General features: G+C 40.6%; 10 protein-coding genes, 1 long non-coding RNA gene and 2 other non-coding genes across 26 annotated transcripts; 10 read left to right on the top strand and 3 right to left on the bottom strand.

The window, feature by feature from the left end:
• The first annotated feature begins 21,879 nt into the window (after positions 1-21,879).
• baz2ba (bromodomain adjacent to zinc finger domain, 2Ba) lies at positions 21,880-86,257 on the top strand. 11 transcript variants are annotated; one of them, XM_072380822.1, is made up of 38 exons: positions 21,880-22,129; positions 34,151-34,193; positions 56,863-57,051; positions 60,609-60,800; positions 61,078-61,239; positions 61,658-61,854; positions 61,963-62,175; positions 62,396-63,022; positions 64,582-65,326; positions 65,633-65,902; positions 66,545-66,605; positions 66,726-66,834; positions 67,640-67,741; positions 68,307-68,529; positions 69,019-69,111; positions 71,817-71,878; positions 72,162-72,227; positions 72,927-72,992; positions 73,192-73,236; positions 73,520-73,546; positions 75,379-75,444; positions 75,773-75,913; positions 76,222-76,476; positions 76,912-77,135; positions 77,348-77,422; positions 77,501-77,732; positions 77,827-77,889; positions 78,425-78,569; positions 78,855-79,675; positions 79,762-80,014; positions 80,244-80,399; positions 80,610-80,770; positions 80,880-81,103; positions 81,763-81,898; positions 81,983-82,129; positions 82,375-82,676; positions 84,461-84,604; positions 84,772-86,257. In XM_072380822.1, exons 3-38 carry the CDS (start codon positions 56,865-56,867, stop codon positions 84,926-84,928), a joined length of 7,149 nt encoding a protein of 2,382 aa, XP_072236923.1. In that variant the 5' UTR covers positions 21,880-22,129; positions 34,151-34,193; positions 56,863-56,864; the 3' UTR covers positions 84,929-86,257. The 11 variants fall into 11 exon arrangements, with proteins under 11 accessions (XP_072236923.1, XP_072236914.1, XP_072236917.1 ...); XM_072380813.1 differs by having other exon boundaries at positions 80,880-81,208; XM_072380816.1 differs by having other exon boundaries at positions 73,520-73,552.
• Positions 86,258-88,176: 1,919 nt separating this feature from the next.
• Positions 88,177-102,780, top strand: wdsub1 (WD repeat, sterile alpha motif and U-box domain containing 1). The gene is made up of 13 exons (XM_072380811.1): positions 88,177-88,231; positions 89,165-89,588; positions 91,474-91,661; positions 92,547-92,633; positions 94,322-94,415; positions 95,235-95,268; positions 95,377-95,417; positions 96,630-96,736; positions 96,826-96,843; positions 97,130-97,156; positions 97,519-97,698; positions 98,971-99,105; positions 99,208-102,780. Exons 2-13 carry the CDS (start codon positions 89,191-89,193, stop codon positions 99,357-99,359), a joined length of 1,461 nt encoding a protein of 486 aa, XP_072236912.1. The 5' UTR covers positions 88,177-88,231; positions 89,165-89,190; the 3' UTR covers positions 99,360-102,780.
• On the bottom strand, positions 102,587-131,776 carry LOC140302065 (protein TANC1-like). The gene is made up of 26 exons (XM_072380810.1): positions 131,692-131,776; positions 130,084-130,214; positions 127,915-128,215; positions 126,990-127,271; positions 121,976-122,092; positions 121,519-121,809; positions 120,611-120,738; positions 116,573-116,804; positions 115,580-115,746; positions 113,161-113,469; positions 111,475-111,675; positions 111,166-111,269; positions 110,904-111,012; positions 110,207-110,329; positions 109,886-110,122; positions 109,390-109,599; positions 109,144-109,225; positions 107,804-107,937; positions 107,585-107,708; positions 107,326-107,501; positions 106,732-106,861; positions 106,411-106,440; positions 106,234-106,325; positions 105,999-106,145; positions 104,925-105,025; positions 102,587-104,781 (listed from the first exon to the last, which is right to left on the bottom strand). Exons 2-26 carry the CDS (start codon positions 130,162-130,164, stop codon positions 103,419-103,421), a joined length of 5,271 nt encoding a protein of 1,756 aa, XP_072236911.1. The 5' UTR covers positions 130,165-130,214; positions 131,692-131,776; the 3' UTR covers positions 102,587-103,418.
• A 4,990-nt stretch (positions 131,777-136,766) lies between these two features.
• LOC140302067 (uncharacterized) lies at positions 136,767-138,642 on the top strand. The gene is made up of 4 exons (XR_011914944.1): positions 136,767-136,876; positions 137,576-137,735; positions 138,017-138,097; positions 138,470-138,642. It is a non-coding gene; the product is annotated as an uncharacterized lncRNA (long non-coding RNA).
• Positions 137,791-137,927, top strand: LOC140302670 (small nucleolar RNA SNORA31). The gene has a single exon (XR_011915117.1). It is a non-coding gene; the product is annotated as a small nucleolar RNA SNORA31 (small nucleolar RNA).
• On the top strand, positions 138,141-138,275 carry LOC140302669 (small nucleolar RNA SNORA31). Its single transcript, XR_011915116.1, has one exon. It is a non-coding gene; the product is annotated as a small nucleolar RNA SNORA31 (small nucleolar RNA).
• A 2,053-nt stretch (positions 138,643-140,695) lies between the features above and the next one.
• On the bottom strand, positions 140,696-147,406 carry gtf2f2a (general transcription factor IIF, polypeptide 2a). Of its 2 annotated transcripts, XM_072380808.1 has the most exons (9): positions 147,289-147,406; positions 146,221-146,294; positions 145,668-145,692; positions 144,916-145,054; positions 143,659-143,718; positions 142,152-142,233; positions 141,897-141,996; positions 141,505-141,648; positions 140,696-141,177 (listed from the first exon to the last, which is right to left on the bottom strand). In XM_072380808.1, the coding sequence occupies exons 1-9, from the start codon at positions 147,352-147,354 to the stop codon at positions 141,055-141,057; spliced, it is 813 nt and encodes a 270-aa protein (XP_072236909.1). In that variant the 5' UTR covers positions 147,355-147,406; the 3' UTR covers positions 140,696-141,054. The 2 variants fall into 2 exon arrangements, with proteins under 2 accessions (XP_072236909.1, XP_072236910.1); XM_072380809.1 differs by lacking the exon at positions 143,659-143,718.
• A 225-nt stretch (positions 147,407-147,631) lies between these two features.
• gpalpp1 (GPALPP motifs containing 1) lies at positions 147,632-150,258 on the bottom strand. Its single transcript, XM_072380807.1, has 7 exons — positions 150,089-150,258; positions 149,850-149,967; positions 149,690-149,770; positions 149,329-149,578; positions 149,040-149,204; positions 148,838-148,939; positions 147,632-148,738 (listed from the first exon to the last, which is right to left on the bottom strand). Exons 1-7 carry the CDS (start codon positions 150,171-150,173, stop codon positions 148,520-148,522), a joined length of 1,020 nt encoding a protein of 339 aa, XP_072236908.1. The 5' UTR covers positions 150,174-150,258; the 3' UTR covers positions 147,632-148,519.
• Positions 150,259-151,496: 1,238 nt separating this feature from the next.
• ercc3 (excision repair cross-complementation group 3) lies at positions 151,497-162,714 on the top strand. Its single transcript, XM_072380805.1, has 15 exons — positions 151,497-151,632; positions 152,068-152,267; positions 152,396-152,632; positions 152,743-152,792; positions 152,889-153,024; positions 153,247-153,417; positions 153,576-153,780; positions 154,013-154,327; positions 154,467-154,651; positions 155,652-155,854; positions 155,951-156,047; positions 157,279-157,396; positions 157,540-157,658; positions 161,779-161,928; positions 162,109-162,714. The coding sequence occupies exons 1-15, from the start codon at positions 151,605-151,607 to the stop codon at positions 162,244-162,246; spliced, it is 2,352 nt and encodes a 783-aa protein (XP_072236906.1). The 5' UTR covers positions 151,497-151,604; the 3' UTR covers positions 162,247-162,714.
• A 1,405-nt stretch (positions 162,715-164,119) lies between these two features.
• On the top strand, positions 164,120-172,424 carry cyp27c1 (cytochrome P450, family 27, subfamily C, polypeptide 1). Its single transcript, XM_072380806.1, has 9 exons — positions 164,120-164,540; positions 165,285-165,475; positions 165,809-166,008; positions 166,323-166,532; positions 167,331-167,494; positions 169,415-169,581; positions 169,883-169,961; positions 170,175-170,378; positions 171,310-172,424. The coding sequence occupies exons 1-9, from the start codon at positions 164,250-164,252 to the stop codon at positions 171,427-171,429; spliced, it is 1,626 nt and encodes a 541-aa protein (XP_072236907.1). The 5' UTR covers positions 164,120-164,249; the 3' UTR covers positions 171,430-172,424.
• Positions 172,425-173,622: 1,198 nt separating this feature from the next.
• rbm26 (RNA binding motif protein 26) lies at positions 173,623-186,238 on the top strand. Of its 3 annotated transcripts, none has more exons than XM_072380804.1 (22): positions 173,623-174,108; positions 174,317-174,435; positions 174,568-174,686; positions 176,226-176,317; positions 176,413-176,672; positions 177,057-177,335; positions 177,455-177,697; positions 178,828-178,968; positions 179,067-179,192; positions 180,175-180,283; positions 180,383-180,539; positions 181,201-181,383; positions 182,448-182,549; positions 182,658-182,726; positions 182,822-182,920; positions 183,008-183,082; positions 183,248-183,415; positions 183,581-183,685; positions 183,847-184,050; positions 184,713-184,799; positions 184,946-185,059; positions 185,435-186,238. In XM_072380804.1, exons 1-22 carry the CDS (start codon positions 174,050-174,052, stop codon positions 185,522-185,524), a joined length of 3,000 nt encoding a protein of 999 aa, XP_072236905.1. In that variant the 5' UTR covers positions 173,623-174,049; the 3' UTR covers positions 185,525-186,238. The 3 variants fall into 3 exon arrangements, with proteins under 3 accessions (XP_072236905.1, XP_072236904.1, XP_072236903.1); XM_072380803.1 differs by having other exon boundaries at positions 179,052-179,192; positions 182,451-182,549; XM_072380802.1 differs by having other exon boundaries at positions 179,052-179,192.
• A 46,688-nt stretch (positions 186,239-232,926) lies between these two features.
• obi1 (ORC ubiquitin ligase 1) lies at positions 232,927-238,568 on the top strand. The gene is made up of 6 exons (XM_072380801.1): positions 232,927-233,076; positions 233,282-233,417; positions 234,187-234,278; positions 234,862-235,083; positions 235,356-235,444; positions 236,662-238,568. The coding sequence occupies exons 1-6, from the start codon at positions 233,005-233,007 to the stop codon at positions 238,031-238,033; spliced, it is 1,983 nt and encodes a 660-aa protein (XP_072236902.1). The 5' UTR covers positions 232,927-233,004; the 3' UTR covers positions 238,034-238,568.
• A 1,121-nt stretch (positions 238,569-239,689) lies between these two features.
• On the top strand, positions 239,690-242,534 carry pou4f1 (POU class 4 homeobox 1). The gene is made up of 2 exons (XM_072381271.1): positions 239,690-239,971; positions 240,364-242,534. Exons 1-2 carry the CDS (start codon positions 239,849-239,851, stop codon positions 241,345-241,347), a joined length of 1,107 nt encoding a protein of 368 aa, XP_072237372.1. The 5' UTR covers positions 239,690-239,848; the 3' UTR covers positions 241,348-242,534.
• Positions 242,535-259,939: the final 17,405 nt, after the last annotated feature.

The following is a 259,939-nucleotide window of genomic DNA, read 5'->3' as shown; positions in this document are numbered from 1 at the left end:
TTGCCATAATTTTTCAGAATATTTTGATATAGTATGCCCTATAGATGCATTTAAGTATTTTTGGGATTCTTTGAACTCACTTATTTTGTAGAGATAAAAACACCAAACATGACATTTTTGTTTATTTTATTCAATTTAAAGTGGTTATTCTGAGAACTTCTGCTGTCATTTACGACTGAAAAAGAAGAAGACATTTGAGACACTAAAATGAAAGATCTCTTTTTGTTTTACTCTTCTGTTGTCCACTACTTTACAGAGCAGGAGTCTTGTCATTAAACTGACATTATTCAGTCCAATTTAAATTGGAAAAAAGTGCAAAATGCAGCAGAAAAAAAGGGGAAAAAGTCCACTCATCACTCATGCCAAACACATTTTCAATTAGTTTCGAACACACAAAAACCTTCAATATAATATCTTCAATATACAGCATGTATACACAGCAAAACAAGATCTGAATACAAATGTAATACTGACAACATTTCTGTACCACATGGACAGTTCCAACAGATCCTGAATTCTGAATCAAATGCACAAACATACACAACAAACACCATTGTTATCAATATTTCATCATCCACCTGCTTCCTGTTTATGGAAATGACTATTACTTTTGACCCTGATAAGTAAACTAAGATTCTCCTTCTTCTGTTCTGTTTAATGAGACTTTCACTATCCAAATTATTCTGCAAAAGACTGTTTACCAGTTGAACTGGAGAAATCTTCACGCTTCTGAACTTAAACAAGCATTTTGAGTATTTCTTTTTAAACGGGTTTAAAGCTCTCTAGTATCCCTTCTTCATCATTTTTATTCACGTGAACTTTGAGTATTTTGAGTATTTTCTTTTTTTCAGTTCCAAGTATAACTTTGTTAGATCAAGCATAAATTTAAGTTTTTTAAATGCTCTCACACTTTTTTAAAATCTGCATCAAGTCAAAGTGACATGGTGAGGTACAGACAGAGAATGGGAGATTAACCGTAAGTGCTATTCTCCCGAGTGCGCCTCCAAGTCTGTGATCAACACATTCCCATCTGACTCCGTCGCTTGAGAGCTGGTTTGTCTATAATAAGCGCTGCCGAGCGTGGGGAGCCTCCTAAAACGAGCGGAGTTTCTCTTATACAGAAACCACACTGCTCCCGCCAGCAGGGCAAAGATCAATACGGCCACCAGCACTGCAGCAGGGATGATACCATGATGTAAACCTGAAAGACACAACACAATGAGAACACCCTCTTACTGAAGTACAAGCAAAATCTGTAATTACACATGTTTGAATCTCAGGTTACCGTTTAGCGGTTCCACTTCCACCTCAGTAACTACATCTGCAACAGAACAAGTACAAAGAAGTTTAGTACAAGCTAAAAGATCTTCTCCAAAGTGACAATATTCAAGTTTTAGTGAAGTAAGAAACCCTGATACATACACTGAGAGCTAAGTTATCATCTAAATGACAGAGTAAAAGTAAAACAAGTACAGACGTGTCAGTAAGTGTAGTTTAGGTGTGTTCGAGTGTTAGAGGTGTTTGGAGAGGAGATGTTCCATGAGGAAATAAGTCTTCAAGAGATTCTAGAAGGTAGAGAGGGACAGCCCTGCTCTAATAGCACCTGGTAGCTTGTTCCAACATCGTGGAACCACAAATGACAACAGTGGATTGTGACAACCTTGTGTGTAGAGATGGGAGAACCACACAGTGCTTCTGAGAGGAAAGGAGTGGTCAAGAAGAAGCATAAGCCTGTATGACTGAGTTCATGGTTGCAGGCATCCCACTCACTCAGTAGGCAAACATTAGTGAGCTGAATTTGATTCGGGCAAACATGAGTAGTCGGTGGAGTTGAATAAGTAAAGGAGTGATATTAGTCCTTCTTGGCTGACTAAAAAACAGACGTGCTGCTGCGCTCTGGACCATGTGTAGGAGTGTCACTGTGCAGGCAGCGAGACTCTCTAAAAGAGCATTGCAGTAATGCACAATCTTGGGTATTTATACCATCTGCTATGACTACACTGGCATTACTTCTCAGTGAAATGTGATCATAACTATGATAGGAATTTAAATATTTAATGTGAATGAGTGTTTACAGTAAATTTGTTCATAGACACGTCTTTAGCAAACACAGACCTGCAAGTTTCTAAAACTCAAAACAGTCATTTCTTCCTGTGAAAGCACATCCACCCTGAGTGAATGAACAAATCTTTTTACGTCCAGGAAAAAGTGATGAGGCATCATTGCAGCATCTGCCTGGCCTGTTTGGGAGAGTCTTTTCTGCTTTGTATCAGCTGTAAACACAGGGAATCATTCTCATTCAGCTGGAGATTTGTTTGTGGACATTTGGCAGCTGCAAGACCAGTTTTCACTTTCTGCTGTGCATTTGGTCTCCATCAAGTTATAAGGGCAAGACTTTTAAATTAGCTGCTAAATTCTCCACCAGATTCACCAGATAACTGCAAGACGTGTTCACAAATAGCAGTTCAGGAGGTAGCCCGCACTTAGTTACTGAGGGTAACAGTAGAGTTTGGTTGTAATCACTGAATTCATCAGTATCAGCAGAGGATCTGTTACAACTTGCAACAAAAAGTTAAATCTCGTTAAGCTGCAAGAACAAGAGTAATGAACCCCCGCAACCTCACCAGACAGATACTATATCCAGACCTTCAACAGTGCTGACACTTAGAGTAGCAAACTTGGTGCATTTCACTTCTAGTCCACTTGGGTAGCCTCCTTTGCTTAGGAATGTTCCTATCAGAATAAAATGATCTGGCAATATTTAAGTGGCTACAAGATTAATTTCTCTAAATGTTGATGAAAGAAGCTTGATTGCTTCCTTCATTATCTCTTTGTATCATATGATACACTGACTATCCTTCATGAATGGAAAGGAAATCCCTTGGTTCTTCAACATTCACAGTGACTGCCTCTTCAGAGTCCCACTAATTTGTATCCAATGTAGATTATTTGGCGCATCCAGCAACAGCACATTGTTCTTTTTTGTTTTTACAATTTAGTTTTTCATGGTTTAAGTTGAACAATTTTCACTTGCTCATACACTTTTAAATAGCCTGCAGGCATCAACTTTAAGGTTCTTTTACTCGTTTTTAGATGTCTCAACGGTCTTGGGCTTTCTTATTTCTGGCACTGGCTTTTTAACCATAGTATGTGTTTGATTGAACACATGGGGAGGAGGCTTTTAGTTATTTTGGCCCCCGATTGCAGTGTCTGCAGCCCTGCCGGAGAACCTCAGGGCCGCAGACACTGTTGATGTTTTTAAAAAGACTCAACTTTTTAATCAGGCTTTTATTTGAACTTATTGATTTCCTTTTATTCCTTTTAATCAAACTTTTTATCACATTTTTGTTCTATATTATTTTAATTATATGTTTTAACTCAATTGTTTTAGTTAGATGTTTTAACTCCATGTTTTAGTTATATGTTTTAACACCTTGTTTTAGTTATATGTTTTGACTCCATGTTTTAGTTATAGGTTTTAACTCCATGTTTTAGTTATATGTTTTAACTCCAGGTTTTAGTTATGTTTTACCTACATGTTTTAGTTATATGTTTTAACTCCATGTTTTAGTTATAGGTTTTAACTCCATGTTTTAGTTATAGGTTTTAACTCCATGTTTTAGTTATATGTTTGAACTCCATGTTTTAGTTATATGTTTGAACTCCATGTTTTAGTTATATGTTTTAACATCATGTTTTAGGTATATGTTTTGACTCCATGTTTTATATATATGTTTTAACTCCTTGTTTTAGTTATATGTTTTGACTCCATGTTTTAGTTATATGTTTTAACTCAATGTTTTAGTTATATGTTTTAACTCCATGTTTTAGTTATATGTTTTAACTCCATGTTTTAGTTATATGTTTTAACTCCTTGTTTTAGTTACATGTTTTGACTCCATGTTTTAGTTATATGTTTTAACTCCATGTTTTAGTTCGATGTTTTAACGGCATGTTTTAGTTAGATGTTTAACTCCATGTTTTAGTTAGATGTTTGAACTCCATGTTTTAGCTATATGTTTGAACTCCATGTTTTAGTTATATGTGTTAACTCCAAGATTTAGGTGTATGTTTTAACGTCATATTTTAGGTATATGTTTCAACTCCATGTTTTAGGTATATGTTTCAACTCCATGTTTTAGGTATATGTTTCAACTCCATGGTTTAGTTATATGTTTAACTCCATGTTTTAGTTATATGTTTAACTCCATGTTTTAGTTATATGTTTTAACTCCATGTTTTAGTTATATGTCTTAACTCCAAGATTTAGGTGTATGTTTTAACGTCATGTTTTAGGTATATGTTTCAACTCCATGTTTTAGGTATATGTTTCAACTCCATGTTTTAGGTATATGTTTCAACTCCATGGTTTAGTTATATGTTTAACTCCATGTTTTAGTTATATGTTTAACTCCATGTTTTAGTTATATGTTTTAACTCCATGTTTTAGTTATATGTGTTAACTCCAAGATTTAGGTGTATGTTTTAACGTCATGTTTTAGGTATATGTTTCAACTCCATGTTTTAGGTATATGTTTCAACTCCATGTTTTAGGTATATGTTTCAACTCCATGGTTTAGTTATATGTTTAACTCCATGTTTTAGTTATATGTTTAACTCCATGTTTTAGTTATATGTTTTAACTCCATGTTTTAGTTATATGTTTTAACTCCAGGTTTTAGTTATGTTTTACCTACATGTTTTAGTTATATGTTTTAACTTCATGTTTTAGCTATATGTTTGAACTCCATGTTTTAGTTATATGTGTTAACGCCATGTTTTAGTTATATGTTTTTACTCCATGTTTTAGTTATATGTTTTAACTCCATGTTTTAGTTATATGTTTTAACTCCAAGATTTAGGTGTATGTTTTAACGTCATGTTTTAGGTATATGTTTGAACACCATGTTTTAGTTATATGTTTGAACTCCATGTTTTAGCTATATGTTTGAACTCCATGTTTTAGTTATATGTGTTAACGCCATGTTTTAGTTATATGTTTTTACTCCATGTTTTAGGTATATGTTTTAACTCCATGTTTTAGTTATATGTTTAACCCCATGTTTTAGTTATATGTTTGAACTCCATGTTTTAGCTATATGTTTAACTCCATGTTTTAGTTATATGTTTTAACTCCAAGATTTAGGTGTATGTTTTAACGTCATGTTTTAGGTATATGTTTTAACTCCACGTTTTAGGTATATGTGTTAATGCCATGTTTTAGTTATATGTTTTTACTCCCTGTTTTAGTTATATGTGTTAATGCCATGTTTTAGTTATATGTTTTTACTCCCTGTTTTAGTTATATGTTTTAACTCCATGTTTTAGTTATGTGTTTTTACTCCATGTTTTAGTTATATGTTTTAACGTCATGTTTTAGTTATATGTTTAACTCCATGTTTTAGTTATATGTTTGAACTCCATGTTTTAGCTATATGTTTTAACTCCATGTTTTAGTTATATGTTTTAACTCCAAGATTTAGGTGTATGTTTTAACGTCATGTTTTAGGTATATGTTTTAACTCCATGTTTTAGTTATATGTTTTAACTCCATGTTTTAGGTATATGTTTTAACTCCATGTTTTAGTTATATGTTTGAACTCCATGTTTTAGCTATATGTTTTAACTCCATGTTTTAGTTATATGTTTTAACTCCAAGATTTAGGTGTATGTTTTAACTCCATGTTTTAGGTATATGTTTTAACTCCATGTTTTAGTGATATGTTTCAACTCCATGTTTTAGTTATATATTTAACTCCAAGATTTAGTTATGTGTTTTTACTCCATGCTTTAGTTATATGTTTTAACTCCATGTTTTAGTTATATGTTTTAACTACACAAGCTGAAAAACATTTGATCTATTTTGTTCATTTGTTCATTCACCTTTTTATCTTATTTTACTGCTTTAGTTTTTCGCTCCAGTGTTTCCTCATGGGGGCCTACCATACTGGGAGCTGCTTTTGGTCCACTGATGGGGGTGCTTTGGTGGACTGTGGACTGCTCTGGCCCGGATGGCTGGAGGGTTCTGCACCTTGGTGTGGGGCCTCTTGTCTGCACGGGTCGGGGCTTTCTCTGTGGTGGCACTCCCTGTGGTCGTGGGCTGGGAGCCCTCTCAGTGTGGCCGGCACCCAAGGGTGGCTTTTTCTTTGCCTTAGGTCTCGGTGCCCGGCCATGTTTCTGTCGAATAGGTCTGAGGTTGTGTGTGTGTGTGTGTGTCTGTCTGTCTGTCTGTCTGTATGTCTATGTGTCTCTCTGGTATTTATGGGGCTGGAAGGGTTGGTATGTTTTATCATTGTTGTTTTTAGCCTCTGTGAGGCACTTTGTGTTGCTTTTTTAAGTATGAAAGGTGCCACATAAATAAAATTTGATTTGATTAATATTTAAAGAGGGCACAGGATGAAGTATCTTTTCACTTGTTGCCTATTCTTGGTACAGTTGTAGTGTAATGCTTGTATCAAGGAAAAGATTTTTTTTTTAAAGAATAGAAAGTTGTTTTTTGTTGTTTTACCATTCAACAAGAATTATGTTCTGTCTTTGAGGCTCCACACCTAAAAGACAAAGAGGACAGTCAACCACTAAATCCAGCAACTCAAATCACCAAATGAAGCAACAGACAGTCTGACAAAGTGATATGACTCACCACCCACTTCAATATCTAACTTTACCTCAGACAAGACAAAAAAAAAACCTCGACCACAGTTTCAAAACACAGAGCTGCTACACAGAACAGACACCAGTGATATTTAAGATGCACACAAAACAGCAACAAACAGAGTGTTAGTCATGCAAAGTTACAACAAATTATTCAAACAACAGTGAAGTGGTGTCATTGCAAAACAAATGATCAAATACAAAATGGCACCTTTCCACAACAAGATACTAGAACCCCAAGTTTCAGTGAATCAAACACACAACTAACTAACCACAAACTGCAAGACAGACCAAAACACTGTGATCACAGCTAGTGTTACTCCTTATGGCACAAACAATGTTACTGATTCTACTCATTTTTACTCATTTACAAGAAAACTCTGAGCCGAGTCCTCCAAATCACAAAAGATCCCATCACAGAAAAACTAAGTACACCCACCTCATCATCATAACCTGTAAATATGATGTAGGTGCCATGCATAGTGAGCATGTCTACACAGATGGAGCACTAACACCAAATGCTGTGATGGAAGGGCCGCACAGCCACCCAGCTGAAACATTATGCAGGCAGTTACCTCAGTCAGTGAACACTTGGATTTCAAACGTTTACCAACCAGAAAAAGAGATCTTCTGTACAGACCTCCAAAGGTACAGCCATTTAAGAGAATTATCACACTGAAGTCCTTTCACAGTCCAAAGTCTCTTCAACTACCACTACAAGGACAGTGAAGATGTGAAGGGGCGGAACGAATCCCTTTCACATGAGAGTAGTCATGTGATCAGTTGTGAATACAGAAACATTGTTTACAACATCTTTAAACTTTAAACACATACTTGATTCTTTTTTTTTTTACTTGACTCTTCAAAAGTCAGTTTCTCCACCACAGGCTCAAAGTTGTAACAGCCGTGTGCAAACTTCACCCAGGTGGACGGACATGCTGTCTCATATGAGACAAATGGTTTACTGCCTGCGAGAGACAGTGGGAGAATGCAGAAACTGCTGTTTATGTTTCAGACATTTGAATACAAATAGAAGAAAGGAAACAACTGACAATACACAGTGATGAGTGATCAGATTTTCATGCTTCACTGAGATGGCACTGACTTGGCGGGGGGATGTGACACAAGGCTCCTGGTAGTGTAGTTTCACAGTCAGCTCTCCGCCAGCCTCCGCTCACATCCATGTACACATACTCTCCAGTCACAAAGTCGTCATCGTCGTCAGCTGGGTCCCAGTGTGTGTACACTGTGTCACTGCCATCTGACCACTGATAATTGATGCCGCTCTGTAACGATTCACAGTCACCAATTTATCTGGCCAAAAGCTAAGCTGTTGTAGCTGTAGAAATGGCTGCTGAGTGGCAAGAATCCCTCATTGTTTTTAAATTGGAGCAACATTAGTTTAGAGTTTTTCAACATTAAAAAAATTTGCATTTGACTTGTTTTGAAGTAGCCGGTGAATGAGATACCACAGTTCATGACTTTTTGGTTTCCAGCCTCACGCCACTCCATTTTGTTTTATGTTTGACATTTGACATAATGGGCTTTAATGACAGCTTTGTGGACTCTTTAACTTGACAACAAATTCATGTGTATGGCTGTATATATATATACAGTCATATATATATATATATATACAGGGTGTGTTACATCCCAGAAATGTAGAGGCAGCCAAAAAGCAAAAAGCAAAAGTGTTTGGAAAGTGTTTGGAAAGGCTTGGACGAGTCTGCAAGAAGAGAGAGAAAAAAGAGGAGTGTTGAGAGAAGGTAGCGTACTGAAACAATGCGTCAGAAGGATTATTTCAAGATGTTAATATTTTGAATAAAGGAGGATTGATTTAAGGAAAAGTTTGGCACTTTTTGACCTCAGATTTAGAAAAGTTATCTGAATACCGGTTTGTCGGAGTCATTTCTGAGAGGTTGCCAAACCACAATTTAAAATTCCTGGGGACCAAGAAATAGTCTCAAACTTATCTGGTTTGTTTATAAGCTTCTGGCATGTTGATTGGCTAATTACTGTTATCAGGGGAGCAGTGGAGAGATCTAGGTCAGATGTTTTCAGTCCAAAGTTGAACACAACAAATAGCTTCAAGAAAGAAAGCACACAAAAAAATTGTTTTAGATTGTTAAACTGAAATATCAAACCGAAAATAATACTTCTATTTTACATACACACACACAAACGAAAAACAACCAGGAATACATCAGAACATCGCACCCAGTGATGAACTGCTTTGTGAGTCTCTAAGGTTGCTAAAACTATCTATCTATCTATCTATCTATCTATCTATCTATCTATCTATCTATCTATCTATCTATCTATCTATCTATCTATCTATCTATCTATCTATCTATCTATCTATCTATCTATCTATCTATCTATCTATCTATCTATCTATCTATCTATCTATCTATCTATCTATCTATCTATCTATCTATCTATCTATCTATCTATCTATCTATCTGTCTGTCTGTCACTGCTCTTTTTACAGGTACATTTCTTGTGTTTCACAGAACATGCTTGAGCTATTAGAAGAATTTCCCAATGGTGCACCGCCAGATAAAGTCCGCAGCTACATCTTCCAGCTCATCAAAGCCATCAACTGGTGTCACAAGAATGAGATAGTACACAGAGGTGAGGAATTTGTCCTCATTTCTGTGTTTGTACGTCTCCTGTAAAAATATCAACTTTACCTAATCTGGTGCAGTGTCCCAGATCGAGAACACTTTTGTTTTTCAATAAAGGATCATTTCAAGACATATTCCCTGTATCCTTGTGAGAAATGCACAGAAAATGCACTAAGCAGGATGTTTCCAGAAATTGAAGATAGTTAATGACCTGCACTACTTGATGATTTGAAAGCTGTATCACAGTGCATTTTGTCTTTTGAAGGATTCAAAGAGGTTAGATGATCCCTTTATATAGTACTCATGATTCAGAGAAATATATGAAAGGTTAAATATGTGATATTTTTAACCCTGATGCCACATCAAGCAAATTATTTCGATAACATGCTAACATATTGGCATTCTTACCAGAATTCTCCTTATGTGTGCTGTAAGTCAAGCTGCTCGAGTTCAGAGCTTCAGAATAACTGAAATTCAACATGAACATTTCTGAAGAAATGCTTTTCTTTGCTGCAGAGCCCACAGTTTTACTCTACATATATCTTAGAAAAGTTGTTTTCTCTCGAAGAACTTAACTCTCTACGCCAACAGAATTACACTCTTTGTTGTAGAATCCTCTAAAAAAAGTAAACTGTCCCACAGACTTCAGTACAAAATGAGAGCAGAAATTCCACAGAAAAAAAGAGCTTTTTTTCTGAACAGCAGCAACTTGACAGAAAGTTTTATTGAATCTTTGTCGAATCTACTGCGTCTGCATCAGGTACAGTGTCGCACATAACATCACCATGGCAACCTCAACTGCCTCTGGGAACTCACAGGTGATGGACATTCAGTAATCGGCAGCATCAATCGTCCCTGTCGTATTTACTCTACTCACAGGAGTCTTGAACAAACAACAACTATCAGATAATCAAAAATAACAAGTGAGCTGTTGACTTCACAGCTGCCTGCATGCTTTCACTGACACTAATGCATAAATAAAGAAAACACATCCGATGAGTCAGCTGTTTCTCCTGAGGTCAAAGTATTTAGAGTAGAGAAATTACATCAACAAGACAGAACAGCTTACATATTTCTCCCCAAATAATGTAAGCTGTCTACAATAAACTCTGTGGATTATCTCGACTGACCTTGTTTCTGGAAAAAGATGTTGATTCTTCAGCACTGTGAGCAAGACTAATTAAGTTAAATTCATTCCTGTGATGGTGAAATTCAAGACTACAAAATTCAAATGATCCAGTTATTTATAAGTGCGCACTTGTGCTGACTAATACTTATCAGGAAGTTTACCAACAGTTTTTCAAGAGAAATACTTGAGAAAGAATATCGAAATGCAGACAGCCGAAAGGACATTTCATAATGTCACCTCTTATGAACGGCGTCCAAGGAATAAGGCCTACATTGCTTTTTGGCACTAAGCTGAAAGATTAAAAATGAAATAGGACGGAAGAGGCTTGAATTTTGAAAACCTATTCTTTTCACAGACAAGACCAAGCTAAATTTGTTTGGATCGGTTGGAGCCCCACATGTTCGGCGAGAACCTGGTTAAGACACACAGGTACTGTGTGTTGCTGATCTGACTTTTAAGTGATACTGCACATGATTTTACTCACCTCTGAATTACTGAAGGTAGCAGTTCATCTAGTGAGAATGCAGCCATAGAAGAATAGTTCTGAACAAGGGCAGCTGCTTCAAACAAAACCCAGATAGCAGACCTATTTGGGTCTAATCTAGGCTACTTTTGGTACTTATGGCTCTGTTACAGTACTGGAAAATCTTATATGGGTCAGACGTGGACCAAAGGTCATGGGCTGAACCTAACCTTGGTTATGTATTTTAGGTTATGTTATTTTATTGGTTATGTATTTTATGTATTTGGGCATGTGTTGTACTGGCCAGATGGGGCCCAAATGTCATAAGCCAGCTTTGATATAGTTATGGCAATGGCCCAAAGGCCCAAAGAAAACATTAGAGGAAGAAAACTACAAATGGAGACCATTTTTGGGCCAGAAATTCTTTACCATCTGCAAACGCTTTGCCATTTATTCAAAAATTTAATCTTTTGGTTTTCTTTTTCAAAAGACAGATAGCTTGAGCACATATTGATCTAATAGCCACCGTTTAAAACGACCTAGAAAATCACATTCACCAGCAAACACACTGAAACCTGTGTAAATTTTAAAAAAATGTTGTTGTATTTTTTTGGTATTGTTAAAGCTAATCTCTCTCTCTAAAAAAATTATCAGACACACATAGTTTGATTTCCATCACATCAGAACAAAGCACATGTAGACTAATCTCTTGGATATTTCACCTTAACACTACTCAAAACCGAGTCTAAACACTTTAAACACTACTTATATCCAAAACTTGGGTGTATAAACAGATTTATGCCTCCAGAACATGAGTAGTACAGAAACACAAACACAGAAAAAGAAAGAGAGAGAGGGAAAAATAGTGAGCTTATCCACCGTAAAGTCCAGGACTGACGTCATAAAAAAACACAGGAAGCTGGTAACCACTAAGGGGCGCTAAAGTTCATCTTTTCTGTTCAAAGCCTTTGAACTACATTGTTATTTACGCCATAACTTGGTGCTTGTCTTGTCAGAGAGGCAATTAAAGTCAATTTCCACCGGTTTAATTAGACTGATTTGAATAATTTCTTTGAAAGGCATTGTAGATCCCATCATCACAAAAAAATCCAGGATTAGGAGGATTCTTTTCATTTATACACTTTAACTTACTTCTGATTTATCAGACCTCAAGGAGCAATGGTTGGAGATCATCTTATACCTTTTGCTCCATTTTTTAATTTTTGTTTTATTTAATCTTTATGTTGGATGCGTTTCTTTTCTTGAATCAAATTTCGGTTTATTTTCAGTCACAAACAGTGAATTCATGTTTAGCGTGTGGGGGGTCCTGGAAGGTCAGTTTGGAGCAGTGTGGGAGCATTGTTGCACAGCAGATGCATAATAATGTGAAGGTCAACAAGATAGTCATCATGCTCCGTAAAACGCAGCAGTTAAAGTGCCTAGCAATCCATTATTAGTTGCATGTATACAACAGCGAACAGTGATCAAACCAAGTGTAAATCGACCCAAGGCCAACGGTACAAGAGGTGAAGGAGAAACTGAGAGCAAAAGGGATAAATATAGGAGGGTGGAGCTGCAGATTAATTGCTGACAAAAAGGACGCCTGACCTAGACAAATGAGGAAGTGCAAGGTCTAGTGAGTTAGGGAGGAGGCTGCTCAACCCAATTGCAGGTCTGTAGGCCAATGCTACCCCCCCACCCTACCCCCAGATGATTCTACATACTGCTAAGTGAAGGGAGACTACAAGCTCTCCTCCCCCAGTGCTGCTGATAGGATGATAATGAAGCATTCCTTGAAGCTGTTTCTCATTCATGGTAGCTGTGACAAGGGACGTGCTTTTTTCCACTGGGGGCAGCGAACTCTTTCAGCTAAGATCCTGGGCATGTAACCTGAGATTTGCCCTCTTCCTGCATGAATTCTCTTATGCTGGTGCTGTGGATATGAGATGGACTTACCTGCCTAAGTGGTTGCTCTTTTTTTCTGTCTGTAAATGATGGTGTGGTGTAACATCAAGCTTCCCAGTATGCAAAGGAAATGCATAATTATTTCAAACTGATGTTGGACCCACAGGGCTCCCCTGGGTCGCGTTTATCAAAGTTTAAATAGCTCAGAAACATGGCTAAAACAATATCCAACAAAATCTGCAGGAATATAGCGTTGTTTATGTTTAAACACTCATTAGATTGACTTTAAGTTGTGCCATAAGACACAGAATAACTACAAGAATGTCTGGATTTGTCCAGCAGTGTGTAATCACAAAGGAATGTCCTGAGACATTTCTGCTTTTCCTCTACAAGACCCCTCTTTTCCCACGGCTCGTCCAGGTCTTGAGAATCTGTTTCCTCTCTCCTTCTCCCTTCCTCCCTTCCTCCCTCTCTTTTGCTCTAAGTCCCTCTGTTTGTGGAGACACATGAATACCACAAAGGCTGGTTTATAGGATAGCTACAATACAAGCTCAGTGTTTTTAAGAGCACAAAGAGCAATATATCCTCTGAGAAACCTTTTGGAAGGAAAATACAGGCAAAGGTTTTTCACAGTGTAAGTAGAATTAAAGAGTTTTAGTGACAAGCATGCAAGTGAACCTATGAGGGACATGTCAGCTGCTCTCAGAGGAATTTCCCAAGTTGTGTTACTTTCAGAAACCTCACCAAGAAAGGTTCTAAGGTAGAACAACAAAGCAGAGGCTAAATATGGACAAAGCTGTATCCTTTCACTTTGATATCTCTGCTGACAATGATGTCATGGGTACTGAAAAAGGAGTTTTTGGCCACTCTGTGACGTAAAAGCCTGTTTCAAACAGGATACTGGAGATGTGAACATGTGAACAGATCAGCAACAATGGTAAAAGGCAAAGCCACATGTGTTAACACTTTAGGTCACATGTTTGAGGGGCACCATCTAAAATTGCTTGTGAGCTATTTGTGGGTGCTCTTCTCTCACGGTAAGCTTGCTCCAGTGTTCAAGTGAGCGACTACATTTTATTTCAATTCAAAAAATTGTGCAAAAAATCCTACATGTACTTGACTCGTAGTGAGAGAGCTTGATTTTCAAGCAGATACTTTTAGCAAAGCAACGTTTTAGCCCACACAAACACTAAATTGCTCCTCAAAGGATTCAGAGAACATTTGTTGGTCTTAATGTTCCCCAGACACAAAGTGACATCTGCCTCTCTCCCTGCATGCCTGCTGCTCTTTGTTCAGAAGAACACCGAGGGGACAGCACACTTAAGGCAAAGATGATGTCACCATTGTGATCATTACTGAGGCGTGCAGTGCCCTATTTTTGACCAGGCGTCACTGAGGGCAGGCCAGAACGTCTGCCTGCTCACTGCCAGGAGGAACAGTGGCCTGCCAGTGTTAATTAACACAGGGCATGTTTTCATCAGTCCTAAAATCGTCTTAAGACCTCCCCCACAGGTCCACCTAAGTCTGCGTGCAGATTATCCTCAGCAAACAAATGATTTGAGCAACCTGACAAAGGTTTGTGGTGTCTTAACCTCACAGTATTTTGTTTGAGTCAGTTTTAGTTTCATTTCCTTGATAAGGCATAGCAATAAATGACACTTTCAGTCTTCTGAGTGCACACATATTTCATAATTCAGACATCAAACATGTGCTTGCATAGATTTCTTGGATGTTTACTTTTACAAACTTCAAACATTTATTATGTTTCTAACCAATAACCAGTCATTAGTGCAGCTAATCCCAGTCTAATGTGAGTACAACTGTTGAATTATTTATTTAGCCTGTTAATGACATTAACTGATGGAGTATAGAAATGAATAGGAGTACACTCATTTACAAGTTTTAAATAAACACAAATATGCCACAGGGGATAAATGTCTACTTGATTAAATTGAAACATTTTAAAGTATCTGTACATATGGTGCGAAGAGTTTGTGTATAGTTTTGTAAACATAAAGTAGATCATTTTTGCTTTCTAAAGATTTTGTCCAGTAGATGTTGTATCGTTTGGATACCAGAAGTACCAAAGGTTTCATCAACCAACATTATTCATAACGAAACTCGCAGGTGTGACAAACTGACTGACAGTACTTCTGAAGTAACTGTGTGAATTGTTGAAGGAAATAGTAGGTTATCAGTTCAAATGTACGGCACTCTCTCAGCCGTTCTCCCATTTCACAATTTGCCTTTTGACTTATAGAACATGAATAGTGAGTTGAGGGGAAGTTGAGCAGTTGAGTAGACAGCTGGGTACTATAAGGAAGTCCATTTTTGATGCAATGCCTTTAGATTTTTTTTTTTTTTAGAATACTGACCATTCAGGCTTAAGAGGGAAATATCAGGGCCTGATAAAGATGACCCAACTGAGACACCAACAGCCTTTTTAACTTCAGCAAGACTCTACCTCTCACCGGTGCTCTTTTTTCTGCCATCCATCATAAATATATGTATATATATGTATGTGTGTGTTATGAAAAGAGTCTATGAAAAGCTATTTCTGATTAGATCTGAGCTATGTTTAAGAGATTATGAATATATGTCATAATATAACATATAATATACAGTAATGGCTACTTCTTACCTACACTTCCAATTTCACAATGAGGTGTTGAGCAGAAACTAAGATGACAAAAGTATAGAATGTGTCCAGTGGACATTTACATATAGATTGTGTCTTGGGGGGAGGGGAGGGGAGGGGAGGGGGGGGAAGGGGGGTTATGGCTTCATTAGTACTTCTCACATCATGCAATCACACTTTATGAGGAAAAGTCACATATTTTTCTTAAGACAACACAACAGTTAGATTGTGTTGTAAAACATGTTACTTCACATGATACATACACACAGTCGCCTCCCGAACACGGTCGACTCAAACCGCTGCCCAAAACATTTAGTCTTATTCTATGCATTTGCCAGTAGAATTTGACCTCTTTTATAGACCAGTAATATGTATATGGACAATATATCTGCATGGGTTTTTTTGTTAATACATTGTATAATAGGTCTCTGGATTTATGAACAGTTCAAACACACCTCCAGCCTGAACGTGAAAGCTTGTTGAATGGATGGATTTGTGATGCTGGCACAACACATTGTCTGAAAATAGCTCATATGGTATGCATGGACATTTCTCCTGCATTTAAATGAGACTCCGATAATTAGCCCGCAGGTAGCATTTTGATAACACTGTATTTCTACAAATTTCACACTGGATTCTGTTTTTGTGTTTTACTCTTTTATTTTTGTGTTTAAAAAAAAAAGACACACAGCTTCAGGACTGGAATTAATACTGAAGACAAAGCTAAGTTTAATTAATCTTACATGCAAATGCTCTCTTTTATCGCTGAGGCTCACACAGATATAAAGAGGTAGTTTGGATAAGGTAATGTGTCCCATCCGTAAGCGTTTCAGGTAGTTCACACAGTTATTTAGGTGGACAGAACATACAGTTACAGCAGAAAATATTTGGACAGTGATGTCATTTTTATTATTTTAGCTGTTAATCAAGCATACTTAGATTACAGTTATATAATAACTGTGCAGACTCTCAGTTTTAATTTGAGGGTATTTGCATCCAAATTGGCAAGAATGATTTATAGGAATTACAGATCTTCAGTGTGCGGAGCCCTCTTTTTTTTCATAGCTCAAGCATAATTTAGCATATTGACATAGATAAAATTTCCTTTTTTACATTTAGCTGAGAATCCTTTTGTAAAAAGACTGCTGCCTGAGCATCACAAAAGATGGGGTTTTCTCCTTTTGTGCTTTGCCCGGCTTTTGCTGCACCTGTTTGTATTTGAGACTTTCTGACTATATTTTTATCCTCAGGAAATATGAAATACCTTCAGGGCTAACCATATGTCAAATCATACAATAGGCTCGGTTTTGATCATTATTTCAGTACGGATGTATGTGGAAATAATCAGCAGAATCGGGATGTTTTTCAGAACAGTAGTTGAGAAATGAAACAATCACATCCTTTCTTACCACGCAGAAACCAAATTCAGCCTGCTATAAAGACCCTGATCCATCTTAACAAAAACCTTCTGAGACTATATATCTCCGAGTCTACAGGTTTTTAACAAATGGAATTAAAACACAGAATAATATTAGTTCAAAGTTTTGAAAAGTTCTCATTCTTCATGAACACTGAAATGTGCTGGATAAGCGACTGATTTCACAATACAAGAAAAAAAAAAGGATTAGACGGTTGACTGTTTCAACACAACTATTGCAGTACAGCAGAGTCTGAGCTACTGTTATGTGCAAGACACACTTCACTTTCATAACTGTTTCTATCGTCGTTTTTTAATCTCCTAAATCATCCACATGGAATTGCATAAAACAGGCCGTAGTTCATTCAATAAAAATTTTCCAGCACATGAGTTGCTTTTCTCATGAAATGCTGATCATCTTGTAAAAAGCACATCTAATTTTAGGTTAGTTTCACTTTCACTACAGTACAGAGTTAAAGTCAATTACCTTTTGTTGCTTCACTGAAATTATGGAGCTCCACCAAATCAAACTTGTCAAAGTCACTGCATAAGACAAACACTGTTCTGAAGACAAATTTTTGTTGACTTATTTCACCAACAATGATATCTGTCAGTAAGAGCCTCCTGTGGATTAGAATTTGAGTGGAATTTCAGGAAAGATAGCCTTACTTTGGCATTACATAAGTAAGTATAATAATAAATAGCTCTGGGTCTCCATGAATTACACTTGCGTTTGATTTTACATTAATAAAGCAACACTGCTTTAAGGTTGTGCAAACTTTTTAGTAAGAGAGAAGACAAACAAATGCATTAAAAGTGCACTCGCACAATAAGTGATATTGTGCCATGTAAGTGGGTCAGACAACAGACAGGAAAACAGTGAAACCTCAGTTATGATAATAGGGCATCAAGAACAACAGTATCTATCACTATATAGTCTGCTGTCAAAGATATATCTGCTGTGAGCAGAAATCAAAGCTAGTTAAATGTAAGCTATGATAAAGTAATGCAGTGAGGCTTGAAATTCCTTCAAGTGTGAAAGTAATTTCCCTTGAAAAATCCCCTCAGCTTCATCTGTCACAAAATGCAGAAACGAGCGAGTTTGTAGAGTCAGAGAAGAGAAGTGATGTTACTTTTTGTGTGCACATTTCCTTTTCTTCATGTCACCAGTGCCCCTGTGAATAGCTCAATTTTGTGCAACGTTATTGTTAGTTGCACATTAAACTGCAGGTAGCTGTAACTAACAGTAGAGTTCCTCTAGGGTTGCATTCACACAGACTTAAGGAAAATACAAGGTTGAGTACCTCAGCTAAAGCCCTGCACTTAGGAGCAGATTTAGCAAATGGAAAATCTGCTGACATTTTGTATGGTGTGTGTACACACTGACGTGGGTAAAGATGTTTTTATTTGATTCAAGGTCATTTGGCTCCACTCAGGTTGGGGTGACATTTGCTTGTGATCTCATTCCTCATGGAGAGATGCATCACTGCAGGGCTGAGAGTTGTTTCTCCACTTTCCCGGCACAAATGACTCCTCATTCCCAGAAAAGGAACATGCTAATGCTCTCCCTGTCGATCGGTCATACGCCGACAACATGTGCACACAGACTGCATCTCCTCGTTGAATGACAGTGTGACTGTACCTCAGCCAATGAGTCACTCTACTACTCTGCTATTATGATGATTTCTCCCTTCTGTGTATTACATCATGCAACAGACGGTTCTGCTCAGTTACATCCAGCACAATAAACACTCTCAGAGGGCACGCATTCAGACTCTGTGTGGTTTATTAATCAAGCTGGCTATAAAAAAAAGAAACATGATTTACCTGATCTTTAACGTAACTTATTGTCGTGTGAGCTCTGTAAGCCTTCACTGGAAAGTACCCGTTTTTTTTTCTTTCTCTCAGATGGATTGAAACAATAGTGTCACAAAAACACTTGTAACTGACTTCCCGAAGATGACACTGAGGTCAAAGGTCATGGATCGATGCTTATTTCACTGTCACGTGGATCGCCATATGCCATTAGGCATACTTAGGCTTTCAGACTATCAGTGATGAACCGTTTTCAGTAAGGAATAGGAGGAAACGAATCAATAACAGTGTTCATCAGGCGTAATTGCTGAATTTCATGTCATCGGAGAGAATATGAGTGTTGCAGGGCTCACCAGTATTCTACATATAGCAGCCGCAAATTGGTCCCTTGTGCTTTAATCACACAGTCAGCTCAAATCATTGACTTTTCAAATCATTACATCTCACATGGCATTGTGTTCAAGACTACTGATGTATTGTAAAGATGCTATAAAGAAAAAAGACACAACACGGACAGGGAGGATAATTAAAGTATAGTCTGACTGCAAGATTCCTTTATTAACCCAAAACAAAAGATTAAAGTCAGCTATTCTAAGATGTCAGAGGCAGGGATGAACAATCACGCTCTACTCATTCTACATAGCAGAACATTGTCTTAATTTAATTTATTGGGTGTTTATTTAATACTTATTATGTGGGACACAACAATGAGTGAAGACTAATTCGATTTTATAAGAAGACATCCTTAGGCCGCTCTCCTTCATGTGAACACTATTTTAAGCTCCATTTATGGTGTTCAAATTAAACATCTCAGAGTTGCTGGAAGCTTCTTGGGTTAATGGAATCCCACGTAGTGGATTGTGTGGGGAAGGGAGCAGATGAATCTGTATTCCCTGAATGTGTGTGAGCAAAAATCAATAAATGCAAGCACAGTTCCTCTTCTGATGGCTGTCTTTGCATGGTGGACTAATAGAAAAATAATAATTAAATTTAAATCACCAGATTAATTTGTTTTCCATCACTCTCGGGAGACATCTTTTTTTTTTTTCCTTTTTTCTTTAGTGGCTCATTATACTTTCTAATCAAGACCAAAAAAAAAAAAAGTCCCTCTTTTAGACAGACATGCTGTCTCCCTTCCCCCTTCTCTTCCCTGTGGTGTGCTTTCTCGCATTGCAGTCATTGTGCTGGCACTTATTATGTTACAAATGACCGAGGTACGGCAGGCATTCTCAGTGTGCATGCAAAGAGGGCCCACCCTTCTATGCTACTTGCGCCTTCTCCTAATGACGATGCTCAGAGTGCCCCCCGACGCTGCCCCACGCAGCCCTCTTCCCCCACTTCCCGCCCCCATGCGCTCTCTTTAATGAAGATTCTCCAATGCAATTAAAAATCCTTGCTTCTTGCTGTTACTGTATGACAAACAGAGCCACCGTCATTCCTCATGGCCTGTCATTCCTGCTACAAGAGGCAGAGGAGATGGAGAAATACACCAGGGTGCCGGTGGCGAGAGAGACAGATAGAGAGGATAGAGTGTGTGCGTGTGTGTGTTTGTGTTTGAAGAAGAGCAAAAAGCCCCCATCTCAACAGGTAATGGAAAGGGGCAGAGAGAAAAATCAATGGCCAAAGAACATGGAGAGCGAGCTTATAAAATGGCTTTAACTGCACACCACAAGCTGAATCAGGGGTTCTGTGCCCGTCCTCCCAAACTCTGATGATCATGAATGTTTGATCAGACTCACAACCAACCACAACCTATCCTTTATCTCTCTATTTTTTTATTGGAGATAAAAGATGAAAAAAGAAGACAGATATCTGAGTAAGATCTGTGCAATTCTTGCAATAGCTCTCTAAAAAAAGGTGGTGACACTTTGCGATGCTGTGACATAACAGCAGAGAGTGAGACGGAGAGAGAGAGAGAGAGAGAGAGAGACCGACGTTCATTTATGATCATTTACAATGTTTATGAAGCATTAATACAAATGGGCCCCGTAACCCAACAGTCCGTCACTCTGCAAACAATGAATTTATTGTTTGTCCGTGATTTATAAAAGGGTCCATAAACAGACAGCGAACAGTTTGTTAATCCAGTATAATACCTGTTAAAATGAGTACGACAAGAGCTGATGTGACAACGCAGAGAGCGAAACACCAGTTGGCTCTGGCTCTGTGACCCATCCTCGTCAGGGTGGGGCACATAAGAACAGTTGCCCACTCCATCTGCAAAAAAAAAAAAACTCCCCTCCAACACCACTCCCCCTCTCCTCCACCCCCTTGTTGTTTTCCAGTTGAATGAAATAATCTTCCCCCGTCTGGAAACCCAGTCTGGGTCAGAGGGCCTGCGTTCAGCCTGTTGCTTATTGTGTGCTCAGAAGAGGAGGTAAAGCATACAATTAGGCACAGATGGCTGTCTTTGCCAGGCAATGTATTGATCCTATCCCGAGGAAGGACTGTCCCATTTCTGTTTTTGTTTGGCAAAAGCCTCCTCATTTAGAGCCGCCGTGAGACCGATTTGTATTGGTTTGATCACGTATCATCGTGTGAGGGATTATGATTATTTGGTCAGTTAATAGATAGATAGATAGATAGATAGATAGATAGATAGATAGATAGATAGATAGATAGATAGATAGATAGATAGATAGATAGATAGATAGATAGATAGATAGATAGATAGATAGATAGATAGATAGATAGATAGATAGTGTTTAATCATTCAACTTATATCACAAGCAAAACGCCGCATTATCTCTAAAAACGATGCTCGTGTATAAATTAGATAATATAAATCAGCAAAATCAAGTGTGTGAAACCTAACGAGGGTGGCACAAGTTTCCCCTTCAGCCACGTAGAATTGTATGTTTAGAAATTAAATACTTTTACAAAACTCTTTTTTTTTTTGCCATAATCGTAATAATAATAAAAACAAAAAAACTAACAAAAAAAAGAAACCCCCAAAGTTCTTTTTAATTTTCCAAAGTTTTCCTTTTCTTTTTCTATGGATGCGTCTGTGATCTGTTTGTATTTGTTTACACTAGTGGCCACTAAGATGCGACGCCACAAACACCATCATAAATAAAGTTGCCGCTACATCTCCTGATAGCGAGCCGCGGAGCTAATGACAATGTCGCATTTAAAGTAATAACGGTCAATTACTGTATCCTCCCTTTTACTACGGCCGCTGCACAAATAATAAGTTTTCTTTGTGTGGCAGTAGTGAGCTGACGTCAGGTCGGTTCCTTGAAGTGGAGCTGAATAAACCTTGAGAAGAGTCTCCTTCAATCTGCTGTTAGTAACTAACACACACACACACACTCACACCGAGACTCAATTACTGCCCAATTCCCTTCTTTATCATTCGTCCCCGACCTCTTTCATAACCAAAACCGACCAAGGAAAAAAAGAGGCGAGAGGAAGAGCAAGCCGAAGTGTTGGTTGAGCTAAAAACCCACGTTGGAAATAAGTAAAGTGTCGAAACTAAAAAAAGGTAAGTGTTTTATTTCACTGACGCTGTTTTCGCCCCATCACAGAACAAGCGATGAGCTGCGTAGAGCTGGCTTCGGTTCTAATTTCTTCGCTTTTTTTCCTCCTCCAGCTTGTGTAAACTGCTTTACGGATAGTTTCTTGTTTTCATTCTGCGATGTTTTACGTTCGGTCGATGTGTCCCGTGGTGGTTAGCGGCACATTCTGTTAAAGTTTTCCTCTTTAATCTCAAAACGAAGTGTTTTTTTTCTTCTTTTCTTCCTGAGTGGTGACCTGATAGTGGGAATCGTCTTTGTGTCCCTCTTTCCTTTTCTCTCGCACCGTTCACTCACACGGTCCTATTTGATAACTTGTTTTATCTACATGAAATGTAACTTTTTAAAGCTTTAGCGACGACTGTTCTGTATTTATCCACCGTTTTTAAATGTGCAGTTGTTGTTTTTTCGAGTGCTTATTTTGAGCTGGATGTTGTTGTAACCGTCAACCTAGAGGGGGTAACTGCGAGGCACTGGACTGCCGTTGGTCCTCGCTGTCCGTCCTTTAAAATCCATCCAGTTTAATCGTCCCTCGACGCTAAATAAAACAATTTGCGACAAATACATAAATATCCCCATCGGTTTGGATTAGGTTGGACGTATTATATTCATTTCTCTTTCCGAAGCGGGGGAGAGTTTGAGCTTTTTCGTGTCGTTGGCCAGCCTGCCGGGGTGCTCTTATCGCGGTCGCTTCCTCAAACCTAGGCACGCAAGCAAGCTAGCAGCCGCTTGGCCGAGTTGTTGAAATTTATCCCTTTGTGTATATTACAATATCCTCCATTTTTTCTGCCCCTTCCAAAACAACAAGCCTCTCGCCATCTTGGTTATTTTAAATCCGTCCCTCAAGCACCCATACATTTCCCCATCTCCCACAGACATACACACAAACACTACTTTAGAAGGAAATGGATCCACGTTTTTTTCTCTTTCTCAAGTTTTACCGAAGTTTTTCGACGTATTAGGGGAAACAGCGAGGCGGAGGGTTGCGTCTGGCGTGTGCTTTTAGACAGAAATGTGTGGTGGCTCCAACTTTATGAGCGATGTTTTAGCCAGTGTTGCCTCAAAGATGAGCTTGTTTGTGTTTGTGGTCGAGACGTTTGCTTTAAAAAGCGAATATGAAGTTTGGTGGTGTCTTGGGGTAGGATTGGGGTTTTTAAAAAGACACATGGGTGCTGTTAATTTTTGGTATGTGTGGTATTTTAAGCTGAAATTGTTGCTCAGTGTGATCTCACCAATGCCCGTTTTTTTTTTTTTTACAACTAAACATGAATGAATGAAGGAAGGAAGGAGGGAGGAAAGGAAGGAAGGAATGATGTTGGGTCTAATTATCAAGAATCCTATTAAAGGATGAACAGTGGAAATGAAATTAAACTGGATGCCAAATGAAAACGATTAGACACCATTTTAATCATAAAAGTTGTCTAATTTACCATGTTCTCTTTAAAGGGTTGTCACACTCCCATTGGCAACATTCATTAGCAAATTGGTGGGCTGTTGTTTATGCAAAGCTGAATCCATGTAGGACCGACTGATGTGCCGGATGGACAAGTTTAACACAAGCAAATGCACACATACACCTCTCCTCATCATAACACACACTTTGGACCTCGCCTGGCTGTGCCATGATATTTGCTCGCCGCGGTTAAGACTGGAGACTATCTGCAGTTCGGAAAATGGTGATCTTATTTCATGTCTGTCATCCATCTTACAAAAAGGTGTCATTTTGGCTCATGCACAGATCCAGGCCTCCTCACTTAAAACTTGATCCCACTTTCTTTCCCCGTGTTCTGCGAGCAGTTAAAGAAGAAGAGAAGAGGAGGAGGGAAGAAAACACCGAGCAAATGCTTTGAAATGGAAAATCTGATCATTTCACCTCCCACCTCTTTTGTTTGCCCGTTTATTGCTGCAAAGCTGGAGTGCAGAGGAGCAGATGTTTAGCCAAACATGAAGGCGCGGTGCCTCTGTCCTTATGGGGATGGCTCTCCCCCTCTCACTGCTGATGCATCGACATGACAGCTGCTTGATTTCATGGAGCTGCTAAGAAGCCATTAGTGGTATCAGTGAATTGAAACGGAACAGTTCTATTGCCACTGCAACTGTCTATTGTTAGCCTTAGTTTTTTTTGAGATTTGTTTAAATATGTGTGCGATTGTGTGTGGATTTGTGTGTGCGTGCGAGCGCAAGTGCTGCAGCTGAACATACAAATCGACAAGGAGAGCTAATATTTTTTGTGGGGTGTGTTTTCTCATAATTTGGTAGAGAGAGTGAGCAAAAGTGAAAAAGGGGAACAAATCTGTCAGAGTTTGTTTGCCATGTTGGTTTGAAATGAAAGCACACTGTGCTACCTCAAGCACACTCAAATCAGAGACGTCTCTCTATGCCAGGCCAAGAAAAAAAGAGTCAAGTCTCTGCTGGAGTTTTATACCCTCTCTTCTTCTCGTTCTCTCTTAAATTGGAACTGTTGTTTTTTGAAGAGATAAAAGTGGGGACTTCCGCTTGACTTGAACATTCAGGAATTAAGGATAGACATAGTTAAGCCCTATTTGCATGTCTACCAAAGTCACAGCAAACGGTTGCTATTGACTAAGCTGATTAGGTGAAATTAGGTTCACATGCTCTGTGTCTAGGGGTGCTGAATCTGACAGAACTTGGACAGCTTTTGAGAAGACAATCCCATCTGCACACAGGGCTGGATTCTCTATAATCCTCTACGATTGAATATGAGGCTATCTTCTTTTTATAAGGGGGGACCCGTAGTTTATGCGCGTTTGAAAATGAAGTGAGATTTATTAGGTGTGCATGATACACTCAAATGATCGAGTCATCAGTTAGAGGCAGCACTGGCTGTATCACTTCTTTTGGGGATCATAAGTATGTCTAATATATAGTATAGGGCATAGAATGATATATCGATTAATTACCAATGCATACATGCAGCACTGTGATTTATCTCTCCTGCGGCAACACACTATATCCCCGATAGTAAATGTGACAACCCTGCCAATGGCCTGAACTGGCAAAGTTAACTCACTGTTTCTGCGTGTTTTTAAAACATCCGGGATGACAAAGTGTAGCTCAGTTCGACAGTTTGAAAAGAACCCCAACTTCTGGTGCTGAAATATGTCAAAAGGGTGGCCATCCTATGGCTTAGAGCTGTTTTAAACCTTCACAGAGTATACCTGTGTCGCTCTCAACAAGTCTGTTCTTTTAACCTGGAAAGACGTGCAGTCCTCCAAAAATCTGATACCGCATAGGCTCAGGAGATGAGTCTACATATCGATTGAATGCTGACTGGTTAAAAGTTAGTGCCTTAGTGCCTTAAGCGGCCAACAACAACCAATTTCTTAACAAAGAGGACAAAGCGCCAAAAAACAAAAAAAAAATGGCAAAGAAGCACAGGTGAAAAGCACAACAGCTGCACTGGACAATCTGGCTTATTTTGATTTTAACTCTTAGTTTTCTTCAGTCCATCTCAGAGCAGATGTTTGACTGCTGCCCGTTCATAGCAGAGCAAAGCTAGAGGACCAGCAACAACAGACAGAAGAGAGCAGCCCGCTGCTTAGGGCTGTTCAACATATGATAACACTGCTCCAAGAGATAGCAAAACACATTAACATGTAAGTTTGAGTTTGTAAACCACCAACATAAGGCCTACTGATATCTATGACGAGCCCTTTAAAAGTGACAAATACCTATTGAATGGAAAATGATGTCTCAATTTTTTTATAAGTGCTGGCAAGAACGAAAGAGATGATAAAGTATGTGTAAACCTTTTGATTGTGCTCATTCAAACAGTGACGTTGTCACTGATTAAGCCTGCAGATACAGTATGTTCTGTATTTTCTGTGACAACAAGTTAGGTCACAATGTGTGTGCTTAGGAAACAATAGCAGAAGGCCAAATTGATAATGAAAGGAAAAAAAGAAGCACTTTTTACAGTTAGTAAAGCACTTAGTCCGTCTGTGAGTTACCTACAACCATAACATTTCTGTCTCTTATGTTTTTATGCTATATTTTGCCAGTGATTAATAACAGCTTACCAGCAATCTACTGATATTAATGGCCATCTGGTAGCGCTGACAAATATCTGGACGTTAGCACTGACACAGAGCTGTGAAATTTGGAGAGGAAGTAGAGATCTTGTTGGTGTAAACCTAGTGATCGGAGAATTAGTGAGAGACAGAGTCGTGGTCGCATTTCTTCAGCTCTCCTCGTCAGACAGCCGCGATGACAAATGAAATAACGTAACAAGAACCTGATGACTTTAACAGATGTGTTGCTCGTAGAACTTAATCTTTTAAGGTCTAATGGTCCTTTGAGAAGAAGTTGCATTTTAGCCAAAGGCTTAAAAGCTCCGAGGCATCAGATTGATAATGTGTCTTATTGTTACACATTCAGCCGGCGCTGCTATGCATCGGTCTCTGTCCTCTGCTTTGGATTGTGCATCACAGGCTTGTGCAGTAAACTCACTTATTGATATGTGTTTACCAGGGCTTGTGTTAATATCCTCTCAGCTGGGAAGTTAGTAGGCCCTCAGATGATCTACCTAACCTTATGTTACCTTGCTATTTTGGTAACACTGTCTGTTCACTGAATGTCCTGATAATCGTCAGAGTACACAAATAATTGTCAAAAGTGCATTCTCGGTGACAGCTGCTTTTAACGTCAGCCTTTTGAAATATTATGACTATCTTTGACCAGAGTTGTTTGTATCCATCTGTGTAGTGAGAAAATGCGGCTACAGTTTGAAAACCAAGCTAATGAGTGAGGGCACATATGCCTCATGCTGTAGGAGCAAGTAAACAATCTCTCCTGTTAATTAAGACCAAACGAATCAACACCAGTTTTGGTTTTCTCTACATTTCTGCGTGGATTACATTCGGTGGATTAATTAACAAACAATAAGCGGTGGAAAGTGCAATTGGGTCACCCTGCATTGACTTTCAGGAGAGAGAAGACAGAGCAGCCAAATTTGGGAGGGAAAGGCGATAAGCTGCTTCTTTGCTGTTCGTCCCTTGGGCCTCTATTTATCATTCAATGTGAGAATTTCCTTGATGAAAGTCAAGGTTGTTTGTGCATCCTCTGTCTCATTGGGATGCCTGTTTTCCACCAGCAAGGTGAAAAGGTTGATTTTCCCCTCCAAAGAGAAGCCTTCTTTGGAAAGTCCACGCTAGTTTCTTTTAATGAAGTCTCAAAAGGTCCTGATGATTTTTCCACTTCAGGGCTGTTTTTGTTTTGTACGTTAGTGCGGAGGTGAAAATACAGATGTACTTCATGTTTTGTGGAGCAGCAGAACAGAAAGCGTACTAGTCCTCCTAATTCATTATGTCTCCATTACATATTCATATTTAGGTTGGCGCTCTGTGTGAGCTGAAAGCATCCATTTAATGTGGCCTTTCTGAAACGTAAGAGGGATAAGACATGAAAAACATGGCAACATTATGAAAGCATTTCCTTATCATTGGTGTCATTAGAGAGAGCCATTCAGAGTCTCTCAACATCAGCTGAACAAGCAGGACGAGTTAAGCTGGACAACATAAACATGATTAAGTGGATTTTGTTTTCCTGAGTTTCCTCAGTTTGCTCCCATCCTTTTTTAACCCAACATTTTGTTTCAGCAGGAGCTTGATTACGCCATTGAGTTCTAGAAAACCTGCTGTATAGTTTGACGTTTACCACCTTGTGACATTCTCGGTCTGTAGCGGGTGGGGTTGGTGGGCCTGTAAATAGACGTTTCTGCAGAATTCTCCCATGCTGGCTGTGCTCAAATAGGAAAGGAAATGAATGGAAAAGAGATAGGAAGAAGGGTTTGAATGTCGGGATGGGAATGATATTTGTTTCTCTGCTGGTGTGCCTCTTGGGTCAGTGGGGTTCTTGATGTTACTATTGAATAAGTTGACGCAGGCAGGAGAGCTGTAAGCCTTGGTGGGTGTTAATGCACACTCACAGACTCACAAACATCTTGACGCACACACTTGCTGTCAGGCCTCTATGCATAGGAACAGGACACACGCTCACAGATACACACAAATGCATGAGACTGCGCCTGGACAGCCCCCGTTTATTGATCTTCTTCAGCATTTAAAATCTGGTCACTGCTGCCACAAAGGCTTTTTATTTTAGCTGTGCTGGCAAAGCCCGCTCCAAGCTAAGCCAGAATTGAAGATATTTAACTCCTACATAACACCATGAAAAATGATACAGATAAAGGAAAACCAAGTGGTTTTAGACTGTGTGCCCGAGCTATATGTGTATTTATTCAGGAGCATGTTTCATGTAAAACATGCTGATAAAATCAACTCTCAGTGTGTTGGGTGTGTGTGTGTCAGTTGGCAGTTAAAATCAGCATTTGCAGCAGCTTTTCTTGCATGAAGTTTCTTTGACTTGAAGGGTATCCTCAATTACTATCATGGAAAGAAATTGCACATAAGTAACAAGTGCAAACTCTAAATTTAACTCAGCATTGACCAACTTAGTCTTACCTTTTTAGTACTGTATTTTAGTATTGCCAGCAGTCATTGGATTAGTCATTACTAGGCCTGGGACAAGTTGCTGTTTTTAGCATATTAAGGTTAAAAAAAGATGCCCATGTGTGGAGAGGCAACTCACACTGTCTAATCCGCTGAAGGCCTGTAGCACGCACTCATGCTGTTATCTCCCTCTCTAAGCACAGTGCTTTTCTCTTTCTCTGTTCCTGGTGCACGCAAGACAAGGTTTAAAAAATATTCCCCCTCTTTCTTCGTCAGTGTTCAGTTTAGTCCCAGGTGGTGCGGAGGAAACGATCTGACTAGCCCTGTTCAAACTACATTTTGAAATAATTTGTCTTGAAAAGGTCAGAGCACACGATGAGCTGATTTCAGAATGCTTCAGCACTGTAGGAAAAATGTATGTTGCGTGAATATTATTTATTTAAACGCCACCAGGCAGCCTGATCACAAGGGTTTCCTCATCCCGTTGAACCTGCTGCTGCTGTTGTTTTTCCACTTGTCCAACGCTGAAAGCTAAGCCTCGCTCAGTTTGTGGCATTGTCCCGCCTTCCTCTGTCTGTCTGTCTGTCTCAGTCTCGCGCTTGTGCTCGCTTTTTCCAAACGATGACACTGAGAGACAGCTGTAACGTGAGACGCCTCTCGATCCTGGCAGGGGCTTCGAAAGCTGAGGCAGAAGGGAGGGAGAGGGCCTTTATCTGAGACTGGGGGCGCTGACCTCCCTCATTCCCCTTCCCTTTTTCTCCTCCTTTCTCTCCCTGCCTCTGTGTCTACCAACATATTATGTCCTCCCCCAACCAACAGCAGCCAAGACTGAGCTAATTGTAATGAGAAAACAGTCTCCCCATAGCGAAAAACTTGATGAATGAAGTAGTGTCTGCTCCTCCTTTTTTACATAATTTGAATTCCTCGCATCTCTCCATCGTTAGATTGCATCGGATAGATGTAACTTAAGTTGTGTTATTAAGAGTGACTCCTGTTTGTGATCTGAAGATGCATTTTGTGTGTGTTTGTGCACGCAAACGGAAACATTCACACAGCCCCTGGACTCCAGGCTACGGCTGCTAAATCCTCTGTGAGAGCTCCCGTGTGTAATCCAAACATTTAGAGCTAATTTAAGCATGCAGGCAGCAGCAGCAGCAGCAGCAGCATCCTTTAAGAAACAACAGCTCTCCTTCTCGAACCTCCACCCTGTATGTGTGTGTGTGTGTGCGTTTTGTTGTCGCTGGAGGGAAATGAAAGTACTCAATCACTCACCTGTCAGAGTACTTCAAAATCTGTCCATAACGCACTAACTCACACACACACACACACACACACACAGAGGCACGAGCATGGACACATATGTGCATACACACTCACCCCTGAGGGTTTGACAGGACTGGCCCTTTATTGACTCCCTTGATCAAGGAGACAGCAGATCCATTTAATAGAAGCCCCCCAACACACACACACACACACACACACACACACACATACACCAGCACTGAAATCAAAGTGGATTCACATCTGCTCTCCACACAGCTCTACTTTATCCTTTTTCCCTTGTACAACAGAGCTGCTCTCATCTTTTAGAATTTTGGCTTTCATGGGTGCTGAATTGAATTTTGTGATCCAACACCAAAAGACATCATAGCATTTTTCATTGCTGGGTGAGACAACAGTTTCCTTGTCATAGTTTCTATGCCATTACCCCAAACAGCTCTGATTCGCCTCTTCACCACATGGTGTGTTATTGCACAGAGTGTAATCATGTCATGATACGAGCGTGGTAGGGGTTATAGGCATGTTCTGTTGGCCCTGGACCTTGTGCTTCCCAGTTAGCCGTGTTTTGCGCGCGAGTGTTTTGGGAGACCAGTTAGCCAAGAGGCTGCTGGGAGGAGATGTGACAGCTGTGTTGGTCACGGCTTCTCTGACCTTCACACATCATCCTGATGGATCATCAAGGCTGTAACGATACGCTGAACCTGTTGTGTAGTCCTGTGCTAGCCTGATTATCCACACTGGTGATGATCTGATTGTATACTGTACTGATACTGACATCAAAATGTAACTTTCAAGGCCATGTTGACTCCTTATCTGAATGAGATTTGTCTTGCAAAGGAAAGCGAGAAATGCAGGTAGATTGCCTAATGTGGCGATGGGCTCTCTGCCAGTAAGAGAAAAAGTAAGTTATCATGTCAACACAAAAACATACATACATACAGCAACAAAAAAAGTGAAAAGCTCACAATAAAGCCTGGTATTTCCTATATATTCTACCTCTCACAAATGGATTGCACTAATGCTCTGAGCTTTTCAGCAGTCTCAAAGCGCTTTACTTCGCTGTGTGGTGTAACACGTTCCCTTGAGATGGCTCCAGCTCCATCAAGTCAAGGAAGAAACCATTTAGTGGAATGACAAACACACACAGCACCGGGAGGCTGGGAGGATTTGAATTGCACTTAGACAAACGTTTCTCACACAGGTTCTTTATTCCTGTGCTCGCTGCCGTCTCTTTCCCTGAACATACACTTACTCACATACAAAAGTAGTTGCATTTTGTCAGCTTTCAGCCCCAGATCATGTAACAATAAAAGATGCTGCCCCACAGTTAAACACTGCCAGTAAATCACAGGGCAAAGAAAGCTGGGAGAAGCACTTATTTTTAAACAGCACGAGAGACCACACTGAGGGGTGAGGTAGATGAGAGGGTGGAGGGGGGTTGAGACAGATAGGGTAAGACAGTGTGAGAGGGAGAGAGGAAGAGAGAGCTCCTTTGTGCACTGTGTACTGGCATTGTGTGTGATGAAGAGATGAATCACAGCTATTTAGGGATTGGTTTCCTGCAACTGATTGTGTGACGACTCGGTGGCGGACAGACTGTCAAGACTTGCCTGTTTTGTTCTGGGGGCTTCAGGAAAATGTCTGTGGCCAAGTCTCACTAAGTCACTCCCACAGGCAGCGGTGTGCCGGGGATCAACAGAGGCAACAGAGACAAACGCCTCGGGAGTGTCGCTCCTTTAACAAGGCATCAAATATTAAAATGGAAAGGATTTTAGGCCAATCTCAATATGTGTAACTGTAGAGTACACTTGTTTTCCATGCTCTAATACCAACTGAGTTAGTGAAGGCTCAAATGAAACGCAACTCAATTTCTTTCTTTCTTTCTTTCTTTCTTTCTTGCTTTCTTTCTTTCTTTCTTTCTTTCTTTCTTTCTTTCTTTCTTTCTTTCTTTCTTTCTTTCTTTCTTTCTTTCTTTCTTTCTTTCTTTCTTTCTTTCTTGCTTTCTTGCTTTCTTGCTTTCTTGCTTTCTTGCTTTCTTGCTTTCTTGCTTGCTTTCTTTCTTGCTTTCTTTCTTTCTTTCTTTCTCTCTCTCTTGTGTTTGAGCCTGTGCAAATGTCTTAGAACTGCTGTATGTGTCTCAAAAGTAAAGTCAACATCTGTCTGGCAGAGGCAGCAGCGGGGGTAGGTTGGGGAACCCAAACAATTGAGAGAAATGTCAGAACAGTTTGAGTGTACACTGCCCATGTGCGAGCATGCCTGGAGTGCAAAAGCAGGTAATTATAAGTTTGCTGATGATTCCTGCTTTTTGTTTATTTTTTTGCTTTTTAAGTTAATTAGACTGGATTTACTTAGCAATTGTGGCTATTATTAAAATGGCATTTGCACTGTTATTTGAAAATGAATGAATGAATTTAACCTCATCGTAGTGCCATAGCTGTCTTTTTGTCCTTATTAATTAATCCTAAGGTGAACCTTTTTTGCTCATGTGCTTGTTCATATTCCACAGTGTTCCTACTGTATTATTATTGGTTTTAAAAGTTTTTAAAAAAATATTTTATATGTCAGTTAATTGATTCAGTTTTACTCTGTCTTGACTGTAAATGAGATATTTGCACTGTTTCGAGTGTCAGTTAAAAAAATGATAGAAATAAAACAAGTGTGAAAAAGTGATAATAAAGTGGATTGTATTTAAATATTAACTTGATTTATGAGAACATTTCTGTTGAGTTAGAGGAGAATAAAGAAGTGTGTGTTTGGATATATTTTATCCAGCTGCTATTGATCTCAAACTGGTAAGATCTTCTAGTAAAATGAGGTTAATAGACTAACAGCCTGATTTTCAGTCAGGCAAATGATGGCAGACAGCACTGGCTTTCTTATCCATTGTAATTCACCTGCCTCGTGGCTGGCAAATCATTTTCTGTGCTGAAGTCCTATGAGCAGAAATCCTTTAATCATCCACTAATAGGCCTTTATGAAAAAGCTGAAGATGAATTCAGCCTACCTGGCTCTCTGTTATCATTATCACTGCGATGAGTTATCAAAGTGTTTGTGTGTGCCTGCAGCCTGTCCATGTGTGTTTGTCTGTCAGTGTAGATAATGTAGAGAACCATTACAGTTCGATCAGTTTAGTTATTATCAACACAGCCAGTCGAGGTGATTCCTGTTTGGTGATGAATTGAGCTGTGATGACAGCTATGTGTTAGATTATGTGCCACAGACGTTGACATGGCTTGAGGGCATCTGGAAGGACAGAATCACTTAGACTCACTGACTGTAAAACATCCATTTCTTTAACCAAGGCAGTCATTTTAACCCGTGGCATTTAGAAAATTACTGAAACACTACAGAAAAGCATTCACTCTTTAAAATGATTGTAATTGTGTGATCTAACTTAATGCTAATGCAGCATTCACCAGGATAGATTTTGTTGCTGGTGACCAGATGGATGTGTTTACTGACAACAGAACCTTGTTAGATAGCTACCCACACACGCTATAACGCTGCTCCTGGAAATGTCGGCTTCACTGTCTCTGTGTGCATTTGAATGAGGCGATTTGCTGTTTGCAGTTGTGTTTTGATACTAACTAACCACTGTGACTCAAATCATAACCTACAATCTAGCTGAAACCTGTTCGTCAGACATTTGTTCACTAACAAGAATGAGCTGTAATAGCATTATCAAACGTTGTAATATCTGTGTTTGCTTGCTGAATATACAAAGCAGGGTGGTGTCTGTTATGGTGAGCTGCTTAGATTAGGCTCAGGCTGTAAGTGCACAGGAGGGCCTTGGAGACAATGCATGAGAGATGGGCGTGAGAACGCTGCTAAGGCTTGGTTCTCTGCAAGAACTGTCATGTGTTTAGGGAAAATATCCTTGCACTCAAAGCTCTAATGTCTAGATCCATTTCTAACAAACAGGTTTTGCAGGAAAGAGCTCAGGGAGAAAGAGGCGGTGTGAGTGTCTTTCTTTGCGTGTTGGTGTGTGTAGCCGCAGCTGTGTTTCAGACGTCACCATATTTTTGGTTTGATGTGTCTAAAAACCGCAAATACAAAGATGTGTAACTGCAAGTCTGATACAGGTAGTTTTAAGGGCTTTACCCCTTTTCAAAGCCAGCATTATCACAATACTGCACCTAATCCAAGCAGTCTGCTCTCATATGCTGGAGAAACTTTATTCCTGTGACTCGAATTAAACATTTAACCTCGAGTGATCAATTGTTTCTGCTTTTTCTCCAGGTGTTACAGCAGTTATGTCAAAGAGCTGAAGACATTTCTTACAGTGAGTACGCTCTCTTTCTCTCTGTGCCTCTCACTGTATGCATGTCTGTGTGTTACAAAAGAGTCGATGTGGAACTTTTTGAAATACATATTGTCACACACTTCTGCTTTTACTGTTTGTATGGCACGCCAGAACAAACTTAAGACTCCAGTTTCAGGCCTAATTTGATTTTCATTCATTCAGTGAAAGAGGATGTTTTTTTCGCTTCCCCAATTAAATTTAACAAGAGCCCCTTGAAAAGCAGTTGTTATGATTACATTACAAATTCGGGGGTTCATTCAGTGAATCAAGCAATTAATTAGATTTCTCCCATTCTAATCAGAATATTTGTATGAAACACAAACGCCTAATAAACATCCTTTGAGTTTGCTGTCTGTTCAGACACAACACTGAATGTAAATGGTTGTTTACAGTGCCTGACAGTAGTTTGAGTCTAGTCCTTTATGTGTGTTGCCATGCGCTGCTTTAATTTGCTCCTTTTTCCAAACCTTGCTTTTCCCCTCTGTTTTCTCACCATTTGTGAGAGCAGGCTGTACTCAGGGGTGCGGCTGCATCCTCAAGGCTTCACTTCACACACAGCAAGGTGGCAGTTTTATTGTTCCACACGCAGACAATGACTTGCACTTTCTCTCTTGCCTCACTTGAAGGCCCTGTGAGTGTGTCATCAGATCAAATGGTATCCTTTATAAGAAGGTTTTCACTGAATGCAGAGCTCGGGGAAATACTTGTTTCACCCGTGTTTCTGTTTTTTTTTCAAACTTGTGTTACTGGACCTGATTCTATCAGGTCTAAGCATCACTGCTTCATCTCTCAGTGTGAATGATACAATATATCCTCTGCAGGTTGGTGCAGGCTAGTTGTATCATTTGTGATAAGTATTGATGAGTTCTCTCTTGGGGAATCAATTTCGAGGTGATGTAGCCTTGTAGCTCAACCTCCACAGCTGGCTGTTCCTAACTGCTGCCTTGGCTGCCTGACTCTTCCTGCAGCCCCGTAGAGAACAAGCACGGCAGAGCACAGGGATAGATGGAGCTCATCCAAACAGCTATGGTGTAATTAGCTGACATTTGTTGCTTGGAAGGCAAGAGAAGGAAAAACGAAAGAGCTGCTCAACGCAAACACCCAAAGGAATATGCAAAAGTTGAGAGTGAGAGAAAGTGAAAAAAGACAGAGAAATTTGTCTAATGGCACCAAGATATAATACATTCTCATATGTGTGTTGTGAACCTATTGAACTCTATGTAAGTAGTTATGCCAGTGCAACCTGAAGGCATGATCCATCGGTATACAGGAAACTCTGTTAAATGTGTTTGAATACGAATGGTGTTCTCTTTGCTCAGAGACATTATATTTTACAGAGCATGTCTGAAGAGCATCAGCCAGGCATTACATACCTGAGCGACACGGTACCCATATGAAACAGGCATCCACAAACGGGATGATTCTCTGGCGTATGCATGTATCATGTTGGCATGCCTGTTTGGTTACATGCATACAAGGAAGAGTGCTGTAATACACCTGCACTTAAGCTAAGGTGCTGTGTGAAAGAGCAGCAATGCTTACACTGCCTCATCTGCTTGATCCAAGCTGGAAATGCAATGCTTTTTAATGACAAAATACTGAGTGGCTGGGAGGTGTGCAGAAAAGGGAGGAGTGGATGTGTGCGTGTGAGGGTGTGAGTGTGAAATAGAAAGGAATAAAGGGAGAGGGAGAAGGAGAGAGAAAAACATCTCGAAGGTCAGGAGCAGCGGGCGGCCGTAGGGGAGAGACACGTGAGACAGAGATAGTCTTGCGTCAGCCCCACAGCAGTCCGTTCTTTATGTGTGTGTGTGTGTGTGTGTGTGTGTGTGTCCTGTGGGGCCAGCATATCCATCCGCATCCTACCGTGTGTTGCAACAGAGCAGCATGCCTATGTTTCTATTCTGAGTGTCTCAATCTAGATAGATAGATAGATAGATAGATAGATAGATAGATAGATAGATAGATAGATAGATAGATAGATAGATTGATTGCTACTTGGAATTACTTGGAAGCAGTCAATCATTGAGCTATAGATAATTTTTTACACGGTTCTTGTGACAGTGGAAGGGGAAATTACACCTTCTAGCCTGAGGGTAAAGAATTTGTGTCTCACTGCCTGTCACAAAACCTGAATAGTGTTTCATCAATCCCAGCAACTACTATCATTTTTCAGCTTTTATTCATGAGCCTTCTTTGTTTCTCACAGTGTCTTTTTCCCAGTGCCCTTTAAACTGGTGCTCTGTTAGATTGGGGAAGTGTTAGCGATAACGCCTAAACATTTAGTACTTTGTACTTGCCTCGGAGCTAAGATTGTTAAAAAGCTACTGCGAGATGTCCCCGGGATAGGGAGCAGCGTAGATTCAGCAGACACACACACTCCAGCATTAGTTTAGGCTTAGCCATCCGTGTCTTTTTTTGTCGCTTTCACTCTGACTCAAACTCACTTCACTTCCACACACACACACACACACACACACACACACACACAGACACAAGAAAATGCTGGCTGTTCCCGTTCTGGCTCCCTTGGCCCTCACCGTCTCCACGGGGTTCAGTCCAGACTTTTGATTCACCCCCACTGCCAAACAGCCTCTGCTCTCCTTGTCCCCATGAAGGGCTGCAGCGTGGGGCGAGGCTGCTCTTTTACAGACCCTTGTACCATGAATCACTGCTCACACCCAGGGAGCCTCAGTCCACTCAGGGGCTGCCTGCCCAGACCATAATGTGCGTGGTCATGAGGGGGCCATTTTGAATGGAGGCCAGACAAAACAGCAGCTAAAGAACCCAAGCTGTGAGCTTTCCCACAGAGGGCAACAACAGGAGTGGTGTGTGTGTGTGTGTGTGCCTCTTTTAATGTTTGTTGTAGCAGAGGCAAGATGTTGGACATACAATGCTGAGTTTTGAGTGTCGTAATGCAACATAATTGTATACCAGTAATTTATGAAACATTAGAAGTAGACCTTTAAACCCCATGCATCGCAAACCTTTTAGCCACATACAGAGGCGATTGCAATTTGAGCTCCTTGGACTCGGCCCTAATGTCTGTTTCGCTGTCAGGTTTGAAAACAAGGGATGATCCAGCCTTTGCCAACACTTGCACTTACTTACCAAGCTACCAATCGCATCAGACGCACCCTAAGGACAGTAATTGTTTTTTTCTGAGGCGCTTCTCAAATTCAAAAGGGTATTGAAGTCTTGTTGAGTGTCATTTTAGAACATTTGCCTGTACATCGGCATGTTATTGTTGCTGACTTTTGTATCTCTCAGATAGTTTGTTGGGTTGAAAGGTTAAAACACGTGTGTACCCATTATTTAAAAAATTTATCTTTTTTTTGTCTGTACAGACGTTGCTGTAATGTTTTCTTATTTGATTTCTGATTTTTTTTTTTCAACTTTCCGAAATGATAACGCCATAATATGACCGAAGGTCATGAGTTATCATTAGCAAACTTTTGCATACATATAAGTGTTACTCTTTTATGGAGATTATTACGCAGACCACACACATCCTTTTTCTCTCACTCGCACTTTCACACCCAACACCAGCTGTTGCCCTATGAAAGCCTCGAGGTTTATTGGGTCTATCTTCAGCATTTATGACCAAACCACACTTCTTCAACTGTCTTTATTCCTTGGCCTCTTTCTCTGCTATGGGCCCTGTCTCTTGACATCATCTACAGCTTATTGCCCCCTAACACCGCTCAAAACGTCAACTGCTATGGATGTGGTTTCTGCCTTTAAAGCGTACCTGTGCGTGGGAGTAGTTTGTCCCTACTGGGCCTGTGTGTCCCAGGGCCTGTCTGCCAGGCCAGGTTGTAACCTGGATACAGCTGCAGTCCAGAGGAGCTATTAGCAGTGCCAGGAGGCCCCCAACTCCTTGTAAGAGCTCATTATGGTTTCTGTGCAGTCACACTCCTATGAAACACAGCAGTGTGTCTGGTGAAACTAGCCAGGACACTGAGCCTCAGGGAAACCATTACGGTTTGATTCAAAGAGAGAGGAAGAGACAGGGAGAGGTTTCATTGAAAGAGAACGAATACTAAGAATGATATTAATCATTAAACACATCCAGCTTTCCCTGAACTTTACTGTGAGAGTGTGAGTATCTGTGTTTATTGGATCTGATTTGCTCTTTGTTCAGTTTGTGTACATGTGTGTTTGTGTGTGTGTGTGTGTGTGTGTGCTCTCTGAGGCCCAGTTCAGCTGTCTGGTCTGGCGTGCAGATGGCTGGGTTGGGGCCTGCTGAATGAGATACTCTTTTTCTATCCTCTGTTTCTTTATCCGTCCTTGTTTCGTTTTGTTTCCTTGCCTTGTCTTTATTTTCCTTGCCTTGTCTTTCCTTTCCTTTCCTTTCCTTTCCTTTCCTTTCCTTTCCTTTCCTTTCCTTTCCTTTCCTTTCCTTTCCTTTCCTTTCCTTTCCTTTCCTTTCCTTTCCTTTCCTTTCCTTTCCTTTCCTTTCCTTTCCTTTCCTTTCCTTTCCTTTCCTTTCCTTTCCTTTCCTTTCCTTTCCTTTCCTTTCCTTTCCTTTCCTCTTGTTTCTTCTTTCATTTCCTCTCTACTTTTTTTTGCTTAGTTTCATTTACCAGTTACATCCCTGCCTGCCTCCTCTCTTTCATCACTGCATCTGCTGAGGGCCATCTTGGGCAGAGGAGAGTTTTCCACCACTCTATTTTCCCTCTCCCTCCTTCTTTATGCGCCTCTCAGGGCTCAGTGCGGCAGCTATACACGGTGGCTTTGGAATGAAATGTCTCTTAACCGAGCCATGTGCCCCGGAGCTACGGTAATTGCAGGTGAAATTCAGCTTCCTCTTTAAAATGCCATCTCTCATTTCCAGTTACCGGCCCCCTCCGTATCTCTCCCTCTTTCTCTGCCTCCCCCCAACCCCCCCCCCGCTCCTGCTTCTCTCTCCCTCTGGCTGTCTTTCAGAGGCGTGTGAATCCCTCAGCCCCTGTCGCGTCTCTCTGCCCCAACAGACACTCCCACAATGCACAGCGCTGATGGTTGCACAGTGATATCAGCCATGCAGAGGGAAGGGAGGGCCGCTGCCTAGACACACTCAGTATGTGTGCATATGTGTGTGAAAGTGCAAAGGCAGTATGTGTGACAGAAACGGAGTGTGTGTGTTTGTTTGTGAGTTGGAGAGAATGAGCATATACATCTGTGTGTATAAAAGGGGAGAAGTAATGTGTGCTGTTGTACGTTTAAGTACATGTGTGTGTGGGTGTGTGTGTGCGTAGCGTCAGCAAGGCGTGAGCTGTGTAGAGGTGACATCAAGGTGAACGCGGCGTGCAGAACGCTCTGCCGACTCGGGAGGCAGCAAATGGCTCTGTGGCAGATGGAGTCTTTGTCAGGGAAGAAAAATGGCAGCTCAAGAGCGTCAGCGAGACCACCCCCCACCCCAAACACACACACTCTCACACATATACACACACGTATATATACAGACACCACTTTTTTTGTCTTCATGGATTGTGCACACGTACATAAAAACTTGAGCATATTCACATACACATATTGACACACATACCCCCACCCCCCCTCCTCAGTGAGTTGGGCCAGCGGGCGGTGACCTTCCCCTGCTCGGAGGGTTCCCTGGCTGTTTGATCAATTATCCCTCTCCCATTGTTTACCAGGAAGCAGGAGTAGAGAGGCAAGGGGAGAAGGCTCAAAATGGCCACTGTCAGGTGGAGGGATCCATTTCCCTGCCAGCGTGGGGGTGGGGGTTAGAGAGGAGAGAGGGAGAGAAAGAAAGACCAAAGCTGTGAAGTGTTCTTAGAGAGAAGGGAGGAGCATGATTCCCTGGCAGTTGAGATGATGTGACATTATACTGAAGGTACTGAAGGTACGCTCTGACAGCAGTTAACATTTGTAATGCTGACATCATCTGTTAAAAGGCGATTGTTAGATCTCTAAAGTTTGAGCAATCAAGCATCAGTTACCCATACATAAAGCCCAAAATGTTTTTCCATCTCTTAGTGCACAAATCAGTGCCGGGCGTATTTCTGATATGCAATGTCATGTCCATACAGTGCTGCATACGCACACACATGTATGCATAATGCCACGTTACTGCAGGTATGCCTCCTATTTTTAGCATGGAGAAGTGAGAGGGGGGTACATACTCTAAAGGTCAGGTGGCAGAGAGAAAAAAACGAGTGGGAACAAATGATGCACTAAGCGAATGACACTCTGAGGTCCTGCTTTAATATGTATGTATCGCAGGTTGATGGCTGATTTCATTAGCGCCTCTCATTGTTATGCATAGATTGTCCTCCTGCAGCAAAATGAATATTGTATTCACACACGCGCTCACACTCACTCTCTTATAAACTCTCACACACACACACACACAACAACTGCAAATTTCAGGGAATACTGTATGTCTGATTCTTTCTTGCAGGGGACTTGAAGAAAAGGTTGATGTTTCCACAGGCTGTTATCTGTGTCGGCTATAATTAAAACAATTTACAGAGCTGTCATTTTAACAGAGGTTTGGCACTGCTGTGGACAATTGCTGTCAGGTAGTTGTGATTATTTAGAGCTCCTTGTTTATTGTGGAGAGAATTATTTTAAAAGCGGGAACGGGAGGCTATCTTTGTTTAGATTACTTAGGCAGAATGAGTAATTTGTGTGAGAGGATTTTAGATGACATCACTTGAGTTTAGCTGAATCTGTGCGTGCACATCATGAGTTGAGTCCTTCCCAGGACTCATCCGTGCACACAGAGAATACATAGGGTGAGTGTATGAAAATGCCTGAGCGCCCCGTTGTAATCCTCCAAGATGCCTGTGTTTCAGCTGGAATTCCAGGCCTTAGTGGGGCATGAGCAAATGTTCTGTACAAGATATTAATAGCCATTGTGGGCGGAAAAGGAAAAAAAGCTTCAGCATTTTTCCATATGTTTTGTAAGGAAACAGTCCAGATGGATTATCTCTTGGTCGGGAGCTTTCTGTTGCTTCGACCAGCTCAAATCCAAGTGGTGTTGGACTTGCCAGAATCACACACGGAGACACACACATATACACACACACCCATGTGCTCCCTCTTCTGCCGTCTGAAGTACAACAAACTATTACTGATTAACATGTCTAAAGTCAGCCAGTTTGAAATGCCGCTCTAATTCTTTTTCCATCTTGCTCTAACATGAGGCACAGTTGCACTGACGGTTCTATTCTTCCAAACATACCTCACGCTCCTCTCAGTCACAGAGATATGTTTGTCGCCTTCCTATTTGTTGCCTGAGAAACCATGTTGGCTTGTCTTCTCACATTTCACACATGGCTTCACTCCCTTAACCCCTAATGTTCGGCCTGGATGGGCAGCCTGACCTCTTGAGTCATGGATGTTAGAGTCTTTGGCATCAGAAAGGCCAGAGCTGGGCTTTATTTTGTCTAATGATTGTAAACATGGACATATGCAAACTTTCTTAGATTGCAGATTAAAAACATAGATCCACTTACACTTTTAGCAAACACTTTGTCCTGCTGTTGTTGCAGATTTCAGTCCCATTTGTTGTCTGCTTTTGATTTGAACTAATTTGCAAACATCATTTCATAGTATGTCATGCGCTGTAGTATTTTAAGATCAAGTATTTAGACACAGACATTCACATTTGGCCTTGTACCTTTAATGCAGAAAGAAACGGCAAATTGCCCACACTCTCCACTTCTTTCCTGAGTGCACACACACACGCACACACACACACACAAGCTTGCATATACACACAGAAGCATTATGTGGTGTGACAGGATGCCGCATATTTGAAGTTTCACAGCATGCTGGCATTCCAGGACAGCAAGGGAGAGATAATGTCAGTGTGCTGCTGGTTAACTCACTGTTTTACCCTGTTTTTGGGCTACAAAGCGTGAAGGGTGTCTGCCTGTGACACACACAACTCCCATATATACTCACACCACAGACCATTTTGCCTTTCCCAGCCTGCTGGATGACAACAGCTTTTAACAGGAAAGACACAAGTGACATACGATGCACACAGACATGGCTGCCAGCAAAGACAAAAGCTATGTTCTTGTGTTAATATTCTTTTCTATGAGAAATGTTTCTGGAACCAGGAAGTGTGCCACTCTGACTGACAGGATGTAGGATGGTGTTGAGTTGGTGTTTAAAGTACGCTCTTAGCTGTCACGGTTCCTGAAAGTGGGTTTCTAAATGTAATACTGTGCAACACATCTAGTTAAAGGGCAGGCTTTAAGAGTACATTGATTCTTCATAACCCAGTGGTGCTATATTTAAATGAAGAAATCATGAATTTCACCTAGTCAGCAGCGGAAAAAAGAACTTCCTCTTCAAACCACCCACACTGCTTTCAGCCTTGTTGTGACTTGTTTGTCTGCCGTTAGAGGATTTTGGCTTCTTCCAGAACAATTTCACTTGAACACTCTCAGCTCCAGTGGATGGGAACTGGTTACACAGGAGATAAAAAAAAAAGTGCGAATGACACAGAATCTGCATTACACTCCCTGTTCCACCCGTATGTAGGCGCTCTCTATAAGCCCGTCAGGTGCTTGCATGCTATTGTTACTTTCATCATCTGTGTGCGTTGTCATGTGCAGCTGTTTGCTCTCCGGTTAGTTTGCTGTGTTGTGAGTTAGTGGAGTTAACGGCAGTGTGCAGTTTCTTTTCAGTGTGAGCTTCTCTCTGATTTATTCTTAACGTCTGTCTTTGGCAGGTGTGTGGAACCACAAGGTCCTCTCTCTGAGCCTGTGATGTTGCTATCATCGCGGGCTGGGCTTTTCTGTGTGTGTGTGTGTGTGTGTGTGCACGCAATTGTGCAAAACAACACAGAGGGCCCTTCTCCTCCACCCACTCCTTGGGATGAGTCATTTTTGAGCCCTGTGTAATCCAAGCCCGTGTTTCATGTGTGTGAACAGACAGACCCTGAGCAGTGGTCTTGGTCCTGACTCCCTCTGGGGCAGTGAGTGGGTGAGGCACAGCTATCAACAACAGGCCTAGGCAGCTTCGGGTTTCAGCCTCACCACACAAGGAATCCACTAGTCATGACATGGGCTAAGATACACACAAAACACAAGCAGACATTCATGTAGAGCCAAAGCTATTATTCTTTACTCCTGAAATAATATCAGGTAGCGAAAAAAGGGGGGCTGAATTCTAGCTTTGTGATTGGTTAAAGTATTAGGAAGCGTTAGGATCCAGAGGATGGGCCTGTAGGTTTAGTTTTACATGAAAAGATAGTGTGACACAGCGCTGATGTTCACTTTACCACAGGTTACTTTTGGTGTTGGTGTGTGTGTGTGTATTTAATGGTTGTGTGTATGTGTGTGTATCCACCTGTGAGGGTGTGATTGCAGTGGAGTAATGTCAAGGCTGGGTTTCACACAGTCAACAATAGAGACTCAAATATTTTGACTTTTTATATGAAATGATAAAAGGAGAGTGTGGTGACACAGGAAATAGAACCATGTCACAGAAAAAAAAGTAGCTCCATTTTGTGGATATTTTGCACAGCTTTTCAAAGCTCCCCGTCGCTGGTGTGACAAACTCCTTTAAAGGCACAGCTGGGCCCTTTAAAAGGGCCTCATACATTTGCCCCCAGGGGGGAGAAAAAGTGTTCTGGACAGAGCAACAGAAAGGTGATACCGGAAAAATGGTAGAGGGAAGCTTTTTCCCATTAAGATGCTCATTTGTTATCCCTTTTTTCTAAATGCAAGGGCTAAAGTGTCATGTTTTATCCCATTTCATGAAAGAAAACGTTTTCACTCTTCCTCGACTATGAGAAGATATATAAGTTCTGTATGTGCTGCTGCATCTATACCGCCCTGATTTTGTTGTCTTAATGCTGGAAAAGAAGGCAGCGGCACAGAAACAACAACCCAAAGCCCAGAGGCAAACTTGTGATGACTGCAGTGCCACAACAGAAACATGGCCTTCTATTTTTGTAGCACTTATGCTGTTAGATGTGACAGTCAATCTTATAAAGATACATTTAAGTTTAATTTGATTAGGAAAAGGCATGGATGCTTTTGGGTTTTTGTTTCAAATATTTGTACATATGAGGGTCATGACTGCAAGAGCTTAATTTGTTTCATTCATTTTTAGTATTAAAAATAAATCTATGGTGTGGAAATTTTCAATATAATGATTGAACACATTACAGACTCTTTTTCAGTGGGGGATCAGATGCTAAAAGTTATGTTTTCTTTCATTTCAGTAAGGCTGTGCAGAAATGCTGTCTATCTAACTATTAGCTTGTGGGGACAAACATTTCCTTTGACCACAGGGTTCTTGCCAGTTTGTTAAATTTAGCTGGAATTATTGACAGGTGGAGGCACCACTGAAACAGATGCAAACATGGATTTAGTTTCAAAGTGTGAAATTCCACTGCTCCAAAACATGTAGATGTCCACCTCTGTGTGTTTTCTGTGTACTGGAGGAGTTTCAATGCAACAGGTGCTGTAGTCAATCTGGAAGTCACATGCTTGTAAAGATGACCTCACACTGGAAATGTTTGAAGAAATATCCTCTCATCTGGAAAAAAAAACAAAAATATGTAAATGACTCTCTGTAAGGAGCATAAATCAAAGTGACCTAGAAACGAGATTCCACATTAATACACAACAAAAGTCACATTTCATCTTAATGCATGGAAGTTAGAAAATACCAACATATTTCTGGCACGGAAACAAATATCTTAACCAGCGAATGAATCAAAATGCTTAATCCCTCTGCTTTGTTACCCGTGATGTTGAATGTCGCCTGTTGAATTTTGCTTTAAGTCAACAGTGGCTTTGCCCTCTATACTGATCATAAGGCAGCGTACATGAATAATTATTCCTACAGTTTCCTGTCTTATGAACAGAATTTGCGTCTTTCAGAAACAGATTTTATTGAGGCAATTTCAGGCTTATTGAGAAAATATTGCCCATTTGCACAGGACTGATGTCCTCATTCATAACAAGCAAGTAGTGCTCAGTTACGACTCGGGATATTTGTCCCAAATTACCCGCTTACACAAGAAATGTGTCAGTTTAGTAGTTTTGCAAATCCAGACAAAGCTACGTTCATCCTGTGTTTATACACCACTTTGGTTATTTGGGGCAGCAAACATTATTACAAGGCTTCATGTCCCTGCAGTCAGTTAGTGTCTCAGTGCTTATTGCAAGAAAATGATGGGTCTGAGAACCCTTTTGGGAATAAACCAAAAGCTTAGCTAGTTGTTTGTTATGAAATGATGATCAAATGATGAAATAATTCATGAAAAGAAGGATATTGTTACTACTTTTTGTTCGTCCTTGTTTTAATTATTATTGTCATGATCGAAACCTTGTTATTCATGTGATCTCATCACACACGTCATGTGGTTGATGAGCTTTTCTGGTTGTTATACTGTGGGTTTTGTCATCGTAGCTCGTCCTATTGTAATACTCCTGTGTTAGTGCTATCATGTTTTTATCCACCTCTACTGAGTGTGTTTCATTGGGAAATCGTGTTTATATTTCTTGTCTTCTGAGCAAACACACATATCCCAGCACTTACCTTTCAAGTTACACATATATATTTACATTCATATCCCCAAAACTGTTTCCCAGATGTCTCATCTGCATTGTAATTGGAAAACTTTTTATCCATCAATAACACCTGCAGTGTATATAGATGACTCATTATGTTTCTCAGGCTAAAAAGACCTTGATCTCTATTATTTAAAAGAAAAGATCATTTTGTATGTCCTCACACAAAAAAGTAATGTGCAGCTCAGTATTGACTTTATGAAAACTTCACAGTCATTCACTCAATAGATCGACATGTTGAAGCTTGCCATGACCTCTGTAGAGCCTGACTGAACAATACAGCTTAATGTGTAATGTTGTTTTGTTGAAGAGGAATCCAGGAGTGTTGTCCAGCATGGCATGAGCTCAGGGTTGGGGTGCACCCCAGATGAACATGAGCAGGATTGGGGGAGTTTTTTTTTTTTTATTTTGAGACCATTTTTGCCACATCTCTGTGTGGAGCAGGACAGAGTGGAGTGAATGGCAGGCATTATTTCTCTGGAGCTGTTTGCTCAGTAAAGGTTGAACAGTGACTTCAAAGTAACTTGGCTGTGATACTTCACCGTAAAACCTCTTCAAATACAAGATTTCCTCCTCTGTGCACTTTGGTTGAAATTAGAATTTTGTGTAATATGGATGTAAATTAGTCTCTGATATCCCAGCTTATGCGTTTGTGTGTTTATGTTTGCTGCTGTGACAGCGTTTATGTGTGCGTGGGCATACACATGCATGTGTATGTGGGGTTTTTAAAACAGTATAAAGATATCCCAAGGGCCCCTGCCCCCCTCCCCATCCCCCCCTTTTTTTTCTCATTACAAATGCTAATGTCACATTAATGAAATCGGCTTAGTTTAAGGTTTATAGCGTAGCCTACACTGAGAGATTTGGCCTTGACACTTCCCACATTTTTCAAGTTGATTCACATGTTTTCCTGTGGGCATACTATTCTGAGTTACTCTAAAATACATTGGCCTCAACAGAAACTTTGGAGGTAAAGTTTAGAGCATGGTTGCCAAGCTTTGTTATTATTGTAAATTGTTGACCCACATTGCTGCCGGCTGCCCTGCTTCTGAAGACAAGTGTTAGCTTAGCAACAGCAGTAATGGCTTCAATAAGGGTCTGGCTAATGTAAACACTGTGTTGAATGTGCTAGCAGCAGTTTGTAGAGTCACAAGCTGTTAATCATTGCTCAACAGAGAACCTGTCAGGCACGAGAACATACCAGAGAGTTAATCATAGTTATAGATCCCCGGTTTATGCGGAGGACATATATTTAACAGCTGGGTTTCTAATCATTCGACCTTTCTGCTGAGCACGCTCAGTAACATCAGCAGCCGTGATTCCAAGGGTCAAATAATGATGTGTGCTAACAACTACTTACACCAGAATGTATTGTTTTACCATCACAAATTATTGTTTTTGGGGTATTTACTATACTGATTATTAATATCAATATGTTACTGTCATATTCTCGAGTTCAGTTGTTGAAAAATCTGCAGTTTAAACTTATTTGTATTTTCCTCAGATACTTCTTCGATTTGTACCCTTTAGCCATTAGTGTGTGAGTTTTCTCTCTTAAGTATGATAGGAACCCAGTTTATTAAATAATTTGGCTGCTTCCTGCCACAGTGAGACGGTTTTCTTTTTAAATACAAAACCTTTAACAGAATAAGAGGACAAGATTGGTCTTTGTAATTAAAAGCCAATTTTGTAAAATTGATTAGATTATGCTAATGAAGGGTGATAATATCTTAAAAGCAGTGTGAGGAAAGGAGATAGAGGGAGTGTGAGGAGTGGAGAGGAGTGACAGTCCAGCCGCCATTACAAGCTGCTGATTTCTGCAGAGTGCTTCATAAAATGTCAGAGCGCTTCTCCCTGAGCAAGACACTGAAAAATGGCAGCGCTGTGATGTGCTGGCACCTCACCTGCTGCACCGCGTGTGTGTGTGTGTGTTGGAGACAGAGCATGAGGGTGCGCACAAGTGTGTACTGCCTGTGTGTACATGCCTGCGTGTGTGTTTTTACATCTGTGTGTGTGTGTGTGTCCATGCTGGCCTCCCTCCCATGTTGCAGTGAAGCAGAACAGAGTGGCTGACTGCCTGCTGCTTTGCCTCCATCTCTGTCGATACAACACCATTCTCTTTCCAGACGGTCATTTTCACATGTTTAGCATTAAGTAACACACCCGTTTGAACAGGGGTATACAAGTGACTGACATATTGAGTTTAATGCTGGTGGATTTTCTCTCATCAAACATTATGTCGCCAGCACGTAGTTCTGAAGCAAACCAATATCTTTTAAGATCTTCATCTGATCTCAGTGTGGACACAACACATGGAAACAGGTTTTCTGTTCACTGCCTCCTGTCATAAGCACGTTTATCTTCGTTTAGCATTTTTCTAACTGTACTGAACAGTAAGTCAGGAAGTCATTGTGTGCAGGTGTTATTATGGCTGGCTGAAACAAAAAGTACGAAGAGCAAAAGGCAGAAAAAAAGGTACTGAGGTAAGGTTGACACATGAGGCATTTAGCAATGTTAATAGCCACGCGAGCTGCAATCTGTGCAGCAAAGGAAGTAAGTGTGGAACTCAACTCCCACACAGACACTAACGCTATCAGTTGCATCGCAATCCAACATTTTGTATGTTCATTATTGCTGGAAAGAGCAGATATGTCTTTCCCTTAACTACACACAGTATTTTATTTCAAGGCTTGCTGTGATAGTGAGTAATGAATGGGTAATGAAGACAACATTATTGCTGTTGAAATTTTATAGCTGATTTCAGTCATTTCATACTATTTATTAGTTTATGTGGCTCTTCGTCACATAATTCAGTTTGCAGTCTAATAGGAAGTTAATGCTTTCTGTGTCCGTGTGCGCAAACTTATTGGGACTCTGCAGACACACACACGGTCTGATGCTACTACCCTTTGGGTGCTTCCCATTCATGGGCATGCAATCGATCTATAGTTCATTCTGGAGTTGTGGTTAAAATGGAAAGTCTGTCCTTAAAAGAAGCATCGGTGTTGTTCTTTTGCTTCTCAACTCCTTAGTCTGGTAAGTTGTGTTTCTGAATCCAGCAGCATGCACAGTCGTGTTGCTCAGTCTTAAACTTGGACCCCATGGACCCTCGCTGACTGTTGAAGATGACAAAATTGAAGTCACTCAGACCTTGTGGCTGAGTGGACATTACCTTGAACTCACCTACGGTCGAGTGCTGGTATAAGTCTGCGTAGTTGCTGCTCTTCTTCTGCTGTCTGCAAGTTACAAATAAAAAAAAAAGAGGTCGAAATCTGCCTTTGAATTGTAAACACTGATCTGTGAGCTAGCAGCCTAAAAACTTTTTTATGCATTTGGAAAATCAGTTTTTTTGATTGAAGTTGATAAAGATCTACAATAAGAACTTTTACAACATTTTTTTCGTTAAATCTCATTTCAGATATGCAGTGTTTTACATTAATCTGGCAACAACCAGACATGTCGTGTCTGACTGAGCACGCTGATGCTTTTTTACAATCATTTTGATGGCATTTTGTAGGAAAGCATAAGTCTGAACTGCTTCCAGCTGCATTAACAGATAGACACAGCAGCGGTGTTTCTTATATTTGTCATAAGAGCTGCTTGTCAGAGGAATCAGGCAGATTTTAAATGAAACTAAACTCTCCTACACTGCGGTTCTCCTCCTCCGTCTCTGATTTACCGAATGCTTTTTCTTTCATAGACTGATGGAACCCATTAATGTTATTTTCTCATGTCGGAAATGGGCAAAACACAGAAGTTCTTGAATGCTTGCCCACTGCTCCACCAAGATGTTCCCCTCTGATTTAAGGGGCAGGGACACCATCACCACATCCTGAGCTTCGTGCCACCCAGGACAGCTGTGACTAAATGAATAAACAGGCCAGAAATTGTAACTGTTGTAGTAGGAACATTCTCCAGTACTCCAGAAGGAAAAATCTATCAGCATTTGCAGTAGATCATGTCGTAAACATGATCAGATTGAGCAATTCATAAATAGACTTATTGTCTTTAGCTATATAAAACGCTTTTCGCAGCTTTGATCATAGTTTACCATGAGAGAGATTTGAGTTTCACTGCATTCTTTAAGGTGGCTGTTATGGTAATTTAAAGCTAATCAACAAATTCTTTTATTACTGTAAGTGTTTCCCGGACACCTGGTAGAAGGATGATGGCGGCTGAAGCTCTGTGAGGATAAGCGAAGCCGTTAAAATCAGGGTTTGTAACTGATTTTATTCTGTCTAACAGCACATTATGTTCTTCAGGAACAGCATCAGATCAGGCTTTTGACTGGTAGTTCTGTGCAAACTACATCTGCCATCGCACCACTTATCTAAGTTCTGTCACATTTGCCCAGTGACATCAGTTATCTCCTACAAGTAAGGTTTCAGAGGAATTGAACATTAAACGGTTTCTTCTCATGGACATGGGCAGAAAGGACTCCAGCAATTGCTCAAACAAGGTTTGCCGCTCTCTGGATATTCCATTGTTCTGCCACTGTCAGTTTGTTTTGCTATTTGAGATGCATGTCATTTGCATTATGCATATCTGAAGTACTGCTCTCATTCTGCCCCCCTTCTCACAGTCTTTCTCTCCTGTTGTCCGTGATATCCCTGATAACTGATGTTATTTCCAGTTATTCAGTTTACTGTTTTTTTTTCTTTTCATTTGTTTCCTGAATTTATTTAGATAAGTACAGTCAGCATTATGAGGAATATCTTGTTTTGATTTTCACTTGAAAAGTCACACATCATTAACGTTAACTTAAATTATTGATACTGATACTGGAGGTAAAATATTAAATTAGTTTGAAACAAGAATTGCTGACTTTATATGAACTTTTAACACTTTTATGCTGGCACTGAAAATGGTCTTACTTTGATTTTTCCTCATTTTATTAGATTTTAACTAAGATTATTAGATGATAAATTAATAGATTAAATAGTTAATGAGTAATCAGAGTTAATGTATTTCCTCATAGAAACTAAAAACACAATTAAACAAACTGTCTGCAGCTGCTGTTTTTAACCAGCCTCATGAAACAATCAGCAATCCATACCTGTAAATAATTAGCCAATACCGATTACCTCACAATGGAATTTATTCATCCTGATTCATAAGCCAACCGGTTAATCGTTCTGTCGGCAGTTACATACATAGTCGCTTACACTTGAGGATGGAAGTGATGAAATAAAATCCCAGCTTGTGATGGACAGCTGCAGCAGAATTGTGCAGGGATCTTTTTCAAAAACATGCAGGATATTTTGTGCACCTGGAAAGCACAATGTTAGAGGCCGTAAGATGCATTTTTCTAGCCATCAGTTTGGCTCTTTATTCTCTGAAGATCTGTTGGTGAAATTGGTCTCTAGCAAATTCAGAATACCACAACATCCTTTTCATAGAAATATTATATAGTTATTTTATATATAATAGAAACTGGCCAAAAACAGCAATGGCTTCCCACTCACCTTCCCTCCAGTCCATCTGATCTCTGTCTGTTTGTGCACATGTACATTTTGTGGTCGTGTTGCTCTCTGAAGCACATAGATTGTGTAAGTCTGTGTTTCCAAACTGTTCGAGAGTCATTATGGATTCTTGTACAAACACGCAGTGGCGATGGCGAGCAGATCTGGTTCAGTCTGCAGAAAAACTGTAATGAGCAGCGAGACTGGCAGATGAGTGCGAGTGGCTAGCAGAGAGAGAAGGGCAGATTCATCAGGGATGATTGCCCGATGCACACTTCTGGTTTTTTGATGTGAGGACCCTGTTACGTTACCATGGGGAGAATAATTAGCTTTGGCTGGATGCATATGCGAAAGAGCAGAAGAGATAAGATTTTTCTTATTGAGCTTACTTTATGATACTTAGAATGGTGCATACAGTTGTGCTTGCATATACACACACACACATGTATATATATATGTGTGTATGTGTGTGTGTGTATATGTAAATTTTCTGTCTACACACTTACTAACAGCTCTTTCTCTTCTATTTATGGCCAGGAAATGGGAGTAGTGCTATGTCTGGTTGAGCTGAGTAACACTATTCTGTCACACATACATTTGACATCAAACACAAGTGACAAGCCTATCCTATTCCTCTCCACCGAGTCATCACCATGTCCCAAAATCACATTATTGTCACTGGGAACCCAGCAGAGACGGATGGTGAGTAGGGGTGTTGATTCCAGCCTTTGGCATCTACAGTATGCTTGAAAAGGCAAATAAAGCCATTTGGCAAGAGCTGATTTCTTGTCATTTCAAAAATATACAGATTGCGTGTGGCACGCCTGCTGGTTTTATGTTTCATCTAAAGCCTCTTACAGCTAGATGGTTGCACATGTGCGTTTGGGCTGCAGTAAAGCCCAATGAATGCTGGGACTGGAAACTCCTTATTGCTAACGCCACACTCTGCCATTTTCTGCACACAAGACCATATCATTACCTTTTTACCCTGGCAGGCAGTAAGCAGCTCGAGCCTGGTAAGCTCCAGTGTTACATGGAAGCAGGCGGACAGACAGTGGTGTGGCTGTAATAAGACCTGCAGCCAGCACCACTGCCAAGGCTAGTTGAGGCAGGGTGAGAGAAGGTGCCCATCCCCTACATTACCCTGCTCTGCCATCTGTCACTGGGCAGGAGTGCTGCTGAGGGAGGAGTCTGAGTCACTCTGGCAGTTGTCACCTAGACGGGGCTCGCTGGGACATGCTGCCTCTTTGTGCTCCTTTCAGACACGGGCACAATTCACTCCGAGGTCACAAAGCTATTATGCTGTTTGGCAAACATTCTGTTTAAATATCAGTGTGCTTTTATTCAATATCCTGGAGAAATTTTCTAATTCATGAATCGAATATTTCAAAAGTCTGAAAAAGTGTCAAACAAAATACAAAGTCATGAAACCAGTGGTGAATCATGATATCACACAGTACTTGTCTCTTTAAATGTTCTCTGAGTTGACGTTTGACCCTGGGCAAAGGTTGTCACTTAATTTTTTCCAAGACGTTTGGTTATGTCATTTCCTGGCTGATGGTGTACATGCAGGAGGGGGTGGAGGAGAAAAGGGGTCAAGCGAGCTTGTGGATGCACTCTGCTGTAAGTAAGCAAGATGAGCTTAGTAAGGGCTCGCTGCCATCAAACATCCATATTCATATGCACATGTCGTGCCTATAAAACATGGACATATTCAAACGCAACGAGATGAAAGTTTAGAGCGTGCCTGAGCAACAGCTATCAAAGGTCAGAAATAAGGGATATGAATGCAGATTCAGAGTTAATGCGTTAATGATTTTACTGTTCACTTTGCCTTTTGGTGTTGAGTAGTTCATGAGCCTGACTGATGTCACCTTGTAATCAGAGCATCTTGCTTTCTCCCTGTCAAGTCTAAAAAGGAACTTTGCTGTTCTTAGTAACAGGCGATACAGAAAAATGCCCAAATGCTGCAGCTGATTACTCACTCCAGTGCTTTTGTTACCAGTAACCCCTCATTGTGACACTTGTTATGTTGACTTGCTATTTCTCCTTGTTAGCTGTTCAGAGCAGAAGAGAGGTCATTGCTTGACATAGTTTCTGATCACAAAACAAAAAGGCAGAGAGTAAAAGATCCAGGGAAGAGAGTGGATGTTGAAGATGATATAGTCTTTGTCGTCTGCAGTGAGGAGAAAAAATAAGAAGAGCTGGGAGCCACTGTGTGTCTTTGAATGGGGTCAGGGCATCATGGGGAATAATGCATTTCCCTTCTCTTGCGCCAGGCGCTCCTTCCATTACGGCTGGAGAAGAGACATTGTGTCCACACTCTGATTACCACTGATCCATGCTGATGACTCTGTTGGCGGATTATCTCAGTTAGTATCAGCCATCTGTTACTGCGTGTACATGTGTGTGTGTGTGTGTGTGTGTGTGTGTGTTGTAGGGGTGAGGAGAAAAGGGGCAGGATTGAGACACACGGGAGGTTTTATAGTTTTAGGCTGTGATAGACACACACATGCACAAATGCACACACCGACAAGCTCACGTAGACGAACACTGCCATTGGCACGTGTATTGGCAGTCCTTTGTGAAACCGCTGCATGTGTAACCAGGCACCATTACATACACGCAACGCAGCTATGCTACGCTACAAAGCAAGTGTATGATGTAAGGCCGCATTCCAAGCAGCACTCCCACCACTAAATGCACGCACGCTATCTTCCCTTGATGCTATTGTGCCCTCCTTTCAGATGTTACTGACAAGCGAAGGCTCCTATACGAAGGCCACATGCAATCATAAAGCCGCAGAGCTGTTTATAGCTACGCTATCTCCTGAAGGGCCGTTGCATCAAGGCACTATTAGGTGCATGTGTTGACAGCTGGGTGCTGTGTTATATTTGTGGACGTGACTGTGAATCCGGCGCTGGAACACATCTTATAAATCATAGTTCAGCCATTAGCATAAATTCTGCCTCTCCTTGCATCTGCAAGACCTGCTGTTTCTGGTTGCAGTACTCTGTGTTGATTGGTTGGTGTTGTTCAAGACAAATTGATTTAGCCGTTCACAGAGATTATAATGCTTGCCTTCTACTGCCACTGTTGTGTGCCGTTAATTACCTATAAAATCAAGCTAATTCTGATGCTAAATCCATTTTAATTTCTCATAATTAAGTCAGGATTGGATCCTTAAATACCTTGGTGCTCCATTATTGTTGCAATCATTGTTGTGGCTGTGCATTTGGTGCTACATTGCAGAGCTCAATCTTATTATTGTTATTAGATTTAATTGTACTAAGTGATCAGTTTGTAGTTGTTGGAAGAAGATGGACTTGCCTCGCAGTGGTTTTTTCCCCCCTGCTGTCCTTTCTCTCTCCATCTCTCATCCCAGAAAGAGGCCCTTTGAGAGATACTAAGAGATGAGAGAAGATGAGGGGGAGGGTGGCTCTGCTTTACACCTCTGCAAAGGAGGGATTGCTTTTTTGTTGTTTGTTAGGGGGGGAAATCAATTCTGCTCACATCATCACGTTTTGACAAGGCGAGGCATTAAGTGCAGATATTGAGGAACGACAGGAATGGTTTGCAGCCTGTCCTTCATCTTTCCCACTCTTTTCTTTTCTTCTTTCTTTCCATCCACAACAAAATCAGAGTATATTGTCTTGCTTATCCCCTTTTTTCTCAGTCTTTTGGTCTTTTTCTCTTCCTCTTTCTGTGTTTTTGCTTCCCTGTGAAAAGGTAGGGAATGATCTGCTTCACTTACCAGCTGACACCACATAAGCTTGCTCGTCCTCTGAGACACGAGCCTTTTGTTTTCATGTGCATTATGATAATTATGATGGGCCACAGCTCGTCTCCATTTTCATCACGCTCCTCATGATACTTACATTTTTTTTGTCAGGAGTAACTGCGGAAAAATCGCTTCTTTTTAATCTTTGAAGAACCCTTTTTCTTTCATGTTTTTCTTTTCACCCTAACCTGACATTTAAAAGGTGACAGCCAAAGTGAAAGAGCATAAAATGTGACAGCCAATCGTGCAACAAAGTGTTGCTGAGAGGTAACAGTTTCTGCTTAAACTACAGTGATAAAACTCTATTTTCACATAACCTGGAATTTGCCCTTGTAACTAATATGTAACGTTCGCTTACTTGCCGTTTAGGCTGATAATTTTGCTCTTTTACCCACATGCTGTCATCTTGCGTGAGGGGCCATTCAAAGGACCTTTGACCTTGCTCATAATTACACAACCACCATCTTTTCACTGCAGCAGTGGCAGTCATGGCCGCCCAAGTCCGATGGCACACCAGCCTCCTCCCCGTGGACTGCAGCAGGTTTTCTTGTCATCCGCGCCTCTCCCTCTCTCCCTCTCTCTTGTCAGTGTTGCTCCTGGCGAAAGGCTGATACTTGATATTCAGAGGATAGCAGCTTTTGTCTCAGAGATTTAATCAGTGGCTCTGCTCCCACTGCAGAGGGGAGAAGGAGGGAGGGTAGTGGAGGGGTGGCAGGAGAGAGGGAAGGAAGGAGAGATAGAGGCAGAGACTGTTTATGTGTAATGACACAATAACAAAGCCTGCCTGTAAAACACAATCTGCAAACTGTGCTTTTGAAGGGGATTTTCAGTCCTGGATTAGTGTCAGGCAGAGGGAAATGGAAAAGGAGAAGAGAGAGAAAGAGTCAGGTTGATGTGATAGACAGGGGAGGTGATTTTGTGTGTGTCTGTCTGCAGTGGGGGTTGAAATTTGTGCGTGCAAATTCATGTGTTTTGAAACTGTTATATTTATTTGGCTCCACAAGTCAGCAGCTGTGTGGGCATTGCCACATTGTGTTCTCAGTTGTAAGCGAAAGGGGATTAAAGCTCACAAATGTGAGTAAAATATCTGGCTGCGGAATGACCAAATGTTTCTTGTCAGGGCTTATGTTGTTGGTTGGTTTATTGTAGCTGGTATAGTGACTCTTTGAGACTGTTAATGGAAGACTTAGGAGTTGGTTAATGCACACATTTCCTAAAAGCCTGTCCATTTAGTTGTTGTTTTAACTAAACAGACTCAAAGATCTCCTTCTTTAGAAGATGCATTTGTCCTTGTGGAGCTATAAAGGGATGATTTTTGTGAAACACAGGTTTACATGAATTGTGCTTGTGTGCTCTTCGGTGTCTGAGGTTACAGAAAAATGACAAATGTCTTATTTATGTGCTATTTTTTTTAGCTTGAATTTTTCCTCTCATCTCTTTCACTCCAAATATCCCACTTCAGCCTCAGAGTGAGTTCTCTGCAAAAGTGGCTGTCCTGTTTAGGAGCTTCCTCTCAGCACTGGTATTTTCTTGCATCACAATGTAAAAAGAAAAAAAAAACGTGCTTTGCTGTCCGTTATCAGAGTCCTTAAAAGTGTCATCCTCCATCCTACCCCATATTCAATCAATAGAGGCTGGGAGCCAGTGAGCATGGCTAAATAGAAATATTGTTCAGGGGAAGTGAGATGTGAAAGGAAAAGTGTCAGGAGGTGTGTGTGTGTGTGTATACATGTGCATGCATGTGCTTGGACGTGTTGTGTAGGTGTGACAGTATACATTCGTGTGTGTGTGTGTTTTGTGAGAGTGCGGGTGGGTGTGCTTTGCTATTGTAACCCTGCTGATTGGATTGTGTTTGACAGATATGGAGTCTGGAGAGCGGCTGGCCTCCCCTGCGCCCACCCTGTCTGCTGCTCGCACCTCCTCCCCTGCGGCCTCTTCTTCCTCCTCCTCCTCCTCCTCCTCTTCCTCTTCGTCATCGCCTGCTCCCCACTCTAAGAGCAGCCTGGCCCCGAGCCCATCAGCACTGGGATCCACCCTCAACACCTCTGGTAAGAAACAGTTTTCTCCTCTGTGTCAATCTTCCGTCTTTCAAACACCGTGCACACAGGAGAAAAAACACACACTGCAAACAGTTTCCGTGTATCCATAAAACGATGCCAAATGTGGTCACCATCGTGTCTCCATATCATTCAGAGTACTCCTCATTTACCATGAAAAATGAGTTTCCTCCAGTATTAATTATACTGTTGTTTTGCAGTCGGTGTGAATACACCTCTCTCCCATCTACCAGGATTTTTACAATTTTTTTTTTTCCTGACAGCTTGGGTTGCAATTGAAAAGCTGCTGCATTAATGAATCCCAAACAATTAGAGGGCTCTTTTGTGTGAGAAACACACACATGCTTCGCCATGTCTCCTGACAACCTTCAGCTCTCTGGCTCCAGCTGCCTCAGAGTCAGGCTCAGCACGCCACTGTGCGTGCACGTATGTGTGTGTGTGTGTGTGTGTGTCTGTGTGTACGTGTGAGAGAGAGAAAGAGCCTCTGCCTGCATGATTTAACATTTGTTAGCCACTCAGTGTCTAGTCAGCCCTGTCCGGCATCCAGCTTTCCTTTCTATGTATTGGTCAAAGCCATTAGGCAAAGAGTGTGTATCTTTAGTTGTGTGTGTGCTTGTTTCTCTGTGTGTTTTTCAAATATCCCTTGTGCGAGAGAGTGAATCATTTGCTCATACTTTCTTCCCCCTCATCTCCTAATGTCTTGTTGTTTTTTCATATGCCTACTATATATACACACTCACACTCATTCACACAAACCCCCACTGCACTAAGTAGGGAAAAGGATATTCAGCTTGCTCCATGATTGTTGCGTTTCTTTTTCTCTGTTGTGAGAAAAGAAGGACAGAGAAAAATAAAGCCCCTTCTGTTGTCCTTCTTATCCTCAGCGTTGCCCCAAAGAAGAAGCCATTAGAAGCATCTTCCTCTTATGCATTAAACATCCCTCTTATCCCTCTGTGCCATTACGTGTGCTTAGATTTTCTAGATAAGCGATTTTGGTCTGAGTGTCAAATGAAATGCTCAGAGGCAGAGTGTTAGCGCAAAACTTTTGCAAGCCAATTCTTTTTCATTTCATACAATGCCTTATGGGCTTGTAACTCAAGCTTATACCGTCTGATGTACAAACGTTCTATAAAAGTGAGGAGAAAATCATTTTCTTTCCTTTCCTTACTCCAAGTGTCACAATGTAAAGAGAAGAAAACATTTTCACGCTGAACAGCAAGAATAAGCAGGTAACTTCTGTAATTATATAGTGCAGATAAAGTATCATAACAGACTCTGCAGGCATCGATTCAAGGTCCTTTGCCAGTGAGCCAGTAACACTTAAGGAAATAGAATCTGAAGAACATAAAAATGAGCACGCTCTCTGTTTGTCTCTGTGCACGTGTCATTGATGAGGATATCACTTGGAGAATAAAAGCTGATCGGCGCTTGTAGCACTCTCTCCTTCTGGGATCAACTCACGGATGCAATTAACTTAAATCTGTCTGTGGAAATTTGATTGACTGCAACAAACAACAAATTAATCCCCCTTCGGCAGCATCCAAACATGAAAAAAGCAGGCGGTGCAGTTTGTCAGAGCGGAGGAAGGATTGAAACAGAATGAAAAAGAGGGCGAGGGAGCGAGAGTGAGGAAGAGAGAGTAGGTAATCCAAGGTATGTCTTTCCGGTGCCTCTTTCTCACTTGAAATTTTTAGATTTAATTATTCGCCTTCTGGAAGCCTGCATTAATATTGAAGAGGCATTTGCAGATGTCACTTTGTGTTGCCTAGAAAGGAACGGGTGGGGGGTTGGAAGGGGGAGAGGTGGGCACCCTAGGCATAAGTGAATGCTGTGGCTGGCCTTTCTGGGGGTTGCATTGCAGTCGTTTATCTTCGTATCCACTAGCTGACGCTGGCAAGGCAGGCCTACATATTCAGCATATTCTAATGACATTCAAAAAGGCAGAATTTGCTGTCTTGTGGCAGAGAGGGACCTTGAAGCCAACACAAAGGGCCATATTCTCATATGTCACCCTGCCAGCATGCTGGCAAGGCCACATAACCACAGACAGTTTGATTCACACTTAAAAATCTGTGAGATGCATCTGTTCATTTCTAGTCCTGGTGTAGAGCATATGTAGCCGGCCCTATTATTAGATTTTCGACTGCATTAGCTCAGAAAACCCTCTGCTTCAGTGTCACTCTCCTTTACATTTCCTTGGTGAGTGTGTGTGTATAGTAGTTTGACATTTTCATCTGCACTGTGCACAACACTTTCCTTTTCGACAGTCATCACTTTTTTTTTTCTTTGCATGTGTATTACCTGACTTATGCAGAGGCATCAAGCAGGCTTGCTCTCCTTTTCTGGAATAGAAATTGAATTTGCATGAAATATGCTCACACCAAATTGCATCTGACTCTGGGAGGAGGTAATACGTGGCAGTCGCCCCTGCCAGAAATGATTGTGCTCAGGAAAATGCTAGACGATGATGATGTTGATGAAGTATTCTTCTGTGCTGAAATTGAATGCCTAAAGGATGGAAGGATGTTAGCTTTTTACACCTCATATTGATGGTTCTTTTTCTCACAAAGAATACCCAGCCTTTGTTGGCGTGCAACACATTCTGACACTTACTTTAAGCCGAAGCTATATCAATACACAACTGCAGTGGATCTGTGTTGCAATTCGATTATGAGAAAATGCTCAGTGATTTAAATGCGAATGCCTAACAGTATTTGTACAAGCATCACGGTTAAGCACTGGTTAGTCTGTAGTGCTCAGAATCAGTGTGACTGCTGTTCAGTGTGCCCTGAGTGAGAACTAAATCTTGAGTTGATTCTTACACAAATAAAAGACAGTTGTTCTGTGTGTAATTCCGCTGCAGTAAGATGGATAAAAAGTGACACCCTCAAAATGTGTTTAAATCCAGTTTTTAAACCCTGATGATTCCTACAACGACAGCTCTGGGAAGCAATTTGCTCTCAGTCTGCGCAAATAAACATGGCAAACTAACATTTGGACAATGGGTTGTGATAAATAAACAGCTGTCAAACACTATGTATGTACAGCAATATCAAGTAAAGCTTTGTGTGTGGAAAACAAAAGGGAAATACCTACTTACGGTAAAATTATGTTGGCAGTATTTTTTAGATGTTCAAAGCAAATTTCACCTCCTGTATGAAATCTGTCTTTTCATCTATGACGCAGGAATGTGAAACTGATGTAGGTCTGAAACTGAAACAGCAGCCGCAAGCAAACAGACACTGACAGCCATGAGAAAGAAGAATTTGTGTGATTTTAACAACACACTCAGCATCAGAGAGTCAGCGTTCTGTTTGCTATTAAAAGTTGGTGTTTATTTTTTATGTTTAGAGTTGCTGGAAGTCTGAAAAGCCAAAAGTTGGATTAGTCGCCTGTCTTCTCTTTTTACAAGACAGTTTCTGTAATACAGACTTTTTCAAAAAAATTTTTAAAAAACTTTTTATGATCATCAAAAGTTGAGAACATATCACATGTAGATTGCACTTTCATATATTTCAACATGTCCCCTGCGTTTGTATCTACACAAGGCCGTCTGTATGGAGCAGCGGGAGAACAGCCCTTCATTGGCTCCACATTGTCAAGTGCCTTCCCTCTGGTCAACCACCCAGCCTTCGGAGCCCTCTACACTGCCGGAGCGGGCAGGCCTGAGTTTGGAGGCCTGGGCTCCCTTGGGATGTCAGCTGCTCTGGCTGCCCACCCCCAACTAGGAGCCCTTTCTGGTAAGAGGATGGCATTTGACTTTTGGGCAGAAAATGGCAAAAAGAAACGTTCCTTTAATTCCACCTCCTCTCCTCTCCTCTCCTCTCCTCTCCTCTCCTCTCCTCTCCTCTCCTCTCCTCTCCTCTCCTCTCCTCTCCTCTCCTCTCCTCTCCTCTCCTCTCCTCTCCTCTCCTCTCCTCTCCTCTCCTCTCCTCTCCTCTCCTCTCCTCTCCTCTCCTCTCCTCTCCTCTCCTCTCCTCTCCTCTCCTCTCCTCTCCTCTCCTCTCCTCTCCTCAGAATGGTGGCGAGCTGCTGAAGCCCACGGACGGGGAGCTGCTGCCTTTCTCCCCTCCTTCATAGGCTTCCCTCCATTCTTCGCCCCTCACATTCAGCCCAATCACAACGCCAGTCCTATTCAGATCAGGACGCCTGGCAAGAATAGCCATGCCCCACCTAAAGGTACAGCACTATGCTAAAGTCCCACACATTGATCTGTCTATCTTTTCCCACAACTTAAATCCTCTTTGCCCTATGATGAGATATCCCCTTTTCAAAATAGATTCTTCCACTGCTCACTTAGTCATTCTGTTAGCTTCTTCCTCCCGCTCTTTCCCTCAGGTTCCCTCTTGTAATCTCTGTTTCTTGTGTTCTTTTAATTTCACAGTATCTTTTAATTTATCTTTTACTATGTAAACCACTCATGCTGAGCTTACGCCCCTCACAGCCAGCACGTCTGATGTAGATACATGTATAAATCAATATTTTTAGTAGCCCTTTTCTATTCTGCAGTTAGTTTCAGATATTCCATTATCCCTTGTGCAGAGTTCTCAGGGAAAGATCAAGCTGATTGGTAAAACGGCGGATTTTGTGTTTCTAGGGTTGAATGGCGCAGTGAATGGCGGTGGCGTCTGCCCTCCCACCACACAATCAGGGAGCTTTTCTGTGAGTCCGACTCCTGTTCAGGCATCGGCAAAGCCGACCAAAAATCCAGAGCCCTCCTATAGCCACCGTAGCAGCCCACAGAACAACCCAGCAGAGTTGGTGGAAAAGACGATTCAGAAACCTAAAGAGAAGGTCAGTGCCAAGATAAGATTTGGTCCTCAGTTTACAGTGAACATGTGAAATGGACAATGTCTGCGTTTTATTGTGAGATTCACTCTTACCGTTTTTTTTTCTATTCAGAGGTCACGAAAGAAGCCAACAGACACTTCTTTGGCGAGCAACAGCGAATCAGGCACATCCTCAGACAGCTCAAGTGATGGGTCCCTCAGCAGTGATCTGGAAGACCTTGCAGAGGATGATGAAGATGATGATGACGACGATGAGGACGATGAAGAGGAGGACAAACAGAGTGAATTATCAGAGTCCGAGAGGCGGACAAAGAAGAAAGCAAAGGTAAAGAAGAAAAGTAGAGAATCAAAGCTTCTTCTTTCTTAGAATGAAATAATAACACGAAGCATGCCTTCAGTCACTCACTCTGATGTACTTGGGTGCTCTCGGTGCCCAGTGCCTTCATTCACAGAACGAGTACCCGCCTGTGAATTTATTAACATGAATTATCATACCATAAAGTTTTTCTTTGTTCTAATAGCTTTTAATTGAATTTCCTCCCCAGGTTTTGATACCCAGCACTGGAACTGTAAAGACTGACAGGCCACTCTCTAGGGAGGGTCAGGAAAAGAAAGACACTTATGCTCAGAAGGTGCCCTCCAACCCCCCAACCCTTGTGCCCTTACCCTGCTCTGTCTCCCCTCCTGCCTTGTCCCAAACCTCAACACTGGGGCTGCACAGCTCCAGGTCCCGGACTGAGGGGCTACAGCAACACTTCAGTGTGATTCAGTCCACTGGCCTGGCTGCCAACCCAAAGCCCCTGGCACTCCTCACTCAGCCCCGGAGGGAGTCTTCACCATCTTCCTCCCCCATAGCTCTCACCACATCCCCAAAGGTACTCTCCAGCACTGCCTCTCCCAAACCTCCCAAACTGCTGCCCTCCTCCTCCCCTCAGCACCTGCCCCTCTCCCTCTGTTCTTCCCCGAAGCCTCTCTCTGTCCCCTCTCCACCCCGCTCGAATCTCCCAGCTTCTACCTCCCCAAAATCTTTCAGTCTGACCTCATCATTAACAAGCTCCCGGAAGCCCTCTCAGAAGCTACCAAAGCACGCTGTTCCTGGCACCGCCAAATCCAACAAAAGGAAACTGCTGGAAGCTTCACTTGCGCAGATCAATGAATTCAGGCTCAAACAGGTAAGCCAGTTGAATAATATACATATTTTACCATATCCACACAAATGGCACAGCACTTACTACTCCTCATGCTATGAGAAGTTATAAAGAACACAACAGCTGCACTCTCAGGTTTAGTTAACAAAGTGAATCCTAACAAATTGACAGTAATGAAATGGTTCACTGGTGTACAGTTAGACCTGCAGCTGTATTCTTCTCACTTTTTCATCGTTGCTTTAAGCTAATCGAAATAGCCATAAGAGACACTGGTGTTGTGCAGCTGTTAATAGAAGTGCTACAGGTTAACTTGTAATTCACTGGGATTTTTTTTTAGGTTAATACTTCTTGAAAAAAACTATTCTTTTTGTATTTGGTATAAAAAGAAAGTCTGTATGAGGTTGTGAGTAAAGGTTCAGAATAGGTGATTGCTATGGTTTTTAAATGGCTAAATGATGTTTAGTTATTACCAAAAGAATGCTCAGAACAGCATTGACCTACTGCAGCCTTGTTGTAGATGCTTATTCGCCCGCACAAAGTTGCTCTTTGACTTTACAATTTAATTTATTGAACACTAAAGGTTGTTTCCTCTTTTTTTTTTCCTTTCAAACAACTTCCTTCAGCGAATTAAAGTGTCAATCACTGGGTCTCAGCAAGCAGTTTACCTTTAAAGCTGCCAAGTATGTTCTGTCAAGTTTAAACTTCCTTCATACTTAGCTCATTAAGCTCTGTAATCTACGCACTGTCATGGTTTAATGTTTTTAATCATTATAGCTTTGGACTGGTTTACATTCGTCATGTTTACTGCAGTGCTCTTGAGTAGCCTGTGGATAAACGAGCCATTGCTTCTAGTTCTAAGGCAATGGCCATATTCTGCAGTTATTATTGATGATTTTGGTAAGTTGAAATTAAATTCTGTTCAAACTGATTTTATTTGCTTTTGACCGCACGGATCACAACAATCAATAAGATAAACCTATTGATATCAGCTTGTTCTCTAGAGATCAGTTCCCCTTTTTTGTTTCACAATTACAGAGAAGTTTACAACGAGCTAAATTCCCCCTGTGGTTTTAGCACTGTTACTGTAGTTCATGGTCTGTGAAATTGATTTGTTTCACTTCATATCACATCCAGTTGAAAGTGCACCATTAAAGTCTATCCTGCTTCTTTTTTTAAACACAGATTTGGGCAAATTTGTCATCAGTGTGAAAAAAGCTAACATGCTGGGCAGAATGATGATAACTGCGGTGGGGCTTTTCAAAAACGCACACAAGTAATTACAATTTTAGAGAGATACACAGTGTCTCTTTTTGTGATCTTGGTCGAGAACAATGCCTGTGGTTATTGCATTTGTGCTCTTTTTGTTTCTCCAAAAGAGGCTTAGACATAGTTAACTGTACCAGTGTTCAGCATTGTAGTTTTGTCACCTGCTCAAACAATCAGAAGTGATGTCAACTGACAGCTAGATCTACTCCACTTTGTCCCATTTCTTTTTCTAATGTTTTCCCCTAACCTTTCTTTGTTCCTCCTTTTCTGTGTTTCCCTCCCCCTGTCTCCCTTCCTTTCCTTGTTGTCTCCCTCAGACTCTCATGTCCCAAGGGCAGACGTTCCCAACTGAGCAAAAGAAGCAGCAGCAGGGGCCAAACAAATCTCCCAAGAGGACATCGTTGTCTTCACCACCATTGCCACCTGTTCCGCCTCCTCCACCCCAGAACAATCACTCCAACCTCTTCCTTTCGAGTGCCCTGCTGGGTCTCCCTGAACCTCATCACCCAAATGGAGTCATCCAAAGCACCACTCAGGACGCACCTTTGGCCCTCATCACCAAACCTCGTAAAGACTCGGCCTCTCAAGGCAAGTCCCCCCAGCGCGACCCGGATGCTGGGTCAATGCCTGTCAATCTGAGCACAGGGGCAAGCAGGAGCCAAGCGACAGCCCAGACTGGGCCTTTGCCACAGCCCCCCACTACCTCACCCCATGCCACAGGCCATGGATCCAGAAAGAACAAGACCCCTAAGGGTAAGGGACAGACACCAGGACTGGGACAAGCAGACCCTTTAGCTGCCTGGAAGGGCTTCTCTCAGAACCATCTGGTACAGTCTCTCGTGGATTTGTTTAGAGGAGGAGAGTCTGGCATCGGGATTCCTGGAGTTGGTATCCCTGGGGTTGGAATTCCAGGTGTAGGAATCCCTGGGACATGTAACCCCACAGCTGGCCTCCCAGCCAACAAGGAATCTGACGACTCAGGTGATGATGATGATGATGATGAGGATGACGACCTTGAGGAGGAGGAGGAGGACGAAGAGGACTCGGATGACAGTCTGTCAGGTTGGTGCTGTTTATGTACAGCGGTAAATGTAACGTTTACAATGTGAAATGTTTTATTCTTTACCAATTATTTGAATTATTTGAATTATTTATTTAGGCTGTCAACCCTCACAATTGTTTAAAAAAAAAAAAACCTTTAGAGTTTTTAAAGAAAAGAGAAGAAAAGCACCAGATTCTCACAGCTGAGAGAATTTGCGTGAAATCCACAAATGCAGTCATACAAAACTGTACTCATTAAGTTGACACCTGTTTCAGTAAACCTATGCCTTTATGATTTTTAACCTGCACCCTGGTGACCCATTTCAGAGTCTGACAGCAACTCAGACAGTGACATCTCTGGGAAGAAAGTGAAGGAGTTAAAGCTGCTGCCATCTGGATCATCTAAGAAGGAAATGATTCCCCAGAGGCTTACCAAAGGTTCAGAACTACTGAACACCTCAACCAATCACACCGCCACCAGCTGCTCCCCTCTCAACCTGCAGGTCATCAAGAGTCCCACTATTGCCACCAGCTCCAGTGCCTTGGCCTATCACAGCTCTCCGGGCTCTTCCTCCTATAGCCTCGCCTCTCCATTAGGTAACTGGTTACATTCCTGTCCATTGAGTATTAAACCGAGAGGTAAAAAGGGGCTTTTGTAAGCTGTTGTATGCGATTAAGTCCTATACAGTATCAGAAGCAACATAATTGTATACTGCCTAGAGGAAGTACACTCTCGTCACCTTCAGGTGATTATGAAGAGGCCTTGATTCTTTTTGAAGGCAGGAAGAAGGCAGTTGGTTGTCATAGCTCAACCACAGCACAGAGGTCCTGTAGGGGCATGCCCAAGTGCCCTGACAGCTTGTTTGGCACAGCAACAGCGTTCATTTCCGTCGCTTTCAATGAGAGATTACCCAAACCAGAGAAAATAGGACATAGATGTAGCTTGCCAGGAAGCAAGACATTTACAGTCTTTCTCTGGCTGTAAATGCTTTTTATTCTCTAATGCTTGTTCTCTTCTGCGTTCATGCATATCAGGCTTAGGGTTTAGCTTTGGAGCTTTAAGATAGCAGTTCAGAGAATTATGTATCCGTAGAACTTTTATGGTCACATAATGCTATTAAAAGACGTTATGCATCTTGATGCTTGGTATGACATTTGATCAGATGTCAGACTTGGTCCGCTACCTTTTTATATGTGAATTTTTGCTACATTATTGATGGTTAAACTGTTTCTCCACAGGCTTAGGAAAGAGGAAGAGGGTGATGGATGAGAAGGAGTTTATGGCACCTCTGGAGTTGGGGTATGTACAAGTAGCTAAGAAAAAGAAAGTGTATTATGCAGAAATTTGAGCTGCTGTCATAAAAATGTAGCTTTCAGTACATGTTGTTTATGTGAACAGCTGTTATTTTTACATTCCTAGGTGGCGGAGAGAAACCAGAATCAAATCAGTGGCTGGACGCCCGCAGGGCGAGGTGGCCTACTATGCCCCATGTGGCAAGAAACTGAGGCAGTACCCAGATGTGATGAAGGTACTTTGGTGTCACGGCGCTGCGTTTTAGTCTCACTGAGTATACATCAGCAAGTGTTTGTGGGCAAACTGATGAGCAGTTTAATTTGTAACAAGAATTACAGAGGGAATCATTGTGAACAGCATGTTTTCTGATTTATGGATATCCTTTCTGATAACTGCAAACTTGCTCCTCTCCATTGCTCACAGAAATGCTTGTGTGTGTGTGTCAGTGTTTTTTATATATGGTCTATGCTACTGCTTCAGCTGCACTCCAACCCCACCCCCCATCCTGCTTTCTATGACCCTAATAGTGAGAGATGATATTCTTAGATTCACTTCTTGTGCCACTCTTTTTTTCACCTCTCCCCTCCCCCCAACATGATTAATGATTAGTTCTGGGATGCACAACTTTGGCTACGTTTGCACAGTATGGTATTGTCTCTGATCGTCTGTGTTCATCAAAGGCTAAACCACCACAGTTGTCCAAATTCTCTCTGAATCGAGTAGCGCACTAAAAAATAGTCTATGCAGTAACATTCACTCACTGCAACTTAGTCAGCAGGCAGTAAAAGACCAGCAATGCCACAGATAAATAAGAAAGAGCCTGAATTGTGCATCCCAAGGTCAAAACCGTTTTTCTCTCCTGAGAGCTTTTGCTCTTTTTTGTCCCCTTGCTTTTATCATGATTAGTACCTCCGCACAGATGCACTGTAGCCATAGACTCCCTTCAGTCTAGTGCCTCCCAGTTGCTTTTCAATGTGGCTAATTTCGCAATTTTTTTTTTCCTGCCTCAACCAATACCATTATTATTTTCTCTTCTGTAGTATCTATCCAGAAATGGAATAAATGGCCTCACGCGTGATAATTTTAGCTTCAGTGCAAAGATAAGGGTTGGTGACTTCTATGAAGCCAGAGAAGGACCCCAGGTGACTGCCTTTCATCTCTCTCTATCTCTCTGTCCCTGATCCCTGTTCATCTTTTCATCTAGAGGCAGGCTAAGCTTCATGCAGCCGTCACTGTCAGGGCATGGATAGGAATCAACACAAACCCTCAGTAGTCTTAGTTCATAGACCTCTCATTGTGCATGGAGTAATGTAATAATCAGCTGACATTACTTCCACAGGTGACCAGTGATATATGCCATGTTACGTGTCTGTGATGCAAAGAGATAAAGTAGAACAGTTGCGTTAGAAAGTTAAAAATAGATAGATACAGTGCAATGCTGAGGGGCATAGAAACAGAAGGCATAAAGCTTATCATAAATTAATAATTTCTATTTCAACTTGCTGTTTAGCCAATGCTATTCTGTATTGGTCTTTAATTTAGAAAATATTATTCAGTGTCTGTTAAATTCTACTGAGATCATAGACTGGCCAGCTAATCATCACATTGTTCCTCAGTTAAATTAAAATACATATATCAGCAAGTAATTTGTTGTTACGTCTGCTGCCACTCCCAATATTTCCATTTCCACTTATTTTCTTTATTCAGGGTTTACAGTGGAGCCTGTTAAAGGAAGAGGAGGTCATTCCTCGCATTTTGGCGATGGAGGGTCGTAGGGGTCGCCCCCCAAATTCAGAGCGGCAGCTAGGAGGCGATGGTGCTAAAAGTAACCGACGGAGGAAGGGACGACCCCCGAATGTGGGAGATCCACTTGCACCCGAGGGTCCCAGTCCCAGTGAGGTCAAGCTTCTGCGCAAACTAGAAGCTCAAGGTTAGCAAAGGAAATGAGCCCTGAAATGTGTTTGTCATAAGAGTGTGCCATTAATCTATCAGTCATTATTCAGGCAGCAGAAGCGGGGGAAGGGAGTACATTTTTATGTGTTCGATTTAGCATATTGAACATCTTTTATATCGTGCTTATTTGTTCAATCCAGCACATGTGTGCTGATGTAGAGCCTTGTCAAAACAATTAAGCATGCCTTTTAGGATGTCTATGCGCCTTTTATGTGCCCTTGATAAAAGCTTTACAGCTACCACTATAAACAAAAAGGGTCTATGCTTGCAAAAATACTTTATTATATATCAGACTCTTTTAATACCAATGGACACATTTAACACATCTGCTAATTGATAAACTTTTGTAGAAGTTGAGGATAAAAAGTTTAAAGACTGATCAGATATGCTAGGCCTGACTACAGCAGCATTTTGGTATTCTCCTGTAGCCTCTCACTGACAATGCCTTTTTTTCCGCTCTGTGTAGAAATAGCTCGACAGGCTGCCCAGATGAAACTGATGAGGAAACTGGAAAAGCAGGCACAGGCTCGTGCAGCCAAAGAAGCCCGCAAACAGCAAGGTAAGAGAGCAGGGGCCTGTAAACATGCTGGTGAAGGTTATTCAGCTGGTCAGTCTGTCACTCCAAAACACTTTGATCTAAATGAGCATAGTATGAAGACCGGCCGGACCTTTTGAGGAACTTGCGCTGCTCCCACAGCCTTTGTTTGTATGTAGGGTGATATTTGATTTCATTGCTTTAATGCACCAGCTTTAATCTTCTTTCTGCTCTAATCTTTTTGCAACCAGCAGCATGCTGTTTTCAGATGTCATACATTTTTATATTCATATACATGATAAAGAAGAGTCAAATCAATCAGTCAAAGTCAAATCAAAATCTCTTGTTTAGCCCTCACTTAATTCAGAACTGGAACCAGAGCTAGTATTTGTTCTGAAATGTATAATTTACCAAAACATTTAAACATTTACATCACATGCATCATGCATAATGATCTACCTTTTTTTCTATTCAAGTTTCATTGCTGGGAAAATTTATTTTATATGGAAGAGCTCAGATTCATTGACAGAGGAGGTGATAGAAAAACTATTTGCCTCTCTGTATGAAATCCTTGAGCCACAATTTTGACCCAAACAAATAAGACACATGCTGTATCCAAGCGGTCCTGTCTATCCACAGTCCTAAATGATGATTATGATTTTCTTCAGCCACAGCAGTCTGCCTTCAGTCATGATCATAGCACAGTATGTGGTGAAGCTGTTGTTGTTATATCGTATTTTAAAAAGCAACACTGTGATGCTCACAGCCCTTTTCTGTTTGAGACTTTTGAAGTTTCTTCTCCCACCTGGTTCAAATCGTGTCTCTCTGACTGAGTTCAAACTGTTGTTGCTGATCACTTCACATCAGGTCCTCAAGGCATTGATTGATAAATGTGTTCCTCAAGGATCGATATTAGTCCCAGTGCTATTAGGACACAAATGGCATTTATTCTCCAACTCTGCACTGAAATCACAGTTTTTACTCACACCATGTTGTATGCTATCAGCCTAACGGTCAATCAACCATCCCCCAGGTTACAGGCTGCTTTTGACCATCTGCACACCTCTGACCGTAATTTAAAACATGTTCTAAACTTCAACTTCAACCACTGATGCTCCCAATCCTATCTATGCCCTGAATGAAAATCAAACAGATACAGCAGTGTTATAAGTACTTAGTAAAACAGTTAGACAACACCAAAACCTTGTGTTCTTTTCAAAAACAGTAGAAACATACAACCCAACTTACTTTCTATATTAGATTTTGTTAGATCTCCTGTAAAAAACTGAACGCTTTCTACCACAGTGACTTCATTCATTGAGCAGCGCAGCTACCACAGTCACCATGTTGAGTGATATTAAAAGGATGGGGGCTTTTGAATAGGCTTTGAATGCCTGTATCTTCATCAGAAAGGCCAAGCTTCTGAGATATTTTACATCTTCAATCAAGTTTGGAGCTAATAACCTTGACACCAGACCACAGAAGACCTTTAAGTCTTCTGAGAGTCTGAAAGAGTCTCATATCAGCTTCAGACAAGGGAAACTAGTTTCCTGTACTATGAACATTTAGATGAGAAAATGCTTGTTACTAAATTAAGATATGATCTCACTGTTTTTATTCTTAGATGTCACTTAATTTTGAACATACATTTCCAAAATAAGTAACTCTAAAAACGTAACTACCTGTCACTGGTCAGGTTAATTTCTTCCAGGCAATAGACTCAGGATCGACACCCAGTCATAAGTGTACAGCTGTAGCTGGCTTTTTTCATCATTTGACTTGCTGTTAAGCTGTTTAAAGGTCTTGATAAGACACACATTTTAATCAAAATCTGTACAATATAGAATAATTTACTTGATTATGAATCATATTATTTGATTTAAACATAAAACACGACATGATAACCACATCATAATAGAGTAAAAACATTAGTGCATAAAACAATGAGGAAAATCATAAAAACACTTAAAAGAAGATTTAATAGGAAGAACATTAAAGAGGAAACTGAATAAAAGCTGCCCCCTAATCATTATAAATGAACAGGCTTTTAAAGAAATGAAGTTTACTTGACAAGTGTAACCTCACACAGAACTAAAAGCAGGAGAAAAAGACGAGTTGTTAAATTTGGTTAAAACTCACTGGATTATGTGGAAAAGAGATTTAATGTTGACTCTTCCAGATTTTAGCTGTAGTAAGGCCTTTTGTTTTAGGCGTAATGGGAAGACTGAGTGGAGAAGTCACGATGAAGAAATTAACAACATTTTTAAATAAATCTTTTACTACCAGGGACTGTGAGCCAGAGACTGTGAACGTCTTGCAGCTGCATTTTGAACTAACTGGTCGAGTGAGGTTAGACAAAGTCAGGCCCACATTTGTTGTCGTAGTAGAGCTGGTAAAAGCTGAGCCTCACAATACTGATGACTTGTTGGTCAGCGTTCCAAGAGAAGTCAAGGAAAGCACCAAGAGTTTTTACTAAATCCGACACGTTACTTTAAAGCGCTGTTAAAGATGGGTCATTTTAATGTGTAAGTGTTTCTGTTTGCGCTGTGATTGTTTGTGTCTCTTGACTTGTTTTAGTTGTCAGTCAGTGAATAACTCAGCCACTCACATGAAATTCATTCTGATCCATGTAAGACACCTTGATAGGTAAAGCTTAAAAGCTGTAATTCTCCAGCGTTTGAATGTTCCTTCTTCTGGACACTGACATGACGCTGATTTGACTGTTGCAGCTATCATGGCAGCAGAGGAGAGACGGAAGCAGAAAGAGCACATCAAGATTCTCAAGCAGCAGGTGGGTCTTCTTTACGGTTGTGTGATTATTTCCCTGTCTTTTATTTATCTAGCTGTCCCAACGCCCCAATTCCCTGCAAACACTGCATAAAATGCTGAATGCTTGTTTTGTGATCCTCTTAAGCTTACTTTTCAATTACCATTATTACCAGTACTTCTAAACTTTGCTGTGTGTTTTTGCTCACTCCTACTGGAATGGAGTGGTTGGAAAGTGATTGTATCTGGGGATGTTTGCCTCTGTCTAAAATATTAAGAGATTATGTTTTGTTTGTTTTTTTTTATAGGAAAAGATCAAGCGTATTCAGCAGATTCGGATGGAGAAGGAACTGAGAGCGCAGCAAATTTTGGAGGTAGAGAATCTGATCCAACTGCACCTCTGATTAAGCAGAACATTCCTGGATAGCTGCAGCCTCTCAGTCTATAGTGTTTTAATCTTCCTAAAGCTCATTACTGAACAGCAGCATGCATTGGAGGGAGTTGTGTCTTCTTAGGCATAATTCCACATGGAACTAATGCTAAATTGGTCTTGGTTGACGGCTGTTGAATATTAAAATGGCTGTTGCTGCCTCTTCAGACCTTATTTAAATTGGACAGAAAAGTCATTTTTTTTCTTCTTTTTTTTTCATCAGACAACAGTAACAGTTTAGCATAAGTGGGTCGAGGAAAAAAAAAAGTGCTGTTTTCTACACACAAAAACACAGCCTGCGATGCATCCACTCACACATATACATGTGCAGACACACGCAATTATACTACAGGAGCTTCAAAGTGTTTTAACAGGAGTAAATCAATTTTTAGTTGACACGGTTGGCAAGACACTCTTAACAGGAGCCTTCAAAATTTTCACAATTACTTGTTAAAGAGATACATTATTCATTCTCTGTTTTACAAATTTGCCTGGCGTTCGGGAGCATTAAATCTATGCGTATACCAGAAAACTGAAAACCAAAAAAAAAAAAGAAATAGTTTTAAGTTCAACAAAGCTGTCAAGCAAGGCGGATAGATATGTGTCCGTCTCTGTGATTCCTGACTGTAATCTTTATTCACAGGCCAAACGGAAAAAGAAAGAAGAAGCTGCTAATGCCAAAATATTGGAAGCTGAGAAGCGCTTAAAGGTACATTTGTATTTCAATAAAACCCCTAAGATGTGTCATACACACGTTACTCTCAACCATTTTTGATAGGCTGGCAAAAAAAAAATAGAACTAGCTTCGAAAAAAGGCTGAAATTCCACCAGTCGGGGGTGATTTTCATGATATTGGTACTATGGAAGCATATTGATTTTTCCCTCATCATCTTGTTCTTGCTTTCAAGGAGAAGGAGTTGAGGAGACAGCAGGCGGAGATTCTTAAACACCAGGTAGGCATTCAGTACAACTTCCTCAGACTTTTGAATGTAATAGCTCATAGTGAATTAAACCATTTACTTTGATCGTTGCTTGTACAAGAATTTGCAGCCCTGTGTGTGTGTGTGAGTAAATGATTTTAAATACAGGCATGTATGAGTATGTAAGTATGAATGTGGTTAATTACCAAACATCTGTTTAATGACATGCTTCAGTATTTCTCTTTATTAAACCCCATGCTTATTGGTGTTGGATATTACTTCTGTTCCATAATATTTTGCCAACTCTCTCTGCCAGGAGTTGGAGAGGCATAGACTAGATATGGTATGGGTATGTTTATTTTTGTACATCTAACACCTGCATCGTGTAACTGATTGTGTTATGGTTGTCATAGCAATGCATTAAGTGTAGCACTGGCTGCTGTCATACTACATTCTTCTGCATGGCTTTCCAGCAAAACCAACAAAAGAGAATAAGAGTCAGTATGCTGCCTCCATCTGCTCGTCCTGAGGGACAACTGACCCTGTCACGGTGGCCAGGCAGCTTCTGTCCCCCTCCCCCATCCTCCCTATCTACTCAGAATGCATTGCAAAGACTGCTAGCCAATCCACACTCACTGTCTGAAAGAGCGCTCGAGGAGTTTCCATCCATCACATACATTGTCTAACTGTTGTATCGGAGTAGCCTGTGTTACCCTTGAGTGCTTGACTATTTCGGCCCGGACATCGAGCTTGTGTCTGTTCGTCCGTGCATCTGTTCTGCAGTCCACAGAGTGCTGGACTTTAACCTGCCCCATCCCAGCCTCTCTGTCACTCACCGTTCCTGCACTCCGCACAAAGAATGAAAACAGCTACTGAGAGTCATTTTGTCTTCATGGTGGAGACGCTTCCAGGCTGATTTCCCCGCCGTTTGAGCTCAGTCTTTGCTTTAACATTAATCTGTTTCGCTGAAGAGCAAGAATATAATCAATTCCACCATGGGGACAAATATGGTTCTACTTAGCATTTTATTTTGGCCTAGCTCTCCTGCTTGTAGCCCTTTTCACTCATGCACAGTCGCAGCTGAATCTAAAGGTCTGCCTATCTGTTTCTCACCGGACTGAGATCATTACAGTGAAGGGGTCGGAAGTGAGATGCATGAAATACTGCTGATATTTATGATCATATTTATCATTGTCATAAAAAACCTTTTACATTCATTGGTTTTGATTAATTGTAAAAGGAAAAAAAGGAGAAGCTGAATGCCAGAGGCTTCACGTAATTTTTTTTTTTAAGTTTTCCATTTGTAGATAAATCTAACAAATAAGGACAAAGAAATATTACACTTGAGCACTTGGCAACTAGTTTGTTTTGTTTATCATGATGACAAAACAATCCTCACAAACAGCCTATTTTAGTCTCTGTGTGCTGAAAATGTCCTTGGCGAGCCCTAATAGTAGCAATTGTGTCTTCCTGGTGGATCACAGAGGGAATGACAGTCTGATACTGTGGAGCGGTAAACCGAAAGAGATCAAAAAAATGATAGTCAGTCACCAGTGATTCCTGTGCCCTTTTGCAGTAGACCGTGTATCATGCACCAAAGAACAACATAGATGTCTCATCCTCAGAAGTCACATACTGTGCTAATGCTTAAGCTGCCAAAACCACTGAAGTGGAACTGCTCAGTTTGTAGCTACTCTTTACTATCCTCTTTGTCATCCGCTCACCAAATATTATTGGAATTACGTGTCAAATAAACATTAGCCTTGACTGACTCAATAGAATATTTTATTTTGATTATAATGCCAGCTTGGCATGTCAGATGACTTGTGGGAACCAGCATTTTGTTGCTTTTGTTGTGTCAGCTTTAGTTTAGAGGCGCCGTCACCGATTCCAGCTGCTTCTCTTTTTTGAGCCTGTCATCACATCTACTTTGTATCGCATCTATGTGTCGCTTTTTGGTTGTCATTGTACTACTGTACTCTTCACTTATGCTTCCACCATACATGTGAAAGTGTATACATGTGAAGCATCGTTTTGTGTTTGTTCAGATATGGTGCCCTTTATTGAATTTTGTGCATCACAGTTGTACATTAATACATAATCAGCTTAGTCGACCTTGAGAGCTGTTTGTGTAGTGTGTGCGTGTTAATGTGCATCTGTTTTGTGCCACTCTAGGAGAGGGAAAGGAGGAGGCAACATGTAATGCTGATGAAGGCTGTTGAGGCTCGCAAGAAAGCAGAGGTAGTCCATATGCACACAAGTGAATGCAGAAACACACACATTCACACAGTCCACTCCATAAAACGGGCCAAAGCCATTATTCCTTCTATGGATTGCTGCTTTTTCTCCTTTTCGTGCACTCTCTTCCCTCATTTTTCTTTTCTGCACTCTTACCAAATGAAAAGATTCTGGCCCTCCAGCACTTTTCCTTTGAATGCGCAGCAGCATTAGGCTGAATTCTAACACCGCTCAGCAAAGTCAAATAAACCTTCTTGTCTTTTTTTCACACATGCAAATGCATACACTTGCTTTGCTTCCCTAATGCTCCCTTGAATTTTGGACTCTCCAGGAGCGTGAACGCTTGCGGCAGGAGAAAAGGGATGAGAAGCGCTTGAATAAAGAGCGTAAACTGGAGCAACGGCGGCTGGAGCTGGAGATAGCAAGGGAGCTGAAGAAGCCAAATGAAGATATGTGTCTGTCAGACCATAAGGTTGTTCATTATTATCATTGTTATTGTTGTTATTTCTAGAAGTTGTTGTACATTTGAACATTTTCTTGTGTCAGTATAAGACCACATGTTCATGAACATTTATATTTGGGAATGTGTGCCCCCAAGTGGTTAAAGAAAAGTATTGCAAAATGTAGAAAATAAGCTGTTATTACTTAGAATTGGAATGAACGACCCAACAGCTTCATTGCTTTTACACATAGTTGTTTTAAATAAAACATCTCACATTAACACCGAACAACAACGAAAACAGCTTTAAATCCAAACTTTACCTCCTTTCCTGTGTCCAGGCTCTCCCAGAGTTCTCCCGGATTCCTGGTCTCATCCTTCCTGGACGGGCTGTGTCGGACTGCCTGATGCTGATGCACTTCTTGCGAGGCTTTGGGAAAGTGTTGGGACTTGATTTGAATGTGGATGTGCCCACCCTTGGAATGCTACAGGAGGGCTTGCTCAATGTGGGGGATAGCATGGGCCAAGTTCAAGACCTTCTGGTCAAACTGCTCTCTCTAGCAGTGTGTGATCCCGGTTTGCCAGCTGGACAAAAGGTGAGTGATCCTAGAGGGCATTAAGTCATGCTCTGAACTTGTATCTAATTTTAAACCAGTGGTGCTAACTTAAGAATTGCTCCTGAGAGTAAAATACTCTTGTCCGGTATTTTAGATAAGGTATGACTTTAAAACATAAAGATTATCATAGTTACCAATTATTTTTCATACACTACATATGGCACTAATTAGATATAAAAAACAACATATGTAGGTATCATATTTAAAAAGGGGCTCAGAATAATTCATTTGATAATCTCAAATGGACTACTCCTCAAAGTAAACAGATATTTGGTACTTTGACATTAATGTTCTAATACCTCTGTATGTTAGCTTATGAGGTGATGACGTTTGATTTTAGATTCAAGGTTTAACTTTTTCCATTACTGTGAAGAAGAAAAAAAGCTCAAATGGTCTTATCTTTTTCTCGATCAGACAAAAACGATGCTGGGAGACCACCTGACCAATGTTGGCATCAATAGGGATAATGTCTCTGAGGTGCTACAGATGTACATGGGGGCTTATTGTGCCAACACAGACCTGGCTCCTCTGGCCCTCAGTCTGAAGACCAAAGCCTTCCAGGCTCACACGCCTTCCCAGAAGGCCTCAATTCTCGGGTTCTTGGCCAATGAGCTTGCCTGCAGCAAGGCTGTCATCAGGTAGGAAAAGCAGCAAAAATGAAGAAGTGGGAAGTCAGACTGACCACTGCTGACTAAGTAATTTGCAATTACATGATGAATTAAATTTACATCACAGCAAGTTTTTCCCTATGAGTTGAAACAGCCATTCTGAACTTTTACTCAGTTTATTTGTTTCACCAAAAACCACATCAGCACAACTTTAGTTAACAAGACTGCACTTCCTCTTGCAGTGAGATTGACAAGAACCTGGATCAAATGGCTAACATGAGGAAGGACAAAATCATCATGGAGGGAAAACTGAAGAAGTACGTTTTCTGCAGCCTTAAAAGCAATGTTCTAACCTTCAGTGCATCGCCATGCTGAACCTGTATTTGTTTACAAAGGCTGAGGACCATTTATGCCAAACGAACTGGAAGGAGGGAGGCCAGCATGGGTGTGGAGGAGAACCACTCTGTCGGCACACCGTCCTCTGCCGCCAAACGCAAGAGGAAACTGGGTGGAGACAGTGAAGACGAGGATGACGACGACGACGACAGTGATGAGCAGGCAGAGGACGAGGAGGATGAGGAGGGGGAAGAAATCAAAAAGGTTAAAAAAGTGGAGACATATGATGAGGTAAAAAAGAAAAGACCTTTCTAAACAAACATTATCGAAAGAGACCTCGTGCAGTGATTCACAAATGTGACCCGTGTGTGTTGCGTCCCATCAGGATGAAGTCGACCAGGCCACCAGTGTTGAGGAGCTGGAGAAGCAAATAGAGAAATTAGCCAAGGTATTCTCTTCGTTATATGTGTTTTAACAAAGCTAACTACCATTAACAGGAATGTTTAAAGCATCAGTAAAACGATGCCTTTGCTGCTCATGTGTGAATTTATGCAGAACACACAGTGAGACCAAAAAAAGCCTCCTAGAGAAGTAACTATTAAGACATAAATCACAGAAACACACAGTATTATTGATTCATGAACTTATGTATTTATTTACCTGAGCAATGCATCCTCCTCCCGTGAGAGAATTTGTGAAACCTTTATTTATGAGCCCATTTTCTCAAAATAGCTGCAGCCTCTAAAAGCTTTAATTCAGTGTGTATTGAAAACACCCAGGAATTTTGTACATTATATGAACATGTGTGCTGACATAGGGCTGTTTGCTAATGAAAGCATTAATTAGCTTGATAAATTACCTCATTAGCATAGTGTGCAGTGCTCATTATATCACAATGATAATAAAGAACATTAGGCAACTTAGATGTGATTTGTTGTGTGAATGTCTTTTGGAATCATAGTGTGTGTTTTATATAATTGCAGCAACATCATCAGACCAGGAGAAAGCTTTTTGAGATATCCCACTCTCTACGCTGCATGATGTACGGACAGGACCGGTACCGCCGCCGGTACTGGGTGCTACCCCACTGTGGAGGGGTCTTCATTGAAGCCATGGAGAGTGGAGAAGGTAGTTTCAGTTCAACAGACCCTCACAGGGAAAAAAAAGATTTTAGAACGCAGACTGTGGAGGGAAGATAAAGGAGGACGTGTTGTAAATACATCATTTAGCTGTTTTTGGGAGTGTGAAAAATGCTGACAATGTTTTACTTGATCGTAACTCTTAAAGACTAATTAGAGATTGCATCTGTAAACTATGATAATAGCACAGCTCTGCTTATCTTCCACTAGCAAGTCTAAAAAAATTGATGATTTTTAGTGCTTAGTTTTAATTTACTTGCACATTTTTCTGCAGCTCCAGAGGAACTGGAGGAGGAGCGGCAGAGAAGGAGAAGAGCAGCAGAGGAGGTCAAAGTAAAGGAGGAACCACAGGATATTGAATTGCAGAAGGAGAAATCTGCCAGCCACGATGGGCAGAGCATTCGAACACCAAGCTTGGAGCAGCAGAGAGAGGAGGAAAAGGAACACAATGGCAAGAAAAGCTCCCCGTCTCTCTTCTACCAGCAGCCAGGCTGTGTTTCAAAACTGTGCACGCTCCGAGACCTCGGTAAGGACGCCAGCAAAGAGTCTGTGAAGGCAGAGGATAAGGAGAGAGCCCACATGAGACAAAATGGCAGTCCCACGGGCACTCCTATCGCCTCAAACACAGGAACATCGTCCTCCCCCAGTCACAACACTCCTGAGCCGGTGGCAGCAACAACTCCCTCCATGGTGACCACTAATGACACTGCAAACATCCCTCCCCCAGCTTCAACCTCTTTATCTTTCCCCAGCCTGCCAGCTCCCCGTGAAAGCCCAGGGAACACTCCTCCAACCTCATCCCCTGCTCCATCTCCACTCCTCTCATTCCAAGCCAGCGACCAGCTGCTCAGAGTCCTAACAGAGAGGAGCGGACACTGGTTCAGTCTGCTCCCTCGAAACCCCTGTGACCTCGCGTCACTCACCACCACTCCGCCAGGAGCACCTCGTGGGTCTCCTCAGGCATCCTCCACCCCAGGCAGACCCAGGTCCCCACCTCCGTCCCCTGCCCTCCCTCTCACTCCTTCTGCTGCATCTGCCTCTGCCAGCCCACACCACCCAGCTGGCCTCCTCAACTACCCACTTTCGGCCCTGCAGGTGAGGCCGGTGGCTGGAATAGACACACAGCTGCTCTTCTCCTGCTCCACTATATATAACCAGCTGTTTATCCTCTTTTCCCCCAGGTGAAGTCAGGTGGCTCACTGCTAGGAGTTTCTTTTGGAAGCTGGCCCAGTGGTATGATAAGTCCCAGCCTGCCTCTGTGCAGCAGCCCCAGTCCCATGCCAGGTCACTCTCTGGAGGGCAACACAGCTGCAAGCGTCTCAAGTAAGAGTGAATCACCTTTACCTCGCATTGAGAAAAGCTCTTCAATGCCCTCTCCTGCCTTGGAGATGCCAAAGTCCCTTGACCACGCCACACCTCGGCCCATCCCTGAGGGTGAGTGACAAAAATACCCCGAAGTAATTTAAGCAGAGGCCATGGTGAAATAGAATTTTTTCATTCTAAAGCAACCACCTTTCTGAAAATATAAACCCGTCTTTTACAAAAGATAATTGGATCAGTCGGTTTTTTGTTCTGCCGATATATATTCTGACTGAGATAGCATTTTACATTGATCAGTTCAGTGTCCTCTGCCTAACATGCCAATCTGTCCTCATCTTCTCAGAGATGCTGACAGGCTGGTGGCGGGTGTCTGACATCGAAGAGCTGAGGTCTCTAGTCAATGCCCTGCACAGCCGAGGAATCAGAGAGAAGGGCCTTCAGAGGCAGGTGCAGAAATATTTGGAGATCATCCCTCAGGTCTGCACCAAACACAAAGATGGTAAGTCTCTCATTAGGTCTTCTTAACACATATTCTCTGTACGAGTAGTAGTTGCAGTTTCTGCGCTGTCCCTTTAACAGCCCACGAGAACTACAGCTGAACTGCATGAGTATATGTTTGCTGTCCTTGCTTATATGTTTTCCGGCATCAGTGAGTGCATTTGTGTTTTGACTCTATGGCTGACTGATATTTGTCATGTGATTCATCTAGTGGCTATGATCGAGCTCCGTGAGCTGGAGGAGAGTCAGGTCAGTGTGGAGTCAGTGCGGGGGTGGTGTGTGGAGGAGCAGGCGATGGAAATGGACATTGCTGTGCTGCAGCAGGTGGAGGAGCTGGAGAGGAAAGTCACTGCAGCCAGCCTGCAGGTCAAGGTGAGTTGGCAACAAATGCACATAAATGCTCTCCCTATACGTTTTGTGAGCTTTTAAACATGTTGAGCGGCAGGATGTCAGAAGATTTAACAGCCGATTTCTTTCCCAGGGCTGGACATTTCCGGACCCACAGTCTGAGCGGGAAGACTTGGTGTACTACGAACACAAGCCCCTGACCAAATCAACGCCAGCATCAGGAGGCGCGGCAGAAAAGGACTCCAAGGAGCATTCAGAGGACCGCGGGGAGAAGGGCGGGGTGATACGTCACCCGGACAACCCGCTGGACATAGCAGTGACACGTCTGGCTGATCTGGAGCGCAACATCGAGAGAAGGTACCTGAGGAGCCCCTTAGGTACCACCATTCAGATCAGGCTGGATAATGTGGGTACGGTCACTGTCCCTGCCCCCGCCCCATCCACTAGTGCTGACAGGGAAGGGTAGGTCATTTCTCCAACCAAAGCACCCCACTCTTCCACTAAGACCGTTTCCTCTGTGTGTGTGTGCTTTATGTTTCCCATTTTCTCAAAAGAGGATCTTTTTTTTTTGCTTTCACAGCAGATTTATTTGGTAGCTTGTTGCATTTGTGGGTTTTTTTTTTGGTCTTGTGCAGTTCTTTGGGTGGTAGGGGCTCCACTGAGTTTCTTTGTTTACTGGCATTGTTTTTTTTGTTTTTTTTCCCTCCAGTCATCTGCATGGTGTTGTGCCTCAGTAACCTCAATTATGGGCATACTTATGGCTCCCAATAAACAGTAAACACTTACTCTTCCTGCATGAGCATCCCCTTTACATGACAAAATCGGTGTGTACCTTTCCTCAGCACCCTACACCCCTCAAATCCTCATGCCTGTCACTGCACAGCTGGAGCTCTTAATGGTCTGCCGTCTTCTTGGCAATTGGTTCAACTGACACTGGACTGATTGTGTGTAAATAAGTCCACATTTTCATATGTACGTGTGTATTTTCTGATTTTCATCACCTTGTCCTGTGTCAGTGGCGAGGAGGAGGTGGCTCACGGTATGAAGGTATGGAGGAAGGCCCTGAGTGAAGTGCGCAGTGCTGCCCAGCTGGCCATGTGTATCCAGCAGCTGCAGAAGTCTATCGCCTGGGAGAGGTCCATCATGAAAGTGGTAAGAACATTTTCAAGAGATTAAAAATAAACTGTTCAGTAAGGGTGTGCTTGTGTTTAATGAAATGCACTTTCTTTATTTTAGTACTGTCAGATATGCAAGAAGGGGGATAATGAGGACCTGCTCCTGTTGTGTGATGGTTGTGACAAAGGCTGTCACACTTACTGTCACAAACCCAAGATCACCAGCATCCCAGAAGGAGACTGGTACTGCCCAGCTTGCATTTCCAAGGTATCATTTACTGTCAGCAGAAACAATCAAACCAGTCCTGCTTTATTTTATTTGTTTTCAGTTTGATTCACACCATCCGCTCTTATATTATTTATATTTAACCTAATAATGATATGTTTTAATTAAACCTGCCAATGGAAAATACTCCAGCAGTTTTAAGGCTTATTTATCATTTTTTAATTAGAAGAATAAATGATCACATTTAAATTGCACTGAACCCAAGGTAATTATTTATTGCTTTACAGGCAAGTGGTCCATCGCCTAAAAGCAAAAAGCCTCCAGCCAAACCAGTAGCCTCAAGCGGAGGGGGTGGTAAGAAAGGCGGAGAGGCGAAGAAGAACGGGAAACAGACGGGTACTGCGGAAGTGTCGGAGGACGACTCAGCCAGCGCCAGCAGCACGCCCAAGAAAGGAGTGAAAGACACCAGCAGGAAGAGGAAAACAGAGGAGAGTTCACCTGCTCTCACACTGGCCAATCAGGCGAACCCTGTGTATGTAAAGAGAGCCAAGACGGCTAGAGACAACAACAGGGATCTGGGATTATGCAGGTATGTGCCTCTGGCATGCTTGTGCTTGTCTTTTTGTTGAATTCTTCTCTTATGTATCGTCCTCTTAGAATATTTGCAGAGTAGCTGCCGTTGTTTCACGAAACTACAGCGAGCTGATGTGTTTACACCTTCTGTTGTAACTAAAACTTGAAATCTCTGGTAGTTTTGTTATGAATCAAGTCTTATTTTGTATGCCTCAGGACATTACATTATATTTGGCTTTAAAACTCCACATGCCAATTTGTTGGCTGCTTGTGGGCATCCTAAGGTGAAATCATAATTAAACTCTGAGCTTTAAGAGAAGCCTGTTAGCAAAGACTGTTTACACAGCTGGAGGTCTGTTCCAGAAATCAACTTAAACAAAGTTGATTAACAAGAAACTCTTCAGTTCCAGAAAAGCTGCTCTGTTCACACTACTCTGAGTATGTTCAATCTTAGTTAAGTACATGTGTCGGTCGCCAAAAAGTACAAAAAGAAATGTAAAAAGCCATAACTGACAGATCTCCAATCTCTTAATGGTTAAAAAAAGAGCCCAGTTTTTGTTAGTGGAGCTGGAGTTGTGATTATGTTGTGTGCCGGTGGAGACCCTGACATTTAATCTTAAAAACAGGAATGAGTCAATAAGTTACAATATTACATTTTAGTCTGTGTAGTCCACTCATTCATCTTTATCGTGCCTAACTCTTCTGTCATGGATAAAGCTGGTATCTTGGTAAAATTCGTCTGTATAAAACAAATTATTTGAATGTATTTATTCAGCTGTAACCTGCCTGGTGTCAGTGCAGGTGGCAGCAAGTTAAGATGAAATGTTTCTGCATATCTAACACCTGACCTACTTTTACCTTTAAATATTTAGCTTTGGAGCATTGAACGACTTACATTTAAACTTTTGTCCAGTTTTCAGCTGCACCAGTTATCTTCACTCAGAAATATTCACCTTATTAACTACTGTGTTTAAAAAAAGTGCAAAACTTCATACAGATTAGTTTTATTCATTTCAGCAGTAATGTACGGAAAATGTTTCATTAGAGGGGAACTGGTTGATAGCTGCCTACATGTCAGTAAATCCAAGTGTTGTAAAGAAGCACAAAGTTTAAAGTTAAACCTGATCTGACGATGAATCCACGCTGTGATCAACGTCTGTATCTGCAGACTGATCTGTGGACAGGCTAAAGAACTGATACCCAACTGTGATTTTAATGTCTTTAAAGATGCTAACTTTTCTCTTTTTTTTCTATATTAATTGGCTCAGATTTGTGCCTTGATGTTGATTGTATGAATGAGGAGATTAAACAGACAACTGCTTCAACTTCAACTTCAGTGGGACAGGGGGAGTCAGAAATGATGAAAAAAATTAAACTCGGCAAAAAGCAGGTTACTGACACTAGCTTGAAGTGAAACAGAAGCATCTCTCTTCCCTTATCTTAGAGTACATTTAGTGAGTCTTCACTGAAACTGCTTTTTCAGATTAACTGCAGAGGAGCTAGATTATGCAATTTTACTTCTGGTTTCAGTTTCTTCTTTTTTTTCTCTAAACACTGAGAATTTTTAATTAAAAATCAGTCAAACTATGGGTTTTAAAGACAAAACACTGAGCTGAAAGAAGCTGGTTATCTCGAGCTGAGGAGTCATGTGATTACTAAAAACGACTCCTTCACGTACAGTAATCCACTCAATATGTAAACAATAACTGCTTAAAACTTAGAGGAAAGTCCAGTCAAATCCAGAGGCCTTTTGATTCACACATAACATCGAATTCTTGTCTGTCTGATTGTGTCCGATAGAGTACTTCTCGCAGAGTTGGAGCGGCATCAGGATGCATGGCCTTTCCTCACACCTGTCAACCTGAAATCGGTCCCAGGCTACAGGAAGGTCATCAAGAAACCGATGGACTTCTCCACCATACGTGAGAAGCTTGTGAGCAGCCAGTGAGTTCCCATCGCTTCTGATTCCTCTTTCTGCAAAAGCATTCAGGGCCCTCGCACACAGATTGAAGTCAGAGTGGTGTATATATTGCAGTGAAAGCTCGGAAAGTGCGGCATAAGCTATGTAGGTTTTACTTTCTTACCTAAAGTACTTGTTTCATTTGTTTTAGGTATCAAAACCTGGAGACTTTCATCATCGACGTCAACTTGGTCTTTGATAACTGCGAAAAATTCAATGAAGATAATTCAGACATTGGTCGAGCCGGTCATAACATGAGGAAGTTCTTCGAGAAGCGCTGGACTGAGCTTCTGAAACAAACAAACTAAACGTCTGTTCGGACTCTCCCCATGGACCCATTCAACTTTTCATACCGGAGCACCTGGTTTTAATTTGATTCCTGTTCTCTGATGGAGGTCGTGGCTTTGCGTGAAGAAGTCAACCCCTACTAAGGAACCCGCGGTGTGCTTAGGAGAGGCGTCACCTCGAAACATATTTTAACAGAGTGAAAAAATAAGTTGTTACATGAGGTGCGCTGGATTTATTACAACAGGGATAAAAGCCCCAAAGAGTCCCAGAGAAATGGGGTGTCCTAGTGCAATACAGTTCCCTGTCTCAGAACACTGCACTGAATGAATCCTCAAATGTCACTGATGTATCTGCGCTAGAATACTTTCCACTACCTGTAAATAGTCTTTTGTTATTTAATCGTATTATAGTGAATGTATTTAATTTTGTAATAATTATTTATGAATCAAGGTCCACTTAATTTTCTATGAAAAGGAGGAATCATCTGAACTGCTTTGAATTAAAAGAAAAGGAATGTGTCTTTGTGTTATAATTTTTCTCCAAAATATCAAACAAAGCCAAGAAAGAAAAAAAAAAACATAAAAAAAAAACCTGTTTACACTGTTCAGTGCTTTGGGGCATCTGAGGACTGTATTCATTTGTTCAAACTGTAAAACTGCATTTATTTACAGGAACCGCAGAGGAACAGTTAGACTACGGTGATTCATGTGTATATACTGTTTATTAATGTCAATATTATGTCTTGTTTGGAACGATGTGTAAAAATTGTTTAAGAATATTAAGATATTGTTTATGCCTTAGAATGATTGTAGCATTCTATTTTAGTGAACGTGATGAAAACATTATCATAAATATTGTTTGTACAGTATATACATATCCTCTGCAAACACTGTGGTATCCTTAATCTTGGTAGTGCCTACCCTTCCAACAGGGGCATGTAGGGGATGTTCTTGTTTTAGTTTTCATTCTTATGACGATTATTTTTTTTATATGATTTCAATCCAAAAAGGCCTCCAAAGTTGGACAGTGACACAGAAATCATTCCTCACCATAGCAGACAAAAAAGAAAAAAAAGAAGGAGCAACTACCATTCAGTTATGCTTCCATAATGCATTTCCTCGTAATCTGCCACAATACAGAGGACCTAAGGCCATTTGTAACCACTGTGTTGAACCTTGCTGTGTGTTGTGGCCTGATGGAGGCAGCTAGATTTTTTTGTACCCAAGTCAAAAGTACTTGAAGTTACTTTATTTAAGATATTGTGGAATAAAAGTATCATTCTTTTGTAGGAGCTTTATTTTTCACTAGTGTGTGGCACGGACCTATTAAAAGGATGTTTTTCAACGTAAGTGACTTAAACTTGTTTTATTTCAGTCCCACCCTGTAATTCTGTATTTATAAAAGGCAAAAAGGCAAATCAGGTTAATCCTCTTTATTCTTTCTTAGTAAAAACGATACATCAGCATGCGTATTGTTACAAAATACAGCTGGAGCCGAAGGAGGGGAAAAAGGACTCAAATGCAGGACTTGCATGCAGTAGAAACAGGGGCTTTATTGATATGATTAACTAAAGATGCTGCCAAGGCTGGAAGAGCAAGGAACTAAATAAGGATTAACGAGAAAATTAAACTCTAATTAAAACACAAGACTGACTGACTGAGGCGAGCAGTGACGCGGATCTGGCACTGAACAAAGGAAAACCTGGAGAGTTTATACTGAGTGGATTACAAACAGGGAGCAGGTAAAGCAATCAGTAACCTCAGATCAGGGAGTAAACAGACCAGAATACTCATGAGGGCAAACTCTTAAAATACAAAACAGGAGGCAAGGTAACTAAAGAGCAAGAGGTAAACAGATGATGGAATGGAAAACTAGAACAAGGGAAAAGGCCAAGAATTCAAAACACAAAAACTCACAGACCATGACACATAGAGCTGGGAAAGACAAGTAAGGGCACGTTTTTTTGCCCCTAACTTTGCTGTTTTAAGGTCACAGAGGGATCATCCATGATCTTACAGATGACAAGAACGGTCCCTAAAACGGAAGCTGGAAGCCTTTTTGCAGAGCCTTTTGCGTATAGTGAAGGAATACTAGCTCCAAAAGTAAAATGGTAATCATAAACGATGAGCAAAAACAGCAGCATGACACGGGTACTGGTAATCATCAAAAATTCGTCAGCGCTATATCCAAACACGATGTAAATTGATGTGTTTTGATTAATATGGCTCGAGATTAAATGAGACTTTACCTGTTGTGTTTGTTGGAACACAAAAGCAAAAAGAAGCTAAAGAATTTCACATTTTGATTATATATAGACTGAAAAAGCAAATCTGCTACAGTGCATACAAGCTGAAATATACAAAGCTAATGAGGGCAAACTCATGATTTATTCAATCATCATTACAAGCTCAAGTGCAGCACACGTAGCTAAATATTGTAACAATATATTCAGCTTCACATTTTACAAACTGATCTTAAATTTGATCAGCAGAATCTGTCATAATTTTAAGAATAATCAGTAAGTCAGTTTTGTTTGTTTTTTTTAATCAAATTCAGAAGACACTTCCCCTCACAAGTGAAGTAGAAGATGAATATAAACTAACCCAAAATAAAACATAAAGTTAAGTAAAGAAAGGGTTCCTCAAAACTGTACACAGGAAAAGTACATTTGCACATGTTCACAGGTAAGGTCGTTGTCATCACATCATCGTGAGTTAGTCAGACTAAAGGGAAACATATTCACCTGGGAATTAATCAAATGCTAAAGATGCGGAGTCAGGAACTGAAAAACAACCTTCATTTTAGTTGTTATAGTAGCAGCATCAGAGCTCTAGTCTCAGATGCTTGTGCTGCATTCCAAACAATTGGAAACTCGGAAATTTAGGCAATATATCAAGGAAACTAAAACTAAAAGGAAGAAAACTCAGGGCGAACTCGAATTTAGTCTGTAACTCAGTATCTCAACCCTGACTTATTCCATTTTCAACAGTCTTTGCAGTAAACACAAATGTCCCCCCTCCCCTTCATGTGTCGATGTAACTGTTTTTTGTTTGTTTTTAAAGTAACTATCGTTTCTTATGGTTGATGCAAAACTGCTGGCAAGCGTTTTATCGTTAATCGCAACGTTAACAAAGCAAACCTTTGAGGCAGGTTTGTGTTTTGGGAGGTCGAAATCGAGGAGGTGTCGAGTGGCATCATCTATTTCCCGAGGTACTAAAAAGCACCATTATTCAACAGTGACCGACGCGTTCCCTGTTACGCTGCGGTCAGCTGATCGATGAGGAAGTAAACACGAGAGACAACAGACAACACAGCAAACAAACGTAAGTTACGCCTCTGCTGTATTTAGCTGATTCAAATGTCTTCTTATTTACTGTCCGTGTTTGCCAGCTGGTTTCAGTCGCAGTTTATTTCCCACTGGTGAATTTTTTTATTATTTTTTTTTTAATACAATTTGATACGAGGTAGAAAGTTGCTTCGCGAGCCTGAAATGAACTACCTTTATTGCTCTTATTTGCTAATGATTTAAACTGATGTAATTCATCAGATTAAGGAGCCTATGTAAGAACAAGTACAAGAACGTGCTGTTTCCAAACTCAGACGTTGTACTTTATTTTGATATCAGCCACAGATGCTGTAGCTTGGTGTTTCGCAGAGAGATGTTTTAGCATCAGAATTTTGCATACTTTGTAAAGATGCAGCTCGGCAGTGACAGCTTCAGGAAACTATTGGGTTTAACAATAAGAAATATTATGTTAATGTTAATTTACTAAAGCTCTTAACCTACAAGGGTGGACAATTTTTTTTTTTTTTTGGGGGGGGGGGGGGGGCTTGACTTGAGGAGTAAAAGTACAAAGAAAGAAAAGTCTAATCAATTAGCTAAGATACCCACACAAATTAAAGAAAAAATATATTAGAAGTGTGAAGTAGTCACTTAATACACTTGTTGTTTCAGCTCTTGTTCATTGTGGCGTAAAGTGTCAACATCAACGACCAGCAGATTTAGGTTATAAAGAAGAAAAGTTCTCATCGGGTCAAAAAGCTGTCGTGGAAAGCATAGAAGAGGGCTGGAGAATGAAAGAATAAGAGAGACCGGGTAGTAGAAGTTAGGGACTTTGAATACTGACATTCAGTTCGCATTTCAGAACAGGCTTGGAACTTGATTTGGATTTGTTTTAAGTGACTTAAAGTTTAAATAAACTGATCATCTTTTCCGTGCTGATACATTTTTTTTTTTAATGCTCTTTAAACTTTAGAAGTGACTTCAGGAGCGGCTCTCCGAATGGCGTCTCTCATCTGCACTTTACAAGACCATCAAGACGATGTCAACTGGTGTGCCTTCTCAGCCAAACTGCTAGCCACATGTTCTGGAGACAAGACTCTCAGGATATACAACACTCGCGACTTCTCAGAGCTGCCTTTCTCACCGCTGTCGGGTCATGGCTACAGCGTCCACTGCTGCTGCTTCAGCGCATGCGGACAGTTCCTTGCCTCGTGCTCCACAGATGCAACCATTGTGATCTGGTCCATGGTCTCAGGTGACATAGACGCCGTCCTGGAGCATCCCGGTCGCAGCCCCGTCAGGATCTGTGCGCTCTCTCCTGACTCTGTCCACCTGGTGTCTGGTGCATCCGATGGCACTTTAGCTCTCTGGGATTTCCCTTCTAAACAACTATGCAGGTAAAGTGCTGAAATAGGTGAAAGCAGGTAAATATGAAAAACTAAAGTGCACACAAGTTTTCCATAATCAGGACACAATGGAAGACAAACAAACAAAAAAAGACCCACTCTTATCAGAGTATAAAATTAGGAAAAAAGATGCTCAGATGAACAACAGCATGACATATTTAACGTGACATATTCTTAAAAACAAGCCCAAAATGTGGCAATCGTACTTAGTCCAACCGTACTGCGTCTGTAGGAACTGAGAGGTGAAAGTGGCAGCCAGGTTTTTGCCAGTTTGCTGCTCTGGAGTATTCAGGTGTGTGCTAACATATTGTCAAGGAGGCAAGACATCAGCATTGCTGCCCATCAATCTGGGAGGGATTATGAGGCCATTTTCAAACCATGTAGAGTTCGTTATTCCACAGTCGGAAAGATTATTCAAAATTGGAAAACATTCAAGTTCACCTTAAGGTCAGATCGTCCAATGCATGGAGAAACTGCTGCGCAGAAAAGTACTCAGGTGCTACATCTCAGACTCTATAGGCCTCAGTCCGCATGCTAAATGTTAAAGTTCATGATAGTATAGCTCGAAAAAGTCTGAATTATTTCAATTCTGAGTTCTTACATAGAGTAACGACTCAAATCAAGTTCTTGACAAGGCCCAGATGAACACAGGACACAGATGCAGGGAGTTTCAGAACAAGGTGTTTTTATTGGTACACAACCACAGGAGAAGTTCCTGAACAGAGCAAATCAATGGCTGTGAAACTCCTGATGCGCTCTCCTCAATAACTACACTTGAGGAGACTGCGGATATGAAAATGATCAAACAAAACTCTCTCCACTCTAGGAGGAAAACAGAAAGGCTGTTAAAGATTACAAATTAAATCTCTCGCTCTCCTAGTGAGGTGGACATAAACAAAAGAAGTTCTTAAATCAAAGCGCTTCACTAGCAGAGGTTTCTAAGGAAGTTTAACAACAAAAAATCTCTCCAAAAACGGAGGAACGAAAATCAGGCTATAAAAAACTACTTAAACTAGTATTAAAACTATGGAAAAAGTTTACAAACAAAAGACTCTGCAGGAGGGTGACTCGACTAACAGGCACTGGGATTCAAGGCTTGGAAATAACTCGTGGGTTTCAAGGAGCACAAGAAGAACTCAAGAGTTGCGACACACTGGCACAGGACAGAGGGAAACGCAGACTATTTGAACACATGAGGGAAGATGGCGAACAGGTGGAAACACTTAAGGATCAGGGCAGACAATCAGACGTTTGACACAAGAGGAAGGGCAAGGTACATGAAAAGAGAGGGAAGTTAATGTTTCAAAATAAAACAGGAAATGACGAGACAAAAAACAGACTTCAGAACAAAACATCTCACAGGTTCCTGACAGTTTTAAACAAAAGGTATCTGTTGTTAATTTATTTGAATTAATGATGAATGAATTATAATAATGAATATAAGTTAAACTTATAGATTCACTTGCGATGACAATAAGGTTTGTTTATTAGACACGGGGTTGGAGGAAGTAATAATCAGAATCAAGAAAACGTAGTCAGTTTTATTTTCTTTATTTTAGTTTTAGTTCTCTACTGTCGGTCGGACAAAATAAGGGATTTAACCATATTTCATAGGGCTTTAGGAAATTAAGAGAATGGTAAGAATTTTATATTTCTTGTTAAAAAAATGTGCTCCATTTAAATAATTGTATTATTTCTATTTGTTCCTAGTAGACAGTCTATTATCCGCATATATGAATGCTAACATCTCTCCTTGCATCACGATTGCTGAGACAATATTCGCTCTGTGTTTGTCAGCTTTAGTTTCATGTGTATTTGAACAAGGATAAGAAGCAGACTTTTCATGCAGCTGTGGCCGTTGTGTATTTTTATGAAGGACCGGGGAAGTGAGCGACACAACAATGGTGGCTTGCTCCTTCAGCCCCTGCAGCCAGATGTTCATGACCGGCTCCACCTATGGAGACCTGCGGCTGTGGGACCTGAACATGAACCAGCTCCATGCGGAGAAAAACGCCCACGACCTCGGGGTGTCCTGCTGCGCCTTCGCTCCCAGCATTCTCAGTGGTGAGAAATGATTTATTCCAATTATTTTATATTTTGGTCTAAGGGCGAGTTTTTCTTAAAATACCTCTGTCTGTTATCTGATAATCTGCTTGTTTTTTTTTTGTTTACTACATTTCCAGCCAAGCTGCACGTGCCATTTTTCCCGATAAAATTGCAAACTTCTTTACTCACGGTGAAAAGCAGCAAAGGTCTGTGGCTGCCTCGTAATGGGCACAGTGCATTTACTGAGCCAAAAGAAAAAACCCAGAACTGAAGGAAATTTCGCCAGATTGGTGAGGCACAAGCTGAAAATTGGTCGCTGCTCATGCTGTGTGGGTGCATTCCTTGAAACGACCAACTTCTCTGTAACGCTCAGCTTTGTCAGGTAGCCCAACATAAATAGACATAATAAAATCATTATTATCATGACTTCTTTTTCACTTTGACTTGTATTTTGGGCTTTGATTACCATGGTGTGTACAGAGGCAGGTCGTTTTACAAATGAATGATGAATGTTCTAATCAGACAAAAAAGTAACCGTAAATATATATTAAAATACCTACAGACTGGAACTCAGATCAGTCTGAATGAAAACTTAGAGTGAACTGCAGCCTGTAAAATCTGCCGTTTGCCTTTCCATAACCGCCACCCGCCCACTGGTCCATCAGTCGGGTTTTACATAAACTGTGCATGTTAGTCACATACACACAACGTGCACACCTGTCGCCTTATTAAAGTGGCGGCAGATGAGGCGGGGACATTACTGTGAGGCTGACGCCATCAATGTTGTTCTGTGATGTGGAGGTAGGTGGAGGCCAGCTGCTCTGTTTAACGTCAACCTGCCTTGAATACAGCATGTTTGTTGCGTGTAGTTCTTTATGTTTGTTGCCTGTTCTCGTCTTTTAGGTGGTCACGTTGTACAGTTTCGTCTGGCATCTTGTGGACAGGACTGTCAGCTGAAGGTCTGGGCCGTTAACAAGTTCAGCTCTGGAGGTAGACTGGCATGTTGTTACATAGTGAAAAACATCCCTTAAAGGTGCCTCAAAGGTTGCAAACCCTTTCGTATTTGATGTTTTTCCTACATTAACATGACGTGATTTAGATAAAGAGAATGCTTTTATTAAACAAGTGAAATGATCAAGTAGTGGCAAAGTACATAACCTCTTGGATTAGCAGTTAATTTGGAGGTTAAATCAAAGTCAGGAGTGTTCTGTCAATGGGTGACTATCAGATGAAAGTGTGTACCTACTATATGTACCTGTGTCTCAAAAAACGACCAAATGAACAGTTACTGATGCTCATCAGGCTGTGAAATGTCATAAAACCCCCTCTAAATAGTTGGAACTCCAGGAATCTGTAATCAGATTGTGTTCAAACAGCAGAAATTCCAGATTAATATTTCTCCCTGCAGGAGTAGTCGACTAAAACAGATCACTCCAAGAGCCATGTGCGTAATAGTCTGCGAGGCATCAAACAAATCGTGGGTAACTTTTAAGCTTCTAAGCAGCTGAAAGCTTCTCTCACATTGACTAATGTTAACTTTTATGAGTCCACCATCAGGGGAAGAGTGAAAACAACGATGTGTACGGCAGGGCTGCAGAGGTCGGCAGCCACTGCTCTCTGAAAAGAACGTAGCTGCCTCTCTGCAGTTTGCTGAATGAATATTATGTGAACACTTACCCAGGCTGTTAGTAGAATTTATTGTGGACAGATGAGACCAAAAATAGATTTTTATTTTTAGCTGAAATGAGGTTGAAGTCTGGTGAAACCACCGTATTCCAACAGAGGAGCTCTTTCCCATCTGTGAAACATTTCGGTGGTAGTATGTTTTGGGTCTGTTTAGCTGCCAATTATACTAACAAAGTCTAAAGGAAAGTGCAAGCTGATCTAGCAGCAAAGCAGCAGCTCGCTCCACCATCCAGATTCCCAAAGTTAAAGCATTCCTGTACTGAGGAATGAGCTGAAATTCTTATAAGCTGCTGTGCAGGACTGAGCAGCAGTTACTGGAGACTTGAAGTTGCGGCTGTTGCTCCACAGAGGGTCACTTTATATACAAAAAAGGCTAATTTACTTCTGTCACTCATAGATATGTAATATTTCATTTGATCCTTAATAAATAATTGACATACATCATGTTTTTGTACCTTTGTCTAAGTTCAGGTTTCTTATTAACTTGTAGGACTTTAATTACCAGTTATGCAAAAATGTTTATAAAAAAAAAAAGAAGTAAGCGTTTCATACATCCTTAATGACTAACAAGGTGCCACCCTGCAGTGTGGCCTGCATTGTGGTTGATCTGAGGCTCTTCTCTCAACACACACTGCACTTGAGAGGAGGGACAGGCCTGAGGTTGAATAGTAATGGCTGCCATTTTCCTCACAGGCTCAAAGCGTAGTTTGTAATAAATCAGCACCAGTGTGTGAAACAAAGACTAATCACTGATCAAGTTTCATTCTAAACAGACCCATAGGACCTGCCAGTCCAGTCTGCTCAGTTTAAAAGTCTTAAGAAACTTTTTCTCTCCCACTTTTCTGTGTATTTTTGTTCCTGTGGAATCACTCGCCACGCAGTTCCATCTTAATCCCGGAACAATCTGACGTGCTGTATGTTTTTCTTGTCATTTTAACATAACTGTTTAAACTCTCCTTCCAACTCTATGCCGATGTTTCTCTCGGTTGCAGGCTGTAAGTTGCAGCTCCTGCACACACTGACCGGCCAGTCGGCTCCTGTCCTCTGCTGTGCGTACTCCTCAGATGGGCAGCTGCTTGTGTCAGGGTAAGATTATTAGCTTTAAGAAGGCATTGCCTCTCTGCTTCACATTTCAATAGTTTACTCTAGGCTTGTAGATTGATTTTCTGCTGTCCAGACAGCCTTTGTCTACTTTTCATGAAAATCATCTTGCAGAGACTTGAAATTTGCTCGTAATTGCCCTAAAAAAATAACAATGATGCTAAGGTACTCTTTTGTATATTATTGGCTAGCAAAGGGCAATTTTTAAACAGTGACTTTGTGACCAGTGCAATTAGATTAATTCTCTCCTCCTTGACTGTCTGAAATGCATTTCTGGTTCACTCTTACCTTTGTGTTATTATACACAAATTGTATATAATGAGATAAACCATAGAAGACCATCTTTATGCTTCTTTTATGGACATCAGTGCTGTAATTACAATACGATTCTTAACCATGCCGATTGCCTCCAGATAATTTACAGTTTTTCAGCCATATGCTAAACCTACACTTTAAACCATTTTCTTGATCTTAAATGGGTCAATCTTCATGTCCTGATCTATTTAGGATGAAGAGATTGATGTAAAATATAGATTGTTTGTTTGCCTGCGCATGTACAGTAAGTAGGCCACCTTCTGTCCAGAGATAACAGTGCTGTGCTTCTGTGGAGCCACTGGAGGGAGACATGGATTGCTTTTTTTTTTTTTTGTTATATGCATTCCTCATTGAGGGAACATTTGAACCTTGTAAATTGTACTGAGCATTTATGTAGGTTATTTAAACATTGATAACCAATGTTTAAAATCATAGTTTAGTCATAGTTTAATTAACATAGTTAAACTCTTATATTTGTTTTTCCCCCAGTTCTGTGGACAAGAGCGTTACAATCTACGATGCAGTGAGTATTTCTCCCTTTTCCTGACTGTGCTGAGCAGTATTAGCTTTCACCTCCAACTGTTCGCACATGCTGCTTATGTTCTGCCCTGTGCTTCTCTTTTTCTCTCAGAATAATGCACTTTTGCTTTACACACTGAACCAGCACGAGAGGTAAATAGTCGTCGAAATTTATGTTGTTTGTTGTCTGGATGTTTTTATTGATTGTACACAGGATGGCTCAAACTCACTCTTTTGCACTGAATTGTGTAAGTGTATGTGTTTTTCAGCTCAAAGAATCAGTTTCTCTTCAAAAATATGTACAAGTAGAAAAAGCTGTGATCGTTAATTTTTATACTATACATACTTCACCATTTGGTGCAGAGTTAAAAAATAAAAAGTCTGGTTTTCTTGCATTATGTAGCAACAACATCATGCGCAAACATGCACAAATTCATTGTTTATTAACCATGAAAATCCACAATAGCCCAACAAATTTCTGGGACGATGAGACATTCTCAGATCAGTTTTTGATGCCGCAGATGTTCACGAATGCTGCAAATGTCAGTGATTGAAACGGATTGTGTTGTGGTGTTTCTAATTAAAAAAAAAAAAGGTAGGACCACACCTACTACATCTCCCTCTCCACACATAAGTCGCAGACGAGTGATCATGCGAGGCATTTACACGTCGATCCAGCCACCTGTGTCTGAAAGGCATCAAGCTCCTTTCAGCGGGGCAAAAGAAAGTGCTTTTGAAAAACCGACTGAAGTGGAAGTGGGATAAATGCTGAAAAAATCAATCAAAACTTTTGACAAAAATGCCTCCAGGAACCTTATTTGACTTTAGGCAATAGAGTGTCTTGAAGTTGGGTTAGTGTAAGCCCCTCTTTTTGGCTCTTTATGTGCAGCCCAGCAGAGTTTGTGGATAAACATTTCTCAGCAATCTAGCTTAGGTTTTAGAAAGGTTGTCCTCATTAACTTGGCCTTGACTTTCCTAAATCAACTTAAGATTTAATTATAATCCTGATTTAAATCTTTAATGCACCCTGTGACATGGCAAGCTACCGCTGAAATGTCCCTCAGATGGAGAACATGCTCAACACTGCCACATATTTAGGCGTGTTGTTAAGCTCAACCCACCCTATAACCCTGCAGAAGCTGATTCAGCCTTGCATTTTAAAGCAGGGCCCTCACTGCTACCAAAGAGGACCCAGGACTGCTGGTTTGGACTTCAGCTTCCTTTTCACCACCACTGAGAGTCACTATCATCTTTGCATGTGATGTTTTTTAAAAAGATGTTAATAGAGTTTTTTTCAGGGCTCCTTGTTCAGAAAAAAAAAATTGCTAACAAAGGCACAAATTAGGGGTTTGTTCCCTGCTGCAGGTATGTGACAGCATGTTCCTTCTCCTCAACTTCACCACTGATTGCTACGGGGTCTATGGATAAGACTGTAAACATCTGGAGGTTGGAGGATGGATGCAGTAGACATGGTGAGGAAAATGCACAAATAAAAAGAGTAAAGTCTCTGTCTTAGTTATTAATTGCGTTTGTCTTGTGGTGTTCTTTTATGTTTCAAAAGGCGGGAAGTCCTTACCAGGTGAGTTTTCTTTTTATCATAGATAGAGATGTCTCACTTTTCTTTTGGTTGCTTTTACTGTCAGTCATCCTTTTCTTTTTTCACTGTTGACCAATGAGCCCCTCAAACCATGTTTGTGCTGAGATTTCCTGTGATGAAATAGCTTCTTCTCCTTGTCGTGTGGGGCTCTGGTGTTGTTCAAGAGTGCTCTTTTCCTTTCTACAGCTGCCAGTGTCTCAAGTTTGCTTTAAGATTGCATTGCATTACTGTTGTTTACGCTTACTCTTCCCTTTTTTCTATTTTACAGAAGAATCTGCACAGACATCAAGTGAAGGTGGGAAGAGGGAAAATGTGCTTTACTGTTTAGTGTGTTACCCTGGTGTAGCTATAAAAGGCATCTTTAAAATCAGTAAAATGTGATAATGCTCCTCACAAAAAAGCAAATTAATGATATGTATAATCAGGAATGTATTATCCAGTTGCCAAATTTAAGATTGCACCTACCATAAACCTGCATTTCTGTCTGCAAAGTCCAAGCATGTGTGTGATTACACATGCTGTGCTAACCACAGCCTCCTAATCAATAAGCAGTCAGCAGGATCTCAGGATGGGCTCACATGGAGAATATTTGGTCATTTTTCACAAAGCGCTGCAGCTGTCAACCACTGACCCTCTTGCCTTGACTCGCCCTCTCAGGGAGAGCCTCGGCGCGCAGATCGAAGCTGCTGGTCGCTGATTGGACGGAGGAGGATGTGTCAGAGTGGCTGGTGGAGGAAGGCCTCCGGGGATTGGTGGACAAATTCCAGGCCAACAACATAGACGGGACAGAGCTGCTCAGTCTCACCAAGGAAACGCTGGCGTCAGAGCTGCACATAGGTGAGGAAGACAAATATCACACACTGCTCAGTGAGCACAGAGCTACTGCTTCACTCCCTCCCTCTCATTGCACTGATTCTTGTCTTTTGTCTGAAATATAAATGTATAAACTGAGTCTTATGGGGTTTACAGAGCTGGTCTGTTGTTGGGAAAGAACATAGATGCATGCGGATTAGGATTTTTAAACATGTTTTTTACTTGTTTATATGGATAAAAGGCAGCATATTAGAATAAAGTGGGGTGAAGGAATTAGTGTTAATGAGGGGGGTTTCTCTGGGAGATTACATAATATTAGGCTGCACCGCAAAAGCACTCAGCTTTGGGTCTTTGGCAGTTTTGACTTTAATCTGGAGCACTTCGTGAGTTACATAACTCAAAACAGAATTTCCCATAAAGTATAAAGTGGATTTACTTCTAATATCATTAAGCTGTCTGAAAGAGTTTTTTCCTTTTTCATTGTTGTTGTTTATCATTCTCTGAGTATTTCAGATTGAATTTTCTTCATGAAGTGATGCCACACGGCTAAATAAGGAGTGTTATGTTGTTGATGTCAGTCTACCAGATAAGACAGCATTCGTCATGTAGTTCTCAGCAAATGTTTGTTGTGGTGCCATGTCGTCATTTCCATCCCACAGTCGCTGTCAATCACCGCTTAGTTTACACAGCATCGATGCTGTGACAGCTTGTGTTCACATTGTTCCGTTTTTAGTAACGCAGCATGAATCCCACCTTCTTTGAACTAACTTAGAGAACAGTACTGAGTATCATCGTGCTTCATCTGCTGCAATGACAGACAGAGAAACGGGCATATTTTTCAAAGGTGGGAGTGAAATCAATAAGTGTGCTGTGCTTCTGAAGAGGCAGCCTAATAAACAGAATGTACCAGTAAGTTTGCCCATGAGTATAAAGACCGTTTTGTACTCAGCTGCGTTGAACTCCATATTTCATGAGCTCATTAATTTTTTATTTCCCTTGTATTCTTCAGTATTTAAACCAAAATGCATTCGGGCATTGCCTGCTTTGTATTTAGCTTGGATTCTACAGACAATCCGCAGACGTGGTCTGCTCCCACCATGTTCGCTCTCACCCACGCTCACATTTGCCATCCAAGAGTGAAAGGTGCTAAACGCAGTAATGACAAATGCTCAAAACGTTCATACTGTTATTTTTACGCATGTTAGTGTTGGGTCAGTTCATCTTGTTCCTCATAATGAGAGCACATGAAGTCTTGTTTTCTCTTCTAGCACATTATCCTCCTGCTTGTTTGTTTAGAGTCACTCGGCCTGCGCAGTAAACTCCTCAGGAAGGTGGAGGAGCTGAGGAGTGATTCGGTGTGTTCAGGCATTCCTGATGAGTTCCTGTGTCCAATCACCAGAGAGCTGATGAGGGAACCAGTTATTGCTGCTGGTATGCTCAGATTAGTGCCTTTTATACACATTATTAGAAGTAGAAAATCTTCATTGCTTGTGGTTTTTTTCTGCCATTCATACTGTGTCCCCACCCACACAGATGGCTACTCATATGAAAGAGAGGCAATTGAGAGCTGGATCAACACCAAAAACCGTTCCAGCCCCATGACCAACCTTCCATTACTGACGACTCTGCTTACCCCTAACCACACCCTGAAGATGGCCATTGGCCGCTGGAAGACCAGCCACTAGCATCCAAAACACTTTTGAAGTTTTCCAATGTTTCGTTCACAGTACATAGAAACAGGATAAAGAGCTCTTATCAGTCCCACGGCTTTCGAGGCTCAGGTGTGTTTGAGTTGAGGCGTCTTCACCTTGGTGCCAGTTGTTTCCGAAGTCGCGTTAAGCAGAAAGACTAACTTTGATATGCTGTGAATGGTATGTTCTTCTGACCAAAATAAACCATTTTTGGTTGCCTGGACAAAGTGCAGAAATACGCATGAGCATCCCTGCTTTGGCCACTTAAAGAATTTAACTTACAGTCATTTGAAAAAGATGGTGTATCCTCTTTCATGTCCTAAATATTTCTCATATATATCATATCAGGACATATGAAAAAAAGCATGTGGTCCTTATCAGGTCTTTGGTAAATACAACCACATATGAACAACAACACACAACATATTATATATACAGTGTAATTATTTATTTTATAAAAGGTATGCGACATTGCAGAAGTGGTGCGTGAGAAACTAAGTACACCCTGACTGCTTCCATATGAATTAGGAGGGCAAGTAGAAGCCAGGTGCCTCCAATCAATTGGATTGATTAACTGATCATCAGTAAGTGTGAGTCGTCTATAAAAGAAGACGTTTTGACATTTTTCTGGTCTGGAACATTCAGGTGTGTGTTAACATATTGCCAATTAGGAAAGACATCAGCAATGATCTTACAGACGCAATTGCTGCTGCTCATCAGTCTGGGAAGGGTTGTAAGACCATTTCCAAACTATGTGGAATCAGTCATTCTACACTGAGACAAAGCAAAGTTGCATTTGAACAAACATCTGAACAAACCACAAGACTCAGTTAACCCCTAAATGATCCTACTTTGTAGAACAGGTGCATAGACATCAAGATATGTTATCAGAACAATGTTCTCGTGACAGATAAGTCCAAAATGGAGATATTTGATGATGATGCACAGTGCCATGTGTGGTGAAAACCAAACACAGCACAAACAATTCATACCAGGTGTCAAGCACAGTGGTGGAGGGGTGATGATTTGGGCTTTTTTTTTTTTTTTTTACACCTTACAGTCACTGAGTCGGCTGTGAACTCCTCTGCATACCAAAGTAATCTCGGATCACCTGCGAGACCATCTGTCCGATGGCTAAAGATTGGCTGACATCGGGTCATCAACAGGACAATGACCCCAAAACACAGCAGCAAATCTACAACTGAATGTCTGAGGAAGAAAAGAATCAAGGTGTTGCAATGGTGCAGTCACAGTCCAGATCTCAACCTGATTGAAATGCTGTGGTTGGACTTTAAGAGAGCTGTGCAGAAACAAATGCTGCAGAACTCCGATAATTAAAACAATGTTGTGAAGAAGAGGCCATCAAAATCCCTTCCAAAACAATGTGACAATTCATCGCAAAGAGAAATGATAGAAACAATTTGAGTTATTCCTGCTAAAGGTGGTTTTACAAGCTGTTGAATAATGGGCTACATTTAGTTTTTCACACACTCCTATTTCAATTTTGCCTTACAAACATGTCATATGTTGTTGTTCATCTGAGGTTGTTTTTTGCTTCTTTTTTTTTTCTTACCTCAAAACTGAAAGAAAGTGTATTTTTCATATTATTGTAATTGTTCACTACAGCCCTCATATGCTCAGGAAAGACTTTGATGTTAACATATGACTTTCTTCACTGAACCTTTCTGCTGGTAGGTTTGCTCCTTGCAAAGTTAATCATAAGTGCTCGACAGAAATCACTTTGCTGAAAAGTAACGCAGAATGTCTGCAAATGCTGTAGGCTGCTGATATAGAAATAAAGTGCACACGAATAATATTTTCAAAGAAGTCATTTTGCTGACACACTTATGGTTATTTTATATGACTCTCATCTATTTAGCACAAGGAGTCACTGAGTCATTTCATGACACTGATGTGAATCATAAGCTATGGACTTTACAGTCACCAGATCTAGACTGTCATTATCAGTGTCATCATTAAACCACTAAATGAAGGAATATCTCTTGGAAGTATTGAGTCGATCCCTCCAGTAGAGTTCCAGAAAAAGTGCTGACATGTAAGAAAAAATATGGTATCCCAATTCTTCACTGAGACACTTTATGTTGGTCATTTTAATAGAGTGTATGTAAGAGGTGATAAAGGAAGTACAATAACACTGATGGCCACGAGGTACTGGCTTTGAAATGTCTCTTGCTTTTTCTTCCAAATAAACACACTTCCCACATGGAATAATAGGTGAATACATTTTTCCAAATTCTGCTGCCAGCTGCCTCCAAAGGCATCTGTACAACTAATCAAAACCCAAGACATTGCAAATGTCTCAAAAACATCAACTACGCCTTAGGCCAATCACGGATATGCATGTTTATCATGGAAGCCTGGCGTGTCTTGTGTTAATTCGGAGCGTTGTTTGAGAATGCCCTTAGAATTGAACGCTACACATTTACAAGCTGCAATATGTCAGTGACCTTTTGGGGCAGTGTGGCTGTACGGTCATACGGTAAAAATGACAGGAAGTTTTGAAGACAAGCTTGTAGAGAAAATGCCCAATTACCTGGATCCTCAAGATGTGTCGTTGTGACTGCACTGTGACAATTGTGCATGTCAAAATAGTTGGTGAGAGATCTGCAACATTTTGGAAACATCCACACGCAGAGGAAAATGTTTGAAGAAAGAGAGGGAATAGTGCTGATGTTTTTAGTTTTTTTTTCTGGTCTGTGTCATTTGATGGGCTTCCTAATTCAATTCCCTGGTGACAGGTATAGGTCAAAGGCAAGTATGGAAACAATTACAGCCTCGACAGAGCAAATTGCCAGTATATTCCTGGCCTCAGAAGTAAGTCAGATAAGTTGATTACTATGTAGTTATGTTTATGTATGAATGAGGTACTTCATACTTAGCTTCATACTGTTAAAGGAGCTGAAACTGAAAATTAAAACACCATCTGTAGCAAAGCATTACCTACAGATACTGATACTGGTAGTGCTTGGCCAGCGTAGTTTAGTACAATTATGAAATGAATGAAATCAAAGAAATGTCTGCAATTTTCAGATATGGCAATGTTCATATTTTTTTTTATACAAGCAGTTTATTGTGAAGGCTACAAACGTTTAGATATGTCTTGTTTCGTTAAAGGACAGAAACTTTCATCCTTTCGTACACAAATCGGAGCTTAATCAACATTTTTCAGTTACACTGTGAAAGAAGTAGATGTTGAAATGTAGTCCTTCACTGATATTTTTATTATACCACAGTAATAATGTGGTAACATTCTGTATACCATAGTATGACTCTGAAAAGGGTATATGACAACTATGGACATACTGCAATGTAAGAAACGTCTTAACAGCTTTCTCTATCCTACTGTACACTCTGCAAATGCTTTCTCTGCATCCAAATAAACTCATAAACACTTTATCTGTTCTCTTCTATGCAAAAATAACATACTGTATAATGTGAATATTGAAGCAATCAAGTCAATGTTAGATAATGACAATAGGTTTCCAACAATATCATGTACAGTGCCTTTTTTTTTTTATAAATGTACCAAGAAAGAGAATCTCAAGTACACAAAATGATTTCTTTTGAAGCCTGTTATGCTGACAGATAATCACTTACAAGGAAATATATAATCTGCAAATATAGTGTACACAGTACAAATATATATGTTTTTAAAAGACTTGACAATAGAAATGATCATATCCTGCAGCTAATAGCGTGAGGTTTTGAATATTCGTGCACAAAGCTTTCTCTGACTTCTATGTCTGATATAATTAGTTAAAAGCTTAGACATTATACTACTTATATTTCTTCAAATCCCTACTTAAGGTCTTACTGGCTTTCTTAAATACATTAGTGTAGCTTAAAACAGGTAAGCAAAAGCATAGTAGCCTGAGTTGAACACTGGTTCTAGATTGTAAATACAGTGCAGCAGCATAAATCTACAAAACAGGCTCAGGGAAGGGAGCTGTTATCCTATCAGTCTCCCTTGCTACCTTATGTGGGACATGGTGTGTTGAAAACAGCCTGTATCTGTGCTTGGATGAACGAACTTCAGACGTTGGACTCTATAAATGAGCGTTTGGGTTTTATGGGAGCCATATGCAAAGCTGGGTTGTCTCTCGTTAGGCTAGTCTGTCTGTGCCTCCCTTCAGGAAAGCGTAGCTGGGATGACGAAGAGCCTCTGGTCTCTCGTTGGTGGGAACGTTCTCCGAACTCCCTGCCCTGCTGCTGGCTTCCAGGGAGCTGCTCCTGGAATGAGGCGCGTTTGAACTCATTGTTCAGCCCTTGGAACTCCATGACCGACATACTGAAACTCTCCGCCCCTCCTCCTCCTGCTCCCTGCCCCTGTCGGCTTAGGCCGGAGGTCTGCTGGCCTTGGACTCGCACTGCTTTGTCCATGACGCCCATGAAGGGCCGGGGCTTCAGCTCAGGTTTTGCCTTGAAGCTGCCGCTGCTCTTGATGGGGCACGGGGCATCTGGTGCCTGCTGCCTCCCTCCGTCTGACAGGTTCCCACTGGAGGCTTGACTAGAACTGGAGCCTCTTGAGCCTGCTGTTCCTCCTCCACCACCCTCCCTCCTTACATCCATACCGGATCCCAGAGCGAGAGCCAGGCCTTCCAGAGGCACAGAGTGGGTGGACAGTCTGTCAGACCCCCTGGAGAAACTAGAGGAGCGTGGCTGGTACATCTGGAGAGGTCCAGGTGGGGATGAGCTATTGGGGGACATGGGATGATAATGTTCAGTGAGGCCGTGTTCAGAGTGTTCATTGGCTGATCCAGGTCCGATGTCAATACCCGCTGCAGCTGCTGGCCTCAGGGAAGTGGAGATGTGCCTGCCTGGAAGAGGACTAGAGGGGCCGCACAGAGACAAAGGCCTGACAGCAACTCTGCCACCTGACTGGAGGGAATGGCAGTGGTGATGAGTCCTGCTGCTCAGATTCTGGGTCTGCCTGTTGATGGCAGGAACAGGCTCTGGCATGTCCACAAACAGCTGGTTCTGTACATATTCCTCTGGAGGGAAACACGGCGACTGATCTGCTAAACCAAAGGCCACACCTCCTGGGAGAGTCCTGTTGGGACCGTAGGGATTCAGTGGCCAAAACTGTGGACTTTTCCCGCAGTGTAGACCCATCCCATCACCTTCCTCCTTCTCCTCCTCCCTATCTGCATCAACCTGCTCTGCTGGGATTTGCCTCTCTAGACTTCCCTGTGAATAGACGTCTGTTTCTTCCTCTGTGGGTTGATGGTGGTGGGTGTGAGGGTCCCTGTTGTAACCCTGTGTCGTGTTGTTGCCGGATAACTTTTGATGATGTTTGCATTCCTCCTCTACTCGTGCCAGCAGGCGGCGAATCTCCCGGTTGGACGGGCAGAGTCGTGCTGCTTCATGGAGGTCTGCCAGTGCTGCAGCAAACTGCCTGGGGAGGACAGAGAAAATAAACAAAGGAACTTTAAAAATACTTACTTTACGGTGCCACACAGACAAAGCCTCCCAGTGCATTGCTGGTCTCGCACGAATAGCTCTTCAGATAATAATATACTTAAATTAAATTTGTTATACCTGCTGCTCCTCTTGGCTCGAGCTCTGGCATAATATGCTTCATAACACCTGGGTTTGATTTCCAGGGCTTTTGTTGCAAACTCCTCAGCTATGCCAAAATCCTGCGTTTGCAGATAGAAGAGCATATTAAGAAGTGGAAAGATGAAGTGCAGTAACACACCTGAGACAAAGAGAGCTGCTGTCAGCAGAAATAATTTGAGTCTTTTCCAGTTAAAACAGTGTATTCAGCTTCATTATATGGATCTCAATATTGAAGCTTGTATAATGAAGCAGAGCTTACGCTGTGATCATTTTTATTGACCAGGAGCAGAGAGAGAGGGGGGGGGGGGGGGCTGCTTGTTTTTCTGCAGGTTTTTTGCTGCTCTCTTAATCAATCTTAGCTGGATATTTAATGACACCAACACATTGTGTTTATGTCCATGTAAAGGAGGTCAAAGTGATAGCTTTGAATGTGAGATTGTGAGCGTTGCTGCTGAATGTTTAATGATGGGATCATGTACACTCCCTGCTGACCCTTACTGCCTGCATTTTGTTATAATATGTGGGTTTAGCTGGCCCACTTGCACGTCCACTGTAAATAAGCCTTATAGAGATGCTGAGAAAGAGCTGTAGCTTGTGCACCCTGGTCTGCCAAAGTGAGCGACCTTATCACATCACATTATCTGCTCCATTATTCATCAGCAGCAGTGACCCTAAGGATGGCATTTTTACACAGTCTGTTAGGACGTCTGTCATCACCAGGGTTGGTTCCAAACCTGGCTACAGGCCACACACATCTATCTCCACACTTACAGCTCACCCTCTTTCATTATGTCACCACCTGCTTCTAGGTCTTACACGTATATTCTGTTTACTGTGCCAGGGAGGCATCAAATTTGATCTGAAAAGCAGTGAAATCTTTACAGTGAGCTACACTGGTGCTGATGTTATTATTTTATGTTGATGGAGATGAATTATATATCTTAAGGAAGCATCTGTCGAACCTGGAGAACCTTCCTGCCATTCCCCTGGCATCTAATAACCCTTTTCATGTTAAATAGTGCATGAGCTGTTTGATATAGCTGTGGGCCTTACACTGGTTTTCCTGCGGCAGCGGGAAAGGTTCAGATAGAGGGAGACTCGTAAGTCTTTAAGTCCTTTCAGCTCATCTCCTTGCCCCTCACGAGGTAGCTTCCTGAGGGCATATTGGTAGCGCTGGCCTGCCTCCTTCATACGCCCTTTCTGAGAAAGGCACAACATAGCAGGCTTAGACCATTAATAATCCACAGTTCCACACAACAAACTGTCAATAAAATTCACAATACAATACCTTGTATAGAATATTCCCTTCCTCCATCAGCTTCTGCAGCAGGATGAGGAGAATGTCTGGTTTGGAGGAAGCCATAGCCCACGTAGCATGACCTGATGGGAGTGGTACAAACACTTGTCTTTATATGGTCTGTCTTGGCTTGTCACTTTTGCTTCGTATTGCACATAAATCATGTACCTGATCGATCGTGTGGAGCGGTTCTGTTGCCTTTTGGTTGATGAAGGAGGATTGAAAGAGAGGTGTGAAAAAGGAGTTAGAGCAGTGGATGGAAGGGATGAAAAGCTATGCTGCTAATAAAACGGTTATTGACTGAGCTATGTCAGACATGAATATGAATACACTTTGAGTAGTGGACGTTGATTCAACTTTATGCACAGTTTACAGCAGGTTGTTGAGCTATTAAACTGTGTTTTATAACATCAAATAACTCTGACGCAGACAAATTTCTTTTATGTGAGATTCACTGAAGGCCTTTTTTGATGGGCTTGGTGTTTATACCTGACTTGGATCCTTTCTTGAGCAGTGAAGCCACAAGGGCCGGATTCTGGCAGCCAGCCACTCGGTCTGAACCTCTGGTACTGTTGTTTGCTCTCTCCAGCACCGCTCCATGCTCCACCAGGCTATGCACCTAACAACATAATTTATATTCAAATGTAAGATTTTAGCCGTGACTTATCTGTTTGCTATCTGAGTCACCAGGTTGATTATACACTGAACGCTGTGCCACAGAGCAGACATTACCAACAAAGTTGTTAGCCACTTAATTTCACAGATTTTAATCATCAAATAGTTTTGATTACTCTCCTGCTGTTCAACAGAGTGGATGAGAGACTCGAATTGATGATTTCTGACTCTGTGTGATGTATGATTGCTGCAGGGCAAATTATTTAATTATGATTTTTGTTAACTGCCTTAAATAGCTAAGAATTAAAATAAAGTGAGTTAAGCATCGTGTTTTGCAAAGATTGTCCTCCCAGCCACAAGAAAATAACATTTTCAAGTAAATATAGCAAAACATAATTATCAATTTTCTAAATAAAGACGTTTTTCATAATCAGCAGGATTTAATCTAAACAACAGCATGAAACCCACTGTATCTGCATCCCCATTAAGGGCAGCCAAGTCAAGTGGAGTCCGTCCCTGTTTGTCTGGTTGATTCAGGTCTGCTCCTGCCTCCACCAGAAGCTGCACCACACCTTTCGGGCCCTTCATACAGGCCCAGCTAAGTGCAGTCAGCCCCTCATGATCAGCAGAGGACAGGGAGGCACCTGGAACCACAAACAATACAAATATTGTATTCTCTAACTTTCAGCAATCACACTTGAATATCACTGTGGAGGGGTACTCTCACCCTTTGACAGCAGGAGCTCAACAGTGCTGGTGTGGCCCTCAGAGGCAGCAAGCATCAACGCGGTGCGACCCTGTTTGTCGCTGACGTTGATATCTGCTCCTTGTTTCAACAGCAGCTCTGCAACCTGGGAAAAAATAGGTGAATTATCCAGAAAAAAAAACAAAAAAACCCCCACAAAACTGGTAAGGCTGTGTCAGCAGTGACGACAGTCGTCCTGACCTGTATGTGTCCATGTTTGGTGGCACTCAGCAGCGGGACCATTCCCCTGCGGTTTGGTATCTCCAGCCCTGCCCCCCGCTCCAGGAGGAACGAACACATCTCCATCCTCCCTCTCCCTGCTGCCGCGCTCAGCACTGACAGAGGGTCGGCATAGAGATGAGACAACGAGGCGGAGAAGAATATGTAATTGACGCATTTTGGAGCAAAGTAGAAGCAGGAGTGAGAAACAAAGAAAAATTAGGCTGGTGTTGCAGCTTTCCATATTATATCTAATGATTTCTATTATCATTCAAATGAAGATATCTGACAAGCACTTCAAGGATCAGAATTGCTCAGACACCTGCACCGTCTCCATCTATTCCTCCGCTTCAGCAACAAAATCAGCGAAGACACAATCTTACAAAAGCAAATCTTTACACACGAGATAACTCACACCCTCCTTAACCAGCCCACGATATTTTGATAAATGATGGTCCTTCCCAGAGTTTGCAAGTTCGACAGCTAATTAAGTAGCTGGGGATGAAGGCAAAGATTCGACGCGTCAGTGGACACATCAGTTATACAAAACTGCCTTTAAAAAGGGGTTACTTTCAGATGAGACAAAGAACAAACAATTTCTTAGCTTTGAATGAATGTGTGCAGCTGCACAAAATGACTGCAGGGTTATTGAAGCCGCTGCTTTAAATACACAAGTGAAAATATTCTCATTAAAGAGAATATTTAAAAACTGTATGCACTACTGTCTTGGGTAATTGTTATCCAAAGAGAATTTGAAATGCCTGGTTCAGTAAGAAGACATCCTGTACAAATGGACTGTAATCCAATGATGCTAATACTTGACATACAATAGATATCAAACAAAACCAGAGCAGTGTACATACAAAGGTGAATGTCTGAGAGGATATTTCATGCTGTTATTTTTTTTCAGTCTCAGGACTGCAGGGGACTGTGTAATAGAATTACTCTCTAATGGTGCTGTAGGCAGAGATACAGGCTTCATCCGACATGCTCTCAGGAAATGGACCTAACAGAATTCTACAAGCTGCAATATCACATCTGTGATGGAGGTAAAAGTATTACTATTGAATAATGCTTTTTAGATGCTACAAATGTGAGCAGACAAGATACACCGTGCGGTATATGGGATTCTCCATTTCAGATAAAAAGAAATTATATATATATATATATACAAAAAGCAAGTTTTGATGTGAATTCACAGCACAGAGCTTAGATGTGTCTGACACACAACCCTGAAGCCCATGGGCATAACTCTAGAAGCACACTGATGGACAGAAAGAGGTGAGAAAGATAAATTCATGTGACTGATAGGAGAAACGCACCCGTTTCTCCCCAGAGTGAGTCGTGAGCGTCCATCTGCACTGCCAGCTGCTCATCTTTCAAGTCCAGCAAGCTTTTCACCACCTGCAGAAAAACATAATCTTACAGTCCTCTATTACCAGCTTGCTGTGCAGAAATACACAGAAGCACTCACTGACTTTAAAATCAGAGTCAGACATGGACAAGCGCCATGCTTTTACATAGTGATTCATTTCATCAGTGTAAGAAATCATTTGATCTGATCATACCTGCATGTGTCCCACACTGGCTGCAGCAGTGGCTGCCTGCTGAGCTGCCTGTGCTTCTCCAGTCACAGTTTCATTGCTGTGGTGCTGCTGTGGGTCGGTGGGAATCTTGGATCCCCAATCCTGGCCCAGCAAGATGTTGACAATTTCTGCATGGCCCTTAAGCCCAGCATGGACCAGCGCACACTGGCCACTCTTATCAGCATGGCCCACCTGGCACAGAGGGGAACACAGAAGGACTTACAGCCCAGGTTCTGGCCAGTACTTGTAATAAGATGGCCTAGATCAGCCCTGTTTATGTTATCTGTCTCCCAGAATAGTATCTGAAACTGTGGCAAATATAAAACCAGAGTGGCTATGGATATGACTGGTATTAAAGTACTGAGTGACAGAATGTTCCATCACAGATCAAATCTAATTCATCTAGGGTAATTATGATGATTACACCCTCCAAGCCCTCAGCTTTCACTCATCATTTCTGCAGAGAAATGGCACTGACCTCAGCTCCTTTCTTGCTGAGCAGGCTGACAATGTCGACGTGTCCTGCAGCAGCAGCCAGACAGAGGGGCGTCATGCCACTGTCAGTGGTCCCATCTATAGGAGCTCCCATTTCAAGCAGCAGAGCTACCATCTCCATGTGCCCCAGGTGGGCATGGACAGCCAGGATGGGAGCGTGTCCTATCACCTCTGTACACCAGGTCACACTTGCACCACCAAGCATTAACAAACGACTTACCTGAAAAATTAAAAAAAAAAGAATAATACATCTTTATTTAAAATATGAAAGATATTAGCGCTTTTTAATGGCCGTTGCTGTCACCTTGATGTTAGGCGTATACAGGTTCCTCAGGGAGGCCAGTGCAGCGGACAGACTGTCTGTGCTGCAGTTTACCCACATGGCTTGAAGAACGCTGGAGGACACACCGGTCTTCTTACTCAGGCCCTGTGAGAGTGTGAGAGGGACATAGAAAGTCAGAGACAAAATATAACTGCTCAGATCTGTGGTGCAAAATTTGAATTGTGTCCTAGAAATAAAGTAGTTTGTACAAGCCAATGCATGCAGACAGCACAATAATAACTTGTGAGTGTCTTAGTTTTTTTTTTTTGCAGTACGAGCGTAGGTTGTGGTTCCAATTAAACTAGGCTACAGAACATTGCTTATGTTTGTAATTCAGTAGAAGAAGTCATCCTTACTGGAAACAAACCTCGAGGAGGGAAAAAAACCAACACAAACAACAACTGCAATGGACACCCACAGCAGGAAAATGAAAAGAGCTCTTCCACAGGAATTACTTTAATCTCAGCTCAGACTAGAAATAGCTGAGGGTCACATCAAGGGTTCCCTGCAAGAGGTGTTTTTTTCCCCCTCCTCTTTGAAACAGGCCAAAACCACTTTAGTGGAGATTCTTAGTGGAGATTCTTAAGATTTTTTACTGTTTCCATTTACCTTTTCTTGTTCACATTATCTAAATGCAAATCAAAAGCACCAGTGGAAACCTGGTTATAGTTCCTGTTACCTTGAATATGTGAGCCTTGAGAATGTGGTGTCCCAGTTCCATAGTCTGCTGGCGGTTCAGTTTTCCCTCCTGTCTGGAGAACATGAATGCCAGCAGAGCATGGCCACTCCTGTAGACACAAATACAAGTATAACAATACTTCAAAACTAACAAGGCTCCTTTTTAATAAGGATTTTGAGGGGTTTTTCTTATGTCACAACTGGTTTATTCTGAATGAATGGTGAGAAAAGTTTGCTGGAGAACTTTTGACCTGTAGCCTTACCTTGGGTCACACATGAAGTCGTTGCTTTCTCCATCAGCTCTCCAAACCAGCCACTCTCTAAAGGAGGGATGACACAGCATCCGCGTGCCATCCCTGCGTTTAACCTACAAATACACATAATAATAAAGAAAATTCTTGAATTTAATGTTAGAATTAACTGATATGGCTATCCAAACATTTAAGCACCTCTAAATTCTTATATTTATTTATGTATTTATTTACTTCACGGCATAATAAACACAACATTCAGTCCAAACAACAGCCCAAATCATTATGGATCTTTCTATGAGGTTGCATCGAGAGTCTTACCATGAATCCAGCCAGACTGTCTAATCTCTGCTGGAAGTCCTTCCACTCCAGCTCCCCCTTCACACTGCCTGCATTCAGTGCCCTGAACATTTGTTCATCAGTCAGTGGGTGCAGAGACGCCAGTGCCACATTTAGCACCGGAAGTACCCGCTCAAAGACGTCGTTTTCTGGAAAGCTCACACGACACATCAACAGGTACACCTGAAGGACAGTACAAGTCACAAAGGCTGTACTTGTATTAAGGGTTAAAAAATGCAACTTTAAATACATTTAGAACGATTTAGACATTTTAACTGTAACCTGCGACTGCTTGTTTATGCATTTAAACACCAAGATTGAGTTGACTTAAATAGAGTTTGCCCATAGTAATTAGATCCTCTACATCCACTGCAAAACAGAAACAACGGAAGCTTGCCAGTATACTGGCCTCCATTTTTGACCATGATTTGATTTGATATGTCATGCTTATCTCTACTCTGATTCTAGCGTCTTTAGAATGTTGCTTATTATATAGTAAGTTTCCATACAACTTCCTGATGAAAACATCAACGATAAACATAACGATAATAACCATAACCATTATAACAATAAAAAACACAATCATAAAATGTGGGATGTATGTATTAGACATTGCCAAAGGCTTTTTTTCAACTAGAAAAGTTTCAAGGAGGGATTTAAAGATTTCTTCAGGCTTTGCTTCAGGCTTAGTGTGCCTGATTTTTTTCACCCCTTCATCAACCCTCGACTACCGCACTTGACAGTTGATATGAGGTGTTTGTGCTACGTTTGATTTTTGCGAAACGTAGGGCCATGCATTATGACCAAACCAATCCCCACTTTGGTTTCCAAAAGTTCCAGAAGTCTTGTAGTTTGTTAAAAAGCAACTTTACAAGCAGTGCTTCCAGATTTTTTTATAAGCGAGAGTGGAGCTTTCTCCTGTAACCCCTCCAAACTTGTTCAGGCTTTTTCTAATTTTACTACCATGAACTTTAACGTTTAACATACTTACTGGGGCCTGTAGAGTCTAGGATCTTACATTTCCTCTGACCTTCGGTTGAACTTGGTGGGATCTAAAATTGCTGGGAAGCTTAACAACTATCTTGAATGTTTTCCACATGTGAATAATCTTTCTCATGGTAGAATGATGGACACCAAATTGTTGGAAGTGGACTTAAAACTCTTTCCTAATTGATAAACAGCAACAATTGCTGCTCTAAGATCCTCGCTGATGTCTTTCCTCTTGGCATTGTGTTAACACACACCTGAATGCTTCAGGCCAGAAAACTTTATCCGTCATTCTACTTTTTTTTCTACTACGTTTTTTAATCATGCCTTGCATTTGAATTTTAACGTAGTTTTTGTTAAATAAATAGTGGCACAATTTAAAATGAAATGTTATTTTTCATCTGATGTTGTGTTGACATCATTGTAAGACCTGATATGGACCAGGTCAGTTTTTTCTATCATGCTGATATGTAAAACTTTAAGATCAAGAGATTAACATAAGATTTATTGTCATGCATACATGCATACACACAAAATTTGTCCTCTGATTTTAACCCATCCAGGTTTAGAAATGAAAGAAGAGAACTTTCCTTTTCGCATGAGTGTTAGCTTATTTCCCTCAGTGTAATGTTTTAAGTACATTCCACAAGTATCTCTGGGATACGAATACAAATGTCTGACCTCTGACAGGGAGACAGGCACAACTAGATAGTTTCCTCCTTTCAGAGCCAGTTGTCCTTTATGGAACAGATCCAGGGTCAGCTGAAGGTAGAGGATGGAGCCGTGACTCCGTGTTGACAGGTGGCTGCTGAACTTGCTGAGGAGCAGAGGATCAGGAGCGGAGCCTGTTGGCGTGGTGACATTAGCGGCAACCTGGCTGCTGCTGCTGACCCGGTGATGGATGTAATCACTCAGGTCAGCTCCCAAATCACTGCTGTCTGGCAGGATATCCAGAGAAATGCCAGAGAAAGGAAGAAGGGTGGTGATTTCCTGCAAAAGAGGAGAAGAAGACAGTTAACGGCACGGGCACTTCAGTTTTCAAGTAACTGAAGGTCAAGTAACTGCGTGTCTTTGATGCATTTGCTGAGGACAAATAAAAAACATCAAAATCAGGACCTATTCCTTATACGCTGTTGCCTCTGACTCATGCGCAGCCATGGGATACAGTACAGTAAATAGTGTGACAATGACTCAAGCTCCAACATTTGCACACAGGCATCTCTCAGATTCACATTTCAGCTCCTCTCTTGCCATCCTAACTGCTCAACACCGGCCAAAACCAGCTATGATGATCAAAAAAAATTTACTCAGTCCATGTAAGCTCATTTCCTCATTAAAGAAGACTGACATTTGGTTTCAATGACAAACAGCTGAATTGTGGTCACAGACAGCTCTCAATTTAACCCTCTCACCACAGAACACTGTGAAATATCCACGTTGTTACAGGAAAGTAATCACTTCCTGTGAAATGGCTGGCAAACGGGTACATGAGGACAATAATCCAATTGCAGGGGTACTGCAAAAAAGGGATGACAGTTGTACTTCTCATCCTTAAATTTTTCTGTTTAATTCCAACTGAATTCTGATACATCATAAAACAAAATTACCCTAAATGTGTACTGTGTACTTTCAAACCATAATCCAATTATGTAACCAAATGGCAGGCTGTCAAGCTCCAGACTTCCAGCAGACTCCCGAGAGTATTACCAACCATTCAGAGTGTAATCCATGCAGCATTTGGAGGCTTGGCTTTGGCACTGGACAGATGCGTCTGCTGTTTGGTGAGATTACCAACCGGATTGAGAAAATACATCAGACTAGAGTGAGCAATGATGCCAAATGCAGCACTGTCTATACCATGACAGCAAAAGCCCATCAGACCCCGCACTGTGTACTGAAGACTTGGAAATAAGAGCCACTGTGAATACATGGGTTCCAATTCTCTTACTTCACTTAAATCTAGTGGTAGCCAGACTGATTTATTTGCCCAGGCTTTGAGATTTCTTCTTGTGTCTCATGAAAAAGGCCAGTGCTCACTCTGCTCTCCAGGTTGCTGCACCGTCAACAACAAGTGACACAACAGAAAGTTACCCATAAAATGAGGCCTGCATCCATTTACAAGAAGAATTTGCTGAACACATTTGAAGAACAGCATTTTTTGATAGTTTGTGGTGAAATCTGCAAATTATGCAGAATAACTTGGACATTAAATCAACTCCTCAATTATTCTTTGCAGGCTTTTAGGATTAGAAGTGAGGTACACTGGTTCATATTAGTGATAGGCTGATATGCAAGATTATTTACCATTTTCAGTAAATCAGCGTTGACTGTTTCACAAACATAATGGACAAAAAGTGAGTGCCTAAACAAATGCAACCTTGTCATTGTGACTGCTGTGTAAAAATATTTTTCACTTCCTTTGGGCAATTATTTAGTTGACAGATGCAGAATAGATCGACTTACGCAAGAAAAGACGAGTGTTGAATGCTCAGTTAAGTTTGAGAGGCTAGTATCTTCTTTAATCAAATGAAAAAACATCATAAAAAACTGCAACCGTGAGATATTGGCATTACACATCTATCAGCCACAACATTAAAACTATCGCCACAAGCCAGTGTTCTACTAGGAAAACCTGAATCCTGGGATCCATGTGGATGGTACTTTGACATTTACCACCTACTTAAAACATTTTTATATATATAACTGTTTTTTAGTGCATGATTTTATCCCGATCACTGTGTAAGTGGGACATGCGACTGAGGGAAGTAACACAGATGTGTGGAAGCAGAGTCGGAGGTGGAAAAATATTTTAGAGCTCATGTGCTTAGTGAGTGATATTGTGAGTGAACAAGGACCATCTCAAGGTCCACTATTCAGTTCTCCTAAAAGATCTCGAAGTACATCCTGTGCAACTTGACAGTTTGTGACAGAGCTTAAATAGAAGGATTGATAGACATGACCTTGAACAGAGACAATTTAGTGTTGTCACTTAATATGTGTTGCATGTTTTTGGACAATCAGGGATGCTCAGAACTACGTTTGTTCAGTGTGCACAGGTGTGTTGTGTTTTATGGCTTACAGTTTAAACAGTCTGACTTACCACCAGGCCCGTCCTGACTGTGACCACCAGTTTCAGCCACTGAGGAAATTTGGAGATTATTTTGGTGATGAAGGTTGCTATTGTGTCCCCATAATCTGGTTTATGGAACTCTGCTTCATTAAGACTGTCGACCAATATGATGTAGTCCTCTTCGGGTAGCCTTCGCTCTGAATTCATGCAGAATGTAAAGAGAAAACAGAGCATGACGGACAATAAAATTTGCTCGTACTATATTGTATTAGCCTTACAAAGACCACATCATTTCAAGGACTGTGTGACAATATGGATTAAATTGGTGCATCTTTGTTTTCATGAACAGGATATATTGAGAAAAGCGCAAACTGCTGCGACTGATTACATTCAGCTGAAACATGCCAGAGACCACTGTTGCCTGTTGGCTAGAAACAGGATGTATCCATCACGTTTCACATTATCTGAGCTATCAAACCATATCTGCAAGGCTGTGTGGACTCGACAACTCACACTCACTCACACAAGGGGCTCTCAATTTTTTCCTGACCTCTTTAATAGAGATGGAGTAGACAAAACACTCCTCTACTCTGTCTATGGAGGGCCTGGCCATAATAACACATCCATCTAGCTGACTAACTGTATTATGAGATACTGAGCTGGCTAATAAGCTCATAACATTCAAAGCCTCTCCCAAGTATTTTGTGACCTTGAAATCCATCCCACTGATGATTCACAAGAGCAAATATAGCCCTCATCATTTCTCTGTGTAAATGACCAAACATCTGTTTCACACTCTCATGTGTCAAATTATTGACCTTAACTGGGGAAAATAATTTATGAGTTATTAATGAGCTGTTTCAGACAGCAGTCAGAAGCAGGCTCCCTAATTGCAAATTAAGTAAGCAGAAGGTTAAACACCTTAAAACTGATAATATTTTAAAACCTAAAGAGCTCTTTAAATTTTAATATTACATTTGTGTCTATGTGTGTGTGTGTGTGTGTGTATGTAGACAACATTACCTTTGCGCAAGCTGGCAATAGGCTCCAAGACACCTTTTCGAAAGGCAGCGATGGGATCTTGAACACAGGAACGCAAGCTGAGTATGTTTTGTAGGTGAGGTTCTTGTGCCAGCAGCTCCCTGTAAGGAGCGAGCTGAGGTGCTCTGGCCAGCAGGGCAGCAACACTGTGGACAAACTCCGGTACAAGGCAAGTGTAGGTATTGTCAGCCTGGCAGAAATGGTAAGCTACCACCTGGCAGGAGAAAAACGAGGGTGTAAAAATATTGCTTTCTGTGTCTGTTTCTTTCACAAAAAATATATTTACTTGGTGTTCAGCAAAGTCTGTGTGACAAATAAAGCTGGAAAAATACAGTGAAAATAGAACAAGTCGTAATTGTGGGAATAAACAAATCAGGAGTTACATGGGGTCAGGAAATGTGATTGTTGAATAAACAACAGGGGGTGGAAATGAGCTATTTAGAACAAATCACATATGCTTTATTATCACACCATGAGGTGAAAACACAACTAGGCAAAATGTTACAGATGATTGATTTAGCTGGATCATTTTATATTAAGAACTTTAATTTTACTTTGGTGCCTGTAGTGTGTATTTTGAAATTTTGATAACTTGACACTTTGAAACATATTGCGTTTCAGTTTCTGTTTGCACAATGCAGATAATAAGAATTACTTTAGTACTGAGGAACAAGCCTGGTAGTTAACCTGGTAGTGCCACTTGTAACCTGTTTAGCTACACAACTAATTTACGCGCCCACTGGATTTCTTAAGTGTTCTACAGATGGGTTCCAGTGTAGTGGCACAAATGTGCAAAACATCCACTTTGGACTTCTTGCAGAGAATTTCTACCCAGCCCCCAAGTGAAATCTCAGGAACATCAGCGATTGAGACAATGTATGAATGCGTCAGCAAATATTCAGGAGCATTTACTGCTGCATGCTGTGTGAGTGAGCATGTGTGTGCGTGCTTGTGAAAGTTTCCTTCTTCTTTCCGTTGACCTGTATGCTACTTTCCACTTGCTCTCAGCAGTTATTGATACCTACAGATACATGCAGTACTCATATGAATACACTAAGAAGCCTCATCTGCCACTCCCAACGCATTGTAAAGAAGACACGATTTCCACTGCGTAATTTCTGCATTGCATGCTGCCTCCTCCGCACCCTAGACACCCTGTCACACGCACCTCCTCCTTCGCATCTCTAGCAGAAAGCCTGTGATGTGCTTGTGTGAACAGCGACTGCGGAATAAAGACCGGATCAAATTATAAGTTCTCTCAAAGCTCTCCGGTGTTTATCTGTGAAAACAGTCTTTGTGTACGACACATTTTTCCTGCAAGTGCAGTATAAGTTTGGAGAAATATCTTTAATCACTATTGTCTCATTTTCATAAAACACCAGAACCGTTCATCAGAAAAATTATTACACTTACAGACTTTTTGTATTTTTTGTAACACATTTATGTCGTAGCTGCGACTTAGCTGGTTGAAAAGAGATTATTTAGCCAAATGGCCGGAAGTATCTACAAAAACAGTTTAACATACGCAGAGACATTCTTGCACCTATTTTATATATATAGTTCCATCAAAGCCTGTTCCTACTCAACACCATTTTACAAGAGTACAGTCGTTGTAGGCTAAGTGCCACTCAAAACAGTTTGCGAACAGTTGTGATTGGTACACAGATAGGAGCTATTTCCCCCCATCCCAGAATATAAAGGTGGTGCAGTCAGACCATTTTCCACCACTGACAGACAACTGTGGAGCTAGGTCTGATTATGAGAGACTATTAGGCCTTCACTGTGGTTAATCTCGGAGCCAAATTAATGCCTGTAAGAAAAGGAGAGGTGGTACGGTGTGAAACACCACACAAGAAACAGATCACACCTCTGATTTCATAGCACCTGCATGCTATCTAAAAGCACAAAATGAGGCAGCATAACGACCGCATAACAGTTCTGTTGTTTGGTAAACTGGGTGACCTATACGTTGGGTTGAGAGGGAACCATTTTACTGCAAAAATTCAGGTTTTATTTCTGTTTGTATTTCCCTGATAAAAAGTTATAAAAGGAGAGTGAAACAATCTATAAAAACAAATAAAAAGCAAAACAATATATACAGAGATTAATCCAAGAAAATGTTTGCAGGTGAGTCATGATATAGTTTCCCTTGTCAAACTCGCCAAGATCTCCATTCAGCAGATTATTGTAGAATTTCTCGAATAAAACACTACAATAACTACAATTAAGTTGATTCATTCAAGCAGCCGACTGAAAAGACTAAAAAATAGTAAACAAATCGTACTTCATCTTGAGGGTGAAAAAATTATTTCCTGAAAGATTAATAGCATTTATATGCTTTTTTATTATTCAACGTGTAAATTTTTTTTCTGTGAAAAAATACATTCTGACTAATATTCCAGCAATGTATGATGTGTCTCAGCCTAAGATATGAGCAGTCCACATATAACATCATCAATGATTTTGCTTTTGAGCAAACATCCTCGCCATCACAAGCAGTCTGACTAGTTCCCATGGAAACTCTTATTGAGGCCAAGTTAGTAAATTTAGCAGCTTCCATGTAATCTATGCAATGCACTCACCAGCATGTTCTACATGTGTTCAGAGAAAGGGAGAAGAGCACTGACATTAGTGTCACAAACTAGCCTCATGGCTCTTAAAAAAAGAAGAAGTAAAAACCCAAAAAAACACATGGTTTCTGATCTCTCATTACCAACCACTTGTCAGTCTTTTGTAAAAAGCTTGTAACATCATTGATCCATCAGGCACAGTGTGTGATGGTCTATTTTACTATAATTTTTACAGATCTCATGAAAGATTTGCATGAAAAAAGAAAGCTATCAAACAAAAGATGATAAGTCTGAGGGCATTCCTATAATATGAATATGATTTCTTCTTTTTGTCCATTATAACTGCAGGTGAGTCAGCAGCCTGAACAGCAACAGATAACTGCATTGAGTAGTTCTATGAGTGTGTTATCCTATATCTTTGTGAGGATTGTGTTCTTTTCATTTTATTTTTACCATTTATCTATCTGATTTTTCCCTATGTAGCCCTGGAGTGGAACATTTGGTTTTGGGCTTAGCATTAAAATCAGATTCAGTTTAAGAGATATGGGCGACTTAAAACACGCGGCTCTGATGGTTCAAGGTGTCCTCAGACAGTTTCAGAGCATCAAAACTAGCTTCCTTTCTGTTCTTTAAATGTGAGGCACAATATCTTGAGGCTTAACATGTTCAGGTCAAAATACCACAGATGTATGCTGCATCCTTTTCAGTCAAGAAATTATAGAGAATATAATTACATTTAGTGTGCAATTGTTTCAGTTTTTACAGGCTATTGTTATGAAGTGATGCTTTAATGGTTTAACTTTCATTTCTGTTAGATTTTCAATGGCAGAACACCTCAGACTGGGAAAAAATAAACGTAAGAATCTCAATCAGAAGTTAGACTTTATAGCTGGGGTGTAAAAAACTAGACAAAGTACTGGTAGAGAACTACTTGTAAAGTTCTTTCTCAGGTTCATTGAACTTTATAAATGCTTGTGAGAATGTCCCGTAACACCAAAGAAAAAGGCTTTGACTTTCCATTCTTGAAAGTCTTGTTGGATGTAAGCAGAAGTTAGTCCTATGGTCGGCATTTTTCTTGAGTCCAAAGTGGCAAATAGTACAGCATTTAACCCCAATGAAATAATGCACAGTTGATGTTACAGTTGTGTAACATTCAAAGAAACAAGATTAAGATTATAATAAGAAAGATGCTGGCAGAGCCCATTTATGCTGAGATAACAGTCTCTTGGCTCTAGCTTCATATTGAACCAACAGTTATTAGAGTGGTACCAATTTTCTCTAACTATTCCCCCAGAGAGCAACGCATTCCATTTCTAAAAGTGTTGAGCTATAGCTTTTAATGATAGATTTACAGGCTACAGATCTACAAGGCAGATCTGTAATTCATCACAAGTACAGAAATACATATTTGAGAGTGTGTGTGTGTGTGTGTGTGTGTGTTTACAGTTACCTTCGCAGCTAGGCATCTGCCAGCCTCCTTCCTCTGTGCTGTAGTATCGCTTGTTCCTGCAGCTGAGCTCTGGTTGGCCTGGGAATCAGCTGGCTGTTTAGAGGCTGCTTTTCCCTGCCTGTCCCCACCTGAGCAGAGTGCAAAGCAATGACGAAAAATATGCAAAACTGCCATGAAATATCTGGTGTAAATACAGGCGTGTCAGAAAATAAGTAGATAAAGATACACAGTTACACAGATGCAAATGATTAGTGCATCTGAAAGCAAGACTGGAAACAATGACATTAAGCGAACCCAAAAATAAAGTGGTTGTTTCAAAGCCTGCAGAATGAGAGACAGCAGAATGTTCAATTAAATGACAACATACCATAGAGATAGCAGTAAATAATGCAAGAATACAGCATTGTTTTGCTGTGCTACTAACTTGTGCTGTGCTCACTCTTTTATCTAAACAGTTATTCTCACTGTACAACAGACTGAAAGCAGGTGAGACAAAAAAATGGTAGTTGTAGCCACTTTTATTGTTATTTCCAAAGCAGCAGGTGTGTATCAATTTATTCACAAACAAAAATTCACAAGCATGTCACAGCATGCAACATGCACAACCTATCTGCATGAGAGGTTTGTGCTCTTTTTTTTCCAGACAAAAGATCAGCTCCGGTGCCCTCATGAGAGGAAAAAAACAGCAATCTTACAATCTCTTACAAAACTGCAATCAGCAGAGAAACCTCAGGGGAGAACTTGAAAGAAGAGTGCGTGACCCAGTTGGTAAGTCCTTCTTAAGAAGGGAGATTTTTTCCAATATCTGTCAAGAATCTGACTTTACATGAGCATATTGTATGAACTCAACTTGCAGCAGTGTTCTGTGCTCAGACACTACAGCTTATGACTAAAGATAGAAGTCTTACATTTAGGGGAGGAGCTGGGACTGTGAGGGATGTTTGGACCTCCCTGTGGTGTACGCATGCCATGACAGCTAAGCGTCATCAGCCGCCAGATGATGGCAGTTTTGCCGGATCCTGCATTGCCCACAATGACAGCACCGCGTCCCTCACAGCTGCTCGATTTTCTCAGGACCTCCTCCAGACGTGTGAAGAGCCAATCCCGGCCGACAAAAGGTGTTTCTGCTGTGACACCAGGGACTTCGAAGAGCAGCGGTTTTAGCATGATGTCAGCTTGTTTGAATGGCACCAATCTCCCTGAACACAGTGAAAGGACAGAGTTGAAACTCTCTTAGAGTGGATAGTTTTCTGTATCCTTAAGCAAAGGAGAAGTGCAAACGTGTTCCACACAGGTCTTTCTGTGTTTCTGCGACAAGCTAAATTTAAACGCAAATTTTTACCCTGAGGTGAAGCCACAAAATACCTTTGGAGTCATCACATGTGCGTCCAGCTGTGTTGTGCTTGCGGACGGAGCCCCGGTGCCCAGCAGCCCTTTGGTTGTCCAGATAACTTAAATCCTCAAGTCGAGTGGAGCTTGTTGCTGTACAGAGAGAATGAGCGGCAAATGAATTCAGAGTCTTTGAAAGAGATGCAGGAAATCTGCAAAGATAACAATACATACTGATACTCAGTCAATTATTGTATCCATGGAGACATAAGACATAAACAGTTTTTGCTTTTGCAGATATGTGACCTTGAGGAGACAAGAGGGAGGAAAAGAAAATAACTAATTTACTATGTTGTAATCTCAAACTGACGTGAGTGAAATGGCCAAATGTTACATTCTGTCTGAGGACGGCAAATTTGTGACAATCAGTGGAAATACATCGCCGGCTGTAATGCAAAAATGTATCAGCTGTCTATAATAGGATAGAAAACATTCCACTAATGATGAAATAAGCTACAACTTCAGAAATACAACGAAGAACTTTTTGTGCTGAAGAGAAAGAAGACAGCATTCTCTACACCCACATTCACCTATCCATCCACCCACTCACTCTACAGAGTTTAAAGGCCAGGCTTTGTTTCTACAGTTTTTAGGACTTTTAGCTGAGTATTTAGTCCAATTATTGTAAAAAGTAAGGACAAATGCCTTACTTACTATGCCCTTTCTCAAATTTGATTGTCAGCAAAACTATTTATTAACCATTTATTTCGTTAGTCCAAATGTTTGCAGCAAAACAGACTAAACAAGGGAAAAGGAAGACCCTGCAGAATCTCCATCCAAAAGAAACTGAGCCAAAATGTGAAAGGGAGGCCTGACTTGGAGGCCAAGCAGTTAAAAGATCTCTTTGTCTCGGGGGACATCAGAGTAAGACTGACTCTGGTCTTCTCATTCTCATGGTGGGAATCTGTTGAACTGAAGGATATATTTAAGTTAGGAGGGAAAAATAATGGAAGTTCTTCCATTCAGGACTACATGGCAGGGAATTCACAGGTAACATTCACATGTGGCTGGACCAGCTGCCACAATACAACACTGCAGCTCAGATTACAACAAACAACGGGAGAGTGACTGCATTTTCAGGCGAGAATGCCATCATACAGCTAAACCTTCCCACCTGAGGTATAGCTGTAAAATGTGCTATTGTATTAAAGGTGTGTAACAACTATTGACATCCAGCAGCTTGAAATAGCAACCATCTCAAATGACATCCGCTAATTGTTTATCAACAAATCACAACTATATGAGTCCGTTATGATATCTTTAAAATAGCTAATAAGCAACTTTGGTGTCACTCAAAAGACCTTTTTTCATCAGCTATATCGACCTTAGAAAAAACACAACAATGTCTTTGCCTATTCCAAAATGTGTCGCCTCTTCACAGTTTTGCTTCTTTGACAAAGTTGATTAACTCACCATTACCTGCTTTTCATTATTTATTAAGTATCATCCTCAATTTCTTAAAAGCATACCCTTAAACAAAAGAACAAAAAAAATGTATCTATAACTACTGATTTCTCCACTTTCTTCTTTTTCATCGCTCTTTTCACAGTACTCTTCTTTCATGTGCCTCTTATGGCCTATTTTAGTGGTAATATGGCGGTTCTCCTGGCAGAAAGACCCACTGCACTATAAGATATAAAAGGTAATAAAAACACGAGAATTCGGTTGGAAAAACAAAATGATACAGTCATTTATTCCTCATAGATCTTTGTCATTGTTACACACTGTAAATTGAATATAATCTGTCCTTCGGAAGGCAGAAACCAGTTAATGGAGAACATGTTCAGTAAACTTTGATCAACTCCAGTGTGCTCATTAAAACCTGGTAATTTAATGGTTGGCTGATTGTCTGTCTTTGGAGCAGCTGGTGAGAAAATAAAAAGGGAAGAAGTGCTTTAGTTTCATCTGTTCATGGTTCTTTTTCACTCTGAATTTAATCCAAGCGGTTTATGAATCAGGCATGGCAGAGAACCAATTAAGCAGATTACAGTTACTGCGACTCGTGTTTACTGGGACCCCATGGTTTGTGGTGATATTGGTTTTCTGGATATTTATTTTTGCTTTTATTATCGTTGAGATTTGATATTTAATAGAGTGGTTAATAGAATTATTGTTATCAATTTTTGTTCAATGCCATGAGAGTGGCATTGAAGAATACTATTATTTTTTGGACTTTGTTGAGTATCAGACAAGTCCATGCTGCTCATTTAATAGTATTGGTCTTTATCATTGCTGGAGGATACAGTAAAAAATCCTTTGGTAAATCTGAAATTCTGGCATCAATATTGCTTCTAATCTCGTCAGAGTCAGATGAATAGAAGACCAGAGTCATGCAGCACAATAAAACATCGTAGATAGACTAATCAAGTATAGGTGCCATACAAAAAATATATTTTCTGTTAATATAATCATGTACAGAAGTCTCAGTGCATTATCTTTTATGTCTGAGCTTTTAAGGAACTAAAATTCAATTGAATATTGTAACTTACATTCCTGTTAAAGGCCTGCTCTGTGAAGCACTACCCTGTCAATGAGGTCAAAACAAATCAACTATAGTGAGAACAATGAAATTATGATTAATGCAACCAGATCAAGGATGTAAAAATAATACACAATCAAACTGTGTATTATTAAAGTGAAAATATCACTTCCAGAAACCCTTCCAACAGGTAGAAGAAAGCTTTTAGGACAAGGACCATGCATAAAAATGCAAACAGGAGTGTAGATCCGCAGCTTGAAAGAACATCCACAGTTAGAAGATGGAGCAGTCTGCAGCAAAACAGTGTGAAGGAGGTGTGGAGTGGGATGAGAAAGATTGCTGGCTAAAGACAGCCAGGCCAAATGGCTGAGTGGACCAACGATACAGTGAGTGAGTAAAAGCATGTTTTCAGTCAGTGTGACACAGGGACACCAGGACAGCTCATCCTTCCACCTGTTCACAGTCCAACCTATTCCTCACTCACTGCCCACTTTTATGCTCCGTGCAGATGACTGTGCAGCTGATTGCCCTGCAGCCCTGGTTGATCCTCCATCACTTTAAAGGTCAACTGTGCAGCCACAGTCCAGGCCCCCAGTACCCCTGAGAGGCTAGCATCACCTAAAGATTTATGTCACTGGGGCATCATTGAACATCAACTAAATTTCAAAATTGGAGGACTCGTTTTGGGACAGGGACAGGTTACTGGGATCATTAGAGATTCTAATAGGAATATTCTGTTGACCTTGGAACTGGCTTAGGCAGTAAATTATATTTATTTGATTTACTCCAAGATTTTTGGTTTAACTAATGTGGTACTGAAATATACAACACAGCAGTTGATTCAGCTCCTGCACATCTTCAAACTCTGCAGCGTCCCTTCGACAGCCCCCTTACAGGTCAATGCTGGCCCGATCTTTGTCCTCACACAGGAGTGATGAGGCAGACAGCCTGTATTGACTCCATAAAGAGTCTTACTAAACGACAGTGCTGTGTAGCTTTGCAACAAGCATTTACCTCAGTATACCTTGAAGCAAATTGGCTATATAAGCCATCTTTTCTGTAAATGCTTTTCATGAGCACATTAATGAGGACGCACGGACACTTAGCTGTCATTTCATTTGGACTTTAAATCATACACTGGTTATGAAATTAAACCTGAACATCTGCACTGTTACTTTTACATAGACTATGATCTGTGCACAAATTGCAATCGACGTCTTCTGTTTTAATTTATTTGCTCTTCTCTTCTGTTCTTGTATAATCTTTCTGTTTTTGCATCCACAAATGTACAGACTACCTTTTAAATCTACAAAACGCATCATGGATTTTCTAAGACGCAACTTTTGTATAAGTTTAATGAACTCGAGCATACTAAAAAATCCAAAAACTATCTGATCTGTAAAATATCATCAGCGGCCAGTTTCTCTTGTAGCTAGACAATATTACTGCTTAAAGAGCAAAATATTCTATTCAGGAATAAAGCAAAGTTCCATCTCATAATGTGTACCATGATGTGCATTTAGCAATAACTGTGTGTTCAAATCTTTCATGAATGTGGAGCAGGATTCTAGCAGCTACTGTACAGCGGCTTGCTTCATCTTTCTTCTGAATTTCATCAAAAGTGCCTAAATGAAAGCACCAGCTGACAGAAGAAACTGGCAGGCATTACTGTGAATCCACTCCTTAGGGGATCTCTTCTTTTGCTCCCACCACAAATGAACTGACATCTAAAGAAAGAAAAAGAGCCAAGCAAAGATCGTGACTGGGGAGGGGAGGGGCTACTTTTCTGACGACTGGAAGCCTCCCAGGACTTTTAACTGATGCTGCTTACTGTGTGTATCCAGCTTCAGTGGTAAGTAGAGCACCAGTGCACTGTGCAGTGAAGTTTAGCTCAGCATCACAGAGATGCGGCAAATTATGCTTTCCTGTATCTGTAGGAGTAGTTAGAAATTGTCAAGTCAACAATCAATCCAATCAATTTGCCATTCAGTCGATATTAATCACTCCATTAATTAATCACGCGGGTCACAGCTGTCACATTCATCCTTTCATTAGCCTACTTCATCAGTGGTATAATACAAGCTTTGGTAACTCTCTCAGTGGCTCACTAATTGAGCCTCATTTGTTTAATGTTTAGATGATGGGGAGGTGTAAAAATGGCAGATATGGGTTTTGTGTGGGTTGTGGGTCATGTGTGGGACTGTGCCTTGACTTCCTAGAGCCTCTACTAGTTGACAAGCAACCTATTTGTGAAGGCAAAACTCCAAGAAATATTTGTTAATTAATGAGCTTTATATGGTGGAGGTAGGTGGAATTTGTTCCCTTTGTTTCCAGTCTTTTCAGAAAGCTCAGCTAGCAGGCGTAAGCTTCTTATTAACTGAAAGAGTAACAATCTTTTCATCAAACTCTCAACAAGAAGGCAAATAGGAGTAATACCCAAGAGCTCTCTAAAAGTCAAACTCTTTCTTTCATCACATAGTAACAGGTGAACAAAAAAATTGGTAAAAGTACCTGCCACTGAATTTGGACGGGTCATCACAAGTGAGGAGGTGCTGTGTATGTGGTGCTGTGGGAGGGGTCTTTTCGGTGCTGGTGGAGTCCTGGGCTCCATGATCTCAGTTCTGGGTAAAGCCTCATCTTGTTGGGCTGTCAGATTGTCTCCAGCCGTCCTGGGATGGTGGCCCTCGTTTGCAGGGCCTGTGACACCAGCGCTGCCCCCTGGGCCCTCCTCCTTTGTGGGAACCTCACTTGAGGTGCTGCGCTCCTCATTCTCAGAAGAACTAGTGATGGTTGCTGAGCAGTGCAAAAAAAATTATGCTTAACGTCGCCCATAAAAAGAAAAAAGCTAAATCACAGAACATGAGTGCAGTTTCAAAATTTCTTAAAATTAACTGCTGACCCAAAACTTATCAATGGCTTCAATTTGAACAATATACTCAGTCAACAATATAACATGCATAACTCTTTTATATGATATGAACTCATCAATCACTGAGATTTATTGTACTTGATATGTCTTTTGTATTCAACTATAAATACAAACTCTATTTAAGGAGAAAAGTGTCCTATTTTGGGAGAATCAGACCCACAAGCAACAAAGACAGCAGTGTCCCAGTTTTGACAGGAGGGAGCTGAAGCCTTAAGGTTGAAGTGGCACAGACGACAAAGAAAGACTGTGGGAATGGGGTGCACATTTGAGAAAGATTTAAAACTAAGCGATGTTGCATCTAATTTCCTATTAATATGACCTGAACAAAGATGCTTGGGGATAATTAATGTAAATGTTAAATAAACCAGTGAGTTTCGATAACTCACTTTTTTTACTCTTTCAGTGGTGTCTGGCTAAAATTCTGTATTGGACTCACCTTGTGTGAAAAAAACAATGTGTCTGAACTTATATAATGAAAAAATATATTTTAAAAGCTGCAACTCTCACTTATAATTCCACTATCCTTGCTCTCCAAGGTTGAGGTGGGGCTTTGAGATGGAGGGCCAGGGCTGCTCCCAGAGATGAGTGCAGAAGCAGGACAAGGGCCAGGGCTGCGTGCAGGGCTGGACAGGGTGCCACTGGGGCTGGTGCTGGAGCCACAAGGAGGAGAAGATAGAGCTAAAGGCTGGGGCAGAGATTGGCCTCCAGCACTGGTGCTCAGCGTGGATGTGGGGCTGTCTGAGCAGGGGGAGGCTGTGCTGCAGGTCAGAGTGGAGCTTGGACTCCCCCCCTGGGCAGAGGTGTCACACTGAAAAACAGGAAGAGTGACAAAAAGTTAAGCATTACGCTGTGCACAAGACAGAGGGAAAGACTCCCAGAGAAAACTCTCAGAGAAACATATAGAGGACTGAGTAAAAGAACCATGAAAATCACAAGATGGCACTTAGGAAGCCGCAGTAAAGATTGTTCATACAAATTACAATTTAGTGTCCGAATTTTCAGAAGATGTGTGGCTTGTGTAAAAAGTGAAAGAATTTGTGAAAAACTGCGCTCATGTTCACTTCACCAATCGGAATAAAAAGACTGGATGTGCCGCTAATCTCTTCAAGGGGCGACTCAGTGGGCGACAACCATACAGCGCAGACAAATGCAATGACTCTTCAGTGGGCCGTCTTGTTTCTGAACTGTCCCTGTTTAAGTGGAATTCCTTTATTTCAAAAGTGTGGTAAATTAATAGTGTCAGCTGTCAGCCTTTCAACAGAACTTCACTCTGCATGACAGTGTTTGCCTTCATACACGCCGTTTTGTGTGAATGAGTATGTTTGAGGGAGCATGCAGATGGGAAATGAAAGGATAAATCCAGTTATTTTCATCCAGGCTGTCATTTTCCCAGTATTTTCTAATGATGGCTGGTTGTGCTCCAAACTACATCAATTAGTGTAGAAATATACAATTTACTCCTTGAGTCGCTGTCCACGCATTTATCCATTCCAGGATGAATACATAGACAAAATGAATTGCAAACACTTTTTACATGTGTCAGGATGTAAAGATATCAAATAGATATTTATAGGTACAAAAATGCAATGAACAAAATATCAGACTTTCTAAATTATGGCACTAATTACACACCTATTACCTCAATATATGCCAATTCCATGCTATGAGCAATCTGACATTGACTGAAAATTAACAGTGTGTGTTACTATGTTAAAAGTGTTATTTTGAACGTAAGTCTATTATGGTGGAAAATTCAACCAAAGAAAGATCCGAGATTAAATCCACTTTTCCAGAGAAAAATTTGTAAATATTGCAACATTTTAGGAATAAGATCATTACATTTCTTGGTTTCTGGGCTGTGAAAGACATCTTAAGACATCTTAATTGAACTTTAACTGCTCAATTATTTTGTACATTGTTTGAAACACCTCTTTTTCACATATATGTTGCTTACATTTTAATGTATGGTATTAATCCTTCTTTCTTCAAGAGATTAATTTTCATGTGTCCACATATATTTCTTAATCATTTGTATGTATTACAATATATTAATAGCTTTAAAGGCTGTGAAATCTTTGAGACACATCTTCAGACATTTTGGTCCTAAACTGACATGTTTTCTGAGGGAAAAAAGTTGAATATTCCTTATCCTTTCCTTTGATCAAGTGCATCCACTTCATTACTGATGCAACATTTCTGCAACACAGAGACTGTTGGGAGGCAAAGCAGCAGAGTTTAAACAGCTCACTGTTATTCCCTTTATACCAAAGCCTTATCTATCTTAGCCAGGACAACCCACATTCCTCATATGAGCCTTGCTATCTCTGTGAAGCTGACAGAATCTGGAGCTCAGGTGGTGGAATGAGGCTGAGAAAATGGGCCAAGGCTGAGCAATGCAAAAGCATGGGGATGAAAAGACATAACGCACAATAACTCGTAAAACAGAGGAGTAAAAACTGATGGGGCACTGAGACTGGAAATGGAGCTCTTCTAATGCATAGAAACAGAGTGACAAAATGTTAAAAATGTATGTAGATTTCTTTTCAGAACTTAACACATAACAAAAATGAATAGTTCTATTCAATTGGCGATCAAAGAGAACATTTTGTCATAAACAACCCATTGTTTTTCATGAGACATGACAGCAGAGGGCCAGTAAATCAATATGTGCCCTACCTTCTTTTCCCTCCTGTCCTCCATAGGAGAGCTAGCAGTGCCGGCCGTTGCTTCTCCCAATAAGAAGCATAGTCTGGTCATCAGTTCCTGGGTAGAAAGGGAGGAGCCAAGGTGGGGCTCCACGTGGAGGTCTGAGAAACAAGTCCAGGACACAACAATTAACAATGAAATTGCAAAACGGCAGGCTAACTGGAACTGCCATCAAAATGACACTCCTATTTCAGCACAGCTTCGCTTGTGAGGTTCCCACTCAGCAACTGTCGAGTGTAAGGTATGTGTGGATCCACAGGTCATCCCAGCCCCAGCTGCACCGATTCTGAGTGCACAGACAGTGGCTTTCCAGTCCCTGGTTGAGGCAGCAGCACGAGGTTGTGTGAGCTTGTGAGTTTTGCCAGTGCATACGCCTGCCAGGTGCTCTTGGTTAAGAGACGGATTGTGAATTTCAATGAGCTTCGTGTCGACACTAGAACAGAGAGGAGCGCCTTGGTTCTGCCTTCACTATTTCTCCAGGAGAGCCTGGCTGACACAGGCCATGTGCTGCATTCATTTATCACTGTTTAAGGCTCCCTAATGCTTTGACCCCTGCTCCTCTAAGGTCCATGCTCACCACAGCAAAGTAAAGCTGAAACACTTTTCAAATCTCTGTGCTTTGCCTTGTTGAGCAATACAGTCCTACATTTTCACATCTCATCTATCTACTGTTCTCAGCTGAGTAACATGCATATTGAGTAGGCATATAAACAGAATGATGGGACATCATGGATTACAGCTCACTCCTCCTCACAAATATCTTTTCGTTTAAACATCACATTCATTTGCACTCCCTCCACTGATTATTCATCATTCTGTCTCTCTGGCTCTCCCCTTTAAAGATACTGCATCAAACTGCTCTTTCATTAAATCCAACTGTATGCCAAACACAATCCTTGTCTTGAGAGGATCAAGGTCAATTTTGTGAGGCAAGCCTGATCATTTTTACCCTCTACTGACAGTCTTTGTCTATACTCTTTTCAAAAGCTGCTGAAAACTTGGGGAAGATGTGTACTTTAATGAGGGAGAGGAGAGGAAACTTTGCATTTAGTGCGCAGAGCGCTGAGATCCAATCTGGAGTAACATGAGGACACTGTGAATGTCCAGTGCTATTCATCAAACCACCTGGCAGTTGCCATTGGAAACGGGAAGCTGAGAGGTGCCTGGCAACCAGGATGGAGGATGCCTCATGAAATCTGCCTAAGGGTAGCCCTCTAGTTAAAAACACAAATACAGCTGGAGGAGATGTATTTACACCATTATGTCCTTAATCTAAGCTTAACAGTGCAAGCAACATTTAGAGAAGTCAGGAAAAAGACTGAAGAGATAAAACAGATCTACTCCGAGAAACACACAGACATCATCCTCCTTACATACATCTTAAAGAAGGAACTTAATGCAAAGCTTCCTGGATGAAATTAAAACACACACACACACACACACACTTTCGCTTGTAAAGAACCTCATTCATTCTCTCGCCTCAGCCCCATTCTCACAATCATTCAGCTTCATTGATCAATACCTGCATGGAAAAACAGATATGATGCTAAACACATGCCCATTCACTCCTGTTCTCACCTCTGTGGTCTGTCTTGCCACGGCACGAGGCAAAGACAAGAGGTTCTCTCGCACTGGAAGAGCCATCCACATACTCCAGCTTCCTTACCCGTCCTTTGGCCACAGCAAAGAGGCAGGAGGGAGAGGGAGGGAGAGCAGGCACGATGGGAGGGAGGGATTGGGGGGTGGAGAAAGGGAGGGATATGAAAGAAAGTGAGTGAGAGAGATTAAGCCTCCCCAGATGAGATCTGTGGTGCAAATTTTGAATTGTGTCCCAGGAGTATTCATAAGAATGTACACAGTGTAAGCTGTGCACACAAACAATATTCAATGTTGTCGGCGTTTATCTATAGTAAATTAATGCCGTTAATGCGAGTGTGTGTGTGTGTGTGTGTGTGTGTGTGTGTGTGGTAGGGATAGCAGTGCACTCTGATGTGTGTGGGTGTGTCTGAATTTATGCAATATTTCAGGGTTGCTGGAAGACGATTCTTTAAAACAGGAGACTCATTCAGAGCTGAGACATTTGCAAACACAGAAATGTACTAATTCATGTACTCAAGGGAACTCATTGTTTGAATCGAACATGTCGTTAGACTCTGAAATGCTCAACAGGGTAACACACTGGTTTTTTTTTAATTCTATCTGAACACCAAAGAATTTAAACCCACACACCATGGATGTTAACTTGCTGTAATTTTCCCTTCATTTGCTCACGCAGTGGCAGTGGTGCATGCAATGAAATGTAATAGCAGCTTTTTTTCTGAATGGCAGGCTGTACTTGCTGCAGGACGCTGCCACCTAGTGCTTCCTTTGAGGTGAGACACTTCCGATAAACATGACGTCTGTTTTCTTTCCATCTTGTGATTTAAAAAATGTTATAGAATTTTCTGCATTTTTTCCTAAGAGATTACATGAACGTGTTCTCATTTAAAAAGCACATTCTACATGTATTTGCTAGTTTCAAAACTTGACATTCATCAAACATTAAGGCTTTTCTAATTTCTCTATGCTGTGCCTTCTGGTCTCCTCTCTCCTGCATCCATATGCCTGTGAACTGAGGTCAGTTTCAGATAAAGATCTTTAAAAATGTCTCAGCTTCTAATAAACGCCCGGCATAGAGAGGAACAACAAGAAATGAGGTTTTGTGGAGGAGCTTTTAGCGGGGATGCACAGATGTGACTGGTCCCAAAATCTTTTCAGCAAATGACTGCAAATATCATCAAAAGTTAATATATACTGTATATTGTCACAAATACCGTTCAAGCTCCTCAGAGACAGACTGTAACAAAAACACTGGTCAGATGGCGCAGCTGTGTCTCGTCATACTGAAATCATTTCAGTTTGAAATGATGGTTCCCGTTTTGCTAAATGCCCGCTACCTTCTCACCCCTTGTGTCTTTTCCTTGCCTCCACTTCTCGCTTTGCAGGTGCGAGGGACTAAGATTGGAGGAGAGGGGGTGAGAGAAGCATATAAGGTTGCACAAACTGAGAAATGAGAACAAAGGATAAATACATACATCATTAAAAATATATAACTTTGCCCTGTTTTCGTGGAAGATGTTGTATAAAGAAAGCAGTGGAATTCGTTCAAGCCCCTTTCCATTCAAAATTCCACTTTGCTTCACGCTTGTTTTATAAATTGCTGTAAGTAAAGAGTTCAACAATAGGCGGTTTCATTTTTTCATTTTCATTTAGGTTGTGTTCTTAATCTGCTTATGTGGGAAATGATCTGTATTTTTATTATAAATCTGAGTCAGTGAGTTTTGTGTGATCATAAGTTTAAAAACCTTCAGTGTTTTTACTGGTATGTGCAACAACTTCTGTCCAAAGCCTGTCAATCTTTTAATTAGGGCTGCCAAGTTTTGACTTCAGCTTGAGAGCAGTTCCTGAGGGAGACCAAGACTTTATCTAATAAATTAGCTATGCAGGTTCCCATGCACATAGCCCCAACTACGCAGACAATAAAGGAATACATTTTCACAGTGTATATTTCTCAGTTTCCTCCTCATTGGTCTGAAAACATCCCTGTTGCTCTTCGGTGATGCTCTTCACTTTCTGTAAGTGCCTTGTCGGTTTCCTCTTTTTATACCACAACTTAAGCGGTTAGGAATTTGTATTTCAGTGCATGAAAAAAAAGGGTGTACAGCGAGAGTCTCATGCTCGAAGCATGTGAGTTGATAACTCTGCTTTTAATGATGGAGACCAAATAGAATTGTTTTAATGGACTACTGGATATTTTCATGAACTTTTCTCTCTGTTGATTGGCAGAGATCAACATGACACATGGAAGGAAAGAGAGGAGGATAAATATTACGTGCTGAAATGTCCACCGTACTCATTTCATGTGTGGTAAAGGATCATGAAACTCTTGCACGGCTACATCTACAACCACAAGCACATGTGACACATACGGTGGTAAGTGGGCTTTAGTTTTTCCTTGGTCATGAATTCCCTGAATATTCCACATATAGATCCAAAGTAATATAATCTCAAAGTTGACCCACCTAATTGGGGTTCCTTGCCTTTAGTTGTTTTGCTGAATTATTTACTCTGACAATCTGTCACATGTTTTTTGGGCCCTGGGGGCACAGTTTGTGTGCTCTTGTACTTTCTGTCACATATATGGAACAACTGAACGCACAGAAGCTCTCTACTAATCAAAGCAAAGACATGTAAGCACTCTGTTACATTTAAAGCTATTCCCTTGTGCATGGCTCATTGTCACTGAGGCCACGCTTTGTTTAGATTATTTCAGCGTAACCCACCTGGGAACTTGAGGCATGACTGTGAAGAGACTATATCGGCCTGGCGAGGCAGAAGAGGGGAGGATGGTAAAGAGATGGACACACCCTTAGTCAGTCTCCTAAGTTTGACAGGGCTGCCACTGTCATGGTCGTGGAGGTGAGCACCACGCTGGCCGCTACCCCTCTGCAGGGTACTGGGAGTGTACACCTCACAGCCTGCATGGAACAGATGGATGAATTTTGGGAAAAGAAAGAGGAGAGGAGGTGTTGATTCAACAGAAATTAACCAAGTGATCAATAAAATATGTGTCACTGCACCAAAGTAACATATCTTGCTTGGGAGGCATATTGCTGCGTGAGGTAATGGAAAGTTAGCAACACCAGAACATCTATTTAAAGTAATGGCATCACACTTATTTAACAGGCTACACTTATTATATTTCAATTTGAAAATTCAATAACTTTCATATCCAATGTAATTGCTGCCATTAAAGCTGATTCTGGGCCTTGAAGCAGACATCATCCAATATACAGAGTTTATTGCCGTTTATAATGATTGTACTAGGTTGATGCAGTTTACCCTGCAGTATAACTCAGTGTTTCACTTCCCTCTATGATGAACAAATCTGTTTTTGCGGTTATTATTTTGTACAAAACATGGAATCACAGATCCAATACACAATATAACAATCTGACACGATTCCTTGTTGAAAATTCCTGTACAGTGAACATACCATATGAATTTAATGAGAGTGACACACTTCTCCCTCCTCTCTGTTCTTGCTTCCCAGTGCAGCACATCATTAAATATTAATAAGCAACATGGTTGCTCTAATAGTCAGCTCTACTTATGTTCATGTATCTCCACTGCGCACTCAGAAATCTGCTCTGTACTGCAGCAAGTTGACAAGTTCACCCTGTGAAAAATACAAATGGCTTCCTTTGAATGGAAAAAAAACATCCCTAAAATGTGAACGGGGTTTTCATTTATAGCAATACAAAACACTGACCGTGCTTACAACAGATACAGCACCCTCATAAGTGAGCAGATCAATCTCATTCAGGTATACCACATGCGCACATTCTTGTGAATTTCAGTGTTTAGTAGGTCAGAGTGTTTTCTTAACCCACTCTAACTTCGTCTGACACACTTTAAATACAAGCAGAGGGACACTGTGTGAAGGACGGAACACACTGATGAATTAGGCTAATTGAAATGGCTCTACTTAAATCACCCAAGAGAAGAGAACCTGAATTTTATCATCAAATAACACAAGACCTCTACAACATCAGAGACAATTTCCCATTTACACATTTACGTACCAAGACAAAAATCCAGTTGGATAAAAACTGTGTGCAGTATTATTGAGCATACATGGCATATTTCTTTTACACAACCAGCTTCAGTAGTTTTGTTTACCTGCATGTCTCTGGCTCTTTTTCCCTCTTGGTTTTCCTCCTCCCCCCTTTCTATTTCCAAACACCGCTTTGAACATTGCTGATCTGTTTCTTCGCTGTATACTTCCTATGGGAGAAAAGTCAAATACAGATTTAAGGCACATTACTCCAGCCAGCAATGCCAACACTGTTAGCTCCTCATTAGCCAGAGGGTGTATTTTAAGACCATGAATATTGTCTAGTCTATAATAAAAGCTTCTTTACACTAATTAGATGTAGGTATAAAACAGAGATGTCACACACAAATGATGTCATCCTAAAATGAAAGCTTACCTATTCTTAAGTCTTCTTTGATGCCTGCATGTTTTCACATAAATCCACAGGAAGCTAGGGGGGACACCATTTAAGCTCGCGGAGTCCAATTAAAAAAGTGTGATGCACCCCTCATAAAATGATGAAAGGAGGCGGGCGCGCGCGTCATGCCCATGCGTGTTTGTCTCGTGTTCCATATTTGACGCACTCTTACTGTGTTTTTTTGTCTTTTAGTACTTTTATGTTTCAACTTAAGGATATATATATATTTTAAAATAATAAATGAAAGATTCAATATTCATAATATCAGCTTAGTACAACTACTTCGTATTATGTGAGCATATGATGGGGACACTGTATTGGAAAACCATTTGTGACGTTATTCCTCAACGTTATTTGAACCCAAACCTTGAAAGTACGTTGAAAAGAAACCCCCACGAACCTCATAAACAATCGTAAGGAACACCATTTGAGACGTGAATTGATTCTGAACACATTTATATGCTCATTTATGAGTAATCTATTGTGACCACCAGGGGACGACAGTGTGTATTACAATTTCCTGTTTGTCCTCAAGGGGGCGAAAACGAGCCACAACCGGCAGCCTATAAAGTCTGTAAGCTGACGCGACACTCTCCCTTTTAAACAACGTTCACAGAGAGGAAGTGGAGGCACTGAAGAGTCTTCTTAAGTTTATTATCCAGCTATTAACCGTCTTAGCGGTTAATTTGTCTCACTCGCCATGGTGTCATGTAAGTATGTCACGTAGCTCAGTTAATTCAAGAGAAACAAAAGTAACAGTCAACATCCGTTTAGCTTTAAACACATCAGCTAGCGAGCACGTGTACATTAGCTAGCTTGGCTTTCATACGACCATTAGACGCGTTGGCTGTGACTAATGGTAACAGTGAGCCAAAAAGGAAATTGCAGAAAAACCATAGTAATAATATCTCATATTTGGACCTGTCAGGAAGGGGAACACAGTCCAGCAAAGCCAAAAAAAGTAAGGATAATTTCGGCGTGGCTCATTTCTGCCAGCTAGCTGACGTAAATGCTAACTTAACTTTAAGACCTTAACCTCTTCAACTTGCTGATTCAGAATCTGTTAGTGTACTGACTTGAAACCGCCTTAATAGACTGTGATTTATGCTGTTAGCTGGCAGATGTGTGACCTAAACCACATTAACCATAACAAGTTAGTATCGAAATCAGCTAACACATTATACATGGTCGTGTTCTTTCTCAGTAAACCCATCAAATACTCCAGTGGTGACTAATTCGTTACGCGTTTAAAACATATTGGTTAATTCACAGATGACGTTAATGTACCTGGTGGCACGTTGACTTTAATAGTGTTTGACATTCTATTAGAAAATCCAGCTACAGCTCTGGAAAGCCAGCTTTATAAGCATGTTAACAGATCCTTATATTTTAATCTTTTTTTTCTTTAGCTGAAGCTCTGCCATTTAGTGGCCACCAGTATGGAACAGCTGGAGGATGATGATGGACTTCCAGCGCCCTGACATGATGATGCTGTGACAGTTTTGCGGCATCTCTGGTTGAGCAAACAGTCTGAGTGATCTAAAAGAGAGCACAGCTGCAAAGATGTGTGTAAGTGTAGAGATGAGCTCATATCTGTTTCTGCTGACCATGACCTGTTCACATGCTGCATCTTTGACAGCCTGGGCTCTCTGTTGTGAGATATCCTGGGTTTTAATTTTACAGATGCAATATTAAATGTCCCTGCGCTTTCTGCTCGCCTTTTTTCCCATGGCGTCACGGATTGAATATGGGAGGACAATTCAAACACCAAAATGTCTGTAAATACAAAAGCCTGTACCTATTGAGAGCTTAAATGTATTGCCTTTTTTTTTTTTTCCTCCATTTTCCAGTCTTGGACTTGTCGGCTGACAGGATCTTCCAGTAGCTGTGACGCACTGTTGAGGAGTATCGGTTACAGCTGATAGGTGCAGGTGAGATCTGGCATTCTCCTGTTTAGATAAGACAGGCTTTGATTTGCATCCACTGATAGACCTGAAGCAGACTTCATTGGCTTCTGGGTTTGCATAGAGATGCTAAACTGAGCTTTCCTCGCGCTTCCTGACTGCTTCTTTTTTTCTAGCAGCACAGATTGAATTGAGGAATACATTCTTAAGGAAATTTCAAGAATCACTTGTCTGGGTTTAATCAGCCTTAAGCCCATTCTAAATCGTGCATTTTTAACGGATTAAAAAATTTGAATTATGTGAACGTCTCGTCATTGCTGTCTGGAGTTGGTTGTTGTCGTAGGATGACTTGCATTTTGGTGCTGTGGTGCAACTCTTAAATGTCTGATTCTCTTGCAGATACGGACCGAGATCTCCGTGGACAAACATCAGGGGGAGCTTGGATCAGTGGAACTTTTTCCCTCTTCCTGAAACTGAGCGACTTGAATTGATTTAGTTTGTTAAAAATCGAAATTCCACAAGTGTTCTGTCATGAATACCTGCAACGTGAAATAAACTAATCCGATGTTTAAGCGTCTTTGTGAACTTGAGCCTGAACTCATTATGCAATGTTGAATCTCGTAACTCCTCAGTCAAATGAATGATAACTAGGAACATTTCTTAAACGATGGCCCACTTAGTTTAATGAGAAAGATGTCTAAAAGAATAAGTGAGATCTGTAAGGTAACTGGGAGTTTGAAAAGAACGTGGTCACCAAGAACACTCTGAAAGTTGCTTACAGTGGGACCCTAAAGTAGGTTTGCAGTGCAATGAGGCCACATCACAAATTATGGTTTTAGACTAGATTGTTCAAATGGTTCTCTGAGGGGGTAACACAGTTTTTAAAGCTCTTTTTTTCTGGTTGGATTTGCAGTGTGCATGAAAGCTTAAGTGATGCAACTGCCAGATGGCAGTTGGTTGAGGAATCAAAGTTGTAATTTCAGCCATATGCTGTTTCAACAACCCCCTGGCCTTTTTTTTTTTTTTTAATTAAAGCTTACAGTTTATATAGAAGATTGTTAATTTTCATTTGTGATGGGATTTCTGCTGCTTCATTTGTGTTCAATAACGAAATGAACATTAACGGTTCCCTTGGTGTTGACACGTATTTAAAAAAAAAAAAACTGACCCTACAAATGGAAATCTGAACTATAATTGCCTTCAGTTCCTGCCATGTGAACACATAACGGGGGAGTACTTGTGGTTGTACAACAGTTTGTTTATGGAAGACTGAAAGTGACTCCATATCTGAGTATACATTGGTACAAACAGTCATCCATCATGAATGGGGAAGTAAACTATATTCTCAAAGGTATTCACTCACCCATCCAAATAATTAAGTTCAGGTGTTCCAATCACTTCCATGGCCACAGGTGTATAAATTCAAGCACTGAGGCATGCAGACTGCTTCTCCAAACATATGTGAAAGAATGGGTCGCTCTCAGGAGCTCAGTGAATTCCAGCGTGGTACCGTCATAGGATGCCACCTGTGCAACAAGTCCAGTTGTAGAATTCCCTTGCTACTAAATATTCTACGGTCAACTGTCAGTGATATTCTAACCAAGTGGAAACGATTGGGAACGACAGCAACTCGGCCCTGTAAAATGGGGTCAGTGGATGCTGAGGCTCATAGTGCGCAGAGGTCGCCAACTTTCTGCAGAGTTAAACGCTACAGACCTCCTAACTTCCTGTGGCCTTCAGATTAGCTCAAGAACAGTGCATAAAGAGCTTCATGGAATGGGTTTCTATGGCTGAGCAGCTGCATCCATTTTGGACCATTTCATGCTCCCAGCTTTGTGGAAACAGTTTGGGGACGGCCCCTTCCTGTTCCAGCATGACTGTGCACCAGTGCACAAAGCAAGGTCCATAAAGACATGGATGAGCCAGTTTGGTGTGGAAGAACTTGACTGGCCTGCACAGAGTCCTGACCTCAACCCAACAGAACACCTTTGGCATGAATTAGAGCAGATACTGCGACAGAGGGCTCCTCGTCCAACATCTGTGTCTAACCTCACAAATGCTTCTGGAAGAATGGTTAAAAAGTCCCATAAACACACTCCTAAACTTTGTGGAAAGTTTGCCCAGAAGAGCTGAAGCTGTTATAGCTGCAAAGGGTGACGTCACATTAAACCCTATGGATCAAGAATGGGATGTCGCTTAAGTTCATATGCGTGGAAAGGCGGATGAGCAAATACTGTATATGTGACCAACATCTCAACAAACCCCCCCATCCATCTATGTGTGAGTGAAGGGTCAGAGAAGGATTTTCTGAACCAAATGAGCAGTAATGAGAAACTGTGAGCTGAACAGCTTTGTCCAGCACACGTCACGAAAAATCTAAGGGAAAACCTTACCGAAGAATGTGTGATCCCTAAAGACACCTTACCTTAAAACAGGGCCGATCCGTATCAAGGTACCCCGATTCTGCTCTTGCAACTTATCTGTATATCAGTTTAAATGCTAAATACAAGTACAAACAAGCTAAACAGATGAGCTGCAGGAGAAGCCAGCGATGGGGCATTTTTACACCGGCTCTGCTGACTGCTGTAGAGGGTTGATGTGTACAAAAAGAAGGACAAAAAAGAAAACACTAAAACAACTTTTATTGCGCAAGTCAATTCTATGTAAAACAGTCTAAAATTTCACCGGAAAGAGGCTGACCCATTGACTAAATGGGTCTAAATGAGTTTATGCAAACGACATCAGAAGTGTAAAAAAAACCAAAACAACAACAACAACAGGTCTCTCTGTCAATAAAAGTTGACCACGTTACTCATTTGTTCAGTTGCATTTCAACTAGAAAACCAGTGTCACATCCAGTCCTCTACACATGGAACCCCCCCACACTGCTTCATCATCTTGAAACCTGATGGAAGGGAATCAGGAGAGAACCCGGGCCTGATGAGCGACGGCTCGTATCAATGAAAACAAGGAGCACATTGGGACTATTCATCAGTCTTTTCCTCGGCTTGGTAGTGTCTGTACTCTGGTTTGAGCTCCCAGGTGTTCTTGTGCGTTCCCTTCACATTGTAGATGCCGATATCACGCAATATTTCCTTCAAGTAAATCTGTGGAAGGAAAAAAAACAAAACAAAACAAATATAAGTGGGAAAAGACTAACACTCTTGGTTTGTGAGAATTAAAACCATAATTGTAAGTATCATTAATCATCAAAAGTTCTCAAATAGGCAGCAGCAGAATTATGGAACTAAAAGAATTGTGTGAACCCAAGTGACCCAGATTTAAATGACTATGTAACAAGCAGGGCTCTGCCCCGTAACAAATGTATAATTCATCCCCATGAATGGGTTTTTTCTGGGCCAACAGTGTTGTTTGAAATCATCTGACATGGGCAGCGTTATAACAAAGGCCCTCCTGCTGCTCTCTGGTCTTACCACAGGCTGTTTGGTGATGTCCACCAGGTCTTTGATGTTGTAGTACTGGTGCTTCTCAAAAGCAGAAAATAACATGTCCAGCACCTGCTGCTTGGTAGCTCTCGCTCTCTTGCCCTCCTCCTTCTTTTTCCGCTCGTACTCGCGCTGCAGCAAAGAGTAAACCGACGGAGCAGAGTTATCACACGCTAACCTGAAACTTGCATATTAGTTTCCAAGCGGCTTCGGCTGCATCTCTTATTACAAACAATCATTTTCTGAAGAATGCAAAAGTCTCAGCTCTCTTTAGTTATTCTTGTATAATTTGTAGTATGTGGGTACAAAAATGTAAAAATCACGCACAAAATAACAACACATAACGCAAAATATGTACAGTCCTCTGTAGGATCTCTTACATTGTAATCGTGGCTGGCCACAGGTTTGTAATTGCTGGTGACAGGTTTCGCCAACTGCTGCGACAGCCTGACTGGTTTGGAGGACTCTTCGATTTGTAACCTGTTCAACATAGGATCACTTTACCACCAGCCACACGATGCAATCACATGGAAACTTTACAGAGACACTTAGCACAAAGACGCAGTGTATGAAAATTCAGCCTCGTTGCCCACACCTGCATGCATGCAACTCAGTGTCCTCTAAATATTACTCACCTTTTGAGTTTCATGTAACTTTCACTAACAGCAGGTCTGCACTCTGCTCTCTGCACTACCATGCCCTCCAAGGCTAGTTTATCTGGAGGAAGAAGCACAGTTAATTACTGATTGGATTAAAAAAAAAAAAAAAACTGAAAATAATCCATGTACTCTGATGCATGTTCAACTCAGTGAGGAGGGATAAAAACAACGCTGTAAATAAAGTGTAGAAAAAAACTAAACTAAACTTCCAACATGATCACAGTAACATGTAAAAAATGCCCTCAATTCATTTACAACCAGGTGATGCAATAAAAAACAAACAAAAAAAAAATCACGATTTCTTAATTTTCCAACTGTTACAATAATGAAATAAAAACATTACTGGGCTGCTGGCTCAGAATGAAGGTCAGACCTTAAACGGTTGTTTTACTGTAAGTTATTCACGTGGGTCATCTGCACCGTGGCAGACTAATTCAGACAGTAACTTTACTCTGTTTTCAAGCACAGCAATAGTCTGACCACTGACCTTATTCTAAATAAGAAAAGATTTTGGTGTTTACTTGAGTTTAAAATCGAATTCCCATTTACAGATAGATTCATGCTCTCATCACATCCCCTGTGCCAACGCAATATTTCTTTATTATATCCAAATGCCTGAAAACTTCTTGCTTTTCTTGGATTTAGTCTTCTTTTGGAGGAGTCCAGAGCATGTGCTGTAAAGCAGCCGTATGTGTCACAAAAAGCACTGAAAACTCCAGTATGATGTCATAGTGCAGTTGCATATCTACATATCTACATAATGCAACTATGGTAGTCAAAACATGGCGGAGTCTCGTTCACTGTAAGTTAATTAGGCTGATATAGCTGTGCGTGTAAACTGGTGAAAAACATAAATACTACATTGATTCGTAAGCATTTTCAACTTAAACTTCACAGCTTCTGCAATTTTTCCATTTTCCCTCTTTGTGTCACCATGAATTTGACACAGTCCCACTTCGCCTACTCTGTCTGTTGGCCATGAATCGGATGGCTCCATGAAAATATCACACACAACAGCTCGAACAATCTAAACAACCGAAAGAAAATGGACAAAAAGTTCATTCAAGTTCACGAGTCAGAAGATGTACATGGCTGCAAGCAGTAAGGACTGGGTAGATATAAACCAACACTTAGAAAGAGCCAAAGATCAACTGCCTTCGTCCCAAATTCGACAACTGACCTGACTTCCTAACCATCACCGAGAGCAGACAACTTGAAACCAAAGTCACCACACAGACTAAACTCTGAGCAACAGCCGAACAGTGTGGAGAAGTTCTGCACAAAGAGTGCAACAAAGCCCCAGAAGATGAAATCTGTTGTTACATGTGAATAAAACATCTAGTCGTGTCACCATCATGCTCATCTTCCTAAGTCCTACCTAAGGCTTATTGTTATGATACCACAAATGCCTTTTGTTGATAAGAATGAGACACTCAGTCCAGTGAAGCAGTTTTGTCACTTTGTGGCAAAATGGAGGACTCACCTGGACCTGCCCCCGCCCCTGAACCTGAGCTGCTGCCATCAGATCTTTCTTCTGACTGGCCTACAGGAAGGGAGGGAGGGATGGTAAACATGAAATAACAGGGGATGGAAGACGGGGATGGAAGGAGGGGAGTCGAGCAGCAAGATCAACACCCAGGGTTTAGTTAGTCCGACACAAAAACGTTAAATCACACAGCTTCTTGATCTCTGTCAAGCACACACACGGGCATAAGAGCAAAGCAAGCGTGGCTTTGTGACGAGCGAGCACAGATACCGTGTCCCACCACTGATGCACATCCAAGACAAGGCTGCACAAACGCATGTTTTTACAGGCTCAAAAGAAAAAAAAACAAAAAAAAAAAACTTGATACGGTCCTTGTCCTTTCTGGAAATCAATTGAATTTTACATGTTGTGGTGCTCATTTTATCAGCTGCCTTCTCAGCTGAAAAATAAACATCATATAATGCTTATCAATATTTCTGTGGTTAAAAACAGTGTCTGTGTACCGTTTCAGCCCTCAAACACACTCACTCACACACGCACACACACACACACGCACACATAAAACGGTCTCTCTAAATAAACACTGCAGCACAAGATCACCACCACTCAAAGCAAAACAAAAAACATGACCTCATAACATTCAGAGGGCAGACAAGGCTGGTGACATCCAAACTTAACCAAAGAAGTCCATGCAGAAATCAGAAATTAAATCAACTCCACACTCAGCAATGATTTGTGTCGACTCGTTCGCTCTACATTGTTCCCAAATGGTACGGTGTGACTGATCGAACGATCAATGCACTGTGGTGATTGGCATGAGACTGAAAAGGTCAACCCACAACAAATGACTGAGCAATTCCCATATGCAGACACAGAGTAATCAGACTCCATGAGGACAATGATTTGACTGGTTTCCATCGAGTGTGTACTTATCCATTTTGTACATTATGTTGCTCGTATGTACGGTGTTAAGACAACTTCAGTTCACACCCAAGAAAAAGTCTCACAACAAGCGACGAGACACAAGCAAGACAGGCAGGAAAAGACTGTGCATGAAGACAGCAAGCTGTACAAGTAGCAGAATGGACGCGCCCATCAACTCGTCACACAGAACTTACCTCTGGACTCCAGTAAAAGCAAATATTTCACATGACAGAAAAAGTGCTGGGCAGATTGTAACAGGCGCTTCATGTTGTAGCAAAGGTGTTTGGTTCAAAGCAGACACTCATCCTGTAAGTAGGCCCAGGAACTCACCAGATGAGCTCTCTGTGAAGACCGCCAGCATCTGACCTCCCACTGACTGCATGGTGAACGGATGGTCACGAGGTGCGGACACCGTCTTATCTTCTATGCCATCAATCACAGTCAGCTCTTCATTCAAAGTAAAAGACACCTGCAGACAGCACAGTGAGGCACATGTTCTGCTTTCAGTGCTGATTTTGGACGGTCGTGTTCATTCTATGCACAGAAGTTGTTACCTAACATAAATCAATTCATAATAGCTTTTTTATGTGGAAAAACACTCATTTTATGCCCATTCTTCTGAGCTGGTTTGGATGGATTAATATCGGGCACTTCACATCTGTTATGAAGCATAAAACAAGCCAATCATCTAGGACAGACAGACCAATAAAACGCGTGAGCTAAGAGCTAAGAGCTAAGGGTTTCTGTCCATGTTGGCTGCCGAGAGTTCAAACCGTGTCACTTGCTGATGCCGTGTGTGACATCATCAGCTACGCTGTTGCTAAGCTACAAAGAACCCAAGCGGTTAGTGGCAACATCTGATTATTTAAACCACATATCTCTCTCTGCAACACTTCAACTGTCCAAAAGTTTGTCAACTTATTTTTTTAATCTGTTTTCATATCTATTTGTCATCTGTCCACGGCAATAATTCATTCTGCATTAATACATTTCCCCTTCAAGGATTAATTAAGCATTAATGAACAGAACAGAACTGAACTGAAATGGACTGCATGTGGCACATTTATTTGAGCATCACTCACCTCTGCTTTTCCTTGGTTTCCTTTCCTTAAAAACAAAAGCAAGAAGCAAAATTTCACTCCAATGACAGACAAGAAAAAGTGGTCATTTAAAACACATTTGCGATGGTGCATTGACAAAACACACCCTGTCCTTCCCTACGAGTATCGACAGCTGTACAGCAGTGCAAAAATTAAAGAAGAATCATAATATCTACATTGTCCTATCTACAACATTGGAAAAAAGTGGAACCTCCCATTTCATGCAATTATCTCCTTTCTAGTCTGTCACACTCTTCAAAGACATCATGGTTTCCTTGCATGATATTTATGACAGCTAATAGCAGTAATAATTGCGTAACACCCTCGACCCTGATATTATCAGACAATGTAACTGTACAACGAACATCTCCGATTGCTACGAGCTGCAACCCCACATGATCTATACTGACCTACATCGCCTGACATAAACGCTAACATAAAAGAGTTAAACCTAAGCTCCTTCTGTGCGGTCCCTGCTGAAACTCAGCAGACAGGCTTCTGCCATGTTTTATGGATGCTCATTTATTTCACATACTTGCAGATTCTGAGTTTCCCGACTTCGCCTCTGCCTGTCGCCTTTGCCCATTGTTGAGAGAGGTATTTCGGCACCTGCAAAAAAGAAGCATGGCGGTATTTTATGAAAGATGCTTAATTCTTTGACAAAGGTCCCTGCAGTATCAACAAAAAGGGGGAACTATTCCATTTCATAGAAATGAAAATTGGATGTTGTTGGGATACTTTCTCATCCAGTGAATGTAAGGACGCACTGCCTGTATCTGGACCCACAGTTGTATTACTACTGCATCAAATCCACATCGTAGCTTAGATGTAAATGCATCTCTGACCCTTTCAATGTTGACATTTATATATTAAACAGAAGTAACAAAATTTGAAAACCATAAAAAAAGAAACGTTAACGTGTTGGTCAAAGTGTCCAGCTTTAGCCGTTTATTTGACACTATTTTGATCAGGAAGTTCTCATAATATTAGTGCCAAAAATACAGAAAAACATTCCAAGAGCTAAAAATTCCACCAATCACAGATAAAGCAATCAGCGACCCTACTGAACTCTATAAAACCATCAAGTTTGGAAAAAACAGACACAGAAAGTGTGATAAATACATTTACAGTATTTTTAATGGGGTCACAGAATTTGCTGTTACACTTCCAAATGTTACCATTAACGAAGTAACAAAGTAACGGTATAAGACTCTAAATATGTAAGTCTGGTACAAATAAATTTAATTTTTTTTTTTTTCTGTGACTGATTTGTACACATTCGCAAATTGTTAATGGCTGTCCGCTACATTTAATTCAGTTAGTTACTTCACTGCTATTCTGTAGCAGTTAAGTTGACTTTGTTTTTTTTTTTTGCTTTGTTTTTTTACCAACGTAAGAAAAGCTCTCAACTAAACTCAGTTGGCTTATTGGGGTTATTTGACTTATTTAGGCAGCAGTTTGTGGTCGTTAGCTACACCGCACTATTTCAGTCGGCAGTCGCACAAATGCTAAGCTACGTTACAGTTAGCCTCGGTGTGTGTTTACATGTATAACTGAGCCTAAATCAAACTTATCAACATGATTAAAGATAGTATACACGCACCTTAACAAGCCACACTCCTGTGTTTTGCTTGGCACCAGTTAAGTCCACCTCTCCTTTTTCTGACATGTTTTAAAATGATGCTAATTTATCGATTCAACCGTCATACGGGTGCGTAGTAAGTACGGCAACTCTTATGGTCCATACCAATGTTGACGTCCTTCGCTAAGCTTGGTACCATACAGTTTATTTAAAAAATCTACAAAACTATTTAGGTGCGGGCAAAATAATAATTCTTACTAAAATATAAAGGTACAAAGAACAGGCAACATGGAGTTTCTGCTATATTTTACAGCAATCTGCATTAAATACATTTACAATAATAATATATATTTTTTAAAATCAGTCACAGTTTATAAATTATGCTTTAATACAAAGATTTGGTGGCTTTGAGTGGGTCCGAGGATCCGAGTCAATGATTCGTCCAAAGCAGTAGGTTTAGCAAAACCAATTATTCGAGAGTTTTTATTCATTCTGTAGAAATAAAATAAAAAATATGAAAAAAAAACAAACAAACAAAAAAACAGATCATTATGTGACAGACCGGTGAAAATGTCTTACAATAAAGTGACAGTGACTCTGCAGAATATAACAAGCCAGCTTTACACTACTTTTTTTAAATTTGAGATTACACATACATGCATTTGGGCCACTTTTTTGTCGTCTGTCATTGCAACTGGATCATGTAATTGTGGGATTAAGGACAGTGAGAGTTAACAAAGTCTGACTTTTTCCCACTGACTTCCAGAATAATTTCAGCGCACCAAAATAAAATAACCACCAATATGACAGGATGAATATCAAGTAAACTGATGTGCTGTTCCTGTTGCTGTTATGTAGCCAAATCTAAAAAGACAGCCTGATATAGAGTATAACAATATATGAAAAATATAGGATTTGTTTAAATATCTTTATATCTTTCCACATCATCAGCTCTAAAGCGATATTTCCTGGGTTAAAAAGCATGCTCTGCTGGCTTGCTTTGTAATAACTTGAATTAGTCTAAAACCTTTACCATAGCATTGAATCCAGTCAGCGATACAAATTCCCATAAATGACATCTTGCATGTCTTTACTGTCCATTTAGTCCAGTCTCGTTTACCTCACAAACAAAATAAGTATCTGTACACACATAGTCCATATTGTACAAACTCACTATAAAAAAAATTTTACTAGACAGCTTGCTACTGGAAATCTGCACGCCGACGGATTTCTTTAACACTTTGACAGTGTGTTACAGGAACATTCGGTCCTTGCTGTGGGAGAAGCGTGTGTTCAGCTCCTGAGACTTCTTCAGCAGTCGCTCCTTCTGAGCGTCGTCAAAGCGATTCACCTGCAGGTCTGCGTCCCGATCAAATGGCTTCCTCTCCACTGGTTTGTCTGCGGTATCCTTAGCTTTTTCTTTCATCTTCTTTGTGTGCAAAGTCATGAGAGACTCGGCGCGTTTAGATTCCTGAAAGCAGTGAAAGAGGGTGCAGACATCTTAGTTCAGGCTTTAATGGAAGTGCTTGTAAACAGGGTCATTTTGGAGTGAGGAGGTAAAGCTACTTACATTATATTTAGACACTTTCTCCGCAATTTCTAATTCCTTCCGGGAAACTTGTGGGACATCATCTTTCTCCGCCTCACCCTTCTTCTTTCCTTCAAGACGTTCCTAAGGGGAAGGAGCAAACCTATGAGATCCAGCGATTGGAACTAGAAGCAAGAAGCAGCCTAATGAGAACGACAAAGCCGAGTTATTTTTCATTAACTACCCTGGCCTTGCGCTCCCTGTCGGCTGGCGTGTCCGTCCAAATGGAGCGATCCTTGTTTTCTGGACCGGATCTCTTCTTGAAAGTCCGCGCCCCCAAGCCAATGTGCTGTAGCTCTGGTGGGAGCTCCGTCATCCACGTTTCTCTGGCCAGCACCTCAGGAGAGTCCTGTTGACACAAAATACACACTGAGAGGAAATTCAGAGGAAGAAAACCTCAGAAGGTATGAAAGAGGAGTTCAAAGTTCAAACTACGTGGGGAAAAAAACGGGTGGAAAGAAATAAGGACTCACATCGGTCAGCTTCTCTTTCATCCTTTGTGCCCTGCGCTCAAACTCAAGTGCCACAGTGTCCTGAATAGGCCCTTTGGCAGGCATAGGTCCAATCACATCCTCACCCTCTTCCTCGCTGCTAGAGGCCTCGGCATGGTAGCCCGGGGGTAAGGCAGGCCCTGGGAGATCGTCTTCGTCCTCAGCAGCACTGTCATCATCATAAGTTTCTCTGCAAAACCCTGGGGGCAAAGCCGGTCCGATTGCAGGCGGCCTGCGGGAATACTATGAAGTTACAGCTTCCACAATTAAGTATTCACTTGCACTGTTATCCTGCTCAATTTCTACGAGCTCACTATACAATTGTAGGGTGATATTTGCTCACCTTTCTGGAGAACTCTGTTGTTTTTTAAATCCTGGAGGCAGAGCTGGCCCAAAGAAACCATCATCATCATCATCTTTGTTCCTGCTCAGAGACATGTGTTAGTGTTTTTTGTTTGTTAAGACACTGGTGTACTTCGCATACAGTCCACATGTGCACCCACTCTGCAGGTCTGTCTCCGGCTGTCCTGGCTCTTTTCACCGCCACCTCCGGCTCAGCCTCATCCGAGGAGCTCGACGGTTCCCCCCGTTTATAGCCGGGAGGCAAAGCGGGTCCGGCGACTACAGGGTTAGAAGAAAAACGGTTAACGCTCAAACAAAGGCAGCCTGGTCCAAATATATCCGATTCATAATTTGATCAGTCTCTGCAAGCATCTGACAAATGATATGTTGTCTGCCTTACAGCCCGTTTCGTGATCTTCGTCTTCAGAGCTCTCCTCTCTAAACATCGGGGGCAAAGCAGGTCCAATAAGTTGATCAGACGACATCTTTGTAACAGATTAAGTCGTTTCTGTTCAGATGAAAAAAAAAAACTACCTCATAAACTAAAGGAAGCGTTTGACCTTTAACTCAGGAAGTAAACAGTGGAGCGTAGTAATGTACTATCAAGCTAACGAAAATGAACGAAAATTAATGGGAAAACCCCGGTAGTTTCCCAGTGAACTGCCAGAATAAAAGTGCACGAAAAGCGTGAATTTGAATTAATTCATATTTTTTATGCTTTGTGCCTCTGCATGAAAATGGGGTCATCGTTATTTCAGCTCTAACATCCAACTCTAAAGCATTTTTCGAATTTGTATATATAAATACTTGTTGAAAATCAAAGAAAAATAACTCGTAAAATCTAAGTCAAAGTCGTTTTTTATGTGTTCATTTCAGTGCATTTGTCCAAATCTGTGGGCCAGTTGTTCCACCACATTTAATCGCAGTTCCTAATGGAAGGTGGGACCATCTGTGTTAGGATAAGGAGTCACATCTACAGGTTTATGCAGACATGTCTGAGGATTACGACAGCGGCATTGTTTGATTAACAGTTAACAGGGTGTGTTGAATTTTCCGAGTAAATGTCAGTATTCTCAGCAGAGATGAAGATATTGTCATGGAAACTTTGGTGATTGGAGAACAATAAAGCTCTACAGTCATTCAGCAGCAGGTGTAACCACAACATGAGAAATCAAATTCAAGTTCCCACACAGAGTTTGTAAATGTGATTGTAAATGTGATGACTATGACAGAAAATCATCTCTGGTGTGGTTCACACACAGAGAATATAAGCTAGACAATAAACGCACAAAACACACATTTTTAAGACAAGAATGAAAGTGACCAATGCAATGAATAAATGAAGGGGACTTTAAGAGGAAGGGTTAAAACTTTTGCAAAGTTTGTCACAAAGAAAGTGGAAAAACGCTGTTCAATACAGACTGTGAGGACACCATTCAGTCACACACAGGTCAAACAAGAAATACGGAAAATTACATCATGAAAGTTGGAGAGACACAAACAATTCATTGCATGAGAGGCTCGAGTCATAATGACAGTGTGGTCTTCATAATGGCCCCAAGCTTTGAATCACTGTGTCTGAATCAGAGTTGCTTAAAGTGGCAGGAACTTAAGGAAGTTGTTTTCGCAGTCTGCACTCTAAAGTCCTAAACCTTAATGTCGATGCAACAGGGAGCAGTAAAAAGCCATTGTAGCGTCTAAAATCTGCCTTCTTGAATAGATTAAACTGACCTTCCTCGAACCTGGTTTTATTTTGAAAGATGATACCGGAAGTTGGTTCTCCTCATTTCTTTTCCCGTTCGTTGCAAAAGTGTCACACCAGTTAGTGCATCTTTTGGACGTTCCAGGACCACGACTGACTTATGGAGAGAAAAGAAAAAAAGTAGTGACCTATTTTAAGACATAAACGTTTGAAAATGGGTAAACGGGATAAAGGAGATCGGGGTAAGTGGCTTCAAGTTCAAATCTACGTAGCTAGTCAGTGGGAGCTAACTGAGTCGCAAACTGAAAGAAGAGTATCTTCTAACATCTGTGCCTCCTCTCTGACCATACTACGGCTTTATTCTCGGAGTATTGAAACATCTACAATGGTTATATTAAGTTCAGGTTACGTTGGTTGTTGTAGTGAAACTGGAGGTTAGAAGTTACCAACAAAGAGGGACAGGGTTTGTGTGTAACAGATGTTTCAGGAGGCTAAACACGCAACGCAATTTGGCAAAACATGTCCCACAAACTGCACCAGCGTGTAATCGGTGGGTTTTAAAAAGCTTCAGCATGTGTAATTACAATTCAAAACAAAACGAGTCACATATATGCATGTGTGTTGGTTATTTTTCTTCCCCTGCATATAAGAATGTTGTCCCAATTCATTTGCTGCAGAGAAGAAACCAAAGAAGCGGTTTTACGAGGAGGAAGACGATGAAGAGGAGGCGACAGCTAACGACCCTCAGGAAGCCGTTCCTGCTGCTGCTGGAAAACAAGTGGATGAATCCGGTACAAAGGTGGATGAGTACGGGGCCAAAGACTATCGTATGCAGATGCAGTTAAAGAACGATCACTCCTCACGCCCACTCTGGGTGGTAAGATACGCCTGGATTGTTCATGTCCTCGGTGAAAATTTACTAATGAATAACTTGTGGCCTCTTCCAGTTTTTACACGGTGTTTGCATAAGAGTGAACATGTATGTCTGTTTTGGTTCCCCTGCAGGCTCCAGATGGACACATCTTTTTGGAAGCCTTCTCACCGGTGTATAAGTACGCCCAGGATTTCCTGGTGGCCATTGCAGAGCCGGTGTGCAGGCCGAACCATATCCATGAGTACAAGCTGACTGCATATTCCCTTTATGCAGCTGTCAGCGTGGGGCTGCAGACTTCTGATATTGTGGAGTACCTTCAGAAACTCAGCAAGACATCTGTACCTGATGGAATTGTACAGTTCATTAAGGTCTGACTGGGACATCATTGGGTGTGTTTGGGGATGTTATTTAATTTTTTTTTAATTGTGTGGTTTTGATAACTTCAACAAACTGCATTTGATCCCTCTTTTTCTCTCAGCTCTGCACTGTGAGCTATGGCAAGGTCAAACTGGTGCTCAAACACAATAGGTAAAGCATTTTTTTTTTTTAAAGACTGTTCCTTTTTATTTTTGCGTCATTAGTCGTCCCTTCAGTCCTCTTCTTATACCTGTCATCCACTCTCAGGTACTTTGTAGAGAGCGCCTTCCCTGATGTGATCCAGCGCCTTTTGCAGGACAACGTGATCCGTGAGTGTCGTCTCCGCACTGCGGACGGAGCAGAAACGGAGCTTATTACTGAAGTCATCCACAGCAAGTCAGCGGTATGCCAACAAACACCTTATTGTTAACAAAGGTGTTGTATTCTCAGCCGGAAGATGTCAATGAAATAAAATTCCAGTAGAAGGCCATCTGCTAAATTCAGCAGCTAAAGTATGAAGTTTCTCAGAGCAGAGCTGGGTCTTGTGGTAGCTGTGATGTAGCATCACACCATAGCGTGCTGCAGCTACGCCAAGATGGCTCACGCATAGTCCTCTTTTTGGCAGATCTCCAAGTCCGTGCAGGAGAAGGGAGGTACTTCCACCTCCCAGCAGGTGAGCGAGGGGCAAACTTCAACCCAGCAGGTCCCTGAGGACATATTCAGCTACTATGAGCAGATGGATAAGGAGGAAGAGGAGGAGGAGGAGACTCAGACTGTATCCTTTGAAATTCGCCAGGTATGAATGGAAAAAATGAAAGTGAAGCTTGGTGTTTTGCCCCTTAAATAACAGTTTGTGTTTAATGTTTTGTTACAAATGATGCATCGCCCTTAAGGGAGGAAACTCTTTCACCTCCCACTTTCAGCTCCTCTCTGTTCTTGCCTTGTCTGGTTTAGGAGATGATTGAAGAGCTACAAAAGCGTTGTATTCAGCTGGAGTACCCCCTCTTAGCAGAGTATGACTTTCGCAATGACACAGTCAACCCAGACATCAACATAGACCTGAAGCCCACTGCCGTGTTGCGGCCCTACCAGGAGAAGAGTCTGCGCAAAATGTTCGGAAATGGACGTGCGCGCTCGGGAGTCATCGTACTGCCCTGCGGTGAGACAGCTGGTTCAGAGCAGTTGAGGAGGACTAAACATTGAGTGATAAAACGGAGAGCCTTACATCTAAATACAGACTTGAAAGTACAACTTGAATATGACATACTGATCCGCATCATCTAGCATGTTGACTAACTTGCTCAGTCTGCTTGATAAAGGGATGTTGTCCTCAGTAGAGCCTTTATCAAAAATATTCATTTGAATGATTCTTCCCCGTCTTTGATTTGCAGGAGCGGGCAAATCTCTGGTGGGCGTGACAGCAGCGTGCACCGTGCGTAAACGCTGCCTGGTGTTGGGTAACTCCTCTGTGTCTGTGGAGCAGTGGAAGTCCCAGTTCAAGATGTGGTCCACTATCGATGACTCTCAGATCTGCCGCTTCACCTCCGATGCCAAAGACAAGCCCATTGGCTGCTCAATAGCCATTAGCACCTACTCCATGCTGGGCCACACCACCAAGCGATCCTGGGAGGCTGAAAGGGTCATGGAGTGGATGCGGAGCCAGGAATGGGGACTCATTATCCTGGATGAGGTGCACACCATCCCTGGTGAGTTCGTACCAGACCGCTTCAGATAGTTTAGTATTTTGTTTTCCTCATGATAGTTTGACTACAGTGGGACATGGAAACGCTGGATAGGCACACACCTTGTTGAAACCTTAGCTTGATCACTGTCCTTTCTCTGTAGCAAAGATGTTTCGTCGTGTTCTGACCATTGTCCAGGCCCACTGCAAACTGGGCCTCACCGCCACGCTGGTCAGGGAAGATGACAAGATTGTGGACCTCAACTTCCTTATCGGGCCAAAGCTGTTCGAGGCTAACTGGATGGAACTGCAGAACAATGGTTATATTGCCAAAGTCCAGTGTGCAGAGGTAGGTCTTGTCACACAGAAAATAAGATAATTGAATAGGAACATTAGATTTTGTATATAAAAGAGATTTGTGTGCCTTTTTTCTGTATAAACGTTCTGACTCAACTGATATTGAGCCATTTTATAATCAGCTTTGTGTTAAATGATGTTCAGAAAATTGGTCATTGTGTAATCCTGGCTGATGTCTCACATGTAGTGAGAGTTAAACGGAGATGAAGCCACCACCTGGTGCACTTTCTGTATATATATAAAACATATAAATATCTGAAAGAGCGGGACATTGATGTTATAAAGTCTGTAATGTCATATGATCCGGTGATATTTGGTGGTTATACCATATAATAGAGTAGATAATAGAGAGATGCCTCGATTTCTAAATAATAAAAACGTTGTAGTTCCTTTTTAAATAAAAGACATGTTAATAATGAAATGTAGTACATACAAGTACATGTGCTGTCTACTCTGGTATGTGCTCCTGAATTATCTGATGTTTTATACATCGACTCTGAACCTCATACAACCTCATTGTATTATTGGTGCAAGATTATTTGATCAGCATCTTCTAATTTTCTATTTTAAGTGCAGCTCTTTGGTCCATTAAAGCATAACTTGGTAACTTGAGTAAGATTAACATTGTTGCCGTGCCTTGAAGGTAAGGCATGAGACAATCTGTGCGTTAATTGGCTAACCCAGTCTGACAATTTCCAACATTGTGAAAAGAGTGACTGAAAATTCAGAGGAGCCTGTGCACTCCAGGACTGTTCAGTCAGTTTTGGTCAGTTTTTTAATTGCCCTTTGAACGACACATGCAGATTTGCACTAATGCTAAATGTGAGTGTTGATAAATGTGCACTGCCCTCTGTTTGAAAGGAAATGCTAAACAAAGAAAGGAGTTTCAGGTGAGAGAAGTGTGTTTACACCGTTTAATTTGCTGTCATATTTTAAGTTGTGATCACTGAAAATAAGGCAATCTGAGTAATGTAGCCATCTCTGTGCTTTAGGTGTGGTGCCCAATGTCTCCGGAGTTTTACAGAGAATATGTGGCCATTAAGACAAAGAAGCGCATCCTGTTTTACACCATGAATCCCAATAAGTTCCGTGCTTGTCAGTTTCTCATTCGCTTCCACGAGCGGCGTAATGACAAGATCATTGTCTTTGCTGACAATGTGTTCGCCTTGAAGGAATACGCCATTCGCCTGAACAAGTGAGTGTTCAATAAAAGTACTTTGAAGGTTTCAAGTGTTCGTTCAAGTGAGATTTCTTTCTGTTTTTAACGCCTCTCTTTCATTTCCCTCTCAAGGCCTTACATCTATGGTCCCACCTCTCAGGGAGAGCGAATGCAGATTCTACAGAACTTCAAACACAACCCCAAGATCAACACCATTTTCATCTCCAAGGTAACCATCTCCAAGGTCTATCTGACAGGGATTTACTGCATGTAATGTAGACTGCTCTCCCTCAGCTGCCATGCACCACTAATAGCCATTAGGAGGCAGACAAGTGTTTTTGTACCGCTAACAGGTGAAATGTAATTCCTTTCTTTCTGTATACTCAGGTAAATGGATATATACTAAACCAAATAATCAGAAACATGACGTGATGTTACTACTATGAGCTTATTTTGGCTTTTTATCACAGTTTGGATGATTTAGTTTTTAGTCTGCCAACCTTTGACTCAACTATGATTGGAATGAATTGGAATAGTTTTTTAGGTAGCTGTGGACAAAGTTTCCTGAATGTTTTATCGCTTTCAGTTCATCTACGCTACTGCGCTAGTGAGGTGCCTTTTTGTTCTTTTCTCCACTATTCAGTTCAGTTTTATTTGTATACAGTGATGCCAAATCACAACAAATGTCATGTCGGGACACTTCAAAAGATGCAATCCAATTCAAGCCAATTAGAATCCTCTACATCCCTTAAATACTCTAAGGGGTTTAGGCCAGGGCTCAGGTGAGGGCATTTGAAAATGCTGTTTTACCCCTGGGCACAAATGTTCTTGCACAGATCTTGGGGGCTTTTTTTCCAGCTTTGCACCCATCGGTAAATACAAGGTCGAATACACCAGAATTCGAGAGAAACAGCCCGAGACCGATCTTTACCATACCCTAACGACAGTTTGATTTCGTCTCTTTCTTTGCTTTGCTCTGAAACATTTTCCCATCGGATCTAAGTAGGTTAAATTTGGACTCACTTGAAAATAAGACAAATCTACTAAATCTGACATCTTTTGATACATGTTCATTTGCAAGTTTAATCAGGGTGTCTTGTTCTTTGAGCTTTTAGTTTTTCTTTATGTCTTCCTTTATAGTTGTAGTTTTTGATCTTATTTCAATCTTCCCTATTTTTGTTCTGGATTTTGCTCCCAATAACATATATCGCAGCTTCCTCTTGCCAACTAACAACACTTTATCTTTGTTAATGATCAGCATACTCCACAAAGTTTGACATTCAGTTGACAACCTGAATATCTCGGGTCCAAAACATTCATTTTTATTGTACTGACCGTATCAGGGTTTAAAAGAAAATCCCACATTTCCTTTCAATTAAAAAAATAAAATAAAATAAAATGCAGACTGGTAAACTTGTTTTTTTAGTGGTAATATTGCATATCTGTGAATGTGTGAACAGGTTGGAGACACTTCCTTTGATTTGCCAGAGGCCAATGTTCTGATCCAGATCTCTTCCCATGGCGGGTCCCGCAGACAGGAGGCCCAGAGGCTCGGCAGAGTCTTGAGAGCCAAGAAAGGTTTGTGCAATTGCAAAAAAAACAAAAACAAACAAACAAAAAACCCCTTCATTGTTTGCTCATTTGTAACGCACCAAACTTTCTTGACCACCAACATCCCTGAACAAAAACAGTTGATCTCACGCCGTCATCTGCCCATTTAGGAATGGTGGCAGAGGAGTACAACGCATACTTCTATTCACTGGTGTCCCAGGACACCCAGGAGATGGCTTACTCCACCAAGAGGCAGAGGTTCCTCGTCGACCAGGGATACAGCTTTAAGGTTTGCTCACTGCTGCTGCGTCTTATCATCTCGATGCAATCCCACATTAGTCATGCTTCCTCGCTGAATTGCAACACTAATTTTATCGTATCTGTGTTTGACATTTATTCTTATGACTCAGATATCCACATAGAAGTTCACTTTCACAGTTTGAATTATTTAAAGTCAGGACACTGGATTTCACCTAGTTTTGCACCTTAGCCCACCAAGGATCCAGTTGACCTCTCATTAGTCGGTGAAATCTCTCATTCTACATTTCTTTCACTTGATTTTCTGAAATCTAAGCCCGTTTTTGGAACATACTTTCCACACCCTTGGGACAAATGGAACCCTATAACAAAGCATAGATACGGCTCTCATGAACAGATACTTATGACATTGTCAGTGCCCTCCTCTTAAGTCATTTTTAGCTGCAATTGGGGATAATGCAGTACGGGGGTATCGATAATTGATTGATTAATCATATTAGAATGGAAAATCAGTATCATGCTGATAATAATATGGTAATACTGTGATCTCAGCAGATGAAATCAAACGTTACTGAAGTGGATTTTGTTTTTTAAATAACTTTTAAAGAAAAGCTTGTTGGAAATCTTCTCTGCAAGGTGTTCACTTGCTATTTTGTTTGCTCAGACACCAGCACATCATGTACATAACAGTGATAGCAGATGGCTTTTTTTTCCTCAGATTATGATTTAACAGTCTGACAAAATCTAACAACATAATCCTTGCAAAAAAAGACCATGTTTACAGGCCAATAATGTCATAACAAATGACAAAGCACATCCCAGACCTATAAGGGTAAGGTGTGGTTAGCAACAGAAAGAACTTCTAAGAAGTTAACTTGCTGGTTTACAGACTTTAGGTAAACATGACCCTTCCTCCAAAAGAAAGAGACTAAATGATTCTGGCACTGGTGCATCAAGCCAAACTTGTATTAGTTCAGTTATTTTCCTCCAGAAAGGCACGGGGCGAGTCCATGTATCGCCTACAAAGATACCGTCATGTTAGGTAAACGGATGGGTGTAAAACTGTATAGATGTAGTATCTTATGATGTGTCAATTTTCCTCAAGCTTCTCTCGTGGACCAGCCCGTGCTGGAAATGAACTCTGCCCAGCGCTCCTGACCAGCGTTAATATTTAAATTATTAACAACAACTTATACATGGCAGAAGCTTAGCGAGCTATTTTAGGCATCTTAAAATAACACTGTATCAGATGTTTGTTTGACAGTACCTCCCCAAACTGCCTCTGATCTGTAAATGTCTCTAAAAGTCTCCCTTGTCCTTCAAATTAGGCTTTGTGCAGAGTTACTGATGGGATTTGACTATATTGTCAGTAGTCTGTGCCAAGAAAATACTAGTTTCCCTAATTTAAATGTTGGATTATTTCATGGTGAAGAATATATCTGTCTATATGGGGAGATATTCAAGAATTTGTGGAGCTTAATCCTTAGATTCTTCAAGTGACACGGAACTGGATTCATTGGTTTACCCCCAAAATCACCTGTTGATGAGACTGTTTGTGACAATACCTCATCTGGACTAAAGGGGGCAGTGAGTTCTTGCTCAATTGACACCCATTCAGAGTGGTAGTTCTCATTTATCCAACACTTTGCAAAGTTGGCCAACTCACAGGCAATACTGTACAGCTTCACATTAGTTGGGGAACTCTACAAGTACTTTTTATTCTTTGCTTTATCTTTGTAAGGGTGGAAGGAACATTTAGCATCCGTATAGTTTATCCCAGATGAGATCCATTTAAACTGATCAACTTTGACCATCTGTGAGCAGCACACATTGGAGACATAACCTCTGATTTGTGCCATTGATTTTCTAACCAGAAATCTGTGAAAATGCCTAAATTCTATCAAAGAGAGTCTCTGTAGAGGATGCTGTGTCAGAGAGCAGACGGATTACAAAAAAACTTTACGTTCCCTTCCCCTTTAATTCCTACCTGTTCTCTAACAGCTATCGATAATGGCTCAATAAATAGTAGAAACAGAAATTGGGGACTGAGGAAAATTAAAAGCTCCACTCCATCCATCCATCTGTTTTCTTCCGAGGTCGAGTAACGGAGGCAACAGGTCCAGGAGAAAAACCCAGACATCCATCTCCCCAGCCTGGGGGCTCCTGAGGCGTTCCCAGGCCAGAAGGGCCTCTCAAGTCCTGGGCCTGCTTTGGTTATGCAGGGGCCGGAAAGCAATCAAAAGCGACTCCGGTACCCCATACTCCCTCAGCAGCCCCCTACAAAACACATGTAGACTGGATGGTCCCCTCAGTAACTGTAAGGGTAGAGATCTGGTCCACTGTTCCATGACCTGGGCGAAAGCCACACTGCTCCTCCTGAACCGGAGGTTTGACAGCTCCACTCAGCCCTGTCAAATGCTTTCTCAGCAAAAACTGAGATGGCAGCGGCATCATTACTATAACTAAAACATGAGATGGAACTCGCATCTAAGGTTATGAGAGGAGGACCTTCCTTTAAATAAAGCCAATGTGATCAATAATAATTAGATTTTAAAGTTTCTTTTTTCAGTATTTGACTCCCTTTTTTAAAATGATTTCTGAAACGGATCCTTAATGTTCAGGTTGCGCTTTGCTTCTCTGTAGTATCGATTTTTAAAAGTTTGAATGTTCTCCTTTCAGTGTCTCTTATCTGGAGATGTAGTTCAGACTAGAATGAGCCTGATGTTACACGTCCAAAAGGATTTGGTTTCATCATATCCTGTCTGGCTGGTGGCTGGTGCGCTCTGAAGCTGTCCAACACTGAAATCTGAGCGGGATTCTGGCAACGGTCAGTGTGGGTTTTCTGTGGAGACAAAACAAGAGAAAAGAATGAATCACTTACAGAGTTAGTTTTCAGTCTGTCAGCAGACGCCTCCACTTCTGCTGCTGATTCAGATCTACAGTTAAATTTTGAGGAATGTGGGTCATATGTCTGTGGCGGAGTTTTCGGGCCAGAGGCCAGGGAGGGGGCTACTATTAAAAACACTGGAAAAGGGATTCAAGTCATAAATGTACAAGAAAACCATCAGATGCTCTCCAACATGAAACGTATCATAATTACATTTACAGGAAGAAGAAAACGTTTTTGTTCAGAACAGTATACATGCAGCCGTTTGTTGTGAAGTATTCCAATAGAGGATGACCTAATGAAATCTGAATGTCAGTACTGGATTTAGCAATAAGGAAATACTCATCATATTAATGTCACAAGCGAAGAGACGTCGCCTTGAGCTGGATCTCTTCAGAGGTGACATTTACAAACAGGACACGGCAGATACAGGTTGACATATTGCACCTCCTCATTGAAGTGTTCGGGGATGAGGTTCATTTTTAATTTTTTTATTTTGCTGTCAGTCAAGTCTTTGAGTTTATAATCTTCTACCATCTTTTTTTCTTCTTGTAAATTTCCATTTGAGTTAATTTGATCATTTCTGAATCTTACCCCCACTTCAGCAGTTTTGTAGTTTTAACTTAACGTAACACTTGAGGATCTGGGGAATTTCTTTGCTCTTTGCTACCCCGACAGCGTACAGGCGTCACACCGCTGTCATAAAAGCACCGTGCGGCCCTGCACATGCACAGCCATACACACAAATGTCTTGTCATGTAGTAGAGGCCACAACGACACCATCCGAACTCCACACATGTGACCGTAAAGCAAAACGTTGTGGTGCAGGGCTGGAGAGCAAAGTCGTGAACTGTGGTATCTCGGGCCCCAGGCCCCCTAGGGCAGACTCAGGCCCAGACACATGTAGAGCAAAAGTCAATGTACTTCAGAATGAGTCAGAATCACAGGTTCACAAACTCCTGTAGCCTTGCTTTAATGTTTGATGGCCTTAACACAGCATCAATCGTATCAGATGACAAAATGCCAGTAAAATTTTACACATGGAAAATAATATAATAACTGTATCTTACAGAAATTACAGAAATCTTTTACCCATTAGGTTGTTTTTTTTAATTATTAAATGTATTTGTGACAAACTGGAAAATGTTTGTCCACAACAAAACGAAAAGGGATCAAAAACCGTGTATCTGATCCTTGAACTTCATTTATGATGCATCGTGTTTTTGTTCCTTTCATTAATTCTGCCACAAACTCTCTTTCACAGGTCATCACCAAGTTGGCGGGTATGGAGGAAGAGGACTTGATGTTCTCCAGCAGAGACGAACAACAGCAGCTGCTTCAGAAGGTGCTGGCTGCCTCAGACCTGGATGCTGAGGAGGAGGTGGTGGCAGGCGAAGTGGGCACGAGACCACAGGTGATGACTTTCTCTAAATTCAGAAAAGGTGTAAAACGGCTACAAGAAGAAGTTTTTGTCAGCTGCTGGCAAATTTACACAGTGTGTATATTACAGCCGCAGGTCCCTAAACGTTGGAGGCTCTGTGTGGAATGTTCATGAAAATTCTCACGTCTCTCTCTCTCTCTGCTCCTTCATCAGGTCTCAAGGCGAGCAGGCACCATGAGCTCCATGTCTGGTGCAGACGACACCATCTACATGGAATATCAGAGCCGGGGCAGCAAAGCCTCTGCAGCGGGCAAGAGTGTTCACCCACTGTTCAAGCGCTTCAGAAAGTAGCTCCACTGAACCCTGACACTTGAAAAACCTACTCTGTTGTAACAGGGCAATAGGACATAGTTGAGGGGGGAAAAGCAACTACTGAGTTGCGGGTTCAGAGTCCATCTTGACTGGTGAATAAAGCAACTTTTGAAGATAACCAGCAACTAAGTCTGATGGCTTTGGAAAGCCAGACTTGTCTCTACGGAGGATGAGACTGGACGGCTGCTCAAACACGACGAAGAGGCCGTGCTACCTTTTAATTGGCTAAAGATCAACTCAGCCTTTTGGCAGAGGGAAGGAAAAACATCTATTTAGTGTTAACTTGATTGAGATAATAATGGATGTATTTTGGTCACCAGATTAACCGTTTGTAAATTTGGCTGAAATGCCCATTGGTCTGTACCTGAAGAAAAGAAAAGATTTTGTTTTTAATGTTATGTCATGGAATCAACTTTAAAATGTTCCTTAATACATTTTGTAGAATAATTTGTATCTGAAGTTGTTTACTTTTGTTTGCTTGTTGTTAACTTTTGATGTATTGAAAAAGTCTGGACAGTAAGAACATGGTAATTACACCGGAATGAATGTTGGTTGCCGAAAAAAGACGGTGAATAACTTCAGTGTTATATAACAAAGGGGAAATCAATAAATAGGTTCAAATAAAGAAAACACAAAGACTCTTGTTGCTGTTGGGAAATAGTCAAGACTGACCACATCTCATTTAAAGTTATGGTCTTTTGGCCTGATGAAGCATGTGTAGTACTATGTACAACAATTCACATCCATAGAGAATGTAAGGAGTGAAACTGCTTGCATAAAAGCCAGGAATAGAGGGGGGAGGAAAGGTGGGAGGATGGGAGGACTTCCTCTCCCTGTTGATGACTTGAAAGGTATTCCAACAAGAAAATCGAGATCCTTGTGCAAGCCCCAAAAGGGGGCGAGTGTGGGAAAATAAGCACCTCTGCCCAGCCGCCCTTGGCTGCATGTTTCCCCGTGAACAGCCTCATCTATGACCCGCGGGAGTAATCACTTAGAGCTTAAAGGTTTGGAAAAAAGTGAAGAGCATCGAGGGGGATTTGAATTCACGTGTCTGTCAATTAACTACAGAGAGGATGGACCATCTTACTGTCTGCTGATTTCTATCCTTAATAAGTGATGCATGGCATGGGGATCGTGGAAGATAGCCTGCGCTAATGTTTTAGCTCTGTTGAAAGTGGCAGCAGGTTTGGGATGTAAAACTCTTTACATCCACCACTTAGAGGGGTGAAGAAGATCGCCATCTTTAAGTTCAGTTTGAGTTCATGGGTATACTTTACGAGATAGATACTAATATTTTGCTTTAGCTGAGCTGCCAAACATACCATTCGTCTTTTGCAGATGTTTAATTACACGTCAGGCGGGATGAAAAATGTTAGACCTGTAAATCCCGTGCCTTTGTGAGCTTCTGCAGTCCATCCGCACAGACTGTATACAGACTGTCAGTATTTCTTAAAATAAAACTTTACAACGTGAACTCTTCTATGTGTATGTGTAAACGGTCAATGGTTTGTGAACGCTCCTCGTACTTACAGGAGCTGTGGGTGGCTCTGTCCTCTCCCCCAACACTCTTTTCAACAAGTAAGTCGACCTCATTTGACGTTTGTCACCGAGTTTATTTCCTTCAGTGGGTGGATTGTGCGCGTGCACGTACGGCGCTTGATTGATTGAAGTGATGTAACTGTGTTTTCGCACGTTGTACTGCGCCCACTTTTGCAATGAAAACATGGTCTCAACAGTTTTTGGGGAAACGCCCACACCCGAATAAAGCAGTTATCCCTCCCTTCCTTTCAAGCGATCATCCAATCCTCATCCACTGAGGTTGTACAAGCCACTATTTAAAAGGGGTCTATAATACAAGACCGTCTGCGTTTACACGTGCCAGGAAGATGCATTTATAGATGTGATCGTTGCGCTTCCAGACTTTACGGGACATTTAATTGCGTACCTTCCTTGCTCAGGAGACACCAAGAAGCATCCCAATAATGGCTATCGTGAACCGTTTTACAAAAACATGCTGGAAAAAGTTTCAAGCCGACCGGTGGAATAACCAGCTGTTCTACGTCTTACGCGCCTTACACAAGTCAGCGGCCAGCGAGGCTTTGGAGATCCCCGCATCCGGAGAGGAGACGGTTTCGGACAGACTGATCACACCGGCCGATGTCGGTGAGAAAATGAGAATCAAGACCCTGAAGGAGATGCCAGGGCCCAGTACCCTTTCCAATTTGATTCAGTTCTTTTGGAGAGACGGCTTTAGCAGAATCCACGAAATTCAGGTAACAGTGTCCTCAAACGCCCATGTGTGGCTAATCACGCTTTGTTTCACTTGAGGTAATCTCCTCGAGTTCCCATCAATGGTAAAGTGCCCGAGTGTTGTAAGACTGAGCCAGTTTTGCCACCTTTACGCAAAATGGCACAGACTGTTGCGTAAAAGCGCACCAGGGGCTCGACCCATGGTCAACTTTATGCTCCCATTCATAGGTTTTGTAATAGTGTGAGACATAGGAAATACCGAAAGTGTTTTATTCATCAGATATTACATAAAGGGGTACACATTGCCAATAAACAAGACCTTTGTTGACCTTTAAGAAAATAACCATTCTTTACATTTAAACGTTAATTGTTCGCACTGAAAAAATCAGCACGCGTATTCCTCCGTACACCTAGAACTTCAAGTAAATATTCGGCGAATTTTGATTTCTCCATAGTATTTCTTCATTTGACATAGATTTGTTCCAGAGATTTTATACTTGCATAATTGATTTTATACTTGCCTATGAGAAAAACAAAAAAATCGGTCTTCAAGTTATCGTTGAAGATGAGATCAAAAATAAATCTTCTTGGTGGATATAGTGATTTCTTTAAGAATTCATTCACTCTGTGTGAAAAACACGGTGTTCTTTTTCAGAGGCTCTATCACACTTGGGGGAATACATTTCGCCTATATAAAGTGACTTTTACTCATAACAGCAATCACACAAACTTTTTTTGCGGTGGCATATGTCACTATCATTTTATAGATGGAACACAGGAAGATGTATGGAAAAATCTTCAAGTCTCGGTTTGGGCCCCAGCTGGTTGTCTCTGTAGCCGATCGTGACCTTGTGGCTGAGGTGCTCCGGGCTGAAGGTGTGGCACCCCAGAGGGCTAACATGGAATCCTGGAAAGAGTACAGAGACATGAGAGGTCGTGCCACTGGTCTCATCTCAGCGTGAGTCCCTCTAACCCTTTGATCTTTAAATCCTGATAACCTGAAATAATACCTTGATTAGAGTAATTGGTATTATCACATTAGGTCTGGGTTTGGATTTGAGCCACACAATGCTCTGTGTCTGAAAAATTTAAAGGATCAGAACTTCTGCTGTACATGCTTTAGATTAGTCCAAATGTTTTGCCCAGACATACAATAATTAAAACAATTTAGCATCAATGTTTTAATTTTTTCTATCATAATCAACTCAATCTTTCCTCATAAAACTAGTTTGTTTTCTCAATATATCTGTGAAAGACTGCCAAAAAGTTATTTTTGTCACTTGTTTTTCAGTGAAGGAGAGGATTGGCTCAAGATGCGTAGTGTCCTCAGACAACTTATCATGCGCCCCCGTGATGTAGCTGTCTTCTCTGATGATGTCAACAAAGTAGTAGATGACCTGATCGAAAGGGTCAATAGCCTGCGTGCCCAGCAGTCAGATGGAGCCACTGTGCTTAACGTGAATGACCTCTTCTTCAAATATGCTATGGAAGGTTGGTAAATTTCTTTAGAGGTCTGTTCTGAAGGGGTTGTATATGCATGAAGAAAAAGAGATCCGTGAGACAATCTGAGCAGAAGAGACAAAGAAAACAGAGAAAACATGCACCATTCTTCTCTCATTTCTCTCCAATTTAGAATGCCAAAGTGGCCATGATGCTACAATTTACAAACAACTAATGTACAATATGTGAAGTTCGAGGAAAGATAAATAAATGACATTGGTAAATGAAAATACAAATGAGTGACGAGCAAGAAATCCCTGCTGCAGCTTTCCAGCTTCAACCCTTGTTCATCTTTGTTCTCACAGGTGTGGCTGCTATTTTGTACGAGTGCAGACTAGGATGTTTGGAAAATAATATTCCTGAAGAAACCCAAGATTACATCTCTGCCCTGAACCTCATGTTCAGCTCCTTCAAAATGACCATGTATGCCGGAGCGATCCCTAAGTGGCTCCGTCCCATCATTCCCAAACCCTGGGAGGAGTTCTGTTATTCCTGGGATGGCCTCTTCAAATTCAGTAAGTGGTTTACAGCTTGTAATCCTTTTTCATTAGGTCCAGGCATTAATTCTTTGTGCTGTGATATATTTGTTAACCCCAGTGAACTAGTGCGTAAATGGAAGTGCTCTCGCATTGAAAGGGCATTACAACAATTTAGTACTTTTTCAAGAGACTGATCGAAAAAACAACACTATGATAAAAGGTCTACACTTGCATTATCTAGCACCTTTTAACCTTATCTAGGCTCCACAAAGGGCTTTTCAATGTTTCTCATTCACTAAATTCACACAAACACTTGCAAGCCTCGCTTCTCATTGTACTCTATATTGCACTCTGGTCATGCAGAGCTTTTTATTATTTTTTCCCTTGAATCACATACCAGAGAGCATAGTGGGGGAATAGTTGGTGTTCAAAGTCATGTCCAGTCTACTATATTTGTAAAATTTTTGTCCTTTATGATTTTCCTGTTCTTTCTACCTGAGTTCTGAGGGTTTTAAAACAACATTGAAACCTTTAAAAGATGGATATTTTTGCATTATCCAGGAAAACAAACAAACAAAGCATAAAGTTTAAATCTGGCAAAGTACTTGCAAGCCTTTTTTTCTTTTAAATTGTCTGACATTAAAAGAAAGGAATGTTGATTTGCATATAAATATCCACTGCTCTAACATGGGATTGTGGGAGTATGAGGTCCCTTTCTTGCATAACATGAGTGCTATATTCTCTTTTTTTTTTACCCTCCTTCCCTCCCTTTTCATTCTCATCTCTCCTTCCTTTTTTCACCTTATCCTACCCTGTGTATCCATCTAATTCCAGGCATCATTCATGTTGATAAGAGGTTCACAGAGATAAAGGCCCAGCTGCAGCGGGGAGAGGAGGTGAAGGGGGGGCTGCTCACACACATGCTCATTACGAAGGAGATGAGCCTGGAGGAAATCTACGCCAACGTAACAGAGATGCTCCTGGCCGGGGTTGACACGGTGTGTTTATGCACACGTATTTGTGCAGAGAGGGAATTGAAGTGTGGGGAGTTACAGTCATTTTTGCTGTTTCAGGAGATGAGTCGGAGGGGTTCACACGTGTGTGTTTGAGCTGACAGTGTTTAGTTTCAGGGGTTGGGTTTCTGGCGCCACATCTGTGCCTGTGTAGCTGTGCCAGCGTCAGGTCAGAGCCCTGAATCAGGAGGTTACACAGTATCCCACTGACAAACTTGTTCTCACTCTGATTAAGTTTCTTGTCATTTGTCTGTCAGATCTACACAGGGGGCCCTTTGTCCTCTTTTTTTTCCCCTCACTATGCCAGACATCTGTGTTGTGTATATTTCCACTCTAGAACTTAATTAGACACATAGTTGTACTTGCTAGTAATTAAAGCTGCTGGTTTAATTAAGGTTGCAGGTTTGATGTCGTGATGAACCACAATTTTTGGGAATCTGTTGACTTTTATTTCTTTTTTGCAAATGAAATTATATAGAAATCATGGGGGAGGTATCAGAGTGTATGCATGTGCATATGTTCATAGTTACTGCCTAATTTGTTTGGGTTACTGTCAGATTAATGAGAATTGGGGGGTAGAGTGTTTTGTGTTAAGCTTGGGCCCACAAGATAAAAGGGTGTGTGTTTTTGTGGAACTTGTTGAATTGGCCACGTCCTGGTGGGGGATGAGCTTAGCTATGCCATTACCTGACCCTGTGGTGCAATTGCTTTTAGTCGGCACACACAAGAGCTGTCAGGACACGTTAGCCACAGCCAGAGTTATAGCACAGTCAGGGCAGAGGTGAGATGATGGGAGGGAGTGGACAAGGGGCTGGTTGTGAGGAAAGAGCTGGGAATTGACTTAATAGGAATGAAGGAAAAAACGAGCTGAGTGCATGATTGGTATTTGGGAAATTAAGAGAATAATAGAGGGGAAAGCTCAAGCTTTTGGAAACTGACCTTGGATGAGCTTTGTCTCATGTCTCTCTTCTGAGTTGCTAGCATCTGTGCCAGCTGGGATTGATTAGTAGCAAGTAGTCTGGGAGTCTTTAGTGTTATGCACACATGGGTAGATGCTTTTTTTGATCATTAATCTACTTGAAGACGCTGACCTTGTGCTTACCTCTGAGGTCGATCATGTTTAATGTATGCAAAAACAGGGTTGCCCTTCTGGTATCTGTATATGTCATAAAATGCACTGGTGGAAAAGTGAGTGGGCCGGATGGAAAGATAGACAGGGATGTCAGCAAAAGAACTAGATGTGGGAAGAGGAAGTGCATGGCAGAAAGCATTCTCCACCAACATGGGAAGGGGATGTGAAACCCATTTTCATATAATTTGGTCATCTGCCCACCTCATTCAAATTGAAATGTCAGTGAAACATAAGTCACACGAATGGAGCTGGGACAGATGATGAGATGGAGAAGATCAAATGGTGTCCAATGACAAGGGAAAATCACTGGAAGTATTATGTGATGCAGAAAAACCCTGTAATGCTATCCCCACTAATAGGATTTGATGGTCAATTAGGTTATTTTCAGTTTTCTAATTAATTTGGCAAGAGTGCCTTACTGTAACACACATAGGTGTGATACAAGTGAGTGCAATTAAACAAAGTGCAAAAATGAGTTGCGTACGATGAGGGTTAAGGGGCTGAGAGTGCTGCAGGTGGTGGGAAAATGAATATCTACTCAGCATGTGGAATTAGCCTCCTGTCCCCCAAAGCCTCTCTCTTGCAAAGTCTCTAGCACAACACAATGGAACTTCTTATATCAGCTTAGTTGAGACCTTTGTAGAACCTCAAGAAAAAAAGGCAACATTTCAATAAGAGGTTTAATAGAAGAGCTCATAAATGTCACTAAAACAATATACTTCCTGGCCAGTGTATGCAATTTCTCATTTGAATACCTCATGTTGTTATTCTAGACGTCCTTCACCTTGTCTTGGGCAAGCTATCTGTTGGCACGACATCCCCACATACAGCAGCAAATCTATACAGAAGTCACACAGACTCTGGGGCCTGGAGCAGTCGCCACAGCTGATGACATCACTCATCTGCCTCTTATCAGAGGGCTTGTCAAAGAGACTCTCAGGTATGTTTCCTCCTAGATTTTCATACTATCCTAGCTTGTTTTCTTTAGCTTTCGGTGGCTCTCCTTTTTTTTTTTTTTTTTTAATCAACTCGGAAACAACTACAACTACAGTAGCACGATACACTTTAAAAATGAGTCCTTTTCTGGTTTAGGATGTTCACGTGAATATCTTTAATCTGGCAGCCGTCTTTCTGTGTTTTTCTCTTGTCTGGTTGTCTTTGAAAAGAGTCCTTCAGAAAAGCTTAGCATACTGTATAGTGCTGTTGAATAACAGTCTTTGTGTGTCCCACCCTGGGAGCAGGCTTTTTCCAGTTCTCCCAGGCAACGGACGGATTACCCAGGATGACTTGGTGGTCGGTGGATACTTCATCCCCAAAGGGGTAAGACGGATAGAGACACTTCTGGAGTGTGCATATGCTGAGGACAAAAAGTTTTTTTTTTTTTTAAAGAGTTAGCCAAAAAACGTTGAAACCAGATGTAACACGATGCTGCAATACTCACACATCTCTGTTGGTCTCTTGAGTATGAATGAATGTACCCAGCTGTTTACATTGCGCAACATGAGTGTTTTTTCTTTTTTCTCTTTTTGTTAGACTCAGTTGGCCCTGTGTCACTACTCCACATCTTTAGATGAAGAGAACTTTGCAGATGCTTTAGACTTCCGACCAGATCGCTGGGTACGAAAAGATTCCACAGATCGTGTTGACAACTTTGGCTCGATTCCCTTTGGCTACGGCATTAGGAGCTGCATTGGCAGGAGAATAGCAGAGTTGGAGATGCATCTTGCTCTCACAAGGGTAGGTGATTAATCCACGCTTGGCAAACAATCTCATTAAGTATAAAATCTACTTTGAATGTATATGAAAAAAAAAGATTTTAAAAGAATATTAAACAAATCATATAATTATTTAATATGAATATGTTCAGCACCATTCTTACTTTTAGCCAGGTTCCATAATGCTGCCTGTATGTTTTCATAGCTTCAGAAAAATGAAAATAAAGAACAAGTTGACATTTCAAAATCTTAACTGCCTAATTAATTGTTTTCATAGTGTAAGGTGGGCCTCCAAACAGTTTCTGGGGAGGCACAGTGGATGAAGGAGAGGACATTTTACATTAGTCATTAAAAAAGAACTTGAATATTTGTAATGGGTTTGAAGAACTCAAATCCATTAGCTAGTGGAAGCCGACTATTTTTTCCACAAGTCAGAAATTAATAAGTAACTATGCACGAAACGTCTGTGTATTTAGCACAATCTGTATATGTCAAACAACAATATGTGGTCACATGGGACTACACAATGAAATCATGATCTTATTGGCATCCAATAATTTAGCACAAGCGAGAAGATAGTGGGACTGTGGGTATTTTTTTTTTCTTTATCTGAGGGGAAGCTTACTATCTCAGTCATTGAAACCCTGGCACCATAATATCCACTTATATTGCATTTTCTCAGGCTTTTGAGACAACGTTCTGATGCCTAAACATTAAACAGGTGTTAATCAAGGTTGCAAGATTTTGCAAATATTCACTACAGATTGAATATAAGTGACTTTCAGTATTCCTCAGTCCCTCCTTAACTTCCTCAGAACCCTTCTGGGGTTTCTCACACATATTCTCAAGTTGGTTAACCTCAATCATTGATCAAAGGAGCAGCATTTTACTTTAGGTTACACACAGACCATGTGTCATTATTGAAATTGTGCATCTTTGTTTTGATTTTGCAGCTTATACAGAGGTTCCACATCTGCAGGTCTCCTCTCACTGCTGATGTCAAGGCCAAAACCCATGGGCTGCTCTGCCCTGCTCTCCCCGTCCACCTGCAGTTCATCGACAGGGAAAACTAGACCCAGGCTCTTCTTCACAAGATCTTCTATCAGTGTATATTCGGGTGCTGATTCATTATTGGAGGCACTGAAGACACTACTTTTAGATAGCTTTTCAGTTTTATTCTAGATATTGAGCTTAGACTGAGGTTTTACTCAGGCAAAAGGAAAAAAAGTGTCTTGATAGGACACACAAATATGTGTAAATGATGTAAGCTGTAAACACTGTGTTGAATGTGTATTATTTTAGCTTAGAACCACTGCAGCTTTTTTATTGTCCCTTCTATCCATGCTCTTCAAAGCAGCAAGTGGAAAAATGAACTAGTCTCCATTCTTCTCCATTACTGTATCCTCTTATATCTGTATGCATACATCTTCTTCTGAGTTTTGGGAAAAGCAATTCATTGAAATGTTGAGGGGCAGCTATGAATGTACTAAAAATGTGCTGTCTTTAACGGAGTTGTGGCGAGCTTTATTCAGTGACCAAACCAAAATATTGGTTCGACTAACATAAAAGGCATTATGAGATGTTATTCCACGTACTGTATATTCCTAGAGCATTAAATACACAGATCTTCTCTCTGCAACTGAAGAAAAGACTGTTACTATATTTTTATGTAATATATGTCTTAGTCGTAAAATTGTTTTAACCTATTTTTTAAAGTAGACATAAATTTGATGATGTGGTTTAGAAGTGAAAATTTGTCCCTCTAGTTGAATGTCTTTGTTTCACATAATACAAATGGGTCATAGTGCGTGAGGTAGTTCTGGTTAACATGATGCTTGTGTGAAGGTATTCTACAAACATTACATTTTTGTCATTTTCAGAAGGTAAATGCATGTTGGGAAAGTTTGTTGCAAAGAGAAAAGGACAGGTTGTTGGAAGGATCACATTGACTGACATGAAGTTAAATGGAAATGCTTATAAATTTCTGTATTTATCTATTCTTTTGTCTTCACGTTTTTTCTGTAGTTCCAGTGAAACTGGTGAGCAATAAAGTTATCTTATTAGTTTACTTGTGTGTTGTCCTTCCTGAAGATCTTTAACAGTATATGGCAGTTTATGTATGACTGGCTGTTAATATCCCACTCCTGAGACACCCACTTGATCTTCTGGAGTATCAAGTGGGTGTCCCATTTGCTCCTCTTTCATCTGGTTTGCTTGAAGGCCCATTACACTTCCAGAGGATTCAAATGAAACTGTGGGTTGTGGGCTCACCTGCTAGATGGCATCGCTCAGTTAAGGGGTCTTAATCTTCAACCAAAGCAGCTGACATAAGTACTAAAACTGCAGAACAACGGAGGAAAATGAGGACCAGTTAAGCTAAGTTACATTTGGTGGACAGATTATGGAGTAGGTTTAGCTGCCACGGGGCGGAGAGCCATAAAGTAAGAAAGATCCGAGTTTGATCTAAAATCTACATGCGTTCAAAAGAGACGTTCAAAACACCTAAAATATGTTACCCTTAAATTGTGACACTAAATTAGCAGAAACAAACAAAAGAAAAAGTAAAGTGGAGGGAGTCAAATTAATGTAAAAATGACCTCAAAGTAATGCAAAGTGATACATAAAGCAACTACAAGAAACACAATTGGAATTTACAGCAACCACAAATCAGATCTACATGGCCTGTGGTTGTTTTTCCTCTCTAAGAGTCTCAGTCCTCAATCTAGAAGGAAGAAGACAGGGGTCTGAGATGAAATGGATATAAATTCGCACTGATGCTCTGACGTTTCCAATAAGTCGCTTTTAATAAAAGCATCTGCTAAACGCATAAACATAAATCAAGACTCAAATGACTAAATATATTGGGCATCCAAGTATTATTTCAATTTAGATATTTTTCCTTTTGACTCCTTGTGATGAAACAAACCATATAAAAAGTCATATACAGTCAATAGCAAGACAGTTTGAAATTATCAGCAATGTATTCCTCTAATCTTAACCTTAAACTCATGTTAAAGCATAACTGAGACTGGGATTTATCTTTATCTACTTATCTTTTCTATTTCATAAGATAGAATTTCTTTTCACGATTTAAAAAATGATCTATTTTATTCATCACTCTTGACACTTTGGCAATTCTGATGAGTCAACATTATTGCCAATAAAAACACTGAATATGAACATTAGGGACTGACATTAGTACGGACTATATTCATATACGTATACATATATATCTCGCGATTTTTCGAGAATGTTGTGAACGAGAACATAAGCGGAAGTAAATACTCGTCATGGCATAGTTACTAGTGAGAGGGGATGAAGTTGCATAAAAAAACGTGGATGCTACTTAATTTTAACTAGTTAAAATCAGTCACGAATTTCAGAGTCAACAATTTCAACGCTCAGAAACAAGAGAACTGCTCCCCGTTCATTTAGATAGTAAATACAATCGAGGGTCGTGGAATCGTGTAGCACGCTTGGGGCCTAGAAAGACGTGTGCTAATCTAGCTAAGCTAGCTAGTGCTAACGCGGTGGTTTAGCTAACGGCGCTTTTAGCAGCACAGCAAGGCAAGGGCTGTTGAAGCGGCTTTTTTTCTGCAGCTGATGTCCGCTGTCATTTCAAAAAGATAACTAGCATCGATCCAGATAGCCAAAACTCTGGCCGTGGTGGAGGGAAGCTCGGCTGGATTTAAGATGATCATTGAAAACCTTGATGCTTTGAAAACATGGCTGTCTGAAACCCTCGAGCCCATGTAAGTACAGTTAGCATTAGCCACGCAGATGTCTTCTAAACACAGTTTTAAGCGGTATTGGTAGTTAATTTAAACTCACAGTTAACTCACTGGATGTGTCTCATTACTTATGGATGACATATTGTTGTAAAATTATCCACGCTTTTCTGTGCGATGAAGTCGTTTCAATGTTCATGTGTTTTTTGGATTTTCCCCCCCTTAATTGCAGCTGTGATGCAGACCCTTCTGCTCTCGCCAAGTATGTAGTTGCTTTGGTGAAGAAGGACAAAACTGAGAAGGAACTTAAAGCTCTGTGTATCGATCAGTTGGACGTTTTTCTTCAAAAAGGTAAATCTCAAAGCTACACTTTTCAGATCACACTTTATGATATCATAAACGCTGTGTATTACTGTTTGTTGTCATTCATTCACTGGTTCATGAATTAAACCACTACTTATTTTTACCATTACTTTCTTGTAGAAACCCAGCCCTTTGTGGACAAGCTGTTTGAAGCCATTGACAACAAAAGCTACCTCCCACACCCGGAACAACCATCCCCAGTTGTCAAAGTTGAGAAGGAAGAGCAGAAGAAAGATGAGGTTATCCTCTCTTCTTATGCATGTACACTTTTCAAATACAGGGTTGCCCACACAGTGTTAAAACTTCAGTGGATCGCTCACACACACACACACACACACACACACACACACACACACACACACACACACACACACATATATATATATATATATATAACTATCCAGAGTGGTGAGATCTGCAACCATAAAGCTACATGCAGTGCTTAAATGCTGACCCCTGCCCCTCTCTCTCTCTCACACACACACAGTACATCAGCTCCTTCCTGTGGGAATGCTTGCTACTGTTGCAGACTAGGTTTAGCAACTTTCAGAATTCTTTTCAGAGCCTTTCAGCATTCTTTTGCAAATGAAATACTCAACGAAAACTGTTGGAACCTGTTGGAACCTGGAGCAAACCTTAGTTACTTTCTGTGCAAGACCACCTGTACCTTTCACTGTTCCTCTGCTTCAGTCTCAGAGCGAGACTTTGTAACGCCACATTAGGTTCTTACACACTTAAATGTGGCGAATGACTACTAAACCACAGTCTATTCGGTGAGTAGCAGAGTAAGCAAGGAGCACATTATAGCTGACATGCGTTCAGTTGCAATGTGAATAACTGCATAAAAATAATAAGATTAAAGGAGCATCTCTGACTGCATCTAAATGTCTCCTTAAACTTGGGTAGGCAAAGATCATGGAAACCAGAAAGAAAACTACCCTGAATTTTGAAAACAAAGCTTGTGTCCCCCCCCCCCTTCTCCTAAACCATTCTCCATTCAGAGTGCACATCCACATGGATGCCGTCAGGCTTGCCTGCACACAGAGCTGACTAGAGGCAGCAGCTGGCTGCCCGAGTACATAAAAAAAAAATACTCCACTAATGGGCTATATCCATACGAAGCACAGGGTGAAAAAGCTTTCTGCAGTATCGTTATAGAATAGAACTTCTATATGAACGGACATACTGTTTGAGATAGTGTTAGACCCTAAACTGAGCATTGAACTAAACTATCATGTAAGCTAACGCAACAGCACAGGCTTGACCTCTGGTTAACAGAATGCAGTACTACCCGCCACAGCCAGTGTGACACTCATTGTGGCTATCAGTTTGCAACAAAGCACTGTAATGCATTTAGAAGTTGCTAGAACACAATGTTAGACAACCTTTTGACCACTTTGTATCTGCGTAGCCACTTTACCTGCAGGTACTGCTGCCATTAAGCCTAATTCTCTCTCAGCTCCAAACACATCTGCCCTTGTGTGGTAGCCAATTGTGACGCCTCTGCCATTCAAGATTTGTGATTGGGCGAATGCACCCTTTGGTGTCTGAAAATGCTTGCAAGCTGAAGCACAGCACACAGGGATTACAGATAACTGCTGGGTGATTATTGATTTATCCACTTAAAACAAAATATTTTGGCCAACTACAGCTTCAGTGTCTAAAACAGCATCCTGGTCACTTATTTGGTGTAAGCTGCAAAGGCAGTCTTGGGTCCCATTATTTTCAGCGTGGCACGAGTCTGAACAACATTTATGTGTGTATTTTGTCTCTTACAGGCAAATCGGGAAGAAGATCGAGACAAGAAGTTTTCCCGTCGTGTGACTCACAGCCCTCCACAATCAGGCTCTCGCTACAGCAGAGACGGCAGGTGTGGGCACGGTCCTGTTTCCATATTTTAAACGCATTCTTTTTAAAGTAGAGTTTTCATTGGACCTATTGCTTTTCTTTTGTTGAACTTTTCAGGAGAGGAGATGACCGTAAAAGAGACGACCGCTCCAGAAAGAGGGATTACGATCGCAACCCACCGAGGAGGGACTCGTATCGCGAACGCTACAATCGCAGGAGAGGCCGGAGTTACAGTCGGAGCCGGAGCCGAAGTTGGAGCAAAGACCGCATTCGAGACCGCGACAGAGAGAGGGATAGAGATAGGGACAGAGACAGGGATCGAGATCGCAGCAGGAGCCGGTCCCGCAGCAGAACTCGCTCCAGGAGCAGGAGTCGAGGTAAGAACCAACTTAACGCCGTCTTTAAACACCAGTCTTTTTATGTCGGTGAGCTTAAAGTTTGCAGTTTTCCAAGTCGGATCACAAGAAAATGCCATAGTTTCCAGAGATATACTTTTTGATATGTGTGTGTTTCTCTTTATCAAGTATGAAATGACCAAATGTTTTTCGTGACTTGTCTAGTATTTAATGCATTGAGTACATCTCAGACTTCTGATCAAGTTTGGACAGTATTGATGACTGGATATTTAGGAATGGCTCAAGTGATTAAAAATGATTAAAATGACATGTCAAAATTTGTAATGTGACAATCTCTCTACTTTAACCTACGTACAAATGCCACAAGTGCTACTGTTTTATGTTGATGTTTTTTTCTTTTCATAGACCGAGATTCGGGAAAACTTAAGTATGATCATGACCGAGCGGACAGGTCAGAGAGTGGGGATGTTTACACCCCGGCGGCCCTCGTCTCCACTGCAGCCACGTCACACTTCCCCGTGCCAACCCTGAGCAGCACCATCACAGTGATCGCCCCCACGCATCACCACAGCAACAACACCACTGAGAGCTGGTCAGACTTCCGGCCTGAGCACGCTGTGGATCGCGGCCCTTTTAATAGAGGACCACCCCCCCAACAGAGGAAGCGATGCCGCGATTATGATGGTAAGGAAAGCCGATTAGATGTTGTTTTTTTTTTTTTTTTCATTTAAAAAACAAAAAAGGCGTGAACGTTGGCTGTATCTGCGGTTGTGGTGTGTTTGACGCTCTGTCTTCTTTTACAGAAAAGGGATTCTGCATGCGAGGGGACATGTGCCCTTTTGATCATGGGAGTGATCCAGTTGTAGTGGAGGACGTCAGTCTGCCCAGTATGTTACCCTTTCAGCCTCCACCAATCCCAGGTGTGGACCCACCACCGCCTCCTGGCCTTCCACCACCACCAGCTCTCATGAACCCCCCACCTGTGAACCTTCGTCCCCCCGTGCCCCCACCAGGTGCCCTCCCACCCAGCCTTCCACCTGTTGCAGGTATGAATGTGGATTTTGACCTGAAATTGTATTCAATCTGTATAACATGGATTCAGCACTAGTATATGATACAAATATGTCAAATTAATACTAGAAAATTAGTTGAATTTTAATTTTTTTTTTAGCGGTTGTTTTTTGGCTCCCCCTACAGTAGTGGAATGTAACACTATTGTCATAAAAGCAAATCTCCGTGTGAACCCTGCACATTTACAGTCATACACAGGAAATTTGTTGTCACGTTCAAGAGGCCACAAAAATGTGAAATGACAGTAAAGCTAAACTTTGTGGTGCTGGACTGGAGAACAATGTTCTGAACTGTGGGATATCGGCTCCCAGGCGCTCCAGGGCAGTCTCAGGCCCGGAAATGTGCACAACGAAGGTTGATGTACTCCAAAACAAATCAGAAGCTCACCCTTTTAAGGTTCAATACTTCTCAAGTGTTGCTTTAAATTGATGGCGCCAAATGTAATTCTAATTTTCTCTATTAACTGATTTTCTATAAAATTGCAGAAACCGATAAGAAAACTTCCAGCTCAATTTCCCCAAAGCCAACGTTGATATTTTCAAATACTTTTGACCTAAATCTGTATCGCACGATGTGGGGAAAACCTTCTGCGACTGTTTTAAGTGTTCCAGTTAAAAAAAGAACCTTTCAAAAAGAAGCATATAATTGCACAGGATGAAATTCTTAGCCTGAAAACCCGTAGAATAGAAAATAGATTGTTTTTTTTTTGTATGTGAAGACGGATGTGATTAAAATCTATTATGGAAAACAAGCAGAAAGCCTGGATAATTAGCTAAATGTTGCTGGTTAGTGTTTTGTTCTCGGGTGCATGGTTTTTGAGGGCTGTGGAGGGAGTGTTCTGGCAGTGGCCACAAGCCCAAAATGACTTTAGATGTGTATGTTGTTCAGAATTGTGTTACCAGGCAACAGCTTGTATGACGTGTGCATCCCGCTAACTGCTGTGAATGAACAGGTTCTCCTAAAATGTTTTAAAAACAAAAGGCAATAAATGGAACAGTGAGAATTACGGATAGTTCAGCACAGGCCAGAAGGAAATGTAGTTTGGCTGATGGTTGAACTCGTCATAATCCCATAAGATTGATGAGTTTTATTTGATGTGAAACAGGTCCTCCTCCTCCGCTTCCTCCGTTACAACCTGCAGGCATGGACGCACCTCCCAATTCCATCACCAGCTCTGTTCCCACCATCGTCACCTCTGGGATGCGCTCGTCACTTCCCCAAGTCTCAGCGCCACTCTTCAGCTCTGGTAAAGAAGACTTTATTTTTTTATTTTTGCAGATAATTGAACTCACCTGACTGTATGTAAGTGTCATTTCTATGTTGACCCAGACCATTATGACACAGATGTGTACAATCCTGAGGCTCCCAGTATCACCAACACGTCCAGGCCAATCTACCGCCACCGGGTCAATGCCCAGAGACCTAACCTCATTGGCCTCACAATGGGGGAGGTTGACCAGCCACAGAGAGGTATCATTCATGTCATACATCAGAACTTTGTACAGATTGTCTTAAAGTAGGACTTTGGTGTGGCAGTGTGATAGACTTGTTGCAGTTTTCTTACAGAAAAAATGAACAACAAATAATTTCCTGTGCAAAACAGTTGCAAACAGGTGACAGTTTGGTCTCTAATACTATCCTACATACTGAGGATACTTTTCACTCAGCAGTTTTTCTTCAGAAAAGTCAACATTTCTGCTTTCTGCACGTATGAAGTTGCAGTAACATTGAGATTACTGCAGGATTTCGCTGAACGTTAATTTACCCGTTAAAATGCCACACACTGCGCCGTCCTCGGTGCTCTTAGATGAAGCCGAGTCCAGTGGTGGAGATTTTGAAATATGCCGCTCGGGCTCTGTGGCGTCCACAGGCTGCTTTGAATGCTGAGAGGAGGATGGTTGCAGTCCACCCTTCTTGCAGTCAAACACGGAGCAACATTCTGCTCTTAAATCGATTTTGTGCACGGTCAAATAATTAATTGAATTAGTCGTGTTGCTGGCCTTAGCAGCGATGACTTTTTGGCATATATTGCATCACACACTATTGGCATAAATCTTGGTGAAATGGAGCCACGCTTTAGACCTCGGTGGCATTGTTTAACCGGTTCGACGACACTCACACAACTACAGTTCATGTGGCAAAGTGTAACGTTAATACAGCCAATCTGGGGCAGCATCATCAGTTCTTGATCATGTGATTAATCTCTGGGAACCGAAACTTGACACCGAAAGACGAGACATGTTTTGATACTCGGTACTACTGAAGCATTTCGGTCGGTGCCTTAAAAGAACCGAAGTTCAGTACCCAGCCCTATGCTTGACTTATGAACGATAAAGTTTGTCTTTCTAGCTGTTTTAAAAGTTGTGCTCTGGATTTATGTTTTTTTGAGCCGTGCACTTTGCTCCCAGATTTGACCTGTCACTGTTTTTTTTTTTTTTTTTTCCCTCACCAGACAAGATCCCCAACAACAGTATGAGAATCGTCATGGAATCTGAATCACGGAAAAGACCAGCTCGTTCTCATGATGGTTGTCTGCCCCCCAAAAAACCTTGGTTTGACAAGTAAGTAGAGCAGAAATGCATTTTGCCAAACCGTGGTTGACAATGTTATGTGTTTATGTCATTCTTACTGTTTTTTTTTTGTTTTTTTTCTCTGCTCAGACCCAACTTCAACATACCAAACCAGCAGGGCTTCCACAAAAGAGCTCAGTTCTCTCCCAACGCCAAGCTGCTTGTTCGGCAAATTCCCCCTGAGCTCAACAACATCAGCAAACTCAATGAACATTTCAGCAAGTTTGGCACCATCGTTAACCTGCAGGTCAGTTCCAGTCAGGGGCTGCAAACTATGGAGGGATGGAGATGAATAGTATCAGAAGAGGTTTGGGATGAAACATTGGTCAGGTTTTGGGTACATGTTGAATTAAACTACCTACTCTCTTCAAAACAAAATCAAAACTTTGTGATGAATGGACACAAGTTTGAAATGAAGTCATTCAGTTGCCCTTTGTCCATTTGATAACTTAAACATGCTCTATTGAAGACCAAAATGGTAACAGTTCTGTTTTAGGACTAATGATAGTCAATTCAGTCTGGATTGTATAAAGAGCCAGCTAAGAACTGTTTTGGTTTTTCCAAAGCCAGGAAGCAAAGCCATGTCATCACAGTAGTTTAAACCTCCCCACATGTTCGATCTTCTCAGATCAGTGCTGGAACGCTGTATTTAAAGGGATCTGCCCATGTCAGCTGGTGATGTTAAATCATCAGACACTTTTTATACACCGTCTATAAACTCTGTTTGAAAATTTAAATTGTGATTGTTACTCTATGCAGTGCTTAACAAACATTAAAAACTGACTTTTTTTAAAATTAAAAGATAGAATGAGAGGAACACTGAGCTGAAGTGGTTCCTCTTGTTGCTTTGACTTGACATACAGGTGCATCACGGCTAACTTATTCATTCTTTTTCTATGTTTTTACAGGTGGCCTACCAAAATGACCCAGAGGGGGCCCTGATACAGTTTGCCTCTGCAGAGGAGGCTAGGCGAGCTATGCAAAGCACAGAAGCTGTTCTCAACAACCGTTTCATCAGGGTGCACTGGTTTCGTGACGATGGGAGTGATGGACATGGCCAGTCTCGGACGCAGCAGCCACAGCCAGCCATGGTACAAACTCACCTCAAAACTGTCACTCGTACGACCTTGATGTTACTGAAAGTTATTTCTTAGAACAAACAAAAATATTGGCTGTATTTGGTGATAAGAAAAAAAATATATATATATTATATATATATATTTTCAATTCAGTGTATATAGTCCAGTTCATTCAAATTAAATCCGATTAATTTGACTTCAAATTCGTTAAATTCATATAGAAAGTTGCCAAGGAAACCAACAGATTGCATTGAAATCTTGACTTTTACTCAACCCTGTCCTGAGCATTCACAAAGCAACAGTGGAGAGGAAACGTCCAGCAGAGCCAGACCCGGGAAGGTCATCTGCCTCAACCAGTTGGGGATTAAGAGGAGAAGAAACATCGGGCCAGGGATATCTGCTGAGAAAAAGAAACCCAAGCTAATGACAAAAATAATGTAATGTGTACACAGGGAGCAAGGAGCTGAGAGCGAGGAGAGGCGTTCAGTGCATCATGAAAGCTTCCCCAGCAGCCCAGGCTTATTGCAGTGTATGGATAAAGGGATGATTTTTGGCTGAGTTAAGAAGCTGAAGAAGGCACTCCTAGAAACTGGTTCTGTTTGTGAGTTTAAAGAAATCCTGGTGGAAAATAACTGCAACATTCCTTCAGCTTGCTACGTAGAAGTAACCACATAGCAAGACAGTGTCTTCCTGTCGTGCTGCGGTCCACAAACTGCTTCAGTTTTGTCTGAATTTAGATGAAATGATGAGTCATCCAGTTCATTAGGTCTTACATGCTTGTAATCCTCAGTCATTTGCAAGGCTGGATATGATCCGAACGCGCTGAGTTTCTTCTCAGCTCTTAGTGTTGTACTTGTAAGCAGCAGTTTCCTAAATACCAGCTCTGCCTCCCTTTTCTGTTCCGGTGCAGAGGGTTTATTTCACCGAGTGATTTGAGTCAGTCAGTGAGATGTTTAAAGCGCTCGGTAAATAAAGTAGATTATAAAGATGCAACTAATAGTTCAACAGAACAAGAAATCTGGGTGAATAAGCAAGACTTGTCTTTGAAATAGTTATTCCACCTCTTTGTTGTTAAGCAGCCTTCAGCTACGTCTCTCAAGCAGTCGGTCAAGGACCGTCTCGGACCGCTGCTCCCTGCAAACTCTGAGCCCTCCCGGGATTCCAGTGCTGCCTCTCAGGTATGTGTGGATAGTCTTGTTGAGGATGGGCTTTTCCTTGCATTTACATGTCAAAATCAGCACATGGTGTGTGTATGAAACGGGTCTTTTTTTCTCTCTGCTTTTCAGAATGCCTCCAAAGTGTCAGTGAAAGATCGTTTAGGCGTCTTTGCCAAACCAGCAGCTCTTGTTGAAAAAGTAACACCCTACTTTATTAAATTAAGTTTTCAAAGATTCTTTGAAATTGCTGAAATTTTATGTGCCATGTTTTTGTTTTTTTTTCTCCTGTCCAGGTGTTTCCAACATCCATGGGCCTCACCAAGACTGTTTACAATCCTGCTGCTTTGAAGGCAGCCCAGAGGACTTCTGAGGAGGCCCTGAAGAAGAAACAGGTGAGAATTGAATGAGATGGTGGGAGTCAAGGGATTTGGGAGCAGGGATAAAATCATCCTTTTGATTTCCCATAATTACTTGTACAGGAAGCCCTAAAATTACAGCAGGATGTGAGGAAGAAGAAGCAGGAAATATTGGAGAAGCACATTGAGACACAGAAGGTAAGATAATCCTCTAGGACTTTTACCTGTAAACACTCTGCAAAGCTGTCAGATGTCTGGTCCAACTACATTTTACTGTCATTCTACATATTGAATTAGTGTCGTGTAATCTTTCAAACCAAAATTAAAGCTGCCATTTTGTTTTTCTGCTCCTGTCTACTGCAGCTTCTGATTTCCAAACTTGAGAAGAACAAAGGAATGAAGGCAGAAGACAAAGCCAAGATCATGGAAACCTTAGGCACATTAACTAAGAGCATCACCAAACTGCAAGAGGAGATCAAGGGAATCTCAAGCTGCAGCAACCCGCTTCGGACTGCCAAGAGTAAAGCCCAGGTAGTGCTTTCTCCTTGCTTGTACAATCCCACAACTCATAGACATCTTCAGAAAGTTGTACGTTTAAAAAACTGTGGTTTTGGTTTCTGTAGGGTTTTTTTAATCAGTAGCCAGAGTCTGGTTTATAGCTCCAGATTTGTGTTTAACCAGCTGTGACTCTCGCAGGCACAGAAAGAACTACTGGATGCAGAGCTGGACCTCTATCAAAAGACTCAGGCTGGAGAGGACACAGCTTTGCTGAAGATGAAGTATACCCAGCTCCAAATTGAGGTACGGAAGGAGAAAACTGTTCTCCAAGCTTGAAAAGAAGTGTGGAGGGGGGGAAACAAAGTCCCTACAGCAGCCACTTGGGGGCACTGCTGCTCTCATAACTAATCATAATGAGGACTGTAACAACGTTAAGGTGTTTCATTTGCTTTGTTTTCTTTCAGGCAGCTAAAAGAGGACTTCTGTCAACAGGACGAGGCCGTGGTGTCCATGCTCGGGGCCGTGGGGCCGTCAGGGCCAGAGGAAGGGGCTCCAGGGGCCGGGGCAGAGGTGTGCCACCTCATGCAGTGGTGGACCATCGGCCTCGAGCGCTGGAAATCTCTGGTTTCTCTGATTCAGACCGCGTAGACTTGCTTCCACACTTTGCTGTAAGTTGAAACTACTTTACTGAGAATTAGACAGTTGTAGCCTGTTGAGAGGAAGGCTTTCTATCTGCAATTCCTGCATTTGTCAGTGACACGCAAAAGACTCACCGTCTACTGACGTTTACAGCTGCACCGTGCAGCTGACCAGCAGCGATGCAGAAATCGAAAAACTGCATGATTGGAAATCAAAGTATTTAAGTGACACTTTTAGTAAGTCATATGGAGCGAAAACAAATAAGCATAATGATGAGCTTACTTTTACCCTACAGTCAATTTACTCATTTGTAAAAACCCACAAGTATAACCTGTTAAAAGTAAAACCTGGAATAGCAAAGTGATGTCACTCATGGATCTCCTGAAACAAACACAAGCCACTTACATGATTCTTAGCCAGAGATGATGATTTTGTATATTAACTGCTGCTTTGTGGCTGTCATACCTGACTTTTTGGGTATAAACACATTGCTGAACAGCTGTGATACTTGCACCAATCATGTAAGCTCATTTGAAAAACAAGAGAAAGATGGTTAAAAGCACCTCGTTGAGAATGAAACAAAGACCAGAAAAGCTCACTGAGGATTTAAAAAAAGATCCTTAAGATTTTATTTCTTGTGACTGCACATGATTAGGTGAACTTGTTTAGTGACCAGAATTTTGTTTTTCAGCAATTTGGAGAGATTGAAGATTGCCAGATGGATGAAAGCAACCTGTCTGCGGTCGTCACATACAAGACGAGAGCAGAGGCAGAGCAGGTGACGGATTTCTTCCCATATTTTCTGCTCTCACTGTCTGAGTTTCATCAACAGAACTGCAGTTAAGCCTTTTTGACCTGCCTGTTTACTCATTTTTACATTTTTTTATTTATTTATTTGCTTTCTTGTGTTTGGTTCACTTGTAGGCGGCTTTCCACGGAGTGAGACTTAACAACCAGACCTTACGTCTGGCCTGGCATAAGCCTGCCACGACTCTCAGTACAGCAGATGCTGATGAGGAAGAACCACAAGAGGATGAGGTTTGTGGATTTTTCTCTCTTTGCAGCCCCTTTAGCTGCAGATTAAACTTATTTCTTGTGGCGCTGCCTTTCATGCTAATATATTTAGTTTAAATAAGGATATTTGAGTGTTCAGTCTTCAGATATTTATGTAGGAAATCTTATTGAATTCATTTTTTGTTCTGTTGCACTGAAAGAACACTAGAGGGAGCCGTTACACATCATAGAAGGGACCATGGATGAACTCTTGTACTCATTAAGCAGTTGTTGGCAGGATGATGCGCTCAGGTTGAGATTTGAATAGATGCAGTAAAAGGTCTTTCGACTTTAATTTGCTTTCTGCTCACCCAGTTTTCAATCCTCTGTATCAATCTTAATCTTACTTTCTTTTGTTAGTACCCAGAAGAGTCACTGAGTGACGACGCATTGCTGCAGGACGACGATGAGGAGGAAGATGACAACGAGCCTCGGCCCTGGCGCAGATGAAGCTCGGTTAGGGGTTCTCTTTTGGTTACGCTGTTGTGGACGACGAGCAACAATCCAGCAACTTTCTTAGATTTCAATGCTTGTTTATAAATCAACAAGGCACACTTCACTTTGGCTAGACTTTTTCTTTTGGTTTTTGTTTTTTTTCCCGAACACATATGTAACTGGCAGAACTATGTGCATTTTGATTAATTTTAATATATAAACCAGACACAACAGTGCTGAATTTTTAACGCTCTTAATGTAGTTTTTTTTTTTCCTTTATCAGTTCCCAAAATGCAAATGGTTTGACTGGACTTGTGATAGCTGATCACTCGGACCCATTTGTGCAGCGCTCAGTTAAAAGAAAACCCGTGTTGTAATTTAACTGAATGCCAGACAGTAGCTTTTGTAGAAAAGTATAAGTTTGACTGGTTGAAAAGCTTTTGTGTGAATATTTTATGACATGGTTTGAGTAATTTGTATGAAAGCTTAGCTTCTCAGTTCTTGGCTTTACTTTGGATTGTACAAAAAATAAAGAGTTGAAATGGTCTGAAAACATCCTGCCAAACACGAAAAAAAGAAAAAAGAAAAGAAAAAAAAGGCCAAAAAAAGAGAAAAGCTTATGGCAGTGGAAAAAAGAACACTCCCAGGAAAAGCTGGGAGGAAAAGACCATTTCAACAAACCAAAAAAAAACTTCCTCTTCACCTTAAGAGCAAACTTCCTGAAAAAGATTCTCCTCTAAAATGTTCTTCATTACTCCCAAGTTTGGATCGGTAAGGTATTGAACAACCGTTTCATGGTAAGGTGCCTGCCAAGGTAAGGATGAGACATTCTTTCTTGCCTCCTTTTGCCCGGCTGAACAAAATATATATACCTATACCTGACATACATTTGAATCTACTGCGACTAATTGTTCTTCTGTTTGTTTCAGAGCCGTCGGTGACCTCCAGTTGCAGTGCTTCTCTCTTCAAGATGCAACTTTTTAAAATGTATTCTTGTGTTCATATGCAGATATATTTTGTTTTAAATGAAAACATGGAGATTTTTCTATGACTTGAGAACCCTGTTTGCACTTTGTGTGATTCAACAATTGCCCGCTGGTGAGGGAGGCATGTTGTGTGCAAGTAAAGGGAATGCAACCAAACCCGTGACATTGTGCTGTTGAACAGTGTTCTTAATTCAGCTTCAAAGCTTTTAGACTCGGCGCATTGATCTCTCCCCTTTAATAACAAAGTTGGGACACTGTTTAGAATGCAAATGAAAACAATGAAATGTTCAAATCGTATCAAGCTAATATGCACAATAGGACATGAAAACGATGTACAAAGTGAGACAAAAGTGTATAAAGTAAATGCTTAGATGTTTCTAATGTGGCTTGCCAAAGTATTTACCCCCCTTGGCTTTGTTCCTGTTTTGTTGCTTTACATCCTGGAACTCAAAAGGATATGTGCGGTTCTTTATCGCTGGATGTACACATTATGCCAACAACGATAAAGCAAAATTATATATTGTGAAGCAAATTAAAAATATTACAATCTACAGAAAACTTTAGCTTGCATAGCTGTTCACTCCCCAAAGGCAGTAGTTTGTAGAGCCACGCTTCCCAGCAATAATGGCCACAACTCTCTTAGGGTAGGGGTCCATTACTTTACCACTAACCACTGTTTGTTTTGCCCATTCTTTGAAGTAAACAACTCCAACTCATTCAAGTTGTTCAGGAATCTTCATGCCACAGATTCTCAATGTGGATGGTTGTCTGTTCTAACACATTTTAACCTTTCACCTTAAACTTTTTCCATGTTGTATTAGCAGTGGACTTTATTGTCCTGCTGCTGTCCCAGCCCGTCTAATTCCAGCCTGTCTGGAAAATCTCTGGAAGACTGAAAAGAGATTTCCTCAAGAATATCCCTGTATTTAGCACCATCCACCATTCCCTAAGTTTGACCACCACTTTTTGGGGTAAAAACATGGGGGTTGGTGTTCTTGGGAAGATGAAAAATATTATGAATGTACCAGACAGCGTTTTCCTTGATTACCAAAAAGTTGCATTTTAGTCTTTTTTTAGCCCGGAGGATTTTTTTCTATATATGTGGTGAATCTCCCACACTCCTTTTAGCAAATTGTGAACATGCTTTCATATTTTCATATGTAACTTATGGCTTTCTTCTGGCCCCTCTTCAGTAAAGCCCAGCTCTGTGGAGTTTACAGCTTATAGTAGTCCTATAGACTTGAACACAGTGGAGCTTTCTCGCCCCTTCAGTGATACCTTTGGTCTTGTTCCCTCTCTGGTTAATGTACTTATGGCTCAGCCTGTGAGTTTTGGTGGACTGCTCTCTCTATTCAGGTTTGTCGTGGTACCATATTCTTTCCATTTTGCAATGATGGCTGTAATAGGGGTCCATTTAATTATCAAAGTTCGGATATTTTTATTGATGTGCCTTGGTTTACATAGAGTGGCTTGCTTGGTGGTGCCTCTTGATTAGTGGTGTTATAGACCCTGGAGCTGTTCAGAACAAGTTTATATATATTGAGATCATGACACTTAGATGGCACCCAGGTGGATCTTATCAAACTGATTGTGATTCCTCAAGGTAATGGGTACCAACTGATCTAATTTAGGGACTTCATAGCAAAAATGAGCAAATTCTAATGCATGTGCCACTTTTTGTTTTTCTATTTCTGAAAAAAAAAAAAAAGCATCTACAAATTGTGGAGCAATTTCAGAATAAAGTTCTTTGAAAATTCCATCTTCCACAGCACATAAGTATCTGGAGACATCTCTGTGCACAAGGGGAACAGATGGAAATTAATATTTTGGATGCCACTGATCTTCAGGCCCTCAGGTAGTATTGCAACAACAGATATGGGTCTGACATGGAAATCACTGCACTTCCAGAATAACTTTCTGTGAACACGGATCACCGTGCCACCCACAAATGCAGGTTAAAGCTCTGTTTTGCACAGAAGAAGCCATATGTGAACATGATCTGGAGGCCACCTTTTCATTTAAAAGGCAAAGTTTAAAACTTTTCTGTGGTCAGACGAGTGAAAATGTCAAGATATTTTTAGAAATCATGGATACCCCATTAGTGCTTGAAGAGCTACCAACTTGTAGGTCAGTGTTGTGATTGAAAATGAAAACGGGCTGCATTTCTCAGAAGTAAGACAGAGAGAGGATTCACCCTGTGAGAGTTTTCTCAACATGATTTATCAAGTGGTTTGTGATATAAATAGAACTTTGAAAGAAGGATCTGTTTTTAAGGGATGATGCCAAAAACCTTAATTTAAAAACACATTCAAGATATCCTTGTATGTGCTCTGGAACACTTCTGAAATCCATCGTCAGTTAACACAGTTGGGGTATCCACAAATTTCCAAAATCATTAAACGCAAACTTGAAAACTGTCTGTGGTCTAACAGACCAAAAAAAAAAAAAATATTACAAATTCTTCTTGGAAATAATGAACACAGCACGCGGCTTTAACTTCAAAAGGTCAGTTGGAGTGTCTTCTCCACAGCAGTTTTGTGTTTCATGAGCTTGGTTTGTCTTTGTTGGTCATGTTCAGGCTCAGTCTATGAAAGGACCCATGTAAAGATTTTCCAGCGGCTTTGTTAAAGTTGCAGTTGAATGTTTTTTTTTTTTTAGAGGAAATATTAGAACATATAGTATTGTTCCCTTAAACTGACAGAAAGACCAAATAAAAGTCTAAATAAAGCACCTGACTGATTAACTGTGCTGGTAGTTGTAATAATACTATAATCAAGTACCAACAAAGTAACTGTATCACTAAACCAAACAAACAATACAATAAAGTGTCCTTGTGTTGTCATGCCAGTGTAAATGGGGTCCTATGTATTCTGATGTATTGTTCTTTTAGAATATAACTCCCAACCTTTTTGATGGGGCTACATTTTGTTGGCAGGGTTTCATTCGTAATAACATAAAGCTCAACAAACATTGTTCTTCGCACCCATACTTTTCTTACTTTTTTTTGAGTTGCCTGTTATACTTTACAACTGGTCACCCTTTGCTGTCCTTAAACCGTCACTGAACATGAGTTGGTATTTGCCTGAAAAGGGTAAGGGATTAATGTGAAATTCCACAGCATCGAATAAAAAGAGAAATAACCCAATCAGTGTCCACCAGTTCGTTGTTGCTAGGCTCCCCCTGGTGCCTGTCAGGCTTGCAGAGATAATTGTAAGAAATCAGATTTGCTCCAGTAAAATATCCATTGTACATCACCTAACCCGTTTCCTCCTGTGTCGCACCAAAAATACCTTCCCTCATCTCTCTGTCTGTCAGTTTGGGGGTTTAAAATGCCCCCTTCTGCCGTCTCATTTACCTACTGTGGAGCCACCAAACTTACACAAGTGTGTTTTTGGATGAGCAAGCCGCTGCAGTTTATCCTACACTGTTGTGTAGCTGTAGCAACACACATTTGAATCTGGGACTGATATGACTGACAGGAAAACACACATTTTTTGACAATTATTTAGCCGCACTTTAATGACTTGCTACAAGAATAAATGAAAATGAAGGGGTGTGTCCCATGTTATCTGCAGGCGCTTTAGTGGATCTGTGACCAGCATGTGGGGATTTAAAAGCTTGGCCACCTTTTGTGTCTCAGTTGGCAGAAAATGTTTATGTGCTCTGCGAGAGCTAGGAAATTATGGGATAACAAGTTTATAGCCTCTGTGTCATCCATTATATAAATCTTGACTTTCTGATTTGTGTCGAGGAGACAAATGGCATGAAGTTTTGGAGTGGGCTGCCATTATGTTGATGTTTTCCCCCTATTCTTTTGTGTCTCGACTTCGCAGTTGAACTGTATGTTGAGACTGAAAAGGGGGACATGTTTTCAAAGTCTCACTTATGTTTGCTTGGAGATTTGTTGTTTGTTGGTTTCTTTCTGAAGCCCTCAGGGCCACAAGAAGTCGGTCGTGGATGTGCAAGAACTAGAAAAATGCATAGCATTACACACTTGTAATGTATTCAGATTAATTAAAATATTGCTGCATTTTAATAGCACAAAAACATGCCTTCATGCCATTTATACCAATTACTCCTTAACCAGCATTTCTTTACAAGTACAAAATTCACCCTAATGGATGTGATGCAGTATTTCAGTCACTTTTCAATTTAAGATGAAGATAATGAGGAAGGTGAGGTGATCAGAAATGAGCAGTGACCCCTCCCAACATAGTGCTCTTTGCTTTCACACGCCTTGCCCCAATCGCTACAATGCCAGCTCTCTGTGAAGCTATTAATATTTTATGTGATCATGGGCCTCCATAAGCAAATTTCAGTCCCTCGCAAGTTGAGCCAAAGCATGATTAATTTAGTATTTTTACCCTGACAACCCTTTAAACAACACAGGGCTCCCGGCCACAAAGCAAGGCACAGTTTGAAACAAAACTAGCAGCCCCTAAATCATAATCAGCACATAGTCATTCAGGATTATTTGAGTTTGGGGACACATTTTTTTTCCTGTACGCCCAGTAGCAGGTGTTGAATTAGTGCATATTTGATGCTGACAACTACAGTTGTTCAGTGCTGCAACTGAAACCTTTGTAATTACTCTGCTGGAAGACAAACACTCTTACTTCTGCTAAACATCCCTGTTCATCATTCTCAGTTTGTCTGGAAATACTGCTGTGTTAGGCTTCACAAAGCCCTTTAACCTTGTCTGTTGACCACAGATAGCATGAAACCCAATGAACAGGGAAATGCCATCAATAAATCAAGACATGGCAGCCCAGTTATTGCTACAATATCTGTTTACAGTCTAGACCATGGCTGAGTTTAAGTATAAAACAGTAAAAGAAGGTTAAATTTAGGTGAGATATAAACACCTTCACCCACAAGAACCCAGACCCTTTTTTTACTCAAAGAAAAATGATAGGGGAATATAAAAGAGACCAAATCGACCACATAGATCACATTCTGAAAAAAAAATTCCACCACCAAAAGTACCACCACTGAGTGTCAAAAATCCGTACTGTTACACGTTACATTGCCCATTTTTGATAAAAACATTTTAGCTTGTTACAAATCATCATTTGTTACAAAAGTGTCACTATGGGTCCTTATTCGTACTCATATATGTATACGTGTGTATGTATGCTCATACTCACATGTATGCACAGTAGGGACATTTCTTTGAATATTTAGTCTTTTAAAATTCCCAAAGTTACAAAACCACGACATCAACACAAACGAAGGAGTACAGACACAATTTCTGGTGGCCTTCACTAAAATTTGGCTGCAGAAACGTTGGCAAGAGCTTCTTAATGTTTCTCCAATCCATCAAGAGAGTGCTTGGACTTGCCTGCTGGTAGTTTTCACAACTCTCCCAGTGTTGGTCATTCAAGCTGTTTAAAGTGTGTTGGAGGTACTTTTACAATTGCTAATGTCAGCTTTGTGAATATGGTGTGATGTGTCAATTATTTCCTTTCCAGTCCTTCTTTAGTGCTTTGAATGCACGTCCAGCTGAAAAAACTTGAGAGCTTCTTTGGTTTCCTCTGTCTATAGACCGCTTCCCTACAAAGACAGTGGCCTATTTGTAAAGCTTTTGCAAACATTAGTATTGTCTTTTTGTGTCTTTTTTCTCAACAGTGGTGTTTTCTATGGCGTTTCGTGGAACAGTGGGGGTGACTAAAATTAGACCTCATAATAAAAGCAGCTTATACATTTATTTGTAGTATACTGTAAAGTATGAGGCTAAGTCTAAAACAGAAGGTATACATGTATGAGTATGCATGACTAATTGCTAAGGTGAAAGCCTGTGAATAAACACTACAAGTGACTCCGATGATTTATCTCTGATGTGTTCCTCTGTCTGTAAGGATAACTGTATATTACAGAGCATAGATCAGAATCTTATTAGACTGTACACTAATATGATCACTGCACAGTTCAACTTCATTAAACATAATCTCTTTGCAGACACCAGTGGACACAGTGAACCCCCTGCCTTCTCTACTACCATTGATTTGCACAGTGATTTGCAACATATAATCCAATGCTCCATGACAGGTTGTAACTGAAGTTAAAGATGGCAATTTAATTATGTGTCAGAGGTCACATTAAAGGCTGACCCTTGACCCATTGCCACAAGACTTTGCTGATTAGTGATAGCCTTGTGTTATTGTTTAAACTAATTAACATAACAGACAAATACGATTGCAGAATTAAAGGCAACTGATACAAGATCACTGGAATTCAGAGGTCTAAAGTGAGGAATTAAACATCTGGTCTCTTTTAGGTTCTTATAAAAAAAGCTTAAACACTAAACAAAACCACATTTTTGTATGCTATTGCAGGTCTAAAACTTTTATTGTACCTGTTCATTGAACATATTCTCATTTGGCATTAAATACTACTGATTTGTCAGAACCTTTGACACAAAGGACACCACAGACAAGATGTCATTATTGAAGTTGTACTCCTCTATTTCTCGCAGGATTTACAATGAAATGCCACTTTTTTGTGAAGTTATAAGCAAACAACAAAAAAGCCCCCACCTCATAAGGAGATAATACTTTAGGGGGTTAAATTGTCTTTTTTAATTTCCTTGCTCCCGTTTTGTTTTCACTTTGTGTTTACTTTTGGTTTTATTTAGGTTAGGTTTATGAATTTAAATTGAAAATTTACAGCTTATCTATCCACTTGCATAATGACAAAGAAATACACTCCTTAAACAAGCAAGGAAAGAGTCAGGCAAAATGTCCTAAAAAAGTTTATTACGGTCTAATATTTTGTACAGATTAAACAAACAAGATATGATGTGTTAATCACATAAAATCTTGGGGGGGGGGGCGGGGGCAGCAGTATAGTGGAATTTGGTTTTCTTTAAACATAAGTTGAGGTATTTCTGTCATTAGACAGACAGGAGAGTCATACACAGATTTGCATTTGACTCTGATCTCAGCAAGTTGTGAAACAGCTTTCAATGTTTCCTTTAAACTTTCATTTACAGGGCCTATCACAGTTATGAACCCATTGCAGAAATGATTGACAGTCTATCTCTAAAATGTGACAGCTCTTTTATTAAAGTGGTGAAATATCCAAGAATGTGCTTAATCTGGGGTTGAATAGAATGGGTAAATGCATGTTGCATTAGAGTTAAGCCAGGAAATCAGAGGTGATTGGTAAATGACCAAAACAAAAAACTCTTTTACCTCACTTGCTTAAACAAATGATTCTGTTAGTGTTTATGGATAATTTGAATGTGACTGGCTTCTTTATGATGCTGTGAATGGGGAAAAAGCACCATCTAACATTTCTGTAGTCAGCCACATATGCAAATGATAGGGCAATTGTAGATATACAAATATGTACCCATGGTCCACATGGTCTAATGGCCTCCCTCCCTCTGGCTAGCTCAATGGCTCATTTAGATATCTGCTTGGTTTATTATGTGAATAAGTCACGCCTGGCTTGTTACGACCCTCTAGGTTCCTGTTTCTGCTGTGTAGCTGAGATGTGTGGTGCTCAATTAGGCTAGCTGGCTGGCAGAGTTAACCCTTTGTGCCAATATGCATTTTTGCCCCCCCCGCCAGACAAGCGTGGTACAGTGTGTGTGGGGGGAGGGTTCCAGGCAGGGATCAAAAGATCAATCCTAATACAGTGCTACCAGGCTGACCTCTCAGATGTAATAAAAGCGCCATCTTTCACCCTTGGGTCCTATTCTGAGCCCCCTACCTCATGAACAAACCTGGTATCTTTAAATTAGCTGCCTTGCTTGCCCTGCAGGTAATTGCATTAGTTTATCAATGTTCAGCACAATTTATTACTCACTCCAGCACCACTAGAATCCTGGTGTTAATGTTCTCTGTGAGGGGACAGGCAAGTCTGTGTTTGTGTTTGAGAGTGTGTGAGTCCCTTGTGAGAAAACACAATGACACGAAGAAGTGAAATAACTGTTTTATTGCCACTGGTAAGTTTAATCCATACAGGTATGGACTCACTGTTAGAGAGTGTGATATTCAATCCAAATAAGAACCATACCTTTAACTTTACATAGTGGACATTCATATGCAATATCCATATCATTTATAAGTGACCTTGCTGTTGCCTTTGAGGCATCAGATAAGCTCTTCTCCACTCTTTTCACAGCCAGTATAGCTCTGGCACTTGTTTTAAAAACTTTATTTGACAGCAGACTTACATCCCTTAATAGGTGCTTAAATCAGATAATCTCTCATTACACTAAAAACAATATTACTGTCAGTACTTTTCAATCGAGTCCTCTGGCCAGAGGCTGCTGTGCGCCTCCCTCACATCTGTATGCTTTATGGATCTGTCTGAGGTAATAAACAGACCCTGCTCTTGTTCATGCTCCCTCCTATCATTATTCCTCACCCATCAGATGGATTATAGCCTACTGCGCAACATGTAGATGAGTGGCGCTCCTCTGATTGCCTTATGGCCATCAGGCTTTGCATATTTACTGCCCATGAATCACTGTGTGCAGAGAGCCCACAGAAACATATTCTGATCCTCCTCCCTCCTCCTCTTCTTCTCACCCTCTGCTCTGTTTAACATTTTCTATCATTCGATCTTTTATTCTCACTTCTTTTTTGCCCGCTGTCTTTCCGTCACTGCTTCTCCCACTATTTTTCCATTGTCTGTCTTTCCCTGTGCCTTGATCCTGCTCTGTGCATTCCCAGCTGCTTAATTAAAGCATGCATTATTGATACAGCTATATCTTTGTCCATCTTTCTTTCCTGTTCATATGACTGCTACATTAAGTGTAAATTGTTTCGCTGTAATTCCCTTTTAATGTTCCTGTTATAATCAGTGTTTCTGGTGTGCAAAGGCAAGGGAGGACAAAAAAAAAATGAGAGGGAATGCAACTGGGATCACATGCTTTTACTGTAGCTCACTGTTTGATGTGTGGCTTGCATACTACTGGCCCTGTTATTAGGTCTGTTTTGCGAACACATGTAGGCTATATGGCAAAACATGAGCTTGATAAAATAGAAAATAGTCAGATGTGTCTACTGAGCCCAGGGGAAAGCACAGTACACTTCAGTACTTTTAGCATTCTTTTCATACAATAGCGATCCATTGTCTTGTTAAAACTGAACAAAGCCATGACTTAAAGACCTGTGTGATTTGGAACAATCTGAGATCCAGTTTGACATTTTATAGATAAGCATTGTTAATATTCCCTTTTAGATGTGTTGAAGTGCATGGTGTCACAGCTTAAAAAAACAAACAAAACTTGTTATATGTGATGGCATCTGAAGAGGGAATGCACATGATGTCATTTAACACTTGACTGTACTCAGGTTACGCCCACTCTGAGTGGCTGGAAAACACACACACAAAAATACATCTAAAATAGGGATGAGCTTTTGTGCGATCGACTGTACCAAGAGATTCAGCAAGAAAACAATGTTATCTTTCTTACAGACTTCTAAAAAGTAAAGAGAGCCAAATGGATTTCTGCAATTCAAAGAGACAACTGGAATCCAGGCTTGGAAATGTGTATTTGCAGTAAACACATTGTGTCTGCTAAAATAGATGTTTGATCATAAATCAGTATTGTACAATATTATGACAAACCTAAATAGGCTATTTATTATCTCTCATTGGTAATCTGTGTACATCCCTTTGGTCTGCGCTGTGGATGAGAGTTAGACGTTAGGCATAACAACTGTTGAGTAACATTGACGAGTGTGTTCAACAAATAAAATTTGTACAGAAAGTGACCTAACATTTAAAGTTTGGTCCAAATATGTTCAAATTAAGTTTATTATCCTAACCTGCTTTTGTAATACTGATCCTTTGGTTCTCAAGCCAAATGTATTCCCAATGTGGGGTAACTGATAACTTAAACATTAATTAAAAAAACTGACTAAAACGCTGACTGCATTGTTTAAACACTGCTAGTATGAACCAGTCCATGTACAACCAGAATGATGATGAGGTGATCCGGACTTTTACATGTGTTCAGGCTTTGCTTTGTGAAATTTTCTCTGCGTAGTAATGAAGTACATATAGAGAACAGGAATTTATAGGCAGATGTTAATGTCTGTAGTCCACAAATTCTTCAGTAGGTCCTAAAGAACCTCAGTGAGACTGACAACCTTTAATCAAAGGTAATGTTCACTTGTTATACTCCCAATGCCATTCTCAGTGGCAGCCATGTTGAATGTTTTGCCACAGAGGGGCATATCTAGATGAAAGAGTGACATAGGTACACGCCCTCTGCACATGCAGTAAGTTCTAGTTTTGTCCAAGTTTTTAGATATTTAGATATTTTTCTGCTACTTCAGCTTCATTGTGGTTCATATTTTATTACTATACATACAAATGAGGCAACAGGCACCCCTCATATCCTGTGGCTGGCTGTTTTTACCTGGATGCATTGATATATGGCTGACTTTGGTTCAGACAGAAATGTCTCAACAGATGGATCCAATCCTCTTCTTTCCTCACCACTTTGCCCTCTTCTTCAGTATTTCTTTAGGCTATTTTTAATCTTGTTTTAGGTCACAGTTTAGTGAAGTTTGAACAGTTTGTTTTTACTTGTGTTGTCATCACTGCTTGTGGGTCACCAAACCATGTAGAGTTTTGCACACAATGAACTGGGAAATATTGTACTATTAGTTTATGTGTTTTCTGTCTCCTTACGAAGGCACTTCCTCCAACCATCATGCTCAATTAAATGGTGTTGATTCATTACCATTTATCAGTCAGAGAGGGCCTGGTTCACCATTATTGATTTGAGAAGGCCAATTGGCTGGGAGGGCATTGTAAACTGGGCAATTTAAAACCTACATCCTTCATTGTCACATGATGGGTGCCAAATGAGATTGTTAAAGGCTGAATGAGTGGAGTAGTTATAAATAAAAGGAGCAAAGTATAACCAGGTACTGAGACAGCAGCTGTCAATAAGTTGAGTGCCATTAAAGTGATCATTAGGGCAAGGAAGCTGTGGTGTAATGTACAGAAAAGATGTGGGGACAGGACTTTTTCCTCTTTGCGTCTGAGCTGTCTCCAGTAAGACAGATGTTGCACATGAGTAATGGCACAACTGTCCTGTCACATCTAAGATGCTGTCCTGCTCCATATAGAGAGATAACGGGGAAAGAGTGTTAGGACCTCATAATATCGTGAAACAGTGTTTAAATATTTTAATTTCATTTGTCAGAGGTGCCCCTCCCTTGCACTCCATTACCCTGACAACCATCCTTCATCAGCTGAATGAGTGCATTATTCATTAGCACTAATTATTTTCACATAATGTCTGCCCCGATATATTTAACCTCCGCATTACACCCAGGATAATGGCCTTGTAAAATTGAATTGTGAGAGAGAAGTGGAGTTGGAGAGCTCATTTAAAGAACATAAGAGGAAAAAGAAGGAATGAAGGAGGAGCAGGGAGGGTTTTTGAAGCACTCAGAGTGGGGGGGTTGACAGGAAGAGTGTTAAGCACTTTGGGACATGGAGCCCCATAAGTGACGGGACATTTGTTCCTGTCTCATTTGCATGCTAAGAAAAGAGCCTGGTGGTTCTCTGTTGGGCTGAAGAAATACCTAAATGCCCTGTAGGCTGAAAGTGCCCTCCAGCCAGGGAGTTAAGATTAGTTCTCCCTGACCTGACACATGACCTCAACCATGAATATATTAAAAGATGACTTGGGACAGCAGGAGCAGAGCAGACAGCGGAGTTCTGACTCCTTTGGTCTGTCTTTACCGCCAATCTTTTTCAATCGTCTGTACATCAGTTAACTCTTTCCTTCAATTCCTTCTCTCCTTATTTTGCTTCCTTTTCAGTTACATACCTTCACTGGTTTGTTGAATCACCCACTCAGGCTGACGTGCCTCCCTGAGAAGTACAGACATATTCTACAAAGACAAACTTCAAAACAAGCTGGACACCAAGGAAAACTTTGCAACCGTTTTGCTTATTTATGAGACTGACATTCGCCAGCCAGCAAAATTTAAACCCAAACATGGTTTGCTGCTCCACTTGCTTCATCTCTGCTGTCTTCTGGGTATGACACCATACCAGACGTGCAGCCAAACGCTCACTCACACACAAACAAGCACTAACAAATGAACACTTGAAAATCCCGGTCTAAAAAAAGAAAAAGACAAAGGTATTGCACGCCAACTCATGTTGCGTGGTATTAGTATTTGCATGGCATTGCACGCTATGTACTGTGAGAAGATGACACCCTGTCCTGACCCTTATCTCAACTAAATGGCATGTTCTATTATTTTAATTACATAAAATGACCAATCTAGAATATGAATATGAGTTAATGACACATGAAAAGTGCCTGTCGGAGGTTATTTTTTAAAAACACTTACAAGCTATCTGTTTTATTGTAAAATATCTTTGACGAATCAAGCCCCCATTTACAAATTTCAAGTAAAGTATATCTCAAACATTTTTACCCTATTCTATGATAAATTACATTAGCGAATAAAGAATTTCTAATGCATTGTCATAGAGCTGTATACAGATATAACTGTTAACTTAGGGCTTACAACAGAAATGAGTATTTCTTTATTCTTTTAAAGCGGACAAGTGGAGTATTTCCTTATGTATGAGAAAATTCAAAACATGCATGAAGATTAAACTAAAAATACAGACACCAAAGCAGTGCAGCAGAAGGGAAAACACCAGTTATCACTTCAAGACAGTCAAGCAACTTAGTATCATTGATTTAAATTCTAATACAGTTTTGACCTCCTATTCATTATATAACCATGAGCATGGTTATATAATGACCAAGGAACATCAGAACTTTCCAAATTTTGGAGTTATGGGCTATTTATCTGCATCATGAAAAAGGAAGAGAATCTAATTGTGGGTTTTTACATAAATGAAAAAAAGGTACAGGAGCAGTGATCAATGAAGAATCTGTTGAAACATGGTTGAAGCAATGACACTGATGAATATAAAACCAGCCATAAAAGCACTGATCTGAGCCAAAGTGGACATCTCATGAAATGACACAATACACAAAGTTCCACTTGCATTATGTGGGTATGTAAAAAACAGACAAGTGCTCCAGATGTGGCACAGCGATTATCAATAGAAATCAAAGCTTCTGTGATAACTTGGACAGTGTAAAGGATACCAGAGAAAATCAGCCTCTATATGTGCATTTGAACCAAACAGTTCTAAGGGTTCTCTGATGGTTATGGGGATTAGGCAGCTGCCTGAAAGACACAAAGGCTTTTTTCCCTGGTTGCATATGCTTTGCAGATAGGAACACTGCAGAGACACAGCAGCCATCTGGAAAGTAGTAGATGAGTCAATGTCACGTCATATTTCCTCTTCACTGTTCTTACTCTTCACTCCATTCCTCTGTGTTTTGTTAAGGTTTTCATAGTTTCACATTAAGAACTGTTGTTTATGTGGCTTCCTCCTGTTTTTTCTCTTTCTTTTTTTGTAATAGCTTTGTGCTAGAACGTACAAAAACCCTCCACACACTTGGTAGTCTAGATCTATCTTATAGGTATATTGTTTCAAATAATCAATACAGTTGCCTCATATGTACATTCTCCCCATGCCAGGAAAGTTCCTACCGTGAAGTACAACCTTAATAAAGACCCTGTAAAAGCAGCCACAATAGGCTGCAATTCCTGCAGTGCAGACAGACACATATAAGGAGAATTTTCTTCAATAGTTTTAAGAATCATGAAAAGAGTTGCTGTGAAGGGAGAGAAAAAGAAAAAGAAAAATGCACAAAACTGCAAGTTAATTATTGCTACAAAATAGGAAACACAACTTGATGAATACTATGAAACATTCTTTGGTACGATGAACCAAAATAGGTTTGTGTGGCTGAGATGAGATCCAGAAGGTTTGACATTAATTTAGTGAGGACATAGTAAAGCACAGAAATTTGATATGGGGCTTCTTGGGTGCAAAAAGTATTGGGGAGATTGCATCTATAGATGGCATTATAAGTGCATGTGGATATAGAAAAAAAAAACATTGACTGACAAGACAACTCCCAGTCTCCAGAAGACTGGCATAAGAGGAATTTCCCAGCATGTTAACAATCGGAAGCGTACTGCCGAAATCAAAAAGAGCGTCTAAAAAAGGGAAAACTCTACGGTGCCTTGTTTGCATCCAACAGAACACCTCTGGGCTCTTTAAAGAGAAAAGTAGAGTAAGACAACCGCTCAAAGCAAAGAGCAGCTGCAAAAATGTCTCTCAAGGCTGGAGGAACAGCTCTCAAGAAATGTCTGCAACACTGGTATCCTGAGTCTGCTATCAAAGCATATGTGGAATGTAAACTCATGAAGTATTGAAAAATATGAAATATACGTTGTCATTCTCAAAGTGAATATGGCAATATGGTTTTAAATAATTTCATCTTAAATTGGGGTATTGTATTTATCCTGTGGGCACTCTGACCTGGAGGCAGGTGTATAAACTGAAAATGAATCATAATAAGGTAAAACAATATTGAAATAACACAAAATGTCCCTAAGTGAAGGAGAACTTTATATATAACTATATATATTTTACTATATATTTATTAATCTACTTGCAGAATAGATACATAATGATTACTTCAACCTAACTGCACTACGGGGATTCAGATTTCTTCCGGCCTATGTCTTAAAACTAAAGATGTAGATGTCACAACAATGCTTGAAAAAAAGCAACGTTTTATATGTAAGAATAAAAATCTGGTTATGTAAACTGGTGAATAAATGTGATCACTTAACTATTCATTGACTATCTGTACTGCTTCTGACATCAGTTCAGTAAAATTAATCTTTGTGCCATTGTATACACAATGGCACAATGTTACATGTACATTATCACAGTTTTGCTATCTTATCAGTGCTTTCTTTCTCTGATTTTCTGAGTAATGCTGCAAACAGTGATCACACCCCCCCAGGCTATGTAAGTGTGAATCCGAGTGCGCTGCTTTATATGCTTGATGACGGGTAATTGCAGTTCATTTCAACAGGGGAAAAAATATTATTCTCACGCCTTTCTGTGTTACGCCCAGAAGGCAGCGCTCTCTATGTGTAAAGTATCTGTCTCTCTGACGTTTAGATCCGCCTTTTAAAGATGGCATTTTTCAAAACTGGCACGTCTTCATATATTTTCTGGAAGCGACAAAATTATTCCTTTACATTCCAGTCAGAGTATTCATATAGAGTATGTAATCTATACAAACCAGGTTATCCCTGGTGGTGATATTGCGTGAAAGCTTCACCTGTCTGTACACATATTCATTGCTTTTTTTTAAATAAATGCCTCAACTCAGTGTTTCAAATCAAAATCATGGATATGACTATGCAAGAGTTACCATGTCCTTCACGGTGCCTGAGGACAGGATGGCAGGACTCATCTGTGAAAAAAAAGGAAAAAAAAGTGTGCATTTATCACATCTGTCAAATTGATCACATCTGTTGTATGAATGGGATCTATTTGGGGCACAAATAAGGAATGTGGCAACAGCTCGATAGGTTAGGATGGCAGCTGATGGCAGTTTTTGGGAGTGTAATTGAGTTTTAACGGTGTACTGAGTGCACAGTTATGGAGTAGACATGCTCATCTTTGAGTGATATCATTGAATCACAGGAGCTTTCCAATTACAGCACTCTGGTGACTCGCAATGAACCTTTATCCATTCTGCAAATGAGCATGCTATCCCTAAATAATTTCCTCTACAAAGATGGTGCTAGCATTATGAAATATTCAGAACTCAATTTTCCAGCTCTATCAGTCTTTGGAAAGATCCATAATTACATGATAATCCACAATGTAATTCATTTTGGGTACTTTGGGAAACTGAGTTCTCTTTATAGCAAAATATCTAATATGTTGGTGAAATGAGATGAAGCCTACTTTGTGGGTTTTTTGGTGATTGTTTAAAAGGATTATGTACAAAATCCAGTTTTATCATGATGTTACACAATTATAGAGACATTTAGGGTCAGCGGAAAAGTCTGGACTAATGAGACATTGTAGCAGTTGATCCATTGGCTGATATTGTCGAAGAGGATTACAGTCACAAAGCACATAAAAGAACAGAGACATAAGACTGAGCACTGTTATTATCAAAAGTGTAGAACTACCAAGACACATAAACCCCCCTAACAAGTTGCTCTAATACTCCAGCAATGGCAGGTTTATGTTAAAAAAAATAACACCATCCTATTACATTACATTAATTTCAGATATGGCACAGTAATAAAACAGCATTAAAAACCAAAAGGTGTGGAATCATGTCTTGTTGGCCAGAAATGTGGGGTTAAAGTTCAGTTAATGTGCAGTATAGACCTACGTTTAGAAGAGGCATGTGTACAATATACTGGTATTTCAAAGGTAAGCAGAATGAGCCTGTTGTGTGTGAAACAGATGGAAATTTAGCCAACATCGTCATTGCCCATCTGTGCGAGCACACACTGGTTCACGGAACTTATCTACACAAGATTTTATACTGAATTGTGAGCCATAAAGAGTGAATATGTGCCTCACATTCCAGTGTAGCTGCCGCAATATAGCTGTGGAGGTGTATAATGTATAATACAGTTTAGATAGCAGTATGTCACTGTAAGATATTTAAGAAAGTGGGTCATAAAAAAACCTTAGCCACTGGCTTTAAAACCAATAAAGTTAAATGGAGCCGCTGACATTTTTTTGTATTGCGTTATGGGAAGTCAGCCCTGGAACCTCACGTCAGCAGCCGAGTGTGTCAAAACAAATGTCAGTTGTTGTCACTTAACACTCAGCAAGATGAAGTTAATGACAAGCTTGTAAAAATACAAGGCCTGTGAGATAACAATGTCAAGCTTAAAGGCCAAAGCTGTCACAGCAAAGAAGAGACAGGAGGAAGAGAAGAGAAGTGGACTGAGGAGGAGTGTGTGAGGCTGCCGGAGTTTAAGGGACACAGCACCAACTGTAGACGTGAGCCATTTTATACTGACATGGTCCTGTTTATTGTTTTGGGAATGATTAACAAAAAAGACCTAAAATGTCACTGTAAGGTTTTTTAAATAAAGAACAAATATAAAACACAAATTCTGTGCCCCTTTTAAGAAGACACACCTAAATGATCTGTGATTAGGCTCATTAGTGTTATCACTTAGGTCTTATAATGTTTACAATAGCTTTGAGAAATTAAAGGGATATGTTTGCACATCACATAGTGTCCATGTGAAAGTAGAATTTTTGGGCAGTCACTGCCCTGGCAAAAACTCCACTGCAAAGTCTAAGGAATATTACATCACTGTAAGTTAATACAATTTCATCAAAGATTCAGGAGTGGAATGTAGTAAGTGTAGTACAGGCCATCCTCGAAAACTGTGTGAGCATGCAAGAAGAGGCACCAAGAGACCTAAGACAAATCTGAAGAAGCTATATAAGGCTGAGGTTCTATGCCATATCAGTTGCTCGCGCTGTGAAACATTTAACAGGAATGTTCTCAGTGACTCAGTGTATATGTTTACTGTATAGAAGTTTTGTTGATTCAAAGTTTATTGAGCCTAACATTTCTAGCTTTTAAATTTCAGACATTTCAATCACTTCTAAACATTGTCAGACACAAAGAAAAGAGAGCACACAAAACGTTATGTGTCATGTTTGTATCTTTATATAACAATAAAAACATAACACAAACAGGAAATTCAAGACAACTTTGACCTCAAAGTCTAAGTTCAGGTTCCCTCACACTGTCACAGTATCAGAGGAACTTTTGTCTTTGTGAACTTCAAATCAACCAGTCACACCTTTATTGGACAGTATCAAAGACTAGTGGTGTCCAGACGGCATACATGAGACTAAAGCTGGAAGAAATTTCTATGATTGGATCAGATCAGAAGAGAACGTTTTGGTCATCAAATGTATGCCAGATGACGCTTCACTTAATCATGGACACACCATTTCCACTGTGAAGCACGGTGGTGGCAGCATCATGCTTTGGGGATCAGCAGGCAGAGGGCAACATGAAGCAAGAATCTGTAAATTACAGAGAAACCCAGGAGGACAAAGGGGTGTGGTCTCAAATAAATCTGCCAGTTGTTTTCCAAAAATAAAAGAAATGACAACAGCCTCCTTTCATAGGCTGCAATTCAGAAGGATGAAGTTCTTGATAATAAACATTAAACACTTTTGCTATAGTGTAAGTCTTTTCAGCTTTAATTTACTGGATTTGCGTTAATAGAGTCCTATGATCATTGGACTACCAAAAGGTGCATCCTTTTGAATTACAATTTGAACTTGAACAAATAACTGACACATCGCATCACAGAGACTTGTTTTCATTTTGACATTAAGGATCTTTCCCTGTTGCTCAGTGCCAGGTTCACTCTTACCCATCTCTCATGAATCAAACGTGATCAGTTTTCAGTATACACCTGAGTCTGTCTTATACATTTATCACTTCGCTCTACAAAAAAGGGCATTTTTTTGCCAACATAATCAAGCCCTGATGTCCCTCATTTCACCACCATTTTGTGATAAATTTCCATCTGCAAAGTATTTCTGAATACTTCGCCCAAGGAGGTGTAATTTAAATAATATCAGTCACTGTGCTGCTGCCAGAATAAGAATTATGCTCACACTAATATCTCATCTGACAAGCAGCAGAGGAAAGACTTGAATAACAAAAGTGCAGTAATTCACCCAATGTTATTATCAACCTAATTATAACATGAAATTTAGACCACTCCTTTTTCCTGCTCGAATTCAGAATAAATTAGCAAAATGAGCAGTTATTTTTAATCATGTTCAAAACGGTTGACTATTACTCATAAAGACCACAAGGGATGTTGAGAGTTTTTTTTTTGTTTTTGTTTTTTTTTAATTGCCAAAGGAATAATTTTATATATCAAGGCCACAAACTAAAACACACACTAAACAATCCTCTCTCCCTGGTCTCTGTTAAAGGTCATGTGAACCATATAAATATTAAACATTCACACCAAATTTCCCAAAGTGTGCAAACTAACCACACACCAAGAGTCATCACATTCTCCTGACGTATTAACATAATCATATCACTATAACAAATTTAATGAGAGCAATCAGCTCTGAACATTTTTGCCTCCAAGCAAGCAGGGGTCCAAGTCAGTCACAGAGCTACTTCTTGGTCATTCTCTATTAATTTGCAGAGTGTGTTCTCTAAGTGTCAGGGTCTTGGCAGTGTTGTTCCCCAATGACTCTTACCTCCGACTCGGCTGCACAAGGGAGGGCCCTAATTAGACTCTCATGTGAATTTAATGGACTCCACTGGCTTTGGTCCTGCGAAGGAGAGCATGACGCTACAGCCTCTGTACAGTGGGCATTTCACACATGGAAGAGGACTTGGCTCGTGCATGTGTGTGTTTGCATGCGTGCGCTTAATAGGACCCAAACCTGAAGCCTGAACTTTTGTGGGCTTTGTTCATCCTTGGAGTCCAGGCCTTTTAGAGTCTGTGAAGGCACACAAGAAAACACAGAACTTATCATTGTAATCGTTCATACATTCTATCCTTCTTGGATACAATGTTGAAAATGTGGTTATTTCAATATCTTTCTTTCTTTTTTTTTTTGGCACCATTGCTCGATGCATGAGAATAATGATAATACTTGAAAAATAAATCAATTTTTCACTTAAATATTGTTCTATTTTTCCTCGGTTCTGACAAAAACTCGTCATATACGGGAAGTATAATCCTTACCTTCCCATAAACATTGATAGTAATTTTATTATTTTACAAAAAGGACCATCAGCGCTGTCTCTATAGCCAAAGACAATGTGCATATATTATGTAAAATAGACAATGGATTAAAAAAATGCATTCTGGTTGTTTGTTAAAGGTACATACATAGACAAAAACTTTAAAGTTTAAAGTAATTTAGACATTAAATAGGACTTAATATTTCAGGTGTCTATGCACTTGTCAAAACAAGTTGTCAGCATTTTCCATAACTATGTTTTAAGGAGAAGGAAGCTCTAATGAAAAATCAGGGTGATGTATGTGTTTCATTCAAACTAATAAGAAGGCGTTACGTAGCTTAATTATTTTTTAATCTTAATCTTTTTTTATGCTTTGAGTTGTCCATTTGAAATTAAGTTTATTCTGCGATAACTCAAAATGTATTCAAATAAAAAACAAAACAAGTCTCATTGCACATTACTTATCACTCCCGCTGCAGCACTGTAACATTTTCAAATTTGTGTCTATGAGAGTGTCTGCTTAACATGCACCCATTTCAGTGTTTTCACTTTCACAGCAGCCTCTTATAATGAGGACAGACATCTGGACCAATCTCACAATATGAGGCTGTGATGAATGTGACCCCTGTGGTCAGCCCTTGCCCTAAAACCCACCAGGACACATAAAGCAGTAGCACAGGCCCTCTTAAAAGGCTGCACTGGAACATAAATCGGTCTTGGTGCTTCTTAACTGTCCAATTTGCATGGCCCCTACACAAAGAGGCTAATGATGCTTTACAAGACAAACATGCATAAACACGACCACAATAATATGCATGCAGGTAGATACTCAGGTTGAACTTATTAAGTGGTGTACATGCTTGTGTTTAGTGAATCTTGCACAGTATGCTTATGTAAATGTGTGAGACTGAATTCTGAAATGACAAAACAAAATTTGTGGGAAAAAACTACAACTGTTCGCTGGAAAGATGGAATGAGAAAAGCATTTAAGTTAGTGAAAGGCATAGAAAAACTGGTGAGGGAACGAGACTGCCGATAGGAACAGGCAAGATGAAGAGGGTGGCGAGATGGGAGTCTGGGTAGTTTTATCTAGTGGGCAGGGAGAGTGCGGCGGCAGGATCTGTCACTGTTAGTGAGAACACGGCCCTGTTATTAAAGCCATTTATCACTCGCTGAATATTCTCTCTTTAATAGACCCTGTCGTTAATTACCCAACTTTGTCAAGATAGAGAGTCAAGGGCTCTATGTTTTCTCACAGACAGGCTCTCTCTCTCTCTGTCACACACACACACACACACACGCACGCACGCACACACACACGCACACACACACGCACACACACTCTCCAATACATTCCCATGCTCGAACACATCATGAAGTGAGGGGACACATTTTCACAGGTGCAGAGGCAGGACAAAGTGTCTGCATAGACACACATGGTAGTAAGTGTTTCTACTTGTAAGACATATCATTATAATGCAATATTGTGGAATATAGTAATGTGTACAGAAGGCATTGATACAATAAAGTAACAATTTGGCTGTCAGGAAATTAAAAGGTGACCGCTTTTGTTGATTGTTTAATTACTCATTTGTGAGTAATTTATAGTTTTTTGGTCTTCTTTTTGGTGAGATGTACACAAGTATATTTACTCACACTTTAACACAAAGTATTGGTACAAGAACTTAATTTGAATCTATGTTTGTTTTATGGTGCTTTATACTTCAACTGCACTGCATTTCAGATACTATAAATACTACACTGTATTTATATCTACAATATAATCATGTTTCATCTCAACCAACCTCAACAGTAAAATGCTAGTTATACATAAATATCAGTGAGAATATTCTGTTCATGTACTTGTACAATGAAATATAGGAGTCATTTTGAAGACTGGGTGCATGTTGCTTTTACCTGGAATGAAGCACAAAGTATCACTTTGGTGAGATAGTATCACAATAACATTTGATCATAACTGTTTTATCAAAGTGCGTCCACTCATACTGCATAAACAGTGGCATTATAGCCTGTGCTGTTGCTCCAGTCCAACAGTGAGATGAAATTAGCTGCTCTTTACTTGCCTATGGACAGTTTCATCATTGGGGCTTCGTTTATGTTCATTTGATAGAGTCAGCTGCTTTGTGTAGAGGAAGAGAATTTGACCACGACCCCTTCCCCTCCTCTTCTCTGTCCCTAATCAGACTCTTTTGTGCTCCTTTTATAATTAGCTACTTAACTAGAAATGGGGATGTGGCTGTAAAGCATTTACAAGGGTAGTTGACAGGACACAAAAGCACCTTTTGTTTAGCAATTAGTTTCTCTGTGAAAGGGACGATACAAGTAGGCTGGGGGAGCATCTGGTGGCCTCATAGCTCTGGGAGAGAAAATCAGAGAGGCAAACAGAAGCAGAAAAAGAGAAAGAACCAGCTTTAGAGCCCATCGGCAACAATAAGGATTGCACCACAAGGATTTGCTACAAGGGCTGTAAAGTTTATAGTCTGAGGAAACTGATCTGGAAATGAATAAAACGCCTATGACAAATATGATGATAAGAGACTCAGAGAGGGCTGTGTAATAGGGACCTATTTTTCACACTCTACTGATTAAGAACTGGCTAAGTGTCTGTGGAGAGTCCCATATGCCCGTTGCAGTACAGGCAGAGTTTAGTATGTGTCCCAGTACAGTTTCCTTTAGTACCCAGTCATTTACATTGTAGTTATCCAAAGACAGAAGGAATGAAGGGCAGCATGACAAGTGCTCCATTGATCCCTTTGCCCCGATTAGCTCGCCAGTGTACCATCAAGGCAAACTAATCAGATACATTGATCATGGAATACTTTTTAACGCTTCCCCAGGCAATAATAAGATTTTTCTCTCAAATTACTAGTCAGTTATCTGTTGAGATGTGGTGCAAGACATTTGGGAATTTAACATTTCCTATTAGATTACAGAGTCAATGACTCTATTTCAAATTCTTTAACTCTGTAGCAGCGGTACAATAATTACAATAAAATGCTTCATAAATCCCGAGCTGTTGTTGTAATGTCTGTAAACCGTAGTTTTTTTTTTCCAGACTTATGGTGATAATAGGTGTTACTCACTTCTTTCATGTGGGCTTCTCTCCCCTCTGCTACTTTCACTTTTGTCCAGAAGAGGTTGCTGTGTTCCCTGCAAACAACAGGAGGGGAATAATTGTGACTGTTTCCACAGAGAAGAGAAGAGACAGACAATAAGAAAAACAAAACTGGAACTGAAGAACAGCACAAACAAGCTTCTGTACTCCACTCACAGCACGGCTGTAAACAAAAAACAAACAAATAACATAAAATTGTTATATTATTAACATAATTTGTTGTATTATAAGTACAATTATTTCTAACAAGTGCCTGGAAAGAAAATACACCTTAAAAATAACCCAAATGAGGTAAGTTTCTTTGTTAACAGTTTTCAGGCTGGAGCCACTCTACATTGAACACCCAACAATTGATTATAGATGTCGTTTTCTTCCTTGACAGTAGGGGGCAGGATCCATTCATTGATTTGGCTTTCATTATGTGGCTGCCAAGAAATTGCACTGTGATGCCTATTAATAAACAGTTACACATCTTCGGAGAGTAATGTTTGGCCTGTTGACTCACAAGTTACCCAGTTTCAAAGAGTTGATTTGACTGTGCAGCACATGACTTATCAGAGAGATTTAAAGGCAAAAGGGTTTAGCTTATATCTTCAAAGTTAAATCTTCTTTAACCCATTTACACCAATATCTAAACAAGTCCTACTAGGCTCTAAACAGCTGTGAGAGATATGAGCCTGTCTTTGATACCTGTGTTCCCATGATTCTGGAGATCAAACACTGTGATAGCACAACATCCCTTCCTGTCTGTCACACCCTCAGGCTAAACATCAGCAGAGCGCCTTGCAGCTTGCAAATGTTCTCATGACAAAGTTAAAATGTCTCGATTAATATCTGACAACTCTGCTTTTTCTTTTTTTCTCTGCATGGCACTTCTCTGTGTCTCTGCTTTGGTTGCTTATCCACCATGTGATTTCTGCTGGAAACAGCTGCCTTCATAATGTTACTGTATCAGCAGGTAAAAACTGAAGAATCCCTCTCAGGTTGTTTGATGAGTTCACCTCTGATGCTCTACACAATACTAGACATGCACTTTGAATGCTGTCTCTGTCCAGAATCAAATTTTCTTCTTCTGAAATTTTTTTTAATTTAAAACCATTAGACTGATTAAAATACAGCAGATAGTAAATAACTGATAAATATGTAATCACTGAAGTAAAAGTCTGAATGCGAAAATACTTTGACCAGAAAAAAGAGGACTTTTGCTGTGTCTCCCCTTAAAAATAGAGCTAAAAAAACTGTATGTGACTCAATGTGTATTTGATGTTGATAGTTTTTAATAAATGGACAAATCTGTCGAGTGATTCACAAAAAAATAGGAAAGGTTACAAAAATACAGATACGTGCTGTGGCTCAATAAGTCCTTCATCCCAGTGATGATCTCATTTTAGAACCATGATGTCGTCTTCTGACTCAGAAATTGAGATCAGCACTCGAGATGGTGTCTACTCATGCAACAAAGTCATGCCATGAAGTCCCATCAGTCGTGTTTCTCCATCTCGACAGTTAATGTCTCATCCATCCATCAGCTTTTAACTAGACCTCATGCATGATGGCGAGTGACTTAAAAGCCTGGCTAGTCAAACCTAATTAGCTAACGCCTAATCAGGCAAACCTGAGCACAAGGACACAAAGTAGGGAGCAGTTAAGACCTGCTGTGTGGCTGACCCAACAGAAAATCACAAGGACCTACAGGCAGATGTGGACCCCATCTGCACTGGATTCTCAGTGGCAAGCACAAAAACCATCTGTGGTGTGAAAAATGCTTGCTTATCTGCTGGCAGGTCAGCTTATGTAGCTAACAATGAGGGGTAAACATAAATATATAAGATGGATATAACATACTCTAAATGTCTCTGTTTTCACATCTGTATTATTTCTGAAGTGTTGCATCATTATTGGCTTTCTGAGAATCAAATCCTGGTGTATATGTTTGAAATTTTATTAATGCTATATTTTACCACATACTAAAATGTAAACCGAGAGGAAGGAGCTAAAATAAGCTGTACAACGGGGCTAATGTAGCCAGAGGTACAGGACAGATGGAGAACTGATAAATGAGGAAGAGAGATGGATGTGAGTCAGTTCTTGTTAGTTTTATTGTGCAAAACTGCTGGTCTGAAATGGAGAGGCTCAGCAAGAGAGTTTTTGAGGCAGTGCTTTTTCAGGCAGGTGTAATTTAAGAGAAGCAGACAGAGGAGGGCAGGACACCAGATAGTAGAGGATGAGACAGGAGGAGACAGAACAGCAGTACAGCAATGTCTCCTCACTCTGTAAGTCCCTGTGCACTAAAATATTGAGCAGCTTTTGTTTTGCCTAGTTAAACATGCATTGATGTGACACAAACTGTGAACAAAGCCATTTCACACGCAGGGGAATCCTCTTTTTGTATAATTTATGATGGAGTGATGACTGCAGCCATGCCTCACTGTTTGTTCTCAATCTCAGCTGGTAAATGATTACTTTAAAAAACATTTAGCTCAGTTAACATCACAATGCAAAAATAAATGTGTGAGATAAATGCTGGTTAGAATGACTTCAAACTATATTTTCAGAAATAAATGAGCACAAAATGATCAACGTGTTGACGTTTTTTGTCTCCTTTAGTTAGAAAGGACTGAAAGAGGACTTTGCTGCCCCGTTAGTTTATCTGTGAAACTGACAGTAAAAATTGTGAACTGAATTGATTGGACATGAGAAAAAAAGGTGACTCTAAAGCCTGTTTTAATTTTTTTCCCATCACTGGCACATTTTCTTGCTGAACAGTGACAGCACAGATGTAATATGAAACTGAGTTGAATGCAAGTTTTGATGTTTTGTTTTTTTCCCACTATGTGGGTTACTGTGGGTCAGTCAGTCGACTGTCTTTGAGATACCGATCTCAAAAATTTATTTAAAACATTTGCACACAGGTTTTCTTCTTTTTATCTTTTATATTTCATAAAAGCATTCTCAAAAGAAGATCAACACAAAACTTAAAACTGTCCCCAAAAACCTCTGAACAAACTTTAAATACAACATAAAAACATATAAGAGGTTAAAGCTTTAACAATTAATCATTGACTTTACCCATATTCTTACCTATATAAAAAATGCAAGATCATTGGTCTATCTTGAAAATGATGCTGTGATGCTCCTGTTGCATCACACATAAATGGAAATAGCACAAAACACTGCTCCAGGTCTGAGAGGGAGACATGTATTGCATCAGCCCTGACAGGATTAACTGAAAAAATGTTTTGAAATAATTGACAATAAAGGCAAAAAAGAGGAAGAAGATGTCATGACAGAGAGAGACTTCATATCATTCTGCTTTGTTATTATTTAAAATCCCCTCCCTAAGCAATCCAGTATAGCTCTGCCCAGAACTTTAAGGTGGCTTATTTCATATTTAATTCAACAAGTTCCTGATCCTGGAAGAAGATAGTGAAGTTGGTAAGTTGGTAATCTTGAAGCTAAATGGTCGTTAATTGGAAATGCTCCGATTGCCAATTTCTTTTCAAGGACAGAAGTAGACAAAATGATCTTATACTGTAATAAACTGAGAAATAACAGATAAATGAGCCAAACTGGATGAGATGACTAGATTGTGTGAACAGTATAAAGCAATATCTGCCAGAAAGCATATATATAAATATAAAAAGATGTCCTCAGGGAAAATAGATGCTTAAGAAGCTGAAAGATGACACATGACTCTCAAATTCTGCTCTCATAATGACGGTGACAGTGACTGGATTGTCCTCACAGTGTAAGTGCCTCACCTGTTAAATTAAGCCTCTCCTCAAGTGAAGGAGAGCATCTCAACATGACTGGCTCAGATCTTGGGAGGGCTAAATCAAGTCTCTTGGCTATCTGAGCCCTAAACACATGGGGACAAGGATTCAGCAAACACACAATGATCATGCCAATGCATAAAACACTACTCAGAGGGAGCGACACAACTCACATAGCCTGACATATTGTCCTGAGCATGAATAATATATACCTCTGGAGGATTTGCCTTTTCTGCTCTTTCCATTTGTTCCCTTTTTCTTAAACTCTTTTTCATTTTTCAGCTTTGTTTTTCCTTGTATCCATCAACAACAGGAGAATTCAACAAATGTGACTTAATACGATAAGTCAGCAGAAAAGGGGTGAATTGATCTGCTTCAAAGACACATGAGCAGAGGTAACTACAGTAACTGATGAATGCAATTTTACCCTGTCATGGATACCTCTATTAGGATGCCTATAGTACTTTTCCTTCTATTTGTGTCCCTGCAAGTGTAAATGCAAATATATAACTCCGAAAGTCTCATTTTAGAATATTACACCATCCTGGAGTAAAAACAGCCTATACTTGTCTATTAAATGCTCAGGGTACAATGCTCTAAGTCACTCAAGATGAATAAATTATTTCATCTCCACCATGGGGGACTTAATTCCTACTGACATTCAACGAACATGTTTTCAGAGGACGTGGAGCTATGGGTCAGCAAATCAAGCTGTAACAGTATGTGTTCCGATTGTGTGTTCACGTGCGCATGTCAGTCTGTGTGAATGAATGCCTCAGATAAAACAAACGCTACATACAACAGCCCAGGGACACTCCAAGCATAATTGTGCAGGTGGCATTTTAGAAACACTCACACAACAGGGGTCAATTTCTCTTCAGGTCACTGAGAATGACATCATCAAACTACCATTAACTCTGCAAACAATCCTAGCCCTGCTACATCTGTATTGACATTGGATTCCTTCAAAACAAACAGCAGGCTTTGGGCTTTGCCCTCAATCTAAAACCATAACCTCAGAGTGAATAACAGAGAAATGTCCATCTAGGCAGGATGGAGTGACGGTAAGGAGAGAACTAAAAATGACATGGCAAACAATTCTTAGAAACCACTTCCCCCAGCTTTCCCTCTTCTTTTAAAGAGGCATTCACTTTTTCTGTACCTGTCTGATTGAGTCTCTCTACACACATACACATAGATGAGCATTATGCCCAGAGCGATGAGTATTCGTTCAATGGGGGCAAAAATCAAGAAGAAGGATCATGAAGTCCTTTCTTATATCTCTTATCACACAGCTTTATAAGATGAATCTGTTAAGTGGTTGTCCCAAAATGGCAACTGAGTTCTTCAACATGCCTTGACTCATTTGGCATGTCCTTGTTGCAAGTTGTAAGATCAACAGTAATCTGGTGTGCCCAGAAGGTCAAGGTGTGTATTTGACATACAACTGTCAGGAAAGTGTCCAGAAGCAGGCCACTGTTTCTTTGTAATAATAACTGGAAGTCTTGTGCTTAAATAATTAATGTGGCATATCCAACACAAAGTGGATAGCATGCAGGCTGCACTCCACTGCTCTCCATATCATTCTCTATATCCCCTGATAGACACAGCGCACATGTCTCAGCCTCTTTTTGTTTGTTTTCACATTGCCTAGTCCTGTGTGTTCATAGATAAATCTCTCCTAAGCGTAATAAAGCACCATTAATGAAAAACAGGCACTATTAAAGATATGCAGATATACTATAAAGTACAACACCAGTTCCATGATGGTAAGGACACTGTGTAAAATGTAAAAGAAAACAAAATGCATTTATTTAACAAATCATTAACCAATATTGTCCTCAGTATAGAATGCAAAAAAATTATATGTTGAAACTGAGACATCTGAAAATATTTGACATTGACAGAATCTCATGGCAGCAACAGGTCTCAAAAATGTTTGGAAGGAGCAACAAAAGGTTGGAAAGTGACGTGGTACTAAAAAGACAACGCTGAAGAAATGTGTTGCAACTAATAACATTAATTGGCAACAGGTCAGTTACATGATTGGGCATAAAAGGAGCACCTTAGAGAGGCAGTGTAAAAGGATGAATACTTTGTATATTTCATCATCGAAACTACATGATAACATTAAAAAAAAAAAAAAGAAAAATCAGAGAATCTGAAAAGGTCTCTGTGCACGGGGGACATTGCACAAAATCAGCATTGAATCCTTGTGATCTTCAGGCCCTCAGGTGGCTCTGCATTAAGATAGACTGATGATTCTGTCACGGAAATCACTGCATGAGCTCAGGAACTCTTCTGGAATTCATGGTCTGTGAACACAGTAAACTGTGCTGTCCACAAATGCAGATTAAGGCTCTATCATGCAAAGAAGAAGCCACATGTGAACAAGAGCCAGAAATACTGACAGAATCTGTGGGCCAAAGCTTATTCAAAATAGTCTGAGGCAAAGTAGATGACTGAAATTTCAAACTATCTTTAGAAATTGTGCATGGCGCATACTTTGAACTGTTTTCAGTCTGCAGTACAAAAGCCTGCATGTATGGTATGGCGTTTGCATTACTATGGAACTGGCAACTTGCACATCTGGAAAGGCAAGGAAAGATGTTGTTAAAAGAATGGTAAACATGTGGTAAACTTGCTGATGTCCCAATATTTCTGCCATCAAGTTGAAGTGAACTAAAATATTTCATGAAACAGCAGAATGTTTTCACTTTCAGCATTTGATGTCTTTTCTATGCTCTAACCGGAATAAAATATTGTTTTACGAGATTAGCAAATAATTGCATTGTTTTTATTCATCTTTTACAGAGTCCCAACCTTTTACTATTGAGGGTTGTGTTTTTCCACCATCAAAGATGTTTATTTTTGCAAGACCAGTGAAAAGAGGATGTAAATGGCTTCAAACTATTCATTACCAATAAATACCAACAAAAAAAAGCAGGATGTCACATGCATAAAGTGAAAATGTATCGTAATGAATGAACTGAATCCTGACGATTAATTGCCTTGGCTTGCCCTCTCATTGAGCATATGCTGTTTTTCTCTGCTCTTTTTACAAGAAACAATCTCATTTGACAATACGGTGCAATAAAAGCACAGAAGCATATTGGAGGTTATGGCAGGAGCATTCACATGATCGATACAGTTCTGACCACTCTTCTTGCTCCCTTCAACCACTTTTCTTCCTCTCTTCCCTCACCACCTTTTCTCCTAATCAATTATCCTCCACAAGTAAACAGATCTGTCCCCATGCTCACTGCTCCTTGTTGGAAACTGATACTCGTCCTCGTCCTCCTCCCAGCCAAGTCAAAGAGAGAAACCAGATACCTGACAGAATGTTGCTGCTAACTCTCCTCCAGTGTGTACTGAGGAACAAAGGCTAAATAAAGCCCAATTACATCATCTACAAATACTTCATCATTACTAAGACTGTGACCTCTGAATGGTCCAATGACCAAATTGTCCACCACTGTAGCACCATTATGAAGTCAATGCCTTGAGTCAACTTCTCAAACAGAGTAATTTTTGAGCCTTATAATTGCTAATATTTAAAAACAAATTCTATATACATAAACTGGCAACATGTGAAAGGCTCAGATTAAACATATTTGTGTTTTTAAACTATTAAGTCGACAGTTTCTTCTTATATCTTTGACCTTTGCCGCGATTAAAAGAGCTCACAAAAAGAACCTGAACATTATTTTAGCAGGTTTTTCAATTGATATTTTGGTAAACACTAATAAACATACAATTTAGTCTTTCAAACAGAACACAGAATTTGGAGTTATTTACTTTAGTATACAGGTGTCACAATGCACCTGTATTGATAATAATTGTGACATTAAAAGAATTCCAGTTTTGAAATTGTGCTAATAATACACATCTGATAATACTGTGATATGACCTCGGCCGATAAAATCAAATCATTAATAAATGTGTTTTTAACATTTTCCATTTATTTAAAAAACGCATGCTCAGGACAGGAGATTGGACCGAAGAGAAGTTTCGGTTCAATCTGTTGGTTTCCATAGCTAGGAAATTGCTTTTGAATTGGGTCTGTATGTATGAATTGGACTCATTTTGAATTGAATTAATTGGATTTGACTGGATTATGATTACAATGAATTGGACTCTAATTGACTTGAATTGGATTGTATCATTGAAGTGCCTTAAGATGACATTTGTTGTGATTTGGCACTATATAAATAAAGCTGAATTTAATTGAATTTATATTTTGAAATGTTTTTTTAAAGTTCCTTACTGCCAATGTTGAGTGTAATTTGACAGCCAAAGAATATGCAAATATATAAACACGAATATTTTCCTGCCATGAATATCTTTGGCAACGATAATCGCGTCATTCAAATCAGATGTGTTGACAGTTCTACTTAAGTACAAGTTTTTATTGTACATTATACCACACTACTTACCTACATTCATCATTACCTTTGGTGAATGTTTTATACAAAAGATGGTTAAATAAAAAAATGCAATGCTTTGTTAAATATTCAATATCTTAACAGCATATAAAACTAGTAGAATAAACCTTCAACTCTTAATTTATTTCAAATGAACCTGCCTTTGATCAATAGGTACCATGAGTAATCTTATATTTAACACCAATTAACATTTTGCTGCAAATACACACATGAAATTGTGATAAAAAGCCATTTTTACTTCATACACCACTGCTTCACATACAACTTTAGGGGTTTATGAAAGGACAGACATCAACTTCACAGACTGGATTTCTGCTCTTTTATTTAGACCGCCAGCTGGAGAGCCACACAATGCGGCAAATGTGTGCTGTTTATTTATGAAAATATCCTTACTCAGCCTCTAAATGTGCATGTGTTGAAATCTGAACAAAGGCCAACCAAATCGGAAGTAGACTTAGAATAGTGTAAAATTTAGAACTGCATGTAAAATACAGAAGCTGGAGAGACTCTGCTAAAATAGAGGCATTTTTTTGCTAATGAAAATATTCTGAATGAATCCCATCCCCCATCATCCTGCCTGCTCAGTATACAAGGTGTCTACAACAGGAATCCCCAAGAGTCCTTGAAAACAAGATTGTTCATTCTTCCAACACCAAAGCCAGTGAGAGTAGAGATGCAGGCAGGACCAATCTATATCTCCTGTGACCCTCAGCAACATGTCGTTATACTTGCTAATCAGATTTAGAGACAACAAGTGAAAAGGATGGCCTCTCTGGGCCGTTTGCTTTCACAAATGGATCTGCTTAATATGGGAGATTAATAGACTACTATCTCATCTTCCCTGTGATTGAAGCTATGATCTGGTTACGGAGAAACATGATGGATGTTGAGGTAGTGGTACAAGCGAGCCACGTTAACTCTTTCAAAGCAGAAGGCAAAGGTAGCCTTGTGTATTAAAATAGAGTTTAGAGCAGAAATAACAATAATGATGATGTCTGCAAGGTTGTTGGATGATTAGCATCAATGTGTAAAACAGCTTCTTTCAGCTCCCAGCTCTGTAATGTAAACTAATTATCTTAGGGTGTTCGAAGATAATTATGCCTGTTTTGAGTATTTGTGAGTTATGTTTGCCGCACCTTGCTATCAAGATAGCATCTTTTTATAACTTGAGGTTCTTTGCATGGATCAATGAAATATCTGGTTTCATCAGAAAAAAAATAGTTACAATATGACTTTAAGGATATCCTTTCATCAGATCCATCTCAGCTTTTCTTACACAATTTTATTGTAGATGAAAAGGGAGTTTGTACGTCATGTTAATTGTATCTAAAAAGAACAATATTTTATCGTGATATAATGGAATTTTTCCTCCAATTGTCTCAGGTATTTGATATTGAAGAAGTGTAAAAAAAAAAGTAAATGCCATACTACTGTCAAGTTTGCCATTTAGTCTAAATCTTCTAAAATCCAAAAAAACTAAATCTATAAAATGAATAACACATAAAAATCTTAACAAACCTGTACAAAACCAGAATGTTACTCAAAACTATTTCACACACTATGCCTAACTCTAGCATCTAAATTCAGTTCTCCAATACATGCTAGTCCTCCTCCTTAATTGAGAGATGGTTTCTTCTGGTACCTTAAATGGTGTCCAAGTACCTGATGAGCCTCAACACTCTGCAAGAGGAAACAGAAGAGGTAAGAAACTTGCACATTACACATTCAAAAATCCATCTTCCAGTTTCAGAGATTGTATCATTAAAAGTAATTAAAAAAACGTTACAAGTATGTACTTCTTCCACAGGACAGGCCATCAATACCAGCAGATCCAAGCACATATATTTCCAATCATCAATAAAAATACATCTCTCTTTATTTGTGCAGTAAGTTTATGCTTTGTGTTATTATATTAAAGTGCATTTTAATAAATGTGCTTCTGGTGAAAGTAATGAAGACCTTCATCACACCACTCAATGGACAAATCCAATGTCAGTGCAAATGTCTATACAGACTGTAACTATGACGCCCTTGTGAGAAAGATAGCATCCTGGACAGCATTGATCAATACAAATACAGAAAGTACATATTCAAATGACCCAAACTGTTGACTGGAAATCAAAAAAAGTACATCCAGCGTCATGAACCATGTCTCATCAGCCTTTTTTTTTTGTGGTAAAACTGCTGTTTCCAGGGTAAATATTGAGCCTGCGAGCCCAACGATGTGATTCATTTTTGGAAAAAAGCTGCCAGTAACTCATAGTAGTAGAAGCTCTTATTTTGGAAGTATATTCTATTCATTTTTTAAATCTATTTATTGTTTTTTTGCATCTGTTAGGGCGTTGCACCATCATTATGAGACTCTGTGTAAATCACAGAGAAAAGCTGTCACGTTCAATAGGCCCTTATTAGTTGCTCTAGAACCATAATGACTGATGCCTCAAAGGCAAACTAATTATCTGGTACTTAACAGTCTGTACCTGTTATAGATGTGCCACTGGCTGTGGAGGGAAGGGAGGCATATAACCACATCCTTCATCTACTCTCCTCATTCACATGCTCAGGATATTTTTTTCTTTAATTCTTCTCCTTGTTATTTCTTTATCTCTCCACATGTCTCCTTTTCTTTTCTCTTTGGCGATTTTGTGCTCTTCTGTCTCCCTCCTCTTTCTCTCTGTTCTCTCAGGGAACCAGCTGGGAAACTGGCCTTGGGATACAAGCTAGAAGCATACAACCATATGTTAGATATTTTTTAATGGAAGGTATGTGTATGTGTGTGTGAAAAGGAAGCAAGGGGAGGGGTCTGACGCCTTGCTGAAATACACTACAGTGTAATAGTTAAGTAGGACATTTATCTGGCAGTGGTTTGTCTTCCCCTGTTGTGCTTTCCTGAGTTCTCTCTCTATCCCTCAGCTAAATGCCTTCAGTATAGAGAATTTCTGTTGCTTTCAAACGCACACACAGACTAACACACATACACTCACTTTGCAAACTGTACAAGCAGACTGCTGAGAGGGACTTGTGAGAGACACTGACACAGCTTGCTCATTAGACAGTTTCTTCTTGGATTGGGGCCAAATATCTGCAGGTCACAATCTCACTGACGTAACAGGTAACTTGCTGATCTATGGAAGTGTTGAAAAGCAACACACAGGACTATCTCGTATCATTATTTACCATAGGCATGTCACATTTTGTCTGTGAAGGTAAAGAAAAAACGACAGGTGTAAGCATTCACAGTGAGCGATCATCATGAGACTGACAATTTTTATTTCTCCACAGCAGGCTCGTAATTACATTGTACATTATGGTCTTGTCAGTCCCAACAGCAGTTTTTAAAACAATTTTTCCTCTTTTCTAACTCCATCGTACTGTCATCTGTGTCAAGGCTAATTTAAGACCTTTAGAGGGTTATTTGCCTCTATCTATGCCACAAGGACTGTTCATGCAGCTATGAGGGCACGATGCCACCAGTATCTGACTGCACATTAATAAACAAAAAGAAAAAGTTTAATCTTGGTGGTGGTACACTTCTGATTTTTCAATATACTTCATTGAACCTGTTAAGTAAAAAGAAAAAAAGTGAAATGCAGTGTTTCAAAGGTTTTAAAAGTCCCAAAAGTTAGACTTTTTGGAAAATTCTTATTTTTTCCAGGAGCTTGATGAGAAGATTGACTCCACAATAAAGTGTTTCACAGTGTGTTTACCACTACTTCTCGAATACATTCAAGTGCATACCTGGCCATAAAACTACAAACTTCCTTTTAGCTTAATTTTCTTTAAGGCCACCCTTTTAAAATGCTCATTTTCCTCTGAATGACCAAATAACTGGTTAGAAACGTTACATTCTGAGGTAGCTGCCACTTCTTTAGGTAAAGTCACATATAAAAAATGACCTGTACTGACCACACTGCAAGCACAACTTAAAAATGTCCACATAGGTAACCTGATCATGTGCAAACAGCTTACTCGTGGGGGCTGTTGCTCATTGCCACTTCCTGAACAAAGTTGAGGCTGAGAAAGTTGTGCCTATGATGGGAGAGAAATATTGTGCTCTCATGTTGCAGGACTGTCAAATTGATATAAAAAAAATTGCTAAATTCATTGCAAGGTGCTTTTAACAGAAACAAAATCGAGTAAAGGGGTCTAAAAAGTACCTAAATGTTCAATGTCGCCGACTGAGGTGAAATGAAGCATGACTGTACTGCTCTGACTACTCACATGGATGTCAGAAGGTACAAGCAGAGACACTGACAAGAAAAAAAAAACAAAAAAAAACGTACCTGAACAGCACAAAAATATCTTACTAGTAGAACATTTGGGGTCAAGACTTACTTGAAGTATCCCAATTTGAGTTAGCTTTTTGTAGGTGAGATGGGTTGGTTGAAAACAAATTCATGACCTCTCCTCAAACTTCTTCAACTTCCAGAAAATAGAAAAAAGCTCCTGCTTTGTTAAGTAGGAATTCAACGACTAATCAGCTGACTTTGAATTTGATGATGATCTGATTTTTCTTTTTTGGTCATTAAATTTATCATGGGCATATTAATGAGAGGTCAGATTTTTTTCTGGTCAGTAAAAGCACCTCACAGCACTGAGAAACCACAAGTAGAAATATCTCTATTGAATGTTCAATCTAAAACAAAAAATATAAAAATGCCATACTGTATATCATAGTTCTTCAGAACTGGAACCAGACAAAATCATAATTGAGAGGTCATAAAAATATCAGTCAAGGAAGATGCAGTTCTCTCATCTCGATTTTTGAGGTAACTTACAGAATAATATCAGGGTTGCTGTTTGCCACCTGAGGCTCACTTTAAGCTCAGGGTTGCAGCAGGACAATGAACCTAATAGCTACAGTAAATCTACTCGAGAATGACCTCAAGTGACGAAAATCCACGTTTTTGGAGTGGCCCTGGAAGGACCTCAAGAGAGCTGTTTACACAAAACATTCTTGGAATCTGGCTGAGCTGAAGCAGTCCCAGGAGGAAGAATGAACTGGAATTTCCTCTGAACATTTTGCAAGTGTGATCTGCAGCTAGTGCTTCATATATATATTTTTGCTGACAAACCAAGTTTTGAAAGTTTCATGTATTTTTTTTCACCAGCACTCTGAATGTGTAATTGCAAAAAACCCCAGGAAACTCAAGAAGCTACATATTCCTCTTCCTGCCTCTGTTTATCTACCAGAAATAACATCTGAAACCTCCACTTCAACCATTTACGTACACATGTTTTTACCCCCTAAGGGTGAGAGTAAAGGGCCAGCCTCCAATTCTCATTAACCTACCGGTTGGATAAATCAAAGTGCAGGGCAGAGAGGAGACCCTCAGCCTTGGCCATTCAGATAACAAGAACACCCTACACCAGCTCATGGCCTACAGCTCAGTGATATATGGATCTGCAGAGGCTAATAGCAAAGTATTGACAGGGAAATGGTGTGCTTATCCTGCTCCTGCATGGTGGGGAGAGGTCCCCAAAGCAGATGGGATACACATCAGGGAGAAGGAAAAAGGAGGAGGAGGGTCAAAGGATGAGATAGAACTGTACTGGGACAAATTAGGGACTTTATTGCTTTTATTTCAGCTAATTTGTTTCTAAGTTGGAGGCCACAAAATAGTTTCCTGCTTCTTGTTCAAGCAACACAAATGGACAAGTGCTGGTTGTTTCTCTGGATGAGTCCCTAGTTTCTAAATGTTCTGACATCCAACAGTTTCAATTCAATTCTATACCTTATTAGTAATAATAAGTGGTGGTAAAATACTTTTCATCAGTGTATACAATCATAAATATTTCTTACATTTGAATAGAATATGTTTGGAATTGCAGAGCCTTTTAAAATTGAGAATAGAAATGTTTAACAATATCAGGCTATTGCAGGAATTGCTAGATTTTGCCATCAGTTTAATCAAATTTGAACTCACAAAATGAATTTGACAAATTAAGTGCACGTTAGTTTGACTGACACTTGACTTGACACTTTCAAACTCGTGTAGACTGAAAGGTTATGCATCTTTCAACCACTCATTTTATACATCTATCTATAGATGTACATTGTTCATGTATGCACAAAGAGCCAAAAATATATATAATACACAGAGGCTTAAGCTCCCAATATGTTTCTCTAACAAGAACTAATAGATCATGATGTAGGCCGTCCTCCCTGTGGTGGAGTATTTAATGGTGGAGTCAGTAGGTTATCGCTGTGGGCGCGACACCTCCTTTAAGGTGCCAGCTTTATCAAATACAAGCAATTCTTCCTCTGGTGTGGTTGTGGATGCAGGAGATGGGCCTTAATGGCAACACTTCATCAACCTCTCAGAGGGTGTAGAGAGAAACAGCAGTTTCCGATGTCAAATACAGATTTTGAGACTGTATAGCTACTACTGGGTTCAAACCTGCAATGAACCAAGCCTGGTGCAGTTTAGGGCTGGTTACTGTCAGTTCCTGGAAACAGCTCGACTGTTGTATACAAACAGTATGTACAGCAAAAGCTGAGAACTCTGCTGGAATTGAAACAGGGACTAGCTGTGTCCCAGATTATGTGAGGAGTTTATTCATAAATGATCTTGATTTGGTTTGTCATTCTTAGACATCAAAAACATCTGTATGGCTACCAGGGGACACAATGTATAACAGTGTATTACTGAACCAAAGACTGAAGAATGTCATTGAGTTACATGTTCCCCAAAAGCAGAGAAAGCTTTCACTGTCAGATGGTATCAAATGCACACAAGTGGGAATGCCTGCCTGTAGAAAATATAACATCATCTTTATTCTTTAGGAAAAAATACAAAGGTTTAGCTTCTTACAAAGCAATGAAAGTTTGTAAACAGTCTAAATCAGCATTTTCCAGGTAAAAGTCTTGAAAGGATCCATAACAGGAAGAACAAAAACTTGTGTTGTCTTCCCCTCTGGAATGTAATGAGCATACATCTGCATCAATGAGCAATGAAGGAAAAACAATGCACCATCCTACCCTGCCAAACGCCTCAGTTTTTCTAAAGGGAACCACATATGACCAAGTTTACATCTGGACTCCAAGTACTGTACTGGGGCCTGTCCATGTCCATGATTATCCACTTGACATCTTTATCGTTTTGTGGCAGAGATCCTTTCAGGCAGAGCTAGAGACAGAAAAGCAGAGTGCCAAAGTGGCCCCACAGTGCTGGGGTGGGACATCGAAGTTTTGTGTTGAAATAATTAGCCTGCTTAGCTGCCATCTGGGCTCTGGTTGCTAGTGTGTGGCATGAGCCAGGTGCTTCATGGGTAATACCACTGAGAGACATTCAGCAGATGCTCATGAGTAGATCTACCCACCTTGGCACAGATATGGATTCAGCTAATCCCCATACAAATCTGAGAGATAGCCACAACAGGGAATATAGGCGGGGCTGGTTTGACGATAGCTTTTTGAAGCATGCTCATTTAAAGGCTTTAAAAGAATTACAATAATCAGTAATAATCAGAGTCAAAATCAGTAACGCCTAGATGAATTAAAAAGTAAAGTTCCTGTTTAGAGTTAACATTTTCTGTTTGGAATAACTCAGCATCTTTGTAATCTAACCCAAGAAAAATCTATGAAACTGTACTTTGCTCAGAAGTAAATCTGAGATAACTCCACTTCATCCGACATAAAACACAAAACCAAATAATCAACGCCCTTATCTATGAAAGGCAGGTGCTGTTTAATTGCTGGCCTGCCTCTTCAAAGCTTAAAATCTGAGGAGGTCTAAACATTTTTGAGCAGTTCAGTGGGCCAGTAACTTGATAAGGCCCCTGGATTTACTCGATGAGGTAGAAAGTTCCTGAGCAAGCAGCAGGCATGTGGTTGTTGTTCCCAGAGGGCTGGGAAACCGTATCTGCCCTGAAGGAGCATCCTCTTTGGTAAGCACTTCTTATCCAGGCCATCACTGCAGGCCGATAGCAGCAGGGTAATATCCAGTAACTGCAGCTTTATGTGCGATCCAATACTTGGATCAATCTCAAGAACAGGAGGATTGCCATTAACCCCTGAGATCTCTCTCTGTCGTTCTCTCTTGTTTTCTCTTTCCTTTTGTGAATCTTTTCATCTCTCGATGCTGTAGCGGAAATCTTTTTCAATCAGAAAAAACTGCTCTTTATATTCATCTTTAGCAAGAAGATACCATCACTGTGCGTTGAATGTCACAGAAAACAGACATTTTCAATGAAGTTTGAGGTAAAAAAATGTTTCACTCTAAACGTTTCCTTGTGTGACTAAACATTTACAACAAGCTTGGTGAGGTGAACTGAGTACATGCAGAATGAATACACCACATTATGTCAATGTGTAAGTGTGTGAATGTTCTGTTTGTATTTGGAGGTGAAATGACGCACAGACTTCTATTTCTGCATCTAACTGTGTGTGTGTGTGTGTTCAAGCTTGTGTTTGAGAGTGTGTATGTGTGGAGAAAGCTACAAGAGACATAACAAGAGAGATGATGTGAATAGGAAAGAGACCGTTGGTTTGAGATTTTGTTTGAAACTCCTGGTACTTTGAGGAGCATTGGCCCTATATATCCTCCCATGTGACTGAAAGAAAGAAAGCTAGACTGCACCCAAGATGTATAGCTTCTACAGAGCATTTCTGCCAGTCTCACTGAATATAAAAGGGCAGCTACTGAAAATACTGTAGCATGCACTGATTCAGAAAAGAAACAGATTATGCTATAATATGGTGAGAGGTAACGTTTTCAGATTCATCAAATAAAATCACAAGCTTTGGAGACTGATCCCTGCAGGTACATATTCTTTTTTTCAATTTAGTTACTTTTTTATGTCCAAATTTCCAATCACAATTTCAATTCTAAATGTTTCAAATTATTCTCATGTTTTGTTCTCATCTCTATCTCAGATATAAATGGACTTAAATGAAGTTGAGACTCATTCAGGTGAAAAAGTTAACTTCATCACTGCAACAACTTGAACAACGGTAGCTGTCGATTCCTAAATCACTTCACTATGGGATATTGAAATTGAACCAAATCAAACAAATGAGTAACACTGAAAAATGATCCTTTGATTTTATATAATTTACTTTTTTTGTATCTTATTTATTCATTAAGAAAATATCACTTGGAGTGCTTCAGAATTTCCTCATCAAGCAACAATAACCCTTAAGAGTAGTGTTGGTGGTAATTATTATCAGTATTAGCATCACTGATGTTCATTTATTAGTTATTTTTCTTGTTTTTGTTCCTGAGATAAAGAGAGAAATGACACTATATCACTCTGTAGTTAAATAAAAGTTGAGCTATTTTTTTATTTACAGACAGAAAAGTAGGAAAAAGTAGTGCACTTGCAACTGATATCTACAAATCAAGCAGTTCAAATCAAATCAGAAGTGTGACAAGTACAACTTACCTCTTTTTTTAGGAGGGTCAAGAGCACAAAGCTTGATCGCAGGCGTAGAAAGGGAAGGTCGAGCACATCCTCTATTTTTCCACGTAAACACCAGAGGTGCGCCTGGCAACATCACAATCACAGGCATGGGTGCGAGAGAGTCGTCCAGGCTGGCAGGCGGCCGGTCCGCCAAAAGGGCTGGTCAGCTGGCCCGGCGGCAGAGACGAGGGGACAGGCACACGGGGAGAGGAGCTGAGCCGGAGTGGGCTCTGCTGGAAGGCTTTTTCGCCTCTCCTTCCCTGAATGAAAGCAATCCCTATGAGTGAATGGGTAATGAGAGACTGGCTCCTGAGATTTTAGCTTTCTTAATCATGTTCATAATTAATTCAAGAACATTGATAATTTCATTACATTCTTTTTGTCTTATCAATAAATGATGTGCCTGCACTTTTGGTCTTGTGTATACGGGAGAGAGGGAGGAAGAGAGGGAGCGGGGGACAAGAGAAGTAATACTGCACTAAAAGCACAGGAGATGGAAAATGATACAAACTGGGAAGTGGTAATTATAATCTTTGACCAAGCCACTGGAAGCACAATATGAAGTCAAGTGGCTACAAATAATTAATAAGGCCTCCTGTTGTGTATATGCGAGTGTGTGTGTGTGTGGTGAGGGACTAGGGGAGGGTGGGTGCTGACGAATGTCTCTGTTGGACATTATTTCATCGGCCCTCTAAGTGATTGTTTTTACAAAAAAAAAACACAAAACAACATTAAACACCATTGTGTCCTCACAAACAATATGTTACACACAACTGCAAAGATAGCAACCTTAAAATCTCACCTTTAAGCAGGAGCTAAAGGGTGGATGATATCTGTCTTATAGTGCCCTTCAGATCCAATAAGGGCTCAGGTTTCAGACACATTAGTGCACTGAGGCAGTTTTTAAAAGACCGCATTCTCCCTCCCTTCTGTCCTCTTCAAGTGCCCTCATTCAGGTCAAGAAAAGACATTTTTCTGTCTTGTGGAACATATACTTTCCTGTTATTTGGCAGCAAGAATAATGAGATAATATGCATTTTTAATAGTTCATTCTCAGAATATTCAATAACCCTTCACCTCTGTGCATCCCCCGAGTCTGTGATTTATCAATCGAACTTTCATCTTAAAACTGAGCTGAAAATAGAATTAGAGGGAGGGCACAGGGAGGGAAAAAAGGATGTAATAGATATCCCTGTTTCCTAAAAATGCTGTGACAATGATTGAGTCTGAGGAAGCCTCTGACTCACAGCCTTCTTTTGCTTCTTTTGCTCCAAAACACAAGAAGTAGATGGATGGCTTTGAGTAGCATAATCCGACAGTGAGTGATTGACTGCTCTGTCAAAGGTCTAATTTTCAACCACAGTAGTGGAGTAGGTTGTTTATTCAGATCAGACTTCCATGATATAAAATTATTATTCTATTGCAATGTGGGTATTAGTCAAAATCACAGCTTTATATCAATTACTGTAAAGACTTCATAGATGTGTCTCCTAAATTCAATTTAAGACTAAAAATAATTGGTTGGATGATTTTTGTATGAATTTGGGATAATTTGATCATAAAAGCTGTGCACTTGCACAATTCCAAGACTATATGATTTCTCTCTTTTTCTAATGGATTTTCGGCATGTGACACACAACAATATAGATCGGTAAAGGTATATGAGGCATTAGAGATTCAAGTACTTTATGTCCTATTTATTCCTTATGTGCCACAGGCCCCTTGTCTTGAGATATGACCATCTCAACGCAAGAAACCTTTAATAAAATAAAAAAGTAAAAAGGGGAAAATAGAGATTTACAACTGGCCATTTTGACAGTAGACTTGATATAAGGTGTTCATAACAAGTTTTGCATTTTATTCCTGCTTCCCTCACACACATTTTAATCATATTTTATGTGATCTATGTATGCAGCACTCATCCTCTCTATGTCACACAACCTCTCCAATGTGTCTTTCTTAAACAGATTGCTACAATACTTGTAATGATGGTCCTTCCCAGCTGTGCTTCGGGAGAGGGGAAGGTAGCAGCCGGCTCTAGTATTACCATAATACCCGCTCCCTCCCTCTGTTGTCCCAAGGGCCCATGTGAGGCTGCACAGGGACGTGGGGTAACTCTGCTGTGGTGGGGACTCAAGTGCCTGCCGGTCCTGGAGGCTGTGTGTGTGAATATGTGTGACTGTGACAGGGCTGAACCTGCCTGTGGGCGATGCAATAAAAGCACCACACTCTGCTGGTGGTGATGGTGGCACTGCTGCTGTAGCTGCAGAGGAGGGGATAAATATAAAGCAGGCCTGCATGAAGGAGACGGCCCTCGAGTCACAGCTTGACTTACATCCTAATAATTAGGCCCCTTTCCAATAAAACAGGGATTTGTAGCCATGCATCTCTTTTACTTGTGTTTGCTGCTGCAGTGGGAGGGATGCACGATCTGCTGCAATGTCCTGGTGAAGCCCACGTCTTGAATTCTAGCAATGTTGGAAAGAGATCAGTAACAGATGCCCAATTAAGTACTTTTAGTTTAAATCTCCTTAAACATCTAGTGCAAATTTACACTAATTTGATACTCTACTTTCTAAAGAAAATATTAAACAATTTCTCCTTTAAACCTGTTAAGTTAGAGTAAATACAACTAATGAAAAAAAAACTTACCTGTTAATGCATTTGCATGAAGCCACGCGCCATTTGCACAAACAGACAGTGACACACACTTTGCTACAGCCTACTGTCTCTGATAGTGGGTAATCAATAGATGAGCCATACAGGACTCTGGTACATGTTATCTCAAACTACCTAATGTGCCCTGGCACACTCTTATATATCCTCTCCTCAACATTACATCTTTGTTCTGTTTGTCAGATATTCAGATGCATAATTAGTACTGGTATTATTGTGTTTTTGGATTGCTTTTAAAAACCGCCTTCTTTCAACAATCTGCTGCGGTTTTATCTCTTAAGGAAATGCGACCGACCAAAGAGATTTTATACCCTTTTTTATTCTTGCTAACTTATCTTACCTCACTTACTGACACTTACTCGTGCTTGAGAATTTCCAAAAGCCAAATTGAGAGGGGGGATATATAGTGCTAGTTAGTAGAGTGAGATGGAAACAGTGTGAGACATAGGGTCTGGGTGAGGTGGTGGTCCAGGCAGGGGGTATCAGGCTAATTAAAGCATGCATTTGTCAGAGATTAAGCTTTAAAGATAAAAGGTCATCTGAGCACCAGGGCAGACTGTTTCGCTGCTGTGCTCTTAGGGCAGTCTAAACCTTTCCAAGCTAAATGGTAAGGATGCTATTTGCCAGAGAAGGGGGAGGGGATTGAGATCCCAACCAGTGACAAGACTGACACTCAGGTCATTGGTTCTTTACTGTCCATTACACATGCTGGTCAAATCTGGCAATCGGTGTCATTTAGGGATGAAAAATAAGTGCTGGGACAAGATCAATAGATGCAGCCGTCTGTACCAGCTGTGATTAATTGACTGTCACCAATTAATGACTGGCCTGTTGGAAAGCAATGTAATCTCTGTGGGGCAATGGGTATTTATTTAATTTCAGTCTGATATTGGTTATTTTAAGGGAAAATTTCACCTGAATAAATTCATTAACCACTACTGCTAGAATTGGCAGGTTTACTGGGGCACACTGGAAATAATCTCTGACAATATCTTGTATGTCAGGTGCTCTTTGAAGTCATTTGCAATATTGAGAGGAGTGCGGGTTTGAATAAAAGCTTGCAAGCATCCACATAGTTTTTTTTAGTCCATTGGAAATAGTCACTAAAAATATTTTAATATCATCTTGCATGTAAAAACCTGCTGTTCCAAAAGTCTGCATACAATAATTTCCTCATTACACTGGCGTATGACATGTTAAATCTCTCTGAAACTTATCTAACTTGAACATTTCATCATGTTCATTTACTTGCTATGAAAAATGTGTGAAAACAAGTGGTGGCTTGTGATCCATTTAACAGGCCACTGAAAACAATCAAGCAAGCACTGGTGATGTTTTTAAAACTGAGATCGGCGTACAAGGTTATTTTGCAGTCAGTCAATTCTAATCTTATTAGATCCTGAGAAGATGTCCTGGTTTGAGATACGATGAAGCACAGGACATGTAGATTCAGATATGAGTGATGGGCCTGGAGGGTTAAATTGTGGTAGAGATGTAATTTGAAATATTTTTTAGTGGATTTTATGCTAATAATAGACCACTCTGTATTGTTATTCATAAATTACATCATTTATCAGAGAGAAAGGATTGCAAAATAACACACTACAATCTTCTTTATGGGAATACTTTGAATTATTGACTGTGATATTAGTGGCATCAAAGAGAGTAAATGTAATTTTGCAGTTAGTCAATAAATGTAGCAGTTATTTCTTGTTTTACAGAAACAATGTAGGTGAAAAGCCGAAGCTAAATGTCTTACCAACTTTTGTTTGCTTTGTTTGTTCTTATCGAGGCCGCTCTCTCACCTATTGCGATCTCATTTTCACTGGATGATCTACACAGTAAGTCACTGTCTGCTTCAAATTTTTTTTACCAAGACGTTTGTTTTGCACATAATACAAAAGCATTGACTCGAAGAACAGCTATTTCTATGTTCAAGGTAACCCAAATAGAGTATGCTGCTGTGCATCTGCAAATCTACTGACTTATTTTTATGTATTTATTTTTACCAGATTAAACCCTTGGAAAATCTTATAGGACTATTTCTTGTTGTTTTGAAATAATTTTTTTGTATAGTTTGTGACATATGAGTATGAGACTTAACTGTAGCAGTGAGTGTGTACGGTTGTTTGCTGGCCCTGTAGTGGACTGGCAACCTGTCCAGGGTGTTCCTTGTCTTGACTTTTGGCCGATGGCAGCTGGGATAGACGCTACCCCTCCATGACCCTGAATTTGATTAAACAGGTGTAGAAAATGGATGGATAGATGGGTGAGACGTATAAATCCCACCTTAATTTTAGCATCTCTCACGATGACAGGTTTATGGTGAAGTCAGATATTCTATCAAATCCATTAGTTGACTTTTGCACTTGCTAATCTGGTAGTTTCTAGCATAACCATTGCCATTTTAAGTTTAAGTGTGAAACTTTTCACTATGTTCAATGGCAAGTTTTTTTTAACTTTATAGAGGAAGAATATTTAGAAATCTAATCTCATATCAGATTTTGTTAAACAAAACCAAACTGATGGATACAATTATCACTCGTAACAAACCCTCCAACCAGCATGCAGTAGAATCATGTTCAAGTGTCCCAACCTTCTTCTTGTAGCAAGTTACTGTACTCTCAGTGAATCTAAAACACACAAAAGATAGCCTAAATGTGCTCTACTTGTAATTTGAACTCCAATAACCAGTAGATTGATATTAATAGGTCGAAATCCAACGACTCTTTATAATATCCTAGCTAATAATGGGTTTCTTCAAAGAAAAAGTTGACTTGTTAAAGCCCATTAGCGAAGCAGTCTGCAGATTTACACTTTATTCTCAGAACTCTCATCAATCCTGTTGCAAGCAGCAGAAATAAATATATCCATTATGCGTCATAGCACGACAGCCCAAAAACAAAGCGAGCCAGAAACTTGACTACAATATGTAACTTAATGTTAAATGAGATGTATTCACGTAATTCTTCTGCACTAAGGAGATAACTGACTAACGAAGACAAAGCGAGACCTACTAACATTTGTCTTGTGCTAATACTCAAGAGTCAAATAACACCAGACGCAATTCCACGTTGCCTAGACCCGAAATAAATGTTGCTAAAACACTGACAAACAAAAGTACTTTTTTACTCTTGTTCAAAGTGGCTGAAATGTATTGAAAGAGTTTACTTCTCACGCAGATTACTTGTGCTTACCCGAGTGTGTGATATTGATATACTCAGTAAAAAGCTTTGTGATTGTAGAAATATTTTTGTATTGTCGAATCCAAAGCCTTTTGGTCCTTATTGCTGGCCGTAGATCTAAGACTCAGCGCGCGGAATAGCGGCGGTTCCTTCCTGGTGGGAAATTTGTACCTCCTCAGGGGAAGTGTGCTGTTTGTGCTGGTTACTTACAAGAACCATGGCTCTTACTTATCAAGCATCGACCCTTTCGCTAACCCTGCCGATTTCGTGCCAGATATGCCTCGGAAAGGTAAACGGTGTGCTGTTTTTAAACGTTTCGCGTCCATCAGTCGTTAAACAGATTAAACACGAGATAAACTGTTGGTTTGTTTCCCGAGCGTTGCTACGATACCAGTCAAATGTGGCAACCGTCATTAGCTGAGACAAAGTGTATTTCCCGCTGTCGATGCAATATGTTGACACAAAGAAATCCGCTCGTATTTGCATCTGTGCAGGTCAGACAGCCGGTTATTTGTGCCAACCACCACGTGTTCTGTTCAACCTGCATGGAAATGTGGTTAAAGAAAGCCAGCCAGTGTCCCACCTGCAGAGTCTCCATCACTGCAGAAAACCCGTGCAGGGAAATTATCGGTGAGTAGCTGCACACGAGCAAGTGAAAATGGACTGAATGAAGAGGAAACCGGAGTCTTCACCTCACAGACGAGACTCCACGACATGTTGCTGAAAGGTTCACGTTAAGTTTACACTGACGTTTTTGGCAAATGTAAGCCATTGTGTTGGAGAATGTTTAGCTTGTCTATTCCTTTTATGTAAAGGATTTTGCACTTAGACTTTTCTGTCCATCATCGTTTGAATATGGGTAAATACCTGAACCAAATCCCTGAAGACAGAAAGGAGCACTGTGATTTGGGAGAGATGTTAGAACGTTTGCATGAGTACACGTTGCACAGGTTGTTGTTTTTACTCCCTTGTGTTGTTCTGATCTTTATAAAGTTAGATTTGCAAAATGGTCAGTGATATTCCACTGTAGCATGTAAGCAAGTAGCTTCGAGTAGAGTTCAGACATAGATGTTTCAGTCATCCCATAAAATAGAAAAAGGGATGGTTTCTCACCTAAAACATTCAGATGGATTACTTAGAGAAGGGCCATAAGCACAGAGCTTGTAAGAAATGTTTTCTCATTGGCTTGAACACCATTTCCTGCAGTTGAGCTTGGGGGCATCATTTAACTTTTGGTTACATTATAAATCACAGCGACTTCCATTTTTCAAGGTTTTGCAGATGTTGGTGGAAACTCTGTAGCCCTGTAATTAAGGTATCATTGAACCCCACGTAACAGGAGTGAATTGTAACATAACGTCTGTTGATGCTTTACTGCACTCGTGCGCTTCTGTTGCAGGAGGGACAAATGAGAGCGACCACAGTGATAATCCGTCCATGAGAAAATGTCTCAGGAAAACCAGAGGAGAACTGCTTTTTCGAGAGTATGAGGTATTGGATCATCAAGCTGTGTGGGTTTTTAATTTTTTTTTTCCTCCAAAAATACTCTTGATATACTCATATCTTTTTTTAAGCTAATAACAAGCAGGTGGAGGCTTTTTGACAGACTTATAAAGGGGCTCATCGCCACCAGGAAGAAAAAAAAAGGGAGAATTATACATCGGGTCAACAGAGTTCAGCGGAATCCCAGCTGCAGCCACCGTCCAATACGGTTTTCTTTTAAGACACACTTGAGATATCTGGCAAAGCAGTTTATTGTTGGAGCATGAGTTAGGCAAAATGCAGCTTTCATTTAGGTATCAGTTTTGCATCAGTGGGGACACAGATCAGAGGAGACTTGGGGTGGGGTGGGGTGGGGGTTCATATGCCCTTTAACTAGTCGTTAGTGAGTAAACCCTGAATTCTTTAAGATGATTAAATCCACTTCTGTGTTTGCAAAAGTAAAAACCTGTTTCATAGCAGTAGCAAATATCGCCAACACTGTGGCGAATTTGTAAGCGTTAAAACTGAAAGTACTTTCTTTACCCTGTTATGAATATCACTAATACTTTTTTTTTTTTTTTTTTAATGACAGGAAGAGATTGAAGGTCTTATGAGGGAAAACGAGGAGCTGAAAACAAAAACTCAGAGTCTGGAGGCCCAACTGAAGACTGCTTTGCATCCCTGCAGCGTTATTGCAGTGCAGCCAGATGACAAAAGAGTTTCCCCCCTTGTCGTGGAGGAATGGAAGAGCAAACTGCAAGCCGCCACAGACGTTTGTGACAAAATAAAGCAGGACACGGATAAGCTGAAGGAGGTACACAGCCTGCTGTATGAAAGACTCTACATGAATTCAGTGTTGCATTACACCAAACGTTTAAACAGAATTTGCAGATGAACTGTTTAACATGTTGGTTGTTTTAAAGAACACAAATTATGTATTTTTTTTATAGAAGAAGAGAAACGTCATGATGCTTGTTTATCTACCGACTTTATTTGACGTCCCGTAAATATGCTTCTGCTTAAATATGAATAGCTTTTTTTTTATGAATCATGGAATAACTTTAATGTGTTGCTTGTGTACTTCAGGCAAATAAGACGTTGCGATCTCAGAATATCGACCTTGTACAGGAGAATATGAGACTGAAAGCAGAGGTGGCGAGCAGATCTCCTCAGAAGTAAGTATGTTTTTCTGTGTATCACGGCATCCTGACTTTTTGCGTCTTCGCCGTCCTGACCTTGTTCTTCATTTCTTTTTTTTCTTTTTTTTTTTAAAGACTACCTACTTGTATATTTCAGTGAACAGTTTCAGGTCAGATGGAACTCATGCATCCTGAACAAAGTCAATAATTTACAGTAAAACCATGACGGTTTAACCTCCAAAATGGATTTTATTACACGTTCTTATTTGTCCCAGAAAACCCTCAGGTTTCAGTGGTAGCAAGCTTTTTTTTCCTGAAACAGCATTATGAATTGATTGTAATAAATGAAACAGGTTAGTCGGTGGAACTGCACCATTATCCCATTTAAATGGTGCATCAGCGGGCACATACGCCAGATGAGCCACTCTGCTCCAGTGGCGAAAGCAGTCTAAATGCTCACCGCAATCATTGCTGATACAGTCACAAAAAAGTCAAGGTGTAGATTCTTCCTCCATTGAAGAGTTTCACTCTCGCCATCAGTTCGAGCCAGGTTAAATGTCGGTGATAAGAATAGCAGCGTCCCCATTGAGCAAGACCCGCCTCTGTTGACCGCTTTCACACTGAAAACTCCCCCTGTAGCTGCCAGTATAAGACGCTGGTTGATCCAAACCTTTATGTTTTGGCCACAAACTGATCACTTGGATTCTGGCTCTATGGTTTCTTATTGTAGTCACGTGAGGATCCAGCTGTGATCCAGCAGTTCACTACACCCTACGAAACCTTTGCCTGCTGTGCTCATGGCCGTCTTCTCTGGAAATAGTTAAGCTTTTGGAATGCTTCTGAGTCTGGTCTCTCTTAATAACCAATAAAAATAAGGAAGGAGTTGGAACTTGAGCTATAAACACTGTTAACTATCGTGGAGAACAATCTGATGCTGGCTGAAAATGAAGTCGTGCTCTTCTAGTGCTGAAACTGTTGCCCGTAGATACAGATCCTGACAAAGTTTTTCAATGTTCTTTTCAAATTTTTATTCACTATGTTTCTGTTTTATTTAGTTTCCATATAATTTTCACGGAATTCTTACATGATAAAGTATTTTTTTCATTTAATTTTTATGTCGAATCATTTAATTTGATTTCAAAAGGTACTGTCTTGTAAAGGGAAATGGTAAAAAGGCTGAAAACTTATGCAATTAAGCAAAATGTCAAATGAGTTTTCTGTCATCATAACATGACAAAATGATCTGTCCCCAGGTTTGGTCGATACACGGTGGCAGCTCTGGAAGCTAAAATTCAGCAGTATGAGCGTGATGTAGATCACTTGAAAAGGGCTCTGGAACGCAGTGACCAGTACATCGATGACCTCGAGGCTCGCGCCAGAAGGTCTAAGAAGAGACCTACTGAAGTGCAGGAAGCTGGTGGAAATAGCACGTCTGTGACAGAAGCTCTCACACAGCAACAGAAAATCAACATGATGATGAGAAGCTTGAGTGACAATGAAAGGAGGTTAATCTGCAGCAATCCAGAGGCAGAGTTTCGAACATTTTCAAGAAGTAACAGTTTGGTGTCCCTGCCGTCTACAGAAACAGAGTTTGACAAGAATTCCACTGAAGAACAAAAAAATGAGGACTCAGAAGGCACCTCCTCTGACTTCTTGCCCACTACTCCATCTACTGCTTTCCGGTCTCTAACCCTGAGAAGTCCTGGCATCCGGGAAAAGAAAGTTGCATTTAAACCCTCGTCTTATCTGAGAAGACTTGATTTTGAAGAACATGCTTGTCCGGGGGAGACTAGCGCTGCCTTTGAGAACAAATTCAGCAGCCTTGAGAAATTCCCCAAAAGCTTTCCCCCAGATGATACGGAATCTTCAAAGTCTGCCTTTTGGGGTTGTTGGGCAAACTCTGTTGACCCGTCATGTGCAGGTCCAAGTAAAGAAAGCATAGTCGAGGAATCCACATCCACTAATCTGGCAAGGGACAAGCCCGACAGTTTTCAGATGTCCAGCGAGGCCTCTATGGATGCAGCGTACTTGGATAAAATCTCTGAGTTGGACTCCATGATGCTTGATGGAGAAAGTTCTAGCAGCCGGGGATCCCAGCTATCCTTGGGTTCCTCCTCTCGCATAGAGTTGGACAGCACTCTTGTCCCAGAGCCACAAACCTGCCCTGATGTCTTCTCAAGTCCCGACGCCAAAGCTGCAGTCGAAGATGAGCATAAGAACCAGCAAGCATGTGACAAGATGGATGGTACCCTAAATGTCGAGGAGGCTCCAGAAGACTCTGCAGAGGAAGGTTTCGCTGCTCAGGAGTTGGGTCAGAAAGGTGACGCCCACATCTCCGGCAGCGCAGAGCGGGAAACACTTTCTGAGACCGAAGAACTGTCTTTTGACTTGTTGTTCGATCCTCTGGATGAGATTAAGACTGGTCCGTCTGACTCTCTCAGTCCAACAAGCGAACACCATCATCAGGACCATGTAAAACCTTCCTCCTCCTCCTCTGGCTGCACTGGCAGTAAGCCTGTGAACACAAGAGAGAGACATGCACTGAACAGCAGCCAGCCAATAAAGAGAAAATCTCACAGTCCCTTTAATACAAGCAGTCCCACCAAACTTTCAAAGCTCATGTGAAGGTGTCAGAAACCCAATCTGTATGTTTTCAATGCCCTGTAGTGTGTTCAGGTCATGTTTCACTACTGCATTTGGTTGAAAAGTATTATTCCATATTGCCGCAGAATAAATGAATGTATTTGATTCTAGGGTGTAACTTATTGTCTCCCATTGTCATTATTCTGTTGTGATATGAGTTACAGTAAACTAATGGAAGACTCTCACAGAATGCAAGTTAACTTGTGTCACTGGTAGCTGAGCAACCATGAAGGTCAGCTTTTACAGCCTAAAAATCTGTCTGCACTTTTACAACTGACAGTTTTTTCTTGTACAATTGGACATCACATTTAGTGCAGAGACATTTTTGAAATATACTTAAAACTACTTGTCTGTTTTTGTCATTTCCTGCTATTCGGCAAATGTGATGTTGATGTGATCTTTTTATACGGCACTGAGAACAGATCAAGAAGGCTAACGTAAAAGAAATGTGACTTGCTGGAGTAACATTTGCAAATTTGTGTGATAGGAAATAAAGATGTAATGCAATGAGGAAAAAGCCCCCAACAGATTTGTGTGTTTTTCTGCATTTACCCAATCATATAACGGGGGTTTCCAGGACAACCTTGACAGCCCAGTATTTTGTGACTTTTTTTCACATTTAGTTTGAATGAAATTGTGGAGTAACTTTTTTTTTTCTTTTTTTCTCATTTTCTATTTCTGCTACTTCTGCAGATGATTTACAATACGCATTTAGCAGTCACAAATATTAACTGAGGGCCATTAAGAATGGAAACAGCACGGCCTGTTCAAGTAGCCTGTAACGACACACATTAGAGACCTCACACACAGTAGCAGAAAGCTCCTTATTTATTATGCAAATTTAACGATATGGCGTGTATTTCACATACCTCTAATTGCTGCATGAAATTTTAATTGGGGAACCGTTGTGGTTTGATTTAATGAAGTGTTAATTCATTGGGATTAATTCATTTAGGTAAAGACTGCAAGGTTACGCTGGTGTATTAAATCAATTTGTTTAGTGCTCATCTGGTGATGACGGGCTTTAATGATAAGGCGGTGGTCTGATTATTTCCAAGGGTTAAAATGAGAGGGACAGCGAGCCAATAAGTCTCTTGGCAAACTAACATACGCATTTGAATCTGACATTGGTGTGACTGATAGAACAAGTCAGTAAATTCATACATAAATGTAATATTTCTACACTGATGCATCTGTATAATGATGCTCTCTTGTGCCTTTGATTTACATTGATATTGATATGGACTTTTTCACATTTTTAGAAAACAATTTATTCGGAAAAGGGTATTTTGATATTCAGATGGATCTTGTTTAGTCAAAAATTGCTTACCCAAAACTGCATTAAGGCAATGGTCGATGGCCTCTAAGGCAAGAATAAGGCCTAAAAGGCACTTTTGGATGAAGAGGAGCCAGCCCTTAAAAACGCAAGCATCTCAACTCCAGATGTTATTGCCTTCCCTGTGAGCAGTTTTTATCTGTCAGCCAGTTCACTGTTCTGCCAGTTACTGTCTCGCGAGAGCAGCCGAGCACGGGCTTGGCGAGATCTGAGGCGCTCAGGTGTAAGAGCCTCTCTCATCCCCAGCAGTGGGAAACAGTAGACAGATAAGTGCGTCTGTGAGACTGCAGGCATCTCTGTGATCTCCGGGCTCAAGGCTGCACTCGGCGCACTACACAGCGAACTGCACTGCATCATTACCGGATAGGCAAAGGATCTCTGTGTGTCTATGACTCTTTTCCAGCTCTAGTAGCCGTTTCCCCATTCTCTCCTGTGCACTTTAATTGGAGAAGCTCGCCAAGATGATGTCCATGAACAGCAAGCAGCCGCATTTCGCCATGCACCCCTCTTTACCCGAACCGAAGTACACCACCCTGCATTCCAGCTCGGAAGCTATAAGGAGAGCCTGTCTGCAAACTCCACAGGTAAATGATCCCGTAAAACTTTTTTCCTTTGTCATTTTTCTTGCTTAAGCTGCGTGTAAGGATGAGCGCTGTCTGTGCGTAATAACTAGGCTTGCTTCAAGGCACATTCAGCCAAGACGCGCACTTAATGTTTTTTTCACGTGTTCCTCAGCAGTCTGTGATCTTTTTGAAAGCATGCTCACGCACAGCCTGGCTTTGCTGTTTTTGTTTTAATTTTTATGACTTGCTGCCTCTGAAGGAATACTCAACTCTGTTATGTGTCGCCAAAAGTCCCGACTGACATATATATTTATAGTGGTTTCTTTCTCTTTCTTCTCCGTGCCTTTTATTCCTTACTAATTTCGTACCCATTCACTCTCCCCTCCTCTTTCCTTTAATTGTCGCCCTTGCAGCTACAGAGCAACATATTCGCGAGCCTGGATGAGACCTTGTTGGCCCGCGCAGAGGCTTTGGCGGCCGTGGACATCGCTGTGTCCCAGGGCAAGACGCACCCGTTCAAGCCCGACGCCACCTACCACACGATGAGCACGGTGCCGTGCTCGTCGACGTCCACCGTTCCACTGGCCCACCATCATCATCACCATCACCACCACCACCACCAGAATCTGGAGCCACCGGACATTATGGACCACATCGGCTCGTCGTCTCTTTCTCTGATGTCCAGTGCGCACGACGGGACAGGCGGAGGTGGCGGGGGAGGCGGAGGTGGCGGCGGAGGGCTCATCTCCACCTCCTCTGCCCACCCGCACTCTCACATGCACGGCTTGGGTCACCTCTCCCACCAGGCAATGAGTATGAACTCGCCGCTCACCCACCACGGGCTCTTACCGGGCCATCACGGTGGAAGTCAAGGCGGCCCAGGGCTAACAAACCCCGGACTTCCCTCTATCAATGACTCGGACACAGACCCAAGGGAGCTGGAGGCTTTCGCGGAGCGCTTCAAGCAGCGGAGGATCAAGCTGGGGGTGACCCAAGCGGACGTGGGCGGCGCTCTGGCTAATCTCAAAATCCCCGGCGTGGGATCACTGAGCCAAAGTACAATTTGTCGATTTGAGTCCTTAACACTCTCCCACAACAACATGATTGCGCTCAAACCCATCCTTCAGGCCTGGCTGGAGGAGGCCGAGGGGGCCCAGAGGGAGAAAATGAGCAAACCTGACATTTTCAACGGAGGGGAAAAGAAACGCAAGAGGACCTCGATAGCGGCCCCCGAAAAGAGGTCTTTGGAGGCTTACTTCGCCGTACAGCCTCGACCGTCGTCCGAGAAAATAGCAGCTATAGCTGAAAAGTTGGACCTGAAAAAAAATGTGGTGCGAGTGTGGTTTTGTAACCAAAGACAGAAGCAGAAGAGGTTGAAATTTTCAGCTGCTCACTGATGGGACAAAAAAAGAGAAAAAAATCTAATAAAGGGGGAAAAAGTGTGACTGAATTTGGGGACCAAGAGACACTAATAAGACACCATTTTCAGTCTTTTGTCTCCAGCGACTTTACACGTTGGTGCACAGTGGGCTTAAGAAACCCATTTTATGAGGCTTCATATATCTTGTTTATTTTCACGTTATCGGTGAATGTGAAGTATGCAAATAACAGATTACACAAATTTCGCTCAGTTGTTACGAGGGAAAAGTTTAGCGACGTCGACGTTGCCTTTGAAAACACGTGGAAAGAGGTAATTTGCTTGATACAATAGCGAGTTATTTTCTCCTAGGCCTATTATTTGAAATATAGCCATTTACGAATTACCTCATTGATTGTTAAACTGTGTTTTTGGTTGGATTTTTGTCGTTGTTGGTATAGACTAATTCATGAATCTGTTAATTTATTCATGCGTTAATTTATTCTTATTTGGAGGCTGCTATGAACTCAAATTTAGTTGCAAACTTGTATGGCTAACGAAGAAAAAAAGAAAAGAAATTAGGCCTGCATGAAATCTTAATTCACGGGAAGTAATTAAGCCTCTACAGGCTGTCATATCTACAGATATATTATTTTGAATTTGCACAAAAGACCCTTTAGGTTGATAGGTCGGTCATGTCGAAATGGTTTGTATATACAGACATCACTTTATCACGAACTGGAGGGGAGATCCTGTGTTTTGGAAATAAATTATAAGGGTCTATCGACACCATTGGCATCAGAGGGAAAGTTCAAAACAGACCAGAACACGAAAGCCTTGTGTGCTTCATCAAAGTGATATCACAATGGAAAAAAAATCCTTTCATGTGTTTCAGTTTGCAGTGCAAACACTATGCATTGGGAGAAAAAAGAATCACTGCGTACGGTAGTGCTGTCTGCTGATAGACCTTATTTTGTGGATGGTGTGAGTCACTGTTAAATGCCTGTTTTCACATTGAGATCACCTCGTTGTTTGTCGTGTTAATTGTTACGGAATCGTTGTGTAAGTACTATTTTACTTTGTGCACAAGTATGTTTACAAAACTGCGGCGACATGTGCATCATGGAAAATGTCCCACTGTCTCCTTCCCTCACTCACAACTTGTCCACTCTCCTCTATTGTCCTCTTACTTTCATTGGTACTCTTCATCCTGTAAGCCAAAATCCAACGGGGAGGTGTGTTCCAGCAATCTTCTAATAAATCAAGGAAAGAAAACCTGGCTGTTCTGGTTGTGATTGGGCACACACCGAGCACCGCTGTTTATGCTTTAGAGGAAAACATTGGTGAAATAGTCATGATCACAACTAAATTGAGACCTTATTTGATTTTTGCTATCAGTTTGGATGTGATCTGAAAAAAACAAAAAGCACTTACTGTGTTATTTTTAAAATTTTTGATCCACACAAAGCTTGATCATTCGAAATACTGGATGTGTGTGCGTCTAATTTAGGAGCAGAAATTCTAAATCTGAAAAAAAAAATAGAATGAAAGTAATCATTATGACAATAACTTAAAGTATAAATGTAAAGCCTTTCAAAATGGTGTCTTTAGGCAATACGTCACTTTACATTAGTGATAGAAATAAGGCACGTGGTGATGCTGCGTTATTTTGTAAATGCATTTTGTAATGTTTTGCAAACACAACAGTCTTACTTGATGATACGTTGTTCCACCAATTTCTTGAATTTTTTTAAACAACAAGAAGTTTTGCTTTTTAGTTAAGCAGGCCTCCCCTGTGCAATCAACATTTGATGGATTTCCACAGTATAGAGACAGAAACATTAAAACAACTCTAACTCCACAGAAAGAGGGAAAGACACGAAAACGGATATGGTTTATTTGTTTATTTTGAATAGGTATTCCCTCCCTAAAATATTTCTGTTCATTCCTAACCTGTAGATATTATTTTGCCTTTTATGGTGGGCTTTTTTTCCTCTCTGCATTCAGGCTCTTGAAAGCGAATTTTTACAATCATGTAATGCAATATTAATCACGGTTTGCTGATATAAAATGCAATACTTTCAGTCAGCTTTCGGGGCTTTCAGGAGATGCAGGCGGTTGAAGGAGGTCGCTGTTAAACAGCAGAGAAGGCAGCTCCTTATTGCTTTTCTTTAGCTTTTGGCTACATGGACGCATGGGCAGTTCCTACACGTGAGTATTTTTTGTCTTTCTTTTTTTTTTTTTTGGGGGGGGGGTGTCTTTTAGAGCGGACACGTTGAAACTGTTCAAATCCACACTGATCTCTGGCTTCATTCGTTAAAGAATTTATAGTCCGAAAATAATAATTGTAACGTGAGAATGTAAGAACTATAAGGAAGATGTATAACTTTAAGGACATTTTATGTTGTGGTGAAGACTATATCACCGACCTACAAACTTTGAACTGGAATAACTGCAGATTTCTTGACTGACGTTAAATCATTGACGAATCTCAGCATCTATCTATCTATCTATCTATCTATCTATCTATCTATCTATCTATCTATCTATCTATCTATCTATCTATCTATCTATCTATCTATCTATCTATCTATCTATCGTTCGTTCGTTCGTTCGTTCAAAGTTTCTTCATCTAACACAACCTCCCGACAGTAACTCAGCACCGCTGGCGCTGAAAACACTCCACCAGCAGCAGCGCACGCGCCACATGGCGCAGGATTTCAGCACCACGAACAGCTCCGTTGGCGGGTTGAAGAGTAATGCATTATTGAAAGCCTATATCAAACGGCTCTGGGGTGCTGTCTCTCTGCGCTGGGGCTCTGGATGAAGTCGGACTGTCTGCCTGCACAATAGCCTCTAATATGTTAATGGCCGTAGGGGATGCCTGAGGTACTGTCCCCAGCTGCCTCGCCTACCATATGTCAGGCCGTTACGACAGAGTCCTCTATTAATCAGGGGGATATTTCATCGGAAACTTCACCGATATCATAACCCTTAAAGCTCTATCAATACTGAGCCGCACGCCTGATCACATCCTTACTGCCTGGGCCTGAAAGGGCCCTCCTACTTATGCATGTCTGGCTCGTTTAGGTGACCCCCGCCCCCTTCTCACACCCTCCCCAGCAAGTCCATCTCATGATGCTTTGGGTGTGCTGTTTGAGCTTTATAGTAGTGGAAAAATAATCTAAAATTACAGATGAATCGCATTAAAAACATTAACGTAACAGTTATTTGTCACAATTGGGACTTTCCTTCTGCTAATTATTATAGTTCTTGTTAATAATTATAATAATTATTATTACTACTACTCATTTTTTTATAACAGTTTTTACGATAAGCTACAAACTCAACGGCATTAGTTACCTTCTCTCCTTCTACCTTTGTATTCTTGGGTAGGCCATGATGGATTATTCGTGGAGCCTTCCAAAGGATCCCATAACTTAATTCCTTCAGGCTACAAGTCGGGGGAGTAATTAATCTATACCGTGGATGTAAATAAAAGGAAATTGGATTCCTGACAGACGAAATGAGAGAGTCTCTGACACCACCTCGGCAAATAATGATGTCACCGCCCGTTATGGTAACGTGGGCGCTTAGATTTACGAGCGTGCGACTTTTTTACTATGGCTCAGAGCGGAGGAGTGTGAGCCTACCCTAATCGCAGCTGTTAGGTCGCCCATGATAGGATGGATTAGATCATTACAATTAAAACGTGACGATCTGCAGTCAAAAGAAAGAGCGACATCACTTTGCGCTGGTTCTGTTTTTCTTCTTGAATTGGGTTACTGCTTTTGTTTTTGACGCTGTTTTACTTATGGAGTGTCCTGAAACAAAACAAAACTAAACAAAACAAAACAAAAAAAACTGCCACGGAGAGCACAGTTAATCTAACAAAGCGCAAGTAGGTTGGCCTTTGGACGGAAATGTCAAACCTGGGATGTGGATGGGTAGATCCCCCAGATCTGCACTCATTTCCCATATATATTTGCTCAGTAATCCGCTGTGGCAGCCCTCCATCGCCGGGGACCTGGTTTGAGAGGCAACGGTGTTGACACAGGGGTATATTTCAATCACAGAGGGTTCAGAGTCAGACGAAGAAATTATTTGTCTAATAAATCCGTCATTTAGTAAGAAAAATATTTGATCTTGAAGGGCTGACCTCTTGTCATGTAGCTACTGACGATGAAAATGGGGATGCTTCACGGGTATGTAGGTAACTTTCATTTAAAAAAGCACGATTTAGATTCATATTCGTGTGTAGCACACACATAAACAGATCACAGTAGCATATGACATCAGACACCTTCTTGGGGTGAGCTGGAGGACCAGAAAAGTTATGTAAGTCAAGAGAATAAATGATGTATGAATTAAGTGTCCATAAGATTCAATTTTGATAATGATATTCATATAAGATGTTTGAATTTAAATTTTTGAAAGTAGTGAATATACCTTTGTGCCACCTGCACTTCAGTCGTAGCAGCCTTAAAACAAAGCCAATAATTAAGATTCATTACCCTGATGAACACATACACCAAAAAACATTCTGTCTTTGTGGTAATTCACCATTAGGGTAATATATTTCCCAGCCCTTTATTCTAACCCTAACCATAAACCTAACTCTAACAGTAGCCTAATTCCAAGCCTAACTATAAGTTTTGGTCTTCAAAACAACTCTTTAAACATGTGGGGCCTACCATTTGGTCCTCAAAAGTATAGTGGGCTCCTCATTTTTGGACCTTATGGGTAATGAAAAAACACACTAGATAATTATAATGATAAAAAACAACTATATAAGAGTTTACAATAAAATCCAAACTCGAACAGTTTATGATACTTCATATAGTATATATGCTTCAAATAGTTGTGGCACTTACAGTTATAAAACACAAAAACTCGATCATTCATATGAGCTGTCCAAAGTTGTCCTTCTGTTGCAGTTTATTTATATATTTTTGATCCATTTGAAACAGCATTTTGTTGATGCACATAAAGGCACACTGATCAGCCTTTTAAAAGCTTCCAAAAGCCATCAAACTGCCTTTTTAGTTTCAACTTTGACGATTGAGAAAGCCTAATGGTGTTTAACTGGAGCAAAAAGCTGCATATGTGACTAAATAAGACTTAAAATCCCCAAAAATCTCCCTACCAGTAACACTTTTTTCTTCTTCTTTATTTTACGACACACTGCAGACGATTTGTATCCCCTGGATTTGTCTACTATGTAGAAAATGTGACACTATGCTGTAAGAGATGTACACATAAAATTATCCCAGGAGAGTTTAATTTGAATTTACTCCATATTTAGGTCTAGAAACCAAATATGTCATTACGAGAAAACAAACAAACAACACAAAACAATAAAAAACCTAGAAAACTACGAGGTTTAACCCCATTCAGCCCATTCTCCTATGACTGCATGGACCCACCGTTTGACAACTGATAAAGTGCAGCACTAAAACATCAAAACACTTGTCAGTCTGCACTGATTCGTCACCTCGCTCTGAAATCACGTATTGCCACCTAAATGTCACTTTATGCAAAACCTGCCTTACTACCTAAATGTCATTTATTTTCCAATCCCTGCCTTCTGAGAGCCGCCGTAGCCCCGGGCGTGGTGCCCTTTGAACTCTGGTATTGAACCCATTTCCCTGTCGTCCTTAGCCGCACGTGCAGCGGACAGAAGGCGCCTGGCAAAAAGAGGAGCGCGTGACCGGAAGCGCAGAGAGAAGATGTATACCATATAAGGAACAAGTATAATCGGAAAAATAGAAAGAAAAATAAAAGAAAAAAAGCAAGGGAAGTTTAGCCTCTACACGTTGCTAGGATATTTTTTTGGCTAACATGGTCTGTCCATGTGTTAATAAAAGGTAAAAGTAACAGATTATTTTTGTCCATTACTTTGTTTGCTTTCATGTTAACATACTTTTCAGTTTTGAAAAACCTGACACGGAAGCCTTTCGCCTCGAGTCACTGGAAATAATCAAATAATGAGGCTAACTAAAGCTGCGGCTTGGCTAATTATTAACAGCCCAGAGCTCATTAATTTCATCGACTTTGTAGATATATATTGCTTTTATTCTTTGTCCTTACCAACACTGAAAGAAGACGAACGGCCTGTGAAAAGCCTACAATTTTTGATCCCATGTATTAACAACATCTACTTTAACCTAAACATTTCTAGGCTACAGTCATATTTACATGTTTGCATCTACAGATAAGAAAGCCTGCATCATACCAGGCTATACCATACCATCATACCATTCACGATTCCGGGCTCAACTCCTTAAGTATCAAACAAAAAATTAATAATTTTGTACAAAAGAAATATAACCAACTTTTATCCCCATTTGTCGCCGACCTTGGTGCTGATTATCACTGCACGGTTCTCTCGGGGAAATCATCCACGTTTTGATTCTCAGCTTCTCTCAGTTTGAAGCTTGAAGTTTTTCACATGTTAACTCTCATTGTCAACTCTTCAGCTAGTTAATTTCACTTATATAAAAGGACAAAATGATAAACTACATAAAAATTATTTAAAGCCCACAATTGTAACCTTTTTTCAGATTTGACAGCGTTTATTTTGACTTTCTATACATTACCATAGGCACACATTCTTATTTTTTTTTTAAAATCTCTGTTAAAAAAAAACATTTTTTCCCAAATCGCTATAGATTTTTTTTTTCAAATACTAGCGCGTATATTTAGTGTAGTTTGGGAGATGTAAGGACATTTCATGATGCTGAGAATGCCCAGTTCCACATTGGAAGATATTGAATATCTTCCTGTACTCAAGGACTTCGATAATGAGAAGAGTGTCGGCCACCATTTGCCCGCCGCCACACCATCAAATATTCATCACTGTTGATTAAACAGCCGGCAGCTGCCGATCGGCCGGGTGTCAAATTTGTATCCAGCTGCCTATGTACACATCCAGCCAGAATATACTGGACCATAGCGCCCTGCAATGTTCTACGAAACTATACAGAAGTTTATCGGGTACGTAACCTGCAAGTAGGAGCATGTGCGGGGGTGGAGGTGGGAGGTTGAACAGGCTTTCACTTGCACTCAAAATATTGCGAGGCTTAAGCGGACATTTACGTTTAAATCCCTTGACCATCAGCTAGAATGACAGAAAGACAAATGCCTGCATGTGTGTGTGGTTCTGTGTATGAATGTGTGCGAGAGTGAGAGGTTACTGTGAGGCACGTTAAATATTTCATGAGTTGTTAGAGGTTGGGGCAGAGAGAGAGGACTGCCCAGGAAGGTTGGTTCAACTCATTTGCTGAACTCGAGCTTGGAAGCATGCAGGGGAACAAATGTTGATGCAGTCACACACGCGCACACGCACACCAGCCCAGATCTGTTGAGAGAGTACAACAGCAGTATTACTACTGGCATGTTTTCTATCTTTGACAAAGATCCTGTTCTAATGCCGCTCAGCAAAAGGACCAAAATCCAATGGACTGCTTCAGAAAACATACACAAAGACAGATATAACCGTGCATAAACTCTGTGTTGCAAGTAAAGGTTTAAATAGAATGTGGCCAAACAACAGAATCCCATTCTAAAAAATATCAATATTTTTTCAAGTTTTTAGAGTGAAGCACAAAGTTTATACTGTGTTAGAGTTTTTTTTTTAACATTCGTCCTTGATTCAGCTTCATGGTGAGCTTATCCTAGAATGTGAATACAATTGATCAACTGACTCTATGAGTCTCAGTAGCTCTGGAGCACAAGATGACATCAGCAGTAAAAAATACTCAGTTTGTAATAATATAAAACAAAAATAAATGAAAATGTGTTCATAATAGGAATAGAAAAAAACCCTATCAATTTCCTTAAGAAATAACTAAGTAACCGCTGGGACAGGCTCCAGCCCCCCCCCCCCGTGACCTGACCGACGGATTAAGCGGGTATAGAAAATGGATGGATGGATGGAAATAACTAAATATTGAACAGGAATACTTAGAAGAAAAGTTATTTTTAAGTTTATTTTCCTCCAAGCCTTGATCAATTTAATGTAACTGACTGGAAGCATGAATCTAAATAACTTGCCATGATGTTCATTGGCCTTCTCATGTTAATAGAGATTGCTAACATCTGTTTCTTCCCTTATAACTCATTTTACATAATTTACACTAAATTAACCAAAATTTCATCCTAAAACTGAATCATCTACACATCTGTGGCACATCCAGTGCACTGGGCAGGATGTTTGAAAGAAATATGCAAAAGACAGCTTTCGACATAATAAGGAAGTGTCTCAGAGCGAGAGAGAGACAAGACAGAAAGAGGGCTCAGCTTACTAGTCATTGATCGTCTTTCTCTGATCTTATTAGCCTCTTGCTACCCAGAGTGGAATATCATCCTCTAGATCCCCTTACTGGAATATCCAACTCATGACACAGCCATTAAATCAGCAACTCAACTTGAGTGTCATCAGTCGACCAGCTAACACCCAACAGAGATGACAAGCCCTACATGACAGCTTGACAGTCATGTCTCTTTTTAAAAGATAATTCAGAGATGTGGCATGAAGAAAAGATAATATTTTTCAGAATTTAAAAGAATAGACTGTGTAAGTGCTCTGTTGCTATTTCTACTACATCCAACAGACACAGCAGCTCTCACTATCACACAAAACATTGTGTAATAATCATGATCACACCCAAGAGACACCCACTGAGTGCCTCCAGGACCTCATGTAAGTTCCAGCAATTTTTGACATCTTTCATCGATACCACATGTTCTGACATTGATTGCGATGTCCTCAGCGGCCTGACTTCACACCTTGGAGGTCACACGGTGTGAAATCAGCTCTCCTTTTTATTACTCTGGGGACCTCATCGGCTCCTCAGAAGACTGACAGCTTTGACAGGTGGAGCTGGAGTCGACTTTGACAAAGTACTGATTAGCCTGTCAGTGTAAATGGAGGAAAGTCAAGAACTATGTAAAATTCATTCACTCCCTCCCTGTGAGCTAGATTGGTAGCCGAATGAACGCATCACTTTATCGAGCTAGATAGGTTGAGACGACTAATTACGCTTACGTTATAAGCAGGAGTCACGCTGATGTATCTCAGCAAGAGTTTCAGAGCGCAGTTGTGATGTCATTAATGGGAACAGTTTGTCCTTCAAGCCTCTGCCTCAGAAAGCTTTTGTTTGAAATAAGTAGGATCAAATTATTGACCCTCATCTCTGTCATTTCATCAGGAAAAAAAATCAAAGTGGAATGATTCTGGCAAATTTACTTTAAGATATTTGTTATTTATTTCAGTAATATCAGCTCAGAAAAGTATTTACCAACTTGATTTATATGAAGGTAACTCACTCATACACAGTCATGTGAAGAAGAATTTGAAGGATTTATGTAATCGGACATTAGCGGGTTTTAGAATATCCATCCATTTTCTATACCGTCAATCCGTTGGTTTTAGAATATGATAAATACAATTTTTTTACGCCATATTTTACGTAGTCATCATTTATCAACAAAAAACAAGCCAAACTGCAGAGGCAGTGTGTGAAAAACAAAGTGCACCATTACTGCTTCCATTCCAGTAGAAGCAACCAGGTGCTACTAATCAAATGCACTTCATTAACCGATCATCAACATGTGGGGGCACCTCTATAAAGGTAGAGAAAAGTTTTACTTTTTGGTTTCTGAAGTATTCAGGTGTGTGTTGACATGATGCCCAAAAGCAAAAATATCAGCAGTGATCTTAGAGGAGCAACTATTAGGAGCACCTGGGAAGGGTTATGAGGCCATATTAAAACAGTTTGGATTCCATCATTCTACAGTATAGAATTATGGAATCCCCAAACAAATATGTTTGATGAAAACCAAACAGAGCATTTGAGCATAAATACCAAATACAAACTATCAAGCACAGTGGTGGAGGGCTGATGACTTGGACTAGTTTTACAGTCAAAGGACCTGGGCACCTTGTAGTCATTAAGTCAACCATGAATTCCTCTGATAAACTTAAGATATATTAGATTTTAAAAACTGAATCAACCTCTTTAATTTCATTCTATTGATAATTTTAATTCAGATTTTTCTTTTAACAAAAATCTTGATTTAACATATTCAGAAAGTTCTCAGCATATATTAACTCAAGAGATTAAATGACAGAATCCTAAGAATAGCCTGAACTTCAAGACATCCCTTACCTCAAACCTCAGTAGACCAAACTGCTGTTGATACCTCCTCTAATTACAGAGATTGACTGTTAAGCAATATCATCTGTGTGATTCCCCTCCAAACCTCACATCTACACCCTACAAGTAACCCTGTCTCACACAGTCAGGATCCAAATATCAGCCACTTATTGACCATTGTGACAAATAGCATGGCAGGGGTGAGGAAGGAGGAGCGGCAGTCTGGGGGGAGAGGGGAAGGTGGGGAGATAAAGTGTACCACTGAATAATTCAGAATGAAAACACAGAGAAAATCAATACGATACCAAAATCGGATATTAATAGCAAATGACACTATAATGTTTGGTGGAAGGTGTGTGTTTGTGTCTGTGACAGTAAGGCAGTTTATTTGGCATGTGTCATGTGGATGAACTAAATCTGTGAACTCACTTGGCTTTTATTTTATGGCTTTAAAAATAACCATCTGCACAGAAGTGTAATGTTGTCTGTGTTAGTTAGACACTTAAGAGTTTCTAACTAATTAGCACTACATTGGATTTTATAATTGACAATCATGTCCCTTTAGTGGTCAATTACCCACTCTAATCAAATGACTCAGCCAAATGTAGCAGTCTTGTTATTACTCAATTAAAACAAATGCTCTCAGTGGTGGGGACTTTGAAAGTGAAAGAGACCGGGGGTGGGTGGGGTGCTCTCACTATATCATCAGGTAATTAATATTTTCATTAACTTGCTCTCTGTTGAGCTGCGACCTGCCTCTGATCATTTCATTTCCCCTCCATGGGTTCAATACTATGGCGGCTCCATAATTAGTTTGATTTATACCTGCCTCCTGTAATGAAGGAGAGCGCTCGCTCCTTCCTCTTCGTTCTGCCGAGTGCTGCTGCTCCACTCGCACTCCTCTGACATCCAATAAATTTGCCAGGTTGGACATGGAAGCAATAGACCTCAGAGTATTGAGACAGCTCATGAACAAGAAACAGAGACATGGTTTATGAAAAATTCACACCTGGATCTTTGAGGGATTGAGGACGGGTTTGTATGTAAGGAAACATGGCTTATTAAAAATTGAACCATACATACATGATTCTTTTCTGCCTCAAATCTAAAAGTATTGATAGTTGTACCCCGAAGCTTTTGGGATTAAAAGAAATGCAGCCACATATATAGAAGGCATCAAAGACCAAAGGATGAAAACATGTATATTGACTGTTCATGATCATTGTGAATGATGGTTAAAATCTGAGTACTTATGTGCTTTTGGAAAAATAAAAATCTTAGGTCAGTGTGATATACTATTTTCAAAACCAGTGCATACAATGCAACCCACCGTATGAGCTGCATGACTTCAGCAACTTTACACTCGACAGGATACCACAGGAGAGCACATGAATGATTTCAGCATTAATAATGCTCCATTGATTATTGTTCTGCTGTTTAAAGGTGAATGGCAAAGCTTTCTGAGCAGCAGGGGAGGGAGAAGCCTGTGTGTCTCAGGGAAGGCCCGATTTACATTTTGGAAAGTGCACCTGATTCTCAGGGGGTTGCGTATCGTTTTCAGTCAATACTGACTCTGAACTTTCTTTGTTGTGGAAGACTCACCAGTCCTTTACAGGCGGGCTGCATTATAGTTGCTTAACATTCTTCAGAACTGCTTGTGTTTTGTAGAAAACCCATGTGTATTCAATTGTTCTTCACACTTTAATCAGTATGAGTGAAATATGAAGAATACATACATTTATTTTAATCCTAACACCCAGATTATTTCAAACATCTCCACCAACTGCAACATGTTTGTCAGATTGACTGAGTTCAAGAAGGCAGTGAGTTTCAGGGTTGATTTTCCTACTGTTGGCTGACTTTTTTGCTGAACACATTATTCATGGTCAAAAACAGGACTGCAACAGATCTGCAGCCTACTTAAGAAGCAAGCCTCTTCTTCTAAAGAGCAACGGCTCGTGCCAACAACTGCCCTCCAGCTAGCTCTGCATTAAGGTTATCTCAGAATCATGAGTTTTTAGGAAGGTAATTGTCAGCACAACACACACAGCACAGAAGTAAAAAAAAGGATCAACTTTCACTTGATCCTACAATGTTTGCTTCAAGAAAAAATGTACAAAAGTGAATATGCTTTAATTCTAAGCATGTGAAGTAATGATGATTTTATGATTTTAATTACATAACTTGACATAAAATGTTGCCACTGGGGAGATTTGTATTAGAGTGACACGGTGCATAAAAACTGATCGACATTGCATTATAATCATGGGATCATGACAGTTTGACTTCAAATAGGACAAGCACAGTTGTATTTTTCAAAGTTGCATTCTACTAAGACTAGTTGTTTTTTTCTGCATGTCCTTTAACTAACCAGCTTGCACAGGGGCACCCTATGTGTAAATATTTGATCAGATTTTGCAAGTCATATGATCATTATTATATTCAACAGTGATATCACAGTTTATTACATTGCGCAGCCCCAGTTTGTATCAATGTATTCTACAACCTCAGCTCCAAAAAAGTTGGGACACTGAATATTAGCTTAGTTGGGACAGGGCCATGCACTGGGTAGTCTCTTCTTCATTCAACAATAGTCTGTAAACGTCTGGGAACTGAGGGGGAGAGAAATATTGTCCAATTCTTGTCTGATATAGGATTACAGTTACTCAATGGTTCTGGATCTTGTTTGTCATGTTTTGTGTTTTGTAATGAAGCAAATGTTTTCAATTGATTAAAAGTTGCGGGCTGCACAGTGGTTTGGTGGTTAGCACCGTTGCCTCACAGCAAAAGGGTTCCGGGTTCATCTGGGGCCTTTCTGTGTGAAGTTTGCATGTTCTTCCCATGTATGCATGGGTTCTCTCCAGGTACTCCAGCTTCCTTCCACTGTCCAAAAGCATGTTGGGTTAACTGATGACTCTAAAATTGTCCTTAGGAGTAAATGTGAGCGTGTGTGGTTGTTTGTCTCTGTGTGGCCCTGTGATGGACTGACGACCCTGTGATGGACTGTATCCTGCTTCTCGCCCGATGACAGCTGGGATAGGCTGCAGCCCCCCCACGACTCGACCAACGGATTAAGCAGGTATAGAAAATGGATGGATGGATGATTAAAAGCCTGTTGTAACAAATGCAGCATGTTGACACATGTCAACATTGTCTTGCTGATAATGCATAATCTGCATGAGAGGATGTGCTCTAAAATGTGCATTTACCTTTAACCATTTATACATGTGCAAGTTGCCAGTAAGATGGGCACTAATCCACCCCCATGTCACCAGAGTTGCAGGTTTTTGAACTGGGCAATGATAACAAGCTGGATGGTCCCTCCCTTCTTTAGTCCAGAGCATGCAGTGCCAAGGATTTCCATGAAGAATCTGAAATTTGTATTTGTATATCCACAGAACAGCTATCCACTTTGTCCATTTTAAATGAATGTTGGCCAAGAGTAGATGGTGGTGCTTCTGGATCATGTTCATATATGGCTTCTTCTTTGCATGATGGAGCTTTAACCTGCACGTGTGGATGGCATTGGTTTCTGGAAATGTTCCTAAGCCCCTGCAGTGATTTCTATGACGGAATCATGTCTACTTTTAATACAGGCATCCAATATTGTGCACAGAGATGCCTTCAGATTCTCAGAATCTTCTCATGATTTTATGTACTGTAGATCATGGAATATTATAAGATCAGTCTTTGCAATTTTACATTGAGTTACATTATTCTGAAATTGCTCCAAAATTTGTAGATGCATTTTTTGCAGATTGCTGTTCCCCTGTCCATCTTTACTTCTGAGAGACTCCCCTTCTTTAAAGGTGCTCTTTATAAATGCAGTTGTGCTATTTGTCAGCTATTAGTAGCACCATGTTTCTCCAGCTGTTCCTTTTTAACGTCACTTACTTTTCCAGCCTTTTGTTTCTGCATCCCAAGATTTTATAATCATGTTGTTGCCATCAAATTCAAGATCAACTAATATTTTTCATGAAATAGTACATTTCTTATTTCCAGTATCTTATATATTTTCAGAGTTCCATTGTTAATAAAATGTATCTTATAAGTTTTGCAAATCAATAAATTTAGTTTTTATTCACATTTTATACATCATGCTAACTTCTTTGGAATTCTATAAACATCTTGTCAAGGAAGGAGTTCAGTTAGCCCCACAGGATGGGACATGCGGCTCAATAAGCAACAGCAAACAAAGGATAAATGGCAGGGGCAGGAAATACTACAAGTTCCAGGTTTCTCAGGAGCCAAAGCCAGGCATGTGGAAACATAAAGATAATCTTCAGTGCCACATAAAACGGAGCCAAATTAGCAAGCTGGCCAGACTGTCCATCGTTGCATCTCTCAGGCACATTTAGCCAGCAGTGAATGCAGCTCTTTCTACCATTTCCCCTTAATCAATTATTGATGGTAATTATTATGGCGCGCTTAGTCTGCACCATAACAATATATTCTTAACAAGAAACAAGTCAATGTGCATTCTCTCAAGTGATCGTTACTTTCTTATGGGATGCTCTTGGTTTGAGCAGCAAGTTTTCCATGCATGATGAATTAAATGACTACAGTTAGTTTCATGACACCTGAACAGAAGGTTCATATAACGAAGGTTCATATAAAGAAAGCTAATGTATGTTCATTAACCAGACATGATTGATTATTTAGTAATGAGTAAATTATCAAAGTGTCAGTTAATCATTATCATCCATTAATTTGAAATGAATAGTTAGTTTTTGTAAGACATGACATGTAATGACTAATAAATACAAAATAAAATCTATATATTTCTTTACTTTCAGAAAATGTACTTAATTCTACAATTCAATACAGCATTTTAATACAATAATGGATAAAAAAGAGTGAATTGAAAAATAAAACATTATGATACAATTCTTTATGCTTCTTTACATATATGTAAGGCATGCTGAGAATTACTGCCTTTTAGAATCACACAAGGAAACTCAGCAAAAACTGTTACTTTTAAATGTGTCATTCATCAAATGGCATGTCCCATGTATGTAAACCTGCACTAAGCTACACAAAGAAACAGACAAAAATAATAAAAACTAAACACCTCTCTCCCTTCTGACTATGATCTCGGCCTTCCTGTCCTCTTTTTCCCCTTCCATTTCAACGGAAGGCCCTAGTTTGCCGTCTTCCAGCGCCGCAGGGCATGGAGCTAGCCGGCGGTGAGTTTCCATCAATTAGTGCACCCCTGCGGCCTCATGGCAGAACCCACCTTTGACTGCAGAGAGATATTGATTAGTTCAGCTGCACTGTCAGGTCTGCAGTGAGCAGGGCCGGGTGATCCAAGGCCTTCACCAGAGACAAGATCATGTCGAGTTTTTGACACATGTAAGCACACACATATACACACAGGCACATGCATGCAGGCAAGCACGTATATATACACACACAGGTATAACTCAAATGTGCACATTCACACATACAAATGCAATGAATTGTGCTCTCTCAGATGAATGCAAGGTTTGAGAGAGGGAAGATAAGAGAAGTCCACAAGAGTTGCCTGTCAGGAGAGTGATGGCTGAGAACTGACAAGTGCTTGTTAGTTTTTTCCTCAACCTGGTAGAGTTCCTATGAAAACAACAAGATGGAGAGCCTCTACACTCACTGAGAGATTTTTAGTAAAAACTATTTGCTGTACAATCGATAAAGCTACTGAGCACAAGGTTCCCAAAAGAAACATCTCTCTCTAACGGCTGCTTAAAACACAGAAAATATACACAGTGTATGACAACACATAAACGACAAGACAATTATTATTAAAGGTGTTTCAATGTACAAAGCTGCACATTAACTCAGTGAGATCATGAAGCGGCTCAAAGGAAAGTACCAGATAGCTGGAGGTCCGATAGAGGAATAAATCTGTATTTTTGTTGTACTACTGGTGTTTTAAGTATTGACAAAATCTTCTTATTCTTGGGAGTCTCTGTTTTTCGCAATGATGTAATCAATGGCAACTCCACAGGTACTCACCCATCGAGAAAAATACTATATTCTACTCTCTGGTGAAAATACATCAGAAAACGTCTTTTGGAACAATTTCAAGGCCAAACAGAACCACAAGATTCAGCTTTGTTGTTAAACTCTGAGCCAAATTTATTTGACAGACTGCATGATTCTCAATCAGAAGTTAAACTAAGCTACATTGTACTGTCACAATAATGCCAAAACTGAAAACCCATATAAACTGAGCTCAAGACAACAAAAAAAAAAAAAAAAAAAGAAATGTTTCACCCCAGATAATGAGAAATGAATAGAATGGAAAAGTGCATTGCTTGATCGCTTCAGATTCAAACATTTCTGCTATTTTCGTCCAAAATCTAGTAATATTCTGCATAACTAACTCTTGGTTAGTTGGATATTAATATAAACTTGTACTGCTGATTGTCGCCATGTACATTTCTTTTTAAAAAATATTTAGAATTTTCTAATATCTTATATGCCAAATAACCAACTGGGATATAAGATATAGGAAGCAGATTAATTAATCCTGAGATTAATCGTTTTTTTTTTGCAGCAGCACTGAGCTCCAGCATCTTGGAAGAAACTGGGAAAAGAATAATTTACTGAGGCAGCAATGAACTAATTTTCCTTGTTCACAGATGACACGCAGTGAGTTAGAGAAGTCTTAGATGTGTCTCTCAGACTCCACTTATGTTTTATACAGCAGCATCAAACTATATAATTTTCAATAGGCCTGAATAAGGGTCTGCATTGTTGGGCTGTGGAAAGCAGTTGGACTTCGTCATTCATTCTTTCAAAAAGCAGGACCCTCTCCAGTTTTATTGATGCTCTTGATGGGCCGCTTGACTCAAAATAATTTAACTGTGATGAACTGATCAAATTTCTTCAAACATGTGAACAGGGTGTGAAAAGATTTCCACTTGAGAAATGTGTAAAAAAGAGTGAAATTCATACAATTAAAAAGAAAGAAAAACAGCAACAACTCCTAACAATGCCTGAAGCACTTTACACATGTATGTTAGGTGTAATTAGCTTCTGAGACACACTAACTGCAGATTCAGCATATCATTTAGTTCTAAACTAATCAGTGTGAAGACTACTGGGGATGTGCAGCCTTCATCTTCAGCCTTCCTGCTGTGTGCCCTGTACCACACAGCTCTGTTTGGAGCACAGAGATGAACGCACCACTTCCTGTCTCCTCCCTACTTTATCCAAGCAGAACAAAGTTACTGATGGAGAACTGAACCCCCCTGCAGATTCTTGCTCTCTGTTGGTTAAATAATCCATTTCACCTTCTTTTCATCCTCCTCTCTCTGCTCACTCGAGCTGTCATCCCATTACGCTGAGATGTTGAGCGTTGGAGCTTCGCTTATAGATGTGACTGGGGTTCATCTGAAGACAGCTTGAGGTTTATGTCATTCTGGTAACAGATATTTAGAAGAAAAATATCTTAAGCTTGCTGACAACTATCTTAAGTTGGACTGGATTACCTTGAAATGAATTCAAATAAAGTAAATTGCAGCCTATCAAATTTACCAGGTGTTGTTTTAAAAAGTTGAGAAAAACTCTGATTTCCTTGAGCCCATATTGATGCCTTCTGCCAACAATTCACAATACCCAATTATCCATTTTTTATGGCATCTGTGGCTGTACATGTAATGGTAAATTTTTTAGCCTTTTTTGTAAACAATATTTATTGAATAACTGAATTGTGATTAGGCACAATCATACAGCCACTAGTTTTATCAAATACTCAACATTTAAACTGTGCCAATATACAGTGAACTGAAGGGTATTGGAAAATGAACTCCTATTCCTTTATTATACATTTCCTTAAATATTTGAATAAAAATGAATATCAAAATCAAACATGAGTAGTTTTTTTGTCACTTTGACACCCATCCCCTGTCATTTTCTGACAGAACAAATCATGCATGCAAGTAAACACCGAGGGATCATCTGGGCTGGCTGCCTGTGATTTGCAGCAGCCGGACGGTGTCATGTCCCTGACAAAAACGTATACCCCTGCTCAAATTGATTGTGTCGCCTCATTGCTTCCGAGGCCAGCAGGGCAGAGGAATAGTCATAATTGAGAGGAGAATTAGCAAAACCTTAAATATATGGCAGGTGATATATCATTACCCATAGACTTGACCCTGCCTGACCCGTCTCTGCTCCCATGTGGTTTCCTGCTCAGGCTGGTGTGTGGCAGACGGTGGGGCTCATCGCAGCTCAAACAGCTAAATCAACAGCGTCTCGCCACAGCTCATGTTGGAGTGTTTTGCTTGAACGGTTTCATGAAAAACTAATCATCTGTTCATCATGGAGATCAAACACACGCATGGTGCAATGATTAGGAAAGCAATCTGATAAAGCTTGAAGAATTGGTAGTCCAGATGTAATAATTTCAAGATTAAAAATGGCCCCTCCTGTCCCTCATGCTCTTCCTCCCAATCCTCCTCACCTCCAACCACCCTGTAAGCTCTT

Source organism: Leuresthes tenuis, unplaced genomic scaffold (assembly GCF_036924035.1).
Source record: "Leuresthes tenuis unplaced genomic scaffold, fLeuTen1.0.hap1 SCAF_2, whole genome shotgun sequence".
In the NCBI taxonomy this organism is placed as follows: Eukaryota; Metazoa; Chordata; class Actinopteri; order Atheriniformes; family Atherinopsidae; genus Leuresthes; species Leuresthes tenuis.
Note: the sequence above shows the minus strand (reverse complement) of the source record. Positions and strands in the feature narration are given on the sequence as shown.

Coding starts and splice junctions, on each gene's coding strand:
- baz2ba (XM_072380812.1), top strand. CDS start 56,865: ATGGAGTCTGGAGAGCGGCTGGCCTCCCCTGCGCCCACCCTGTCTGCT. Junction 72,228..72,926: donor GAGCGCAGCAAATTTTGGAG/GTAGAGAATCTG, acceptor CTTTATTCACAG/GCCAAACGGAAAAAGAAAGA. Junction 84,605..84,771: donor GAGAAGCTTGTGAGCAGCCA/GTGAGTTCCCAT, acceptor CATTTGTTTTAG/GTATCAAAACCTGGAGACTT.
- wdsub1 (XM_072380811.1), top strand. CDS start 89,191: ATGGCGTCTCTCATCTGCACTTTACAAGACCATCAAGACGATGTCAAC. Junction 95,418..96,629: donor ACACTGAACCAGCACGAGAG/GTAAATAGTCGT, acceptor TCCCTGCTGCAG/GTATGTGACAGCATGTTCCT. Junction 97,157..97,518: donor TGCACAGACATCAAGTGAAG/GTGGGAAGAGGG, acceptor TCGCCCTCTCAG/GGAGAGCCTCGGCGCGCAGA.
- LOC140302065 (XM_072380810.1), bottom strand. CDS start 130,164: ATGACCAGACTATGCTTCTTATTGGGAGAAGCAACGGCCGGCACTGCT. Junction 111,270..111,474: donor ACAGTCTGGCTGGATTCATG/GTAAGACTCTCG, acceptor GTGTATTTGTAG/GTTAAACGCAGGGATGGCAC. Junction 105,026..105,998: donor GCTGCCGCAGGAAAACCAGT/GTAAGGCCCACA, acceptor CTGCAAACGCAG/GATTTTGGCATAGCTGAGGA.
- gtf2f2a (XM_072380808.1), bottom strand. CDS start 147,354: ATGTCAGAAAAAGGAGAGGTGGACTTAACTGGTGCCAAGCAAAACACA. Junction 141,649..141,896: donor TGGCCAGCCACGATTACAAT/GTAAGAGATCCT, acceptor TCTTTGCTGCAG/CGCGAGTACGAGCGGAAAAA. Junction 141,178..141,504: donor ACATCACCAAACAGCCTGTG/GTAAGACCAGAG, acceptor TTCCTTCCACAG/ATTTACTTGAAGGAAATATT.
- gpalpp1 (XM_072380807.1), bottom strand. CDS start 150,173: ATGTCGTCTGATCAACTTATTGGACCTGCTTTGCCCCCGATGTTTAGA. Junction 149,579..149,689: donor CAACAGAGTTCTCCAGAAAG/GTGAGCAAATAT, acceptor GTATTCCCGCAG/GCCGCCTGCAATCGGACCGG. Junction 148,940..149,039: donor ACAGGGAGCGCAAGGCCAGG/GTAGTTAATGAA, acceptor CCTTCCCCTTAG/GAACGTCTTGAAGGAAAGAA.
- ercc3 (XM_072380805.1), top strand. CDS start 151,605: ATGGGTAAACGGGATAAAGGAGATCGGG. Junction 153,025..153,246: donor TCATCCACAGCAAGTCAGCG/GTATGCCAACAA, acceptor TCTTTTTGGCAG/ATCTCCAAGTCCGTGCAGGA. Junction 157,659..161,778: donor ACCAGGGATACAGCTTTAAG/GTTTGCTCACTG, acceptor TCTCTTTCACAG/GTCATCACCAAGTTGGCGGG.
- cyp27c1 (XM_072380806.1), top strand. CDS start 164,250: ATGGCTATCGTGAACCGTTTTACAAAAACATGCTGGAAAAAGTTTCAA. Junction 165,476..165,808: donor GCCACTGGTCTCATCTCAGC/GTGAGTCCCTCT, acceptor CTTGTTTTTCAG/TGAAGGAGAGGATTGGCTCA. Junction 169,582..169,882: donor CTTGTCAAAGAGACTCTCAG/GTATGTTTCCTC, acceptor CCCTGGGAGCAG/GCTTTTTCCAGTTCTCCCAG.
- rbm26 (XM_072380802.1), top strand. CDS start 174,050: ATGATCATTGAAAACCTTGATGCTTTGAAAACATGGCTGTCTGAAACC. Junction 184,051..184,712: donor ACTTGCTTCCACACTTTGCT/GTAAGTTGAAAC, acceptor TTTGTTTTTCAG/CAATTTGGAGAGATTGAAGA. Junction 185,060..185,434: donor AAGAACCACAAGAGGATGAG/GTTTGTGGATTT, acceptor TTCTTTTGTTAG/TACCCAGAAGAGTCACTGAG.
- obi1 (XM_072380801.1), top strand. CDS start 233,005: ATGGCTCTTACTTATCAAGCATCGACCCTTTCGCTAACCCTGCCGATT. Junction 233,077..233,281: donor GCCAGATATGCCTCGGAAAG/GTAAACGGTGTG, acceptor GCATCTGTGCAG/GTCAGACAGCCGGTTATTTG. Junction 233,418..234,186: donor CCCGTGCAGGGAAATTATCG/GTGAGTAGCTGC, acceptor CTTCTGTTGCAG/GAGGGACAAATGAGAGCGAC.
- pou4f1 (XM_072381271.1), top strand. CDS start 239,849: ATGATGTCCATGAACAGCAAGCAGCCGCATTTCGCCATGCACCCCTCT. Junction 239,972..240,363: donor CCTGTCTGCAAACTCCACAG/GTAAATGATCCC, acceptor TCGCCCTTGCAG/CTACAGAGCAACATATTCGC.